The 288,358-nt window shown below is 37.9% G+C and overlaps 3 protein-coding genes, 2 long non-coding RNA genes and 1 pseudogene across 6 annotated transcripts; 4 read left to right on the forward strand and 2 right to left on the reverse strand.

Annotated features, from left to right (window-relative positions):
- Positions 1 to 387: 387 nt before the first annotated feature.
- On the forward strand, positions 388 to 9,870 carry LOC148676371 (arginine and glutamate-rich protein 1-like). Its single transcript, XM_088607405.1, has 4 exons — positions 388 to 950; positions 5,233 to 5,458; positions 7,765 to 7,848; positions 8,757 to 9,870. The coding sequence occupies exons 1-4, from the start codon at positions 601 to 603 to the stop codon at positions 8,919 to 8,921; spliced, it is 825 nt and encodes a 274-aa protein (XP_088463531.1). The 5' UTR covers positions 388 to 600; the 3' UTR covers positions 8,922 to 9,870.
- Positions 9,871 to 15,719: 5,849 nt separating this feature from the next.
- efnb2a (ephrin-B2a) lies at positions 15,720 to 42,388 on the forward strand. 2 transcript variants are annotated; one of them, XM_088607406.1, is made up of 5 exons: positions 15,720 to 16,385; positions 26,459 to 26,742; positions 36,735 to 36,827; positions 37,287 to 37,406; positions 39,459 to 42,388. In XM_088607406.1, the coding sequence occupies exons 1-5, from the start codon at positions 16,261 to 16,263 to the stop codon at positions 39,848 to 39,850; spliced, it is 1,014 nt and encodes a 337-aa protein (XP_088463532.1). In that variant the 5' UTR covers positions 15,720 to 16,260; the 3' UTR covers positions 39,851 to 42,388. The 2 variants fall into 2 exon arrangements, with proteins under 2 accessions (XP_088463532.1, XP_088463533.1); XM_088607407.1 differs by having other exon boundaries at positions 37,287 to 37,400.
- Positions 42,389 to 108,306: 65,918 nt separating this feature from the next.
- LOC148676373 (uncharacterized) lies at positions 108,307 to 174,919 on the forward strand (annotated as a pseudogene).
- Positions 174,920 to 177,383: 2,464 nt separating this feature from the next.
- Positions 177,384 to 215,881, reverse strand: LOC148676374 (uncharacterized). The gene is made up of 4 exons (XM_088644324.1): positions 215,822 to 215,881; positions 214,387 to 214,465; positions 208,508 to 209,723; positions 177,384 to 177,398 (listed from the first exon to the last, which is right to left on the reverse strand). Exons 3-4 carry the CDS (start codon positions 209,720 to 209,722, stop codon positions 177,384 to 177,386), a joined length of 1,230 nt encoding a protein of 409 aa, XP_088500450.1. The 5' UTR covers position 209,723; positions 214,387 to 214,465; positions 215,822 to 215,881.
- Positions 215,882 to 248,700: 32,819 nt separating this feature from the next.
- Positions 248,701 to 251,103, reverse strand: LOC148676375 (uncharacterized). Its single transcript, XR_015926619.1, has 2 exons — positions 250,496 to 251,103; positions 248,701 to 250,301 (listed from the first exon to the last, which is right to left on the reverse strand). It is a non-coding gene; the product is annotated as an uncharacterized LOC148676375 (long non-coding RNA).
- Positions 250,251 to 253,484, forward strand: LOC148676376 (uncharacterized). The gene is made up of 4 exons (XR_015926618.1): positions 250,251 to 250,357; positions 251,821 to 251,959; positions 252,087 to 252,165; positions 252,839 to 253,484. It is a non-coding gene; the product is annotated as an uncharacterized LOC148676376 (long non-coding RNA).
- The last annotated feature ends 34,874 nt before the right edge of the window (positions 253,485 to 288,358 follow it).

Raw genomic sequence — 288,358 nt, forward strand, 5'->3', positions numbered from 1 at the left:
ACCAAACCCTTAGAAGTGGTATTAGAATCATTGTCATCATTTATTAGAATAATTTAATGGAAATAATTTTAATCTGCAAACAAAAGATGCTTAAAGCAAGAACTTTGCTCAGTTTCAGCAGCTAGAACTTAAAAAGTTTTGATTTACGATACAGGCTCTAAAAAATAAGTATTTTCTCTGTCTATGCAAAGATAAACATTCAGATACATTTTTGAAAAGTTTCCAAAACCTTTAGTAAAACTGACATTTTTTCACTTTACAGAGTTAAGTCACTTATATCGAGAGTTTGCTTTTCATATATATATACACATTTTGAATAATCGCAGAATCCATCTTGCAACCGTGTTCTTGTCATTTCGGCGGCTACCCGAGTGCTTCCGAAAAAGTACGAGAGAGATGCATCCTGGGAGAACGGAGACAGCCGCCATTTTGCCGGCTGGCCGGGTTTATCGTATTGATATAATAATAAAGTTTACAAGGAAATCGGACGTGATTTTGGTTGAACGAATTTGGAGGTAATTCTGGTAAAGGTCGAATTCTCCGAATAAAGAGTTTAAAGTAAGGAATTGATTATTAAGGTCGTAGTTTGAGGTGGCGATTATGGGTCGTTCTCGCAGTCGCAGCTCGTCCCGCTCTAAGCACTCCAAGAGCAGCAAGCACAACAAGAAGCGGAGCCGGTCCAGATCTCGGTCCAGAGACAAGGAAAGGTCTAAGAAGCGATCGAAGTCCCGGGAAGCGAAGAGAAGCCGGCGGAGAGAGTCGCGGTCACGTTCCCGCTCCGCTACAGCCGCGTCCCGTAGAGAAAGGGAGCGGGAGCGAGACCGGGCTGCCTCCCCCTCCGACAGGATCGACATCTTCGGGCGGACAGTGAGCAAGAGAAGCAACCTCGACGAGAAGCAAAAGAAGGAGGAGGAAGAGAAAAAGGCCGAACTGGAGAGACAGAGGAAAATGTGAGTAGGCACTTTGTAACCCGTGCGGTGCGAGCGATGGCACAATTGCCTGACGCTGACCTTAGCTGCGAAACCCAGAGAGGCTGTAGGAACTGTTACTGTTTATGTTATTGTTTATGCAATGCCTTTAACTTTACAAAATTGTCATTTAATTTTAACGTTGATTAAGTCTGTTGGGGTGTATTTTTATCGAATCTGACAGTCTAGATGTGTTGGGCTTATTTTTTTATGATTTGTTAATATTGAAGATAAGGAAAGAGATGTGGAAATAGGTTCGCTTGTATCAAGGGCATTAATTTCAAGTTTAAATACTGGCTATTTTGCACGGCCCCGAGGCGGGATGTATCGACAAACCCGGTTTTTCGTGAGGTACTTGTCGCTATTACGCTGTGGTTGGATACAGTTTCTTTTAAAATAGCAGATTGGTCGCAAGAAAAACCTTGTATATTAGTTCTAAATAAAATATAAATTGAAAATGTAAATTGGTGGTCCATCATTTGTAATAGTATGAGGAGCTGGAATCTGTTGCTCGGGTCAGGAAGTCTGGGTGATCTACTCGGCTTGCTGTAACCACGACCCTCACCAGAAAAGGCAGAGTGAAAATAAAAAATGAAATGGTATTCCCGTATACGCGTTTATATACAGAATAAGAAAAGGTAACGGATTTTAAATTGTTAAATTCGTTATAGTCTGATCAAGCTGTGTTACTTATTTGTACCTCAGAATTTCGTTTAAAGTACGCCTCGGTGAGGACTAAAATGTGAGATACACGTGATTAATATTGCTACAGTGGATTTCCCTTAAAAAGATAAATAAATATTAAGGAACAACAACAGAAAAACAAAAGATATAAAGGGGAAATATTCTACGCTCCCGTCTTTATTGGAAATAATATTATGCTTATTTGTCCATAGGGCAAATGAAGCCACTTTTCTATTTGGAAAAAAAACAGGTTCTGCTGCATAATTACATAATCGAAGTGGTCAGCAGTTTAAGGTCTGAGGTTTTAGACATGTTTTGGACACTCAAAACAATGAAATGAGAAATCTGTGGCACAGATTGTACACTGGTTGTAAGTGTACAAAAATAACACAAATGTGTGTTGTGACCTTATAGAAACTTAAAACGCCCATACCATATCGATATTTAAAGTGCTTGCAGAATGTTTACTAATTTGCGTTGGTCAAAACAATATCCGTTCATTTTTACGTGTTTTTTTATGTTCCTACTTTATTATATATCGAAGATAGCAGACATGCTCAGCCATCCTCAGAGGTGAATGTTTTCAGTGCATTCCTGCATTAAAGTTCATGTCACAGTTTAAAGGTGTTTGAGATATTGTGATATGTTAAAATGAAATGTAGGTTTTACGTATTTTAAAGGTACATATCCTAATAATCTCCTAATTTCTATTCTGCTACTGTCTTGTCCAGCTAGTCAAATTTTACATTAAAACAAACTTTGAGTTTCAGCATTCAGGAAATTATATAAACGGGGAACATATGTGTGTATAATTAATAATTTATAATTGCTTACACTTATATAGCGCTTTTCTGGACACTCCACTCAAAGCGCTTTACAGGTAATGGGGACTCCCCTCCACCACCACCAATGTGCAGCATCCACCTGGATGATGCGATGGCAGCCATAGTGTGCCAGAACGCTCACCACACATCAGCTATCAGTGGGGAGGAGAGCAGAGTAATGAAGCCAATTCATAGATGGGATTATTAGGAGGCCATGATTGGTAAGGGCCAACTGGAAATTTGGCCAGGATGGGGGGTTACACCCCTACTCTTTTCGAGAAACAGCCTGGGATTGTTAATGACCAGAGAGTCAGGACATCGGTTTTACGTCTCATCCGAAGGACGGCGCCTGTTTACAGTATAGTGTCCCCGTCGCTATACTGGGGTATTAAGACCCACAGACTGCAGGGTGAGCGCCCCCTGCTGGCCCCACTAACACCTCTTCCAGCAGCAACCTTAGTTTTTCCCAGGAGATCTCCCATCCAGGTACTGACCAGGCTCACACCTGCTTAGTTTCAGTGGGTTTTGGTCATGGGATGGGATGGAAGTGAAGCTGAATAGCAGTTTGGCCTCAAGCAGTGTTCTGCAATTGTCCATATATGCTAATAGTATTGTGATTATTGCATATGTCGGCAAAGCTGGGCCATACCTTGTATCCAGTATTGTTTTGGTCGCAAGTAGCAATATTTGTGGTAGCAGTCAAACTACTTTAAACTTAATTTTTATTGGATTGTGGCGCATTATGACAACTCCTTCTCTCCCTTCCATAACTGCTTTGAGAGATTGTGATTTAATGAAAAGGCATTAAATAACTTAAAATCAGAAATTTTCATTTTTATTGTTTTCATAATTTATGCGATAGTAAAAAATGTAGTTATTAAACATGTAAAAATAGTAAAATAGCTTATATAAACCCCTTTAAAAGGAAAGAGGAAACAATGCAGTAATTTTAGTTTGTTGTACAGTATAATATATATAATGTGTACCGCAGACTGGTCTTACCCAGGTAAGGTACATACACCGAAACAAGGAGAAAACAAAGTTTTTTGGAAACTTTGAAAGGATGAAAGGGCAGAAACCACCTTTCAAGCCAGTAATAAGCAAAAAAATAAATGGGAGCAAACTTACAGTATGCACAGATGGAGAATATGACAGGAAGCCCCAAAAGACTTGTATAAAAATGCAAGGAAGAATTCAATTAAAATGAACATAGTAGCCAAATTTCTCTTGGTTTAAAGCATGTTTACAGTGTAATAGGGCTTCTTTCACGTTACCAGAAGTTTTGGTACTTTGTTCTGAATGGCCGACACAACTTCCTAAAGTATTATATAAAATGAAATAAAAATATTGAATATATAAATCCTGATATGTAAAAAGTAGTTGCATACGAAGCAGTTTACATTTTAAGGTGAGAAGGGGGGTTGTGTTTTGCGTACTACTCATATTGAAATTTCATGTCTTTTATGATGGAGGTTGTACAAGTTACTGTTTACTTGGTAATTTCATTGTGGTTTGAAATGCACTCATCAATGCTAACTCATTATAACCCCAAAATGTAGAGAGAGCACTGCAGTTCCACTTTAATGAAAAACAAAATACTCATCATTATTGCTTTAGTGCAATAATGGTCTTACATTAAATTACATAATGTAAGAATAAAACAACCTTCTGTTTCAGTACTCTGTTGCTGTAACTTAGTTTGAGCTAGAACTGTAGAAAACTATTAAAGAACACATCAAAATAAAGGGCATCCTGCTGTTCTGCACCATAAATCTTCAAAATAAAACCCATTGTACTCCCGATTCTAATGAAATAAATTCTAACTGCTATGTTTATCTACACCATCTTACAGGGTTTAAGATGATCTATTTTGTGTTATACATTTTGTACATATTAACTTAGATTTGCAGTTGGACAAAGAGGTGATATCACATATCCTTAGTAATAATAATTGCTTACACTTATATAGTGCTTTTCTGGACACTCTGGACTTTCTGGACATGCTTTACAGGTGATGGGGACTCCTCTCCACCACCACCACTGTGCAGCATCCACCTGGATGATGCGACGGCAGCCATAGTGCACCAGAATGCTCACCACACATCAGCTATTAGTGGGGAGGAGAGCAGAGTAATGAAGCCAATTCATAGATTGGGATTACTAGGAGGCCATGATTGGTAAGGGCCAATGGGAAATTTGGCCAGGACACCGGGGTTACACCCCTAGTCTTTTCGAGAAACGCCCTGGGATTTTTAATGACCACAGAGAGTCAGGACCTTGGTTTTACGTCTCATCCGAAGGACGGGGCCTGTTTACCCACATGGACCCCAGGGTGAGCGCCCCCTGCTGGCCCCACTAACACTTCCAGCAGCAACCTTAGTTTTTCCCAGGAGGTCTCCCATCCAGGTACTGACCAGGCTTACACCTGCTTAGCTTCAATGGGTTGCCAGTTGTGAGTTGCAGGATGATATGGCTGCTGGCATCTTAGTCTTGAGATGAGGTACTGAATGCCCATTGTGAAGCTAGCAGAGAAGTAGTTATGAGCTGTGAGTTATGAAGATGTATAGCAAAGGACAAACTGCATCAACATTTTAATTTTCCTGATTGTGCAAACATGAAAGTAGATATGTGACTTTAGTTTTCTTCACCAAATGCTGAGTTTTAAAATTAATGCAAAGACTTGCCTGAGTCTTATCCTAGTTCCAGGAGTCTAGTCTGTTTATATCTCTCTTAAATGTTTTGTTTTTTTACCTCAGTCGACAACAGGAGATTGAAGAAAAGCTCATTGAAGAGGAGACGGCGCGGCGTGTGGAAGAGATGGTGGCCAAGCGGGTGGAGGAGGAGCTGGAAAAGCGGAAAGATGAAATTGAGCGTGAGGTGCTCCGGAGGGTGGAGGAGGCCAAACGCATCATGGAGAAACAGTTGCTCGAGGAGCTGGAGCGACAGCGGCAAGCTGAGCTCGCAGCACAGAAGGCTAGAGAGGTAACGCTTGGTCGTTGGGAATGCAAGCAAGGGCCCATGGCAAAACTTTCAGGGGCGAGGGAGGTATGTGGTGGATGGTGTAAGCATGTGCTCTTGCTTCTTCTGAGTTCTTTGGTGAGGCAACAGCAAGCATGCACTGTCACACGAGGTTGATAATTGACCACTACTTTCGTGGTTGGAATCCACATTCCCTTTTTTGAGAACAGGGGTCTGTTAATTGGAAGGGATGTTTTAAAGAAATGAAGAAGTAAAATCCTGGCCCTTTAAAAAATAAATATGAAACTTTTGCCATGGCTGCAGAAAAAGTTACCAACATCATCCTTTTAATTTCTTAACCTCTCCCCACCTTTTATTCTTTTGTTTTTTTGTAATACAAGGTGTTTGAAATTTTATCTAACTGCTTGCCCTGCCTTCACTTGAATCGCCATTGTGTAGTAAAAGGCTTTCCCCAGTCTGAAGCTGAGCCAAGTGGTTAAATAGGAATTTGGAAATTTCCTGCTAAGCACGAAAAATATAAATACCAGTAACACGATCTTTAGACGTCTTTACCCTGTACTTCTCCTACTTCAAATAATGTAGTCAAAATTAATCTTAAATCTTAAGAATCAGTTTTCAATACCTTCTGATCATTTTATGTTTTTGGTAGATGTTAATGATCTGTTTTGTTCCTGCCTAATGTAAAGTGTAACATTACTTTCACTGTAGGAAAAAAAATAATTAATAATTCTGTGAAAAGAACACCACAGTACTGTAATTTATGCTTTACTCATCAGAATAAGTCTAAACTATAAAGGGAATTTAAAAAAATTGATTCCCACGAAAATTATTTTGTACTTTCTCCTTAAGCAGATCTTGGCTTTGAAAAAATAAACTTACACCAATATTTCTTTTGTTTTAAAAAAAGTAAAGTTTCATGTGCTGCAATTGTAGATTAACCTTATGTTTGTAGGTTTTGACTCTTGTGTATAATAACAGGCTGATTTCAGGAAATCATATTTAAAAATCATATAGGATGCTTATGACTTAATGACTGCAGGAAACACCTTGTATTTGTGACAAATTTTTTCATGGAGCTTTGAGCAAGGATATGCTAGAAAAACAGAACAAAGAAACTTTTTTTTTCTCGTAAAACTCACTGTATTGCGTAGTCCTGATATGTCATTAAACATAGTTATGTAATGCTTTTTGGCCCCTTCTTACTTCTGGTCTTGTCGATACTGATACTGCATGACAGCTTGTTACCAAACAGACCAGGAATTTTGATCTCTTCTTTTTCATTGTCCATCAGACATTTTCTAAATTGGCAGACCTTAAATATGGTAGCAATTTTCTAGTGTGGATGACTTCACCATACAGCCTTGTGTTTTTCCAAAAACAAATCTGGATGAAATACTCCTAGGAAAAAAACGTTTTTTAAAGCATCTTTCAAAGTTTTTTTGTTCAGAAAAACTGTTCAATCCCCCCTTTTCACCCCTTCAAAACTCAACTATTTTACCTTTTTCCGGTATATGATTTGTGAGGCCAACAGTCTCCTTAGTTTGGATTAATCTTGTATTTTCATTCTTTATTTTTATTTATTGATTTAAGTATAACTAACAGTACATTGTATTTTTCTTATTAATTGTTTGCCATAGGAATGATGAATTACATACTTTTGTTCCTTCTTATCATAAGCATCTGCAGTCCTCAGCTCAGCTTGCATTTGTATGTTGTTTCTTGTAAATGGCTGAGCTGCTGATGCAGGTGTTGCCACGCTAACAGTACAAATCAGTTTAAAGAGGAAGCTGGCGCGTTTGGCAGCCGAGGAGCACTCTCTCTCTCTGCAGGACACTGGACAAGACAGTAAATATGCAACTTTTAATGCTGATAAAAGGAGTATAGGTAAAGAATGCGTAGGTATACCTAAATTGGTGAGCCAAACTATTCAATTTTTTCTTTCCATTTTTTTCTGATATGTTTATACAGTTGAAATATTTGATATAAAGTATTTTATAGTTGTCAATGTTGATTGTGATGTTTTCATGTAGAAATGTAAAACAGTTGTTTTAAATAACTTAAAATTGAATCAGGGAGGGTTTAGCTTTTGGTGGTTGAGTTGATTGGGAGGGTGTCGTGAACATAGTTATCCGGGATATTTTTTTCTTAATGATATGTTTTAGCTTACGTTACTATGTGAGAAACACTGGGGGCTCTCAGGCTACCCTTTGTTGTAGGAGTGAGGCACAAAGATCTGAGAGGGAGCATAGCTCAGCAGAAACGTAGAGAGCCCATGCGTTGTCTAACATATCACCATGTCTCCCATTTAGGAGGAAGAAAGAGCAAAACGAGAAGAACTGGAGAAAATATTAGAAGAAAATAACCGTAAAATTGCTGATGCTCAAGCTAAACTGGTAAGTGAATAATTGTTGGAAATTTAGTTTATATAATAAAGTTCAACAGTATACTGTGTGAGAATTTGGAAAGGGTAAATGAGTTTATTCTTAAGCAACTGTTTTATTATTAAGCATGTGCAGTGTGAGTAAACAAGATTAAAAGTTCCTTTTTTTCCTTTGCAAATTAGTAGTATTTAATAAGAGGTGTACTGTTAAAATCTTGTACAAGTTCCCTGTTGATCCTACATATCCTATAATACTCTTCTTGAAAGAGTTCTGTATAATTTTTAAATGGGATTCCCAGTGATTGAATTCGTTTTTAAAAAAAATCAATGTTTAACCAAATTATGTTTGTTATTGTTAGTAGATCGGAATTAGTTTAAATGCTTTATATGTTTAGACTCTATATTCTTACCATGCTGAGAAGAGCATCTCATGTTTGGATATTGTATTTCCAAGTATGATAAGATGTTCTCTAGTTTGATTTTTGCTGTCCTTTATGAAATCTGTTCTATTTTTTAATGTTTTCTGTAGTAATAAAATATCCAGGAGTAGTGGTTAATTGTGTGGAAAATACAAAAAATAATTTTAATGTCAGAATGAAGCTGCACTTATGAGATTTTTAAGTGGTTTATTTGAACTTCAAAAATCTCGTATCGTAATCAGTAGACAAAAGCAATTCTGCAGTCATGCACAGATTGACTTATTACACATTTGTGTTGTAAATCATAACTATATACTTTATTGTCCTCTTTATATGGTTGCTGGAATTACACCGTTTTGTATTAAAGCAATTGTATTGTATTTTTCATTAGGATATTTCTTCCACTGCGTCATTATTTGCTTCCTTGAAAATTATGTATGCAGTCATATAGTAAATGTATTCTTATCTGTGTACTAACTGAAATATTGGATTTGTATTGTAGGCTGAAGAGCAACTGAAAATTGTAGAAGAACAAAGGAAAATTCATGAAGAGAGGATGAAATTAGAACAAGAAAGACAACGTCAGCAAAAAGAAGAGCAAAAACTAATCTTGGGCAAGGGAAAGTCAAGGCCCAAGCTGTCCTTCTCTTTAAAACCAACAGAATGAACTGCAACTTGTACTTTTAACTGTATGGTAGCTTCATGTTGAAGTGTTTTCTGGAGAGTCTGGAATGTTGGCTTATACCGATGTGGGCTGTGCTCAACAATCTTTCGAAAGGAGATGAGGCATCTTTTAATTGATAATCCAGCCATCGTATTTTTTTTTTTTAACATAGGAAACTTTCACTTGTCACCTTGTGACATCTCTACAAGCAATTTATCAAATCATGGTAAAACTGGCATTAGTTTAAGACTAGGAGGGGTTCGTACAATGACATTAATTTGGCAAAGCTTATGAAAAGTGTTAAAAAGTGTATTTGGGTTCTGTTATCTGCTTTGATAGAAGTATTGGGGGATTCTGATTTATGAATTTTCATTACTCTGCATTGAGGTATGAAGCAGTATAATCCAAATGTTACATTTTAAAATGTAGTTCATTAAATGCAGACAACAGAAGTACAGGACAGGGCAGACCACAATGTGATTTATTTTATAATGTGCAAAGTAATTGCATTGTTTGGCATGATTAAATGTGGAACATTAAACCCATTAACTACTTAAACATCAAGTCTGTGAATGGCTTGACCTGAGAAAGTTTCCCATGTAATCTAAATATTGACCCTGTGTGATGTAATGTTTCGTAAAATCATGTAAAACATAAATGCAGTTGTCTCTGAAATCACTTTTTTAATGTCCAAGAGTGGACTCTGTGTCCCCATGTATTACTCTATATGTAGTACATTCTTAAAATCGAATGCTTTTTGCATTCTACTGGTTCTAAAGCTGTCCTGGTACAGGTAAGGAAGTGATTTACTGCATGATGGGTTGGGGGTTGAGGGGAGGGGGGTGGGATTAATGGGGTAGGATGGATTTTTTTTTTATTTGATTAAACCTTTGGTAATTTTCCTCTGTATGGAAGTGTGTTCAGTTCACAAAATAAAAGTTCTGAAAGCGTAGTTGTTTTGTTTTGTCGTGTTTTTTTTTACCAAAGCAGAAACATGTACTACTGCCATCATTGATGTTACATGCAACAGCATGGAATGTGTAATAGCCTGTAGTTACAAAGTGTGCTCTTTCCCCAGTACATCACATTTCTGTTTTGTTCAAAGTGGTTCTTTGCTAATTTTCTAATGTATAACAGATTACCAGAAAAACAGAATGGATAAATTGAAAGAAAATGTATTTACAAGGGAACAAGTAAAGGTATATTCTCTGCTGCAAAGAGAAGAAAAACACCTGATGCCGGCTCAACAGGAAAGTTTTCTTCTCTTTTCAGCATGGAATAAACCTTTACTTGTTCCCTTGAAGCCTACTCATGCTGACACAGTTACTCACTTGAACTTCTATGTTTTTGCAGTGCAAGTAAGAAAGGGGATAACAATGCATTTTTCTGCTTCAAAATCTGCTTAAGATTCACGGATCAGTAGTAGTGTATTTCTGTAGTGTTTTAAGTATGCTAGTATACCTGTAAATTCATATACTTCGATATGCAAGAGAACATACAAGTATCCATTATTAACATTACTTGAAGCGTGATCCACCTGTTTCATGTGGCAACCTGAATTAGTTCACTGAAATTCCTCCTGCAGAAGTGATTCCTCAGATGGAGAACATAAAGGCTAGAAATGAGTAATGGTCTGTCTTTTGGCTTATTTGTCTGTTTAGTACCTAATTGATCCAAGGATCTTGTAAGCTTTTGATAGAAGCCAGGGTAGCAGCTTTGACAACGTGACTCGGTAGCTTGTTCCATATCCCATGAGTTCTGTGTGAACTATGTATTGTCAGAGGAACATCTGACAAACTCATTTCTGACCAGTGTTCAAGTCTTAAATGTTTTAGACCTCTTAAAAATGACCTCCCCAACACATGAACATGAATGTATTACACTTGGTATTATAATTGAAGAAGTAAATTGTACATTTTAATAGAGGGGTTGTTTGCACATGCTTCCTGATAGGTAATTGTTTTTTTTAAATATGTCAAATGTACATTAGTAGAGTAATGAAAGAATAAGATTTCTGGTTCAAAAATCGTGCTTTTTAAAATGGAAAATTCACACATTAGCTGTTGTAGGTGATGGGAATAGTTGTCTTATTAATTATTTATTGTGATCACCAATTCTGTTCAGTTACTACCTAAAACCATAATATAAGTTTATATAGTAGATGAAGACTTAAAAATATGCATAATATGTCATTATACATTTGCATACTTCTACTTGCGTAGTTTTGTGAAATGTATAAATTGTGAAAAAAAAAACTATTTTTCAAGCCCTTAAAACTGTTGGTAAATTCAGCATTGTCTCTCACAGGCATTGGAGTTGTCTGTTATTTTTCATCAATTTGCTTGAATGTTTTTTAACAATAAATGTGTCAATTTGGAGACAAGATTAATTTATTGGACAGCAGAATAGGGCTGTAGAAAATCCCATGGAGATCTGCGCTACAAAATTTCTATAAATCTCACTGCACGTGTACAAATATGGAAAACGCTCTGTTGGTATTATCTATGGTATAGTTTTTGAAAGAACACCACTACAAACGAGAGGACACCATTTGAACCCATCCAGCCAGCTTGATTGTAATAGGTCATAAACTCATTCAGCAATTTCTTGAAAGAAACCATGTTATTGGATTCACCACTTAGTTTGGGTATAACATGTTTGTATTACATGTGTGCTATTGTAAAGCTCTAGGCTCTAGGTCCGCGAAACAATGAATTGTTGTTGTTTGTTATTATAATCCTATTTCTGAAATCCCGTTTTCTAAATGTTGCTAGAGAGGATCTGATAACTCTACCCTTTGAGAAGTTAGAGGTCGTGACATTTCTATTAAAATGGAACTGAAGCTGCAATAGTTTTGAGAGTACTCTATAAAGGGTCTAGATAGCAATACAGTCTTGAATACATCAATATTAAGTCCATCTGTCCAAAATCAGTATGCTGTAATTATTTTATATGTTTTTGAATTCAGAGAATGTCTTTCTTTGTAACATGGAGGTTATTTTCATTCACTGCAAAATGATCATATTTGTAGTATTGCACACCTGTCAAGCTTGTTTTCTTTCTCTTTACCTATGAATTTTCACACGCCCTAGTGTTATTCGTTATGTATAGGGCTCATAATTACGAGAATTCTCCCCGAACTTTTTCTTGTACACCTGTTTCAGTCTGTAGACTGACAGGCGAACTGTGATGAATACAAAGTTATTGCCTTCGTAATTTATATAGTTTGGAAACAGTGCATTTTTGTTATATTTGGTAGATTTGTGACAATTTTATTATTCCGTCTCACATGATACATTTAAAAATATATAAAAATGCATGACATTTTTGAATGTGTAATATTTTGTCTCAAAACAAAATTGCAGCTGCAAAAATGGTAAATAAACAGTAATTAAACCGTTATTCTCAAGTTACAGAAGTATGTTAACTACATTCAAATCCTGATTTATAAGTACATTATTAGGCTTTGACCATACAGAGTTGCAATGTAATTTCTTAAAATGTAACGCGTGTAAAACATATTATTAAGTTACATGATTCATTGTGGTTTTTATTGAATACTTTATATTAAACACTAATTGTTAATATCTAGAAAGTCACAGTTTGGCTTGCTTCAGTAAAGTAATTCTTCAACAGATTTCACTGAAATTAACGTAAACTTTTTTTCATTTTTACAACTTGATTCTTATCTTTGACATTTCTACTAAAATAAAAAAAATGGGACAAAACATTTTTTCTTCTAGCAAAATACAGATGACTATCAGGGGGTTGGCTCATAAATGTTCAAAACAACTTCACTTAAGATCAGGTGCGAAAGGAGCCGACTAATTTACCTAAAAGGAATGCAATCAAACAGCTGTAAAACAAAGAGCTACAGAAGAAATCTTATACAGTGTTCTTTAAACATGGACTCCACCGCTTCTTATGGGCCACGGCCAAACGAATTATCGGAGGTAGATAATGAATTACAAAATAAAGTAAAGCGTACAGAGCACACATTTCTGCAGAACTGTGTATATTATATATTTTATGTATTATTTATTCTGCTTGCAGGGATGGATTCTGAGTCAGTAGTTCTCTTTTCCTGATTACCCCAGCTCAGAATTGTTAATAAAAATGATCAAAATAAAAATCTTACATTATTATTATATTATTATTGTTCTTAGAAACACAAGGACGACAATAATAAATAATAAAGTAGCTGAAATAAATTTTGTATAATTTGCATCACATAGCGATTATAATTATGCAATGAAAAAGCATTTTAATCTTATCACAGATAACCTTAAAATCTTAGAATAGTGCTTTAAACATTTGGAACAGTGCTTCAAACACGAATGAAACACATGACATATTACGTCAGTCAGGTTTATATACAGTATAAATAAAATTAACTCACACGTAACGTATTGTTTGAGGCCTATCTTGCTATTTGGTTTACACCTATCACCACATCTTTGAGTTTAGATCGTGTTATCGTACAATTTAATTATTCTTTGATTAGTGAGGGCAGTAAAAATAATAATAATTAACGTTTGAGGTTTAAAGTACGGGCTTAGTTTGTGACTCTTATTTAAAAAGTATTTATTTGAGTCTCATGTAGATTGACATTACAGATGATATATTAGAAAAGGTCAACGTTTTTTTAATCACTTTCCTATTTGTTCTATATGAGAATCAAGCAGATTCAAGTCTTCCGAAAACAATCATTTAATAAAGCTACCTATTTTGTTTTATGTCATTTCTTGTAACTATTTCTGAACTAGTTCAGCTAGTTTCTTAATTCTAATTTAGCGATGAAAATGTAAAATTTACAGAACGAAAATCCCTATGTACTTGTAACCTGGATTTATCACACACAGTCGTAGAGACTTTAACTGTCACTGGAAAGAAAAAAAGCAACTGGGAATCGTGTCAGATCACAATCGTCTTATTTTAAACAGCCTGGATATATTTTCGGACTATTCAGGAACTTCCTTTTGTTTCCCTGAAAAAAAGATCTTAACTGTCCTTACATCACATTTTCTTTTTTTAGTCACAACTGGCAAATTAGGTTTTACGTAAAGCGTTTAGGTACGATACTACAAGTTTGTCGGCGTCTCAGATTTGTGTTAAAAACTGGAACGTTTTTAGAATTGGTTTTATTTTTCATTTATTTTACTTAATACATTAGAAGACTGATATCACTGAAGAGTGATAATATGGCTAAAACGAGACAAGTTGGCAAATTATTGTTTATTCGGGAAGACGTCCTGAACACTCATTCCTTTCTCATCCATTATGTGTTCTTATCCAACTGCTTAATGTGTTATTCAAATGCAATACACAATACTTCACAAGCATCCAATGATTTCATTATTTATGGATGGGGGGTCGAATTCTGTTTACTTTTCCCGTTTAAAGAACATAATTCTAAATGTATCTTTGCACATGCCAATCATCGTAAAAAAATGTATGAATCGACCGATTTTATGAAGCAGTGAAAGTGTGTAAAAATATAAACAACCGTATTTTAAGAAATTATACATGGTATAGTTATTTTAACAAAACTGTTTTTACTTGATGCAAGTTAGAAAACTGGGTCTATTTTCGTATTTTAAAGCATAATAAGGTTTCATATTTCTAAAATAAAATAAAAAATATTTTTGTAGCATTCGGGTCCCGCACTTATGGTTGCTTTGGGTTATGGGATCGTTTTTAGAGAGTGTATGCTTTTACTTCCATTTTTAATAATGGTAATAATTTAAAACTTTAAGGCGTTAAACAATTGCTCCTTTTGCTTTCTAAACTCGAGTCTTTTGCTTTTCATTTACACGTATAAATACGCTAGTGGGCACTGTTGTCTAATGAAAAATGTTTTGCTCACAACTTGGAACAGCTTCCTAAGAGCACTATTTACGATTTTAAAGACTACTATTACAGTGAAACTTTTCTTTGTTAAAAAACTACAGTATTCTATTTAGAGAAAAATGTGCGATTATTGAAATAAATTGATTAAAATATTATTAATATTGTAAGTATTAAAGTGTTTTTTAATGTGCACAATGCATTGCAATGCAAAACACCACAGAAAGTAAGCTAGCGAATGAACACGTTTTCTAAACAGCCTAACAATAGTAATAATAAAAACGTGAAATTGAGTTAAGTATTTGAAGTTTTAAGTTTTAAAGCGTTGTTTCTTCTTATGAAGTTTCGTATATTCTCTATATTGCCGACTTGACCAGTCGCTCTTTTCTCCTATCAGTCTCATTTCATTAAAGACTTGATGTTTAGTCATAGGGAAAAAAAACAGGTATTATCCCAGATCTCAGCAGTTTAATAATATAACACTGTTCCCTCCGCTTATTTCAAATAAGAAAGCTGTCAGTGGAAATATAGAGTCACTTATTTTTTTTCCTGATAGAATCAATCCAAATCCTTGAACTGGAATATTAGGTTTTCGAGTTTTAGGATTATAGTTAGTGAAATTAAAAAAATTTGAATGGCCTGTTTCAATCATAATTGTAACAGTTTACTGAGATTTTTACCCATTTAGATTTCATTACTGGCATTCAATAATCTGTTATCTTTTCAAGACTCTTAATTGGGAAATGTACTGTATGTAATATAATGTCTTGGTTCTATTCTTCCCATTACATTTTAAGGTGCTTTGCGCTTAAACCAATTGCTATGTGTTTGGTTTGATTGACTTAAGTGTTTTCCACTGAGCAGAAAGACCGACCCAATGAGAGACGACGTGGGCGGAGTTCGTAGATAGAAATTGCTACCGAGTAACCACTCTCACTTTCAGTTACTTGTAACTAAGATTGGAGGTAGCACACAACAGAGCTGCTGTTCCCCACCCCCTCACTGTCGCAAGGGTACGCTATCCATCTTCATATGTTACCAGCCAATAAAGGCGGTTTTGTTAAAAGCTGCTTTTATTTTTTTGTGGAGAAACATATCTACGGGATCAAATATCTACTGCGCTCCAGGAAACCTTTGCACTTAGGTCAATTTTTCTTTGCACACTGGACAAAAACGTGGATATATAACATCTTTCTGTTGTTGAAGGACATCTGCAGCAGTTCAGTCTCCTGTTCTAAGGGTGGCCGCATCTGTAAAAAGGATTAACACCCCATGATCTGGAAGAGACTTCAGGGCATCGTTTTGGAACAGGATCTGTCCTATATTTATGATCATTTTCATCTTTGCAAACGTGCACGTTCACTTTAGGACTAATTCAGAAAAGATCCTTTGGTGGATTCGCTACTCTTTAAGGATTAGGAATATAGGAGTTTATTCGGAAGAGAATCAATTACGTCCTGAGTGGGAAGGGTGATCAAACAGAGGGTGATCGATCATGAAAGCAATAATGAGGGATTCGACTTGGAAATACTGTTTTGGAGTTTTGATCATTGCCTGCAAGGTGGTTTTGTCCCGTACGGCGGTTTTGGAATCCATCTACTGGAACACTACGAATTCCAAGTAAGCCTTTTTATATACATATATTAACTAAAATCCCTGAACGTGATAGGTGTTAGGAGATTACATATTACCCTTTAAATACCTTACGTCTGTAATGAGAATAAAACTATTACCAATTTCAGTGTCTGTAGCGTTATGATGACTGTCAACCCTAAAATAAATGCTTAGATTGATGGAAACAATGAAATCTTGGAAGTTAATCGTCAAACACTGGACTCATTCATATAATCCTTTGGAAACGACAAAGGTTCACCAATTTTGAGAATAAATTACACATTTGTAGGACGGCACATCATCCTGTACTTACTCTAACTCTGTGAGCATTCAGATCAAAGGCTGTTCAATTAATTATTTTATTTTAATGCATCTACAATTGGTATTTGCAGTTCCAATAAGTCTGCGCACTTCGTCACATGCATCACAAAGACTAAGAAATGTCTAAGAGAACTGCGCATGCAGTTTTCATACCTATTTAAACACAATAAAACGATAGAGTAAGTTTAGTCATGTACCCATAGAAAAAGCATCTCGATTCAAAAAGTTATTTTTTAAAGCAACCAATTTTGAAATCGACGTTGTGTTTCTAGAAATGCTTAAAACCGGAGCATGAAACAACACTCTCATTTTATTAAAGAAAAAGATGGTGCAGTTTGGTTTATACCAAAAATAATGATTGTCGGTATCGCATAGAAATACATGATTTTCAAAGTTTAAGAGGAGAAAAGGAGAAAATAATGGATAACGTTCGGCGTTTTGCATCGGGATGCAGATATATTTTCTTTAAACTAGTGACTCGATCATTTTCAGTGAATGTTATTACCAAATTATTACTTTCGGTTTTTCTGTCATGTGGCTAATGGAGAAACAACTGCAAAGATAACAATCACTGCTTCTAGTCCTCAAAATATGTAGGCCTATATAACCTTTGATATTTAGACACCGGTTGTTTGTCTATAGATGTGTGTTTCATTTATATTTTCTTCTGTCCAGTTGCAGTAGTATGTTAACACCAAAATATCTTTTGATCACATTTATAACGCATTAGTTGTAACTCCTGGCGACCACAAGCCAGAGACAACGTAATATAATTTACTATATTTATAACAATAATTATAAACCTTATAAGACATCTTTGGAATGTCATTCGAGGAGCAAGCAATATGAAATAGAAGTTCTACCTCCTACAACAATAAAGCGAGAAAAAGGTAATTTGCTCAGTATTCAACTTAAGGGTGTCTAAAGGTTAAAAATGTCAAACTTTGAACACGGCTTTTAAATGCATATCAAGGATGTAATACAGCTAATAGTCACTGTCAATACCAGTGGTCTCTGCTTGCTCTATTAAAAACAAACCTACATTTATCAGCCTGCATACAATGGAAATAATGTATTTGTAAAAAAGCATAATGCATATTGTGTTATTGAGCCGAAGTCCGTTTGAATACGTATTGGATATTGCTCACATGCTTTTCCATCATGGTTGCTAGAAGGTTACAGGCCCAAAGGACGTGTTAACAAGGTATGTACTATGGAACGCTGTGTTACCGGAATATCGGTTGTAGTTAATCATCCATTTATATATAAAGCAATGAGTTTGACTTACTCTGTACATACTAAAGATATATGGAAAGTCAAGTAAAACGCTCGTATTCTGTTGAATATGCAAGGAGATTGGTTATATTTGATAAAGACCGATCTTTCCCATAAAGAAAAAAAGCGATATTTGTATTGATATATTATATATATATGTCTTTATAGACTAACATTAAATGGAAGATCACTTAGAAAATCAAAAAATGCATTCAGCGTGATTTTATCTTAAAGTAAATTTATTAATCAAAAGTTCGTTGCCTGGGCTGTCGGCTTGGGACCTGGGATAGTTCATGATAACGCAGTCGACGCCAGTAGACACTTTAAGGGCACGTTAGTTTTCTTTATAAAATTTATTTTTTCATTAATTGTATCTATGTATATCTTCGTTGATCATATATTACATTTAAACCAACAACCAAAAAGAACAAAATAAAAAAAGGCCTACACCAAAGACAACTTTAATTCAAATGAGCCAGTTACTATCAGACCGTGTTTGCCATAGTTTTCGAAGACATTATAAAGTTGCACTTTTTTTTAAAACAAAAATTCCTACAAATGCTAAAGTTTTACATATCACTTTATCTTAGCGGTTTTGACCGTGTTTATTGGCAGTGAACATGCCTTTCTTAAGCCTTTCCCATGTTTCATGTTTGAGAAGATTTAAAAAAAGTCCAATACCACGGGAAACTGCAAATGTATCTCCAGAGCATAATCTGCTGAAAGAAACACGTTTGTGAAAATGATCATATTGAGTAGATCTTTATATTTGAAGTCTAATTGCGGTCCAAGTGTATGCCGTGCCAAACAGTACAGATGCACCGATCGGCTTTTCACACTAGTTGAATTAATTTTATTGCATAGGTCTTGGTGGGTTATCTAAATGAGGATTCGGTGCTGAATCAATAGCCTCTTGATCTATGCAGTATAGGGTGCCCTTTGGTTATTATGCATGATGTGACATGGAGAACTGCAGAGTAAAAGGTAATACTTCAAATGCAAGTTCTTGGCATTCAGTGGTAATGATTGTCTACATTTTTCTTTGCTCTTAGAAAGGTGAAAATTAAAGACTGAGATTAATATATTCAACTAGGCTGTGCAGTCGTATCACGACCAACTGATCCATAAGCTACCATCGGACAATGGAAGGAACATCACTCCATTCTTGTTCAAGAAAGTTTTGCGTTCTAGCATTCACCTAGTTCCTAGTTTATAACGCGAATAGAAACGGCTCCGTCACAAACCAAGTTTTAAAAAGTATTAAAAAGAAACCACTTAAAATACTCTTAAAAAATAATTGATTTTTTTTACGCCGACGTTTGTAATTAAACTAATCATTCAGTTTTAGTTATCTAAAATATACATTTCATTCCGGCAACTGGACAGATTTTCATGTTGCATAGAATTTATTTTAACCGTCATTGCGAAGAGACAGTCTTAAACCATTTACATCCACGAACGCCAGAAAGAATCGTGATTTATTTTTAGTTAGCAAAAATCAATATTCTTTCTTTAATCATAATTGTATGTGCGGAGATGTCTATTTTAGCATATATTATTTTATGATCTACCCTGCTGTTTAGAGCCCTCCTTAGAGTGCCTGGTTTGCATTAATTTCTTCTTCAGATTTATAATTCAGCCACTTTAAGTATGGGGAAGCAACATTTTAATAAATCTTTTAATTAGGTCTGATGAGAGTCTGAGACTCATTGTTAATATATATATATTTGCTTCTGGTGATGAAATGGTTTAATTCCAAATTTCTGGAAGAAAGTCCATATTTCCTTTCTGATTAATATTTTATGTTAAGGATTCATACATTTATTAGAATATTTAAAAAATCAGGATTGGGGGGGATTTGAATTGGATACAAATCCTGCGGTTCTTTTGTTTAAAGGGCGCCTGAATGGACAAAAACTAAAGATGTTCCGTCCATTGTAAATGAAATAATTAAAACCAGAGCCATCCATCAGTTTAATGCTCATTGTGAATTCTCTTTACTTAACAGATGTGTGAACTCTGTAAAGACTTCCCTGGTAATCTGTTTTGTAGTTCACAATCAAAAACAAAGAGGGCCTGCTTTGCAAAATTTGCTTTAAAAAAAAAAAAGTAAATCGACCTCCAGCCCCAGTTAATAAGGAGATTACACTGCAGACCATTTCTTTGTAGATGTAATGCAAATTAAGAACGGGGCACAAAGGCGGATCCAAAATGAATGAAGCAGAGTTAAAAAGGCCTAAAGGAACTAGATGGCGTAATCTGATTGTTTTGCAATGAAACCCCCATTTTCTAGCTTTCAGGGGAAAATGTTCAATCCTCCCATTTTTGACAATGTATGGATAGGTAAAAGGGTGCTTCCATAGCAACATATAGAATAAGTTCATGTTCAAGATGACGTATTCGGGGAAAGAGGCAGAAAGGCCTTGCCCGAGGCTGTAGGGTATTATGTGGGAAATGAACACAACTCAAAAGCCAGTATTAGTCTATAAAATACCATGCTGTGGTTTGGGATAAGGTGACAGCCAAGAAAAGCTTTTCAGTTCTTGCTTACTGGGTAGAATGGCAAAGGTAGCCTAATGAAAGCTTTCTTGCTTTCATTAACAAACTATATGATTAAATCTCCATATTGGCCTAATTGTTAATCAAACATTTTTTTTTCATTTTCCCCTTTTTTAACCTGTGCTCTAGCCTCAGATGTTCAGGGGATTAGGTGCATATGGGGGATTTTAGCTTTTATCTGTTTATCCCACAGACTAAAACACGCTGAGGGGGAACAGAAAATGCAGGGAACTGGGAGAAGAACGTTATTTGAAAATAAAACTTTCTCTTGGTTCACCCATCCTTTATTTCTTTTATAAAAAGAAAAGCAAATATCAAATGTTTATACTTTACCAGGGTAGAGGCAAAAATAAAATTGATCAGAACTCTTTGTAGCAAATAGCTAAGCCTTTATTTGCCAAACCTTTATTAAGTTATAACAAATTAAATATGCTTCTTATGTTGTACCTTTTTATATCTAAAGTATTTTTCGTGTTCAGAATGCATAATAAAACTTGTAAACTGACGCTAGCAGCTAAACATTGTTGCCTCTGTTTCTATGATAAGGAAACTGAAGAAAAAATGTTGCAGTTCTTTTTTTATGTGTTTGGAGTCCTTGGTGTGAAGGAGCATGTAATTGTTCCATATAGGTTGACAGTATAGCCCATAGAGTTAATACACAGGATATGCAACCCCAGTGTGCTAAAGAAATCCTGGTAGATAATTTTTATTGATTTAATTCAGCAAAAGATCTGCAGTTATGGGTGAGGTCAAACTTTACATTTATCTATGTTACAATGAAACGATGGAATAAAGATAATCATGGAGATTCTTATTTTAGTTATTTGAGTTCTTTGTCTTTAGGTGTTGATTTTTGTTTAATCTTCAGCAAGAAATTAAAAAACAACTCCATTCCATGTATGTCAGTTGCAGTTCATTTCTAATCATTAGGCCACTTGCAACCAAGCACCTTAATTTCTACATTTGACAATGATTGGTAATGGCCCATTTAAGCAGGTATTTTCTTGTTGACAAGAAACAGAGCAAGATAAATGTCCAGCAAGCCCTGCGCCTTCATCAGCCATCAGCCTTTCAGATGCAGACTGCTGCATATTTATGGTGGGGACGTGACAAAGGGGGGTCTGAATTAGTGTAGCCCTCTACATTTTGTTTAAACCAGAGTTAACGTAATTACATGAAAAGATAAACAGGCTTTGTTTGCCCCTGCTTATCAAATAAGTAGCTTCTTATTGTACCTGTCATGTTTGTTTTTTTAAGTTTAGGGAAAGGAATTAATGATTTTTCTGCCAGTTCTGGAAACATCACCTTGCATTTGCTTCAATGGGTACACTGTCAGCAAAATAATATTTATATTCAGTGCCGAAACAGTACTGAAAGCTACAAATCTGTGGTAATGTAGATTTATCCATTGATATTTTTACACATAAGCTAACTATTTCTTGAATGTAAAAGGACTTCTCTAAGTTGGAGACAAAATAATGCATATGTTATTTAAATGTTTTAAATGCTTTTTTACATAAGCCTTAGTCACAGATCAGACCACTGCTGTTCTAAACACTGTCCTTAATGAACATTTTCAAATTTGTCCACGTTAGGCATCAAAGGTTTGTATCTTTTTGACAGTTTACTTGTCTACTTTTTTCTCATTCTTGTGAACTTTATCCCTATTTTTTGGCAGATCAAGGAGGCATTTTATTTTTAAAAACATATTTTATACCTCACCATGTATACCTGTGCACATTTCATTCTGAAGTGTTTTAAAGGTTAAAGGTTCATCGTTGCTGCTGTTTTTCTGAGACATAAAAACTATGGAATCAAGCTGTTCTAATATACTATGTATACATATGTATTGTACATGCATATGTTAATCTCAATTTTTAAAAATAGATAAATATCATGAAAGTCAAAAAACATGCTTGACCATCAGGAATTTTTCAGGCAATTAATATAATGGTTATTCCTGTTACAACACAAAGGGTGGATTAAAACTTTTTTACTAGGAGCCATAAATCTGGCTTTTGGCCTGATCGGTTATTTAAGTATAAACCCTTTCTGTTCTCCTTGCCTTTTGCAGATCTGAAAGATGAAGCAAGGGGAGCTATGACACTTTTGAGTACTAATGTTAAGATTTCCAGCAGTGGAAACCTTATGTGTGGTTCTTAAGATGTTATGTGGCAGCACTTGATATTGCCATCTGTTTAAGTCATTACCACTAGACCTGAGAACTTCAGAGGGTTTCTTATCCTTCTGTGTGTATTTTACTTGCCACAACCCCCTGTCAGCAGTTAATTTTGTATAATGTTAATAAAGGATGTAAACTGAGACTATTGCAGTGGTTTAAGAAAAAAAAGTCCTGCTTGTACTGAAGAATGATACATAAAGAGACAGGTTGAGAAGTAAACCACTTGCCCAACGTTAGTTTTTTGGTGGGAAACTATATTATTTTGACATTACATTATTTAGTTGTAACAGATGTAATCCATAAATCTATGCCCATGTGTGTTGTGGTGGGTAGAAGTAAAGCTTTAGTACTAGTTACTCCACCTTTTTCTAAATGCCTCTCATCTCAGATGCAAGTGATTGCTGAATTATGTCTGAGCTCTACTGCACAAATACATTATTGATAAGGTCAAAACTAGAAATTATGCTTTTATTTCTAAGTCTCTAAGCAAGACATTTTCTTCAGATAGTTTCCCTATCATAACTTAATCTGGCTCTTTTATTGTCACTAAACATAGTAGTAGTCATTTACTTTGATTTGCAAGAACCTTGTTGCTGTAACAGATGACAGTGAGCTTATATGAACATTTAAAAAAACAGGAAATATCTTGTTTGGCACCTGAGGAAGGCTCCACAGTCGAAGTGTTTTCTTTCTTCTTTTTTCAGCATGGAATAAACATATTACTTGTTCCTTTGCAGCCTATGCATGCTGACAACGCTACCCACATAAAATAAAGTGCCCAGCTTCAAAATTAATATTTTTTTCTTCTGTCTTTGTCTAATCTGCCTCATAGACAAGATATGTATAGATAGTTTTCTAGTTGTTTAATGTCATAGGTCATATTTGGCACTTCCCCAATAGTCCTCCATGAAGAAAGAAGACGTATGTAGCCCATGTATTAAATATAATATTCTAGTGAAGGGATTACCTCTCCCTGGTTTATACAATGAAAAAGCTTTAGGGAGTATGATGTATTTTTATAGCACAAGCAATCATGAAAATATGCTGTGGAAAATTTTTATATTTAGCCTTTTGTTACAGTACAGTGGAAGTCTGAAGATGAAAATGAAGAGTTTCCATTTTGTGTCCCAGACAAACACAACTTAGAAGTTAAGCATTACCACAAACAGTGTCCAAGGATAGTGTTACAAATGGGGGATAACAAAACTGGTGAAAATCAGGATTTGACCAAGCGGTTTAGTCCATAAGTGAAATAATTATTCATAACCCCCAACTTGTAAGTGATTTCAAGCAATATAACTGAGCAGTTGGTATAATTGGAGGCACGTGAATTCTTTGTTCTATGGCACAGTTTTGTTGAGAGGATAAATAATCTATGCACACTTGGTCATACACAAGTTACTTTATGTACATTATAAACAGTATTTACAAACAAGGCATTTCAGAGGCCTAACATTCTGGTCACCCAGAAAACCCCAGACTGCTACTTAGCATTAAACTCTTAATGCCTACAGAGGCAACATAAGAGATGAGCTGCCTTCTAACTAAATACAATGCAACCTACAGTTAAATCTCTCTCTCTGCACCCCGGATGCCACAAAATCAATGGGAGCCTATATCCCTATCCATAAAATGCACCCTAAGCAGGAAAGAAATTTATAATTGTGGAATCTTTTACCCAGGAACCCAAGTTCCCTAAAAACACAGAATAACATGCTCTCTAACAAGGTTCAAATACTTAGCTTCAGTCAGGTTTGGTATGGATGATCATGAAACCTGGCACAAGCTTTAAGTCCCAACTCTCTGGACTCCTCTCTCTTCTCCTTCCTTGCTTCTGGTTTCTTCCCCTTCTTTTTCTCTCTTCATATGATCTTCTATTGTGTGTGTCTGTACTGCTCTTTGCCAATCATTAATCCACAACATAACTAGGTACACTAAGGTAAACTTTACAATGATTTCTGCTCAGGGAACTCCCCCAGACCTTGGCAAACATTCTCCCTCCTTTGAAGTAAGAAGTTTTTACTTTTCAGAGTGTGACAAACTTTAAAACCTAAGAGACACTTTTCAGTCACCTAAAGCTGTAACGATACCCAATCTGAAACCGCAACCAAATCATTTGGATAAACTTTTAGTTAAGATATTTTCATTTAATTAAAGCAGATAGTGGAAGATATCCCATGGGTGGTAAGGTTTAAGCAGGGCTCCAGACTAAAATAATTACTTGGGAGCCACTGGATCCTAAAATGAAACATTTAGGAGCCAAATGACTTTTTTAGTCGGCAAATTACAAAATCAAAATAGTTCATCTGCAATGCACCCAATAAACTCAGCAAATGCAGTGTCATTATCACACATCTTTGATACATCCATTCTGTGTAGCAAGATTTAGGTGTCGTATTTTTTGAATGTTAATTGCTCACGTACGATCATGTAGGCTGTATTAAATTTCATTTTCTTTTAAAGCCTTTCTTTTCACAGGCGCGAGACACAGCTCGGGCTAAAGGCGTCTGCCTCGGGTTACACTTTGCAATTACACGATCACGAGCTTCAATCAGTATGCTTCTGACTCTCTGCATGTTTTTTTTACCATTTCTTTTTTTTAATGATTTGTCCCTTTGAAAAACTCAGTTTTCCCTTCAACTTCCTGACCGGCTTTAGAACAAATGTCACAATACATCATTTGTTTAACTTTATCATCCCCAAGCCAAGCAAATTCCTGAACCCACTAAGTTCTGAAATGCCGTTCACACCTGTTGACGGGTGAATCAAACTCTTAAAAAAAAAAAATCTGTAATTTTACTCTTCTTGTGAATTCCTCTGGCATTGCAGTTTTTTATTTCTGTATCTATTTTTCATCTGTGATTCTTCATACCCCATTTTTGTTCAGATGTAGCAGAGTTTGTAAAAGTAGCTGGAAATAAAGGTATTGTTTCAAGTAAACAAGAGAATTTACCAATGGATGTGTTATTGCCATAATATATCTTTTACTTTTTCTTCTGTTGCTTTACTAGTATAATGTCATATCCTTTGTTTCTGTTAGACCTCTGTTTTTGATATCCTATAAGGCAACTGTTTACATTTATTTTTAGGTTAAATGTTGCTTTATTCGTTCTTGGTTGTACTTGGTTGTAATCACCTATAAGGCTTTACATGGCTTGGCACCTCAATACCTGTCTGAACTTTTATCGCCCTACTCCCCACCTCGCAACCTCCGCTCTTCAAATTCTGCCCTCCTTACTGTCCCCCAAGCCCATCTACATTGTATGGGCGACAGGGCCTTCTCCTGCTATGCCCCCAAGCTCTGGAACTCTTTGCCCAAGGATATCAGAGAGTCACCTTCTCTAAACTCCTTCAAATCCAGACTCAAAACCTTTAATTAACTGGTTCCATTCTTCACCCCTCTGCTCTTAGTACCACCTTCCATGGTCTCCTCTGTTGTTATTGTTGTATTGTTGTAATTGTAATTGTGTCCTATCTTGTGAAATCTTCTTATTTATTGTTGTAGTCTTCTTATCTCTTAAGAGATTGTTATTGTCATCCTGTAAAGCGCTTTGAGAAGCCACCTTTAAAGGCGCTATATAAAATAAAGTTTATTATTATTATTACTGTATATAAACAGGTAAATAATTATAACAAACATTTTGAGGGCATTCCTTTAAGTATTTGAAAATGAAGATTAAGTAAATGAAGATTCCCTTTTCACCTGTTCCTGTTATAACCCTTTTTTCTCTCTTCCTCCTAGATTCATTCCTGGACAAGGATTGGTTTTATATCCACAAATAGGAGACAAGATGGACATTGTTTGCCCAAGAGTGGATTCTGGTTCTGGGGAGCAAGTGGAGTATTATAAATTGTACATGGTTCCAAGAGAGCAAGTGGAAAGCTGTTCCATCACCAAAGCAGACACACCTCTACTGAACTGCGTCAAGCCTGATCAAGATGTTAAGTTTACTCTCAAATTTCAAGAATTTAGCCCAAACCTGTGGGGCCTGGAATTTTTAAGAAATCACGACTATTTCATTATATGTAAGTATTTTTATTTTCAAGCATTTAAAACAATTTAATTTGGGTGGGGAGTCACTTAAAGCTCTTTTTGCGTGTGCTTTCCAACTTCTTTGGTTGTCTTGGCTGCTTTGCTAGTGTAGTAGGCACAAGCCATCTGTTTTGCATGGTGGCACAATTCCAATTACCATGGAACTGATAATATGTGCAAATTAATAGACATGTATTACTATCCATGAAGCCACAGAAAGTGAGATAGTCCCCACAAATAAGTAAATTGGTTAATTTTAGATGGATGATATGGTGATTTCCAAATAGTACAAATGACTTTTTTTTTTAGAAATTAAATGACAATCTCTTGTAAATCTAAGGGTGCCAGTTATATCTAGTCCATTTTCTCCTCTTGAGTAGCTTCATTTGAGAGAAGTTTAAGAAAATAAAAAAATAATTAGTAATGAGAATATGTAGAAAGTACAGGACTGCAGATATGTGTTTACAGAATAAATAATTTGTAGTACAATGCACAAAAACGAGGTTGAAAGATTGAAAGAGAACATTGCCTTCTGGAGGTTGTTGGTTAAAATAAATGTTAATGTCTAGAGTTGTTGTTAATGCTGGAATAAGTTTTAGAATAAAGTTAAATGTCCAGATTTTCATAAATGTGGAAATCTGTCTGAAGAAAAACAAAAACTTGAGAAAAGAACAATACATTTTTCTCTTAAGAAAAAATAAATAATTCTTAATTTTTGCAAATTTTGGGTTTTACACTTGATTTATTTTTTACAGGTGAAAAAATCTTTGGATCTTAAACTGAATTAAAACTACATTTTGTAGATTATCCTTTTGCAAAATAGAAGTAAGCCGAGTTTTTGTAGATTTTTGTAAGAGGAACAGCTTGATTATTGCCTAAGGCTTTGGAAAGGTGTACAAAAACCTTTTTGTCAAATAATTACAAAGTGTTCCTGCTTTCTCTAAAAAAAAAAAAAACTCCTCTTACCTGTAGAGAGAGATGGACTATAAATAACATGCCTTTATTTGTTTGTAGTTCCCTGCCCTTTTTAGTTAGCAGTTAAAATTTCAATTGCTAATATGCACAGTGAAGTACACTGGTCCATATGGTCCATAGTATGGTGACATTGGTGATGGGACTGCATATAACTACTTTTACTATGCTGTCGTGCACAACCCATGATACTACACAAGGATTAATTACAGGCAATTGGAGGTGCATTATTTTAAGAACCTGTTACTCTTATTCCTTAGAGAAAGAACAATTTTAGAAATATTCACAATTTTCTTTTAGATCTCTACCACGTGTTATTACCTGCTGATAAATAATAAATATAGAAGTAACTTCAAAGCAGAACTTACCCCTTTAAAGACTACTGTATATTAAAGCCTTTATTGCTGAGAATATTTGAAAAACATGCAGTGGGTGCAAATGCATTCTAGAAATATCAGTCTTATTAAAAATTATTTTCCAATGCTTAGTAATTGAAGCATGTACTTAATTGCTTCCTCTCTTCAAAACAGATATGTATTAATCTGAAATGTATTTTTTGTTAATGTGTGGAGATTATAATTTAATGAATTAAGCATATTTCATTATTTACACTATTTTGTGTACACTTCAGCAATGAAAAGGTAAGCACAAAGTATCCCACACCTAAGCCATAATCATTCAAATGCATTACTTTTTACTGTACAACAGTGCTGCATTTAAAACAGTAATAAAACCAAGATGTAAGAAATAATAATAATAATATTTCACCCTGCAACTCACAACTGGCAACCCACTAAAGCTAAGCAGGTGTGAGCCTGGTCAGTACCTGGATGGGAGACCTCCTGGGAAAACCTAAGGTTGCTGCTGGAAGAGGTGTTAGTGGGGCCAGCAGGGGGTGCTCACCCTGCCGTCTGTGGGTCTTAATTCCCCAGTATAGCGACTTGACTTGACTTGAACTTTATTGCCATATGTAACCGGTGCTGGTACAATGGAATTCTTACTTACAGAAAGTCTCTCGATTGTAAAACAAGTGTAAAAAAAACAATACAAAGTGCAAACAGTGCATCAAGACAATGTACAAACAAACAATAGACAATGTGCAAGTAAACATGCAGACAGTTTGAATGTAAACAATACAGACGTGTAAACAATGACTGGAGACGTACAATAAATAAATTACAATGAGGTAGATGGTGATGGTGTAGGTGTGGTCCGAGGGGGATGGCTAAATGTGTTCGCCAGTCTCACTGCTTGTGGATAGAAGCTATTGAAGAATCTAGTGGTAAGTGTCCGTATGCTCTTATATCTCTTGCCTGAGGGCAGTGGGGTGAAGAGCTCATGCCCGGGGTGGTGACTGTCCTCTGTGATGGCCAGAATTCTACCACGGCAGCGGTCCTCATAGAGCTGTTTAATCTCGGTGAGACCGCAGCCGATGATCTTCTGGGCCATATTGACCATTCTCTGCAGTGCCTTTCTTTCTTGCGAAGAGGTGTTGCCATACCACACGGTGATCCCGTTGGTGAGGACGCTCTCGATAGTGCAGCGGTAGAAGTTCACCAACACATGTATTGGCATCCCCCATCGCTTGAGGCACCTCAAGAAATAAAGGCGCTGCTGAGCCTTCTTCATGATAGAGTCAGTGTTCACAGTCCAGGTTAGATCTTTAGAGATGTGAATTCCCAAAAACCTAAAGCTGGTGACTGTTTCCACTTCCATTCCATCAATACTGAGTGGGCTGTGAGTGTGTGGCCTGTGTCTCCGAAAGTCCACTATTAGCTCTTTCGTTTTCTTTATGTTCAAGTCCAGGTTATTGCTATGACACCACCTAAGCAGCTGTACAACTTCATCCCTGTAAGTGGATGGGGATACTATACTGTAAACAGGCACCGTCCTTCGGATGAGACGTAAAACCGATGTCCTGACTCTCTGGTCATTAAAAATCCCAGGCTGTTTCTCGAAAAGAGTAGGGGTGTAACCCTGGCATCCTGGCCAAATTTCCAGTTGGCCCTCACCAATCATGTCCTCCTAATAATCCCATCTATGAATTGGCTTCATTACTCTGCTCTCCTCCCCACTGATAGCTGATGTGTGGTGAGCGTTCTGGCACACTATGGCTGCCGTCGCATCATCCAGGTGGATAGTGCACATTGGTGGTGGTGGAGGGAAGTCCCCATTACCTGTAAAGCGCTTTGAGTGGAGTGTCCAGAAAAGTGCTATATAAGTGTAAGCAATTATTATTATTATACGATGTAAGAAGTAAAGAAAATACACTCTACTAAGGATGAAAACATAAATACATAAAGGGGGAGTTATAAAATCAGTAATCTAATGTGTTTGTGTATGCAGTAATAGTTACAGTGGGAAAATAATGCATTTTTAAAGTTTCCACTATTTTCTTCATTAAAAATACAAATGTGCAAATTCACAATTTGCAGAGACTTCAAGGCACCCAACCCTCAATAGTACAGAGTTTCTACTATATTTGTGGACAAGGAAATCTGTTTCTTTTTATTCTTACAAGGAAAAATATAATGTAACAAGACTAGCTGTGTTGTAAATTGGTATTGGTACTGTATTGTTAGAAGATCTTTCTCTCTTGCATGATGTGTCCCATTACTTACAAATTTCACTTGGTATCAGTTTGTACATTCTAAAAATTTCTCTTGCCTGCTTGTTTAGTGATCCATATTTATGACTGTTCATTGCTATCCAAGTGGTGGGAGATTAGGCTTTTTTGTCTGAAAGTAACTGGGGCCTGGTGCCTGGTGTTTTGCCAGAAAAAGGTTTAATGAAAATGTCATAGTTTTCATTTTGACAGTGTAGTGTCCAACTGTATAGTACAAGAAAGGTAAATTGATCTGATCTAAATTAACAAGTCTGTTTCTTTTGTTTTGTGAATGGGTTGCAATGAAGGTACAGTATTATTAAATCAGGCAGGAAAATTGCTCATTGGCTACACAAAGGACTCCCTTCTCTTATATACAGCACACCCAAATAAGCTTCGGTGGTCACAATGTTATGTATACCTAAAGGTGTGGTGTTTTAATTTTGGTCACATAAATTGCAGATAATAAAACAAATTTTCTCATTCTGCTGTGTTATATTCTGAACTCTCGAAGCAGATTAATTCAGACAGTAGTGAAGTCAGAACTCATGAATGAACTCCAGCAGTAATGTTTTTATGCTTCATATTCATTTATGGGCAATTATCAGGTTATAAATAGCTTTAGTAGCTTTCATTATGAAAATAGATTATTTTATTGTATATAATGTTGTTGGCAAAATAGTATGTAACACTTGGGGTAAAAATGTAACACTTAGGACTCAAGACCTTATAGTTGTGGGTTCAAATCCCCAAAGGAAAACGTCTGTTTTCCCCTTCATTCAAAATGTTTCAACAAATGTCCTTTACTGCTTTCCAGGTTAGAATTGTTAAAAAGAATTTGTTCTGAGTTGTCTTACCAGGGAAATAAGGGAATCATTTTTTAATTAATAAACTTTACTGCTTTTTTATAGTTTTAATTTATAAACCTTACATTAAAATAGATAACATTTGTATTTGTCTTAAAGAACTAGAAATCCTGTTTAGTAGTAAGAAACAAAGTAATTGACAGTTTACCATAACCATGTGAAATTAATAAAGCAATTCTGTGTAGCTGCCCCTGATGCCTCACTGCTTTGTGAAAATGTTTTTTTTCCTTCCTATGTACTGAATTGCATTAAGCAGATGTTTGACACTTAGTTGATGTTAGAAATATGTTATAGTGGATTGTTGAAGGTTTTATTATCCTTAAATGCAGTGGGTTTGAAGATGGTGGGGAGGGTTAGCTGCAGTATTTAATCTCCCAGTGAAAAACTTGTCATGTGCTGAATCTCAGACATGTTGAAACCATCATGGAAAGGAGCTGGTGTCCTTGTCACACACTCGTTGCAGTGGGCAACGTCTTATGGCTGATTTTTGTAAAGAGACAATTGTGGAGCCTTAAAGACTTTGCTCATTAATTCATGACAGTTGGCAGCAGCATTAACTGCCTTTACAACAGCTCTTGACAAAGATCAGCGTTAATGGGATACAGTTATAGTGGAGTTTGTTACCTGCTTTAAAACGTTCTTAAATGGTAAGAAGACCACTTTCCTATTTTTAGTAATCGCCAATAACAAATATGATTTAAAATTATTTTTCTAAGAAAGTGGCAAAATACAATAGAATATCTTTAGAATTACTAATTTGGGTAACATTCACTACAGAATTTCAGAACAAAGTAAATAAAAGCAATAACCTGACTGAAAATGACAGGTAGGGTGCAACTCCTATCATTCCGAGTTTTGCCCTGTAATAGCTGAAGGTTTAAAACACGTTTAAAGGAGTATTATAAATATACATTTAAGAAACACTTATCTACTGATATTCTTTCCACCAAAATAGAAAAGCTAAAGCTTTTAAGTCCTGAATTTTTAATTAAATATACTATGACTATCAAGAGTATTATTTGTAATGCAATGTCCATGATTTTCCAAACATTATACTTGTACCCCAGTATGTGCCTTTATGAGTAATCTCTATTGACCTAAGTTCCATGTGCTGCATGGAAGTGTTGACTAGTGCTTCATTTTTCAGGAGAAATAGTCAATTCCAGTGACAGAAATTTAATTAACTTTATGCTCCTTTCCCCTGTGCTTCATTTTGCTTACATAAGTAAATCTCCACAATCAGAACAAACTGGAAGATCCTTTCTTAAAGTGTGTGAAAGTAAAGTTTATTTCTAGACATAAGAGTCTCAAAATATTATTTTACATCTGTATTCTGTTTCTGTTTCATTTGTGAACAATTCAAAATACTGAAAAATGTATTGCAAGATGTAAATTTAGAAGAAAGACTACATTTGTCAGTTAATTATTTTTAAATTTCTGTGACTTAAACTATAAAGTCCTTTTACGGGACTGTACCAAGGGAACCTCAAATATCTGTTACTGGCAGTATAACTAATTTGGTTAATGAAGAGGAAATGGACTTTGTCATTGTTTGGTATAATGTGTTTTTGGGGGCTTAGTCTGCAGTGAATTTAAGAATGAGCAGTAAGATGTAAAGCTCAAACAGGTCCTGCTTCTCGTAGTGCTAACATTTTTTTTTTCTTGAAGCTTTACTGATGTGCAGCAGAAATAAAAACACAAGATTATAGCAGTATTCTATGGAATCCTAGATGAATGAACTGAAGCACATCCAAGCTTCATTTGGACCTCCCAAGTTTTAAAATGAGTATAAATGCAAAATGGTTGTAGGTTATTCCAATCAATAAACTTTATCCTAGCAATTCACAAAAGGGCATTGACATTCTTGATTTGAAATTGTGGTAGAAATTACACTGGAAATTTTCTTCCAATAAAGTGATAAGGAAAAGACTTCAGTAGGACTGAAGCTGCAGCCTTGATTCAGTTGCTTATCTTTTTTCAGTGAATAAAGGCCAATAGCGGGGACAAATTCCGCTTTTCTCTGTCTGATTAGATCTGCTACTGACCCGATGGGCTATAAGCACTGTGAATGCATGCTGTTCGACAGTCGCTAGGGATGCAGGGATGCATATAATAATGTAATAACAATAATAATGTTAATAATGTTTCTTTATTAGCCCTCTACAATTTCTTGCATTAGGAATTCGTCTTTTCGCATACCCCAGCTTTTTTTTTTTATATAGCAACCATCAAATTAAGACATGTTAAAAATGTATCTGCCCAAAATATGAGAAGGAACTGTTCCATTTCAGTTTTTACACTGTACATACTCTATCCTCGATAGTTTACCATCTACATCCTACAGGTATTTACTAGGATCTGTTAGGGTTGCCTGCTGAAAATAAAATAAACTTTCTCATTAATGTGTTTTAAGTCTTAAGACTTTTTATTGCACTTATATTGAAATGTCTCTGCTATATTAATGATACCATTGATTATGTAACATTTTACTAAGAAGCAATTTCAAACTGTCTTCCATCAAGCCATTGTTAGTGAATGCTATTGCTTGTTTCACTCAATGTATCTGCCCAACATTGAAAAAAAGAAGAAAGAAAACACAACGTTTCGGACGTGGAGCCTTCTTCAGGTTCTCACGTTTTCAGGTTCTCACACCTGAAAAAGGCACCACGGCCGAAACGTTGTGTTTTCTTTCTTCTTTTTTTCAGCATGGAATAAACCTATTACTTGTTCCTTTAACTTATAAAGTCCATTTTTTTACATGTAATATGTAAAAAAATTTTTTACCATTACATGGTAAACAAATGATTATTAGATTGTATCCTGCAGTTACAGTGCCTTGCGAAAGTATTCGGCCCCCTTGAACTTTTCAACCTTTTGCCACATTTCAGGCTTCAAACATAAAGATATAATTTTTTTATTTTATGTGAAGAATCACCAACAAGTGGGACACAATTGTGAAGTGGAACGAAATCTATTGGATTTTTGAAACTTTTTTAACTAATAAAAAAATGAAAAGTGGGGCGTGCAAAATTATTCGGCCCCCTTGCGTTAATACTTTGTAGAGCCACCTTTTGCTGCGATTACAGCTGCAAGTCGCTTGGGGTATGTCTCTATCAGTTTTGCACATCGAGAGACTGAAATTCTTGCCCATTCTTCCTTGCAAAACAGCTCGAGCTCAGTGAGGTTGGATGGAGAGCGTTTGTGAACAGCAGTTTTCAGCTCTTTCCACAGATTCTCGATTGGATTCAGGTCTGGACTTTGACTTGGCCATTCAAACACCTGGATACGTTTATTTGTGAACCATTCCTTTGTAGATTTTGCTGTATGTTTGGGATCATTGTCTTGTTGGAAGATAAATCTCCGTCCCAGTTTCAGGTCTTTTGCAGACTCCAACAGGTTTTCATCCAGAATGGTCCTGTATTTGGCTGCATCCATCTTCCCCTCAATTTTAACCATCTTCCCTGTCCCTGCTGAAGAAAAGCAGGCCCAAACCATGATGCTGCCACCACCATGTTTGACAGTGGGGATGGTGTGTTGAGGGTGATGAGCTGTGTTGCTTTTACGCCAAACATATCGTTTTGCATTGTGGCCAAAAAGTTCGATTTTGGTTTCATCTGACCAGAGCACCTTCTTCCACATGTTTGGGGTGTCTCCCAGGTGGCTTGTGGCAAACTTTAGACGAGACTTTTTATGGATATCTTTGAGAAATGGCTTTCTTCTTGCCACTCTTCCATAAAGGCCAGATTTGTGCAGTGTAAGACTGATTGTTGTCCTATGGACAGACTCTCCCACCTCAGCTGTAGTTCTCTGCAGTTCATCCAGAGTGATCATGGGCCTCTTGGCTGCATCTCTGATCAGTCTTCTCCTTGTCTGAGCTGAAAGTTTAGAGGGACGGCCAGGTCTTGGTAGATTTGCAGTGGTCTGATACTCCTTCCATTTCAAGATGATCGCTTGCACAGTGCTCCTTGGGATGTTTGAAGCTTGGGAAATCTTTTTGTATCCAAATCCGGCTTTAAACTTCTCCACAACAGTATTACGGACCTGCCTGGTGTGTTCCTTGGTCTTCATGATGCTCTCTGCGCTTTCAACAGAACCTTGAGACTATCACAGAGCAGGTGCATTTATACAGAGACTTGATTACACACAGGTGGATTCTATTTATCACCATCAGTCATTTAGGACAACATTGGATCATTCAGAGATCCTCGCTGAACTTCTGGAGTGAGTTTGCTGCACTGAAAGTAAAGGGGCCGAATAATTTTGCACGCCCCACTTTTCATTTTTTTATTAGTTAAAAAAGTTTCAAAAATCCAATAGATTTCGTTCCACTTCACAATTGTGTCCCACTTGTTGGTGATTCTTCACATAAAATAAAAAATTTATATCTTTATGTTTGAAGCCTGAAATGTGGCAAAAGGTTGAAAAGTTCAAGGGGGCCGAATACTTTCGCAAGGCACTGTAGACGGCTTCTTAGCCTGTACTATGATGCCTTGGAAAAAAATGTTAATCTTCGCAGCCTACTCATGCTGACGCAGCTACCCACCTGAACTTTATCAGTTAAATGTCCCTTTCTCATTTGTAAGATCAGTAGTAAGTACAGTAGGGTCTCTATAGGTGCATATAACCAAGTTCACCCCTATAACGTTGCATAAATATACTACAGTACATACAATGTATGGTTAAAAGACATATGTAACATTCCCATATGCAATAATTAAAGTACTAATGCATTGGCTTTACGTTCATTTAAATAATATTGATCAACTAAAAGAAACCTCTGCATCCAGCCTGCATTTTCTCTCTAAGCCTCAGTTGTAGTATGCCCCATTGTAATGGAACTGTCAGTGAGCCTGTTGAGTCATTTCCAGCCTGTCATTCTCCCTGCTGCTGACACAGAACTGGGAGTGTTCTTTACAGTATAAAAATAAGACCAACTTGAGAATCGGGTACTTGGGTTGGTGACGGGGAGAAGCACACTCATTTGCTACATTCATTTAACGATCGTAGTCTGTTGTGCAGCTAATTTGAAAGTTAATCTTAAACTTGGTTTTATTCCATTCTGCTCTTTTTTATATAATAGTGTGTTGACCAGACAGATTAGCAAATAAGCAAATTTGTGAATGTATTTTTATTAAGCATAAAGCATTATGCCTGACTGGCACGGTGAGGAACAAACAGAGCAAGTGAAGGGAATACTGTAAACTTTGCTTGAATTGCTACATGGAATACATGGTTTCCACCTTAGTCATAATCATTATTATTGGTCATAATAGTTTAAGGATAGTTTACATATATAGTGTGTATGAAGAAACTACTTTGCAGATCTTTATTTAAACCATCTTTAGATGTTTGTACTCATCTGTATAGAAACAATTTTCCCAAATATTTGTAGAAATCTTAATTATGCTGCGCTTTGTTCAGACAGTTGTTTGCTACAAAGGTGTTTGCGTGTTTAAAACTTTTTTTCAAACATTAATGAAGAATGACAGTTTTTTACATTATCCATTAGGTTTTGAAGCTCATTTTTCTTTTGTTTTTCTAGCTACATCCAATGGAACAATGGAAGGTCTAGAAAATCAAGAAGGAGGAGTGTGTCAGACAAAATCCATGAAGATTATAATGAAGGTCGGGCAAGGTAAGAATTTTGTTCAAGCTTTTGAATTTTTTGCTTTGATTTTGGAGGGTTGCCGGTTTTTATTTTTGTTCTTATTAATATGCTGTCATTTATTACAGTACCTATAATTATTATAAAACTACTCCATCTTGAAATGCTTTTATATAATTGAGAAGAAACCTGGTTGCAAGACTAGCACAAGCTTTATGTTGCAGCATGTCAGCTTGTTTTATGAAATTGACATGTCATACGGAAAGGTTTCCTGTTTCTGTAGCAGATGGCCTGACCTGTACACTAATGCAAAATAGCCATCATATTAGCATATTAACGTTATGAAGGCATATGAGACATGCCTGTCAGTTCTGGGCTAAAATTGCAAAATTGTACTAAATTTTGCTCAGAATATCAGATTTATTTCCTATACTGTCTAACTGTGAGTTATTAAGTAACTCATATATGAAATGTTTGTTTTCTTTCCAGATCCTAACGAACCAATATCACCAAAAGATTACCCAACTCGAAATCCACCAAAACACCATGACGGTGAAAAAGACCATGAAAACGAAGTAACGAACAACGCTGAAGACAAGCCTGGTAATGGTAATGATTTTTCTTATTATTATGATTTTTTTATTATGATCAGTTTCCAGTGCTGCCTTAAGATGGCTACAAAGATGGCTATTTTTCATAAAATAGTTTATTCCTGGTGAAAAAATTAATCAGGCACAGTTTTCTTAAAGTTAAATCATTTTTTGATTTTCAGCAAGCTAAGTTGAATTGAAAAAATGTCCATTGGCACACTGAAAATGTGTTCCTTATCATTGCTATAAATATGAAATAATATTTGGAAAGTTTATTGTTGTTGGAATGAGCAGAATACTGAAGTATTACTAGCAACATCAGTGTAATAGGTTGCAAAAATAATTGTTGCATTTTATTAAAAGAAAGGCTTGGCTTGGAATGCTATTAGTGAAAGAATGTACCTCTCCAACAATCAGTGCTGAACCACCTGTATGTCATTGTGAAAACTGTCAAAAAGCAAATGCCTTGGTGAGTGGGTTTTTCAAATTAACATTAGTGACAAGGATTGATGTTTCAGGCCTTTCCCATCCTGTACCACCCGTATGTTTCCTGTCTTCAACCTGTCCTGTGATGCTATTTTTAAAATAACTCCTGTCTCATGATGTACTGATAATATGTATCTGGTGTTGCCTTTAGCTTCAGATGTAGAAATTTTAGGTTTGTAGTTTGTGCAAACTGCAAATACCTTGTTAAAAGACATTTAGTGTATTTTGATGCATCTCCCCGCCTAATCTGTCTGCAAAACTGAGCACTCTCCAACTTATTTCACTGTAGTGTCTCATTTGAAACTTACGTCACCTCACAATAAAAGAAACACTGTTCTCAATTTTTAAAATAAGGTATTTTAAGAATGATTAAGAAGGATTTTCTTTTGTTTTTCAAGCTACTTTATCATATCTGTTGACCTTAAGATTGAAGAAAATTAAAAAGGGTAGTCAAGCAGTATATTAACTTAAAATACTGCTAAAATACAAATACTAACTGGTGCATGCATGTTCAGTGAGCAAGCCTACTCAAAAGTGAGAGTCAACTACCTTATGTAGTTATTATATTAAGGGCTAAATTGCTCCAACATGTGCCCAAAAGTACTAACGGAACACTGGTATGAGCAAGGTATGGATATGTAGGAGCTTTTTTTCTATGAATTAAGAAGTTACCCATTACTTAATGTTGGTCTTTGAACTTAATGCTAGAAATGGAATATTAATGCAAGATGATGGTATGTGTTGATGGTAGTTCCAAAGTATTTCTGGAAATTATCAGAAGCTACCAGCTCCACAACTTCTTGCATACTGTAACAATCTACATATAAGTGAACATCTGGGTCTAAGGATCCAATTTATTTTAAAAAATGAATTCAGATTAGTACAGAGTAGTTGTACAGAGTTTAAGCTTTTATTAATTATTTAATTTTGTCTTTGTGTTATTAAGCATAAATATGTAATTCATTATTAAAATGCTTTATGGATGATGATGTATATATGAGTGTGAGATGTGTATATACATCTACCTACTTTGAATCACTTTAATTAAAGTTATTTGGCAATACCCACTCCAGATAATTTATTTTGGGTTGGCTTTTACATGCTCCCTGACACTTTAGTCATAAAACCCTTCCACATAAGGGATATCTAAATTTCTCAACCGAGATTGTTCATGTATTAAATATTCTTGAATGGCTCCTCTGTGACATCTTAAGTCACATAGATTTAAAAAAACAGTACTAGCTGTTTTTATACAATGGACAGAGTCAAATTGTCCTTAGATAAAAGTTCTTCAAGTTGCCAACTGCCATCTCTGATTCTCCCAGTTTAGTGGATGACTGTGATGGAAAAGTAGTGGTACTTTTTGTAAACAAGTGAGGACTATAAAGGACCCCCTTATTTTAGTTACTAAATTAACAGATGAACAGACTCCTGGTGATTGACACACCAGTTACTTCGATTTGGGAATGCAAAGTTCAACATCCTTGAACTTAAAATTCAAGGTGACAGTAATATTTTATTTCTGCTGGCTTGGAGAGACTGAGAATGATTGCTTGTCATGTGCTCTTTACTTTGTTTTTTCTAGGACCCAGGACAGGGCCCAACAATGATAAGGAAGGACAATCATCAAGTATCATTGGCTCAGAGGTAGCACTTTTTGCAGGAATTACCTCAGGCTGTGTCATTTTCATTGTCATCATTATCACATTAGTGGTCCTCCTGCTGAAGTACAGGCGGAGACATCGGAAGCACTCTCCGCAGCACACAGCCACCCTTTCCCTCAGTACACTGGCAACACCAAAGCGAGGGGGAAACAACAATGGCTCTGAGCCAAGTGACATCATCATCCCACTACGAACTGCAGACAGTGTGTTTTGTCCCCATTATGAGAAGGTGAGCGGAGACTATGGACATCCAGTGTATATAGTTCAAGAGATGCCTCCTCAGAGTCCGGCAAACATATATTACAAGGTTTGAGCCACATGGTGAAATATGGTGATGTTGTCATTGTATTTTTTCTTTAGAGGATTATTACTTTGAAGAACTCCTGGTCAGCAGCTTTCCAGATGAGCTATTTGAGCTCTTGTTGTGCACTAATAACTGACTTTAAACAATGAGACAGCCTCAGAAATGAAGGGAGGATGAGTGGATCTCTGTGATTTCTTCAGTAAGCTCAAGGAAGGTATAATGACAGAAATGAGCTCATTCTGATTAATATTTTTATTCACTTCTCTACATGGGACGTTTGATGGAATATAACTTAAAACAGTGATTCATAAACAGCAACATGAGGCTCTGCAAGCTCCTTATGCTTTACCTCTGGACTTCATACTAATTTCTTCAGTCTTGCTTAATTTGTTTGAACCTCATCTTCTCTTTACCCACTACCTCCTTTCATTATTCTTACTTCTGTGACGTTATCTAGAGGTTTGTTTAGTGTTTTTCAGTATTCTTCACACAAAAATTGAATAGTGAACAAAACACATATTTGCATATTGTTGATCATTCCACACTATGGGCACACTGCAATGGAGAGTATCAGATCATGCAGAGGGTTATGAGGAAGATGGTGTTTGACGATAGTGTATTAATGGAGTCTACACTAGGAGGTCATTTGTGAATTTCACCACAAAAAAGGATTCCTGCCTTCTGAAGCCTGTTGCAAACTTAAATGAGAGAAGTAGAAGTTGCAGTACCATGCAGTGCAACCAGCAGCAACATGGGCCGCCACAACTATGGCAAAAGGTGGAGGATGCCACACTTTGTGATTGAAAGATGCAGGATTTCTCAAGCATCTCCTAGGGAGAAATGCTGAAACATAATGGAAGGACAGCCAGAGGCAACACTGAATGGTGGAAAAAAATGGTTTTGTGTTGCCATGGCAAATGTAACTGTAGGTACAGGCAATAAGAAAACTGCCTTACTGATGATTTAAAGAATCCTAGTCTACTTTTGCTAAGTAGACTTAGGTACTTCAGTGACTGTTCTGTGAGCATCCTGCCGTGCTGGTGCTGTAGGATTCACAGCAGTTTGTTGGTGCTCTGTTCAACATAAGCACAGGAATAACTTGCAAGTTTTTTTCTTTTCCGATAAAAAAATGTACATTTAAGGGGAGATAAAAGATTTATTTATGAATTACGTATAGAGCACAGAATTTACTGAGTATAATAAATAAATAATATATACTGGTAAATGCACATTATGCAAGCTAGGTTATCTTTTTCAAAAACCCTATTTTGTTATTCTTCAAGTCTGAGCTGCCTTTCTTTGGTGATTGGAGGAAGTCTGAGAACAGTCCTTCACAGAGTACATATGATCCCAAAATAGCTGAAATCAAGGTAGAAATGTTGAATGAATTAATTAATGCATTAATATTTCCCTCACGTTTATTTTCTTGTTTGATATATAATTTCAAAATTCATCCTTTGAATTTTAAAACCCTTACTTTTACTGTGGAAATGTGCAAGTATGTCAAGTGGGAAAGAGGGAGCAGCATTGATTCCACTGTTGCAATTGTCTAAGGTTTTTGAACTTTTCCTTATTAATATTTAATTAATATCATATATCAATATATAACTCTCCCAAGAAGAATATCCTAGCATGTACAATTTGTGGCTCTGTTAAAGGCTGCCATGGCTGCAAATATGCAATTTTTTTCTTTTCATCCACAGAAAGTATTCTTAAATCACTGATAATTATTTACTTAAAAAATAAGGTTGTGTGACTCTTAGTTAATATTTTCCAATATATCAGTTTTTTGTACCTTTGACTTGGTTACTGTGAAAAACCATAACAAATGTAAATGGAAAGCAACCTGGGAGTGAATTGCTTTTGGGTTGATGGAAGACTGGTGCAGAATATGACAATCCTATTAACGTATTTAAAACCTGGAACAAAATTAAAACTTCAGGTTGTTACTATAAATGCCTTGCTTGTATGGTCATCCCTAGTCACCTGACTTTTAAATTTTAAATTTAGTTAAAAATAATGTAAATATGTTAACATGTGTATTGTATGTGGAAACTGGGTTGTTAAAATAGCCTTATTCACCTTTTTAAGGAAGAAAACTAAACACAGCAAAACAATTTTTGGTAACCAGCTTGTGTAAATATTAAAATGTTTTTATAAACTCTTAAGTGAGATGTTTTGTATAAAATCTGAATTTTTTGCAATGTATTTTAGCTATAGCTTGCTGTAAAGCAGTGTCATTCTGTTCCCCTTTGCACTGTTTTAAAAAATGGTTTAAAAAAGAAAAAAAAAAGGTTGCCAAACTGACTGCTGCATAATTGTGCCATAGGTGTTTACCATAAATATTTATTTAACTTTTTTGTCCAGTTTGTAAGTAACACAGTATTATGCTTGAGTTACACCCTTTTTCTTATTTTACTTAGTCTGTCATAGTTTCTAGCTTTTAGTTCCACTTTGCAGTTACAAATGGCCAGGCCAAAAAAGAACACATTCCACAAGTCTGTTACAAACTGAAATTGTTTTTCAATAAAATGTTTTTCCTATGGACTTGGCATCATGTTTTTTCTTATCAAATAGATGATTGACATCCTAAATAATAATATGAAAACGGTTACAAACTAGAGGAGGGTATTCAGCATATTTATTTGGTTTCCTAGTTAGTAGCCAAGTTATTTCATATAACCATTTCTTGAAAGAAGCCAGAATTTTGGCTCTAACATCATTGCTAGGTCATGTGTTCCATATGCCTTAAACCAGTTGTGTAAAGAAATGCTGTTGCTCCTCTGTTTCCTGATTTACACAAGGAGCTTGATTGTGATGCAAGCCTTTGACACTTAGCGAAGCACTCCTAACATTAACTGCTTCACTCAGTTGAGTTAAAAATGATGTTGTGAAAAATAGATTCAATTGACAGTTCTGAGACCATTGCTGCCACTATTTATAAGCATTGTGAAGAAAAATGGCAGTTTTCACCACCACTTTTCTTAGTACTGTGTTGGTTTGGTTGGCTTTCTTGAATATTACATGATTTATTTTGTTATACATTTCTCTCATCTGGCATTATCTGTCTGTAAAATTGGGGTAGAATATAAGTGAAAAATGAGTCTTTCTTATATGGTTACTAATAACTAATGGATCAGAGGAAAAACAAGCTCCTCATCTTGGGACTGTAATTAACTACAGTAGTTATCTCTTAATATTTCCTAATGTATAGAAATACAGATTCTTATCTGTTCAGCTTACCTGGGCCACACTGAGACCCGATCTTTGACTCCTGGAACAATTGATTATTATGGTCATCATTCTTTCTCCATGGCCTCTCCAAACTCCTCCCATGTCCAAGCCTTTCGCAGCAGTCCTTTTATCTTGCCTGTACCTCTCGGCTGAGTCAGGAGAACCTCCCAAAAGCAATTCCTGGAAGGCCACCTTCTTCAGCTTGACAGCTTCCCTCACTTCTGGTGTCCACCAGCGGGTCCTAGGGTTGCCGCTGTAAGAGGCCCCAACTGCCTGCAGGCCACAGCTCTTGGCAGCTGCTTCAACAACCGAAGTCTTGAACATAGTCCATTCAGACTCAATGTCCCCGGCCTCACTCTGACCATGGGAGAAATTCTCTCAGAGGTAGGAGTTGAACTCATCATGGACGGAACTGCTCGTTTGGGTTTCCCAGGTCTGTCCGGCCTGCGCCCCATGTGCCAAATCCAACTCGCCACCAAGGGGTGATCAGTTGACAGCCCTGCCCCTCTCTTCACCTGAGTGTCTAAAACATATGGCCTCCATCATTGACCTTTGTCCCAAGGTGCTCTGGTACCAGGTACACTTATGAGCCTCCTTGTTTTCGAACTCTCCATTGCCAGGGTCTAGTCTGTCTAGGTCCTTTCCACTTATGCCTGTCACTAGACTGGCATCGCACCTGACCCACCCTTTGTTTTGCAAGTGGTGGGGCCACAAGACAGCCCCACATTGCCTTTTTGGGCTGAGCATGGCGGGGTTATGTGGGCTGCCTGGCCACCAGTGCTCAACGGGGAACACCTCCCCCAGGCCTGGCTCCAGGGGCAAAGGTAAGCCTGGACTGGGAAGGGTGCATTCAACCTAAGTTTGTACTGTCATGAGGGACTTTTTTGGACCGTTCTTTGTCTGACCTCTCAACTTGGACCTGTTTGCCAAGGGAGACCCTACCAGGAGCACAAGGCTCCAGACGATATAGCTCTGCGCATCCCTGAGGTACATTAGCTCCACCACCACGACAAGGTGACGATCCATGGGGGGCCAAATAAAGTCCGAAAGACTATCAGATGGCCTCGAGGCTGTTCTGGCAAACTGTTCTGCGCCTCAGGAGGGGATGGCGTGACCTCGCCCAGGCTGTTAAACATGGACGGGAAGTACTGACCTCTTCTGGGGAAGTTGTTGAGCAGTGGAAGGAACACTTTGAGAAACTCCTCAACCCGGTGGACATGCCCTCCTATCAGGAGGCAGTGACAGACATACCTGGTGTTGGGGAGCCCATCACTGTCGCTGAAGTCACTATGTTGGTCAAAGGTCTCTGTAGTGGTAAAGCTGCGAGGGTGGATGAGATCTGACCAGAGATCTCTCAATCTCTCTCTAGCTCAGTCTATAGTTCCTTCCTGCTTTAAGAAAACCACCATTGTCCCTGTTCTTAAGAAACCCAGAGTCAGCTGCCTGAATGACTACCACCCTGTTGCACTCACATCAGTTATCATGAAGTGCTTTGAGCAGTTGGTCAAAGCATACATCACCTCCTCACTGCCTGACACCCTAGACCCACTGCAATTTGCGTATCGCCAGAACAGGTCAACAGAAGATGCTATTGCCACTGCCCTCCATACTGCCATCTCACACCTGGATAAGAAAAGAACATATTTGAGAATTCTGTTTATTGATTACAGCTCAGCATTCAATACCATAGTGCCTCAAAGCTTGTCATCAAGGACCAGGACCTGGGACTGAACACCTCCCTCTGTAACTGGATCCTGGACTTCTTGACAGAACGTCCAGAGATGGTGAGGGTGGGCACCAACATATCTTTACCCTGACTCTAAACACTGGAGCCCGCCAAGGCTGTGTGCTTAGCCCTGTCCTCTACTCCTTATTTACCCATGATTGTGTTGCCAGGCATAACTCAAACTCCATCATTAAATTTGCGGATGATACAACAGTCATTGGCCTGATCACAGATGGTGAAGAGTCTGCGCACAGGGAGGAGGTTGAAACCCTGGCAACATGGTGCCAGGAGTACAACCTCTCTCTGAACATCAGTAAGACTAAGGAGATGATTGTGGACTATAGAAAACACCAGGGAGGAGATCACACACCTATCTACATCACTGCAGTGGAGAGGGTTTTAAGTTCCTAGGTTAACATCTCAGAGGACTTAACCTGGACCCACCACACCAACACTGTGGTCAAAACAGCACGGCAGCCCCTATTTTTTCTCTGTAGGCTAAAGAGGTTTGGCATGCCATCACATTTCCTGGCCAACTTCTACAGGTGCACTATTGAGAGCATCCTGACTGGTTGCATCACTGGCTGGTATGGGAACTTCTCCACCCGGGATCACAAAGTACTGCAGAGGGTGGTGATTTCAGCGCAGCTCATTACTGGCTGTGAGCTACCAAACATCCAGGATATCTACTCAGCTAGATGTCTTGGGAAGGCCAGGTCCATTCTCAAGGACCCCAGTTATCCCAGTCACAAACTGTTTTCCCTCCTACCGTCCGGTAAATGGTATTGAAGCATTCGGTCCAAGTCCAACAGACTACGGAACAGCTTCTACCTTCTACCTTCAGGCAATAAGACTGCTAAATAGCCAACCTGCAGCTCCTTTAGCAAATCACCTGTAATGGCTACATGGACACACAGTTTTCACTGTATTCAGCATAAGCACACTACTTGTATATGTTGCATACACCATGGACACATAGCAGCTCTACTCATATTGAGTTTTATTCAATTTCTATTACATCTATTATTATGTAACCTTATTTTCATAACTTCAATTTAGTGATGTTTGTATTTTTGTGTTGTTGTGATTCTTGTGATTTTTTGTGAGCTCGCGGAAAAGACATTTAATTGCCAGCAACTTCTGCCGCACGCTGTATTGTTGTGCGTTTGATAAATAAACTTTGATTTGATTTGATTTTGTTTGATTTGATTTGATGTTGAAAGCACTGGACACTGTTGGGGTAGTGTGGCTAATGCGCCTCTTCAATGTTGCATGGAAGGCGGGTAAAGTACCCTTGGACTGGCAAATTGGGGTGGTGGTCCCTATATTTAAGAAGGTGGACCAGAGGGTGTGTTCCAACTATAGGGGGGGTCACACTTCTCAACCTCCCTGGGAAAGCCTATGCCAGGGTACTGGAAAGGAGACTCCGCCCAGTAATTGAGCCTCAGAGCCAGGAGGAACAATGTGGCCGTGGAACAGTCGACATACTCGTCTCCCTGGTGCATCTGCGTGAGGGTGCGCAGGAGTATGCTAATTCAGTGTACGTGTGTTTTGTGGATTTGGAGAAGACATATGACCGTGTCCCTTGGCATGTGATGTGGGATGTGCTGCAGGAATATGGGAGTATCGGGACTGCTTGTGCCATTGATATTACTTTCAACATTAATTTCCTGCTTTGTTTGAAAGGCAATTTCCGTCACAAAAAGCTCAGTTATTCAAAAATGTATGGATGTGAAAAGCAAGACAGATTAGATGGTGCTGTAATTTGACATTGTTCTATCCTATAAAACAATGTAAAACATCAAGACTTTAGGATGAAACAATAAACAATTCAATTTAATAAATTCTAAAGACACGACAATTAAAGTCCATGAAAGAAAGCAACAAGTCATGAAGTAAGCAACAAGTATCATAATTAAACTGCAAAAAAAAACATCAGTTTTCTTCAGCACCATCAGTTTTTGACAGTCATGTAATAGAGGTTACACCATTGCAGTTACATTTATTTTAATAACAATATGATTTAAATATTCTACCATCTTCCTTTGAGGCTTTAATGTTATTTTGTAACCATAATATAGATGAACCATTCATTATCACAAATACATTTATATATATATGGCACCAAATTTACAAATTTAATTAAATAAAACTTGGTCACACAGAATCTATCATATCATACATCTTCAAACAGAAATAAAAAAAAGGTTCTATATTTTTCTAATGGGTCTGATAATTTATTTTTAAAATGCACTTTATTTATAAATGAACAAAACTCATCTTTTTCTGTAGCATGTCTCATTCCAATTTGTAGATTAAACAGAACAGTTGAAATATTTTTTACTTATTATGCAAATAAAACAAAAACACATCAAACAAAAAATAAAATTGGGAAAAGTGGGCTTAGTAGATGAGCTTCAATGACAAAAAACTTGGACTAAACTTTAAATGATTTTGCACTACAAAAATGCAATTTAGGCATACTTTCTGTAAAACACTTTCTGAAAACTAATGAGTGTTCACTCTGCTTCTCTCCTGCTCCTGCCTCCTCTCCACTCCCAGCTTTTGTGTGTGTGTGTGTGTGTGTGTGTGTGTGTGTGTGTGTGTGTGTGTGTGTGTGTGTGTGTGTGTGTGTGTGGTGGGGGGGGGCAGAGTGGGTGTGTGGTAGAGGGACCCTCCCCCCGCCAATACATGGTATCGGGGAAGAGAGTACAATGGTGGCTGGGCACGATGTGAGGAACAGAGAGGGCCAGTGTGTTGGGTCTTGGCATGGTGTGTAATGTGGAAGAGACTTGGTGATGTGGGTAGTGTGTGTTTGTATAACCCAACTTGGTGGTGTCAAGAGAGTACGTCAAGCCTAGGAGATGGGAGTCAGAGGCACTGGTTGCGTGTGAAACAGTGGCCTAATGGAATAGGAGCAGGAGGCTCCATGTTGGTGTCTGAAAGCAGGACCTTCCTAGCAGTGAGGACAACAGGATGAACTTGGTGACCCTGAGCCTCCGAAGGTAAAGGGCCCAGAAATAACAGAATGTTGAGTCATGTATCCTGTTACCCCGATGAGGGGGGCCAGAGTAATCACCACTCTTGGAGGAGAGTGTGTGCCAGAGGAAGAAAAGGAACCCAAAAAATCTTATAAAGTGGCGTGACAGGGGTGAATGGGAGCCTGACTGCGCCCAATGTGGTGTCAACTACCCCTGAGACACAATATGCCTGTGGATGTAAATAATTCTGCTTTTCCTTAGTATATTTTTAATATTGGACTGTTTTTCTCTTTTTCAACATGAAAATTTATTTATAAATATGGTTATACTTTAGACCAAGTCATACTGGTAAGAGATCGCAGCTCCTTAGACCTACTTTTTTTCTCATTGTCTCACAAATATTAGACCCTTCAGCAGCCTTTGGTACTGTAAAATACTGTAAATCATGATATTTTGATTAATCTACTGAAACATTATAGGCTGGTTAAGGGTGTAATGTAAAGCTGTAAGTCATACCTATCAGTCAACAATTTGTTGGTTTTGATGATTTTAAATTGGATCCTGACCCTATCTGTAAGTTAATAGTTTAGGACCCTGTGCAGACGGTATAATCCAGAAGTGACTGGAAAAGGGCTATGGGGAAAACACGGTTAGGAATGGAAGGGATGGCGAACAGGGACTGGTGCCGACAGTGAATCCAGGTGCAAGGGGGGAACGCAGGCAAACAAGTCCAAAAACAGTCCAATGTACTGTAAGAGATCTGGGGCGCAGTCCAAGATCCAAAACCAGGGCATCCATCCAAGACAAGACAATAAAAAACAGGAACAAGGAAATTAAGAATGGAGTGATGAGGTCAGGCTGTCTGAGCCCCAGACTCAGCTTGTTTAGGATGCCGTTCGGAAGCCTATGCCTTCAAGCTGTGGACGTAGGGCGACTTGATGCTAGGCGGTCCTCTGGGCGTCTGTCTTCCAATGCAGAGCCCCAAGCTTCCGGAGCACCGGGCTTAAATAATACCAGTGAATCCAGGGACAGGTGTCCGTGATAATGAAACTAAAACACAAGAGGGTCGGAGCGCCCACTAGAGGAGGGATGACGATCGTGACACTATCATCTTTGGGGTACCTCAGGGCTCAATCCTAGGCCCTTACCTTTTCAATATTTATTACCATTAGGCTATGTTATTAGAAAATATAGCATCAACTTCCACTGTTATGCTGATGTTATTCAGATCTACCTGTATACCTCACTTAATCCTCAAGAGTCCAATACAGTTCTTGTTGGCTTAAAATTACCTCCAACTAAACAGGAGATTAATACAAGAGTTCTATGATTGTAATTGTCTCTGCTCAACTTTGTTTTTGTTTCATCAGTAGTTCAACCAGGAGAAGTACTCCAGATGGATAATTTGCTGAAGTTAATTTTCCAGTATTTGCACAAGAGAAGCTTGTTGGTTAAGGTAGTCCATTAAGAGAATTACCAGCCTGCCCTACATGACAATTGCCAGGTTTTGTTTTAATTCAAAGTGTATTGCTTTGAATTGTTTCAGAAGAGGGAAAATTCATAATACTAATGCACTCATACTGATACTAATAAGGAACAAGTAATAGGTTTATTCCATATTGAAAAGAGAAGAAAGAAAACACAACATTTCAGCTGTAGAGTATTCTTTGGGTGTGAGACCTTGTTCCTTTGCTGGTTCAATTGCTGGGATATTTTCTGCATTGGTTTTATTTTATGTTCTCCCTGTGTCAATTACTGGTTTCCTTCAGGTTCTCTGGTTTGCTCCTGTTCAAAGAGGCTATATTATCATATCTTACACTGTATGAATTCAGACCTATAAGAACTTTAAAAAACATGTAATTATTTCTTCTTCTTTTCATTTAGAACAGAAACAAGTTTTGTAAGTTTGACCTAATCAGTATGATTTTACCTAATCAGTATCAGGAATCACGGTCGTCCCATGGCTCAAAGAATGCAATTGGACCTTTTAGTCCACCCTTCTCCCTACCAATCAGACACCCAATCATTCAGCAAATTTATCTTCTATTTAATCCTGAAATGTCATTGAACCAGTGCTCCATCATTGATCTTTCAGCGGCCATGCTGCTGTGACCACACTCCTCTTTGAAAGTGCTAGCACACCCTTTTTGAATCACAGATCTTATAACTGATCTGAATACTAACTATAACCTAACTATTTGTTCTTGCTTAGTTTCCTCTACCCATGTTGACAGACAGCCTCTGCTTTGACTGCAAGAGCCATTACTTCATTCAGCAGCTAACCTCTGATGCAGCTGCTACAGCTCTGCCTGTGGGTACTCGGTCTCCGCTGTGGCTTCAATAGCCACTGTGGTCCACTACAAGTCATCAGCAGTACATGTACCAGCCTGCTGTTGCTTCCATAGCCTCAAAAGTCTGTTACAAGTTGGCAGTCAACCTTGCCTGCAACTTCAATATCTTCAGCCCACTAAAAGCTAGCAGCTAGTTAGCAGCCAACTTGTGCTGCGACTTCTACAGCCTCTCCAATCTGCTACCAGTTGACAGTTAACCTCTGCTGCAACTGCAACTGCAACTGCCAGTCCACTGCTATCCTGTGTTGTACTACTGCAATGTTGGTCTACTGCTAGTCAGCAGCCTGTATCTGCTGAGTCTACTAGAGCTAATGTCAAGTTGGCAGCCTACTCCTGCACCCACTTCTATTGTCACTACCAGTCCACAGCCAACCTCTGCTTTGACTGCTACATACTCTGCCAGTATTAGGTATGGATGGCTCAAAATGAAAAGTGGCATCCAAAAGTATTGGAACAGTCAAGTAATTTGTATGTATGTTATTGAGATAAAAATGAATGATATGTATAAGATAATATACTGTAGCGAGATGGGGTCGGCGAGGATGGAAACAGGAACTCAGGCTCTTTTAGCAAGAACTCGGCACTTTATTAGTCGGACATACGTCCAGCATAGCAACAGCAACAGAGAAAGGAAAAACGGAGCAAACAGGGTACAACACACTAGGGTTATTTGGGGTACAGGTACATGGGTATAGAGTGGTAAGTGGGTACAGGTATAAAAGTGGTACAAAACCGGGGATAACTATATACAGGGATCTGGGCAACCTTTACATGGTGTACACTTGTTCTGGATGCTCAGTGGCACTGGTCAATGTCTCCCTTAGTCCCCGCCCTGTCTACCACTCCTGTCCTGCCCTTCACTGTGCACCTCAGCTGGGTGCTCTCTGGCTACAACGCCAGGCGAGGGCAACACACTGCCCCCACTTGAGATGTCTGGCATCCTGCCAACATTGAATAACCTGACTACATTAAACACAAAATCGTCCAGGCCCCACGGCACCCCGGGTCGTTGAAATCTGGACCTGGTTTTTCCCCGGACTCTTCTGTGCCAGCTCTCCTCCCAGCGGTGAACTGAACGCCAGATCCACTGGAGTACGCATCTTCCTGCCCAGCATAAACAAGGCCGGAAGGCACCCAGTGGACTCCTGTACCATGGTCTGGTACGCCCAGAGGGCGAGGGGCGATTCCAGTCCCGCTGTGCCATGAGACCAAGGTGGCTAGTCGAGTGGAGAGCATCACATTAAAATGCTCCATCAACCCATCGCTCTTTGAATGCAGTGGGGTGTTCCACGTTGTCATAATCCCCAGGCGGTGGCACACCCCCGCGAAAACCTGAGACTGGAAATTCCACCCCTCTTCACTATGATACTCCTACGGCACCCCAAGCCTGGTGTACATTCCCTCCAACAGGGCATTGGCCACGGTGCATGCGCTCTGATCTTGGAGGGCATAAGCGCAGTATGTATATCCCCACTCGCCCAGTGGGTGCCCCCATCTGATGCTGTTGCAGGGGCTCCCAGGCGCGGTCAGGAGAGCCCTTTTGGGCTATGCAGAACTCACACATGTCCAGCAGAAACACTCCACGTCCTGGTGTCAGAGACCCCAATAGAAGTCCTGGAGTCGCAGCAGGGTTTTTACAGAGCCGAAGTGCCCCATGTCCGGTTGATCATGGAGAGTACCCGCCACCCCCAGCTCAGCACTCCATTCATCACCTCCAAGGCCTCCCACAGGACGCAGAGAGCCATCATGTACTTGGGGTTTGCATAAGCATTTGCATGCTTATAAATCCTTCAAAACAGCAACTTAAATTACAGTATGTTGTAGAAGAGAAATGGGATATAATGACATACATGAAAACTGATACATAAGTATTGTACAGTACTGTACAGTATGTCATTATTTCCCATTTTCTGATATGCAGGTATGGGTATTAACATTTACACATCTTTTAGGTCACCATTTACTTTTTGTGATAAAATCCATCATAGTCATCTATGACGTGAAATACATTTTTAAAGAATAGTTTATTTTAAAGGAATTGCCTTCTTTAAAGGAGTTGCTTCTTCTCCCATGTAACCTTTAATTGGATGAAGCGGTTAGAAAATGGATGGATGCACGATTCAATTAACAGCGTGCCTGCATAACCAATATTGTAATCAGTGTATTTTAACCCTATTGTGGTTAATATCTTTTGTAATCCCTGAGAGAGTGATTTGTATTGATTCCAAATTATTTCTACATTTGTATTGGTTTGTTTTGCATGTTTTATTATTGTATTAATGAAATAGTATGTTAAATCTTTGTGCGTATATTGCAGTTGTTTTTCTTGACTTGTTCCAAGCAATCATAAGATCCTGTTTGTTTTTACTGACTGTCACATTTTCAGTAAATTCAATCAATCCAAACACCACACCACTAATCTCCAAAGAGAATCTAGAAAAACGTACAACTACAATAAATATACAAAGTTATCTGGAAAAAAGGTCAGATCTTTTCTGTTGCGTGTAAATTCATGATACAGGTTAACATTTGGTCATCAACAGTGACTAGGTCCAACCATAGCCTTCTCTGCTCAAGAATAAAAAGGTCCAGTTCTTTTAGCCTAATTCCTAAATAGTGTAACATACGATTTCAATATAATGTAACAAGGTGAGGTGAGAGTACAGAAGTCAAGAGAAGCATCCTGATATAGGCAGGTATTTACATGGCCTCTACCACCTACAGTACTCCTGTCCTGTGAGATCCTCTGGAAACCCTCCCATATTTGTTTTAGAAAATAAACTTTTAAAAAAGGAATCTCATGTGAAGTCTGTGACTGTGACAATAGACCACCAGATAAGAAGCTACCAGTACTGGGATGGACTTGTAAGACATCACCATAGCCAAGCAGCACTAGGATGTATAATACAGACAGTATAATTCACTACCACTGAAGTGAACTTAATATGTGGAAGAGGTTAGTCAAAGTCCATATAAGCGTAAATAAGGAACCAGATGAAGCAAGAACAGCATCTTCAGAAGTCAGTCTTTAAGAAACAAATTATTAGCTGCTTTTTAATGTAACTAATGTAGTTTACTATGATTTCAATGGTAAATGGGAGGCAATTACTGTAAATAGAAAATGCGATTCACTTTAATGGCAGCTCAGAGTGCAAGGAAGGGATTTTGAATAGGCAGATCAATGCAGGAGATATGTGGAGCATTATTAATTATTGAGTATTGAGAGCAATATTACTTAAATCTCCAAATAGCTTGTTTAAAGAAGGCTTGCTTGCTATCTGAGATAGACCATTTATAATTAAAGTGGACATCGCCAGAGGAGAAACTTGATTCACATTCCATAAAGTGACAAAATGCTTAAAATTTTGAGACTGCAAGAACAAAAGCAGGTCAAACTGCTTTTGGTCAGAAAACCAGGTGGTAAGAAATGCCTTTGTTAGAAGTCTGAGGATCTGTGATGTCTGTATTTCCAGGAATGACTAGATCTTAAGTGTGTCAATAATTATGAGAGGGGAAAATGTTATGGGATAACCCAAAACATATATAGAAATTCAACAGCAGCAGATGTCACTTTCATTATTTCTCTATATTAAAATCATCCAAGCTCATAACCTGGTCCACTGAAGGGCAGACTGACAACCTAAGTTCAAAGAATTTTGGTAATAAAGCATGCATTTTATTTTCTAAGGAAAATTATAGTAAGTAAGACAGAAATTGGTTGAGAAAAGTTAATTTTAAAAGCAATAAGTTCTGATGAGTTCAAGGGTAGAGTATGCAATAGCTGCAGATCAAAAAAGCAAAACCAGACCAATGGCCTGTATTTGTAACTTCATTCAGATGAGCATAGCCTGGAGGTATCAGTTCATTTATTGTCCATCATTGTTCTAAGTTTCAGAACATTTAAGTTATTTTTAACATAATTAAGAAGATTTCATGGACTCCCTTGTAGCGGGGAACTTTATAGACCTGAAGACAGCCCAAGACCTTGGCTTGCCCCTGATTCTCTATGATCTGACGCTGACAGTGTAAGCCGTGAATAGTGCCCCCAAGGTACGGGACACATCCAGACAAGGATCATTGGCCTGACTACAACAGTGGGAGTGTTGCACTTCCTGTGCATTCCATCTCCATGCTGCCTCCTAGTTCCTTAGATTGTTGCATGACTTTCACACACCTGTATGGTGAAGACCAAATTAAAAAAAAATCCTCCGTTGAGCCATTCCTGGACTCGCTGGTAAGTGGGCTTCCGGGCGTCCATCTTCCAAAGCTGAGCCTGGAATGGTGGGAGCTTCTGGTTTTTGTTGGGAGGGGCTGGAACAGGAGGCAGGTGCAAAAAATCAAGACAAACAAGAAAGAGTCGGAGCATCCTTAAGAGGAGGCGCTTATGATCGTGACGGTACCCCCCTCCTTTTCAGGGTGGCTCCGAAGCCCTAAACAATAAACTAGGAAGGAAAAAATAAAACAAAACAAATGGATCCTTGGGCTCCGGACTACCGTCTGCGGGGTCCTGGTGTTGGCTCAGCTTTCTATCATGAAGCATTTTTCAGGACCCTATGCAGATGGCAGAATCTGGAGGGCTGTGAAACAAAAATGGGGAAAGAGGACTAGGATCGGGGCTGGAAGAAGAACAGGGGGGCATGTCAACGGTGCACTGGTGCTTGGGGGGGGGGCGTGATTCAAGGTAAACAAGTCCAAAGGGAGTCCGTAGGGTAATCCAGAGTAGGCAAGAGTCTACAGCAGGGTAATCCATCCAAGAGACATAACATAAGTTAAAAGCCGGAGCGGGATCCGATGAATGGTTGGGGGAATAAAAAAGGGGTAACGTGGCCAGGCGGTCCAAGCCCTGGACTCAGATGGTCAGGACGCCGTTGCGAAGCCTATGCCATCGAGCCACTCCACAGCCGAAATGTGTCTTCTTTCTTCTCTTTTCAACATGGAATAAACGTATTATGTATTCCTAAGGATTTTAGTGATGTGAATGTCTTTATAATTGTGGGGGCCCTACTAGCAATATGACTAGAAGAGCATATGTCTAGAAGGAACTATAGTAGGTCAGGAAAATTCATGCTGCGTTGACATGTGCAAAGAAACAGGCACAGTTTAGTGAACTAGTGGGCAGTAACATTAGTGCTTCCTATTTGTCCATTATCAACAAAAAGCATGAGTAGGAACTGTTATTAATTTGAGCATCTTAATGCTTTTGGTTTTAAAAGTTTTGGTTTTAGTCAAACTAAAAACCTTGATCAATATAACAGATAATTAATTCTATCATGTCAACATGGACATGATTTTGTCTTTGAAATCTGCAAGATATTTAAATTTCAAATAATTATATGAAATAAAATGTTCTTTTTCACTCAAAATGCAATTGTTTCAAGTCTTTAGAGATGACTTTACAGGATCAGAGTTGTGTTATGTTGAGAGAATGAAAAGCCCCTGCACTCCTGTTGATGGATGTAGGGGTGGAGGGTTGGTGAGAAGTTGCCTTACATAAAAGGCAAGAATAAGTGGGTACAATATAGTGTTTGTACTAGGGGGTCAACAACAGAGGGATAATACTGGAGGTTTACCAAAGTCACTGAGAGTCTCTTAGAACAACAGCCAAACTTCTAAGTCTATTTGTATTTTAGAATCAAAAGGCTTTTTCTTTTTAGCTTTGATGAGCCAAGAAGAATAGAAGAGAGTTGAAGAAGAATATGCTATACAATAAGAAAATAAAACAATGCCTCTTGTTAGTAGCTTATTGCTTACCACATAATAAAAGAAACATAGAGAACACACTATGACAGAAGAAAGTGAAAGTGTAGTCAGTACTAAGCTCACATGAGAAGTTGCTTTCTAAATAAATTTCAAATGTATTTATAAATTATGACATGTATTACATTGCTTGTATTGCTTTTCTCTTTATTATACATATGAAACATAAGTTCCATTTGCCTAGAACAAGAAATTGTCATATGTAGGTGTACAGTACCTATTACATTTAAGGAGATAAAAACAGTTTTTATCCTATTGCATATTATGAGAAGATGAACAAAGAGACAATTAAACCCTTCATGTTCATTTAGCTCCTAGATATTCTCACTAAGCCTCATTTAGCTGGTTTTTGTGCTCCTGTTATCAATCATAAATGCACATAGTCCTAATATCTGCTTATTACCTTAGGTTCTCATATCTTTCCTGACCTTGAGGTAGTTAAAAAAATGATACAAGGCGATTAGAAATATTTGCCTTTAAACATTTGTTGTGCTTATATTAAAATGATATCCTTCAATACAGTTGACATTTATTGGGACAACACATGAATGACAATAAACACATTGTTCTTTGTCCACAAATGTCTACCACCTAAAGTTAAATGTCAGCTAAATTAAATACTGTACTAATATTGTTTGAAAAAACATTATTCAATAAAGCTAGAACTGTTATACATATTATATATTATTATAACAAACTACAGTAAATGCATAAATATCCATAATTTGTCAGTTTCTGTATACATGCATACTTGCACCACTAACATGCCAGGGTATGGATTTCCTTTAGACATTTGTGTAATGTAAACCCTTCAGATTTGTACCTGTCATACAAAACACTGTGCCCTCTTTTCTTTATACCTAATCAAGGTGTAACTTTACAGGCATCATACTCAGTGTTGACACATTGTCAATTCCTTTCAAGACTAACAATACATTTTATTAGTTACTGTATGTTTCCTTTTCCAAGGCAGCCTAGTTGATTTTGCTTTTGACATGATCAATCTTTTTAGCAACTAATTCCTGAAGGACTGTAAATGATCTAATCTGCAGCCCTTGTTAATGTTTAATTCTGATTTACTGAAAAATCCTATAAAGTGAAAAACAATCTTGTTAAAGGTAGGATAACAAAATCACTGTAATCCACTCGGTCAATCCAGTTATCTGTTCATACCAAGAAAATAGCATTTACAATGAATGAAATAAAATATTGAAAAACACAGTGAGATGTATTTTATGTTTTACTGCAGAAATAAAGGTGGTCAGTTGCGACTTTCAGAAAGATGGAGAGATTTTATTTGAAGTTTAAAAATCTGTTTTTTAAATATTTTCAAAAGTACCCGTTCAAGGTGAGCAGTACCATCTTAAAGCCCATTACATTCATCAACCATGTTAAACAGGACTTTGAAAAGGCACAGTAGAAGAGTTGCAAATTATATAGAATAATTAATGATATTACAAAACATTCATAAAGCCACATGAACTGGGTTGACAATGCACAGTACATGTTGGAGAATGAGTATTGTTTCCATCTTTTTATGGTATTGTGAATGTAAATTTAAATTGGATGTAATTGGCAATGCAAACTAAATAAAAAAACAAGAAAGTAATTCAAGTTACAAATAAAAGGAAATACAAAGCACTTTAGAGTTGCATATACTGTATATTGGGAGCTTCTTTGAGATGCACTATGATCTTGGTAGGCCTTTTGTTTGTGGCTCCAGGCAATAAGAGACTTCCAAACCAGTTGGACAGTCTCTGAAAATGTACAGTATATGTTATCACGACACGAACGTATATGCCATATTACATTTTATTATTATTTTGGTACATTTTACTTTTGGTATTTTATAATATCTTGTGGTACACATTTTGGTATTTTCTGTTGTATTAATCCTTTGGTACTATTGCTGTTGTAAAATGCCCAATATATATTTATTAATGTAATAATACAATCTGTTCATACATTCCATGTGTTCTGTACTTAATTGAGCTCTGTAGAATTACAGTGATAAATTATTTATGTCAGAATAGGAAAGTGAACTTTTTTAAAAAAAAGTGATTACTTGGGAACAAAGGTTATATGTTAGTTTATCACAGTATATCTTGGAATATAGTTTCATAATATTAATGGAAGGAGATGAAGTATTCCTGTGTTGAGGTGATAATGTTACACAAGTAATTCTATAGTATTCCTGTAAAGCCTTTCTTAACTGTCAAGATCATGCTATATTTTCTGACTCAATAAATGTAGGTTTGCAAGATTACCACAGCTTATTTTATAAGAATCATGTAATGATTCTTTTAAATTGGAGGATAATCTGTTGGTGTAGGTTAGAAAGCATGAAGTTTTACAGAGTCCTTTTGGTGGATATACAAGAAGCAATTTCAGATATAAGGCAGACAGACTAGAATATTAATAAGAGTGTAATGGTAAAGCTTGTTATGCTTTCACTTGAGGCTAGTAGGAACTTTAGGAACGTACCAGTTAGTGATAGTCACAAGAACTGATAAGAAAGAGCCTGGTGTCAGCTTGAAATCATGCCATATTCCATGGAATGAACTAAAGCCCTGTTACTGCTGTTTGCAAATAGACATGTCTACAGATTTAATACTGATGCCATTGGCACCATTGGAGTTCCTTAACTTAACCCCATTAACAAGTTCTGATTAAATCAATTGTCATTTTACAGTCTGTTTCTACACACAATGTAAGATTAGTTCTTTTGTATTTCTATCCTGAGATAAGCTAAGAGAGGCTACAAGGAGGGTTCCTTGTATAAATTTATTATTTAATGTAAGGCTCTCTTTCAGCTTCTGATAGGTTTTTTAATTGTGAAATCAAGCTTTTTTCTTACAATTTCTCCAAAAACACCCCGTTTGTTTACAGTAATTGCAGATCAATTTATTTGGTAACTTATCCTGCTTGATTTGGCCCCACTCGCCTTGTCGACCCATGGGGGTGCTACCCATCTGAAACGCACGTACTTTATCACACAGTACATGCCCCATTCCACTTTCCTCGCTACTCTACTCAATCGTCCAAACTTCATATTGTCATCCTCTGCGATATCAGGAAAGTGCAACTGTAGCATCTTAGTTATATCTGGCTTAAGCCCATTCAGATGAATCTGTTTTATTACTATGGATGTATCTTCATTAACCTCTTCATCATTTGCTAAGCCTGAGTATTCAAGCCACAGCGTAACAAACCTCTCTATGAAATCTGACAAATCCTCACCCTCTTTCTGTTGACATGCTGTAAATTTCTTCCAGTCTGTCCTGGGTGGGTAGTGTTCTTTCAGAAACTTCCACACCATGCTCCACCCCTCTTCTTCATTTTTTCTCGCTACATATGTTTGCAACGTGCCGGCCCACTTTTCTCCTGCCCTCCTTAGAATCATAGCTGCCTCTATAGGTTTAATACTATATGTATCTTTTAATTCCTGTAGAGCACTCCATGTTTCCTGCCTGAGGGTGAGGTACCTCCTTAGCCCAGAGATCTATATCCTCAGGCTTGGGCTTATATGTTTAACCCCCTCCCCCGTCTTCTGACAATGGCTGACTACTGCTCACCTTCCCCTACTACATCTTCTTCTTCCTCTATGAAAAGGATACATTCTCATGTGAAAGGCAATGCTTTTAATCCCTTACACCCCGACCACACCGTGTGTCACTCCAATCGAATTCCCCATCAGGATACAACCAATCTGGTTATTTATCGCAGTCCTCATTTTTACTCTGTAAGGGTTTTAGATCTGGATATAGTTTAGGCACTAAACTGACACTTTTCCAGTTCTTTTTTTTAGGTTTTCAACTTCCTCCTTACAATATTTGAGATATTACTCGGTTTTCTCATTATTAGCGAATAAGATTGCATTTCTCTCAGTCATTGCTTTAAGTTTTTCTGTCAGGGACTTCTGACTCTTGTACCATTCTGTTTTTTCAATAATATTTTGTTGAGCCCTCAAATGTTTCCCTAAAACTAAACCAATTTCTGTTTGCTTGTTCTTACTCCAGTGTTCATAAACTTTTCCAACATTCTTGTTCAGACCATATACTGTCTGATAATCTATATTTCTTTTTTAGTTTTTCTTCACATTCACCAAGTTTCTTTCTTTCTGACATCCAGTTAGTGACCTCTACTAATTTGACCTCACACCAACCCATTCTGTTTAACTTTCGCCTCACACGTGTGCCAAGCCTTCAGGCTAAACAACTGAACCACATGGACCAAGTTCTTATCCTTAGCTTTAACGAACCAAGTTACCATCCCCGGCTCCCCTGCAAGTACAGACCAAGTTGCCATCTTCGGCCGTACTGCATCCGTGTATTAGGATACAACACCTGAAACCACGGCTGATGATAAAGAACACAGCTTATAGCATTTACTTTTCTTATCTATGACTTACTTCGATGCAAATACATCCACGTGCACCGAATGCCTCAGTCCTGCTTTTACCACACAGAATGGGCAGAATGCTATCAAAGACAATTCCTCTATCTCGACCCGATCTACAAAAGGCTTTCCTAGGGCTTTCCAGACGTTCACAGACAAACACACCTCAGCTCTTTAAATTCTTTTTTACTTACTACAGTTCAGAAAATTCCGTTCAAAGCCATGGAGTGGAGAAGGGACTTTTATAAAGAGGAGTCCTTACCTTTTAAAAGTAGCGGTGCCTTGCTTTTCCCCTCCCTTCCTGATTTTACAGTTCAGTCACTGAGAGTACCCTGCTTGCAGCACCAAAATTGTTGTGCCAAAAAAAGGGCTTCAACCGAGAGTTTGTCTGTTCAAAGTCATATTTATTTCATATGCATATGGAAGTCTTGCGCTGGGACACAAGACCTAAAAGACAACACTTACAGTGCTCTTTTATACCATGAAACAAACAATCCAAGATACACTCCCACATGACTCTCTGCTTGCATTGTGGCTATATATGGTAATTCTAGAAAGCTGACCAGTACATATATTTTGTTTATTGCCAGCTTGCGACTTCCCTTGAAGGTGGATGTTTTCACGGTACAGTATATACTTTCTGTGGCATTTCAAATGTTAATTTTAATACTGATTTTAAAGAACGGTTTTGATTTAATAGTAGTCAATAACAACAACAACAATTATAAAGTATGTTATATGTATACATATTATAGTTAAAAATTATGCTTTATGATTTAGAAATCTTGCATTGACCAAAATATTAAAAATAGTACTGGTGATACTAGAGAAGCTATCCCTTTTAAATAATTCAGTACAAATAGTTAAAAAATCATTTTGAGTTTTCAGTCATATAGTCTGTATGCAAGAGAGTAAAGGTTTTTGGAAAATAAAGTCACCATTAAAGGATTAATTGAATATAAATAGTTTAAAAAATCTTTTGAAGGTCATTTCAGTTTAAAGAGTAAGCACTTTTAATGATGAAAGAGATATTGCTCTGTTTTTCATCATCAGTATTTTACATAATCATCCATTAACAAAAGCACTTATGTTCAGCAGCCACTCCCATAGTTCTCTGAAAATGTAATTGCAAGCTTGGATTTTCCACAAACATTTTTCACAAAGATGATTTAGAATCAAATCAAAATCAAATTTAAAATCAAATTAAGCTTATTAATAGTTAAATAGTCAGGAAAGTCACATTCCATCAACCAGACTTAATATTTGTACAGGAAAGATTTTAGTTTAGTCCTTGGCATTCACAACCCCCTTGACGTACTGTATAGCCCTTCAGTTTTCTTTCAAACACTTAATAACTTCCAAAAATATTAGTTACTAGTGTAATTTGAAGTGACTAACATTTTATGTCATTAAAATATATATTTTTTGCCTTACTAATATCTGTCTTTCTTTCAATTCAATTCAAATAAACTTTATTTGTCATTATATTTACACGGGTGCAAAGTATACTGAAAAGTTTTTCTCATTAGTCACTCGGGTGCAGTATATAAATAGAATAGAAGATAAGACAATAGACAGTAACACAATAACAATAACAGTGTAATAACATAACAGTGTAATCAAAATTGTGCAAATACGCAAATAGAGAAAAGAATAAAACAGGACAAAAAAAGTGCAAAAGTAAATCGGGGAACAGTGCAAAAATAATACGGTGATTAATAAATATTACAACTAGTACAGTTTTAAGTACAATTTTGGCTTACATTTAGTTGTCGTGTATGTAGTGGTGTTGGAGTACAGTCATCGTGGATACAGGAAGAAGTTAGGAGAGATCATAGTATGATAGGAGGGAGTGGGGGCATCACCAGCTTGATGGCTCTGGGGAAGAAGCTATTTTGGAGTCTAGTTGTGCGCAACTGGAGCGTCCAGAACCTTCTGCCAGATGGTAGGGGGACAAACAAGTTATGACTGGAGTGAGTGGGGTCAGACATAATTTTGGTGGCTTTTTTCAGACTTCTGGTGTTGTAGATTTCCTGGATGGATGGTAAGGCACTGCCGATGATGTGTTGGGCAGTTTTGACCACCCGCTGCAGTGCCTTATGGTTGGATGAGGTGCCGTACCAGACTGTGATGCAGCTGGTCAGTATGCTCTCCACCGTACATCTGTAGAAGTTGGTGAGGATCTGTGGATGCAGGCGCATTTTCTTCAGCTTTCTCAGGAAGTACAGCCGCTGTTGTGCCTTCTTGATGAGACTGGAGGTGTTGAGTGCCCATGTGAGGTCCTTAGAGATGTGAACACCTAGGAATTTGAAGTTGTTCACCATCTCCACCACAGACCCTTCTATGTAGATGGGGGAGTGGACTTTTCCTTGTCTCCTGAAGTCAACGATCAGTTCTTTGGTTTTGCTGATGTTGAGACATAGGTTGCTGGTTTGGCACCAGTCTGCAAGTTGTTTTATCTCCTCCCTGTAGGCAGTCTCATCGTTGTCAGTGATCAGGCCCATGACTGTGTTATCGTCAGCATACTTGATGATGGTGTTTGTGCTGAACTTGGCAGTATTTTCCTGATTTTACATTATCTAGTGCTTTTGCAACAGCTAACTAAATAAATATATCTTTGAGCAGGACTACAGTACGTCTGTGCTACCTGATGTCAGACATTGGAAATGATGCAAAATTATGTCACTTCAGGTCAGGCATACAGTTAATAAGGAAAATACACCTAGTATAAATTACATAGTAACAGGTGATTGAGTCCAAAACAAATTGTAGGCATTAGAAAAATAAAAAAAACACTTTAGTTTAGGGTTTACAAATGAAATTATAAATTGTTTATAAATTAAATATAACTGAGAGAATATTGATGTAGTAAATCCCATCACAGTGTCGACCCTTATTTGTAAATATTTTAGAATATACTTAAAAAAACAAAACAATCTTATTGTCTTATTGTTGTACATTGATAACTATGTTTGCATAACAGTACCATTTTTTTTCTTTTTTTAATAGTCCTTTCAGTCTGTATTCAAGATCCATTCAAAGTACTTGTATTCTGATTTTATATTGGAAATATCATTGCCAAATTTAGGTTTTGTTTAGTTTTCCAGTTCTAATTTATTCAATGTGTCTGAGAACCTATTTGTCACTTTCATTTTTTTAAACATCTAGCTGCTGTTAACAATAGTTTCAGCAGTTCTGTACTGTCAGCCTCTTAGTATGAGCACCTGTGTTTCCTAAAATATTGTGTCTGTAATACAGGAACAAGCTAAGCAGGAACACACGAGCAGAAAAACAGCCTGAAGAAAACAAAGGTAAATCTTGTTAAACTGCTTTTAGGCTTCTGATTAATCATCTGTCACACCTCCATCTCAGCATGAAACACACCATTGTAAGCACCAGAAAACAACAACATTCTTGCTCATGGCACGTAACCTTCCCAGAAGTTCAAACTCCTCATTTTCCTCTAGCATTTTCAGATAATCTTAGATCAAGGAGAGAAATATTCTTTGTGGTAACAACTTTTGTATCTGAGATAAGACACTCTTCTTCTTACAGCAATAGTAGTATTGTTACTAATACTTAAATGTTGGAAACATTTCGAAATTTCAAACATTGAAGAAGTTCAGTAATATGCTAATTGCCATTGCTCTGCTGATTAAAAGTGCTGTAATTTTAGGACAGTCTGAAACGGTGTGTAATATGTTGTTATATTAAGTGAAAATACATTTTTTAATACTTTTATTTACTTAAATTTATTTAGGAACAAGTAATAGGGTTATTCCATGCTAAAAAGAGAAGAGAGAAAACACGATGTTTCAGCTAAACAAGTCACCTTATTATTTTCAGTGTTTATTTAGATGGGGTTAATTCTCATTTTATAAATGAATTTTGTTCAGTTTTATCACAAATCTCATATTTTTATTTATTTTATTTGAGGGGAAACAAAAACAAAATATTTCACAGCTAAAGCTTAAGTCTTAACTATATCTTGAAAGGACATACATTTTTCTTTTACATGTTGTAGTGATACCCCATGATTGTAAAATTGTTCATGCAGCATAAAATGAAAAAGCTGAGCTAAGTAACTACAGATCAATAAACCTTAATGTGTATTACATGTAAGCATAAGAAAACAATAATTTGACCTGAACTGGACAAAAGACTATATGGCAATAGAATTCTAGGGGGATTTATAAAATTTAGGTTTTGCTTCATTAGCTTGTCAGATTTTTTTTAAAGTGACAGTATCAATTGAATGTGACTGCAGTTATCCATCTAGTTAGAGATTCTAATGGAGACAAAGTATATACTAAGGTATATTAGAATTTTAGAGGGTTTTTTTTGTTCATAAAATAATAGTTTCAGATAAAAATGCAGATGTTAGGCATTCAAGAAAATGTTTGTGTTAGGATTAAAATGTGATTAATAGTTTGAAAATGGATAGTACAGATGAAGGGTGAATGCTGAGATTGTAGGGATGTAATTAAAGGAAAACCACAGTGATCTGTATTAGATACTAGTTTATATTATTTATATCCATTCTTACTAATTTATAGTAATTATCTGGACTGTGGTATAGTTGCTAAACTACACACTTTTAGATGATGACAAAAATATAAAATTTGTAGAGGCCACAAAGGAAATTAGAAACAAACTTATTTTCAAGACTGGGCAATTACATGTCAGACATGCCCAAACAAATGTCATGTGGAGGAAGTAAACATATGAACTTTAAATATAAAATAGAAAGTACTGAGCTTGCAAAATATATGAAAAAGGCTGACATGTTTATATTATTTTAATATTTAAGACAATATGAGGATAAAATAAAAAAGGCAAACAGAATACTAGAATATTTCCTGTAGTCTTAAGTGTATAATTAACCAAGGGTGTAAACTTAAATACAGACACAGCCGGTCAAATTGCGCGTCAAAACTCATTGCAGCAGTAAGGTGCAGTAAGGATTTGTCATACTACCCAAAGAATCTTGACTGAACAAAAAAGATTTATAGGTGGCACTTGTGGTGAGATAGATGTTAGGGGAAAAAATTGCTTTTTTAATCTGTTGCCTATTAATATGGAGTCATGTAGGGAAAACTGATAGCTGAAAATAAAAATAAGTTTCTGAATGTTAATTAATCATATTAATTTATTTATATATATATATGTATAGCTTGTAGTGGTAGCTGAAAATTAAAAATAAAGGAAAAAACAGTATTCCAACTTTTTTCCATAGACATCTGCATTGAATACTTCAGCTTAGTAGGTTGCTTATTTTGAAAAAGTTTTGATGTGCTCATTTTAAAAGCAATAAAATGAACGATAATGCTGTTTTTATTGCTGTAATGGAAAATTAAATGCTTGTAGTTTCATTGAAACTATTGTAGAAGAGGGAATAAGTAACCCTTTTATTTTTTCAGAGGTAAACTTCTTGCTTGCCACCTAGACGTTCTGGGTTTAATTCCCAGCCAATGCACATGTTGTCCTTTTGACAAAGACTCTTTTTCTAATAATAACATATGATAAGTAATATGGATATTATACTGATATTTTGTTTATATATGCTTATATATAACAGTACTTTAAATATTAAAATAATTTTAATAAAAAAATGATTGAACATGAACGAGTCAGCAAACGTGTAAAGGAGTAAAAAGCAGTGTGACCTGTCAGACCAACAATCCACAGATTGGGAATTTAAACATACCCTTAAACATAAATCACAGTTGAGGTTTTTACATGTATATTTGCTTTTAAATATTAATAATTAAATCCACTGTGTATAATATATTATTTAAAGTTATAATCTTAAATAACAAAATGGCATTAAAAAGGCAATAAACTCTAAACATTTAAGATTAGTGACATTATGAAACAATGTGATCACATCACCCTCCTTCACCTTTCCCTCTTTGAGGATAAGGGGGTGGGATAGTGAGAAGAGCAAAAAGTGGAAGGGGGTCCGGGAACAACAAACGAAAGTTGAAAAAAGAGGGATTTGATATCATTCTGTAGATTGACTTTACATGACCCATCGATTGCAAAGTAAAAGAATAGAAGAAATTGCCAATGCTATTTCCTTTCTTGAATGAAGACATCAAGAGAAGACAATAGAGGAGATTATAGTCAGTAAGGTTGGAAATGAACTGAAACAAGTTTTTTGGACCAAATATTAGAGGCCGTGAAGCCTATTTTGCCTGGAGCGTTGTTTGAATTGGTAATTTTACAGATAAATTATTAAACCTTTATGCCCAGATGAAACACTACACCGAAACCATTGTAATTTTTCAACAGCACTACCATGTTAGGGTTAAGAAAAAGTTTAAAAAGTACCTTTGAATACAAAAGTTGTTTGGCTTCATAGTGTCTTCATGTATATATGTTCTTGACTGTTAGGTGATGAATTATTATAATAGGATCTTAATAAGTCAATTACTAGACAAATCATTGGTACAGGAGGCCAGAAATAAAGGAACATCTTAACAATCATCTTGAAATGCAAGAAAAATCTCAATCAAAACTATTGATTAATATTATCATTAGTTATTCTTTCCAAATGCAAATGCAACAGTTGAGTTTTTTACTGGCACATGATTGAATTGGTCTGTCCAGTCAGTTCTTGTGATTGGTAAAGATCTACACAGCCAACGTCTTTTTTAGAGACTTATACTGTATGTGATATGTCTTCTGGGCTAATAATGGTTTTGATTGCTATTGTGGTTTATTCTTCTATGATAAGTGGGTAAATAATAGGAGAATTAGCAGGAAAGCATTGAAACTGTGGGTTGTTTCTGGTTCAGGATCTATTGTTTTTAAACTTTCCTTGTTCTGTAAAACTGTTGATACTGTATTGTTGAAGATTATATGAAAAGTAGATTAATATCAAATCCCTGTTCCTTCTTTATTACTATATATTATAATTAAGTTATTAATTGATAACTTATTTAAGTTATTAGAATGATATTTTTTATTTAAAGAAAATAAAGATGATTCTTGATCTTAGCAGAAACTGTTTTTTTTTTCATTAGTTTCATACTTGTTTGGTTTCCTCAATCAGAAATTGATTATTAGACGTTTATCTGGATAAGAAATTATGTTAATGCAAACCAATCCCCTGAATATGACAGGATTATATCAAATTATGTATATAATATCTTTTTTAATAATACATGTGAGGCCAAAGCACTGCACAATGAAATCATAGAAATGAATCAGACATGTTATTGCTTTAGTACCATGGGAATCCTGCAAACAATATCAAAGGGGAGAGTAAGACATCTATTATATAGCCTAAGAAACCGGAACACACAAATTTATAGGAGGTTCCAATATGGGACACACTTCCACAGCCATATTAACTCTTCCACTTTTAGTGAGCTTCACATGGGCAAGCATGTTATGAGAAGCATCTGTAAAGGCGATATATCAATAAAAGAAGGATGGGAGGATTTGGAAATTTCAGAGAGAAACAAATGCATGTACAGTCCAATTACAAGAAGCTTGTAATAATATTTATATAATTAATAGAATTCTAATGAGCACATTCTGACTGTTTCCACTTAAATGACCATTGGGAAAAAATCTGCATGTTTGTTAGTCTGGAGTACCTTGTCTGTTGTTAGATCAATTAGCTGCCATGTTACAAGGTTCAGTGAGAATGGGAATGGAGTCACTGGGTATGATGTCAGCATAATAAGGCATATCATCATGTTGTCAACACAAACAGAAGATACATTTTTGAATTAGGTTGATAATGCAGTATATTTAAGCCTGGAGTGTGCTTATATAGCACAAAGTAAGAAAACAGAGCCTGTTCAGTGAGGAAGGTAGAGCAGTCTGTCACTAAGATTACATGGGCACATGGGCAGAATTTTCCCACTCCCTATGACCATTTGAGAAAAAAATTATAGGCTTAAATTGCACTGATGATAGCTTGGAAAATGAAGCTATTAAGAACAAAAGTTCTTGTGCAAAAGGTGACTTCTTTTGTGCAGCCTCTTATTGCTATCACTCAACATTCAGAACAGTTAAGTTAACTTTACTTCATTTTGCACGGATTGTTTTTTTTTACTTTAAGCAATTGGTTACATTCAGAGACTGATTCTAGCACTAAATGTGAAAATAGAAATATGAAACACCCGTATTTTCCCTCATAGATTTTCCAACATAGATCTAAGTAAAAAACCTTAACTATAGTCAAAATAGAAAAATAAAAATACAAGTCAAATAATCAGGTTAAAATTTCAGTGTGAAACAGCATAAATTGCCAAAATGAAAGCACTACAAAAACCTGGTATGACCTCGCTGTCATGCCCAGTATACTTAGAGGATGCTCTACTTCTGTCCTGTTCCTAGTTCTCTGTGATTATTCATGTGTTTCTGGTGTGTCTTGTTGTGTAGCCTATTTACTTCCTGTTTCTCCTCTGCTCCTCGCTCAGCATTGATGTTCACATGTGCTGATACCTGCCTAGCACCAGGTTGCTCCTCCTGTCCATGGCCTGACGGCATGGGTCTCTATATGGCATTTCCTGAACAGCTGAGCCCGGGCTTTCCCCCGTTCCGCCGCTACGCATATGGGTCTTTTCTTCCACGGTTTGTCTCCTCCGACATCTGTGACACTTGCTGAATATTAACACAATCCTGTGAGCACATAGAGATCTAGCCATTCAGAACACATGCCAGATACTGCAGCTCTTTGTAGCATGCATGCCCTAGCTCATCGTAACGTGCCCCATTTAAAAAAAAAAAATCATTTTTTGGACTGCACTAATTTGTACAACCCCCAGGAGGTGCAATGGATGCTTAACATGGTGTATGGAAACATATGACGCCAGAAAATGCCTGGTTTCGAATCCCTGTCAATGCTGAGCCCCTTGAGAGAATATTTTTCCAATTATAGAATGTAAGTTGTATACTGTTTGCTTTTATTAATTTTAAACTGTGTATTACAGTATGTTAAACATTAAATTAATTAAAAAGTAGGTCTATTTTATAAAAACAAAATTACTAATTTGGATATATAAATACAATTTATTATTATACTGTAGCTTGTTGTGATGTGCTTCTTTCAGGTTTACATCCACATTGAAAAAAAGGTCAGTTTTGGTTGTGGAAAAGAAAAACAGAAGTATAACATAGTATATACCTGTGCATACTGTACATGATAGTGGTAGCTAAATATAAGAAAGTACACAACAGTATTCCATCTTCTTCATAAATATTTTATGTGTCAAATTCTTTAATTTGGTAACTTACAGTGGGTGAAAAGGGTTCTGTCATCGAAAAAGTTTGAGAACCAATAGTCTAATTAATCCACTATTAGAAAACTACTTTAAAGTTACAGTACAGTAATAACTGCTAAGGGTTCCAGGAAGCTCGATCCCCCCTACTCTTGAATTGTGGTTCTTTCCAAGGTGAAGGAAACCAAAGAGGATGTGAAAAAAATCCACATGAACACACAGAGAACTTGCAAACTCCTTATAGAAGGTGTCCTAGTCAAGAAGTGAGTGCAAGAGCTGTGAGGTAGCAGTATTTAAAACCATACCGCCATGTCACTAGGCCTGATCATACATTTTGAGATCTACACTGCTTCAAATTCAATACAAAATATACACTCTAAATGTAGGAGCTTTTAACCTGACCCACATCATTAACTAATTAAAAAAAAAGACTAAATGCTGCAGGGGTTTAGTGAGCTATAGGTAATCAGAATTTCATTGACATACTCTGTGTTTGTACTATCACTAGAGTGCTTTTCAGTACAGTGTATGTGCTAAGGTATTTTTCTACTTGTGTGGTATAGGGGGGCAGTGCTGGTGGGTAATTGATAAACAAAAAGCATAAACACAGCACAAATTTTAAAATTAATTAGGTTTGTGTTTTATATACAGTTTTATATACAATGTTTTGCTTTATTAATACTTTGTTTACGTTAATTTCAGTATTAACAAGCTATCTACATGTTCCCAGCAAAGTATAAATACCATTCGGTATGAAATTCCTAGGCATTCTATACAATGCCTGGCAGTTTTTTGCAAAATATGAAGATTGTATGGTCATATTATGTTCAATACGTTTAACAAGGCATTATATAAAATACCTTGGCAATTATATGACATACTGAAATTTACGTAAACAAAGTATTAATAAAGCAAAACATTTAACTTTTTAATATGAATGAAAAAATATTTAAAAAGTAATATATACATAATGCTGTTTGTTGTCATATTATTGAACTAATATTTGAATCAACTTTATTAAAGAATTAAACAATTAGAAAAGTATTAGAGATTAAAACTTTTCATTAATTGTAAAATTATTACAAAAGAATGTAATAGCTCACAAAATGTTTGCTTATGGCAGAACTAGAATAACATTTTAAAAAAAGTACTTTCCTGTAAAAAACAAAAAACATTTGTAGACTGGCACTTACTTTTGTAAATCTTAAAAATCTTTGTAGAGTCCCTGTAGATAGCTAAGTAGCTTCTGATCTGAGAGATATTTCTTTGTCCAGTGGGAAGTCTTCAAATCCTATGAATTAATTAATGATTTGTCAGATAGTATTTAAATTTTTGGTTGTTGTGCTGGGCCCAGGTTGAACTTGGGAAACAAATCAATCCACTCTCTCTTCACTATCCGACTCTCAATCAAGTCAACTGTCATCTATTTCTTCCTCCTTCTCAAGATTCTTTTAAATTTCTTTCTTGGTAGACTCACTGTGTTTAAAATCAAGTTTTAAGTCACGTCTTCTATTCTTTTGATCTTGAGAGCTTTACAAACAACAAATGTCTTTTTACTGCACAGTAACAACAGCATAGAATGTGATGAGTTGTCAAGGTATGGCAAATTGTCGTAAAACCAAAATGACTTTAAAAGTTAGGTTGCCTGATACGAATATTGCTGTGGGAGGGATGGAGTTTCATTGAAATTTTTACAACATTTGTGACAGCAAGTGCTAAAAGCAAGTGCATGTCCTCTTCATCTGTTTTAACACAGTCCCCACCCAGACAAGAGGAAAGGAAACTGATAATTGGCAGGAGAAGGCCTCTAAAGCTTCAGTGGTGACCCATTGAGCTGTTGATGTTTTTTTCGCAGTGTGTTTTCTTTCTCCTTTCCTTCTCCGGTGGCTACACAGGTGAAGCTAATTATGGGTTTTTGGTTTGTGACTGCTCACACATGGCTTTTCTCTCCTTCTGGGTTGACTAGACTTGTACAAGGCTACTTCCCGTGAAAAAGCTGTAAAAACAAACACTTTCAGATTAGCGAGGCTGATGACAAGAGGCTTCTGTAATGCCAAACACATGATTCCACACCTTTTGAAATGCATTCCTCCACTTTCCTAATGTAGAACTGGATACTGTCTTCTGGGTTTGAGTATTTAGTGTAAGGTCTAATGAGCTGCCTCATAGATATTCCTTGAAAGTAAGAAGACACAAAAACAAAACATTTCTACATCTAAATATGCATCTTTAAGGCTATAATCTAATGTATGTCTCAGAGTGTTTATGTTTCATTAAAAATGTTTTTACCTACCAGTTTTGTGTATTTTGTTGGTGCTGGGGGTAGAAGATCCTGAGAATTTCACTGCATAAAAAGTAAATCTGCTCACAAAATAAAATTAAAATCAAGCTCTTGAATTTTGGTCTCACTTGTAAAAAGAGACTTCAGACTCAGGGAAGCTCTAAAATTAAAATTCAGTTTTATAAAAGGGCTCCAGTGTACAACCTGATCCATTAAGCTTAAATTAAAAGTAATAAAACAACTGCTATATTTTACAGATATGATCTGAACTGCAAATTTGTCTTAAAAGTTAACACAAACATGACAGAAATACAGACCATATTAGAATTTTAAAATGTAATACTGTGTAAATAACAAAAAAAATACATTAGAGTGTAGAGGTATGGGACCCTATATTGCATATTTTCAAGAGGCATGTACCAAAGATGCCTACTGTTCTTTTTTATTTAATGTTATATTTTAGTATTTTATTTAGTTAACTCAATTCATTTTCTTTAACTGAATATGGTTCTATCTTGATCAGTTTTTAGTGCTTTCTTTCATAATTGATTTAACTATTTGAACTCTGATTACTTAGTCATGGGATAAATCTTTTCAAGTAGAGAATCTTTAGAATGTTGCCATCTATTATATACTGATTTCATAGTTATTTGCTGGTTTAGTATGATAATGTTAGCTACCTGAAAGGGAAAGGATTTGTTCATCTTCAGTCAAAAAAGTTTTCTTAGTAGGAAAATGAGAGGCATTGGACAGCTTTGGTATATATTGGACAGTGGAAGGGCTGGTGACAGAACATTTCACCATGAAGTAATGACTTTTAAGGTAATTCCTTTTAAGGTAATCAAGGTTATGATAATAACCCAGTTTTCAGGAACTAATTTAAACTTTAAATAGAGGCATCAATTACACCAACAACATAGCCTTTTAACTCAATCAAACATTTTCTAACTAATAGAAGGAAATTTCTTGATCAGAAAAAAGTAACGAGATGTAATCATATACTTTTTTATGTGGATTAGGATTTTGAAACAGATTCCTTAGGGAGTCTTATGAGGTAAGTGAAAGGGTAATAAATGTTTCTTTTGACCTTTGGCAAAAGTATCATGAAACTCAATAAGGCATTCACCAAAGCAGTGACAGGATAGGACCTGTTCAAAACTGTCAGCATTCCACAGGTACTGAACAGTATTTATCTGGCTAAGTGCAGACACATCTTTAGTTGAAAACAGCAATACCAGTTTCTGTTTCAATTGAGAAAAACACAAAACGCAATTTGTATAATGATTTCCTTGTTAACTCTGCCTAAATTATTTGGGGACATTTACTTTAGTTAGATGTCTAACATTTAATATCAGTCCTACCACACGAAAATAAAACATCTTACAATGTATGGTCTAATTTACAACCTTCTAAATATTTGGACTATGACCTTTTATAATAGCTGGTATAATAAATACATTTTAGGAAATCCTAAAACAGAATGTTGTTCTGCAAGATCTGTTTTACTATTATTTTTGCAAACATTCCTTTTTTTTTTGCTTTGATGTGGATTCATGTTGAGAGTGCGATGTTATCAAAATATATATGTCATTATCACTTTTAAATGACTGCTATGCATTACAAAGTGTTTCCTAAAATAATAATCTAACAACCCATTAACAGAGCGGTAAAATTAATTTGTTAGTTTTGTTTAAATCAATCATTGAAAGAGTCTTTATTCATGAGGTATTCATGTAAGAGATGATTTAAGAGGTGTGGTATTTTCTGGATTTACATCATAATATATGTATTGTTCATCTACATGTATTTGTCAAGAAAGCATGGGTTTAATTTGAAATAGAAGTAAGATATTAATAAACTTTTTAACAATTTTTTTTCTCAAGGCAGTGACAGGAAAAAGCAGTGTCAAGGCAGTAACATGAGTACACACTAAAGTGTGCACCATTTTATAATTTCCAAATAGAAAGTGACACATTCCTTCTTGCCTCTTCTGTTTTTGTTAATCCATCATAAAACAAAAAAGTTTTCAAAGACTTGAAAGTGTGCTGTCAGTTTATGATGAGGGAAAAGGAGATAAAAACCAATCAAAATAATCATGACCTGTAAGAAATTATATTTTCATAGCATGATAGCTTAATTTCTGTAATCTTGTTTCTTGCAATCTTTATATTGTCAGTCTTAATTTCATGGCTGCGTCTAAGAGTTTTTGAGAGGATTTTAGTAGTTTTAAAAATTTATGCTTTTAGAGTTTAGTGTATTTTTTTGGGTTTCTGAAATTTTGAAAAGTTAGAAATTATTTTACCAACCCTAAATGTATAAATATACATTTATAAGTTATTTGAAAGTATTAGTAAGGTACTATTAATATTTAATATTAAATTAATTTATTCAGTTTAAGTTTTAATTTATGTGAACGAACACACAATTTACTAGCCTACCTCACGTCAGTGTTAATTTTATGAACCACAGGAATGAAACTCAACAATTATTGGAAACATCATTAAGATACCACTACGATTATGCATAGAGTATTCTGGACCGAATCACATACCCTGAAAAAAGCTTTTCTATGCCCATTCAAATAATGATTAATTTGTTAGAAATAAATTAACTGTCTTACTATGTAGTATATTCTGTGCTAAATCCAATGTTAATGTGCTACCCAGCTATAGGAGATGCTACATTGTCTAAAAATGATAATAATCCTCTGTCATTAATTAAAGTAATAATTAACTGGGAAAAGCTTTCAAAGTTACTTTCTATAATACTTTGTCCAGTATATTTCTGTTTTCTTTTGTTATCAACATAATTCAAACCAGAAACTGTTTAAGCTTGCTCCGTAAACTGAAAATGAAAACAGAATTATTTACTCATCGTTTATACAGAAAGCATTAGGTATATTGATTTACACATTGATTCTTAATTTCCATTTAAAATATGAATCCAGGGGCAGTGATTTATATTACAGAATTACAGATTATAGAATGCTGTGTCACAAAATGGTATCTCCAACATTTTTTTAAACTAAAATAAACAAAAAACCCCATAAAATTTCATATTGCAAGACCTTAAGTGTTTTAGTATAGTATCATTATTATTGTTAGGATGATTTTAAAAATCTTTTCTATAATTATGTTGTATGTATTTAATTTAATATTTATGTATTTAAATATTTAATTAAAAAACTTCTTAATAATATTTCTCCTACTATTTAAATCAGCGATGTACCTACACCATATAGCACATACACCATATAGCACCATATAGCACGATGTAATACACCATATAGCATATATGCATATTTTCACATACAGTAGCACCTTTGTGCATTTTGGAGACCATGTAATATAATGTTTCAGAGTTGTGCCTACAATTAACTACAACCATAAATCTTAAAACAAAACTGTCCATCAAGGTTTTTTAAGTTCATCTGAATACAATTTATTGATTTCCCATAAGTGTACTACTTTTTATCCTTTTAATGGAGTTAAAAGTGGGTTAAGCCAAAGTTTTCACAAAATTCAATAAACAGTTCTACTGTCACTCAATCTTCAGCTGCTGTAATTCCTTGTGAAATTTAGTATAATAATTTTACTGAAGCATGTTCAGAATTTTCAAGTTAAAGACTTAGTGACTTTGGCCTTCAGAGCCAATTTCTGCATGGAATTTTCTCCCCTTAAAGATTTTGTTATATCTCTGCAGCAGAACATCGCAGAAGCCAGGTCCAGGTCTTAAATTAAAGCTAAACCCCTTGGCTTTGAGAGTAAACAAATTTCTTTTATCTCTTAACGTGTCCACTAAGCAGACAAAGATGTGGAAAAAAAACTACAAACCAGCAAGCAAAAACATTTTATTGGTTTTCAGAGGTAATTTTTTCCCCCTTTTAGGCCTGTCAGAGGGCTAATAATGCTTGCAGACCTTGCACTAGGTGTCTAGTAGCCTGGAAAAAAAATTGGACAAATTAATCAATTTGAAACAATTCTACATCATTTTTTGTGAAGACTGGACCTGGAATTAAATTTATTGAATCCCTCAAAATAATTATTAAAGCTATTGGAAAGCCAAGAAAAATATGTAAAAGACTATTGCAATTGCTATAAAAAGCCTCTAGGCACTGCTAGAGAGGCTTTTCTGCTGTAAGGTATTGAAAAAATACTCTAGAGTGACCTTCAAATGTCAAACCATGACCACAGATAAGAAACTGATTGATTAACCTCTTCTGAGTCAATGATTGACAGCTGAAATGCAGGGAAAAGGCAGCCAAAAGCTCCCAGAGGAAGTCCCATCCCCTAAGGGCTCTGAATGGCTGAAAATACAATGAATGAAAGTGTTTTTCACCAGTCAGACCACCTTTTTTCTGGCAGTTAGCTTCAAAATTAGATTCCAATAGCCAATAACTTTCAGTCATCTCCAGATCTGAAGAATGGTCAGTCTAGCCTTTTATGGATATATTTCTTACTTCCAAATAAGGTAAAACCATGGGATATATATTTTTTTGCGGTCATGTTATGCTGGCTTATTGATTACTTATCAACATACTTATGCTGAAGTCTGTCATAAAAAAAAGTTTATTGTGCACGATTGCCTTGGTGTATTTCTCTTCTAAAAACAGTTTTGTGAAGCTCAGGTTGTCTATTTTCGATTGATATAAGGTTTTATGTAAAGGTTTTGTGGTTTTGTTTGTGAAACACGATGAAATGAGATGCATGTCCTAAGTCAGATTGAACTCCGGTACTGGACCCTGTGCTTACTAGGTTATTTTGTAACAGCAAAGGGTTTGAATACTTACACAATCATGATTTTTCCATTTACTTGTGTACATTTTGTTTTGAATAATAATTGTTTTGAAGGTTCAAAAGTTGGTTGTTCACACAACAAATATTACAACAAAATGTGCAAACTGTACAAGAATCTGAAAACATATGCAAGGCACTATATGTGTACATGTACATACCAGCTGCTGACACATGTATTAGAAGCCTCCACCTGATCGAAGGTTATTTATTGCTCATTTATGTTTTGCAAGTGTTGTTAGCTAAATTACAGTTAATTTGTTATTGATATTTCATGTAAGTTTAGTTTAGTTAGATTACAGTCATCCTATAAAATTATAATTAAGGTGTTCAGATAAACTGGTTCATTCCAAAGACAGTCACCAAACAGCCACCTTGTAAGGATCTATCATTTGACAAATATCAATACACAAGCAAACAATAGCATTCAAACTTAAGATAAAATTTACCAAACAGGGTTGGGTTTCCTGAAAACGATTAATCTTAGTAAATAACGAACTAATTAACAAAGGATGTGAGAAAAGAACTTGTCAATTCTGCAAGTGTTTCCTGAAGAGCTTTGTAATCAGAAATTTAACGACTGAGTTTAAAGTACTTCTTTGTTGACTCCCCCCCTGATTCAGCATGGGAAAAAGCATCTCTAGTCGAAAACTGAACCATCTATTTCACTAAGTGTCAAATATATGTCCCCATTGTTACACCTGAAAAGCAGAAACATTTTAAAACCAGTATTAGAAAATAATTAATTACACACATGTGCACACACACACACACACAATCCTTTAGTCAATCAAAAAATCAACATACTTTCCTGCATAAATAAGGAAGAATGGTGAAAAGCGTCCATAAAAGAAAACAACAGTTTAAAAAAAATTAAATCATCTGTTGGAGGAGGTAGAAAAAAAGAAGTGCTGTGTTCCAAAGCTTGAGGCAGCCTCACAAACGCAGAGAAAAAAAAGAAATGGGACGACATTGCAAACAGTATAAGTGCCTGCAGTACAGCATCCATATTAGGACATCCTCTGCCATCCAACAAACTCCATGTGCCCTGCTCCCTGCTCTGAAACTCCCTCCTCCCTCTTCCAAAACTCCATGTGCCTTTATCACTCCTACCTCCTCCCTGCTCCATGTATATCTCCTCCAAGCTCCCTCCTCCCTGCTCTCTGTGCTCTCCTCCCTGTGCCCTCCTCCCTGAGCTCTACTCCCAACTCTATGCGCCCTGCGCTCTCCTCCATGCTCCCTATGCTCTCCTCCCTCCTACCTCCTCCCTGGTCCCTGCTCCCTCCTCCCTTCTCCACGCACCCTGCACTCTCCCCCCTCCTCCAAAACTCCATGCGCCCTGCGCATACTGTATACTAGTGATGCAATCACAGAAGACTCCACCCAGTCTAAACTTTCATGGGATCAATCTCCTCTTTACCATAATTTCTGTAGAACTAAGACTAAAGAAAAAAGGGAGGTGAGCTGCGTTTTCAAAATATTTTTAAATGTATTTAAAAACAAAAACTGTAGTAAAAATATAGTAAAATCGTCCATGTTCCACATAATTTCTTGATACAGTTATTACACTGTATTAAATGTAATGAATGCAGTGATAGTTAAATTTGGTCAACAGGGAATAGTATTATTTTTAACAAAAAATACACAAAAAATGACAAATTACAAACGTTTGTTGCATTAACCTAGTAATCTCATCCAGAAATTTAATTTCATTGCAGTTCATGACACCCCTTGATAGCTGCCAAGGAGCAGAATATTACAACTCGACACATCAACAGGGGTACTTCATTAAATTTCATGAACACGATGAACAATGCTACCTTCATCTCCAGTAATAATGTTCACGGATTCACACATAATTATAATACAGTGGTCAGACAGGCCCTTGATGAAATTGCCCTGTTAAAGACTAAGGTAGTCAAAACCACTAGACACTCTCCATGGTATAATGATTACACATGATCCCTTAAACAGGAGTGCCGCAAACTAGAGCACAGATAGAGATCTACTGGTTTGCAAGTATTCAAATCGGCATGGACTGATAGCCTGCAACAATATAAAAAAGCCCTATGAGAGCTCGTTTTGCTTACTTCTCTGAACTTATAGAAAGCAATAAAAATAACCCTTGCTACCTATTTAAGACAATAGCTAATCTAACAAATAAGACAGTTCCTATAGCACTATCTAACTTTAGTAGTGACGATTTCATTGACTTCTTTAACGATAAAATTAACACCATCAGATTTCAAACACAATCAAATAAGCCGCAAAGAAATCTGGTACAGACACAATATGAGCACCTCTTTAGTGTTTTTCAGTTAGGTAATAAACAAGAACTTGAGAAATTAAATATTAAGACAAAGTCAACCACCTGTCTACTAGATCCTATCCCCACTCAGCTAGTCAAAGATTCCCTCGAAGTACTGGCAGGACCTATAATTAGTATAATGAACATGTCCCTTGCATCAGGCATTGTACCTGACCAATTTAATGTAGCGGTTCCTAGACCGCTCCTTAAGAAGTCAAATTTGGATCCACAGGTTCTTAACAACTACAGGCCTGTTTCAAACATCCCATTTCTATCTAAAATTCTTGAGAGAATAGTTGTGACCTAGCATATTTAAGTAATCATCTTCATTATGTTTAAATATCTAATAATTATACTGCTTCATCAATGTCACCAGTTCAATTTGGGGTACCACAGGGATCAGTGGTGGGACCAATATTGTTCTCTCTCTACATGCTGTCGCTAGGTAGGAATGGAATGGACAGCCATGACAGTAAGACATCTGAACGTTATTATTGTTTTTTAGGAGAGCGAATCATTTAAGCTTTGTTTAAACAAGGTCATACCCAGAAAGAAATTCAGAAATTAATAGAAGTGCTCAGGAAAAAAGTATCGTAAGTATAATTTATTTCTTTTGTTCTGTTATCTGAAATATCACTTTTTAACATTTCTTAAATTATTTTTTGATTTTTGTCAGACTTATATTGTACTGTTAATGTTCTATAATTGAATTTGTATATGTATATGCTTAAACTACTATATTAATTAATCCCTTTAATTGTGTTAGAAAATAAGGTCTTCTATCCTTGTGTATATATGTATTTCAGTGCAGTGTGGCAAGATCATTCATTAAGTAGGACTTAATCATTTACATTTGAACTCTCTTCAGGTTGCACAATAATGCAATGTATTTTTTTAGAGATCGTCAGCTAAGGAGGATTTTACAGACACTGGGATTAAAGCGAAGAAATAAAGACCAGCCCCTTGAGGTCATTTATTCAGCTGTTAAGGTATAGTATTTGAGGAACATTCTTTGCGTTAAATATTGTTATTGGAAATTAAATTGGCTGTGATATTAATTTCAGAATGAGCTTCAGAATTGGTTACCAATGAAAGGAATCAGAGCGATGCATAAATGTGTCAGGGATGTACAAGGGGTTCGACCATGCTACAGGTGTCTATTTTTCCTAAAGCTTTGCTATTGAAATCTGGTCATGAAGTGACAACCTTTAAGTAATTTTATTAATTACTGATTATAGTATTTAGACGTACCTGAAATCAACCCTGTTTGACCTTTATGAGTGGGAATGACGTGCACAAGGTAATGTAGAAACTGGACAGCAATGGTCTTCTGAGACGTCAGCTTGGTCATCATAAAATTCCATGGTGCCAGTCTTTGACAAAGGGCCCAAATTATGTCTGGTATATAGATGGCAAGTGTTTGGGGTTTTCTAAAACTTCAGTATTGTTTTGTCTAAAATACTGGTCTTGCTACCTTTGGCTCCTTAACAATCATTACTCTTCTGCTGCTGTACATGTACATTACAGGAAATGATAAATTGAGATTTTACAGCATCTGGACACATCTTTGCATCAATAGCTATGTAGATAAACCTTTGTATGCAAATGTATATTAATAAACCTTTGATGGTACATCTACAAAGTTTCTTGAAACAGTTCATCATAAAAAAATCACTTCTAGGTTTTCAAGATGAATTATATGACAGCATGCAGGAAGATCTAATCATAAACCAGACTTTATAGGCAGATATTTCTTACAAGCAGTGAGGAGACAAAGTGGTAATTCTTAAATGCTTTTTCAAGCTAGAAGATTCAAAATGGAAAATTTTGATTAGCAACTTATTTATCGCTGTGTTACATCTATGTAATTTGACTTCATTCTGAGTATTTACCTACTCTTTGTCACTTTACTAGTATTTAACTTTTTGCTATATAGTGGATTGTGTATTGCACTGATTTATCAGTATTTTTCTAATCTGGTTTCTGGACTGGAATGACAGTGTTTCTCCTGGACAAGAGTGTAGTGGTCCATTGAAAGAAAATAATTGAGAAGAACAGTGCCAATTGTACTTGCACGTTGCCCTGATCTTGTCAGAGCTGATAGGGGCAGTGAAAATACACTGATTGCTGTTATGCAGATGTCATTCAGATCTCAACATAATGACAGCCTTGCAGGAGTCAACAGCTTCAAGTATGGGAAGTCTGTACATAATCAGGTAAAAATTAACACACAGTCAAAATTGTACAAAACACTGTAAAAGAAAAAAATAATTCATCAGCCATACAAGTAGTCATAAGGAAGTGAAATAAACAAATAAGAAGGGTAAATGATGATAGTTTTTGGAATAGTATTAATTATATGTGACTACTGTTACCATGCTCTGGAATCATAAGAAGTATTGCTGATTGTATCATCAGTTACAGTATGTGAATTAAACTTTCACATTTAAATTAATTTCAGAATTAGTAACTCTTTCACTTTTGAAGAGAAAGATAGAGAATCTTAAGATGTCAATGTTAGTGAAAGGGATTTTGAGAACCACAAAGGTAATGTAAAATGTTAAATATTAGGGTAATTGAGGAGGCGCAGATAAGTTAGTTGTAGCACTGCTAATAGATCTTGTTTCCTATATTCAATCAAATTCTTTCTGTGAATATGACCTGGGATTTCTTCAGGTCTTCTAGTTTCCTCTTACAGATCAAAATACATGCTGTCTAAGTTAATTGGTGTCTTTAAATTGTCACTAATATGCATGTTGTGCATATTAGTAACAATTTACCACAAAGTTTTTTTTTAGCTATGGGGTTATTAACTGTACACGGATGGCTGGATTTGAATGTAATTCTGTATGTTTTCATACATTAATGTAGACTCTCATTTAACTAAACTCCAAAAAGAAAAAAGAAGAATATTTACATTTATTCTGACTTTTCCATAGTTTTTAACCTTTTGTATGTTTGAATCTTGAAGTCATGACACTTTGAAATAGCAATTAATATTTATTATATCGACACCCTACTCAATATATTCAAAGCAAAAACAGAGAAGTAAGAAGTAAATAGATAACATGAAATAAATGGAAATACCAAGACTGCATAAATATTTAATCCCCTTGCTGTCGCCTTGTTTTTTTTAGGTGCACAAAATTAGGTGTAAAAATAACCCTTCTTCTATCCTTTGTTAAACTTAAAGAATTTTGCAAAGAAATCCTTAATCACAATTCCATTACTCTAATTTATCCAGATACACAAATTAATGCCAAATTCAAGCTATAATAGTGGACTATTTTTAGGTATTCACCAAATAAGAAACAAACCAAAAGTAATACTCTTGATTGCGCTTTAAACCATTGGATGCAGTGCCTTGTCCAATAAAAAGTTTTTTAAAAAGAATCGGATATCAACATGTTTCCGAAATGTCCACTTGTGATATTTTAGCTGCTTAGTTACTGGATTCCATATTCATATAACTATCAAGTGATGTTAAATCATTTATCTTTTTACAATAACAGCAAGTGGTGTTCTTACTATGTATTCTTAGAAAAGGATAAAACATTATAACTTTTTATGAAGTACACAATATAAGCTTAAAATGTCTAGAACAAGCATATTAAAACCAGAATCTACTCAGGTACCAAGTTAAAGACTTTAATGCGTCAAATATTTATGAATAATTAAATTATTTATGATGAAGGTAGAAGGTTGTGTACTTTTGTCCAACTCAGCAATCTTGCTTTTATTAAATATACTTACTTTTTAATGTATGTTTAATGATTAACATGTTGTAATACACAGTTTAAAATTATTAAAAGTCTAAAAAGTATCCAACTTCTTAATTCTTAATTGGAAAAAAATTGTCCCTCAGCAGCGACCGGGATTCGAAACCGGACATTTTCTGGCGACAGCTCAAATGCTGTACATGATTCAATTAAAATGTGGTATGATGCGGTACTCTGTGCATTTTGAATGGCTGTATCTGTACCACAATGAAAATGAACGAGTTCTGAAAATAATTAAAAAATAAATGAAATAACAATATAATAATATCTAAAATGAATAAGAATTTATTTTGAAAGTGTACAATCTAGAAATGTTATATTATAACTGTACATTGCATTACAATTTAACATTTGATCACTAAGATGCAAAAAAAAAACACACAAACATTCCTGGAATTACATCTCAAATGACAGATCTGCTCTGGCAAAAGATCTTTCCTGACATTAATTAAAAGTAATCAACTTTATTTTTACTTAATACAACAATTGATATTTTGGGTCTAACGGTTAAAATTATATTACATAATAGTTATTATATAATCCAATATGTAAATTAGCTGATTTATTAGGCTAGTATACTTAGTTATTTATTTCTTATGAAAAGAGAAGAAAAGAAACACAACATTTAGGCTGTGGTGCCTTTCAGGCTTCTTCACACCAGCCGAAATGTCTCTTTTCTTCTCTTTCCAGCATGGAATAAACCTTTACTTGTTCCTTTATTGTCTGGTTTTACATTCATTATTATATAACATGCACAGAAAGACCACTCACATAAAAAGTTTAAATGACTGAATATTGGTAAACACTGAGGGAAAGACTACAGCACTCTTGAAAATTCTTTCTTTTCTTTGTTCGCACTGGTGTACTAAAAAACTAAGATGAAATTAATTAGCTCTCACTGTTTCACAAAACTTAAAGCAACACTATCAAAAAACATTTTGCTATTCCACCTTGCATATAATAAAGTCAAAGCTATCAAAACTAATCGCACACTAACTGCTGTTTTATGCTTATGTTGTGTCCAACAATGGAGACACGATCCGGGTGTGTATGAAGCAGGCATTACCTTCATTACGTATTGTGACAGTGGAGCACACCTTCCACTGCACTCCCTACTCCGCAGTGCATGGGAATGCGCAGCTTGCAGAGGCTAATTGGGTCTGCTCTTTAAGATCCCTATGCATCCGCAGCCTTTGTGCAAGCTTAGAACCGGAGCATTTACAAGACGCTATGAAAGGATTATTCTTTTCTTTCATATACGATCCTCCGTATACCAAAGAACGATCGCCTTTCCAGACAACTACACACCAGCCCACCGCTCGTTCCCTGACCAAGGATAAGAAGCACTCTGCCGGTGTTCAGGCAGTACCCTTTTGAACCTGACATTATAACAGTATGCATACGGGAGCCAAAGCCGATGAAGCACTGACTCAACTTATTGATACAAAAGGACGCTTTTTATATAAAATCACTAACAAAAAACCTACTCAGAACAGTTTCAGTACAATTCCACGCCATACTGTATCAATAAAAAAAGAAAAACATTGATTATGGTCTTTTACTACTTGCAGCCATGTAGTAATTTTTGGATCTTTAAAAAGCTCATCATCTAGATATAATTCATCTAGAACAAGATGTAATTTAACTCCTCATTCCCGGTTATTTTTCATAATAGAGTATAGCCTTTTCCTTCTGGCCACAATTTCCGGCGGGAACTGATGATTAATCGAAACAGTCTTTCCTTTTAAGTCTCTTCCTCTTTCCATTACCATCTTAATTTTGTAACTCGAGAACCGAGCCACATTAATATTAGGCAAATTGGGGTGTTAAAAGCAGTGTGGGCGCTGCTCTGTAGGTTGTGGGCGCTGTTCTGTAGCTACCAGAAGCACGTCTTTGTTCTCTCCTCCTTTTCCTGACTTTTTATCATATTATTATTTAGAATTTTTTTCTTTATTTTATTTTCACGTTTCTATGTTTTATTACTTACATCTTTTCTCACCGACATCTGTTCATGTTCTGGATGATCAGCAGCGATATGATTAAACTCACGAAGGTACTTGCTTTGCTGGTGCTGTTTCCTACGGACTACCTGGCTCTACCTGTCCATGGCTGGGGCGCGAGTGATGCTGGCATCGTTGGTTTGAAATTTAGCTGAGAATTCCTTTTAACTTTAAGTTCCAAAGATTTCCAACCCTCGGATATATTGTTTGCCAATCTTCCGCCAGACATTCTTTACAAAAAGTACAAACTTTAATCAGAAAACTAAGCACAAACGCGACAAGAGTGGAGGACTGTGACAGAGGCTCCAGCAGAGGAGGAATAAGCTCCCACTGCCCATCATCATTGTAGAACGTGCTCTCACTGAGGAGTAACCTAGACAAACTTCACACCAGCGTGCAGTTCCTGCACGAGTTTCGGGATGCATGCATTCTAGCTTTTTCGGAAACTTGGCTGGAGGAGACTGTGAAGGACGATGTTGTGAAGCCTGAGGGGTTTTCTCTACACCAGCTGGACAGAGATCCTGAAGCACAGGTAAACATAATGGCGGAGGGGTCTGCTTGATGATAAACAACCGCTGGTGTCAGAACATAAGCGTCCGTGAGAGTGTGTGCACACCTGACATCAGACTGCTCAGTGTCTCTCTGTGCCCCTTCTATCTCCCTCGAGAATTTCCACAGCTTTTAATTACTCTTGTCTATATCCACCCTAAAGCGAATGCGGTAAAGACTTCCAATATAATTTTCCATGTTACCCAGAAACTGAATGCTATATCCCAAGATGCTCCTAAATGTATTTTAGTAGACTTTAACACCTGCACACTAAATAACAGTCTTTCATTGTATTACCAATATATGACCTGCCCACGCGGTTGAATAAAATATTTGATCGTTGTTACGGGACAGTCAATAATGCCTACTCATCGATCCCAAGACCTTCACTGGGCAACTCAGACCACAACACTGTGCTTCACAGGCTGATCTACCAGCCACTGTTCAAGAGGATCAAACTGGAGACAAGAACAGTAAAAGCCTGGTTCTCGAAGAGCACTGAACGGCTTTGGGATTTCTTTGACTGCAAAGCAATTGGATCTGCGTCCAATCTGCATCGACTCTATCATCCCTACCAAAAGCTTTAAGGCTTTTCCCAATAACAAACCCTGGGTAACAAAAAGCCTTAATCATGTCCTCCTAAAAAATAAACAAGCTTTTTCTCAAGAGGACACCCAGCACAGGAAAGAAGTGCAGAGAGAGATGAAAAGGGAGATCAGGAAAGCTAAGGAACAGTAAAGGGTAAAAATAGAGAACACCATGACAACAGGTGACACCGGGATGGCATGGCAGGGCATTAAAAGCATGGCCAATATCCCTCAGAAGCATAGTGGCAGCACTATACCTCTGTTAAATGGTATTGACGGGCAACAGCTGGCCAATGATCTGAATGTGTTTTATACCCGCTTTTGAGTTGAAATCTACAACCACCTCAGCTCATAGTGATATTCACCCTGTATCAAGAGAGGTTTTCTTTATAATTGACACAGCAGAGGTACAGTGCCTTGCGAAAGTATTCGGCCCCCTTGAACTTTTCAACCTTTTGCCACATTTCAGGCTTCAAACATAAAGATATAAATTTTTTATTTTATGTGAAGAATCACCAACAAGTGGGACACAATTGTGAAGTGGAACGAAATCTATTGGATTTTTGAAACTTTTTTAACTAATAAAAAAATGAAAAGTGGGGCGTGCAAAATTATTCGGCCCCTTTACTTTCAGTGCAGCAAACTCACTCCAGAAGTTCAGCGAGGATCTCTGAATGATCCAATGTTGTCCTAAATGACTGATGGTGATAAATAGAATCCACCTGTGTGTAATCAAGTCTCTGTATAAATGCACCTGCTCTGTGATAGTCTCAAGGTTCTGTTGAAAGCGCAGAGAGCATCATGAAGACCAAGGAACACACCAGGCAGGTCCGTAATACTGTTGTGGAGAAGTTTAAAGCCGGATTTGGATACAAAAAGATTTCCCAAGCTTCAAACATCCCAAGGAGCACTGTGCAAGCGATCATCTTGAAATGGAAGGAGTATCAGACCACTGCAAATCTACCAAGACCTGGCCGTCCCTCTAAACTTTCAGCTCAGACAAGGAGAAGACTGATCAGAGATGCAGCCAAGAGGCCCATGATCACTCTGGATGAACTGCAGAGAACTACAGCTGAGGTGGGAGAGTCTGTCCATAGGACAACAATCAGTCTTACACTGCACAAATCTGGCCTTTATGGAAGAGTGGCAAGAAGAAAGCCATTTCTCAAAGATATCCATAAAAAGTCTCGTCTAAAGTTTGCCACAAGCCACCTGGGAGACACCCCAAACATGTGGAAGAAGGTGCTCTGGTCAGATGAAACCAAAATCGAACTTTTTGGCCACAATGCAAAACGATATGTTTGGCGTAAAAGCAACACAGCTCATCACCCTCAACACACCATCCCCACTGTCAAACATGGTGGTGGCAGCATCATGGTTTGGGCCTGCTTTTCTTCAGCAGGGACAGGGAAGATGGTTAAAATTGAGGGGAAGATGGATGCAGCCAAATACAGGACCATTCTGGATGAAAACCTGTTGGAGTCTGCAAAAGACCTGAAACTGGGACGGAGATTTATCTTCCAACAAGACAATGATCCCAAACATACAGCAAAATCTACAAAGTAATGGTTCACAAATAAACGTATCCAGGTGTTTGAATGGCCAAGTCAAAGTCCAGACCTGAATCCAATCGAGAATCTGTGGAAAGAGCTGAAAACTGCTGTTCACAAACGCTCTCCATCCAACCTCACTGAGCTCGAGCTGTTTTGCAAGGAAGAATGGGCAAGAATTTCAGTCTCTCGGTGTGCAAAACTGATAGAGACATACCCCAAGCGACTTGCAGCTGTAATCGCAGCAAAAGGTGGCTCTACAAAGTATTAACGCAAGGGGGCCGAATAATTTTGCACGCCCCACTTTTCATTTTTTTATTAGTTAAAAAAGTTTCAAAAATCCAATAGATTTCGTTCCACTTCACAATTGTGTCCCACTTGCTGGTGATTCTTCACATAAAATAAAAAATTTATATCTTTATGTTTGAAGCCTGAAATGTGGCAAAAGGTTGAAAAGTTCAAGGGGGCCGAATACTTTCGCAAGGCACTGTACATAGACTTTTTAGGAAAATCAATATTAAGAAAAGGACATGTCCAGATAATGTGTGTGGTAGGGTCCTACAATCTTGTGCAGATCAGCTTTGCAAAATTTTTAGTTTTCTCTTCCAGATGTTCTTAAACTTACAGATCATTCCCTCTCTGTGAATGAAATCCATCATTATTCCTATTCCTAAAACTGACAAGCCTAGTGGCCTTAACTAAAATGTAGCCCTCATATCTCTCCCAGTGAAAACTCTTGAGAGAATAGTGAAGCAACACATTAAAAAAGGGCACACAAGTTTGTATACAGGGAAAGGAGGGGAGTAGACGATGTAATACACACATTGTTAAATCTGGTCTATCAACATCTGGACCAACCAGGGACCTTTGTAAGGATTTTATTTATTGACTTCTCCTCTGCTTTTAACACAATACAACCACTTTTACCTGCACAGAAACTCTCAAACCACTTGAATCTGAATGAGAACTTGATAAGGTGCTAGACTTCCAAACTAACAGGTCTCAACAGGTTAAATTGGGGAAGTGCTTATCTGACATTCGTTATACTTCAACTGGATCACCAGAGGGCTGTGTCTTGTCCCCTCTGCTGTACGTTTTGTACACAAATTATTGCATAAGCAAACACACTGTGTTTTGTCCCCTCTGCTGTACATTTTGTACACAAATGATTGCATAAACAAACACAAAGATAGACATCTCATTAAGTTTGCTGATGACACTGGTCAATTTATTAAAGGACACAGAATACCATTATGGGCCCATCCTTAATGATTTTACTAAATAATACAACGAGTTCTCTCTAAAGTTAAATGTTTAAATAACAAAGGAATTGGTTAGTGATTTTAGGAAAAATATCACACCCCCTCAACACACTACAATTGATGGTCAGCCTATTGAAATTGTTGATGACTATAAGTACTTGGGAATGGTCATTGACAAAAAACCAAAATGGGACAAATGTTGTGACAGTATCTATAAAAAAGGCCAACAGAGACTCTTCTTTTTTAGACAATGCGGGTACTTTAAGGTAGATCAAACTATCCTTACACTTTTCTACAAATCATTCATTGAAAGTGTCTTAACATTCTGCTTCACTTGTTGGTTTGGGAACATAAGTACCGGATACTGTAATAGGCTGGGTAAATTAGTGAATATAAGTGGCAAAATTATCGGGAATAATCAAATCAGCTTAAGCATCCCTTACAAACAGAGGGTGACTAAGAAAGCCAAAAGTATCATGGAGTGTGTGTCTCACCCCCTCCATTGTGAATTCACACTTCTCCCATCTGGGAGATGCCTCTGTGCCCCCAGGTGTAAAACCAACAGACTCAGGAAATCTTTCATTCCCACAGCAATTACACTATTAAACAATGCAAAGTAACTACATTGTCTTTTGTTTCTTTTCTCCTGTGACACTTCTGTATTCTCTTCCCTTTTGGTGATGTGTATCTGTCATTGTGTTGTGTTTGACTGTGCCATAAAACAAATTTCCCCTAGGGGACAATAAAGCTTGAATTGAATTGTTAAAATACACTGTTTGGCTAGTAGTGGAGCTTGAGTGAGAAGTGAATTGAAGAATTTTAGATAGATAATACTTTATTAATCCCGTAGGGAAATTGATTTTGAATTTGGAAAACTATGTTCACCGAATGCATTTTGTGTCTAAGCAATGAAAAAATAATTAATGGTTTGGTCCACATACAGGGCTGCTGTGCTAACTGTGTGAAGAGTTTTGAAAAAGTGAACAATTAGGAATTGTAAAAAACTGTAATAAAGTATTTTTTCCTAAAGCATTCATTAAAAAGTAATTCAAAATTCTCAGCTAAAGTCAAGCATCTGATATCTGTTGTGCTAAGTGAGAATCAACAATAGAAGTTAAGGTGTTAAAGAACACTGAGAAAACACCACTTCCCGTTTTTTACCCTAAAACCCCTTTACATATGTCCTTTATTTGCTTATTTACTTATTACATATTTGACTTGTAAGGACAAATATTCAGAACCTTGTTTTACCTTTTACTGATAAAAATTTACAAGAAAAAACATAATATGCAGTATAGATCTTTCCTCCATTTTAACTATTGCACCGCTACAATGATAGTTGCAATACAATAAAAAAGCATTTTGTGCTGACACCTATGATTCCTATGCAATTTTAACACAAGGATCATTCTGACAATGTTCATTAACAGTTCCAATAGAAAAATAATGCTCATTAATATGTACGTCTGTAATTATCCCGATTTTTTGCAAAAAAATATTTCACCTGTAATGTTTTAAACTATATATACACTTTATATATATTTTATAGAACTTTGCTTTTTCTTATTTTCAAGGGATATATTTTTACCTTACAAATGGTCCTCAATATCTAATAATGTTTACAGTACTTGCAAACACACAAATACAAACACAAATATTTTGCGCTTCTGCAAGCTAAAGTAAGGTTATTCCAAAAATGAGGATAAAAAAGTTCAGAGCTGAAAGGAAAACTGACAGTCATGAAGTAGTTTTATTCTCACCAATGGTTCAAAATTGTTAAAAGGTAAACATTCTGCATTAAAAACTTATGGATGGGACTTTAATGTTTTGATAAGGACTTATTTAACAAAGTAAAAAAAAGGTTCAATAGAACAACAATATAAGCTCAAGATATGGAGACAGCAGAATCAATTAACCAAATCAACTACATTCAAGAGGGATTAACCCCATACAAATTATTTTCTACGCTTTGTTATCTTGGTGTCTTCCCAGGCTTGACCTTCTTTTCTCCTAGATCATTTTATCCTAATTTCTCAAGTATGTTTTCAAGTTGTTTTCAAGTATCTTGCTCCTTGTTCAGCAAACTAGAATCAGAGCCAAAATCTTTATATGATCATGTACCAAACCTCAGACTAAATAACTCATTTATTTTTTAAGTTGAAAGTATTTATAGCATTATTATACCATATAGTATTATAGTTGAAACCCCAAAGGCCAAACTAGTTTTAGATTTGATACCTTTGTAACACATGATCAATCAATCATAACATTTACAATAGTGCCCTTCACAATACGTTGCCACAGAATATTTTACAGATAATTTTTACACATTTATAAGCAGTTAGCAATATAATGCTGACTAGTGGGCACAGGGGAGAAAAAAACAAAAACTCCTAGTGGGTAAAAGTCACGGGATCTTAAGCTCAGTGTTTGCTCCAGGTTTATGGTATATTAATTAGTCGGGATTGGGAGCACTTTTGGCAAAATTCAATGCTGGTTTCCAGCATGATTGTCATGATTATCCAAGTGAAACAGCTATGGTTTTCTGAGTCTGCCATCTTGGGTATGGCATTTCAGGGTCTGATGTCACAGGCTGTCAAGACATGCATGCTCCATCTAGGAAGTGGTAAAATAAAAGACGAGAAGGTGTTAAAGTAACTGAGTAGAAGATCACAGTTTAAGTAAAATTACATTATATTATAGCATTTGACTTTTGGCAACCCTAACAGAGGTTAAATAGGTCTGAAGCCTTATATTATATGATGATCTGACATTGGGGCATCTCTTATGTGTTTTGGGATGCTGTTCCATGATTTAGGTGCCCTGTAGCTGTCAACAGTTATTTTTGGCATTAGTAACTCTGTCCTTTTATGTTTTTAGTAGTATGGGGGAGCTAGACCTTTTAGTGCTTTATAGGTGGGATTCCCCACACACGATGGATTTAGGTGTGGCTGTGCTCTCAGTTGAATAAATGAGTCCTTAATTGCACAAATAACTTGGATAATTTGAATTCTTTAGTCATTTAGATCTTGACATTTTGGAATGACTGGAATACTCTGATGTAATTTTGTATTAGACACTGTTATGTCTGATTAAATACAAAAAGCTAATTAGAAAAAAGGTTTTTAGCAAAACTCACTAATGTAAAATGGGCATAGGCCAGGCATTCAAGAATGTGGGTGTTACAAAGCAATTAAATTTGTGAGTCAGTTAAATTAATTATGATGCCTTTGATGAAATAAAAACCTTTCATTTGTGGATTAAAAATCAAACGTGTCCAGTTTCAGGGAGTACTTGGATTACTTTTAAGCCACATGATCAGCCAGTATCTATGCAATTTCAGATGCAATGACTCAAAAATGACTCCCAGAGCATGTCGTCTCTGCAGGCATTACCAATAATAATGCCATTCTGTTTACATGTCTTCTTGTGCATGATTCACAACAACCACTAACTTTTGTGTTCTAACACAGTAGTTTCACAACAGAGATTAACTTCAATAATGCACTTTCAGGGAGTGACTAATCATTTTCCTAAAAAACATGGCTTAGCAATAACAGCTTTTTCTGTAGCAACTGTTGCTTTGGGATTTGCTACTAACAGAAACACAAAAAGGAAAATAAATCTTACTTGTGTGAAACATAAGGAAAGAATGCTTTTTGTGTTTCCCCTTCTTGTTAAACAAAAACAAAACATTATTTAATCACTTCCACACAGTATGCACAGCAATATTATATTTATAGAAAATCTTGGAAAAATATTACAGAATTTGAGAAACACTCTTTTTTCTACACAATTTCAATATGCTGTTTTGCTGCTATTGGCAGTAAATGCTGTTTTGAGGTCTACAGTAATCCAGGCAGGGTATAGTTAAAATAAATCATAACAAACCCACACCAATGGGTTTGCATAACTACACAGCTCTTCTCCTCCTACCTTTAAAACAGTGTTTTTAAGTGTGCTTCAATCGATTCCCAGAAATACTGCACACCATAGAGAAGGTTAGTGGTTCCAAGAAAATCAATGCAAATAGATATCTGGTTATATTTCTTGATTAGCCACAAACTGTACTTAATGGTTTAAGGGTTAATTAATCTAAATGAAGTGTTATAATAATTCTAAATGATGCATTATCAAAATTAGACTGTAACTATATAGAAAATAAACTGAAAACAAAAATAGTGTTACTGCTGTTAAAGTGTCTTTAAGAATCTTGACACAGTTGTTAACAGGTTAATGTTGGGTAAACATCTGAAGAGCTCTGAGTTTCAAAGCAAGGAAAGAACTATGGTGTTTACTTAGTTGTACTGGGTGTTAACCATATTGATAAATACAACTTTCTGTTTTACCTTGGTTAATTAAGTTCTGGTAAAATGACTAAAGTGTTAATCAACACACAGCATAAAGCAGGTAACTTTGGAAGAGAAAGAGGAGAGAAAGCTCAGATCATCCATAAAGACCAAATTTTAGTTCAGTATTTAAACCTTGTTAAGAAAGCTTGTCATTCTGTTGCCGTCTTAGGAAACTCTGATTTCCTGTGTAAGGAATCCTTCAGTTAAAAACTCTCTCTCCTTGGTAGTGCTTTGATTTTTAGTATAGAATAGATCCGTTCATTTAGTATCATCTGGTTTTACAGAGAGTGTTTTAACACTAATTCTTCAACTGTAGGACATTTCATGAAATGTAGGACATCTTATGATGACATTTTATTAACTCCTGACAATCAATCTGACAGACCATAGTCTAGGCATTGTGTTTAATTTTAAAAAATGCTGACAGTATTTAAATAATTTGAAAGAGGAATAGAGAACTTTAGCTATAAAAACAGCATGTAAGTCAATGTAAATTCTTACAGGGCATGTCAGAAATATGTTATTTACTTTGGACATCCACTCTTAATATCACAGATATCATTATGTGTGTATATTCAGGGCATTGCATGATGACTGCAAGCAAGAGTGATTATTGACCATCTAACTACTTCTTTGCTGTCTTAAATTACATTGCATAGGAATAGAAGGGCAAATGAATGGTCTGACATGACAAATATTTCATACTGGAGCTGTTTAATGACAGTTATAAACAGTCTACACACATATAATACATATAGGTATTAAGAACAACCTTTCATTAAAGGGTTATATTTATTAATATACTGAATCTGGAGTTTGCCAGTGTTGTGAGTATCCCACACAAAATATCAAGAGCAAATATACATTTTTGTCTCTAGATTAAGATCATACCAGTTCCCAACCTGTCAGCTACACTTAAGGGAAACAATTCTGCTTTGAAGAATACATTTCTTTAAGCCTGATGCAGTTACGAGCCTAGATTATTCAAAGGGGAATTTACTCTTGCCATCACTGGCTACCATCATTTACAAACATCTGCTGTGTGGGCACTACATGAAAGCTGAAAATATGCCATATCCTCCTTCTTCTTAAGTCGTGATGTTAGAACAGTGTGGGTTGTTTATTTTTTCATGCCATTCATTTAGTTTGTGGGCTGATCTGATCTTAATGCATAGTAGTCTTTCTAATTATTTGGCATAATGCTTTTTTTGTCAACTTTTCATTTAAGTAATTGTCCATTGAAGTTATGGGACAGTTATCGATTATAATGGCAACCATTTTTTAACCTTCCATTTTCAGATCTTTCAATATCTGAAAAAGTTATAAAATAACACATTTAAATATATCTATATACATATGTAGGAAACTAGACATAAAAATACTATTACTTTTTGGTAACAGTAAGTGCTACTAAAGAAACTTAATGTAAATAAGTCTTCATTTTGTAATAATTAAAGATGAATGTATTGGGTTCTTTACCTGTTTGCTTTCATTACTCCAATTAAAAATATTAATGAACTCTCCAAAGTACAGTTGTCAAAATAAAAACCTTTCACAATATAAAGACTGATATATGACTGCGGTTCTGTCAGTAAAGTGGTACAGTGTGCCCAGGAGCATTTTTATTTGACAAGATGATGAGATGTTCCTCTGAACAATTTATTACACTCCATATATGTACATTTTACATTATTGCTTCTGGACCACTGCCCCCAGTATTAAACAATTAGAAAAATAAATATTTGGTGGACATCAATAAAATCCAGAGCTCATATTCAGTCTCTGCTCTACATAAATCAATATGACAGATACACTGAAATAGAAATTATTTATGAAGTTGAATTCATTCACTTGCATATTTTATCCTTTATCTATTTTCAAATTATTTTAAGAAAATTGTTTATTTAGTAATAAAATATGATTAAATCCTTTGCTGTTTAGAGGGTTTCAAAGTTGATTTAAGATCCCTGCAATTAAGTTGTTAGCAATTCCTCGAACTATAATTACAGAATGTTTTTACATTGCTATGTTGAAGAAAGAAGTACAAAGGAATGTCTTTGAATATTTTAAATTATAATACAATTATGTGACAAAGTTCTGAATACTTTGAAAAGCTTACATATCTGAAGGCTGGTGAACTGAGTTTATAAGCCAATATTTGCAGTACATATACTATAAATGTTCTCTCACTCTTCAGAAACGGCAATGTTACTCTGTAATAAGCGAGGAATCAAACATTTATTTATCTTATTTGATCCTTTTTTTGCTTTTACTGTGTAAATAATTTACTAGCATCATTTACTAAATATCCTGCTAGAATAAGGGAAAATTACTGACTGCAACTTAAGTGTGAGCTGCCTATGCGCATGGAACATGAAGGGCAGAGCCAGCTTTGGGCAGCCTGACCAGAACTGAGAGCGCCTGATATCTGCCTAAGACATGATTAACAAAATCTAGAAGTACATACAGTGCCTTGCGAAAGTATTCGGCCCCCTTGAACTTTTCAACCTTTTGCCACATTTCAGGCTTCAAACATAAAGATATAAATTTTTTATTTTATGTGAAGAATCACCAGCAAGTGGGACACAATTGTGAAGTGGAACGAAATCTATTGGATTTTTGAAACTTTTTTAACTAATAAAAAAATGAAAAGTGGGGCGTGCAAAATTATTCGGCCCCCTTGCGTTAATACTTTGTAGAGCCACCTTTTGCTGCGATTACAGCTGCAAGTCGCTTGGGGTATGTCTCTATCAGTTTTGCACACCGAGAGACTGAAATTCTTGCCCATTCTTCCTTGCAAAACAGCTCGAGCTCAGTGAGGTTGGATGGAGAGCGTTTGTGAACAGCAGTTTTCAGCTCTTTCCACAGATTCTCGATTGGATTCAGGTCTGGACTTTGACTTGGCCATTCAAACACCTGGATACGTTTATTTGTGAACCATTCCTTTGTAGATTTTGCTGTATGTTTGGGATCATTGTCTTGTTGGAAGATAAATCTCCGTCCCAGTTTCAGGTCTTTTGCAGACTCCAACAGGTTTTCATCCAGAATGGTCCTGTATTTGGCTGCATCCATCTTCCCCTCAATTTTAACCATCTTCCCTGTCCCTGCTGAAGAAAAGCAGGCCCAAACCATGATGCTGCCACCACCATGTTTGACAGTGGGGATGGTGTGTTGAGGGTGATGAGCTGTGTTGCTTTTACGCCAAACATATCGTTTTGCATTGTGGCCAAAAAGTTCGATTTTGGTTTCATCTGACCAGAGCACCTTCTTCCACATGTTTGGGGTGTCTCCCAGGTGGCTTGTGGCAAACTTTAGACGAGACTTTTTATGGATATCTTTGAGAAATGGCTTTCTTCTTGCCACTCTTCCATAAAGGCCAGATTTGTGCAGTGTAAGACTGATTGTTGTCCTATGGACAGACTCTCCCACCTCAGCTGTAGTTCTCTGCAGTTCATCCAGAGTGATCATGGGCCTCTTGGCTGCATCTCTGATCAGTCTTCTCCTTGTCTGAGCTGAAAGTTTAGAGGGACGGCCAGGTCTTGGTAGATTTGCAGTGGTCTGATACTCCTTCCATTTCAAGATGATCGCTTGCACAGTGCTCCTTGGGATGTTTGAAGCTTGGGAAATCTTTTTGTATCCAAATCCGGCTTTAAACTTCTCCACAACAGTATTACGGACCTGCCTGGTGTGTTCCTTGGTCTTCATGATGCTCTCTGCGCTTTCAACAGAACCTTGAGACTATCACAGAGCAGGTGCATTTATACAGAGACTTGATTACACACAGGTGGATTCTATTTATCACCATCAGTCATTTAGGACAACATTGGATCATTCAGAGATCCTCGCTGAACTTCTGGAGTGAGTTTGCTGCACTGAAAGTAAAGGGGCCGAATAATTTTGCACGCCCCACTTTTCATTTTTTTATTAGTTAAAAAAGTTTCAAAAATCCAATAGATTTCGTTCCACTTCACAATTGTGTCCCACTTGTTGGTGATTCTTCACATAAAATAAAAAATTTATATCTTTATGTTTGAAGCCTGAAATGTGGCAAAAGGTTGAAAAGTTCAAGGGGGCCGAATACTTTCGCAAGGCACTGTACTCTGCTTAAACAATAAATATAGGAACCTAAGGATATTCTTACAGTTTATCACGTACCAAGGCTAGCAGTCTGGGCTTTACACCATATACAGATGCAGCCATTCAAAATGCGCGGTACAAAACCCATACCACACGCAACTACGCACAAACCACCACGCTGTACCACGGTATGTGATTGGCTGGCCAAAATGACCGACAGGGGCTCTCGTGGTGCATTGGTCAGTAGTGAAAAGAATTAATCATTTAATCTCTTATACTGTGCACATTTTAATCTGCTTCGTATTGAATATTTGTATGGAATTTACAACTAAAGGGAATTTTGTAGTAGTTGAGCATAAAAAGAAGAGGAGCATAACACATTTGAAGGTCATAAACAATATTAATTTAGGAACATAAACATATTATGTAAACTGTATATTGCTGGTATTGGTAGTTTAAAGAAAAAATGCACACCAGTATTTCATTTCCCCCTAAACGTTTTAAGCATCAAAGTCTTACATGTGGTTATTTCGGAAACGTTTTTATGTGCTCCTTCCTATATACTTTGTGAAAATTAGCGAATACGCTCGTTATCGGAGTAAACAAAAGCATACTTTTAGAATTTGATTAATAGGGAATATAATATGGAATCGCGTATCTAAAGAAATTAATAACAATATAATTATATTCAGGTACTGTAGCACAAACAGTAGTATAAAACTTTCCATTGATATGTGTATGGCTGTTTCAGTGCTTGTCATATGACTGGATCGGTAGCGTGATAGCTTAAGTGACTGATTTATAAGTGTGAGGTCAGGTGTTCAAATCCAGCAATTGCTATGAGTTTTCTTTTAACAAATAAACATTTCTTTGAAAAACTAAAATAGCAAATATACACAGCGGTACCGCAGGGTGCAGGGCGCAAACCCACGTAAACCGAAAACGCTAAATCATTAATACAGTAATATCTTCCATGTCTCATTAACAACTTTAAAAGGGGGAGACACTTTACACTTTACACTTTAACTCTTCAGTTCACAGAGAAATTTGACCAGAGCCTCTTCTCTTCTTGTGTCTAATTTTTAGTTTAGCAGGATTCAAGCAGGATTTCAGATGAAAGGCAGTGACATCAAGCAAGCCCAAATCAAAGTTTAACCAGTTCAGGCCTACATTACATTTTAGCGTTTCATTTGGAGCTGAAGACCCTCACACCCGAAGAAGGCTTCACAGCTGAAACATTGCATTTTCTCTGTTCTCTTTTCAGCATGGAATAAAAACATTACTTGTTCCTTTGCAGACTACGCAGGCTGAAGTAGTCTTGTACAGTAATAATAGACGTGGTTAATGCCATCCCCATTAAACAATGTGCTTATCGTGCAAATCCTGCTAAACTAAAAGTGTGCATTGTCTGTAGCATTCCAGTTTATGTTTGTACTTGCAAGAATAGCGATTACAAACATTAAAATCATACTTACTTTATACTGTCCATCTGAGCAATCTTGCTTTTATAAAATATACCGACTTTTTTATGTTTAATGTATACGATGCTGTAATACAGTTTAAAAAAATTAAAAGTCAAACAGTTGAATTCTTATCTCTATTAATATAACTATCAAGTGGTATAAAATAAATACATCTTTTTAGTATAGATTACACTTTTCTAAAATTTATTTAAAAAATAAAAACGATTACAATATCATCTTTCCCCGTTTGATCCCAAGAGGAAGTACAATACGCTTCTGCTGGAACCCCCACCACATTCCAATGAAAGACAGATTCCTTTTGCCCAAGACAGTCAGGAGACATTAGAAACTCGCCACACCAGGACTGTTACAGTAACGCATTAGCAAGTTAAGGAAATTCCATTGAAAAGCCGGGCGTGATAATTTTCTTCCTTGATTTGCTCATCTGTAAGGCCATTGGGCGCAGTGAATGTGAATTCTGTCTTGCATTGTCAGATTGTGAAAAATAAAAGTATTTTATGAAACATTTGCGATTTTAATCAAGATGGGGGTAAGGGGGGTCTCTTTATGACACTCTCCCTTATAAAATGAACATGAAACAAAACAAAAACTAAAAATAAGATACAATCTACAGACATTTACAACAAAGACATATCATAAAACATTTATATATATAGTTAAATTATTACTTTAAATATATACTTTAAATTACTGTAAATATATTACTTTATTTTATATACAGTAGCTGATATGATTTGGATGCTGTTATGGTTATTAACTATCGAAGCCTGTTTTTATAGCTTTTAAAGTCGTGCAATGTCTAAGCAGGAACACATCATTATATCTAGTTTTTCATTTATTTTTTAAAAGTTAAAAAAATTGTTTGCCCAGCCTCATTTTAAAGACCTCTACTTGTGAAACTTTTCACAGCCTGTACATAAAACTTTACACACAATACTGCTGACAGCAGGAAAATTCCTATTCTTTTCTCAGCAGCTTATTAAAAACAGCAACCACGATGTTCAAGACGATTTTTTTTACACAGAAGACTGACAGCTTTGCGTTGTGAATCTGTTTTTCTAAGAAAACATGTGTCAGTCTGTCCATGGAGGGAAGGTGGACTGTCTTTCATTGGAAGACTTGCCCTATTCTACTTTGAAAATGAAGAAGCTGAGGAAACATTTGTGAAACTGGTTTGTTTACAAACAGTGTAGACACAGAGACCCAGACTTTGTGGAGTGAAATTCGGCACAGCCAGCACTCCCGAGAAAGAGCAGAGAAGAGCAGACACAGGGGTGCAAAAACTGGGCAATCTCCCCAGACTGTACACCCATTTCAAAGTGGGTCAGCTGCACTGGTCAGCGACTTTCCTAATCCTCGCCCTGATCACTACCACTCCTGTCCTGCCCCTCGCCACGTACCCCAGCCAGGCGCTCTTCGGCCACAGCGCCAGGCAGTACGGACATGTTGTGATATTTAGAAATATAAAAAATGTCAATATACTCTAGTGTCCATAATATTTGCTATTTTAGTTTTCAAAGAAATGTTTATATGTTAAAAGAATTGATTTGAACACCCGACCTCACACTTATAAGTCAGTCACTTAAACTATCATGCTACCGATCCAGACATGTCACAAGCACTGAAACAGCAATTCACATATCAATGGAAAGTTTTATACTACTGTTTGTGCTGCAGTACCTGAATATAATTATATCGTTATTCATTTCTTTAGTTTCCATATTATATTTCCTATTAATCAACTGGTTCCTGACACTCACGCTACAATAGAGAGTTTTCAGATGGTGCGTGCGGATCGGAAAATCAAGGAGAGCGGTAAAAAGAGAGGAGGAGGGCTAGCAGTGTTTGTGAGTAACAGATGGTGTAACTAATCATATAACTGTAAAAGAACAGCTCTGCACCCCGGACATTGAGCTACTAGCAGTTAGCCTGAGGCCATATTACCTACCTAGGGAGTTCTCGTAGGTTATTGTTGTGCTGGTATATGTCCCTCCCTTTGCGGACGCAGCCTCAGCGTGTGACGTCATACACACTGTTACAGCCGGACTACAGACTCGTCACCCACAAGCCATGTTCTTGATAACTGGCGATTTTAATCATGTTTCGCTCGCCTCTACCCTGCCTACTTTTAGTCAGTTTGTTAAATGCCCTACTAGAGATAACAAGACTTTGGACTTGCTGTATGCTAATGTCAAGAATGCCTACAGCTCCACATCACTCCCCCCCACTTGGCAGATCTGACCACAAACTTGTTCACCTCCTATCTCCGTACAAGCCTCTTGTACTACAGCAACCAGTAACCACCATGGTCAGCTGAGGCTCATGATGCACTGATGGACTGTTTTGAAACAACGGACTGGGAGATACTCTGTGAGCCTTATGGAGATGACATTGATGGTCTTACCCACTGCATCACTGACTACATAAACTTCTGTGTTGACGGTGCAGAGCCCACCAGGAAAGTGCGCTGCTTCTCCAATAATAAACCCTGTTTCACCAGTGATCTGAAGGCCATCCTAAATAGGAAAAAGAGGGCTTTCCAGGCAGGTGACAAGGAGGAGCTGAAGCGAGCACAGAAAGAGCTGAAGGTGAGAGTTAGGGAGAACAAGGTGGATTATGGGAGGAAAATGGAGGACAGGCTGAGGGAGAGCAACGTGAGAGAAGTGTGGAATGGCATGAGGAAGATCTCCGGATACAAGTTGTCCGGCGGCCAACAGAGTGAGGGAGGCCTGGAGAGGGCCAATGAGCTGAATCTTTTCTTTAACAGATTCGATACAGGGTCCACTGTCCATTCACCTCACAGGCCTTCACCCCAGACACCCTCTTCATGTCCTCAGTCACCCCATCATGTGATCCCTCCTACTCCTACTCCATCTTCCCCTGCCCTCCTCAGCCTATCCATCACAGCTGACCACGCCAGAAGGGAGTTGAGGAGACTCCATGCAGGGAAGGCAGCGGGTCCTGATGGTTTCAGCTCCAGTGTGTTAAAGATCTGTGTGGACCAACTGGTTCAGTGCTACAGTACATCTTCAACCTCAGCCTGAGATTAGAAAAGGTTCCGATGCTCTGGAAGACATCTTGCCTGGTGCCAGTACCCAAAAAGGAGCACCCTAAAGTCTTGAATGACTACAGACCACTGGCACTTACATCACACCTAATGAAAACTCTGGAAAGGCTTGTACTGGACTACCTCAGAACCCTGGTGAGTACAGCACTGGACCCCCTGCAGTTTGCCTACCAATCACACTTGGGAGTGGAGGATGCAGTCATCTATCTGCTACACAGAGCTAACTCTCACCTTGAGAAGACGGGGAGCATTGTGAGAGTTATGTCCTTTGACTTCTCCATTGCCTTTAACACCATCCATCCACCTTTACTGAGAGATAAGATAAGGGCGGCGCAGGTGGACACTCCCCTGCTGTCCTGGATTATAGACTATCTGACCTGCAGGCCACAGTATGTACTGCTACAGAGCTGTGTGTCCGAACAGATTGTTAGCAGTACTGGGGCTCCACAGGGGACTGTCCTTGCTCCATTCCTGTTCACCTTTTACACCTCTGACTTCAGGTACAACTCTGAGACATGTCATCTGCAGAAGTTTTCGGATGACTCTGCAATTGTAGGATGTATTAGAGAGGGGAGAGAGGAGGAATATAGGAGCTTGATTACCAACTTTGTGGAGTGGTGTCATCTTAACCATCTCCAGCTTACCACCAGCAAGACCAAAGAAATGATCTTTGACTTTCGAAGGAATAAGTCTTCGCTGAACCCTGTTTCCATCCAGGGTGAGGACATAGAGGGCGTACATTCCTACAAGAACTTAGGGGTACACCTGGATGATAAGATGGAGTGGTCTGATAACACTGACACCCTGTACAAGAAAGGTCAGAGCCAACTCTATTTTCTTAGGAGACTCAGGTCCTTGAATCAGTGGTGGCGGCGGCCATCTTCTACGCTGATGTGTGCTGGGGCAGCAGCATCATGACAAAAGATGCAAATAGGCTCAATAAACTTATCAAGAAGGCTGGCACTGTGTTGGGGATGAGCCTTGACCCCATGGAGGTGGTGGCTGAGAGGAGAATGCTGACCAAGCTCACAGCCATCATGAACAACACCTCTCATCCTCTTCATGGGACTGTTACTGGGCAGCGGAGCACTTTTAGCAACAGACTGCTCCAGCTATGGTGTTCAAGGGAACGTTTCCGCAGGTCTTTCCTCCCGGCGGCTGTCAGGGTGTATAACGCTGCCCTAGGCTAGGACTGTTAGCCCTTCATTTGCTCGTCTATGGACAGCATGTTTGCTCCATTGTACTTTTTGGACAATCAGTCTGTATAAACCTATGCACATTTTGCACATATTTTATTGCTTTTACAGTGACTATGATCATCACATTTTGCACACACCTATGTATTTATATATTTTTTATTTATTTTTATTTATTTATTTTGTTGTCTTTTGTTTTATAACTATTCTGATGTCTGTTTTTGCTTGTCTTGGGCTGGAATGATGTAACACATCAATTTCCCTACGAGATTAATAAAGTATTATCTATCTATCTAATATGTTTATGTTCCTAAATTAATACTATTAGTAATATCTTTGGTAAAGACTTTGATGCATAAAATATTTCTGCATAATTAAAATGTTTATGATAAAGGTGGTAGGTTGTGTACTTTTGTCCAACTGAGCAATCTTGCTTTAATAAAATATACCAACTTTTTAATGTATAACGCTTAACATGCTCTAATACACAGTTTAAATTTAAAAGTCTAAAGAGTATACAATTTAAATTCTTAATTGAGTAAAGATTGTCCCTCAGCAGTGATCGGGATTCAAAACCTGGTGTTTTCTGGCGACAGCTCAAATGCTTTACAGGAGAGGTTAAGTTTTATTAGCTCCACCAGGTGGTGATTCCAGATACTATTATCTTACTGCTGTATTATATGGTATGAGACAATATGACGTTTATGACGCGTTCTGATGCGACACGCCCACCGTGTTTTACCACGGCGTACCCCACTTGTTTTGAATGGCTGCATCTGTACATGGAGTCTTGTAAACATCGACATGTTATGTTAATCAATTTAAATAAAAGTGCCTGTAATTCAGGCTATATTAAACTGCTCTGGGGTCTCTGGCTAATCTCATTTTGTTCTAAAATCAATTGGGATTGAAATTTGGGATGATAGCCTTGCCCTCAGAGTATAATATGTTTCAAGATATGAAATGTAATAATGTTTAGCACTCTTGGGCTTTTTTAAATTTACATTATTTTGTGAAGTTGTATACTAATAACAGATAGATTTAGATACTGGCATAATGATTGACTTGGGTGAGTAAAAAGCAAGTTTTTTTTTTCTCAGCTTCATGATCAGTAAGGGAAAGGTGGGGCGAGAGGGTAGGTTGAAAGAGGGGCATGAGAGCTTGAGACAGCATTTTGGAGGCAACACTTTGGAGGTCTGGATATACAACATTTTAACATACTCTCTCACTCTTACACTGTATTTGTTTATGCTTAATGGATAATTGTCTTAACATTGGGACATGGAATGTTAAAGGTGCCAATAGTATAACCAAACACTAGATATTCAATAGTTTGAAGAGAAAATCATTTGAAAACTGAGGATGTGTATCAGATCTGTAGAAATTGGATTGGATAGGCTTATTAATCCGGCGTTTCATCAAAAAAGGGTGGGGTTGCCATTCATATTCATAAACCTGCTCCCTTTTCTCTCAAAAGCAAAACAGAGGATCAAGATGGTAGATATATTTGTTTAACTGGTAAATGGAACTCCAAGTTAGTGACTTTTGTTAATGTATATGGTCATAATTTAAATGACACAATATTTATTACAAAGATAGAAGCTGAATTCGTTAGGTCTGCAAACACTTCTTATTCTTGGAGGAGACTATTATAATATAGTAATTAATCCTACCGTAGACAAAACTGGGAAATAAGTGAAAAAAACATCCAAAGCAGCCCTAGCACTTCACAAATTGATCAATGCACATAAGTTATCAGATGTATGGAGAGTCCTCCATCCCTCAGAAAGAGACTACAATTTCTTTTCTGATAGACAAAAATCCTTTTCCAGAATTTATTATTTTTTTATTTCTCAAAATATCATGCAACGCACTAGGGATGCAATTATTCATCCTAGAACCATCTCTGATCATATACAGTTAATACTTTCACTACCTGACATAATAACACCTTTAGGAAGATGGACAATTAATAACTCCCTACTACAAGAGGCTGATATTAAAAGGCAAGTAGAGCAGTTTATTCAAACTTTTATGGAAACCAATCTAAATTCTGTCTCTGACCCCAATATTATTTGTGAATCACTTAAATGTTGTTTAAGGGAAGAGTTTGAATTGCTTCTTTTCATAAGAAGCAAAGGGAGTCAAAAGAATGTTGCCTACTCACCAAAATGAAGACTATACCGCTCAAATTATCAAAAAAATGTAACGAACAAGACTGGGCTAATTTGATGGAAGTACAGCTACAATATAATCAGTTAATAAGGGTAAAAACATAGTTTGCATTAAGTAGAGCACAACTTAACTTCTGTGAAGAGGGGGAAAAAGCAGGGAAAATGCTTGCAGCCAGGTTAAAAAAGCGCTGTAAGCGCAATATTATTAGCAGCATCAAGAAAATGGATTGGTCAAATACCCAAGATCAGAAAGAAATAAGTACTTTGTTACTTTCTTTGAAAAATTATATTATATACAATTTATATTATATAAACATTCTTGAGTCATCTGTCACTCTATCAGAAGTTAAAGAAGCCATTGCTTCCTTTTCTCACAATAAATCACCTGGACCCAATGAGTTGTACCAGACATTTCACTCCATACTTAGTCCAGTCTTACTGCAAACATTTAATAATATGTGGTTAACAGACACAACGTCATTATCATTTAGGGAGTCTCTAATAACCCTTGTATATAAGAAAGGTAAAGATCCATCATTGTGCAGTAGTTACTGCCCAATAAGCTTAATGAACTTGGACAATTAGATTCTAGCTAAAGTACTTGCTAATTGGTTAGGTAAGGTGCTACCAAAAATCATCCATCCAGATCAAACAGGATTTATGAAAAATAGATATACTTCAGATAATACAAGAAAGCTGTTTAATTTGATTTAGCACACTAAACTCAGTAAATCAACATCAGCTATATGCACACTGGATGCTGAGAAGGCCTTTGACAGAGTTGAATGGAAGTTCCTATTCAATGTGCTAAAATTGTTTGGTTATGGCCCATATTTTATTAAATGGGTTGGAATCTTATATCGCAGTCCACAGGCATCTATAGTGACTAATAGCTGTATATCCAAACTTTTTTGTGTATATAGAGGCACCAAACAAGGGTGTCCTCTTTCACCCTTACTATTTAATGTAGCACCTTAAGCCTTCAAATAAGAGCATCAGTCCAGATAAAAGGTAAAGGTGTGCATACAAATGTTTATAAGATTACTCTATATACTGATGATGTTAAACTGTTTTTAACAAATGTGCACAAATCAATCTCAGAAGCAGTAGATGTCATTGAAAGTTTTGGTAAGATATCAGGTTATAAGGTCAACTGGAGCAAAACAGAGCTTATGTATCTCAATTAATTATCATTGAATCATAAGATTGCTCACCCAGTACAAGTTACAACAGAGATAGGGTATCTGGGGCTGGGAATAAAATCTAGTTTGAAAGCTACCAGAGATGTTAATTTAAGAAATTTGTTAAATAAAATAAATGGGGACATGCTCCGATGGAGATATTTACCTATTTCCATGTAGGATAGAATTAATATAGTCAATATGTCAATACTTTCTAAAGTAAATTATACACTGAGAATGCTACCTGTAGAGATTGACAAGAAATGGTTTGAGGCACTGCATAAAACAATTACATCTTTGGTCTGGAAATGGAAAAAAGCTCGTTGTTCTTTTGAAAGACTTTTGAAAGTGCAGCAAAATATAAAGGTGGGTTATACCTACCTATTTTTTACAATTATTACTTGGCATTTGGCTTAGTTCAAGCAAAGGAGTGGTTTAAATTAGAAATAGAAAAGGATTGGGTACAAATTGAGCATGATACAGCATTGGAGCTAGGTATCTCCTTAGAAAGTTTGTATTATAGCAAGGCATGTCCTAAATCTTTAACTGAAACACCAATTGGTTCTTCTTTTGAAATATTAAAAAGCTGCAATAAAATTGTATCTTATGATGCTTCACTATCTGTACATCAACCATTATTTAGATCACCAAGACTAACTATACTGTAAAGTCCAATTCATTGGTCAGTATGGATTCAAGTAGGTGTTAGTAAATTGTGTAATAACAAATAATAACAGATAACAAATTGTTGTCCTTTTCTGAATTATCTCATCAAACATCTCTTCCAGCAAAATCATTTTTAAATTACTCAAAACTTAAAAGTTTACTGTCTAAAACCTTTCCGTTAAGTGAATTAAAACAAGAACTGGATAATTACAGTGATAAACTATTGCAGACTAATACACGAGTGAAGGCTCGCACATTTTACAACCTTCTTAATGCAAGGTCAGACAAGTATTTTGATAGGTGGGTGTGCATCTCAGTGGACAGCTGATCTCTGTGTAGGGTCAGAGGACATAGACTGTGATACTGTGTGGCATAATGTTAGTTATCCATTTATAGCTATACATAACAAACTGCTTTAGTACAACATTTTAAATAGACTCTATTATACCCTAGAAAAATTGAAAAAGATGAAATGACATAATACAGGAATGTGTTCCAAATGTAACACACATAAAGGATCATTATTACATTTATAATTGTCAACACATACAGTCTTTCTGGACCTCCACAGTGGGAAAGCTCTCAGGCACTTAAATATCTCAATTCCACTTACTCCCATTACAGGTATCCTTGGTGATTTATCAAAGATTAAAGTAGCTTTTCAATATAAAAATACTTTTTGACTCTTTGTATTATTGCTAAAAAATTAATATAGCAAAAATGGGTGGACAGTACAGGACCGTCGTACAAAGAATGGAATAAAGAGGCTGTATCACAAGTTAAATTTGAAAAGATTTTGTATCATTTACAGGGGAAACTTAATGAGTATAGGAATCTTTGGGGTCCATTAGAGACATACTTGAATGGCACTGGATGTTAAGAATATTACTAGAAAGTTATTTTTTTATTATTTTTTTTGTGGCTGTAATTTTTTGTTGTTGTTACTGTCTAATAAGAACAAAAATGAGACAATAAAAAAAATAAAATAAAATAAAAATAAAGAAATCCCCCAAAGTTGGGGGGGTGGAGGTGGGTTAAAATAAAAAAAACAGCCCAATTTGCAAATGCTTGTATACTCTGTCTCAAAACTGATAACACTACATTTCGAAACCTAACATTAAGTAAAATCAGTAAAATCCAAGGGGATAGCAATTTGCTAAGTCACAAATATATTTGAACACATTCAAAGTCCACAACAAAGTTTTTGATAAAGGTTACTGAGACAAACTGCTGATTGAAGTTATGTAAATAGATGAAATTCCCATTTCAGTTGAAAACCTACCCAGGTGTGGAGAGATTTTCAATTTCAATTCCATGACCATCTTATAAAAAGAGGAAATCTTTGGAATGATTTTGCTCAACATGGACCCAGCAAGAAACTCAGGAGTGGGTGAAAGACAAATGGCAGGACGATAGAGTGGAAGAGTTCGAACGTGTGGTGGCATTCGCCACAGAGGAAGACCATGAACTATTATGTCTGATGAGATAAGAGCTACCATAATAGACCATGTCATAAAGCATGGTTTGTCATTGAGAGAGGCTGGTCTAAGAGGTCAGATCTCAACCGTTCAACTGTTGCATCTATAGTAAGAACTTCCCAGCAAACCAACAGGTAAGATATGCATTTTACAAAGGCTTACACTTAAATGAATACAGTAAATATTAGCCTCTAGAATCACTGCTTACAGATGCAGCCATTCAAAATGGGTGAGGTATTTCACGGCATACCGCGACACGCCCACCGGGGTATCACGCGGTATCACGTGTCACGTGACTAGCTATCCGGCGTCGCCTTGTAAAACCGCCAGGGGGAGCTTAACCTCTCATGTACAGCATTCGAGCCTTTAATTTTGAACTGTGTATTACAGCATGTTAATCATCAGTCATTCAAATGTTGGTATATTTTATGAAAGCAAGATTGCTCAGTTGGACAAAAGTACACAACCTACCTTTATCAGAAATATTTATGCATCAAAGCCTTTACTGAAGATATTACTAATAGTATTAATAATGGATGACTTTGGACAAGCTGTATACTCAAAGTATAATTTCTTTAGCACATTTGTACAAGCACTTGGAATCTGTCCAAGCCATACTTTGTCAGGCATTTTGTTTTACTTCAACGGGGCATAAAAACTTCCTTGCTTTTAACAGGGCGTTTCATAATTTCTAGCTACGAGAATGATTTAAAATGCGACACCTATCATTCAACTAGAGCTTAAAATATCACATGGAAAAATACACACCGGTATTCCATTTCTCCCTAAACATTGTAAGCTTCGAAGTCTTTAACTAACGTGATACCGGATACGTCAACAAGCATACTTTTAGAATTTGATTAAAAGGGAATATAATATGGAATCGCGTATCTCAATAATTTAATAACGGTATGATTATATCCGTGTACTGCGGCAGAGCTATGTAGGGCTGTTTCGCCTGCCTGATCATGCGAGCTTTCTTGTAGCCTACTGGTCTAGGTGCGTGACTACCAACTGACAGGTTGGGTGTTCGAATCCAGCTGGTGCTGTACTTTTCATTTTTATTTATTTATTTTTTAATCGCGTAACATAAACATATTACCGTATGCAAACTGTACTGTATACAGTATGTATATGTATATTTAATGTCTTAACTGTGCCCGTTTAATTGAATTTAAAAAAAATATTTAACACGAACATTAAGCTGCTTACATCTTCCGCCTGAGAACAGTCACCCGTTGCTACCCAACGCAGAATGGTGATTGGCTGACACCATCTGACACCCCTCTGATTGGAGAAAAAAGACGTGCTGGTGTGCTATACCAGGAAGAGGATTTCTTTCTATTCAAAATGTGTATTTTAAAAGTTTAAGAAGTAAAAACCTTACAGCGTACACAGATTTCTAAACTGATCAGGATCGTTATCTTTGTCTTATGCATAATAATGTTCACCGCTCTGTCCAGCAAATTAATAATAAACTTTATTTTATATAGCGTTTTAAACGAATAAGTAATTAGATTGCTCATAAACCTAATCACTTGCTTTTTCTTTTTATTTAGGCTCAGATTTCAACTATAGATCGTATTATTAATAACCATAATAACAACCAACCAACAAAAACAACCATATAAACATAATGGTGGTGCTGGACCTTCCAGTTTTATTTATTTATTTTTTAATCGCGTAACATAAACATATTACCGTATGCAAACTGTACTGTATACAATATGTATATGTATATTTAATGTCTTAACTGTGCCCGTTTAAGTATTGAATATTCATATCTAATTTTACCACTGAAGGGAAATCTTAACATAAACATACAGTATATGGCTGGTCTCTGTACTTTAAAGAAAAAAATACGCACCAGTATTCCATTTCTCCCTAAACATTGTAAGCTTCGAATGAAACCACTAAATAAAGACATAAATATAGAAATCTTAAGATTTGTTTTATTTAATGTTGGTAGCAGGATGAACTGTCAGAGTGTATATTTTGTCGCAAAGTTGCTACAAGATGTTAACAGTGAAAAAGGTATTTAGAAATGAGTTATTTCAAGATGAAAAAGAAAACATACACGAAACATGGTTTCATTACGACCAGAATCGGTCTTGAGATATTTTTAACTTGATTTACAGTATTTGAGAGGTATGTCTTAACAGCGATACTACAGTGCTTAAGTACTGCTCACGTATATGTTTCTAGGTTTATATTATGCATTTCATACGGTCAAATTACTTTTGAGCAACTAATAAGAAGCGCTAAACGGTATGCGTTTTAGTTTCGTTTTGTGCTGGAACCCGTGGATTGATTCGAGATATCAAGTACATACAAGTCATTTTTTAAATGTTGTAGTTCGTCTTGAAAAAATGTTACGAGTACATCATCTATCAACAATTACACAGGTTCTGTTTCCATATTGCGGATTTTGGTTAGGTACAGTATTATCAAATCCAGTGGCGCTGTGTGTTACTTTACTGAGTCCCAATCTGTGATTGAAACCTGTAAAACCGGTTTAATTCGTCACAGCCAGCACTCTTCAGGTGTGAGGGTCTTCTGCTCAGAATGAAACGCTAAAATGTTTGTGTATATTCTAATGGTAGTGGGGGCAGGGTGTGTGGAAACAGGTTTGTTCTTCACACCTGAAACATTTTCTCTGAAAGGATTTTCTTCGAAGTTTAACCGATCTTGTTACAGCATGTTACAGTTTACTATTATTAACCATATTAATTTTAAGTGCTTAATGTAAAATCTTGTAAAAATATATTTTCATTGTTCAAATATACATTAATATACATTAAGTCTGACTATCATATAATAAGTTAAATACAAAACTAAAGAAAAAATAGGGTTAAATATAATTCAAAATATTTTGCTAACAATGTTAACTGTTTATGAATAATAAATGTATTAACTAAGGAGTAGGATGGCACAGTTGTTAGTATGTTTTTTGTTTTGTTTCTTTTTCATAAATACAACAGTAGTACCTGATGTCTCAGTGGCTTTCAAAATTAAATTATGCATGCAAACCTGTGAACTAGAAAGATAACTAAGATTTTAATACTAATTAAATGACCGCGGGCACTTCCCACCCCCCCTACATTCTCAGAGTAGAACAGACTAACCTTCTAATGAAAGACGGTCCACCCCCCACGGACAGGAAAAGTGCCCACAGGCACTTAAACTTAATATGGTCAGTAACGGTAAACAGTAACATGGTAAGAAGGAGCACGTACAAACGTTTTCGAAATAACCACATGTAAGACTCTGATCCTAAAAATGTTTAGGGAGAAAGTGGAATACTGGTGTGCTTCCAGAAGAATCAGTATGGCTCAGAGATTAAATAAAACTTCACAGACATTAACGAAGAGCATAACGCGTGTACTGTATACACTGCAAGTACTGTACAACCCAACTCTCTGCAGGAGTGCTGGCTGTGACGAATTGAACCGGTTTCACGGGTATTTTCAAAGTAGGAGGCGAGATTTCCAGCGAAAGACACCCCCCTCAAAAACCCAGTAAATACAGTACTTACTAGTTAAAGGCTAGGCTCCCTACTACGGCGAAAGGAACCCTTCTTTCATTAGAAGACAATGAACATATTTTAGCCCTGAATGAATTAATAGCAAACATGGTTTACATAAAAGACATTTTTCCAAGAAAGTTTAGCCTTTGTCACTAATGAAACCACTAAATAAAGACATACATATAAAAATCTTAAGATTTTTAAAATACATGACTTTGCTAAAATTTATTTGAAAATAAAAACAATTACAACCGCCAGGGGAGAGAGAGAACAGGGGAGGGATGTTGGTTTTGCATAAGGGGCGGGGCTATGGAAAGTAGGTATGTTTGGGAATGTGTAGTTACATGTTCTGGCTGTTTGTGAATTATCGTTGTTCAGTATGGAGTGTTGAGGTATTGATTTTGTGTAATGCTTTATGTTGAAAATTGAGGTGGATTTTGTTTATGATAAACAGGATAAACTGGGATGGGAGGAAGGTTTGGTTTTGCATAAGGGGCGGGATTATGATAATTGGAGGACTTTGCGAGTGTAAAATGGTTTGATTATTTGATTTTGTATTGTGGTTGTTATCTATGTTTTTGGTTGGTATTATGTTTATATGGTTGTTTTTGTTGGTTGGTTGTTATTATGGTTATTAATAATACGATCTATAGTTGAAATCTGAGCCTAAATAAAAAGAAAAAGCAAGTGATTAGGTTTATGAGCAATCTAATTACTTATTCGTTTAAAAAGCTATATAAAATAAAGTTTATTATTAATTTGCTGGACAGAGCGGTGAACATTATTATGCATGAGACAAAGATAACGATCCTGATCAGTTTAGAAATCTGTGTACGCTGTAAGGTTTTTACTTCTTAAACGTTTAAAATACACGTTTTGAATAGAAAGAAATCCTCTTCCTGGTATAGCACACCAGCACGTCTTTTTTCTCCAATCAGAGGGGTGTCAGATGGTGTCAGCCAATCACCATTCTGCGTTGGGTAGCAACGGGTGACTGTTCTCAGGCGGAAGATGTAAGCAGCTTAATGTTCGTGTTAAATATTTTTTTTAAATTCAATTAAACGGGCACAGTTAAGACATTAAATATACATATACATACTGTATACAGTACAGTTTGCATACGGTAATATGTTTATGTTACGCGATTAAAAAATAAATAAATAAAAATGAAAAGTACAGCACCAGCTGGATTCGAACACCCAACCTGTCAGTTGGTAGTCACGCACCTAGACCAGTAGGCTACAAGAGAGCTCACATGATCAGGCAGGCGAAACAGCCCTACATAGCTCTGCCGCAGTACACGGATATAATCATACCGTTATTAAATTATTGAGATACGCGATTCCATATTATATTCCCTTTTAATCAAATTCTAAAAGTATGCTTGTTGACGTATCCGGTATCACGTTAGTTAAAGACTTCGAAGCTTACAATGTTTAGGGAGAAATGGAATACTGGTGTGTATTTTTTTCTTTAAAGTACCAAGACCAGCTATATACTGTATGTTTACGTTCCAAAATTAATATCGTTTATGGCCTTCACACGCGTTACAGTATGCTCCTATTCTTTTTATGCTCAGCTACTAAGATTTCTCTTCAGTGGTAAAATTCAATATCTACAACGGGCACAGTAAAGACGTTTACAGTAAGTCTTTCTACGACAGTCCAACGGACCACGAGTGCCCCTGTCGGTCAACCAATCACGCACCGCGGTATCGCGTGTCATCTTACCTGCGGTACGTATCTGTACCGCTCACTTTGAATGGCTGCATCTGTATGTGTAATTGGATTTGTTCTATAGGACCCAACGACTACCTCCCTCAGGGGAAAAAGGAAAGACGTTCGATGCTGAGCAGGACAGGGCCATTGTGAGCATGGTCATTGCTGATATAGCAATCAAACGTCAAGAAATTCAGGCCAGGGTACTGGGAGACAACACTGTTTTTCCAATTTTTTAAAGTCTCAGCCTCACAACAATAGCTTGGACCCTGACGAAACATCAGCCTGAAGCAGTTGTACACCGTTCCTTTTGAGAGGAACAGTGATTGTATCAAGGTGCTCAAGCACCAGTATGTTCAGGTAAGGTGTCTATTCAACAGTTCAATGGTTTTGAACAAAACTTAGGGCACTGTAGGACACAGCACTCACTGCCTTATTGTTTTTACTGTAGGTACACAGTAATGCTTTTACTGTATAGCCTAATCTGATTGATTTCTGCTAGAGAGTCATGGAGCTGGAGGCCAGTCCAAAACCCCATGAAATCATTTATGTGGATGACGCTGGCTTCAATTTAGCAAAGAGGGCCACAGTAGATGTTCTGGGTCAGAGGGTTGGCAATATCACTATGTCATCCACTGGCTTACTTTTACACAGGTCCCAAATCGGGCCACACAATGCAGAGTACCTCATTTCATTCCTGGATGAATTATATGGAAGGCTTGTGCCTGAGGAGGAAATGGGACAGGTGAGGCCAAACATGCAAACATTTGTGATTACGTGGGACAATGTAGCCTTTCACCATTCCCGTGCAGTCAGATTGGTTTGCAGCCCATCTAAGGATGGTTTCCCTTTTCCTTCCACCTTATTCACATTCCTCAGCCCTATAGAGGAATTCCTTTCCTCATGGAGGTGGAAAGTGTATGGTCATCATCCACATGATCAGATGTCCCACCTGGAAGCAATGGATGCCAGATGTCTGGACATAACAACTGGAGACTGCCAGGGATAGATCAGGCATGCAAAGAGATTCTTGCCCCATTGTATAGCAAGAGAGGTCATAAGGTGTGATATAGATGAGAACACATGGCCAATGCAGAAGAACGGATAGACTAAAACCTGCATTACTGTACCTGTGACTTATAGTTTTCTTTCAGTAGTAGAATACGTTTTTTTATAACATCAATATTGCTGTATTACAGTTTCGGCATTTTTGTCACTTTTCACTTGTCTTTGATTTTTTTTTCTGTTGTATGTACTGTGGTGGTTCATTGTATAGAGTAGTGCATGTACAATCCTGTTTTGTAATGGAAAGTTTGTTTTAAAAAAATTGCATACACAAATAAAAACCTACAATTACAATTACGAGAAACTAGAGAGCACAACATTATTTGTTACATGGAAGCCTGACATAAAATAAACCATATACTGTAATGCCACCTGTCTTTAGTGTTTTTCAGGTCATTGTGCTAGGTTGGACAAAGTAATGTTGTTGGACAAAAAAAGGTGCTGGTGTTTTAATAGGATTATTTTATTTTAAGACAAGTTTGCAGTGTTTTGATAGACTTAGTGCATTTTTGGTGTGAAATGAACTGTTGTGCCAAGCTCCGTTTTGGCATAGAGAGTTGTATGAAGAGTTTTGAAAAAGTGAACTTGGTATTGAAAAACACTTGTTAGTAATTGTAAAAAAACGTAATAGACATGAATAAAGCTCTGGAGCTTGGAGTACCCCATGTAAAGTGTGAACCTATTCATGCTTATTAACACAAAATCATGTTGCAGTGAACTATTAATAGGTATTAATAAAGCCTTTATAAACCACACATTAAATGTGCCAATAATACAGATTCTTTTAATCACAATTGTAATCACTGCATTCGTTATACAAATATTTTGCAAATACAAGTACAAAAACAGAATTCTTTTTAATTAATGAAAATGTATTTTACACAGAAATGTAATTTAACATACCCTATATTTTCAATAACAACACCGAAGCATGGTAACAAATTAAACAAATATAAAAACTGAAAGGATAGAAAAATCTTCCTACAGGAAAGCTTAATAATTTGAAAGCCATGAAAAACTTACAATGCTCCAGGTTTGCTTTTGTTGCCAACATTGTACAGGTTATTTTTGTGCAAAACTCAGAAAATGAAAAATACTTTGAGAAACAATAACATGATAAATTAAAAGTGTAAAAGACTTATTTAAATGCAGTGAAACAACTTTAACACTTGACCTAATTCAACACTTAGCAGTGTAGTGATTCATAGCCGTTTCAGGGACGCCAAATATGTAATGTTAGTGGCTCTCTGAAGGCACCAGTTCTGTAGGGTTTGGGCATTTACTGAGACAATTATTAATTGTAGCAGTAAATCACAAAGTTGATTCTTTTGATGGCTTTAGAATCCAACCATGCGACATAACTCAAACAACGCGCACACACAGGTACTAATACACGAGGATACATTTATTAATACATAGAATATGCATATAAACCTAACAGATCTTAGCGAGAGGGTTATCAGAATACAAAAGATATATATTCAATCAGTTACAAAGTGTTACACATATCAAGAGGACATACGTTCAGTATATCATTCATTAAGACCGTTTCATAAATGAACTTGGTTATAACTTCTACATTAGATACTCAAACAAGTACATAACTCTTAGGAATTAAATTGATAACAACTGGTTGGGATAACAATTGAATTCTCGAGCTGTAATGCATTGAAGTTGAATACTCATCCAATCTCTGGGGATTCAGATCTCCTGCGGGCACAAAGAAACAGTTGCAGGCTGTTGCTGTCCAATCCGCGCTCTCTGGCTCGGTGCCAGGCTGTGCTGTGCGGCTTCTGACGGTGCGCTGCTGATGCTCACGGACCGGCTAGTTAGTGTTGGCTTTAACTAGCAAAGTTTGTGCACAGGAGAAAAGATGACTGTGGGTCCCAGCAAGTCAGGAAGAGGACCGGTTCGTTCCTAATGAAGAGCTAGTTCTGAATAGTGATTCAGCTGTCCACAGTTCCGACCTGTTCACGAGGCCTGCTACTGGTTACTCTCTGGCAACCTCCACTCTAGACTCTTAGAACAAAGGAAAGTTCTGGCACTCGGACACACTGGCCGTTCCGTGGTTGTCCGGGCTGAGTCTCAGGATGGTCAGGAGGCGCGCTGCGAGGATGTCCTGCCCTTGGGAGCCTTCTGCTCCTGGGCCGTCCTGCCCTGGAATTCTCCTTTGAATTCCCTTAAGAACAGTCCACAGAATCCTCTCCAGAATCCCTTCTGAATCTTGTTGAATCTCTGTGTTGCCTGTTTTTACCTGGAGGAACTTCAGCTCATTGATTGGCTGAAAGTTCCATGGGCATCAGAGTCCCACGTGGGTTACTCGGCCCTACCAGTCCCTGATTGGTTGATCAAGGTGAGATATGAGTCACTTACTCCTGACACTTAGGAATGCAATCCAGATGTCCAACTCGCACTCCCTAGACAGATAGGCGCCAATGGATGACCATTGATCATGATAGCCAGGCTTAGCTAAGTGCATCCCCCTTTGGGAGCTGGTTTCTTATCACAAGAAAACATCTTAAATCAGCTTGCATGAATTCTTTCTCTGTGGCTGCACCACAGAGATGAACAGAGAAATTAGGCCTAATTTGGGAAAGCTCAGAAAAACTTAATTCTGCCTTATTAATAAGCCTCACCGCTACAGCAGCAAGCATTCTTCTTCAGAGGGAGCCACCTCTACATGTTGGTCAATCGTTCAATTATCCTTGCCAAGGAAAATAACACTTACACACTTACAATTTTTACATACTGTATACAGCAGCCACATTGGTATTTACCTCTCTTACTGCTTCTATGAACTTCACTCTTATTCCTAATTTTCTTTTTCTTGTGAGAAGAATCAGAAGAGGATTCAGATGATAGAGAAGAACTTAATTTGTCTTCATCTTCTGAAAAAGATTACTCAATTGAAAGAGCTTTTTCTTGCTGTGAAAAGCAACAAATATGTTATTTAAAGATAATAAAAATATTAAATGTAACAAATATACAAATAAAAGAAAAATGCTGATTGAAATTCAAATTAAATCTGAAATTTGATGCATTTATTGAAACAGACTTTACGATGCAATTACAAATCTTTTACATGTCTTACAACTGTATTAAATAGGTATTTTTGTTAAAATCCTGTCCTCATCAGCTTCTGGCATGGTACAGTAATAATAACCTTACCTAAATGTCAGAAAAAAGTGTTATTTACAGATCAAGCCATTCAAAATGCGCAGAGTACACTGTGTCAAAACGCAGTGGATGTGGAGCATCATACCACATCATACCCCATTCAAATTGAAATATGATAAAACATTTTGACATGTTCCTTTTAACTCTATTGCTGTCGATATTGTAACAAGAGACAAAATGAAATGCTTGTAATGTAGGGAGCTCTGAATGAGTTAAACTTTGATGCTGGACAAATAAATGTATTTTCCACAAGCTATACTGTTATGGCAGTACACTGGCAGTTTGAAATTATTCTTTGTTATTAATAAATCACTTAGCTACAAACATGTTGTGATATTTAGAAATATAAAAAATGTCAATGTTGTGTCCATAATATTTGCTGTTTTAGTTTTTCAAAGAAATGTTGATTTGTTAAAAGAAAACTCTTGGCAACAGCTGGGTTTGAACCCCCAACCTCCAACATGCAAGACAGGGTCCAGGGTACCAGTATGTTTTGGAGTATGAGAGAGAATCATATAACACATAAGGAGAAAAACCACAGAACCCAGAGAGAACATGCAAATTCCACACACACAAGACAGCAGGAATTGAACCTAGGGCCCCAGTGCTGCAAGATAGCAATGCTAACCACTTCGCCACCATTAGAAATGGATGAATAGCTTATCTTTCTAATTAAAGTCGTGCAATGTCTAAGCAGGAACACATCATTATATCTAATTTTTTAAAAATTCAAAAAGGGTGTGAAACAGGTTTGTTTACAAAAAATTTAGGCACAGAGACTCAGACTTTGTGGAGTGAAATTCGGCACAACCAGCTAGCCAGCACTGCTGCGCACCAGCCGAGAGAGAGCGCACACAGGGGTGCAAAACCAGGGGACTATTTACACGAAAACGGGTGATCTCCCCAGACTGTATGCCTGTTTCACAGTGGGTCAGCTGCACTGGTTAGCAGCTTTCCTAATCCCCACCCTGACCTCTAGCACTCCTGTCCTGCCCCTCGCCACGTACCCAAGCCAGGTGCTCTTCAGCCGCTGCGAATGTGCTACATCAATGTAGGGCTTTCAGGCTCACGTACAGATGCAGCCATTCAAAAGGAGCAGGTTATACCACAGTAAAACGCAGAAGGCATGTTGCGGTGGAGATAATAAAGCTCAACCTCTCATGTACAGCATTTGAGCAAAGCCAGAAAACACCCGGTTTTGACTCCCGATCACTGCTGAGGGACAATCTTTATTCAATTAAGAATTTAAGTTGTATACTCTTTAGACTTTTAAATTTAAACTGTATTACAGCATGTTAATCATTATACATTAAAATTGATATATTTTATGAAAGCAAGATTGCTCAGTTGGACAAAATGTACACAACCTACCACCGTTATCATAAATATTTTAATTATGCAGAAATACCTTATGCATCAGTCTTTACCAAAGATATTACTAATAGTATTAATAATGAATTAATGATTAATAATGATGTAAACTCAAAGTATTACCCTCGTCTACATTCCTTGTAACCGTCTTTGTAAACTAAAAGATTTTATTTTTCATTGAAAAGTAACACCACAGCATTTCGTTGATCCGATCACGCATTTGTTTCTATTCATACAAAGTAATTCCTGAGAATCTCTGATTCACCATGCCTTTCACATGCTCATTAAAGATATTAATTTAGGAACATAAACATATTACTGTGTGTAAACTGTACTGTATATGGCTGGTCTTGGTATTTTAAAGAAAAAATACACAAAACATTTTAAGCCTCAAAGTCTTACATGTGGTTATTTCGGAAACGTTTTTACGTGTTCCTTGCTCCTTCTGACCATGTTACTGTATGTTTATACAGTATACAGTACTTTGTGAGAAAAGTGATAGTTTTAAGCTTTTCCGCGAATACTCTCAATACCGGAGTAAACAGAAGCATACTTTTAGAATTTGATTAATAGGGAATATAATATGGAATCGCGTATCTAAAGAAATTAATAATGATATAATTATATTCATGTACTGTAGCACAAACAGTAGTATATACACATAACTATTGATATGTGTACGGCAGTTACAGCACTTGTCATGTGACAGTATCAGTGGTGTGATGGTTTAAGTGCCTGACTTGCGAGAGGTCAGGTGTTTAAATCCAGCTATCGCCATAAGTTTTCTTTTAGCAAACGTTTCTTTGAAAAACTAAAATAGCAATATTATGGACACGCTATTGACTTTTTTATACTTCTAAATATCACAACATGTTCGAATCTAAGTCATTTATTAATAACAATGGATAGTTTCAAACTGTTACTGATATCATTATCATCAATATGTGAAAAAGTTAATCCTGTTTTTTATGGTCTGTAGCTCAAATCCTGCTTAACTAAACATTAGACACAATGCTGTAAGACTAAAGAAATCAATAACGATATTAATTCAAAGATCTAAATATATTTAATGCATACGCCTGACATTAGGGGGTATGTCTGCTCACCTGCTTGCGGTGACGTCTCCGTCTTTCCCTCTGAATTTCTAGCAGGGACCTGTACCGTGTGGATCCCTTTAGATCTCCCTTCAGATTTAAAAGGTTATTAATAATATCTTTAGTGTAGCATTAACATTGGAATGTTGGAGAATAGTGATTACAAACATTAAAATCATACTTGCTTTATACTGTCCAACTGTACAATCTTGCTTTTATAAAATATACCACCTTGTTTAATGTGTACGATGCTGTAATACAGTTTAAAATAATTAAAAGTCTAAACAGTATCATCTTGAATTCTTATCTCTATTAATATAACTATCAAGTGGTATTAAATAAATACAGCTTTTTAGTATAGATTACACTTTTCTAAAATGTATTTTAAAAAAACAATCGAATCTTTCCACTTTTGATCCCAAGAGGAAGAACATTCCAATGTTAAGCTATTAATTTTCAGCATAGTTTTTTCTCATATTAGCTAGTGCCTAATTACGCATCGATGAAAAACCGGAGGTTTAAAAAAAGAGAATTTGCTCACTGATAGTTTTATGTGCAAGCTGTGAATATTTTCACAACTCGTGGTCTTTAAAATGCATTTGGTTTGAAGGCTTTCTGTGTTTCCCTTCTGAAGATATGAACAAAAGAATATTTGAGTATGGTCAAAAAATGGCTTAAAAAAGAAATAAAAAATTAGATATAATGATATAAACATATACTGCAATACATTTACTTGGCTGGGTAGTCACGTCAGCCTGCAACGTTTCTGCTGTAAATCCTTCTGCAGGTGTGAGACAGACAAAGCAGGAACTTTTAATCGCCTTTAATTTTCTTATACATTTTAGAAATGTTTCATCTATGCATACACCACAAAACTATTTTTGATTGTATTTCTGAATCCTATGTATAAAAAAACTTGCAGCTTACTCAACGATTCTAAGATGATCATGAGGAAGTGAATTGCATGTCTAATGGTATAACCCCATTTTCCCCATTTTGATTAAAATCACAAATGCGTGTTTAATTAAATGCTTTTATTGATTCACAATCTGACAACACAATGTAAATCATTATCTTTGCATTCTAAGTCCCTTAATTCACTTTAAGCATAGCTTTCTCACTATTTAGATTTATTTTTCATACCATCGTTAAACAAAGCAGGCGAATACACAATATTAATGTAGGGTTTTCGGGCTCACATGAAATTGGACCCTACACCCTGTGGTACCACTGTGTACATACAGTACGAACATGTTGTGATATTTAGAAATATAAAAAATGTCAATATAATGCCAATAATATTTGCTATTTTAGTTTTTCAGAGAAATCGCCAGCAGCCATGTCACCCTGCAGCTTACAATTGACAACCCACTGAAGCTAAGCAGGTACATGGATGGGAGACCTCCTGGGAAAAACTAAGGTTGTTGCTGGAAGAGGTGTTAGTGAGGCCAGCAGGGGGCACTCACCTTGAGGTCCATGTGGGTCCTAATGCCCCAGTATAGTGACGGGGACACTATGCTGTTAACAAGCGCTGTCTTTCGGATGAGATGTAAAACTGAGGTCCTGACTCTCTGTGGTCAGTAAAAATCCCAGGGTGTTTCTCGAAAAGAGGAGGGGTGTAACCTCGGCGTCCTGGCCAAATTTTCCATGCCTCCTAATAATCCCCCTCTATGAATTAGCTACATTACTTTGTTCTCCTCCCCTCAGATGGCAGGCAGAACGCCGCGCCAGTTGGAGTATTCTCAGTTGCATTTAATGGCAATGTCAGCTCAAAGATTTGGTTCAAATCGACAATCAGACCCTGCTGATGTGGGATTAACGCTAGGATGATAGAGATAGTTTTTCAAAGAAATGTTTATTTGTTAAAAGAAAACTCATGGCGACAGCTGGGTTTGAACACCCAACCTCAGGGTTATAAATCAGTGACTTATGCCATCATGCCAGAGATGAAGCCATGCGGTAAATAGTGAAACAGAAGTACACATATCAATGGAAAGTCTTATATATATAGTATATCGTTATTTATTTCTTTAGACACACGTTTAGATATACCATATTATATTTCCTATTAATCAAATTCTAAAAGTATGCATTTGGACCGTATTTACAGAAAAGGTTAAAACGATCACTTTTCACAAAGTATATAAACGTACAGTAATATGGTCAGAAGGAGCACGTAAGAATGTTTACGAAATAACCCCATGTAAGACTTTGATGCTTTAAATGTTAAGGGAGGAATTGAATACTGGTGTGTATTTTTTTTTTGTTAAACTACCAATACCAGCAATATACAGCTTACATAATATGTTAATGTTCCTAAATTCATATCGTTTATGATTATCAGACGCGTTATGTTCATCTTCTATTTATACTAAGCTACTAAAATTTCCCTTTAGTTTTAAAATTCTGTATAAATATTCAATACTAAGCGGATTAAAATGTGCATAGTAAAGAGATTAAATAATTAAATCTTTTCACTACCGACCAATGCACCACGAGTGTCCCCGTCGGTCATTTTGGCCAGCCAATCACGTACTGCGGTACAACACAGTGGACTGTAGATAATTTTGTGCGGTGCAGGTGTTATTAATGATTAATTTCTTTAGATTAACAATTCCATATTATATTCCCTAGTTAGCAGATTCTAAAAAGTATGAGGTATTTTACTGCAATAACAAGTGTTCATAGAAAAGGCTAATCACTTAACTCACTTAACTTTGAACGTGTTGTGATATTTAGAAATACCAACAATATTGTTGTTGTAGATAAAATTTAGTTGTAAAATCCCATATTAATAATTAATATTAAGTGGATTTAAACATGCACAGTTAAAAGATATAAATGAAGCAACAAATGCACCATGAGTGCCGCCTGTCGGTCATGTTGGCCAGCCAATCACGTACAGTGGTATAACGTGGTGAACTATAGATAATTTCACGTGGTGCGGTGTTGTACCGTGCATTTTGAATGGCTGCATCTGTATATTCCATCATCTGGACTCTTAAAAAACCACATTCAGCGGTCAGTATCTTGTTCTTATCTTCTTGCCACTGACATTTAATCTTTAGACTTTCCAGTTGTGTCTTGTATCTTTCAACTGCAAATAGTTTCGTGGGAGAATCATAACCCTTTCCCCCTAAATAAATTAGAGAAAGTGATGAAGTGAGCATGTTTTCTGAATGAGCAACATAAAAAATAAGTACATACTGCATACATGCCACATACTGTATGTATTCTGTAAACCTTTATCAAAAGTCCTTCAACATTCTTTTAGCTACACCATACAGTATAATTTACTTTGTTTTTTTAAGTTGTAAAATGTTTTTAATTTGACTGGGGGGTCATGGGGGAAATTCAATTTTTACACATAGAGTAGAGTGAAACCAATGAGATTTAGGGGAGAAAATAGAATGTATTTCCAATATACTTAAATACACATGCTCATCCTAGTTAATTAATCAGCTTTCTTGAAATAAACAGCTGTAAGGAGTGAATTTCAGGGTCTAGTTTGTCACTCCAACAACAATTGCCATTACAAGTCTCAAATAGCATTGGGCTATATTTCTAAAAATGCTTTATAACTTCACATACGTCCAAAAATGTTTTTACTTACTGCCTGCTGAACCGGGAGTTCCCTGTGATGCATTTTCCATCGCCCTTTCTGGCTCACTGATGCTTGCAGGAATTTCTTCTGCCTTGCCTCCTTTTTCAGACACATTCTTGACCTTTACCCAGTCTATAAGCACTGTAATTATTCCCCCGATGCATGCGAATAACGGTTCCATTTGTCAATTAGTAAAACAGTAATTAAGATTTCATATGTGAAAATTAGATCTTTGTTAACAAATATGATCTATAAATACTATATTAATGAACATTACAGGTGTCTTTTAATTGTAATATGGATGGGGAATGATATTTTACCAGTTGTACGCAGGACTTTTATCATTGTGGGAATTTTGCGAAAGTTCTGTGATAAATAGACCACGTGAAGATTAGGACCACAAAAGGTCAAATTTTAGGATTGTGCAACAGAGAGGATTTGACCAGATACTTTTATATTGTTTTTTTTATATTTTGCAAAGTTTATGGACAAATATTATGGGAAAATGTGGCTCTAAAATTATTTTCCATCCTCTGTCAATACAGGTTTTGATGTGGGCATCTGATGGTTTTTCATTGTACTACCCTGAAAAAGCTAATAACTGTAACTATAATTGATAGATCAATAACATAAGCACTAATATAGGTGTAAGAAAATAAGTGAAAAATGTGTTTTTCATCCTCTTGCATACATCTCGTTATTATACTGATATGCACAAGAAATTTAGGTGGGTAGCTGCGTCAGCATGCATAGGCTGCAAAGGAACAAGTAATAGGTTTATTCCATGCTGAAAAAAAGGGGAAAGAGAACACAACGTTTCGGCCATGGAGCCATCTTCAGGTGTGAGAGAGACAGGGCAGTAGGCAAAGGTAAAGTAGCGGGAGAACAAAGGTTGGGAGGAGGAGTGAGAGGCAGGAGCGGGGGACAGAAAGAGAGGCCAATCAAGAGGTGTGAAGTCAGAATGGGTGCAGACAGGTGTGAAATGAAACTTCCAATGAATGGAGAAAATTTAAAAGAACAGTAGTCTGTCGTTAAGGGAAGGGAGAATGTGTGATCCTAGCTGCAGAATAATTTTAGTTTTGGTGGTCTTTCTGATGTATGAGTTCGGAAAACCATCTTTGAGAACACAGACGGAGAGATTAGAGTGGTCGTGGCCGTCAGAGGTGAAATGAGAAACAGACGTGTTCTCTGAAGCGGTCTCCGAGTCCTGTTTCTCCAATGTAGATGGCTGGGCATTTACTGCAAGAGATACAGTAAATAAGGTTGCTGGAGGGACAAGATGCTGTCTGGGTGATCCGGAATTGTCCTGAGGGGCCTTGAATGAGTGTGGTGGTGGCTGTGTACTTGCAGGTGATACAGCGAGCTCTGTTGCAAGGGAAAGTGCCTGGTGTGGATGGTTGTTGAGGGCGGCCAAGGGAGCTGTGAACAAGGAGGTTACGCAGATTAGGTGGTCGGCGATATGAGATGATAGGGCGATCAGAAAAGAGGGCCCCAATGGAGGGATCATCCTGTAGGATGGAAAAGTTGTGGTTAATGGTCCTGGGGATAGGAAGTGTGCTAGGGTGGTAAGGAAGCACTAAAGGAATGCGGTTGTTACGGCGGGAGTTCCTGATCGGGTTGATGGTCCGGGGGGTGTTTTTGGCTTGGGCAAGGGCCCTGTCAATCACACTGCTGGGGTATCCTCTGTTGATGAAAAATGAGTACATTTCGAGGGCTTGGTTCTCGAAGTCGATGTCGTCGCTGCATAATCGTTGTAACCTAAGGAACTGTGAAAAAGGAAGAGAGTTTTTAGTGTGGTTGGGGTGAAATGAGCTGTACAGGAGGTAGCTGTGTGAATCCGTGGACAGTCGGGGGTAGTTGATAGAGAAGTTGATGTCTAGAAACGGAGGAGTAGTGGAAGATATGTTAACCATATATTTGAGGGACGGGTGGAAGTTGGTGAAATGGTGCAGGAAGAACTCAAGCTGATCGTTGGAGCATGTGGCGGCACCGACGCAGTCATCAATATATCGTTTGTAGAGGTCAGGGACATAGCCAGTGTAGGAAGCGAAGAAGCGTTCTTCTACCCAGCCGACAAAAATGTTGGCATAGCTGGGTCCCATTCTGGTGCCCATGGCAACTCCACTGACCTGTTGGTAAAAAAGATTATTGAAAGAGAATGCGTTCAGTGTGAGGACCAATTCTGCAAGGCGTACCAGGGTGTGGGTGGGTGGATCAAGCACTGTGTGTTTGTCCAGCGTGTGCTTGAGGGCTGTAAGGCCGTCATTATGGGGAATGACGGTGTACAGAGATGTGATGTCCATGGTAAAAATGTAGCATTCGGTACCCTGAAATTGGAAATCATTAAAAAGTTGGAGCACGTGGTTGGTGTCTTTGATGTATGAGGGAAGATCTTCAACCAGCGGTCTCATGAGGCTGTCGAGAAAGGCTGAGATGTAAGTAGTTACATGCTGATACGATGGGGCGTCCAGGGGTGTCCGGTTTGTGGATTTTGGGGAGGAGGTAAAATTGAGATACCTGTGGATGTTCCATGATGAGCAGGTTTGCCGGCTCAAGAGCCGGTTGCATGCACAAGAAATTGCCAAGTAAACGAAAACAAAAACACTTCCCAACGTTATTAAATTCATTTTAGATGCTTTTTTGTGTTTTTAACTTGGTGGTGTTTTATTCATGGTTCTTTGTATTTTTTCTTTTAGGCAATATGACATCTTGCAGAGGAAATTAAAAAGAACTGTCAGCTCAACAAAAACAAAACTTTGAATTTGATATAGTGGCTTCAACAAAGACATATTTTAAAAAGCAAACTTAAGACTCAACGTTGCCAACACAATAGGCATTTGAAGGACAGGAGGATGAAAACTGATGTATTGTATATGCCTGGTAAGTGCAGTAATACCTTTACTAGTTGTTGAGTTTTTACTTTGTCATATTAATTTAATAACATTGAAAAATAAAGTATTGCTTTACATTGCTTTATATTCTGTAGGGTTAAGGTGTTTATTTATTCTTCCTTGCTATCAAGTGTTTGTCAACGTTCACAGCACCGCGGAAGAACCTGTGTGAAATCAGAGACATGGTTTTTTGGTCACAAAATCAAAACTCTAACTGTTTCAGTGGATGAAATTTTTACACAGGTAAGCTTCACAGAAACTGATTAAATGATCACAGCAAATGGTGTCACAGATTTCATAAACTGTCTTTTATCCAGTAATATTTATGTATTTTGCCATCCTCTTAAAAGTCATGACAAAGAACAATTAAAGTGTTAAAAATTTTGCAATTAAATCTGAAACCAATTCCCTAAAATTTAAAGAAAACAGCTTAAATCAATAAATATATTGATGTCCCTCACTGACTCTTAGATTTGCCCAAGGATTGCGTCTTTGTCAAATAGACATGATTCAGGATGGCATAGCCATGAGCAGCAGCTCCTTGTCAAAAATGGCCAAGAAGGGCCTGTGTGAAAGCTATCCGGACGTACCGCAGAGGTACCTGGGTGGCAGAAGGGTGTTTGTAGTAATTGATGAGAGCAATTTCATACACAAAAGAAAGGTACATTCTGTATGTGATATTTATGACATTCCATAATTTTTCATTTACTTTTAGCTTTCTCTTTGTATTCTGATGATAGGAAAATATATTTACAAATAATTGGAACACTATTAAGACAAAACTATAAAGTTCTTAAATGTCTAACTATAATGTAACATTTCATGAGAGCAGGTTTTGCAATAATATAAAAACACACCTTACAGATTGACCCATTTCACACATAAGAATCACTAGAATGATTCTTTAACAAAATGAAGGTAGAAATTGTTGTGCCAAACAAAGAGCATCAGCTGAGAGTTTGTGTGTTGAAAGCTGTTCTGAGAGAAATGACCAGTGACCTCTCCTAAAAAAAATGGTCTATTCAGCAGAAGGGGCTGCTTGTCACGCAGTCTGGCAGTAAAGAAAATATATGTACTGGTCAGCTTTCTATAATGACCATATATAGCCAAAATGCAAGCAGAGAGTCATGTGGGAGTGTTTCTTGTATCATATGTTTCACTGTATAAAAGAGCACTGTAAGCGTTGTCTTTTAAGTCTTGTGTCCACACGCAAGACTTCCATATGCATATGAAATAAATATAACTTTCAACACACGAAGTCTCAGCTGATGCCCTTTGGTAAACAGTATTAAACATACTGTATTAAACATGAAAAAGTCGGTATATTTTATACAAACAAGATTGCTCAGTTGGACAAAAGTACACAACCTTCCACCTTCATCATAGATAATTTAATTATATTGATGGAATTAACACCTTCATTGATGGAATTGCCCTTGTAGTCGTGTGGATGATAGATAAATCATTAAAAACAGTACAAAAGAGAAGAAAAAATATCCATCATACAGATGCAGCCATTCAAAATGCGCGGGCTATACCGCATTATTTTCCGGTGCGCTGTACGCAGTCTACCGCGAGTTACCGGTAAATACCGCTAGTTACCGTAAATTCTCCTATAATACCGCAAACAAAATAATAGTATCCGAAATTTCCGCAAGGTGGAGTTAATAAAGCTCAACCTCTCATGTCTGAGCTGTCGCCATCAATGTCTTTAACGAAGATATTACTAATAGTATTAATAATGAATGACCTTGGACAAGCTGTAAGTGTAAACTCAAAGTGTTGCCCTGGTCCACATTCTTTTTTTCATTGACCGTCTTTGTAAAAGTAACACCACAGCATTTCGCAATCACGCATTTGTTTCCAATCATGCAAAGTACAGTAATTTATGAGAATCGATTCACCATGCCTTTTACATGCTCATAAAAGAGATTGATTTAGGAACATAAACATATTACCGTATGCAAACTGTACTGTATACAGTATGTATATGTATATTTAATGTCTTAACTGTGCCCATTTAAGTTTTGAATATTTATATGGAATTTTACCACTGAAGGGAAATCTTAGTGCCTGAGGATAAAAAGAATAGGAGCATACTGCAACGCGTGTGAAGGCCATAAACGATATTAATTTTGGAACTTAAACATACAGTATATGGCTGGTCTCGGTACTTTAAAGAAAACATACACACAAGTATTCCATTTCTCCCTAAACATTTTAAGCATCGAAGTCTTTAACTAACGTGATACCGGAGTCAACAAGCATACTTTTAGAATTTGATTAAAAGGGAATATAATATGGAATCGCGTATCTAAGGAAATTAATAACGATATAATTATATTCATGTACCGCAACACAAGAATAGAACACGCTGTACATTGTCTGTTGATAATGTTTCTGTAGTGCTTTTTCAGCACTCTGCAAGCGACCTTGCCAGTGGCGCTGTGGGTTAGGTTCCTGACTCCCATGTCACACGGTCTGTGATCAAATCCCACTGTAGAACCATGACCTTTTTTTTAACAAACATTTCTTTGAAAAAATGAAACGTTTCCCTTGGTCAGAGATTAAATAAAACCTCACTCGCACCAAACAAATTTATATTTCTAAATATCACAACATGATCGAATTTAAGTCATTTTAATAACAATGAATAGTCACCTATGCGTTACAAAATAAACATTTAAATTGATTTGAATCGCGTTTTGATTTAAATCGTAAACGCGTGTTTAAATATATGTGTTTTTTGATTCACAACCAGACAAATGCAACATAAATTGATATCTTTGTCTTCTAAGTATCTTAATAAACTTTCAGCATAGCTTTCTCCCCATTTAGATTTATTTTTCTTGGGATCGTGGGATCAAACGTGGAAAGATTAGATTGTGATTGTTTTTATTTTTTAAATACAGTTAAAGCAAGTTAAAGCCTTGATTTTATATATCACCTTTAAAAGTGGAATCTCAAAGTAAAGTAAATACCCAACACCGATTGTAATACAGTTTAAAATACAGTAAGTCTAAACTGTATCAGCTTTATTTATGGGTTGCAATTTAGAAAAAGTCAAAAACCGCACTCAAAATGCAATTTAGAGCTTTCTGGCAAGAGGAGACACCCAAATTAATAATGTAATATGCCACTGTTTGTGCATGGACAAAGTTATACTGCTATTTTCCTTAGATATGCGATTAAAAAAAATTTTTGAATCCCCGGCGGAACACATTCCATAAGAATCAACGCTTTTATATATCGCCTTTAAAGGTGGCTTCTCATTCCATTCCATTATCAGTCTTCCATTTCTCCCTAAACATTTTAAGCATGAAAGTTTTATGAAACGGTACCCAAATATGCGATTGCTGTATAGAATGCATTTTAATTTTAAAAAATTTTTTAACACGGAAATTAAGCTGGAAATCTCGCCCCCTTCTACTTTGAAAATACCTGTGAAACTGGTTTAATTCGTCACAGCCAGCACTCCCGCAGAGTGCTGTACTCTTACTGCTTGCTTACTGCTTGCTTGCTTGTACTCGTTAATGTCTTAGCCGGAACACATCATTATATCTCATTTTGTATTTCTTTAAAAAAATCGTTTGCCCAGCCACTATTGCTGTTATTGTTTTTATCCTGTAAAGTAAATACCCAACACCGATTGTACCCCTCTGTCATGCTAATAAAGCACCTTGAATTGAATTGAATTGAGGGATAGACATGCAAATAAGATACACTCCACAGACATTCACAACAGCGACATATCATAAAACGTTTGCACATATAGTTAAGTTATTACTTGGTTTTCAAAGTGCAATGGAATACAATATTGTTGTTGTTGCTGCTATTGTTGTTTTTATCCTGTAAAGCGTTTTGAGAAGCCACCTTTAAAGGCGATATATAAAAGCGTTGATTCTTATGGAATGTGTTCCGCCGGGGATTCAAAAATTTTTTTTAATCGCATATCTAAGGAAAATAGCAGTATAACTTTGTTCATGCACAAACAGTGGCATATTACATTATTAATTTGGGTGTCTCCTCTTGCCAGAAAGCTCTAAATTGCATTTTGAGTGCGGTTTTTGACTTTTTCTAAATTGCAACCCATAAATAAAGCTGATACAGTTTAGACTTACTGTATTTTAAACTGTATTACAGCAGCACATTGGACAATGCAACGTAAATTGCAAAAATGCACTTGGAATCTGTCCAAGCCCTACTTTGTCAGGCATTTTCTTTTACTGCAACTGACATAAAAACTCTCTTGCTTTTAACGGAGCGTTTCATAATTTCTAACTATGAAAATTATTTAAACTGCGACACTTATCATTCATTCCATTCCATTCCATTATCAGTCTTCCATTTCTCCCTAAACATTTTAAGCATGAAAGTTTTATGAAACGGTACCCAAATATGCGATTGCTGTATAGAATGCATTTTAATTTTAAAAAATTATTTAACACGGAAATTAAGCTGGAAATCTCGCCCCCTTCTACTTTGAAAATACCTGTGAAACTGGTTTAATTCGTCACAGCCAGCACTCCCGCAGAGTGCTGTACTCTTACTGCTTGCTTACTGCTTGCTTGCTTGTACTCATTAATGTCTTAGCCGGAACACATCATTATATCTCTATCTTTTTAAAGATTTTTTATATCTTAAAAAAATCGTTTGCCCAGCCACTATTGCTGTTATTGTTTTCATCCTGTAAAGCGCTTTGGGGAGCACAGCTTTCTCACCACTTAGATTACTTTTTGATACCATCCTTACACAAAGCAGAAACTTCTTGTATTTTCCGATGACATACAAGTGGAAAGATAACAGATTTTAATTGTCTTTTTTCTGAACCGGGGAAAATCTGATCATGTTTCTCTATAACAATAATAAAAAACTTTATTTTACATATCACCTTTAAAAGTGGCATCAAAAAGCAATACGGTATATGTAAACCACAGATTACAAAGTAAATACCCAGACAAACGCAAACGCGTTTTTAATAAAATGCTTTTATTCATTCAGCAGAGAGAGAGCGTAAAACCTGGGCGTAACAGCTGTTCCTTTTTCTGATCACTCGCTCTCTGGATAAAGGTCTCGCCTGTCCTGTTCTTTGTTTTCCTAATTTGCCGATTATGCCTGCTGCGATCCACTCCTACCCTCACACCTAAAGAAGACTATGTTAAATTTCTTTGCGTGGTACATTGTGCAATTAACCCTTGTTTGTGCTGTCCTTAAGGTGATATCACATAAAGGTGATATGTAAAATAATGTTTTTATTATTGTTATAGAGAAACATGATCAGATTTTCTCCGGTTCAGAAAAAAAATATCTAAAGTATACTAGTTTGTCACTAGTATACTTTTAATACAGTCGTTGCTGTGCTCTAGAGGATCCTTGTTTTATTCCGAGCTTTGGTTGAATGATAAGTGTCGCAGTTTAAATAAATTTTGTAGTTGGCAATTATGAAACACTCTGTTAAAAGCAAGGGAGTTTTTATGTCCGTTGCAGTTTTTTTTAAACTGAACTTGTTTGAATTGACTGAGCTCCGTGCTGTACCACACAATGTCTGTTTTTTTTTGTGCTGTCCTTTGACAAAACAAGGCTCACCAGATAATGTGAATCGAAAACCTGTTTTTCTAGCTTTTAAAGTTGTGCAATGTGTAAGCGGGAACACATCATTATATCTTACATATGAAAAATACATAATATAGCTCCCAAACAAACGCAAATGTGTTTTTAATAAGATGCTTTTATTCGTTCATAATCCGACGATTTCAGGAAGCTTTCTGGAGCAGCACTGTCAGACCTGAGCGCTGACAGTCAATCTGGACAAGACCAGAGTTATGGTTCTCCAGAAAAAAAGCCAGACCTCCAGAAAGCTTCCTGAAATAATATATATATTATATATAGAAAGATATAATGAAAAAGCACTACAGAAACATTATCAACAGACAATGTACAGCGTGTACTATTCTTGTGTTGCGGTACATGAATATAATTATATCGTTATTAATTTCTTTAGATACGCGATTCCATATTATATTCCCTTTTAATCAAATTCTAAAAGTATGCTTGTTGACTCCGGTATCACGTTAGTTAAAGACGTCGATGCTTAAAATGTTTAGGGAGAAATGGAATACTGGTGTGTATGTTTTCTTTAAAGTACCGAGACCAGCCATATACTGTATGTTTAAGTTCCAAAATTAATATCGTTTATGGCCTTCACACGCGTTGCAGTATGCTCATATTCTTTTTATGCTCAGGCACTAAGATTTCCCTTCAGTGGTAAAATTCCATATAAATATTCAAAACTTAAACGGGCACAGTAAAGACGTTTACTGTCAATCTTTCTACGATAGACCAACGGACCACGAGTGCCCCTGTCGGTCAACCAATGTCGTACCGCGGTACCGCGCGTCATCGTGCGTCACAATGCGCGACGCCGCAGCCAATTACCTCAGGTACGTGTGTGTACCCCGCACTTTGAATGGCTGCATCTGTACATATGTATAATAAAAAAGGGGAAATGTTAATTTAATTGAGATATAATTGATGCACAAATATCGGATACTGTTACTCATAATAGTAAGCTTGGGCCAAGTATGTATGGGATAAAAAAAACTTTGCAGAAAGAATGGAAGGTGAGTGAATCCAGAGAAAGGGTATTGTGTTAGGAATATGAGATATGGGAAGGGGGGAAAGAAATTGTTTTCACTGACAAAGTTTAACACTGTTTAAACTCTGTTTAACAGGGCCGCTTGTAAAGCAAGGTGACTTTCTGCTATCTAAACCATTTTTTACAGCTTTTAAAGACATGTAATATTTGAATGAGGCAGGAAAACATAATTGTATCGTATTTTTTATTTAATTTTTAAAAATAAATATAAGGTAACCAGCAATCAAATGTCCTGTTTTTTCTTAACACTTGTTTTTCCATACTGTAGTTAGAGTCTTTGTGTAAGCAGTAAGTTATTTTTACTACTTAATTAAACATTTGAAAGACTTTAATTTTGTAAACGCAACACGCATTCCATACAGAAATAAAATAATATTTTCTACAGGTGTTAAGCAGATTAGCAAGCTGCTGACAAAATTGCGCACTGTCCACTAACTGTCCACCACTGCCCAGTGATATAACTTTAATATAAAGAAGATCTGGTACTGATGCAGTACTAGATCTAGATCTGGTGCAGTTTGTTTTTAAAAAAAAACTTATTTTTAATGAATCGAATCCCAGGTGTGAGTTCATAAAGCCAGGATTACATACTATTCCCACGTCTGCAAAACACCTGATCATCTACTGTAAAGCTTTCAGTGCTTTGTGTATATTCCAATCGCAGCGGGGGCAGGGTGTGTGGGGAAAGGTTTAGGTTGCAATTGAAATGGGGATCTGTATTCTTCACAACTGAAACTGTTTTCTTTGAAAGCATTTTCTTCCCTCTTTAGCTAATCTTTTGATGCCTCTGCATGCTTACACAGCTCCCTATGTGAATTCTCGTTATTGACTGAGAAAGGTTTAGATAACTTTACATTTTTATTTTCAACAAATTGTAAATATGACGTTTACGTTGACGTTTTTCTCCTGATGGTGACTGTAACAAATTGTCACATTTCACATCCTTGCGAAACACTCATGACGTTCTCATCCAATCTAAGGTTTGATGTTTTTTTTTATTTTGGAGCAGTGATCTTAACATGCATGTGAAGTAAAGTGAAGCAGAGTGAAGTAGAAGTAGAGTTAACAGCTTCAGATTCAAAAGGTTAATAATAATATATTTTCTGTGTCACATTAACATTGGAATGTTCTTACAAGTGTAAAAGGAGGCGATACACAACATGTCTCCTCTGTAACTCCTCAGTTTACAGAGACATTCTGCCAGAGCCACACAACATCTCAGCTCAACTCAACTCAACTTTATTGTCATTAAACTTACACAGGTTCATAGTATAATGAGAAGTGTTTCTCATTAGTCACTCAGCTGCAGTATATAAATAGGACAGAAGATAAGACAATAGACAGTAACACAATAGCAATAACAGTAACATGTAATAACATAACATAAAAACATGTAATCAAGTAATCAAAACTGTGCAAAATTCCGCAAACAGAGAAAATATAACAGGACAAAAACAGTGCAAGGTAATTCTTGGAACAGTGCAAAAATAGTATGGTTAAAAATAGTATGGTTAATTAATAAATATTAAATATTATTACGACCGGTACAGTTTTACTGGGCTTTCGAGAGGACAGTACAATTTCGGCTTACATGTGTGTGTAGTGATGTAGGAGTACAGTCATTGTGGGTACAGGAAGACATTAGGAGAGATCATAATATGGTGGGAGGGAGTGGAGGCATCACCAACTTGACAGCTCTGGGGAAGAAGCTATTTTGGAATCTAATTTTGTGCGACTGGAGTGACCGGAACCTTCTGCCAGATGGTAGGGGAACAAACAAGTTGTGAGTGGGGTCAGACATAATTTTGGAGGCGTTTTTCAGACTCCTGGTGTTGTATATTTCCTGGATGGATGGTAAGGCACTGCCGATGATGTGACCCGCTGTAGTGCCTTACGGTCGGATGCGGTGCAGTTGCCGTACCAGACTGTGATGCAGCTGGTCAGTATGCTCTCCACCGTACATCTGTAGAAGTTGGTGAGGATCTGTGGATGAAGTTGTATTTTCTTCAGGCTTCTCAGGAAGTACAGCCACTGTTGTGCCTTCTTGATGAGACTGGAGGTGTTCAGTGTCCATGTAAGGTCCTTAGAGATGTGAACACCTAGGAATTTGAAGTTATTCACCATCTCCACCGCAGACCCTTCTATGTAGATGGGGGAGTGAAATTTTCCTTGTCTTCTGAAGTCAATAATCAGCTCTTTGGTTTTGCTGATGTTGAGACATAGGTTGTTGGTTCAGCACCAGTCTGCAAGTTGTTTTATCTCCTCCCTGTAGGCAGTCTCATCATTGTCAGTGATCAGGCCCACGACTGTGGTATCGTCAGCATACTTGATGATGGTGCTTGTGCTGAACTTGGCAGTACAGTCGTGGGTGAACAGGGAGTAAAGCAGTGGGCTGAGCAGTGGGGTGAGTGTGTTGGAGGTGAGGTTGCCAATCCTGACAGTCTGGGGTCTGCTGGTGAGGAAGTCTAGGATCCAGCTGCAGAGGGTTGTATCTAAACCTAGAGCCCTGAGTTTGGTAGAAAGTTTTATGGGTATGATGGTGTTAAATGCTGAGCTAAAATCAATGAACAGCATTCTTGTATTGGTGTTCCTTTTATCCAGGTGGGTTAGTGTGGTGTGTAAAGCTATAGAGATTGCATCCTCTGTGGAGCAGTTTGTGCGATAGGCAAACTGGAGAGGATCCAATGTTTTTGGAATGCTGGCTTTAATGTGTGGAATAAGTAGTTTTTCAAAGCACTTCATTATGATGGGGGTGAATGCAATAAAGCGGTAGTTGTTCAGGCATGTGGGTGCTGATTGTTTTGGTACTGGCACGATGGTGGTTGTCTTGAAGCAGCTAGGTACAGCGGCCTGGTCCAAGGATGGGTTGAAGATGTCAGTACAGACATCAGCTATCTGCCAGGCACATGAGTACCAGGCCAGGGATACTATCAGGTCCAGCAGCTTTTTGTGTGTTCAGTCTACTTAGTGATTTCCACACATCTAGCTTGGATAGTGTGGGGGGTGGGGTGGCAGGGGAGTCAGTGGTCCAGGTGGTTGGTTCAGGGTTTTGAGCTTCAAACCGTGCGTAGAAGGTGTTAAGCTTGTTTGGAAGAGAGGGGTCAGTAGCGCTTACAGGGCTTGTTTTGCTCTTGTAGCTTGTGATTGTATTTATGTCTTGCCACATGCATCATGGTTAGTGTTGGTGTTGTAGTGGTGTTCTATCTGGGATTTGTACTGTTTCTTGGCAGATTTTATGCAAGCTCTAATTTTTTTCCTAGCCCCTCTCAGTTCTTCCTCATTACCAGATTTGAAGGCTGCATCACAGGCTTTGAGCAGGGAGCGGATCTCAGTGTTCCTCCAAGGTTTTTGATTCGGGAGTTTGCGTATCTTTTTAACGCTCACCACATCATCAGCACATTTGCTGATGTAGCTAGTGACTGCTGATGCATACATATCAATATCGGTGAGGGATCCATGGGAGACTGCATCTTTGAACACACTCCAGTCTGTGCACTCAAAACAGTCCTGAAGCATTGATTCTGCCTCTTTGGTCCATGTTTTTACAGTTATAACTGGAGCCTTGGTGCGTTTGAGAAGTCGTCTGTAGGCTGGGAGTAGGAACAGGGAGATGTGGTCAGATTGTCCAAGAGGGGGGTGAGGTACTGCTTTGTGAGCACCGGGTACATTAGTATAAACATGGTCAAGTGTGCTGTTTCCCCTGGTGTGGCAGTCAACGTGTTGGTTGTAGCTAGGCAGGACTGATTTCAGATTTCCCTGATTAAAATCGCCTGCAATAATAAAAACACCATCAGGGTGTGCTGATTCTTGTTTACTAATAGCTTTGGATAGCGTTTTGACTGCTTCCTTAGCATTAGCGTTAGGAGGTATGTATACAGCGGTAATAATGACCGACGTGAATTCCCTAGGTAGGTAGAAGGGTCGGCATTTTACCATTAAATATTCTAAGTCGGATGAGCAGTGGATCGCGATTTCTGTAGAATCTCTGCACCATGCTTGGTTGACAGAAATACGCGGATGTTCTGTCCGATCGGAGAGTTAAAAAATCATCCAGCTGAATGGCGGAGTCCGGTATGTTGTTGTGAAGCCACGTTTCCGTAAACACAAGAGTCTTTATTTCCTGGCGAGTAGTGAGCCTGAGTTTTATTTCGTCCAGTTTGTTGTCTAGGGACCGTACGTTAGCGAGGAACAGGCTGGGTATAGGTGGTCTGTTCCGCTGTTCTTTTAGTCTTATTTGCAGCCCAGCTCTCTTACCGCGTTTCTGTTTGCGCTCGCACCGCTTGCGCCGTCTCCTCTCCTCAACATTGTCCAATAATACTCTTCTTGTGTCTAATTTCTATTTTAGCAGGATTTGCAGGAATAAAACAGAGTGCCTCCCAATACATATAACTACTGCATGATTTCTTTATCCATTTCAGCTGAATGAGAGGGAATTAAATCAGTCAAAACCTTGGAGTGCCGATTGTAAACTCATCAAAACGATTTACAAGTTCTGAGAGGAAGAGCTGACAGAACAAAGTTGCAACAATTTTATTAACAGGCTGTTTCATGTTCTTCTTAACATCGTTGAGTGCAGTGGGGGACTTTCTGGAATGTGATTTCACAGATGCTTTTGTTCTGTCTTTCATAGTCAGCTTGTGAATCAATAAAAACATTTAATTAAACACGCATTTGCGATTTTAATAAAAAATAAATGAAAATGTCTTCTCACCTACTGGCCTGCAGGGGGTAAGTAGACTCTCTATTATAAATGTAAATGTAAAGCCCTAAATAAATACACATGTAGTATCCTCTCACGAGGCACCAGTAATGTAGGGGTTTGTGCATGTACTGGGACAATTCTAAATTGCAGCAGTAAGTCACAAAATGATTCTTTTAATGGTATAAGGATCCAACTTTGCGGGATAATTCAAACAACGTACACACACTGGTACTAATACACAAGAATACATTTATTAATTCATAAAATGTGCATATAAACATAACAGATCTTATCGTGAGGGTTAGCAGAATACAACAGGTATATATTAAATCACGAAGAGTTACCAATACCAAGAGGACATACATTCAGTATATCATTCATTGGGACCGTTTCATAAATGAACTTGGTTACAACTTCTACACTAGATACTTAATACAAGTACATCACTCATAGGAATTAAATTGATATCAACTGATTGAGATAACAATTGAATTCTTGAGCAGTAATGCAGTGAAGTTGAATACTCATCCAATCTGTGGGGATTCAGATCTCCTGCTCGACACAAAGAAACAGTTGCAGGCTTGTTGCTGTCCAATCTGCACTCTCTGGCTTAATGCCGAGTAGTGGTGCTGCTTGTGATTCCTGCGATGCGGTGCGCTGCTGATGCTCTGTGAAAACCTGCTAGTTAGTGTTGGCTGAAACTAGCAAGAGTTTGTGCACAAGAGAAAAGTGACTGTGGGTCCCAGCAGGTCAGGAAGAAGACCAGTTCGTTCCTGATGAAGCGCTTGTTCTGAATTGTGATTCAGCTGTCCACAGTTCCTACCTGTTCACGAGGCTTGCTGCTGATGCTAACCTCAGGTGGATCCTCTGGTTACGCGCTGGCAACCTCTGTCCTCGACTCTTAGAACAAAGGAAAGTCCTGCACTTGGACACACTGGCCGTTACGTGGGGGTCCGGGCTGAGTCTGAGGATGCTCAGGTGGAGCCCTGAGGCTGAAAGTCCAGCAGGCGCGCTGCGAGAAAGTCCTGTGCTTGGGAACTGTGTTCCTTTGGGAACTGTTCTGCCCTTCCCAACTTGTGCTGCCCTGGAATTGTTCTGTGTTGCCTGTTTTTACCTGGAGGACATGCAGGTCGTTCATTGGTTCAAAGTTTCATGGGAATCAGAGACCCATGTGGGGTTAACCTGCCCAGCCAGTTCCTGATTGGCTGATGATGAGTAACCATGCCCTCTGACCTTAGGGTCGTAAACAAACTTTGAATCAGACTCCCTTGGAATCTTCCAGACATTAAGGCACCATAATTGAGATTATTAAGGTTGCTGGAGAATCTCTGGAATTGGAGAGCTGTTCCTTATCAGGACACTCTATCAGCTAGGAAAACCTTAATTGTTAACCAAATGGAATGGCCTCTCTGACAAGCACCACTGAGATGAAGGAGAGAGGGACTGGCAAGGGAACAGAAAACTTAATTCCTGTACTTTAATAAGCCTCGCCACTACAACAGTAATAAATAACGTGTTCGACATTGATCTTTTTATTAAGTGATAGAAAAAAAAGCAGGGCAATGACTTTCTATGCAAGCTAGCCGAAGAAGTAAGTAGGCGACTCAAAGCTTGAAGCCCAGCAGCAACAATAATTAATACATTGTGTATTCTCCTCTCACAGTATAAAATAGAACGGTGTAGAGACCGGGGTAAAGTTAGCTTGAAGTTCGAAAACAATTTTGGCACGCCTGTAGCGTTTTCACGAAACCTCTTAGAGTTGCAAGAACACTTGCTTTGTGTATAAAGTACATTGTGAATGTTTTTTCAGCCTTCACTTTGTCGTTTTTATGAGATTTCTTTGACCATGCACCAATATTCTTTTGTCCATATCTTCCCAATGGAAACACTGAACGCCTTCAAACCAAATGCATTTCAAAAACCATGAGTTGTGAAAAGTTCCACAGCCTCTACATCAAATATCAGTGAGCTAATTATCTATTTTTAAACCTCTGGTTTTTCAACGATGCGTAATTACACACTGACTGGAACCCGGGGGACCGCTGTGTACACATGTTCACAACGCGAGAAATACTGCTCAATACGGCTTCATGTGAAAAACCCGTATATCACCATAGGAAGCAGAACAGCGCAGTCTCCAATTATCAAGACTGTGAGCATGGGAATAAAGCTTTGTTTGATTTCTGAAACCCTTTCTTTATGTCCTGTTTTCATTCAGGTAAGTGTCTTGGTTACATCCATTTGTGTGTATAGATGGAAAAGCTATTGAAGGGCACCCCCCCACCCACCACCCATCTCGGTGGAAGTTGCCATGTTCAAAAAATCCTAAAAAGAGAATTAAAGTTTCACACAACAAAGTATGACTGTGAAAGGTCAGGAGGCCTGCCTAGTGTGGACAACACTTGATTACAGTAAGAAAATCATTAAAAAATAAGGAAAAGTTTCACAACCCAAAGCAAGGTTGCATACAGTTAGGGGGGCTGTTTGGTGTGTAAAACACTTGGTTACAGCACTGTGGCTATTGTGCTTAAAAAGCTATTGAGTCATGAAGAAGACCCCACTATCCCTGTGTATTGCATGTCTAATGGTGCCATATTAAAAAAAAAAAGCTTTCACAAGCCAAAGCAAGGCGGGGAAAGGTCAGAAGACCTGCCTAGTATGTGAAACACTTACTTGCAGCACCGTGGCTGTTGTGCTTAAAAAGCTATTGAGTCACGAAGAAGACCCCCTATCCCAGTGTATTACTTGTAGTGTTATCTTCAAAAAATCATAAAAAATAAAGAAAAGTTTCACAACCCAAAGCAAGATTGTATAAGGTTAGGGGGGCTGCCTGGTGTGTAAAACACTTGGTTGCAGCACCGTGGCTGTTGTGCTTAAAAAGCTATTGAGTCATGAAGAAGACCCCACTATCCCCGTGTATTGCATATCTAATGGTGCCATATAAAAAAAAAAGCACGAGAAAAAGAGATTCAGAAAGCAAAGCTGTGTCAGTCTTCTGTGTAAAAAAAATGACTGACACAGTCGGTTTGAACATCATGGGAGCTGTTTTAAATAAGCTGCTGAGTAAAGAATGTTTGAATCTTCCTGCTGTCAGCAGTATTGTGAATATAGTTGACCCTTACCTGAATGAAAACAGGACATAAAGAAAGGGCTTCAGAAATCAAGCAAAGCTTTATTCCCATGCTCACATAAGAAGCAGAACAGCGCAGTCTCCAATTACCCAGAGGTAATTGGAGACTGCGCTGTTCTGCTTCCTATGGTGATATATGGGTTTTTCGCACGAAGCCGTATTGAGCAGTATTTCTCGTGTTGTGAACGTGTGTACACAGCGGTCCCCAGAGGTTCAGAGGTTTTAAAAAAGATAATTAGCTAACTAATAGTTTGATGTAGAGGCTGTGGACATTTTCACAACTCGTGGTCTTTAAATGCATTTGGTTTGAAGGCGTTCTGCGTTTCCATTGCAAAGATATGGACAAAAGAATAACCGTGCGTGGTCAAACAAATGTCATAAAAATGACAAAGTGAAGGCTGAGAAAACATTCACAATGTACTTTATACGCAAAGAAAGTGTTTTCGTAACCCTAGGAGGTTTTCGAACTTCAAGCTAACTTTACCCCGGTAATGCACTGTACATAATGTGGTTATGTATCGGGAATGTTTGAAAATGTTGCAATAATTGTACAGTATATGCTTTTGGGAACACATTCGTTTTGGAGCAGGTTATTGCTCACTTCTGCTGCTGTAGAGTGTTTTGGAATCTGCATGCTCTCCCCACATAGTTCTCAACAATGAAAATGTCTCTGGAATAGGCATACTGTATGAATGATACAGTGGCGGGTATGGAGAAAAATAAATCACAACTGAAGCACATCTGCAATGGAAAGCAACTGGTTTGACATGTACAGTAAATATGACACCTGTGTCACACTGCATACCCTACAGTTTGAGCACATTTGCAAGGCTGTTAAAAAAGGTTGATCGAGTTAACAGTCTGGGTGTGGCAAGTTTTGACTGTTTCCTGCCAGTCTTGGGCAAAACAAACCTGTATTTCATTGGAAGGTTTGCCTTTTCTACTCGTACATGAGAATATAATATAAATACACCGAGGGATTTGGTTAAGTTGAGTTCCCATTACAAAAAAATCTACAAGCCTGCACTACAAACGCCATAGTTTGCAAGACTCGGCTTGCAAAGTGCGAAGGGTAAGCAAATACAGCGGGCTTCATCTGAAATACCCAATTATAGTGCATAATACAAGGTATTATTGTTGTGATGAATAATAGATTCTATTATAAATATTTCTTTGCAGCCCGTTATTCAGGAAAACACTGCACACACGAAATGGTCTTGGAGGACTAATAGGACAGTAAAAAAAAGTGGTAAGACTGATGAAAAAAAAGTTTATTTTGACGTCTTTTCCACAACTGCTGAATACTACTGTGTGACGTTCTACTTACATGTATTCTGTAATTTTGCCACAGGCTGTGGGTCTCTCCCACTGTTCTCACCCACTGGCCAGGGGGCCAGCCTAAAAAAGCAGCACCTGTGTTAAGACTTTTTGGCACCAGCGGAGGCAATACGACTCATAGCTGGGAAGAGTGGGGAGGTTGGAGACACTCCTAAAGATGCAGAAGGTAGAGACTATGTTCTGGCAGTCAAACGCTAGGTCAGCTGTCTCCAAACAGACCTTCATCTCCTGATAAGTACCTCTCCCCATAAATACAGTTCTCCCAGATATCCAACTTTTTCCCATCAGTCAAGAGAAGGAGGAGATATTGTACGTGAAGTGCATTGACATAGATGGGAAAGCCAGAGCTGACCGTTACGCCACTCTTTTGTTTCGTAATCATGTGACTTTCTAAATTTACTTGGGGTGGACCACATCCATAAATTCCGATGGGTCCAGAGGCAAAAGGGCCTTGCCTTGAAATCTCCAAGAAACCATTATAGGCATGGTGAATTGGAGATTCTCAAAACTTACTTTGTATAATTGGAAACTAATATGTATTGGATCAATAGATCACAAGAAAGTGTGGTGTTAGTTTTTGTTAATGAAAAAATAAACTATTTTTGTGTCGAATTCAGTTTCCTTCTTTCAGTTGGGTAAGCATGATTAGCATGAAACATCACTGGGTTGTTATTATTTCTCTATTTTTATCAAAACACTCAACTCATTCACTTGTGGCTATTTTGGAAACATTTTGACATGTTCCTTTTAACTACATTGATGTTGATATTGTAGCAATAGACAAAATTAAATGCTTGGAGTTTGTAATGCAGGGCGCCTTGAATGAGTTAAACTTTGATGCAGGACAAATAAATGTATTTCCCACATTTGATTGCTGGTTGCCTTATCTTAAACAGCAACAACGACAACAGTGCATGCTACTGAAAAATCCTTCCCATTCCCCAGAACTGTTCTGTTCTATTCTATTCAATATAACATTACACAGCGGGGTGTTGACAGTCCTAGCCTTTGTGAGAAATATGGAGCTGCGTTACATAAGGTACCTGCAATAGAATATACTAGAAGGTAAAAGTTCATTCCAAGCTGGAAAGAAAAGACACAATGTGTGTCCTCTGTAAATGTTCAGTTTACACACCGTCCAAGATAATTTATTATGAATAATATCTTTCATATTGCATTAAAATTGTAACGCTTTTCCCAAGTGTAAATCCACCTGTTTTCTAACCGCTTTATCCAGGACAGGTAACAGTTTCACCCCTCCAATTTTTCCAATTTTTAACCATTCTGTGTCCGAATCACATCGGGTGAGAGAGAGTAGGAAGAGTCAGAAAATGAGTGAATCTTGTTTTTTTTTATAGTCAGAAGGTTTCAACTGATGCATTAAAAATATAGCATAATGCCTTCTCGTGTTATGAAGTCACTTGCATCTGGGATCCACTTTATTCAAACTTAGGTTTCTCAAAATGCAACCAGGTACTAGATATTGTTCAAATAAAAGCAAATTGAATGTTTAATCAATCACAATCTTTAAATCTGTAGGTTGTAGGCTCTGTCTCAAGTTTTTATTTCATTATTAATATCACTTAACATTGAAAATGAAAAACACAAAAAATGTTAATATAGTGTACATAATATTTACTATTTTATTTTTAAAAAGTCTATGTTAGAAAAAAAACTCGTGCCCCTAACGGGTATTGAAGTACAGATGCAGCCATTCAAAACAAACGGGTTATGCTGTGGTAAAACGCGATGGGTGTGTCGCGGTATAACACATCATAATGCGGGTTACCATATAATACCGCATAATACCGCAAGTAAGATAATAGTGTCCGGAATTACCGCCAAGTGGAGCTAATAAAGCTCAACCTCCCATGTACAGCATTTGAGCTGTCACCATCAAAGTCTTTACAGAAGATATTACTAATAGTATTAATGAATGACCTTGGACAAGCTGTAAACTCAAAGTATTACCCTGGTCCACATTCTTTGTAACCGTCTTTGTAAATGAAAATACTTTTTTCATTGACAAAAAGTAACACCACAGCATTTTGTTGATCCAATCACACATTTGTTTTCAGTCATACAAAGTAATTCTTGAGAATCTCCGATTCACCATGTCTTTCAAATGCTCATAAAAGATATTAATATAGGAACATAAACATATTACTGTACGTTTATACAGTATACAGCACTTTGTGAGAAAATGATAGTTTTAAGCTTTTCTGCAAATATCCTCGATATCGGAGTAAACAGAAGCATACTTTTAGAATTTGATTAATAGGGAATATAATATGGAATTGCGTATCTAAAGAAATTAATAAGGGTATAACTATATTTATGTACTGTTGCACAAACAGTAGTATTGATGCTTCCTATGGTGATATACGGGTTTTTTGCACGAAGCCGTATTGAGCAGTATTTCTGGCGTTAAGAAAGTTAGGTGTTAGCATAAACTATTAGAAATCAATAATATTAAATTTAGCACTGTAATAAATTGTGCTAATAATAAATTCTAGTTTACTCTGAGGATGCAGGGGGGGGGGGGGGGAAATGCCCGTGGTCTTTTCACTGATAAACTTGTGTTAACAAAAACTACAGTATGCTTAAGAGTTGTTCAACCCTTTCTTTTTAGCACAGCACAGACTGTGCCTGCTAGAGCACCACAATTCACACTCAACCACATCACAGATCACAGATCAGTCCCAGTGTGTGAGATCTTGCTGTTCGATCTGACAGAGCTTATCTCTGTAAATATATTAATATCGAGTGGTATTAAATGCAACTTTTTTGTATAGATGACACTTTTCTAAAATGTCTTAAAAAATAAAAACGAATACAATTGGCATAACTGTTGCTTTTTCACGATAACTCCTAGAGTTACGAAAACACTTAGTGTACGTACAAAATACATGTGGCTGTTTTCACAGCCTTCACTATGTCATTTTTAAGCCAGTTTTTTTTACCACAATCGAATATTCTTCTATCCACATCTTTGGAAGGGAAACACAGAAAGCCTTCAAACCAAATGCATTTTAAAGACCACGACATGTGAAAATGTTCACAGCCTCCACATAAAACTATCAGTGAGCTAATTTTCTTTTTTTAAACCTCCAATTTTTCATCAATGCATAATTACACACTAACTGGAACCCAGGGGGACCGCTGTGTGCACACGTTTACAACGCAAGAAATACTGCTCAATACGGCTTCGTGCGAAAAATCCGTATATCACCATAGGAAGCATAACAGCATAGCCTCCAATTACCCAGACCACAAAACAAAGGAATAAAGCTTTGTTTGATTTCTGAAACCCTTTCTTTATGTCCTGTTTTAATTCAGGTAAGGGTCAACTATATACACAATACTCTATTCTTTACTCAGCAGGATCTTAAAACCAGCACCCATGGTGTTAAAAACCATTTTTTTTACACAGAAAACTGACACAGCTTTGCATTGTGAATCTTTTTCTAAGAAAACATGTGAATGGGGGAGGTGGACTTGCCCTTATTCTACTTTGAAAATACCTGTGAAACTGGTTTGTTTACAACAATGTAGACAGAGAGAGAGATGCCATAACAACCGTGTAGCGCCAGGCGAATGCACATTAATGTAGGGCTTTCAGGGTCACGTGGATTTGTGCCCTATAGTACAACCTGCGGTACCGCTGTGTACAAACATGTTGTGATATTTAGAAATATAAAAAATGTCAATATAATGCCAATAATATTTGCTATTTTAGTTTTTCAAATAAATGTTTATTTGTTAAAAGAAAACTGATGGCGACAGCTGGGTTGGAACACTCAACCTCAGGGTTATAAGTCAGTCACTTAAGCGCTCATGGCATCAAGGCAGTCATGTGACCAATGTCTCAGTGAAAAGTCTTATACTACTGTTTGTGCAACAGTACATGAATATAGTTATACCGTTATTAATTTATTTAGATACGCAATTCCATATTATATTCCCTATTAATCAAATTCTAAAAGTATGATTCTGTTTACTCCGATATCAATCGTATTCGCAGAAAAACTTTAAACTATAATTTTCTCACAAAGTACTGTATACTCTATAAACGTACAGTAACATGGTCAGAAGGAGCAAGGAGCACGTAAAAATGTTTCCGAAATAACCACATGTAAGACTTTGATGCTTAAAATGTTTAGGGAGAAATGGAATACTGGTGTGTATTTTTTCTTTAAAATACCAAGAGCAGCAATATACAGTTTACATAATATGTTTATGTTCCAAACTTAATATCGTTTATGACCTTCAGATGCGTTATGCTCCTATTCTTTTTATGCTCAGCTACTAAAATTTCCCTTTATTGGTAAAATTCCATAAAAATATTCAATACTAAGCAGATTAAAATGTGCACAGTAAAGAGATGAAATAATTCAATATTTTCACAACCAACCAGTGCACCACGAGTGCCCTTGTCAGTCATTATGGCCAGCCAATCACGTACCATGGTAGGGCGCGGTGGCGGACGCGTAGATGCCCGCGGTACGGGCTTGTACCGTGCATTTTGAATGACTGCATCTGTACATAGATTACCTACATAGAACGAACAGCTTGAAAATGTTTCTAAAGTAATCAGCATGAATAAGTCAAATTAAAAATAAAGCATTTTCACAAAGAAAGTGTGTATTACAGTATTACAGTAATACTACTAGCTATATAAATACATATATTTAGATTCTTAAATTAATATAATTATTAATTTCTTTAGATAAGCAATTTCACATTATATTCCCTATTTAGCTGATTCTAAAAAGTATGGGTTTTTTTACTACGATAATGTGCAAGTATTCATAGAAAAGGTTAATCACTTAACTCACTTACCTTTAAACGTGTTGTGATATTTAGAAATACCAACAAATTCAATATATAGTCGATAATATTTACTATTTTAGTTTTTCAAAGAAATGTTTATTGTTAAAAGAAAACTCATGACTACAGCTGGGTTCAAATCCCCAACCTCCAGCATGCAAGGCACACACCTAAGCCATTACACCATCACACCACTTAACACCTTATGCTGTAGCTTAAAAGGGCAGACAAAATTTATTTTCAAAATGTTATCAGGGGTGAATGAGTTAAACTGATGAAGATGTTTACAAAGAAAGTGGACCACGGTAATACTTTGAGCTTGCAGCCTGTCCAAGGCCATTCATTATTAATGCCATTAATATTTTCCATAAAAACTTTGATGCATAAAATATTTATGCATAATTTAAATATATCCCTCAGCAGTGACCGGGTGTTTTCTGGCGACAGCTCAAATTATGTACATGAGATGTTAAGCTTTATTAGCTCACCTTGGCGGTTTTACAAGGTGCTTCTGGATACTGTTCTCATAACATGCAGTATGATGCGTTATGATGCGCCACGCCTACTACGTTTTGATGCAGTGTACTTCGTGTTTTTTGAATGGTTGGATCTGTACCTCAAGACCACAGCTAAAGTTACCTGCACCCAGGTATGCCACAACTGGTTAATACACTTGAAAGTCATCCAGCTTTTAAACTGGTTTAATTTTTTTTAGGTAAACTGGAACATATCCATTAAATTATAAAATGTAAAGAATGGTAGATGCAAATGAGATGCAAATTATTATATATAACAATAATCATGTGAAACTGAATCCTTCCATTATGCAGAGTGATGAAATGTCAAGTATAAAAATGTTTAAAACACTGAGATTATGTCTGTGGAGGATAGATTAGCTTGCAATTTCTATAGACTGTCAGGAAATATCTGGTAATGTTACATGACTATCTCTCAACATTTCAGTTTTGTAAACCTGTTGTGTGGAGGGGCAGCACTAGTGCAGAAGGTAGCACTGCTGTATCACAGCTCTTGGGGGTCTGGGTTAAATTCAAGATCTATGGTGGTATCTTTGTGAAGTTTGTGTGTTCTCCTGTGTTTGTGTTGGTTCTTGCTGGCTGCTCCAGTTTTCCTTACAGTCCAAAGACACATGGGTAGGTTAATTGGCTTTAATTGCTAAGTACATTATAAATATCAGGGACATTCCAGAGATAGGTGTATTTAAGCTGAACTCATGTGAAACACCTCAATTCCACACAGGAATACTTTGTTCAACTATGTGACGTCTAAAGACAATTAACAGCCTATTTACAGATGCAGCCATTCAAAATGGGTGGAGTATTTCGCAGCATACCCCGGTGGGCGTGTCGCAGTATCACGCAGTATCACGGGGTTAATCGCGTCATTTGACGTCATGCCGGAAAGTATCCGGCATCACCTTGTAAAACTGCAAGGGGGAGCTTAACCTCTCATGTACACCATTTGAGCTTTTAAATTTGAACTGTGTATTACAGCATGTTAATCATCAGTCATTAAAATGTTGGTATATTTTATGAAAGCAAGATTACTCAGTTGGACAAAAGTATTCAACCTACCTTTATCAGAAATATTTATGCATCAAAGCCTTTACCGAAGATATTACTAATGGTATTAATAATGAATGACTTTGGACAAGCTGTATACTCAAAGTATAATTTCTTTAGCACATTTGTACAAGCACTTGGAATCTGTCCAAGCCCTACTTTGTCAGGCATTTTGTTTTACTTCAACAGGCATAAAAACTCCCTTGCTTTTAACAGGGCGTTTCATAATTTCTAACTACGAAAATTATTTAAAATGCGACACTTATCATTCAACTAGAGCTCAAAATATCACAAGGATCCTCAAGAGCAAAGCAAAGACTGTATTAAAAGATACTTGTATCAGATACATGAGAATCCAGGCTTTTTTATCAACGCTTTCTTTTCCGTATACCAGATATTATGGAACCACTTCAGAAGGGTGTCAGCCAGTCAGATTCCAGGAATCGGTACTTTAAAGGAAAAATACACACCGGTATTCCATTTCTCCCTAAACATTTTAAGCATCGAAGTATTTAACTAACATGTGAAATAGCGTGTAAAAAAGTGGTAGTTTTAAGCTTTTCTGCTAATATAATATGGAATCGCGTATCTAAAGAAATTAATAACGATATGATTATATTCGTGTACTGCTCCAGAGCTGTGTAGGGCTGTTTCGCCTCTCTCTTCATGCGACTTCCCTTGTAGCCCACTGGTCTACGTGCCCAATTACCAACTCACGGGTTGTGTGTTCAAATCCAGCTGGTGCTGGACTTTTTCTTTTAACAAACATTTCTTCGAAAAAATAGAATAGCAATATTATGGACAATCAATTGACTTTTATATTTCAAAATATCACAATATGATCGATTCTAAGTCATTTTTGATAACAATGAATAGTCACCTTCTTCCTTTCTGACAACGGTCCATGCTTCTGCTTCCTGCTTCTATTGTGTGTGTGTGGGGGGATCCCTTCAGATCTCCCTCAGATTTAAAAGGTTATTAATCATATCTTCGGTGTCGCATCTTACCAGTGCAGCTGATCTTTTGCTGCCTGGGTGGGTCAACTATCACAAAGCTTTAGAAAACCTAACATTTCTATTATCAACAAATTGTAAATTTGTAATAGAGTAAATTTTTATAGAGAAATGGAGGCTGGACAGTATGCGTTACAATATAAACATTTATATTGATTTAAATCGTGTTTTGATTTAAATCGCAAACGCGTGATTAATTATATGTGTTTTTTTATCATAATCAGACTAATGCAACATAAATTGATACAGTATCTTTGTCTTCTAAGTATCTTAATAAACTTTCAGCATAGCTTTCTACCTGTTTAGATTGATTTTTCTTGGGATTTTGGGATCAAACGTGGAAGGATTAGATTGTAATCATTTTTATTTTTCAAATGGGTTTTAGAAAAGTGTAATCTATACCTGCCCAGACTGTACGCCTTCCTAAACCCCGCCCTGACCACTTTCACTCCTGTCCTGCTCTTCCCCGCGCACCCCAGCCGGGCGCTCTTTGGCCTCTGCCCGGGACGAATGTATATTTAGATATTTACACCCGGCGCGGCACCGAGGGAGCGTCTGCATTTATAACTTAGTTTTTAAAATTAGTCAGGCAACATGAAGCATCTCCTTTTACTTTTAAGTCCCTTAAATACATTGAGCACAGCTTTCTCACCACTTAGATTACTTTTTGATACCATCCTTACACAAAGCAGAAACTTCTTGTATTTTCCGATGACATACAGTACAAGTGGAAAGATTACAGATTTTAATCGTCTTTAATTTTGTTACATTATACGTTTTAGGAACGTTTCATCTATACAAACACCACAAAACTATTCTCGACTGTATTTCTGAATGTTATGTTACACCTACAGTAGTTCACTACTTTAAATACATCGAATTAAGAAAGTTAGGTGTAGCACTTTAGATCTTTTTTTCTGAACCAGGGAAAATCTGATCATGTTTCTCAATAACAATAATAAAAAACTTTATTTTACATATCACCTTTAAAAGTGGCATCTCAAAGCAATACAGTAGATGGAAAAACAGTTAAAAGGGCCCAAAGTAAATACTAGACAAACGCAAATGCATTTTTAATAAAAAAAATATTCATTCAGCAGAGAGAGAGGGAGACATCCAGCAGAGAGACACACACACACAGGTTTTCATTGACAAAAAGTAATTGTTTTTTTTTACATTCCTCTTGTCTAACAGGAATTATTTTGTTTGTGGACAGACTGTCCACAAACGTGAGACTGTCTTTCTCAGACTCACATTCCCGAATGCCCCCCGCCCCGGTCAAAAATCCTAGGAAGAACACGAAACAGCCTGTTAATAAAATTGTTACAATTTTGTTCGGTCAGTTCTTCCTCCCAGAATTTATAGATCGCATCGATCAGTTCCTCCTTTGTGACGGGCTTAGCAGTTTTCTGAACGTAGTCTTTCAGCGAATGCCAAACCATCTCTATCGGATTTAGATCTGGGGATTCGGCTGGAGTTTTCACCCAGTTCACTCCTTCTGCTACAAGCCTCGCCCTTGCTGTTGTGTGTTTCGGATCGTTGTCTTGAAAGAGACGGTGCCTTGATCCAAACTGCTCCCTGATATATGGGGCGGCATGCTGTGTGACCATGACTTCCTCGAAGAATTCACGGTCCATAATTCCTTCGAGAATAAGAAGTGGTCCAGGGCCTCTTCTAGATATACCCCCCAGACGTGAACCTTCAGTGGATGTTTGGGCTTTGCCTTGTCCACATATCTCCCCTTTTTGCAGAATGCCATTGTTGAAAACTGTTCCAGAGCCACTGTTGTTTCGTCGGTGAAAAGTACATCCTGAAATGCCTCCCCCTGTTCAATCCATTGGAGCGCTTGTTTGAGTCTTTCCTCTTTGTTTTTTAGCCTTATCATGGGGCATGTGTTGGTTTTTCTGTATCTCCATCCAAGCCTCCTGCGTACTCTTCTTATCGATGTCGGGCTTATATTCGCACCGAGGTCAGCCCATAGCCGTCTTTGGACTTGCATCGCCGGTAGCTCATCATTTCCATCAGTCAGTTTGTCGATAGCGCGCACAATAGGACTTGAAAAAAAAGAGATCAACAGTTAGTTTTAAAAATAATGTGCGTAGTTGTATTTACATGCAAGAAAGGTATTTTTAGAAATTTATTTACCTTTGAATCATCCTCGGTTTAGATTCTCTTTGCCTCCTCTCCCCTTTATAATGTCGTCTCACTGTGCTTTCAGAAACGAAGATTTCCATCGAAGCCAAATACTGTACAATGTCCCGTGTTGACTTCCCGTTTCTTTTCATCTTCATTATTTGGTGTGAGTGAGTCTTCGTGATTTTGGCCATTGTCCCTCTACTTACCAAATCGATACAGTGGTGCAGCTTGAATTCTGTACCTATATACTGTATGGTATGGTACAGATAAAACTTACACCATACCGATGAGCTTATACCAGGGAAAGACACTCCTATTTTATTTAAAACACAATACGCCAGGAAATGTGTCTGATGCATTTGCAAGTTAAAACAATTGGGTCGAAAACCTGGGCGTAACACCATTTCCTTTTTCTGATCACTCACTTTCTGGATACACGTCTCACCTGTCCTGTTCTTTGTTTTCCTGGTTTGCTGATTATGCCTGCTGCGATCCACTCCTACCCTCACACCTAAAGAAGACTATTTTAAATTTCTTGGCGAGGTTCATTGTGCAATTAACACTTGTATGTGCTGTCCTTAAGGTGATATCACATAAAGGTGATATGTAAAATAATGTTTTTTATTATTGTTATAGAGAAACATGATCAGATTTTCCCCGGTTCAGAAAAAAAAGATCTAAAGTATACTAGTTTGTCACTAGTATACTTTTAATACAGTCTTTGCTGTGCTCTTGGGGATCCTTGTGATATTTCGAGCTCTGGTTGGATGATAAGTGTCGCAGTTTAAATAATTTTCGGTGTTGGAAATTATGAAATGCTCTGTTAAAAGCAAGGGAGTTTTTGTGTCCGTTACAGTAAAAGAAAATGCCTGACAGAGTAGGGCTTGAACAGATTCCAAGTGCATTTTTGCAATCGGCCTTATTTATGGGTTGCAATTTAAAAAAAAGTCAAAAACCGCGCTCAAAATGCAATTTAGAGCTTTCTGGCAAGAGGAGACACCCAAATTAATAATGTAACATGCCACTGTTTGTGCATGAACAGGGTTATACTGCTATTCCCTTTGATACCCGATTAAAAAAAATAAAAAAAATGTTTTGAATCCCCGGCGGAACCGGGCATCCATATGAATCAAGTAACAGGTTTATTCCATGCTGAAAAAAAGAAGAAAGAAAAACACATTCCAGAAGAATTGACTGAGCTCCGCTCTGTACCACGCAATGATCCCCCGAGAGTCTCTGCCCCGGGTTATTTGGGTTTTTTGACGGAGGGTAAAAAACTCTCTCTCTCGCTTCCCCTCCCCCTCCCTGTGTATTGTTTTTTTTTTGCTGTCCTTTGACAAAACAAGGCTCGCCAGCTAATGTGAATCGAAACCTGTTTTTCTAGCTTTTAAAGTCGTGCGATGTGTAAGCCACAATTCAAATAGAGAAAAAAGAGCTGACTGACAAGATTTAAGAAGTGGCTGTCAATGTTGGATTAAAAAAAACACATTGCCCGACGTTTGTTGCATTGCTTGAAAAATAACTTTATTTTGAGAGACTGTATAAGTAATTCAAGTGTTTTTTTTTAAATAACTAATAATTTAATTATGTGTAAACGTTTTATGATATGTCGCTGTTGTGAATGTCTGTGGACATGTGCTGGCTGGACAGGAGGCTCTACTGTACACAGAGAGGGGCAGGAGGAGGGGACAAGCCGATACATACTCTTAGAGTTTGATTAATAGGGAATATAATACAAAAATATAGTACTAAAAATAAGATACACTCTACAGACATTCACAACGGCGACTGTCAGAAGATAGGACACAGCGGCTCAGGCACCCGCTGAATGGAAAAGGGGCACTTTAATGTTCTGTATGGCTAATACTAACGCCAATACTTCAATACTTTAATATTATTTTCTGTATATTTAACAATAGTGGGTACTGGCCTAATTCATCCCTGCTCCCGTTGTTAGGTGTTAATGTGTTGTTAAGTGTGAATTTGTACCTGTTTCCCTGAGGTCTGGCTTTTTTTCTGGAAAACCATAACTCTGGTCTTGTCCAGATTGGCTGTCAGCGCCCAGGTCTGACAGTGCTGCTCCAGCAGTGCCAGGTTCTGGCGCAGCCACTGTTATAATAATAATAATAATAATAATAATTGCTTACACTTATATAGCGCTTTTCTGGACACTCCACTCAAAGCGCTTTACAGGTAATGGGGACTCCCCTCCACCACCACCAATGTGTAGCATCCACCTGGATGATGCGACGGCAGCCATAGTGCGCCAGATCGCTCACCACACATCAGCTATCAGTGGGGAGGAGAGCAGAGTGATGTAGCCAATTCATAGAGGGGGATTATTAGGAGGCCATGATTGGTAAGGACACCGGGGTTACACCCCTACTCTTTTCGAGAAGCGCCCTGGGATTTTTTTAATGACCACAGAGAGTCAGGACCTCGGTTTTACGTCTCATCCGAAGGACGGCGCCTGTTTACAGTATAGTGTCCCCATCACTATACTGGGGCATTAGGACCCACATGGACCACAGGGTGAGCGCCCCCTGCTGGCCCCACTAATACCTCTTCCAGCAGCAACCTTAGTTTTTTTTCCCAGGAGGTCTCCCATCCAGGTACTGACCAGGCTCACACCTGCTTAGCTTCAGTGGGTTGCCAGTTGTGAGTTGCAGGGTGATATGGCTGCTGGTGATATGGCTGCTGTTCTGTGGGCGACAGCAGGACCAGGTCGTTTGCAAAGAGCAGAAACTCGATTTCCATAATTAATGCAGATCAGTAAATCAAGGGACAAAACAATTATTGCGCCCGGCTCCTCAATGGGCTTTGACGTGCTAATGCGTTGGTTTAACAGTCCGGGTGTGGCAAGCCTCTAATGTCTCCCGACTTCGGCAAAAGGCACCCGCCTTTCATTGGAAGACAATGAACACACTCAAGCCGTACATGTGAATATAGCATTAATACACCAAGGGATTGGTTGAGCTCCCATCACAAAAAAAACTGCGAACCTGCACTACAGCGACCACAGTACAGTATGGAGACCAAGACCTTTTACGGGAAGAGACGGGGTGCTTCTGCCGCCCCAGCTTCCAAAGAGCGAAGGGTAAGCAAATACAGCAGACTTCAATTGAGATACGCGATTACAGCGCATATTACAAGGTATTATTGCCGTTTTGAATTTTAAATTCAATTATAATTATTTCTTCATAGCCTGTTCTTCAAGAAAACACTGCACTGACGAAACGATCTTCGAAATCTACCACCAGGACAGTAAAAAAGAAAGCGGTAAGACGGAAAAAAAGAAAAGTTTTTTTTACGTCTGTTCCGCGACTGATGAATACTACTGTGTGACTTTATTTCTTACATGAATTATGTTATTTTGCCACAGGCCGTGGATCTCTGCTCTCGGCCACTGGCCAGGGTGCCAACCTGTAGAGCACTACCTGTGTGGAGACTTTTGGGCAGCAGCGGGAGCAGTACGACGCATTACTGGGGAGGATTGGGAGGCTAGAGACACTCCTGAAAATGCAGAGGAAGGAGACAGTATGTTCCAGCAGTCAAACAGTTGAGCAGCTGTCTCCCGATAAGTGCCTCTCCCCGCCGCGCAGGTTGCAATGCCTGGCGGAAGCTCTGCCCCCCGCAGAGCACACACCGCCTCAGGACACTCCATCCCGGCCTCTCCGCTCACCACTGCACAGGAATTTGTTGATGCTGTCTATCTCCCCTCAGGAAGCACCGTTTACAGAGCGGACGCCAGTGGGATGAATAATTCTCCCAGATATCCAACTGTTACCCATCACTCAAGAGATGGAGGGGGGTTGTACTTGCAGTGCACCGGCATAGACGGGAAAGCAAGAGCCGACCGCTACGCCGCCCTCGTGTTTCGAAATCTTGTGACTTTTGAAATTTACTGGGGGTGGACCACGTCTGTAAATTTCGATGGGTCCAGAGGCAAAAGTGCCTTGCCTTGCAATCTCCGGGAAACCATTAGTAGCATGGTGAATCGGAGATTCTCAACCCTTACTTTGTGCGACTGGAAAAGAATTCGTGATCGCATCAATGAAATGCTTCGTAGAAGGAGGCGCTCTTTTCCTCTAGTCTAACAGTCTGTCCACAAACAAAACATTCCTGTTAGACAAGAGGAATGTAAAAAAACAATTACTTTTGTCAATGGAAACCGGTGTGTGTGTCTCTCTCTGCTGGATGTCCCTCTCACTCTCTGCTGAATGAATAAAAGCATTTTATTAAAAACGCGTTTGCGTTTGTCTGGTATTTACTTTGGTTCCTTTTAACTGTTTTTCCATCTTCTTTATTGCTTTGAGATGCCACTTTTAAAGGTGATATGTAAAATAATGTATTTTATTATTGTTTTTTATTATACCCAATCAGTGTTGGGTATTTACTTTGCTTTGAGATTCCACTTTTAAAGGTGATATATAAAATTTATATCTTAATAAAGTTTCAGCATAGCTTTCTCCCCGTTTAGATTTATTTTTCTTTACTAGTATACTTTAGATCTTTTTTTCTGAACTGGGGAAAATCTGATCATGTTTCTCTATAACAATAATAAAAAAACATTATTTTACATATCACCTTTATGTGATATCACCTTAAGGACAGCACAAACAAGGGTTAATTGCACAATGTACCACGCAAAGAAATTTAACATAGTCTTCTTTAGGTGTGAGGGTAGGAGTGGATCCCAGCAGGCATAATCGGCAAATTAGGAAAACAAAGAACAGGACAGGCGAAACGTTTATCCAGAGAGCGAGTGATCAGAAAAAGGAACAGCTGTTACGCCCAGGTTTTACGCTCTCTCTCTGCTGAATGAATAAAAGCATTTTATTAAAAACGCGTTTGCGTTTGTCTGGGTATTTACTTTGTAATCTGTGGTTTACATCTACTGTATTGTTTTGAGATGCCACTTTTAAAGGTGATATGTAAAATAAAGTTTTTTATTATTGTTATAGAGAAACATGATCATATTTTCCCTGGTTCAGAAAAAAGATGATTAAAATCTGTAATCTTTCCACTTGTATGTCATCGGAAAATACAAGAAGTTTCTGCTTTGTGTAAGGATGGTATCAAAAAGTAATCTAAGTGGTGAGAAAGATGTGCTCCTCAAAGCGCTTTACAGGATAAAAACAATAACAACAATAGTGGCTGGGCAAACATTTTTTTATTATAGAAATACAAAATGAGATATAATGATGTGTACCGGCTAAGACATTAACGAGTACAACCCCCCTCTCTGCGGGAGTGCTGGCTGTGACGAATGAAACCGGTTTCACAGGTATTTTCAAAGTAGAAGGGGGCGAGATTTCCAGCTTAATTTTCGTGTTAAATATTTTTTTAAAATTAAAATTCATTCTATACAGCAATCGCATATTTGGGTACCGTTTCATAAAACTTTCATGCTTAAAATGTTTAGGGAGAAATGGAAGACTGATAATGGAATGGAATGGAATGAATGATAAGTGTCGCAGTTTAAATAATTTTTGTAGTTAGAAATTATGAAACGCTCTGTTAAAAGCAAGGGAGTTTTTATGTCCGTTGCAGTAAAAGAAAATGCCTGACAAAGTAGGGCTTGGACAGATTCCAAGTGCATTTTTTCAATTTACGTTGCATTGTCCATTGTGCTGCTGTAATACAGCTTAAAATAAGTCTAAACTGTATCAGCTTTATTTATGTTGCACTTTAGAAAAGTCAAAAATGTAATTTAGAGCTTTTTGGCAAGAGGAGACACCCAAATTAATTATGTAACATGCCACTGTTTGTGCATGAACAAAGTTATACTGCTATTTTCCTTAGACACGCGATTAAAAAAATAAATTTTTTGAATCCCCGGCGGAACACATTCCATAAGATTCAACGCTTTTATATATCACCTTTAAACACAGATATTTAAACACGCATTTACGATTTAAATCAAAACGCGATTCAAATCAATATAAATGTTTATTTTGTAACGCATAGGTGACTATTCATTGTTATTAAAAAGACTTAAATTCGATCATGTTGTGATATTTAGAAATATAAATTTGTTTGGTGCGAGTGAGGTTTTATTTAATCTCTGACCAAGGGAAACATTTCATTTTTTCAAAGAAATGTTTGTTAAAAAAAAGTCATAGTTCCAATGGGATTCAATCACAGATCATGTGACATGGGAGTCAGGAACCTAACCCACAGCACCACCGGCAAGGTCACATGCAGAGTGCTGAAAAAGCACTACAGAAACATTATCGACAGACAATGTACAGCGTGTACTATTCTTGTGTTGCGGTACATGAATATAATTATATCGTTATTAATTTCTTTAGATACGCGATTCCATTTTATATTCCCTTTTAATCAAATTCTAAAAGTATGCTTGTTGACTCCGGTATCTCTTTAGTTAAAGACTTCGATGCTTAAAATGTTTAGGGAGAAATGGAATACTGGTGTGTATTTTTTCTTTAAAGTACCAAGACCAGCCATATACTGTATGTTTATGTTCCAAAATTAATATCGTTTATGGCCTTCACACGCGTTACAGTGTGCTCCTATTCTTTTTATGCTCAGCTACTAAGATTTCCCTTCAGTGGTAAAATTCCATATGAATATTCAATACTACAACGGGCACAGTAAAGACGTTTACTGTAAATCTTCCTACGACAGATCAACGGACCACGAGTGCCCCTGTCGGTCAACCAATCACATACCGCGGTACCGCGCGTCATCTTGTGTCACAATGCGCGACACCGTACCCAATTACCTCCGGTACGTGTCTGTACCGCACACTTTTAATGGCTGCATCTGTAGGTCTGTCATAGAATGAGGGTAAAACTTATGCAATCAATTACTTTCTGTTATATATTTATTATAAATTTTAGAGGATATGTAGAATATTGTTTTCATTTTGACTATATAGTGTTTTGTTCCAATCAGTGGCAAAAAAATCCCAATTAAATACATTAGGATTCCATTAGGTGTGAATACTTTTGACAACCACATTTGATATATTCAGTACTCCTTCTTATTTAAGATGTATCCATAACCAAGTCAGTGTGAGAGGATAGGAGAACAGATCTGCTGTAAGAAGAGAAGAGTAATAATTTTAAATACTGTATCTCTCCTGCTGCACTGAATTCTGGATCCCAGTTCTTCTTCACCATTACCATTGTAAGCTTATAAAATGCAGAGAACCTGACCAATAATATTAAGAATCAGTGGTGAATCACAGATTTACCTGCTTTTGATCAGAGCATTTTGATAATTTGTCTTTGATAACATGACTGAAACCTGCAGAAAAGTCAATAAGAAATTCCAGATGATTTATACCTTTATTTATATTAAGTCATTAATTATATTAACCTATTTTTTTCTATCATTCACTGATAACGGGAAAAGAAGGTTTTGGCAATCATCATGAGACTGTCATCTTTGAGCTTGTGTTTTTGAAATAGCAAGTAAACCAACTAGCCAAATCACTGCTCCATTTAAAGATCATTTACTAAAGGAGCTGTCATTCACTTAAACAATAAGTAATATTCTGGACAATAATGACAGACAAACGCCTAGATACTAAACCTTTGTGCATTCACAGACACTATATAAAGTAGTGCCTGTCACTTGAATGGATAAAATGGGCATGATACATAATAATTTAACTGTATCCTGTATCAAAACATTCTTGTTTTATGGAAAGCAGGAATGATAACACATTACGTCTTATTCAGTAGATTAGCTGTGAAATACTAAAACATGAGCATTGATATAAATATTGCATTGATATAAAGTCTTATATAGATCACAAATATAGCATACGACATCTAACATCTATGTGTTGAATAGTATCTGTCATGGTCATCCTCCCTCTTCTAGATGGTGATCCTACCTTTTTTGTACTGTTTTTATTTTTAGTACTTTCACCTGTGTCTCGTTCCCTTTTGTTATTTATGCCTGGTGTCTCTGCAGTTTGGGCTCAGCATTGGAAGACGGACATCTGAAGGCCCGCCTATCACCAGGCTCTGGAGAAGCCCAAGAACATAGGCCTTATCCCCAGATGTTCTGACCTCTGAGCCCTGGGCTTGGAGCGTCTAGTCCTGTCACGTTTTTATCTCTTTGTTCCTGGTCCTAGTTACCTGTTACCTGGTTTTAATCATCTGAGTCTTGGATGGGTCTCCCAGCTCATGGATTACGGACTGCGCTCTGACTACCTCTTTTGGACTTCCCTGGATTTGGTTGCCTGTGATTTTCCCCCAGTGTACCAGATCTTTACTTTCACCCCCCCTGTCTTTCAACCTGACCAAACCCTGCTGTGTCTTCCCCTGATGTCCTTCTCCAGACTTCACATTGGCTCTTGTGACAGTATCATTAGAAAGAAATGCTTAAAGGAAAAAAAGTAAAATGATTGTTTCTTAAATTTAATCTAAATTAATCTTGACATCACACTGGAGTCAAAGTATGATCTTTTTCCATGACCATCTTCCCATTGTTCCCGATGTGACTGACAAAGCAAATGCAGGACAGACCATACTGCTTTGTCCTGGGGTGTTGACCCAGAATACTATATGCTGTCTCTGCCATTGCCACTCTTCTATCTCAACTTTTCATCTCTGAATTTAGAAGTATCCCTCCATCTGAGCCAATCTTGGACAAAAGTCTCAAACAAGCTGGTCTCAACGAACCACTTTTTTATGTATAGGAGTCTTGGAAAGACTGAGTTGGAAATAAACGGGTTTCTTTGGGAGCTTGACATCAGGATGACGTAGGACAGTGGGCTTGATATTGGTTGATTTTTACCTCAGTTCTCATTGCTTTAGAGATTAAACTAGTGTTGGTTCGGCTGACTTGCTTTATACACTGTTTAAGGCAATCTTTGAAGCACATTTTAAGCACAATGTAAAGGATTTAAAAAAATATCCACAATCTATTGGTTCATTTAGTTTTTTTGTAAATAAAGTGTTAACGCAAAGGTTAGTACGATATAGTAACATAGTACGACATAGTACATATTACTAACATAGTCCAAGAATGACAGGATAAATAATTTATGTCATACATTTCAATTTCATTACTTTTTTCCAACTGAACACCAATTTATAGCTACATGTAGAAGGATACAGTGCATTTATAATAAGTAAAGAAACAGTTATGATAGTACATGAAAGCACATCTCTTATTAAGCTAGAGCATTCCAAGACACCAACATTCAAGGGCCTGAATTTAACTAACATTTTGCTTGGAAATAATTTTCATGTTTTCAAAATGTTTTTTTCTTTTTGATTTATATTGCAAAAATCAAGCAAATTGTTGTTTTATTAACTCTTTCAGAGCTTTCTCAGTGAGACTCAATACATGTGCAATATGGAAATGATTCAGCCATATTTATGTAGAGTGGGTTCCAATTATAGTAAATGAGGAGACGTAAAATACATATTGAGCTGCAATCCTAGTTGTGTTTAGAATCTTCTTGGTAATTAGAGGGGCAAAGGTCATATTCATTCAGCAACCTTCATTTTATTACATCTGATTTATTTCAGTCATGCCTCAGGGCATCTGCCTTTAACACTCACATGAATGACATCTACAAGACGATAAGATCTATCCCACGGGCTCTCGGTCACAGGGTTTATTTAGAAACTCTTTGCAGCCTATTCAGTCTCTGGAACAAACTCTTCAAGATGCAAAGAAATTAATATATGGAAAACAGTATTTTCTTTGAGTAGATTTGGTTCAAACCACCGAATGGAGACTGGTGTGCCGACAAGCGGACCCTGCTGATGCGGGATTAACGCTAGGAAAGAGAGAGAGAGTATTTTCTTTGAGTGTGATTGCAAACACAAAAAGTAAAACTAACTTCACTTTTGTATAAGTTGATGAGATGGCTTGAGTTGTATAGTGCCATAAAACAGTTATGATGTTTCAGTTTTTTATACAAAAATAGGAATAATTTGCCCTAGTCTTAAATGCTTTCATAATATACTAGTTGAAAGAATTTACACGCCAGAGATTAAAAAATTACAAATCAAATAATTTCCAGAGTGGGAGTATTTCCAGAGTTTGTCAGTTGTTTTCTTTCAAATTGAGTGGAAAATGCAATTAATTTCATTCATATAAAATTAGTAATTCGGGGTAAATGTCTAACACTGTACAGTGCCCAGTATGATCAATCCCAATGGTGAAGAAAAGGCTCTCATCCCTGAAATACCTCTCTGGCTCATATCCTTCCTAACATTTCAGCTGCAATGAGCTGAGCAGTTTTAAGATCCCAACCAGAAGCAAGACTGATCAAAAAACATAGATTGATTTACTTTAATTGAAGCTAGTTTGAAAATCATGCCAGTCAGGTAACTCTGAATTAGTTCCATTTAGGGAAAGCATGACAGGACCATTTGTTGTAGGTCTGACTAAAACCCTTGCAGTAATGCTTATTTTAGAGTCTACTCCTACTCACAGTTGGATATAAACATTGACCCAAAGAAGCCAAAACATTGTGTTTTATTTTCTTCTCTCTTTGTCTTTTCAGCATGCAATAAACCTTTACTTACTCTCCCTTGGAATCTCCCAGACAGTAAGGAGCCAGAGATGATCATTAATTGGGTGGCTGGGAAATTGCAGCCCTAGGAGTTGTTCCTCTTCAGGAAACTCTATCAGACAGAAAAACACCTTAAATCTGAACCACATGGAATGGCATCTCTGTGTCCAGCACCTCTGAGATTAGAGAGAGAGAGACTGTCAAGGGAGCAGTAAACTTAATTCCTGTATTATTAATAAGCCTTGCAACTACAACAGTATAACCCCAAGATAGGGCTAATGCTCAATTTAAATATGTTTTATTTACATTTTAAATGCTGTTTTAAACTTTGTTCAATCTCAGTGTGCCCTGAAATTATGGGGATTTTACTACAATCCTCAAATTAATTAGATATACGTCTCAAATCTAATGTAGGACACAATACACAATCACTAACTTTAATATCCTGTTTTACAAAACACCTGTAAATTGTCAACTCATAATGTACTACTTAGGGCAGTGGCCTTTGAAGTCCTTTCTACTATTTACACTCAGTCACCTTAATGTATTTGTCTTTCTCCAAATTAAAACATAATTTACTTTTATAGTTAGACTTGACCCTGGTAACCTTTAAGGTAGACTTTTTTATCTGCCTCAATTTAATTTATAAAAAAGCTTGTTTGGCAGTATGTGGATTGAAGGTCTACAGTATACTTACACACTTTCTGATCCAGTTGATATTCTTTCTGTACACAAGAAAGAGCACATCCTTCTTTCCTCACAAAACAAGTTCCAAGTTTTTTTTTTAATGTGAAACTATTAGTTTAATATGTAACTTGATAGGAATAGAACAAAAAGCAACAAAAAATATCACTGCATAATAATCAGAACAAAAGTCCCAAAAGCCTGCTTTCCCTAAGATGAAATGCTTCCATGACACAAAATCTTTTTCTTGATTTTTTTACACCCTTGGAAAATACAGGGCTCCTGTGATGTCATACACGTGTACCAAGAAACCCAACCCAGGGTTAGGCCGGTGAGAGAATAACTGCTCCACTGTTGAGAGATTCAGGACAGAGACTGTTGCCCCAGTGTGCAGCAGTAGGGGAATACAAACACAGTCCAGCTCAATAGTGCACATATAAAAGCTCTGGGCGCTGTGTTCACTGTGTGAACTGTGGTGGGAGCAGAGGACGGCGAAGCTGAAGTTGATCATTGCAGGCAGGCCAGGGCCAAACGCAGACCTTGGTAAAGTGATTATATCTGCTGCAGCCTCGATACTGATGCCCTCGAACAGGGCAGTTCTGAGCCCTGGTGGTGTGAGAGGGTGAACCACAATTCCCACAGCACCTGGAGGAAGATGCATGCCGCTGCCACGTGTACAGCACGTCTGTGTTGTATATGAATGAGTCTGGGCTGCCTGGCTGCTCCGGCTGCTCCGGCTGCTCCACATGGCCAGTGGCAAGTGCAGGAGAAGGAGAAGGGGAGCACGCAAGTGTAGAGGACAAGGCAGTGGTGGCCTCTGTTTGAAACATTATTTGAATAGCCTTGTTCAGTGTGTGGTCATCAAGTGTTGTCAGCAAACTTTCTCTGACTTTTGCATGTGCAGCCTCTCAAAAGACTCCAGACAGCAAGTCCAACCAAGGAACAGGGGAGGAGGTGGGAGTTAAAGTTCCATCCATGTCACCAATGTTACACCGTGAAAAATCAGGGACTGAGGCAGACAGGTTTTGCAGACATTTGCTCTTTATTGTGCATAACTCCTAACTGATACATTACTGGAAACACCCGGCAAGGCACCTAAGTGCTGTAAAACAGTAACCCCCAAACAAAAGCGCAACAGTGTCGTAAACCCTAACAGACGTTTTGTGCAACATAACAGTAGTTGAGGCCCAAACTCTGGACACCTTTAAAAAAAGCTGGATGGAATTTTAGATTCAGTTAGCTGCTTAACTACTAAATGAGCAAGATGAGTCAAATGTCCCTCTCTCATTTACAGGCATGAACATTTCACCCATTTCCTGAATTATCAAGGACAGCTGACAGTTGTTAAAATAAAAAAATATGTATATAATAATACCATAATATATATATATATATCACAAAGACTTTCCATTACCCATCCAAGTCTTGGGACAAGAGTAAATTTTATACACATCTGCTAATTGGACATTTTACACATAGCACTCAATACTTACTTTGCAAAGACTAGATTTATGAATTCACTAATCCAGACCTTTGCGTATAAAGCAAAAAAAGTGAAGCCATACTTCCAGTAATACTGTACTACTGTATAGGTAAAAAAGTTACTTTATAGGTACATTATCTGCAGTGATTCCAAGAGTAATTTTACTTTGTTTATTGAGTATTCAATACAAGGAAACATTGAGTTCTTGAAATGATCTGGTATGCAATCAGTAACACTCACAATTCTGTTTTTTTTTCAGTACGTTTGCATTCCTCAGAGGAAAATGTCCATCTTCACACCTGAAGACTTTGCTTTTTTCTTGGCAGGATGACTATACAGATGCAGCCATTCAAAATGCGCGGTAAAAACCCGCGGTACAGTAACCTACCCACAAGCCACCGCGGGGCACAGGAGGGCACCGCAGGGCAAGTGATTGGCTGGCCAAAATGACCGACAGGGGCACTCGTGGTGCATTGGTTGGTAGTGCAAAGATTTAATCATTTAATGTCTTTACTGTGCACATTTTAATCCGCTTAGTTTTGAATATTTATATGGATTTTACCACTAAAGGGAAATTTTAGTAGCTGAGCATAAAAAGAAGAGGACCATAACGCATCTGAAGGTCATAAACGATATTAATTTAGGAACATAAACATTACTGTATGTATGTAAACTGTACTGTGTATGGCTGGTCTTGGTAGTTAAAAGAAAAAATACACACCAGTCTTCCATTTCTCCCTAAACATTTTAAGAATGAAAGTTTTATGAAACGGTACCCAAATATGCGATTGCTGTATAGAATGAATTTTAATTTAAAAAAATTATTTAACACGAACATTAAGCTGTTTACATCTTCCGCCTGAGAACAGTCACCCGTTGCTACCCAACGCAGAAACACAGCCACTAACTAGCAAAGAGAGGACATTAGCTACCCAATATGATAAAGAAATAACTGATTATTTTGTTTATTTCTTTTGCACATTTATTTGAACATTTCCATCGATTGTACAAGCACTTGGAAACTGTCCAATCCCTAGTTCATCAGGCATTTTCTTTTACGCTGCGGGCATTCTCCCGGTCTGTGTCTTCTAGGATATAATGCCAGCGCTTTTTTGTTAAAATTGTGTTTCCAATAACGCCACAGCAAACTCTTGTTTTTATGTCCACTATAACAGATCTCCTTTGCTTTTAACCGAGGGTTTAATAATTTCCTAAAATGAAAATGATTTACTTTATTTCCCTCACGGGATCAATAAAAGTATCTATCATCTGTCTAAACTATGGGACAGAATTCTGGGGTCTCCCCATACCAGAGATTATGGTAGGGCTTCAGAATGGTGATTGGCTGACACCATCTGACACCCCTCTGATTGGAGAAAAAAGACGTGCTGGTTTGGTATAAATACTGTACCAGGAAGAGGATTTCTTTCTATTCAAAACGTGTATTTTAAAAGTTTAAGAAGTAAAAACCTTACAGCGTACACAGATTTCTAAACTGATCAGGATCGTTATCTTTGTCTTATGCATAATAATGTTCACCGCTCTGTCCAGCAAATTAATAATAAACTTTATTTTATATAGCGTTTTAAACGAATAAGTAATTAGATTGCTCATAAACCTAATCACTTGCTTTTTTTTTTATTTAGGCTCAGATTTCAACTATAGATCGTATTATTAATAACCATAATAACAACCAACCAACAAAAACAACCATATAAACATAATACCAACCAAAAACATAGATAACAACCACAATACAAAATCAAATAATCAAACCATTTTACTCTCGCAAAGTCCTCCAATTATCATAATCCCGCCCCTTATGCAAAACCAAACCTTCCTCCCATCCCAGTTTATCCTGTTTATCATAAACAAAATCCACCTCAATTTTCAACATAAAGCATTACACAAAATCAATACCTCAACACTCCATACTCAACAACGATAATTCACAGCCAGAACATGTAACTACACATTCCCAAACAGACCTAATTTCCATAGCCCCACCCCTTATGCAAAACCAACATCCCTCCCTTGTTCTCTCTCTCCCCTGGCGGTTGTAATTGTTTTTATTTTCAAATAAATTTTAGCAAAGTCATGTATTTTAAAAATCTTAAGATTTTTATATTTATGTCTTTATTTAGTGGTTTCATTAGTGACAAAGGCTAAACTTTCTTGGAAAAATGTCTTTTATGTAAACCATGTTTGCTATTAATTCATTCAGGGCTAAAATATGCTCATTGTCTTCTAATGAAAGAAGGGTTCCTTTCGCCGTAGTCGGGAGCCTAGCCTTTAACTAGTAAGTACTGTATTTACTGGGTTTTTGAGGGGGGGGGGGGTGTCGCTGGAAATCTCGCCTCCTACTTTGAAAATACCCGTGAAACCGGTTCAATTCGTCACAGCCAGCACTCCTGCAGAGAGTTGGGTTGTACTTGCAGTGTATACAGTACACGCGTTATGCTCTTCGTTAATGTCTGTGAAGTTTTATTTAATCTCTGAGCCATACTGATTCTTCTGGAAGCCAGTTTCCGCCAGGGAGTAAAAAAAAAAACACTATGGTATTCTCTCCAATGCAGTGCAGTTAAAAACATACCTCTGATGCTGCTCCTAAATGAATATCGTTTATGACCATCAGAAGCTTTATGCTCCTTTTCTTTTTTCCAGTGGATTGAACAGGGAGAGGCATTTCATGATGTACTTTTCACTGATGAAACAACAGTGGCTCTGGAACAGTTTTCAACCAAGTCGTTTTATAAAAAGGGGAGATATGTACACGTTACTGAAGCTAAAAGTTTAGCCTTTGTCACTAATGTAACCACTAAATGAAGACATATAGAAATCCCTACGTTACAGACTGTATATGGCTGGTATTGGTAGTTTAAAGAAAAAATACACACCAGTATTCCACTTTCTCCCTAAACATTTTAAGCATCAGAGTCTTACATGTGGTTATTTCGGAAACGTTTGTACGTGCTCCTTCTGACCATGTTACTGTTTACTGTTACTGACCATATTAAGTTTAAGTTTAAGTGCCTGTGGGCACTTTTCCTGTCCGTGGGAGGTGGACCGTCTTTCATTAGAAGGTTAGTCTGTTCTACTCTGAGAATGTAGAGGGGGTGGAAAGTGCCCGTGGTCATTTAATTAGTATTAAAATTCACACTGATTCCCTTGCGAAGATACGGACATAGGAATATTCATGCGTGGTCAAAAAATGGCATAAAAACGACAAAGTGAAGGCTGTGAAAACATTCACAATGTACTTTATACACAAAGCAAATATACCCCCCCCCTCTCTCAATTCAATTCAAGCTGCTTTATTAGCATGACAGATGGGTACAATCAGTGTTGGGTATTTACTTTGCTTTGAGATGCCACTTTTAAAGGTGATATATAAAATCAAGGCTTTAACTTGCTTTAACTCCGCAAGTCAGAGTTCTTGTGTCTGTCCTATCCGAACCAGAAAGTATTACAAGATGTATCTTTATAGCAGGTGGTCTACAGCTTTTTAGTATAGATTACACTTTTCTAAAATGTATTTAAAAAATAAAAACGATTACAATCTAATCTTTGCACGTTTGATCCCAAAATAAATCTAAACGGGGAGAAAGCTATGCTGAAAGTTTATTAAGATACTTAGAAGACAAAGATATCAATTTATGTTGCATTTGTCTGATTGTGAATCAAAAAACACATATATTTAAACCCGCATTTGCGATTTAAATCAAAACGTTATTTAAATCAATATAAATGTTTATATTGTAACGCCTATGTGACTATTCATTGTTATTAATAACACTGCATCACACAGCTGCCAGCGCACCTCACCGTGCCAGGCCACCACAGCGTCACACCACACAGCTGCCAGCACACCTCACCGTGCCAGGCCACCACTGCATCACCCAGCTGCCAGCGCACCTCACCGTGTCAGGCCACCACTGCGTCACACATATTTCAGCGCCATATATTTCATGGATATTAGGGAATATAATGGATGGATATCTTAGTTATCTTTCTAGTTCAAAGGTTTGCATGCATAATTTAAATTTGAAAGCCACTGAGACATCAGGTACTACTGTTGTATTTATGAAAAAGAAACAAAACAAAAAACATACTAACAACTGTGCCATCCTACTCCTTAGTTAATACATTTTATTATTCATAAACAGTTAACATTGTTAGCAAAATATTTTGAATTATATTTAACCCTATTTTTTCTTTAGTTTTGTATTTAACTTATTATATGATAGTCAGACTTAATGTATATTTGAACAATGAAAATATATTTTTACAAGATTTTACATTAAGCACTTAAAATTAATATGGTTAATAATAGTAAACTGTAACATGTTGTAACAAGATCGGTTAAACTGCGAAGAAAATGCTTTCAGAGAAAATGTTTCAGGTGTGAAGAACATAGATCTCCAATGCAATTTCAACCAAACCTGTTCACACACACCCTGCCCCCACTACCATTAGAATATACACAAACATTTTAGCGTTTCATTCTGAGCAGAAGACCCTCACACCTGAAGAGTGCTGGCTGTGACGAATTAAAACGGTTTTACAGGTTTCAATCACAGACCATGTGACATTGGACTCAGTAAACTACAGTAACACCGTATTTGATAACGCTATAAAAACGCTATAAAATAATGTGACTTGTCACAGAACAAGTTTACAGCACAGTACAAAAATAAATGCTGACCATGACTTTAGAAGCATAAATTGCCTTACACTCAATTTAAACACAAGCTGTCTTTAGCCCTCTAAGCTGGTTCATACAGAAATGTAGAGATCCAGGCTCAGAACACACAGCTTCATTAGCGAATACATACAGATGCAGCCATTCAAAATGGGTGAGGTATTTCGCGGCATACCCCGGTGGGCGTGTCACAGTATCACGCAGTATCACGCGTGTCACGTGTGTCACGTGACTAGCTATCCGGCGTCGCCTTGTAAAACCGCCAGGGGGAGCTTAACCTCTCATGTACAGCATTTGAGCCTTTAATTTTGAACTGTGTATTACAGCATGTTAATCATCAGTCATTAAAATGTTGGTATATATTATGAAAGCAAGATTGCTCAGTTGGACAGAAGTACACAACCTACCTTTATCAGAAATATTTATGCATCAAAGCCTTTACTGAAGATATTACTAATAGTATTAATAATGGATGACTTTGGACAAGCTGTATACTCAAAGTATAATTTCTTTAGCACATTTGTACAAGCACTTGGAATCTGTCCAAGCCATACTTTGTCAGGCATTTTGTTTTACTTCAACGGGGCAAAAAAACTTCCTTGCTTTTAACAGGGCGTTTCATAATTTCTAGCTACGAAAATGATTTAAAATGCGACACCTATCATTCAACTAGAGCTTAAAATATCACAAGGAAAAATACACACCGGTATTCCATTTCTCCCTAAACATTGTAAGCTTCGAAGTCTTTAACTAACGTGATACCGGAGTCAACAAGCATACTTTTAGAATTTGATTAAAAGGGAATATAATATGGAATCGCGTATCTAAAGAATTTAATAATGGTATGATTATATCCGTGTACTGCGGCAGGACTGTGTAAGGCTGTTTCGCCTACCTGATCATGCGAGCTGTCTTGTAGCCTACTGGTCTAGGTGCGTGACTATCAACTGGCAGGTTGTGTGTTTGAATCCAGCTGGTGCTGGACTTTTATTTTAACAAACATTTCTTCGAAAAAATAGGTAAGCGATATTATGGACAATCAATTGACTTTTATATTTCAAAATATCGCAACATGATCGATATTTGCGATATTTTGAATATATCTTCCCTTCTGACAGCGGTTCCTGCTTCTATTGTGTGTGTGTGTGCAAAAGTAAATTTTTATAGAGAAATGGAGGCTGGACAGTATGCGTTACAATATAAACATTTATATTGATTTAAATCGTGTTCTGATTTAAATCGCAAACGCGTGTTTAATTATGTGTTTTTTAATCATGATCAGGCTAATGCATTTCTACATTTTCTGTATGAACCAGCTTAGAGGTTCATACAGAAAGACAGCTTGTGTTTAAATTGAGTGTAAGGTAATTTATGCTTCTAAAGTCATGGTCAGTATTGTTGTACTGTGCTGTACTGTGTCACATTATTTTATAGCGTTTTTATTGCGTTATTAAATCCGGTGGCGCTGTGTTAGTTTCCTGACTCACATTATTTATACTGCGACACTGATCATTCATCTCTAAATAAACTTTATTTTTTATAGCGTTTTAAGCGAATAGGTAATTAGATTGCTCATAAACCTAATCACTTTTTCTACATAAACACAGCGTGATTGCTCTCTGAAAATGCTTTTCCTTTATTTTTAAAGTAGGCTCAGATTTCAACTATAGATCGTATTATTATAAACTTTCTTGGAAAAATGTATTTTATGTAAACCATGTTTGCTATTAATTCATTTAGGGCTAAAATACGTTCATTGTCTTCTAATCGAGTCGAGTTGACATTGGAAGCCTGCCACACCCGGACCATTAAACCAACGCATTAGCACGTCAAAGCCCATTGAGCCAGTATTGGCTTTAGTATCCCCCCCTTCTCCCCTCAATTCAATTCAATTCAAGGTGTTTTATTTGCATGACAGATGGGTACAAGCAGTGTTGGGTACTGTATGTATATTGTAACGCTTACGGCAGACAGGCACTGTGTAGGAGCCGATGCACCAGAGCAGCGCCTGCAATTTTTATATTTATAACTTAGTTTTTAAAATTAGTCAAGCAATACGAAGCATCTCCTTTTACTTAGTGCCTGAGCATACTGCAACGCGTGTGAAGCCCATAAACGATATTAATTTTGGAACTTAAACATACAGTATATGGCTGGTCTCGGTACTTTAAAAAAAACATACACACCAGTATTCCATTTCTCCCTAAACATTTTAAGCATCGAAGTCTTTAACTAACGCGATACCGGAGTCAACAAGCATACTTTTAGAATTTGATTAAAAGGGAATATAATATGGAATCGCGTATCTCCAGAATTTAAAGACCAGACAATCGCAAACTCGTTTTCAATAAAATTATTTTATTCATTCAGCAGTTTGTGAGAGGGACATCCAGCAGGGAGAGACACACACACCGGTTTTCATTGACAACATTGTTTTTTTTTCAATTCCTCTTGTCTAACAGGAATGTTTTGTTTGTGGACAGACTGTTAGACAAGAGGAAAAGACCGCCTCCTCCTACGAAGCATTTCGTTGATCCGATCACGAATTCTTTTCCAGTCGTATGCAGCAAGGGTTGAGAATCTCCAATTCACCATCGTACTAATGGTTTCCCGGAGATTGGGTTAAAAAAAAACAAAAAACATACTAACAACTGTGCCATCCTACTCCTTAGTTAATACATTTTATTATTCATAAACAGTTAACATTGTTAGCAAAATATTTTGAATTATATTTAACCCTATTTTTTCTTTAGTTTTGTATTTAACTTATTATATGATAGTCAGACTTAATGTATATTTGAACAATGAAAATATATTTTTACAAGATTTTACATTAAGCACTTAAAATTAATATGGTTAATAATAGTAAACTGTAACATGCTGTAACAAGATCGGTTAAACTGCGAAGAAAATGCTTTCAGAGAAAATGTTTCAACCAAACCTGTTCCCACACACCCCGCCCCCACTACCATTAGAATATACACAAACATTTTAGCGTTTCATTCTGAGCAGAAGACCCTCACACCTGAAGAGTGCTGGCTGTGACGAATTAAACCGGTTTTACAGGTTTCAATCACAGACCATGTGACATGGGACTCAGTAAACTACAGTAACACCGTATTTGATAACGCTTTAAAAACGCTATAAAATAATGTGACTTGGCACAGAACACGTTAACAGCACAGTACAAAGATAAATGCTGACCATGACTTTATAAGCATAAATTGCCTTACACTCAATTTAAACACAAGCTGTCTTTAGCCCTCTAAGCTGGTTCATACAGAAATGTAGAGATCTAGGTTCAGAACACACAGCTTCATTAGCGAATACATATGCAGGACAACTAGAGAAGACGTTTTACAGAGGATGGATTTTTAGAAACATCCCATCAGACATCCCATCATATTCACAACGTGAAATCTAGAAATTAATATTACGTAACCAAAATCCGCAATATGGAAACAGAACCTGTGTAATTGTTGATAGATGATGTACTCGTAACATTTTTTCAAGACGAACTACAACATTTAAAAAATGACTTGTATGTACTTGATATCTCTAATCAATCCACGGGTCCCAGCACAAAACGAAACTAAAACGCATACCGTTTCGCGCTTCTTATTAGTTGCTCAAAAGTAATTTGACCGTATGAAATGCATAATATAAACCTAGAAACATATACGTGAGCAGTACTTAAGCACTGTAGTATCGGTGTTAAGACATACCTCTCAAATACTGTAAATCAAGTTAAAAATATCTCAAGACCGATTCTGGTCATAATGAAACCATGTTTCGTGTATGTTTTCTTTAAAGTACCGAGACCAGCCATATACTGTATGTTTATGTTCCAAAATTAATATCGTTTATGGCCTTCACACGCGTTACAGTATGCTCCTATTTTTTTATGCTCAGCTACTAAGATTTCCCTTCAGTGGTAAAATTAGATATGAATATTCAATACTTAAACGGGCACAGTTAAGACATTAAATATACATGTACATACTGTATACAGTACAGTTTGCTTACGGTAATATGTTTATGTTATGCGATTAAAAAATAAAAATGAAAAGTCCAGCACCAGCTGGATTTGAACACTCAACCTGCCAGTTGGTAGTCACGCACCTAGACCAGTAGGCTACAAGACAGCTCACATGAACGGGCAGGCGAAACAGCCCTACACAGCCGTGCCGCAGTACACGGATATAATCATACCGTTATTAAATTCTTGAGATACGCGATTCCATATTATATTCCCTTTTAATCAAATTCTAAAAGTATGCTTGTTGAGCTTACAATGTTTAGGGAGAAATGGAATACTGGTGTGTATTTTTTTCTTTAAAGTGCCGATTCCTGGAACACCCCTCTGAAGTGGTTCCATAAGAAAAGAAAGCGTTGATAAATACAAGTGTCTTTTAATACACTCTTTGCTGTGCTCTTGAGGATCCTTGTGATATTTTAAGCTCTAGTTGAATGATAGGTGTTGCATTTTAAATCATTTTCGTAGTTAGAAATTATGAAACGCCCTGTTAAAAGCAAGGAAGTTTTTATGCCGTTGAAGTAAAACAAAATGCCTGACAAAGTATGGCTTGGACAGATTCCAAGTGCTTGTACAAATGTTCTAAAGAAATTATACTTTGAGTATACAGCTTGTCCAAAGTCATCCATTATTAATACTATTAGTAATATCTTCAGTAAAGGCTTTGATGCATAAATATTTCTGATAAAGGTAGGTTGTGTACTTTTGTCCAACTGAGCAATCTTGCTTTCATAAAATATACCAACATTTTAATGACTGATGATTAACATGCTGTAATACACAGTTCAAAATTAAAGGCTCAAATGCTGTACATGAGAGGTTAAGCTCCCCCTGGCGGTTTTACAAGGCGACGCCGGATAGTTAGTCACGTGACACACGTGAACCATGTGATACCCCGGTGGGCGTGTCGCGGTATGCCGCGAAATACCTCACCCATTTTGAATGGCTGCATCTGTACATTACATGAGTATTATATTGCCTCAATAGGAATGACACAATAATTCTAAATTACCCTCTCAATTACAATAGTCTTAGCTGTTCCTTATAGAAGCAATAAACACTACGCACAGATAAAGTATGTGTTTTTTCATTTGATAAAAAGGGGTAAGAGTCACAACCTTCTTCCTACCTCTAGAACGCACTCCACCATTCTGTCATGTTCCTTGCTTCCCTATGCCTGTTCATGTGCCTCCGGTGCGTCTGGTGGAGGTTTGCTATTTATTTCCGGTCTGTCCTGTCCTCCACGCTGAGCATTGGGATCCGTTGTCGAGAGGTTTACCTCACCAAGTCGCCCCATGTCCGCGACCCGAGGGTCTATGTTTCGTCCCCGACTCCACTCGATACCTTGAGCCTGGAGTGAACCCTGGAGTGTTCCATTCCTGCCGCTTCGCATAGGATCTTCTTGTTCTGCCTGTCTCTCTCCACGGCTAACATCCGGCTTCCGTGACAGTAAGAAGGTAAATCTTCAGTGTTAAATATGTAAACACTGAATTGCATCATAAAATGATAAGAATATTATTGCTTCTGCTCAAATATTATTTTTAAAGAGCCACAATCACTGTCTTAAAGAAAGAAAAGTATAAATGCGCATTGATTTTCCCTCTGTTATTTGTACAGTTCTTGCATCACATTAAAGTATCTCTATGGACAGATCAAAACACTATATTTAAGATATGTCATATACGCTTTGTTGCAAATAGTAAGGCTTCACAAAGAATCAAGTCTGTTTAACTCTATTTGTAATCCAGCATTCTTAAAATAATGGAAAACAAACTGTTAGCACACAAAGTACTAAATATTTATTTCTGTTTTGGGACTTTTCATTTTCTTAATCGGTCACATTTTGACTAGTTTGTGACGCACATATGAGTACTTTCTACTGTATTAGTATTATGCACATTAGTAACACAGGATTGCTTAAATCAACAAGTGACATATTAAAATGAACAACCTAAAATAGTTTTTTTTACAGAATGGAAAATCAAATAGAAATCAAAAGGTTATAAAAGTGCTTTTGTAATACAAAAAACACTACATCAAGTGCAGTGGAGAGAAAATACCCCAGTGTTTATTTATTTCTCTTTTCAGAATCAGACTTTTAAAACCTTTCAGGTGAAGACACTTATACAGGGAGATGATGAAGTCCAAATATTTTTAAATTAGAACATTTCAGAGCCACAGAACGTATAGGAAGAGAAAAGAAAAAAAGCAATTTTAGAACAAAATTATTTATTACATTCTTATTTGCTTGCAATATAAGATTTGGAGCACTTTTAACAGAATAATGTAAATAACAAAAAAGGATGCCATTACACGAAAGTAAAATTGTAATCTTTTAAGCAGATTTAAGTAAAGAACAATTGGTGGTGCTTTATTTAAATGTTACTGCATAACAGCTTCATTATCACTTCATAGGTTCTACACAATATGCAACTTGCAAATGACAATCATATATAACACTTGGTATGATGCAATACTACAACAAATGTCATTTGAATGTCCCTTTGAATTATGCATTATCCATATGATTATAACATTGCAGCAACATTCAAATAAGTGTTACCAAACAATCTGATACATTGTGCTTTCATTTCCATGAAGCCTTAAGCATTCAGATTGAATTTCACAGGAGAAATCCCCCATTCACAATTTGAGCAATATATCACCACATCTAAACATTTCAGGGTGGAACATTTCTCAAGGTTAAAATCTGTCATAGTGCAGTAGGTTTATGTACAGCATGTGTCATTAAATCAAGGTAAAACCATTTAATAACAAGAAGAGACTAATAATCCCATTATTTTTTGTAAATGTTTTAACATGTTAAGAGCCCAAACTGCATTAGCTGACTGAAACTCATTTTAAAATGCAATGCCAAACAATCTATTAATCAAAATACTCATTAGGCATTAAAATAAACAGCATTCACTTTTTATGATAAGATCACTTTATTAGCCATATACAATTTCTTGCATTAGGAACTTGTGTTTTTCACATACCCCAGCTTTCTCTCCTTGAGACATACAGGCACACAGACAGGGAGACAGAAGCTTGGGGTCAGAGCTCAGGGTCAGCCATCTATACAGCACCCCAGGAGCAGCTGGGGTTGAGGGACTTGCTCAGGGGCCCTACAGAGTAGGATTCCTCTGCCAGCCGCAGGATTTGAACCAGCAACCTTCCAGCCACACTCTATCTTGATTTCAGAGTCAGGTTATAATACCAACTCTTGCAGCAATAATGGTCTGTGTACCCAAATCACCACTGCTACCAGACAAGCCTTCATTGGGAAGATCTATTCCACCTCTGTACATTTTACCTGTACTTACCTTATTAATCAGCAGATATCTCAGACCAGGGATGACAATGCTCCCTGCTCAGTCATTGAGTCTACTCTCTTGTCTCTTTGCTTCAAAAACATCTCCTGGATCACCCCTGTGTTTTGCTTGCCTTCCCATGTATCAACCCTGCCTGTTTGACCTAGCTTTGGTCCTATCCACAGCTTTGACCCCTGCCTGTGTCACCTTCATATTTGAATTGTGCTTTGGGTTATTTGCTTTGCTTCCAACTTCTTGCTGCAGCTTGCTCAGCAGGAGCCTGCACTTGGATTCAAGTCTCAAGAACACTGCTTACCACGTCCATTCACGGTTACATCTTTTCTGAAACTAATTCATAGCCCTGTTACATGTAGATTATCTCAATGCTGATACCCTACATTTTATGGAGATTTGAAGAAGCAAGCCAAACTTGAGTATTATTTTCCAGAATGCTCAGCTATGATATCTTTCTCTTGGAATGATCTGAGATGCAATTATTTTGTTTTTGCTTTAGATGGTGGAACCCTGAGAAATGAGAATTGCGTTATTAAGACCAGACTTTTCATTCACAGAATGAAAGGAATGGGAAAATGGGTGTGTGGGCACTAGGTGTAAAGGGCTGTATGGATTTTAATTGCATCAATGGGTGGGTAACACAACAGTATTGATGCAGTTTCATGCCCTATCCACTGCATTTCCTGCCTTAATCAACGGACCCTTTAAAGACCGATGCTGAAAAATTACCACACTATTCGGGCGTAATGTGTAGGGTTGCATACATGTTTGACTGAACCTTAATGGAGAGGAAGGTTCTAAGGAAGGTCCTAAGGAAGGACAAGGTGCAATTGAACAATGCATCATTACATCTGTGTACAGACATTTCCTGAACAAGCCCTGGGCAGTTAGCCCTGCCCACACCCAAAAACATCATAGGGGTGCTTTCATTCCCTGGGGGAGTCAAGAGCCCTTGTTAAGAAGGCTTGAGGAAAGCCCCAGCAGAGAAGGGAATTCAGAGAATGAATTGATGCAGGTTGAACCAGGAGAGACTCAGAAACCAGGGAGTAGAAGCAGCAGAAGAAAGGCTCAGCATCATCTTCTCCCCCCACTCTACCCAAAACTAATCTTGAAGACAGAAGAAGGGTAGGGGGAGGAACTCCTGGGACACATTGTTCACGACTCCAGTACAGAGGAGGATGCCTGAAATTTCACTGTCTCTTCACTATGGTGCTAGGAGGCACACAGGCAATGCCAGACTGTTTGTGTGGAAAAACAAGTTATGGTAACTGAAGTTCTTGGCCTGCTCTATGAGTAGATCATGTCATGTGCTCTTTGTATTGGGTAAGTGATCATAAGAATATTGTGTTGGTGGATAATGACTGGTGAGCTTTAAAGGAAACAGGACATTGGTACCTGAAATGGACTGGCAGTGGCAGGCCGACTTGGTGGACATGAGAGAGTACAGCGAGTTCAACGATGGTTTCTGTTACATTTAACATGTATAGACATGTTGTCTAAATACACCTGGGACATGCCACTGAAAACCAAGTCTGGAGAGGGCATGACAAGCATTTTCTGAAATATACTTCAAGAGGGTCGTACTCCTAAAAAGCTACAAACGGACGAGGGAAAATAATTTCTTAACAGGACCTTCCAAAATTTTCTCAAACGTGAGAATATTGAACATTTCATTACATTCAGAGATGTGAAGGCTAGTGTGATAGAGAGGTTTAACAGAACTATTAAAACAAAAATGTGAAGATACCTGACACACAAAAATACCTTTCGATATATCAACGTCCTAACTGATCTTATTTACTCTTATAATCATAGTTACCACACGACTATTAAACGAACCCCTGTTACGACTGACAACTCCCTTGAGGTGTGGAGAACTGTCTATGGTGAACACTTTAAAAGAAAACCGTCAAAGTTTTCATTTAATGTGGGTGATCATATGAGGGTGTCTTAAATAAAGGGAGTGTTTGAGAAGGGGTATGAACAGACCTTCACAGATGAAATTTTCATTGTCAAAGAGCGGACCACGGCTCTGAGACCCTATTACTAACCACAGTACTACGCAGGCGATGACATTAAGGGCTCATTCTATGCAGAAGAGCTACAGAAGATAAACCCCAATGCCGAGAGAGTATCGCATCCAAAAGATTTTAACAGCCAGGGGGTGTGGTAAAAACAAACTGCTTTTGGTAAAGTGGCACGCCTGGAGCAATAAATTAAATAATTGGGTAAAGGCTTCCAAGGTCAGAGACATATAGAGGTGCTGAAAAATGAACCCCATTGGCTTCTATGTTAAGTTGGCCAGTAATTCATCCTCAAAGATGTTTCCAAAGAACACCAGCGTGTGCTTCACAGAGCATCTAGCAAAGGCGATTGACCTGGACGGGAGCTGGGAAGTGGGTCTGGTTGAACTGCACTATCTGCATACGCTAAACACGTTTGATCAAGATGAAGATTTTCTGCACATCAACGATGAGATTGAGGCTATATGGATATGTACCGTACCTAGAGGGTACTACAGCAGCATCGATCAGCTCATGCATGAAATGAAGTTAACTAATGTAAGTTTTAAATACAACCCCATTAGCCGGTCTGTAAGGATTGCTGGTGATAAGGATTGCTTGTTATGCATGCACATGACCGTCTGGAGAGGGTGTTGGGTTTCAAATCGGGTGTCGGAACTGTAAAATCACCGCACTCCGTCGATATGACTGGTGGGTTTAACACTATGTATATATATACAGATATCATAGAACACCATTTAATAGGTGACGTCTACGCACAGCATTTGCGTTGTGTGCCCTTCAAAGGCGTGGATGGTGAATTCGTCACTGTATTGTATGACAAGCCCCATTATGTGCTGGTGAGCATTGACTATTTGAACACCATCACTATTGAAATAAAGACGGATCAAAACGAGCATGTGTCATTAGCATTTAGTAAAGTCATCGTCAAGCTGCATTTCAGACCTGTGAAAGTGACAAACATCTAAAAGGATGACGGTCATCAAGAGCTACAGGGATCCTTCTTTGCATACACACTACTACAAACAACTGGCTGGGTACGGATTACCAGGATTTTCCGGGCTACCAGATCAGTACGGCACTGGTATAGGGGGTATTTTCAGAGCACTATTTAGAAAAGGCATGCCTTTTCTGAAACGAGGGTTTGAAAAAGCTAAGATATGGCTTTTTATGGATATGGTAACTATATTGCTCACGCTTTTTAATATACATTTTGAGTCAAGTCATTTATCACAAACACACATACCCTTAGGCGAAAGAAAAAAAAATGTTACAAAGACAACCATGCGGGTCTTGGCATTATTGTTTGTCTTCTAGGTGTTTCTGTAGTTATCTTAGAGACCGGGGCGGCAGTCGACATCTCTACAGGGGGTTTTAAAGTTTTGACAGACGCTGCACACCCAAGCGGGGCAGACTTGAGTTTTTCAAGTAGCACTCGGTTACCAGCGTTGGTTTCGGCCATTGCCCCCATGAACACATCCCAACCTTTCAGCTTCCTACTGGCCGCAACTGATTGCTGTTGTGTGAGAGCTCTCGTACTGTACGTACACAGCGGTACCGCAGGTTGTACTATAGGGCGCAAATTCATGTGAGCCCAAAAGCCCTACATTAATGTGCAAAGGTAGTTATTGCATCTCTCTCTCTCTCTCTCTCTCTCTCTCTCTCTCTCTCTCTCTGTCTACATTGTAAAGAAACCGGTTTCACAAGTATTTTCAAAGTAGAATAAGGGCAAGTCCACCTCCCCGACTCACATGTTTTTTTAGAAAACAGATTCACAACGCAAAACTGTATCAGTCTTTTGTGTAAAAAAAAATCGGATTGAACACCATGGGTGCTGGTTTTAAGACACTGCTGAGCAAAGAATAGGAATTTTCCACCTGTCAGCTGTATTGTGTATATAGTTGACCCTCACCTGAATGAAATGCAGGTCAGAAATCAAACAAAGCTCTATTCCTTTGTTTTGTGGTCTGGGTAATTGGAGGCTATGCTGTTATGCTTCCTATGGTGATATACGGGTTTTTCACATGAAGCCATATTGAGCAGTATTTCTCCCATTGTGAGCGTGTGCACACAAGCGGTCCCCCTGGGTTCCAGTTAGTGCGTAATTATGCATCGATGAAAAACTGGAGGTTTAAAAAAAGAGAATTAGCTCACTGATAGTTTTATGTGGAGGCTGTGAACATTTTCGTCGTGGTGTATTTGGCTTGAAGGTTTTCTGTGTTTCCCTTCCAAAGATATGGACAGAAGAATATTCGAGCGTGGTCAAAAAAATGGCTTAAAAACGACATAGTGAAGGCTATGAAAACAGCCACATGTATTTTGTACGCACACTAAGTGTTTTCGTAGGAGTTATCGGGAAAAAGCTAGTCATGCCAATTGTAATTGTTTTTATTTTTAAAGACATTTTAGAAAAGTGTCATCTATACAAAAAAGTTGCATTTAATACCACTCGATATTAATATATTTACAGAGATAAGCTCTCTCAGATCAAACAGCAAGATCTCACACACTGGGACTGATCTGTGATCTGTGATGTGGTTGAGTGTGAATTGTGGTGCTCTAGCAGGCACAGTCTGTGTTGTCTTAAAACAAAATGGTTGAACAACTCTTAAGCATACTGTAGTTTTTGTTAACACAAGTTTATCAGTGAAAAGACCACGGGCATTTTTCTTCTCCCGTGCATTCTCAGAGTAAACTAGAATTTATTATTAGCACAATTTATTACAGTGCTAAATTTAATATTATTGATTACTAATAGTTTATGCTAACACCTAACTTTCTTAACGCCAGAAATACTGCTCAATACGGCTTTGTGCAAAAAACCCGTATATCACCATAGGAAGCATAACAGCTTAGCCTCCAATTACCCAGACCACAAAACAAAGGAATAAATGTTAAATGAAATGTTAAAAGAAAACTGAGGACTTAAAGAAAGGGTTTCAGAAATCAAACAAAGCTTTATTCCTTTCGCCCAAGTCAGGAGACATTAGAAGCTTGCCACACCCGGACTGTTACAGTAACGCATTAGCAAGTTAAAGCATTTACGTTGAAAACCAGGTAGTAATAATTGTTTTCTTCCTTGATGTTCTGATCTGCAAGGCAGCTAGGCCGCGGTGAATGTGGATTCTGTCTGGCATTGCCAGATTGTGAAAAATAAAAGTAGTTTATAAAACACGTTTGCGATTTTAATCAAGATGGGGGTAAGGGAGTCTTATCTATGACACTCTCCCTTATAAATGAATGTGAAACAAAACAAATACTAAAATTAAGATACAATCTACAGACATTCACAATATAGACATATCACAAAACATTTACATGTTGTGAATGTCTGTAGATTGTATCTTATTTTTAGTTTTTGGCCAGACCACAGCCAGGACCCGCCGGACCCCAGGACCCCCACGGCCCCATCCACACACACCCCCACAGCCCCATCCACACATACCCCTTCTCCCGCACCTCACCGTGCCCGGCCACAACTGCGTCACACCACACAGCTGCCAGCGCACCTCACTGTGCCAGGCCACCACTGTGTCACACAGCTGCCAGCACACTGCAACGTGCCCGGCCACCACTGCGTCACATAGCTGCCAGCGCACACTGCACAATTCCCGGCCACCACTGCATCACACCACACAGCTGCCAACGCTCCTCACCGTGCTCGGCTACCACTGCGTCATACCACACAGCTGCCAGCGCACCTCACCATGCCCAGATTTCGTGCACGAAAAACAATCCGGCCACAGAAGGGTTAAAAAGAAAATCAAACAGGCAGGGAGGAGGGCGGGTTGTGAATCTGTTACCAATCCTGGATGAACCGGTTAGAGCAGGGGTGGGGAACCTTTTTTCAGCCAAGGGCCATTTTGATATTTATAACATCATTCGCGGGCCATACAAAATTATCAATTTAAAAATGAGCCTGCTAAGTTTGGTCAAACATTTAATTAACTCACCCCTAATGTGATGGCTGGAACTGCCTCTCTTTGGTAAGGCATGTGATGTTAGCTGGTATTGATGATGTTGCTACTCGTAACTGCTTTTCCAGGTTTGCGTCGGTCAGTCTGGAGCCCAGTCGATCAAACAGCCACTTGCTATCATCGAGTTCCCTGACAGGTTTTCCCTTCACTTCCATGAACTGCTTGACTTCATCCCGCAGTTCGTAAAACACAGTGTGTTAACACTTTCGCAACGTGTACACTCCCAGCCTGTCTGGCAGTGACTGCCCTCTGACTCACCGCAATACAGGCAGACGGGCCGCGGGCAGCCGGCGAGAAGCATGCGTGTCTGTCCCGTCATGAACACGTATGTGTCCTGTCTATCCCGTAATGGACGTTCCTTGCTTGTCCCTCAAAATTAATGTTATTGTTATGATTCACTTTATATAAATTTATGTTCCTATGAAAAAAGCTCCTAGATTTATTGAATTTCAAGTACCGCCTGCGTAGGGCTGGGCGATATGGCCAAAAACATTATCACGATAAAACATTTCATATCGGTTGATATTGATAATTATCACGATAAATGTCAAATCATTATTTCTTTCAAGTTAAAAGGCAGATTTTTTTCTCCTGAGTGAAAGTTGAAGAAACCAGACAGTTAATTGGTGAATTAAACAACTATTTATTTTAAGAACACATCACTTGCCAAACAGCAGAAACATTACACAAATCTGTTAGCTGCCCAGTCTGCAACACGCACGCGCACTCGCGCAGTATTTTGTGCGCATGCGCGTATCATGTGTAAAGCATGAACATTTATCAAACTTTTATTAAAATTATATCAAGGAAAATTATATCGCGATAATTATTGTTATCGAATTATCGCCAGGCTCTACGCCTGCGGTTGCCTTGGCAGGGCCAGACACGGGCCGGACGTTCCCCACCCCTGGGTTAGAGGATAGGTGGATTTACACCTGTGAAAGGCGTTCCAATTTTAATGTGATACAGAAGACATCATTCACAAAAATGATCTTGTACAGTCTGTAAACTGAAAATGTATGAAGGAGATACGTTGCGTATCAACTCTTTTTACACATGGAAGAACATTCCAATGTTAAGCTATTAACTTTCAGCATAGTTTTCTCACCGTCTACATTTATTTTTCATACCATTGTGAAGCAAAGCAGGGGTGTATTGAACTTCCTCTTGGGATCAAACGTGGAAAGATTTGATTGTTTTTTTAAGTACATTTTAGAAAAGTGTAAATATACTAAAAAGCTGTATTTATTTATACCACTTGATAGTTACATTAATAGAGATAAGAATTCATTTGATACTTTTAGTTATTTTAAACTGTATTAAAGCATTGTACACATGCTCAAAAGAACGCAACGTTTCGGCTGTGAAGTCTTTTGGTGTGAGGGTCAGCTCAAAATGAAATGCTAAAATGTAACGTAGGCTCTGAACGGGTTCAACTATGATTTGGGCTTACTTGCCCTCACACCTGAAGAAGGATTCACAGCCGAAACGTTGCAGTATTGTATTGTAGTAAATCAATATATTGTAATGCATATAGCCTCCATTGCTTGTGAGAGCCGGCTTACCAGCATGGTGACGTCACTGCCCTTCCCTGTGTCTAGCAGGGACCGCAGCCACCAGGAGATTCCCCTTTGGCTCAAGAGGCTGGGTCCCTGTTGAGTGACACTGGAGATCCAGGTTTGAGTACCTGATGGTGGGGGGCTGACCTGATGTGGCAGTGGTGAGGGTGCCCATGTGAACCCTGTAGTGTTGCTAGTTTTTTATTTCTTTTTTAAAAACTAAAAAAATCTTTTCCCCAGCCTAAGAGGGGGTGTCTGCTCTCATTGACAGCTGACACTCCTCCATACACTCAAGTGAAAAGTTAATAACGCCAATGTAAACGTCGTATTTACAATTTGTTGATAATAAAAATGTTAAGTTCTCTAAAGCTTTCTCAGTCAAGTATGATAATTTACCTAGGGAGCTGTGTAAGCATGCGTAGGCAGCAAAAGATCAGCTAAACTGGGAAGATGGGACACCGAAGATATTATTAATAACCTTTTAAATCTGAAGGGAGATCTAAAGGGATCCACACGATAGAGGTTCCTGCTACTGGAGCAATTCAGAGGGAAAGACGGTGACTATTCGTTGTTGTGATATTTAGAAATATAAAAAAGTCAATTAATTGTCCATAATATTGCTATATTAGTTTTTCAAAGAAATGTTTGTTAAAAGAAAGCTCATGGTGATAGCTGCATTTGAACAGCTGACCTCTCGCTTATAAGTCAGGCACTTAAACCATCACGCCACTAACGCGGTCAAATGAGAAGTGCTGAAACAGCCGTACACATAACAATAGATACTGTATGTGTACAGTATATACTACTGTTTTGGCTACAGTACATGAATATACTGTAATTATATTGTTATTAATTTCTTTAAGTACGCGATTCCATATTATATTCCCTATTAATCTAAATTCTAAAAGAGCTTCTGTTTACTCCGGTATCAAGCGTATTCGCAGAAAAGCTTAAAACTAGAGAAAAAAATGTAAGAGAGTCAGGTTTCTCAGAATGCCTGAAGACATGTTGTCGGACCGAATGTGTTTTTTCAACTGAGTCTATGGTTGCGAGATCACCGACTTTTAGATTTTTTAAATACATAAGGGTACATCTGGGGGGAAAAGACCTGTTTGCAAGCGATAGTCATCTGGAGTGTCTGCATTTAAATCCACCAACAAGTGGCATTTTAGTAGCATCATCGAACGCTTCCAAAACAAATTTGGCTTTACCGGGGTACATCTGTCGGGACAGGGTTGTAATCTGTAGTTTATCTCTAGGGTTTTTAAACATCACCATGTACTTTGTATTTAACGCGATGGTTCTACTTTTCCGGCCTTGACAAAACACATTTTGGATGATATACATAATACTAAGGTTTCTGTGGTGTACAGATGCAGCCATTCAAAATGGGTGAGGTACTTCGCGGCATACCCCTGTGGGCGTGTCGCGGTATCACGCGGTATAACGTATCATTTGACGCTCTGCCGGAAACTATCCGGAGTCGCCTTGTAAAACCGCCAGGGGGAGCTTAACCTCTCATTTACAGCATTTGAGCCTTTAATTTTGAATCCTGGTGCTGGACTTTTCTTTTAACAAACATTTCTTCGAAAAAATAGGTAAGCGATATTATGGACAATCAACTGACAATCAACTGACTTTTATATTTCAAAATATCGCAACATGATCGATATTTGCGATATTTTGAACATATCTTCCCTTCTGACAGCGGTTCCTGCTTCTATTGTGTGTGTGTGTGTGCAACAGAGTAAATTTTTATAGAGAAATGGAGGCTGGACAGTATGCGTTACAATATAAACATTTATATTGATTTAAATCGTGTTCTGATTTAAATCGCAAACGCGTGTTTAATTATGTGTTTTTTAATCATAATCAGGCTAATGCATTTCTACATTTTCTGTATGAACCAGCTTAGAGGTTCATACAGAAAGACAGCTTGTGTTTAAATTGAGTGTAAGGTCATTTATGCTTCTAAAGTCATGGTCAGCATTTATTATTGTACTGTGCTGTAAACTTTTTCTGTGCCTAGTCACATTATTTTATAGCGTTTTTATTGCGTTATTAAATCCGGTGGCGCTGTGTGTTAGTTTCCTGACTCCCATTATTTAAACTGCGACACTGATCATTCATCTCTAAATAAACTTTATTTTAGATAGCGTTTTAAGCGAATAGGTAATTAGATTGCTCATAAACCTAATCGCTTTTTCTACATAAACACAGCGTGATTGCTCTCTGAAAATGCTTTTCCTTTATTTTTAAAGTAGGCTCAGATTTCAACTATAGATCGTATTATTATAAACTTTCTTGGAAAAATGTATTTTATGTAAACCATGTTTGCTATTAATTCATTTAGGGCTAAAATACGTTCATTGTCTTCCAATCGAGTCGAGTTGACATTGGAAGCCTGCCACACCCGGACTGTTAAACCAACGCATTAGCACGTCAAAGCCCATTGAGGGTATTGAGCCAGTATTGGCTTTAGTATTCCCCCCCTATCCCCTCAATTCAATTCAATTCAATTCAAGGTGTTTTATTTGCATGACAGATGGGTACAAGCAGTGTTGGGTATGTATATTGTAACGCTTACGGGAGACAGGCACTGTGTAAGAGCCGGCGCACCAGAGCAGCGCACCGAGGGACCGTCTGCATTTATAACTTAGTTTTTAAAATTAGTCAAGCAATATGAAGCATCTCCATTTACTTTTAAGTCCCTTAATACATTGAGCACAGCTTTCTCACCACTTAAGATTGCTTTTGATACCATCCTTACACAAAGCAGAAGGGAGATCTTAGTGCCTGAGCATAAAAAGAATAGGAGCATACTGCAACGCGTGTGAAGTCCATAAACGATATTAATTTTGGAACTTAAACATACAGTATACGGCTGGTCTCGGTATTTTAAAGAAAACATACACACCAGTATTCCATTTCTCCCTAAACACTTTAAGCATCGAAGTCTTTAACTAACGCGATACCGGAGTCAACAAGCATACTTTTAGAATTTGATTAAAAGGGAATATAATATGGAATCGCGTATCCCAAGAGAGGTGGAAAGGCTGTTTCCTTAAGCCAGCACTATAAAATGTTTCATTCTCAGTGAGATGCTGCCATTTCATAGTGGGTTTCTAACACTGTGTATAGTTCCATCCACACAGTGCCTTTACTTCCATCCATTTCTAATCTCTTTATCCAGTACAGAGGATTTGGAGCCTATCCCAGTAAGCGACGGACACAAGGCAGAATACACCCTGGACATAGCGCCAGTCCATCACAGGACAAACAGACACAAACACACACACACCAGGGCCAGTTTAAATCTAACCTCAGAACCTTTCTTTTCAGAAGACTTAGTGTCTGTATCTGCTTCATTTTCTAATTTTGGTAGCACCTCTAACTGCTTGTCTTTCTTATATGCATTTACTTTGTAATCTGTGGTCCTTTTATCTGTTTTTACATCTACTGTATTGCTTTGAGATGCCACCTTTAATGGTGATATATCAAATAAAGTTTTTTATTATTGCTATAGGGAAACATGATCAGATTTTCCCTGGTTCAGAAAAAAAGATCTAAAGTATACTAGTTTGTCACTCTTCTCATTCCCTTTGCTAAATGACTTTTCATACTAATCTGATCAATCTAACTGCCAGTTTTCTGTGCTTTCTCTATCCTGCTAGATTTGCAATTATTCTGAAAATTTTCATCTTGAAATAACTCATTTCTAAATACCTTTTTCACTGTTAACATCTTGCAGCAACTCTGCAACACAATATACACTCTGACAGTTCATCCTGCTACCAACATTAAATAAAACAAATCTTAAGATTTCTATATTTATGTCTTTATTTAGTGGTTTCATTAGTGACAAAGGCTAAACTTTCTTGGAAAAATGTCTTTTATGTGTTGTGGAAAAAACTGACTTGCTTTAACAAAATATGTTTACAAATCCTTTCACCTGGCATTTTCGTAGTTAGAAATTATGGAACGCTCTGTTAAAAGCAAGGGAGTTTTTATGTCCGTTGCAGTTCTTTTGCAACATGAATATAATTATATCGTTATTAATTTCTTGAGATACGCGATTCCATATTATATTCCCTTTTAATCAAATTCTAAAAGTATGCTTGTTGACTCCGGTATCGCGTTAGTTAAAGACTTCGATGCTTAAAATGTTTAGGGAGAAATGGAATACTGGTGTGTATGTTTTCTTTAAAGTACCGAGACCAGCCATATACTGTATGTTTAAGTTCCAAAATTAATATCGTTTATTAATATTACGCGTTGCAGTATGCTCCTATTCTTTTTATGCTCAGGCACTAAGTAAAAGGAGATGCTTCATATTGCTTGACTAATTTTAAAAACTAAGTTATAAATGCAGACGCTCCCTCGGTGCGCTGCTCAGGTGCGCTGGCTCTTACACAGTGTCTGTCTGCCGTAAGCGTTACAATATACATACCCAACACTGCATGTACCCATCTGTCATGCAAATAAAACACCTTGAATTGAATTGAATTGAGGGAAGAGGGGGGGAATACTAAAGCCAATACTGGCGACGTGCTAATGCGTTGGTTTAACAGTTCGGGTGTGGCAGGCTTCCAATGTCAACTCGACTCGATTGGAAGACAATGAACGTATTTTAGCCCTAAATGAATTAATAGCAAACATGGTTTACATAAAATACATTTTTCCAAGAAAGTTTATAATAATACGATCTATAGTTGAAATCTGAGCCTACTTTAAAAATAAAGGAAAAGCATTTTCAGAGAGCAATCACGCTGTGTTTATGTAGAAAAAGCGATTAGGTTTATGAGCAATCTAATTACCTATTCGCTTAAAACGGTATCTAAAATAAAGTTTATTTAGAGATGAATGATCAGTGTCGCAGTTTAAATAATGGGAGTCAGGAAACTAACACACAGCGCCACCGGATTTAATAACGCAATAAAAACGCTATAAAATAATGTGACTAGGCACAGAAAAAGTTTACAGCACAGTACAATAATAAATGCTGACCATGACTTTAGAAGCATAAATGACCTTACACTCAATTTAAACACAAGCTGTCTTTCTGTATGAACCTCTAAGCTGGTTCATACAGAAAATGTAGAAATGCATTAGCCTGATTATGATTAAAAAACATATAATTAAACACGCGTTTGCGATTTAAATCAGAACACGATTTAAATCAATATAAATGTTTATATTGTAACGCATACTGTCCAGCCTCCATTTCTCTATAAAAATTTACTCTGTTGCACACACACACACAATAGAGGCAGGAACCGCTGTCAGAAGGGAAGAAGGTGACTATTCATTGTTATCAAAAATGACTTAGAATCGATCATGTTGCGATATTTTGAAATATAAAAGTCAATTGATTGTCCATAATATCGCTATTCTATTTTTTCGAAGAAATGTTTGTTAAAAGAAAAGTCCAGCACCAGCTGGATTCGAACACACAACCTGTGCGTTGTTAGTCACGCACCTAGACCAGTAGGCTACAAGACAGCTCACATGAACAGGCAGGCGAAACAGCCCTACACAGCCCTGTCGCAGCACCCGAATATAATCATACCGTTATTAAATTCTTTAGATACGCGATTCCATATTATATTCCCTTTTAATCAAATTCGAAAAGTATGCTTGTTGAGTCCGGTATCACGTTAGTTAAAGACTTCGAAGCTTAAAATGTTTAGGGAGAAATGAAATACTGGTGTGTATTTTTTATTTAAAGTACCAAGACCAGCCATATACTGTATGTTTATGTTCCAAAATTAATATCGTTTATGGCCTTCACACGCGTTACAGTATGCTCCTATTCTTTTTATGCTCAGCTACTAAGATTTCCCTTCAGTGGTAAAATTCCATATAAATATTCAATGCTAAAACAGGCACAGTAAAGACATTTACTGTAAATCTTTCTACGACCGACCAACGGACCACGAGTGCCCCTGTCGGTCAACCAATCACGTACCGCGGTATTTTGCGTCATCGCGCGTCACGATGCGAGACGCCGTAGCCAATTACCTCCGGTTCGTGTCTGTACCGCGCACTTTGAATGGCTGCATCTGTACACAAAAATGTACATTAATCTGTGCATTTTGCCCGGTGAGTAATACATTCTGGGAAAGTTTTGGGAGAAGGTCTGCTGAGACTGATTGCCTTTGTTGAAAGTCTGTCTGGAGAATTTGTTTTTTATGAGTAAAGTTCTTTAAATTTGTTTTTATCATTACTATATATATATGACAGATAGCACTATGGCACAGTGGCTTGCATTGCTTCCTTGCAACGCTGGAGACCTGGGGTGCTATCTGGGTGCAGTTTGTGTGTTCTCCCTCTGTTTGCATGGATTTTTGCCAGATGCTTTGATTTCCTCCCACAATCCAAAGACATATTTATAGTTTAACTGACTTTTGGGAAAATTTACCCTGGTGTGAATGTGTTTGTGTCTGTCTGCTTTGTGATAGACTAGCGTCCCATCCAGTGTATATTCCCACCTTTGCTAGGATAGGCCGTGGTTCCCCTGTGACCCTGAATTGGATGAAGCGGTTTGGAAATGGATTTTGTCCATGGTTTTATGTTTGTGTTCCAGCTGTCTCTCATCTTGTGTTTGGAATTTTGCATTCACACAATAAACCTGTCCTCACACAGTTTTAATTAAGCTGCAAATAAAGTGCTAAAACCAATTTGCAGCGCTTCACCTTTACATAAGTTTAATAAAATAACAGCAGATTTGCCATCAGGTTTAGATGGTGCACTAAATGGTGCTAAGAATATTCAGCGAGGTGTGCATTTTTAATTAACTCTTTTTGTGAGAAACATGTGTTACTTAAGCATCTAGCAGAACTCGTACACTTGAAAAACATTAGAGGCTCAATAAAAAAGATATCCTTTCACTTATTTAAACAGTTAAAATTCCTGGTACTTCAAAACTCATGGTAACACTTAATTAAAGTGTAAGACATCTCTATGCACCATTTTTATTATGTGTCTTATTTATCATGAGAGATAACTCCATGTACATGAAAAGTAATTATATCCTCCTTTTTAAAGTATTTGAGTCTCAATCATACATTTTTTCAAATCCTGAAAGAAGAAATTATTTACACATCCACTGCAGAAATGTGCAGTGCACTCACTCTGTAAGACAGAAAAATCTGCTAAAGAAATGTATCTCAAAAATGCAAAATAGTAAAAAAATATTCACTCCTGTATGTCATATGTTTTTCACTAAACTGTTTTTTTTTTCATTTATATTTTGAGGGAAAAATACAGCAAATGTAGCAAATAATATCCAAAAATATATTATGTTTTTTTAATTTTGAAAGTTAAATTTAATGAGAGAAAGAAAATTCACCTATTATCTATAGCTTTCCTATGAATGTGCTCCTATGACTTTATAAGTATTGTAGTGTTCATTTGTCTAGGTACAGGTATCTTTGAAAAAACGTCATCCCATTATGTAATGCAGAGATTTGAATGCATTGAGTGACATTTGGAAATTAGCAGTGACCTAACTTGCAAACGTCATTAACATGCATAGAGTGAACTTTTTTTATAATAACAATGTATGCATTCTTTACATGAGATCTATATCATTATAACCATCTTAATCCAAATTGATTTTAAAGCCTCGGTTCATGCATCTTAAAGACTGTTATGCCCTTTTACCTTTAGATAATGCAGAAACGTACAGAGCATACTGTGTATTTACAATAAATTCTTGATGCATGGCATTCCTCAGCTCCAGATATATGGAGACACAAGGTTTTTTACTTTTCCTTCGCTTAAATGCTCTTAATGAGCTAATTGAAAAAAACAATTCAAACGTTAAGACAGGTGACCCCTTTATTCATGTCTTAAGGAAGTGATAATGTAAAACCCTTAAGACCTGTTGGACTGTGGCATTTAAATAATTGAAGCAAATTTCATACTTCAAAAAAACTTTGAACTATGATGTTCACAGAAAAATATAACAAGATAAAAAATAGGTTTCTCTTTTGTAAAAGATGTTTAGAATTATCTATGCTTTGCCTGGTCAAATTTCACTGTTCCCAAGGCAGCACATCTGATACCCAATCTACAGTATATATTCTTCAAAAGGGAATTTCCAAATTTTAGTTGTCCATTTTATCTGAAGTCACTGAAACATGGGGAGTAATGGGAAGAGTTGTTATAAATAAATAGCAAAATGCTGATCACATATCTTGCATCTCGACTTCATAGTTTCTGAAGACATTATGCTATTAATAACAACAGTGAAAAAAAAAAGTAAAATTTTTTACTTGTGGGATTTTGCTTAGAAATTAAAGCTTCCAGGTTATGTGTGTGTGTGGGGCGGGGTAAGCAATGGGTGCAGAGGATGGTATTGAAAAATAGCTGGAGGTCCTTTACATTGTGCTAAAGGCAATTAATTCTAAAGTACTGTAAAAAAGTAATGCATCAGGATCACTCTGCGTTCCTTGGTGCAATCAGACATTTCCACTCTCTTCAAAGTGAGAAGAACTGCAGTTCAGAGTGGGAAGGAAATCTGAATGTGCAGAAAGTGTCAGTTTACAGTGGTGATTAGATTTTCATCAGTCAGACAACAGCAAATGAATAGTATACACCAGGGGTTGACAACCTACAGCACACATGCCATTATTCGCATGGATAGGGATTTTTAATAGCATGTACATAAAAAATTTAATAACCCACAAAGAAATTATGCTAAAAAACAATAAAAACTATGCTTGGTTGTTCTGTAATTCTCTACCCATCCAATCTCTTTGGCATAAAATAATAATTTATTTGGTTTATTTACTGCGTTAGTTTTAGTGGGGTTAGCCTGTTGTTTTCACAGTAGAGCTCACAATTCGTTATCATGCTGCTGATTACATTTTTCACACTTAAGTGTAAAGTCAAAAATTGTAAAGCACTATATTTAATTTACAATATTAAATTTACATTTAATATTGTAAATGTTGTTTTGGCACACTTTTTGGACTGTCTTAATACAATCAAGATCTTTTTTTGTCAGAAAAAGATAAAAACTACCCTGAACTACACAATAAAACAGGTTGCAAAACGAATGTTTCTAGCCAACATTACCACGCATATAAATGAACTTAACCTCCTTTAGGTCTTTAGGGTGCAGATCAAAGGCATTTCATGCAAAACATGTCATTTTTTCTTGGGACATTACCACCTAAATTTTACAATATGTCCAACATATAAGATCACTTTTAAAACATTACACAATCCATGTTGCTTAGTTTGGAGTGTATATGTGAGAACTGGCATCAGAAATTTCTGTCAGATTTCAGGATTTCCAACATTTTGCTCAAATTTGTTCTTTTCTGATTAAATCAGATAGCTTTGACACCAGCAACATGGATTTTTCAGTGCTTCACTGAATGGGTGTTAAGAATTTTCATATGCACTGCAGTTAAGTTAGCTTGAAGTTCATATTTGCTTGATTTTCATTTTTAAAAATCCAATAGCGTCTAAGTGAAACCACCTAGAGATATCAAGCATCTTGCAGTTTGTTGAGGATGATTCGTGATTTTTTTCAGAAGTTTCACTTTTTTATTTAAATGCCTACTTTTTAAATATCAATAACTTTGTGAGGAAAACATACAGAGAGTTCTGAAACCACTGATGTTTAAAAGATCATGACCTGGGACTTTTTCAGCATTTGTATCAACATAACTCTGTGAACAGGAATTTGCATACATGAAGTCAGTTTTTTGTTCCTCCTGCAGCTATTTGACAACTGAACACAAGAGATCTGTGTGGTACTTAAAGTCTCAAACTATCAGCCTGAGATTGGTGAACTCAGCAAGGGAAAGCAAGGGCAAGATAACACTAAATCGTAAGAGATGCACATTCATTTATTATTTTCAGATATTTTTATATTTAACATTAAATGTTTATTAATCGAAATGTATGTGTGATTATTATTCACATTAAAAAAATATCAGTGGCACACAAATCTGGAAAATAATTGAATTAGCTGTTGGCATTCCCCTTCTGAAAGGTTGCTGACCTCTGGTATACACTATGTAGTGTTACACTTTAGCATTATAATAGTACAACAGAAGCCACCCAGAATGTGAGTTGTGAATTAGCATACTGATGCTTCCCAACAAACAGCACCATGTTTCGTTTTTTTTTTCAAATAATCTGCTGCAGGACTGAACTGCTCTGTGAAACTTCCAAGTGGTGAAGTGAATCCTTAATGTACTACAGCTCCATGTGGCTTTCACACAAATTGTTAAATTATTAAATGTTTATTAACTCATTTGTGCTTTCCTGTGCTAATCAGGAAAGTAATGGCATCTAGATTAAGGCAGTCAGCAAGAATGATGCTTATTAGTACTTTACTGTAGTTGATGTACTTTACAGTTTGGATATCTGTAGATATGACTTCATGTGATTCTCATGTGTGGCACATTGGGAATTGTAGTGTTTTGCTGAAGTATTTGGCTCACGTGGCCAGTATTTAAAAACTACAATATGATACATGCTGTGAAGAAAATTCTTCCTGTTCTATTTTAAATAGACTGTATTGAAAATACGAAATTAGTTTGACAATCTTTTATCTTTAATTGCACAATATGCTCTGTTTGTGCTGGTTATTGCTGCTTTCATTTCTGAGATATAGCATCTTTTTGGGAGAGGTTGTGACCTCACTCAGCCTTCCAGGAGCGGCACAGGAGAACCAAGCTGGTCTCCTTCTTTAGTACCTGTCATCATGAAGTGCTTCGAGAGGCTGGTCATGAAGTACATTAAGGACACCATCCCAAACACAGTGGACCTGTACCAGTTTGCCTACCGGTCAAACAGATCCACAGATGACGCAATCCCCATTGCCACACACACGGCCCTATCCCATCTGGACAAAAAGAACACATACACAAGACTACTATTCATCGACTTCGGTTCAGCATTTAACACTATCATCCCAGAGAAACTAGTCAAGAAACTCAGTGCACTGGGTCTCAACACCACCCTTTGCAACTGGATTCGGGATTTTCTGACAGGCAGACCTCAGGCTGTCAGGCTTGGAAACCACACCTCCAGCACAGTTACTCTGAACACTGGGGTCCCCCAGGGGTGTGTGCTTAGTCCATTGCTCTACTCCCTCTATACCCACGACTGTAAGGCCAAACACAACACCAACTCCATCATCAAGTTTGCCGATGACACCACAGTTGTAGGTCTGATCACAGACAATGATGAGAGGGCCTACAGGGAGGAGGTCAATCTCCTTACAACATGGTGTGATGACAACAACCTCACCCTCAACGTCAGCAAAACCAAGGAGCAAAACCAAGGAGCAATGTCAGCAAAACCAAGGAGCGTTGATTACGTTGATTCGTTGATTTCAGGAAACTGCAAACCGGACATGCCCCTATCCACATCAATGGGACTGAAGTGGAAAGGGTCAGTAACTTTAATTTCCTTAGTGTCCATATCACCGAGGACCTCACATGGTCTCTCAATACCACCTGTCTGCTCAAGAAAGCGCAACAGCGCCTGTATTTCCTAAGACGGTGAAGAAGGCTAAGATATGTCCCCAGATCCTCACTAACTTTTACAGATGCACTACAGAAAGCACACTGACAGGCTGCATCACAGTTTGGTATGGCAATTGCAGTGCTGCTGACCGCAAAGCCCTACAGCGGGTGGTGAAAACTGCCCAGTCCATCACTGGGGTTACCCTCCCATCTATCCAGGAAATTTATGACAGATGGTGCTTGAGGAAAGCTCTAAGCATAATCAAAGACCCCACACACCCCAGCTACAGACTTTATGATCCGCTACCATCTGGAAAACGGTACCGGAGCATTCGGGCCCGGACTACCAGACTCAGAGACAGTTTTTACCCCCGCACTATCAAACTGTTAAATTTCCAGCCTCTCTCACTCTCACTCTCACCTCACCTCTCATTTATGATCTGAACCTCACAGTTCCTTCTTCCTTTCTTACCAAAAACCCAAACACACATTGAAAATCTACCTATAACATTCATGTCAAAAGCTCACTCCCCATAATTTCTATCCCTTTATTTTATTCTGTTGATGCATATTTTTGCACATAACCTGTTACCTTTTTGTTGTTTTGCACATTGCCTGTTGTTGTTTTTTTTGCACATTGCCTGTTGTTGTTTTTTTGCACATTGTCTGTTGTTGTTTTTTGCACACTGCCTGTTGTCTCTGTCTTTCTTTTGCTACACAATTGTATTGTTGTTGTTTTTTTTCTCTTTGTACTACTTATGTCCGAGAGCTAGCTAAATAGCATTTCGATATACCATATACCATGTACAGTATATGAGTGTAATGACAATAAACTTGAAACTTGAACTTGAAACTTGTTTTACGTCTGAGTAAGGGAAGAAATAGCAAGACAGATCCTTGGCAGAGTTTACAGATTGAGGCAGCGAGTAAAACAAAGCCCAAAATGTAATCCAAGAGCCGTTGTCAAGGGTGAATTCCAAGATCATACTCACAAAAGGGAAAATAGAAACCAAAGCCAAACAGAGTCCAAAAACGTGATCAGAAACAGTCCTTAGCTCAAAAGCTGAATACCAGACACAAGGACTTCCTGAAATAGGGAAGTGCGGGGGGTGTGGTGCAGAACGGGGAAGCTGAGTGTTTATGTGCTTGAGCAGAGTCTACGCCTTCTTAAAGGAACTGTGATGCCGTGGGTGTAACAAGTTGTATGATATTATTAATAACTAGACCTTTTGTTGTCATGATATTTCAGTAAAAAAGCTACCATAGTCTAGGAGTAGTCTAGGTGTTAACGATGTTGTGTTAATATCATGCTATCACTGTGACCATTGACTAACTACAATGTAAAAAATTGACATTTTTTCAGTGCTTGGCTGCTGCGACTCATGGCACTTCACATTTGTAGTATTGTTCAATTCATAATGTAGATAGATTCTGTTTACAGTATCTTCAGTAATGTTTTTCAATACCTTTTATCTGATTTGCTAGTCCTATATGATGTACTGTCAGACTCCATATCTTTTTCTTCCAGCTGAAAATATGGAGTACCATTTTAGTTTTCGTTTTGTTTTAATGCAGTGCAGTGGATTGATTAGAGATATCAAGTACATACAGATGCAGCCATTCAAAGTGCGCGGTACAGACACGTACCGGAGGTAATTGGCTACGGCGTCGTGCATCCTGACGCGCGATGACGCAAAATACCGCGGTACGTGATTGGTTGACCGACAGGGGCACTCGTGGTCCGTTGGTCTGTCGTAGAAAGACTTACTGTAAACGTCTTTACTGTGCCCGTTGTAGATATTGAATTTTACCACTGAAGGGAAATCTTAGTAGCTGAGCATAAAAAGAATAGGAGCATACTGTAACGAGTGTGAAGGCCATAAACGATATTAATTTTGGAACGTAAACATACAGTATATAGCTGGTCTTGGTACTTTAAAGAAAAAAATACACACCAGTATTCCATTTCTCCCTAAACATTGTAAGCTTCGAAGTCTTTAACTAACGTGATACCGGAGTCAACAAGCATACTTTTAGAATTTGATTAAAAGGGAATATAATATGGAATCGCGTATCTCAAGAATTTAATAACGATATAATTATATCCGTGTACTGTGGCAGGGCTGTGTAGGGCTGTTTCGCCTGCATGTTCATGCGAGCTGTCTTGTAGCCTACTGGTCTAGGTGCGTGACTACCAACTGGCAGGTTGTGTGTTCGAATCTAGCTGGTGCTGGACCTTTCAGTTTTATTTATTTATTTTTTAATCGCGTAACATAAACATATTACCGTATGCAAACTGTACTGTATACAATATGTATACGGATATTTAATGTCTTAACTGTGGCCGTTTAAGTATTGAATATTCATATCTAATTTTACCACTGAAGGGAAATCTTAACATAAACATACAGTATATGGCTGGTCTCGGTACTTTAAAGAAAAAAATACACACCAGTATTCCATTTCTCCCTAAACATTGTAAGCTTCGAATGAAACCACTAAATAAAGACATAAATATAGAAATCTTAAGATTTGTTTTATTTAATGTTGGTAGCAGGATGAACTGTCAGAGTGTATATTTTGTCGCAAAGTTGCTGCAAGATGTTAACAGTGAAAAAGGTATTTAGAAATGAGTTATTTCAAGATGAAAAAGAAAACATACACGAAACATGGTTTCATTACAACCAGAATCGGTCTTGAGATATTTTTAACTTGATTTACAGTATTTGAGAGGCATGTCTTAACACCGATACTACAGTGCTTAAGTACTGCTCACGTATATGTTTCTAGGTTTATATTATGCATTTCATACGGTCAAATTACTTTTGAGCAACTAATAAGAAGCGCGAAACGGTATGCGTTTTAGTTTCGTTTTGTGCTGGAACCCGTGGATTGATTAGAGATATCAAGTACATACAAGTCATTTTTTAAATGTTGTAGTTCGTCTTGAAAAAATGTTACGAGTACATCATCTATCAACAATTACACAGGTTCTGTTTCCATATTGCGGATTTTGGTTAGGTATTATCAAATCCAGTGGCGCTGTGTTTTAGTTTACTGAGTCCCATGTCACATGGTCTGTGATTGAAACCTGTAAAACCGGTTTAATTCGTCACAGCCAGCACTCTTCAGGTGTGAGGGTCTTCTACTCAGAATGAAACGCTAAAATGTTTGTGTATATTCTAATGGTAGTGGGGGCAGGGTGTGTGGGAACAGGTTTGGTTGAAATTGCATTGGAGATCTATGTTCTTCACACCTGAAACATTTTCTCTGAAAGCATTTTCTTCGCAGTTTAACCGATCTTGTTACAGCATGTTACAGTTTACTATTATTAACCATATTAATTTTAAGTGCTTAATGTAAAATCTTGTAAAAATATATTTTCATTGTTCAAATATACATTAAGTCTGACTATCATATAATAAGTTAAATACAAAACTAAAGAAAAAATAGGGTTAAATATAATTCAAAATATTTTGCTAACAATGTTAACTGTTTATGAATAATAAAATGTATTAACTAAGGAGTAGGATGGCACAGTTGTTAGTATGTTTTTTGTTTTGTTTCTTTTTCATAAATACAACAGTAGTACCTGATGTCTCAGTGACTTTCAAAATTACTACGGTGAGGTGCGCTGACAGCTGTGTGGTGTGGCGCAGTTGTGGCCTGGCACGGTGAGGTGCACTTGCAGCTATGTGACGCAGTGGTGGCCTGGCACGGTGAGGTGCGCTGGCAGCTGTGTGATGCAGTGGTATTCGGGTACCGACCACGCACTTCACCGTGCCAGGCCACAACTGCGCCACACCACACAGCTGTCAGCGCACCTCACCGTGCCCGGCCACCACTGCATCACACAGCTGCCAGCGCACTTCACCGTGCCAGGCCACAACTGCGCCACACCACACAGCTGTCAGCGCACCTCACCGTAGAGACGGGGTGCTTCTGCCACCCCAGCTTCCAAAGAGCGAAGGGTAAGCAGATACAGCAGACTTCATCTTAAATACGCGATTACAGCGCATATTACAAGGTATTATTGCCGTTTTGAATTTTAAATTCAATTATAATTATTTCTTCGTAGCCTGTTCTTCAAGAAAACACCGCACGGGCGAAATGATCTACCACCAGGACAGTAAAAAAGAAAGCCGTAAGACGGAAAAAAAGAAAAGTTTATTTTGACTTCTGTTCCGCGACTGATGAATACTACTGTGTGACTTTATTTCTTACATGAATTATGTTATTTTGCCACAGGCCGTGGGTCTCTGCTCTCGGCCACTGGCCAGGGTGCCAACCTGTAGAAGCAGCACCTGTATGGAGACATTTCGGCAGCAGCGGGAGCAGGACGATGCATTACTGGGGAGGATTGGGAGGCTAGAGACACTCCTGAAAATGCAGAGGAAGGAGACAGTATGTTCCAGCAGTCAAACAGTTGAGCAGCTGTCTCCCGAAAAGTGCCTCTCCCCGCCGCGCAGGTTGCAATGCCTGGCGGAAGCTCCCCGCAGAGCACACACCGCCTCAGGACACTCCATCCCGGCCTCTCAGTTCACCACCGCGCAGGAATCTGTTGATGCTGTCCCCGCCGGCTATCTCCCCCCAGGAAGCACAGCGGAATTCACAGACGCCAGTGGGACGAATAATTCTCCCAGATGTCCAACTGCTACCCATCACCTAGGAGATGGAGGGGGGGTTGTACTTGCAGTGCATCGGCATAGACGGGAAAGCAAGAGCCGACCGCTACGCCGCCCTCGTGTTTCGAAATCTTGTGACTTTTGAAATTTACTGGGGGTGGACCACGTCTGTAAATTTCGATGGGTCCAGAGGCAAAAGTGCCTTGCCTTGCAATCTCCGGGAAACCATTAGTACGATGGTGAATCGGAGATTCTCAACCCTTGCTGCGTACGACTGGAAAAGAATTCGTGATCGGATCAACGAAATGCTTCGTAGGAGGAGGCGGTCTTTTCCTCTTGTCTAACAGTCTGTCCACATTCAAAACATTCCTGTTAGACAAGAAAAAAAACCGGTGTGTGTGTCTCTCCCTGCTGGATGTCCCTCTCACAAACTGCTGAATGAATAAAATAATTTTATTGAAAACGAGTTTGCGATTGTCTGGTCTTTAAATTCTTTAGATACGCGATTCCATATTATATTCCCTTTTAATCAAATTCTAAAAGTATGCTTGTTGACTCCGGTATCGCGTTAGTTAAAGACTTCGATGCTTAAAATGTTTAGGGAGAAATGGAATACTGGTGTGTATGTTTTCTTTAAAGTACCGAGACCAGCCATATACTGTATGTTTAAGTTCCAAAATTAATATCGTTTATGGACTTCACGTTGCAGTATGCTCAGGCACTAAGCTTGACTAATTTTAAAAACTAAGTTATAAATGCAGACGCTCCCTTGGTGCGCTGCTCTGGTGGCTGTCTGTCGTAAGCATTACAATATACATACCCAACACTGCTTGTACCCATCTGTCATGCAAATAAAACACCTTGAATTGAATTGAATTGAGGGGAGAAGGGGGGAATACTAAAGCCAATACTGGCTCAATGGGCTTTGACGTGCTAATGCATTGGTTTAACAGTCCGGGTGTGGCAGGCTTCCAATGTCAACTCGACTCGATTGGAAGACAATGAACGTATTTTAGCCCTAAATGAATTAATAGCAAACATGGTTTACATAAAATACATTTTTCCAAGAAAGTTTATAATAATACGATCTATAGTTGAAATCTGAGCCTACTTTAAAAATAAAGGAAAAGCATTTTCAGAGAGCAATCACGCTGTGTTTATGTAGAAAAAGCGATTAGGTTTATGAGCAATCTAATTACCTATTCGCTTAAAACGCTATATAAAATAAAGTTTATTTAGAGATGAATGATCAGTGTCGCAGTTTAAATAATGTGAGTCAGGAAACTAACACAGCACCACCGGATTTAATAACGCAATTAAAACGCTATAAAATAATGTGACTAGGCACAGAAAATTTAAATCAATATAAATGTTTATATTGTAACGCATACTGTCCAGCCTCCATTTCTCTATAAAAATTTACTGTTGCACACACACACACAATAGAAGCAGGAACCGCTGTCAGAAGGGAAGATATGTTCAAAATATCGCAAATATCGATCATGTTGCGATATTTTGAAATATAAAAGTCAATTGATTGTCCATAATATCGCTTACCTATTTTTTCGAAGAAATCATTGTTAAAATAAAAGTCCAGCACCAGCTGGATTCAAACACACAACCTGCCAGTTGGTAGTCATGCACCTAAACCGGTAGGCTACAAGACAGCTCGCATTATCAGGCAGGCGAAACAGCCCTACACAGCCCTGTCGCAGTACACGGATATAATCATACCGTTATTAAATTCTTTAGATACGCGATTCCATATTATATTCCCTTTTAATCAAATTCTAAAAGTATGCTTGTTGACTCCGGTATCACGTTAGTTAAAGACTTCGAAGCTTACAATGTTTAGGGAGAAATGGAATACCGGTGTGTATTTTTCCTTGTGATATTTTAAGCTCTAGTTGAATGATAGGTCTCGCATTTTAAATCATTTTCGTAGCTAGAAATTATGAAACGCCCTGTTAAAAGCAAGGAAGTTTTTATGCCCGTTGAAGTAAAACAAAATGCCTGACAAAGTATGGCTTGGACAGATTCCAAGTGCTTGTACAAATGTGCTAAAGAAATTATACTTTGAGTATACAGCTTGTCCAAAGTCATCCATTATTAATACTATTAATAATATCTTCAGTAAAGGCTTTGATGCGTAAATATTTCTGATAAAGGTAGGTTGTGTACTTTTGTCCAACTGAGCAATCTTGCTTTCATAAAATATACCAACATTTTAATGACTGATGATTAACATGCTGTAATACACAGTTCAAAATTAAAGGCTCAAATGCTGTACATGAAAGGTTAAGCTCCCCCTGGCGGTTTTACAAGGCGACGCCGGATAGTTAGTCACGTGACACACGTGAACTGCGTGATACCGCGACACGTCCACCGGGGTATGCCGCGAAATACCTCACCCATTTTGAATGGCTGCATCTGTACAAGTCATTTTTTAAATGTTGTAGTTCGTCTTGTAAAAATGTTACGAGTACATTATCTGTCAACAATTACACAGGTTCTGTTTCCATATTGCGGATTTTGGTTACGTAATATTATTTTCTAATGTCACGTTGTGAATATATGATTTGGGCAAACAGAGCCGCAAAGAAGTACATTATGGGTTGTTGTTTTTTTTTGCAGTTTTATCTAGAACAAGCGATGCTTAAACCTTTGTCTGATTCTTGTGAAACTATCCACACGACAGTTACAGTACCTAGGAGTTGACTTCAGTGATGTCACTGATGGGATGTTTCTAAAAATCCATCCTCTGTAAAACGTCTTCTCTAGTTGTCCTGCATATGTATTCGCTAATGAAGCTGTGTGTTCTGAGCCTGGAACTCTACATTTCTGTATGAACCAGCTTAGAGGGCTAAAGACAGCTTGTGTTTAAATTGAGTGTAAGGTAATTTATGCTTCTAAAGTCATTGTCAGCATTTATTATTGTACTGTGCTGTAAACTTGTTCTGTGCCTAATTACATTATTTTATAGCTTTATCAAACCTGTACATTGTCTGTCGATAATGTTTCTGTAGTGCCTTTTCAGCACTCACCATGTGACCGCGCCAGTGGCGCTGTAGGTTAGGTTTCTGACTCCCATGGAACTATGACTTTATTTTTTAACAAACATTTATTTGAAAAAATGAAACATTTCCCTTGGTCAGAGATTAAATAAAACCTCACTTGCACCAAACAAATTTATATTTCTAAATATCACAACATGATCGAATTTAAGTCTTTTTAATAACAATGAATAGTCACCTATGCGTTACAAAATAAACATTTATATTGATTTGAATCGCGTTTTGATTTAAATCGTAAACGCGTGTTTAAATATATGTGTTTAAAGGTGATATACTGTATAAAAGCGCTGATTCTTATGGAATGTGTTCCGCCGGGGATTCAAAAAAAATATTTTTTTTAATCGCGTATCTAAGGAAAATTGCAGTATAACTTTGTTCATGCACAAACAGTGGCATGTTACATAATTAATTTGGCTGTCTCCTCTTGCCAGAAAGCTCTAAATTGCATTTTGAGTGCGGTTTTTGACTTTTTCTAAATTGCAACCCATAAATAAAGCTGATACAGTTTAGACTTACTGTATTCTAAACTGTATGACAGCAGCACATTGGACAATGCAACTTAAATTGCAAAAATGCACTTGGAATCTGTCCAAGCCCTACTACAAAAATTATTTAAGCTGCGACGCTTATCATTCATCTTTAAATAAACTTTATTTTATATAGCATTTTAAGCGAATAGGTAATTAGATTGCTCATAAACCTAGTCGCTTTTTCTACATAAACACAGCGTGATTGCTCTCTGAAAATGCTTTTTCTTTATATTTAGGCTCAGATTTCAACTATAGATCGTATTATTATAAACTTTCTTGGAAAAATGTATTTTATGTAAACCATGTTTGCTATTAATTCATTTAGGGCTAGAATATGTTCATTGTCTTCCAATCGAGTCAAGATGACATTGGAAGCTTGCCACGCCCGGACTGTTACACCAACGCATTAGCATGTTAAAGCGATTTCATTGAGGAGCCTAGCTTTCTTAACTAGTTAACACTGTACTTCCTACTTTGAAAATACCTTTGAAACCGGTTTAATTCGTCACAGCCAGCACTCCCGCAGAGAGGGGGGTTGTACTCGTTAATGTCCGATGACATACGGTACAAGTGGAAAGATTACAGATTTTAATCGTCTTTTTTCTGAACCAGGGAAAATCTGATCATGTTTCTCTATAACAATAATAAAAAACTTTATTTTACATTATTTTACATATCCCGCTTACACATCGCACGACTTTAATAAATCTATTCTTTATTAATACTAAATAAATAATACTAAAAATACTACAGCAAAGAGGTCACTTGATTTTTGGAATAATTCCTAATAGCGCAATGATCCACTGGCATCCCTGAAGTCTGTTTAGTTCATAATCTTCCAAATACAATCACTAAGCAATTATAAGAATTATACCATCCTATTTCTTTGTGATGTCCTGTAAAAACTAAACCTATTTAGTTCGGTAGTTTATCTGCAATATAGTCCAGTACTTTAGGTGTTTCTTGGTTTAATTTTCCTGCTTATTAATGCTTACTTTCCTACATTTCCAATGCAGTTCACTATCATTATACACAAAAGCCAAACCATAAACTTTGAAGCTAGCAGACTTCAAGAAAACACCTGTTGGTGTTAAATGGTGAGGTTTTATTATAATCTAAGGTATGAAAACAAACTAGCTACATTTTTAACACACTTTATAATACACCACTTTTTTGTTGTATCCCAAGTGATTTGAAGCATTTCTGTTTTAATTGAACTTCTAGAGTTATTTCTCCAATGTTTAGAAGGATATCCCCATAATAAGGGCATGCTTGTCAATAGCTAACAGGAAAGGCAAAGTCTGTTTTTTTAAAAAAGCTCCTTTAAAGCCTGTGCCCCAGAAGGTCCATTTATGTTGAGCTGTGAAAGTGCTTTACAGTAAAAACCTTGTGTAAATGGTTAAAAGCAATGATCCAGGGACCAAAGGTGATTCAGGAGCCTAGAACCAATATTTGTGTGCTCGGTGCAGTCAGATGTTGAAATTTGTTCCCCGTTTTTGAAAAAGTCCCACTGTATGCTGTTCCTTTTATTTACAATAAGAATCTAGGAACCTCTAGGAGACATCAACTGCAAAGTGACATGACTGAGAGCCTCTTGAGTCCTGCAGATACAGGGTACCTCATAATTTTAATGAAATCAAATGTGTACTGTACGTGTAAAACTGAAGCTGACCTAACAACTGTCCCCTTTTCTGCAGAGCGTGTTTAATTGTACTGTTTCAGCGCATTATTTTCCCGTACGCTGTACGCAGTCTACCGCGAGTTACCGGTAAATACCGCTAGCAAAATAATAGTATCCGAAATTTCCGCAAGGTGGAGCTAATAAAGCTCAACCTCTCATGTTTGAGCTGTCGCCATCAAAGTCTTTAACGAAGATATTACTAATAGTATTAATAATGAATGACCTTGGACAAGCTGTAAACTGAAAGTATTGCCCTGGTCCACATTATTTTTTTCATTGACCGTCTTTGTAAAAGTAACACCACAGCATTTCGGAATCACCCATTTGTTTCCAATCATGCAAAGTACAGTAATTTTTGAGAATCGATTCACCGTGCCTTTCACATGCTCATAAAAGAGATTGATTTAGAAACATAAACATATTACCGTATGCAAACTGTACTGTATACGGTATGTATATGTATATTTAATGTCTTAACTGTGCCCAATTAAGTATTGAATATTTATATGGAATTTTACCACTGAAGGGAAATCTTAATAGCTGAGCATAAAAAGAATAGGAGCATACTGTAACGCGTGTGAAGGCCATAAACGATATTAATTTTGGAACTTAAACATACAGTATATGGCTGGTCTCGGTACTTTAAAGAAAACATACACACCAGTATTCCATTTCTCCCTAAACATTTTAAGCATCGAAGTCTTTAACTAACGAGATACCGGAGTCAACAAGCATACTTCTAGAATTTGATTAAAAGGGAATATAATATGGAATCGCGTATCTAAAGAAATTAATAACGATATAATTATATTCATGTTGCAAAAAAACTGCAACGGACATAAAAACTCCCTTGCTTTTAACAGAGTGTTCCATAATTTCTAACTACGAAAATTATTTAAACTGCGACACTTATCATTAAACCAGAGCTCGAAATATCACAAGGATCCTCTAGAGCACAGCAAAGACTGTATTAAAAGAATCGCGTATCTAAAGAAATTAATAAGATATAATTATATTCGTGTACTGCGACAGGGCTGTGTAGGGTTGTTTCACCTCTCTCTTCATGTGACTCTATCCAAAAGCCATTTAGCAAAGAGGGGATGAGAAGAGTAACAAACTAGTATACTTTAGATCTTTTTTTCTGAACTGGGGAAAATCTGATCATGTTTCTCTATAACAATAATAAAATACATTGCCACACCCGGACTGTTAAACCAATGCATTAGCACGTCAAAGCCCATTGAGGAGCCGGGCGCAATAATTGTTTTGTACCTTGATTTACTGACCTGCATTAATTACAGAAATCGAGTTCCTACTCTTTGCAGACGACCTGGTCCTGCTGTCGCCCACAGAACAGAGGCTGTGGCAGAACCTGGCACTGCTGGAGCAGCACTGTCAGACCTGAGCGCTGACAGTCAATCTGGACAAGACCAGAGTAATGGTTTTCCAGAAAAAAAGCCAGACCTCCCTTAGTCTTCCTGAAATTGTCGGATTATGAGCGAATAAAAGCATCTTATTAAAAACACGTTTGCGTTTGTTTGGGAGCTATATTATGTATTTTTCATATGTAAGATATAATTATGTGTTTAAAAGACTTTAAAAGCTAGAAAAACAGGTTTCGATTCACATTATCTGGTGAGCCTTGTTTTGTCACAGGACAACACAAAAAAACAGACAATACACGGGGGGGCAAGCGAGAGGGAGAGTTTTTTACCCTCTGTCAAAAAAAAACAAATCACCCGGGGCAGAGACTCTGGGGGGATCATTGTGTGGTACAGAACGGAGCTCAGTCAATTCAAACAAGTTCAGCGCTGATTCAGTTTCAAAAAAACTGCAACAGACATAAAAACTCCCTTGCTTTTAACAGAGCGTTTCATAATTTCCAACTACGAAATTTATTTAAACTGCGACACTTATCATTCAACCAGAGCTCGAAATATCACAATATCCTCTAGAGCACAGCAAAGACTGTATTAAAAGTACACTAGTGACAAACTAGTATACTTTAGATCTTTTTTTCTGAACCGGGGAAAATCTGATCATGTTTCTCTATAACAATAATAAAAACATTATTTTACATATCACCTTTAAAAGTGGCCTTAAACTTCCGGCAGTTCACTATCAGTATCGGATAGCTCTGCAGCAGGCAGACGCTTGGGCGTGGTTACCTGATTTCGGTGATAAACCATTGCTCCCTTTGTCTCATTCAAACTACCCCGCAAGGCTTTGATACAAGAGAACAGCATCCAAAACATTACCCCAGCCATGATCCAGCTACCCAGCAGCAGTGTCAAGATGACCACGTTTACTGTTCCTAGCGCCCCAGAGGATCCACAACGACTGTGCTTGGGACCTACCAGTGTAGTTTTTAAGTTTGTGTCGTTGAGAACAAATTCGACTACCTGTACACCCTCAAGACTTACGGTCTCTTGGATTCTCTCATCCAAGTCAACGCTGTGTCCTCTGAAAGCGTCCACAATCTCGAGTTCCGTTTCATACAGTTCTGACTCCAGGTGATACAGTGCTAAATCGTTGAGATGCACTATAGCTCCTTCAGGAACTTGTAGAAAAACTGTTTGGTTGGGTAGCTGCACTTCGGTAGCTGTATCATGTCTGTCATAGGTTATTGTAACCGTTAACTGTGGTGTGCTGACCAGCCATGTCTTTCCCACCTGCTCAACCTGGGGTTCGTTAACCTCACGTTTGCTCGTCACTGTGGCTTTACACTTTTCAGTGGCAGCCCCCTTTCTGATACCACACAACCTCTGAGTTGTGTCCCTAAGGAATGGCTTACTTGGGCATACCCAGTGGATATCCTTGGTTGATATACACAGTTCCAGGTTTGGAACAAGGTACAAATTCGGATCATCCTCCTGGTAAGCTACGAGCGGTGGGGTGGTCAACTTCACATGCATGTCCCCCTTCCAGAAGCCAACGTTCAATATAGACTTGAGTCTATAGATATCCTTGCTACTCACGATGGGAAGGTTCAACAGGAAACCTATTTCCTTGGCTTCGGGGTTGACATGTATGGGAATGGCACTGCCTAGACTGTATGCAAGATGTACTTGCAATGGCTGCACCATCTCGGAAGTGGTTGTCTTCAGTACTTCTTCTACTAAGGACAGTGGAACCAAGTAGGTTGGAATCTGTCCCATGGCTAGGCTAGTTACTGTGGCACTAAGCTCCCTAAGCAGATCCTGCATCAGCATTCTGACCTGTTGCACATAAGCATAGTCCCACTGTAACACGTCGACAATCCTGCCCACGGTGTGGAGGGTGTTATTTAACAGTGCTGCATGAAGGTTTACTGCTAAAATTGTGCCCTGTAAGGTTTTCCCTAGGCTTTCCAGCCGCTGCTGCTGTTGATACAGCTTGTCATAAATTTCTGGCATTTCCTTACGTAACCCAGACACCTGCCTTCTCAGGGTGGTCAGGGTGACAGTGTTAGCAGCAAACAGACCCGCTGAAAATAGCGAACCCACGGCGGAGGCCGCAGCAATCAGACCCCCCAAGAACCTTTTGGGGCGGCTGAGGCCTGTCATCTCCTCCTGGGTGACTGTTGCCTTCCTCAGCTGGCGGAGCATGTGTATAGTGTCTAGCTGGGCATGCCATACAGTATCCCCAGCCCACTGCCTACCATGATAGGACACCCTACTGTTCATGCTGATGTGCTTCCGAAACACATCATGTGGGTCCAGCCGTACATACACTCGCTGAGTATATGTTCTGCAATTTGTTAACAACAATCCGGGAGCGTCCTGCAGGACTATGCCGGTAGGAGGACCGGGTTCCACAACTTCAAGGGGCTGTGTCGAGGCGATCCACAGTACTGTCAGGACCAGCCGTGGCAGTTTTAGGATTCCCATTCTGGAACACAGATGAGGCACATGGTACAGTTCCACTATATTTTTGAATATATTTTCCTAGCAGGACCTACACTACAGTACCTAACTACCTGCAACTACAAAGGGGCACCCCCCTCTTTGATCGGGTTTAGACTTTTAACCCTATTCTGTGTCCTCCGGCGCCATTTGAGATGGGCGATACAACCGGAGGTGGTTGCGATGCACCCACTTGTAAACCAGAGATTGCCTTCCCTTTTCAATCCGAATTCGATAAGCTACCGGTGATACCTTATCGACAATCTCGTGGGGTCCTGTCCAACTGGGTAAGAACTTCCGGGCCACCCCTGTGGGTTTGGCAAACTGGAAGTACAGGACCTTGTCTCCTACTTGGAGTTCCTGGTTAACTGCCTTTCGGTCATAGTATGCTTTCCTACCCTCTGCACTCCTTCCCAGATTGTTCTGGGCAAAAGCAAAGGTTGCCTGCAGATGTGCTCGCAGGTCTGAAACATACTGATGGGCCGTAGCAGCCCCCGTCGTGCTCAGGTCCTCCACCCCATAGAGACAGTGTAGGGGAAGAGTCATCTTCCGACCTGTCATCATCTCAAAAGGTGGGACCCCCGTAGAGCAGTGGGGCGTGGCTCGGATGGCCATCAGAACCAGGGGCAGCTTAATGTCCCAGTCCCTACTGTTGGTGGAGACAAACTTTTTGAGCATACTAACCACCGTTCGGTTTGCCCTTTCTGCCTGGCCCGAGGATTGAGGGTGGTAGGAGATATGCAACTGGGCCTTGACCCCAAGCATATTCCACAGGGTTGCCATTACTGTAGCTGTGAAATGGGTTCCCCGATCCGAGTCCACGGTCAGGGGGAGTCCCCATCGACTGAACACATGGTTCACCAACAGCACTGCAGTTGTCTCTGCCGTGTCGTTGGGTGCTGGGAGGCACTCAATCCATTTTGTGAATGCACACGTAACAGTGAGGAAATATTTGTTCCCTCTGGATGACCTCACCAGCGGCCCCACCCAATCCATTTGTAGATTGGACCAGGGGAATGTCATGCCCTTTTTCTGGAGTGGTGCACGGTGCAAGGGCCGTGATGGTTGGAACTGGCTACACGTCAGACACCCCTTTACATACGCGGCGATGTCTTGGCCCATGTGAGGCCAGAATGCCACCTGCTGGATAGTGTCGTACGTGGCCTTGATTCCCCGGTGACCCCCACAGGGTTCGTCATGAGCGTGTTGGATCATGACCCCCCGATGACAGCGGGGAACTACCCACTTTGGGACACCTTGTGCAACTGGTACACAAACCAACAACCCCTTTATAATTTTTAGGTTGTCTTTCACCTCTGCCAGCTCCTTCAGCTCCGGAGACTGGCTCAGCACCTGCTCTGAAAGAGGTTGACGCACTGGGTCAGCGATATGCTGATACATTTGCCCAATTGCTGGGTCCTGTTTCTGCATTTCCGCAAGATCAGTGTTAAAACCCTGTGACCCCAGCACTACAGATTGAGGGTCAGCTCCGACATCCTGTCTAGCCCTGCTTCGGGTGACCGCCTTGACCTCAGCCACGGTTTCTGGGGGTAGCCATTCCTGCTGGAACTGCCAGGGATCACCCTCTAAGGCGCCAGATTTGGCCAGCCGGTCGGCCTCATCATTCCCGTCTTTGTCGGGTCCCTTCACCTGGGAGTGTCCCTTCACCTTCCTCCAGTAAACCATCATTCCAGCCTCGGTCGTGAGCTTGTCACTGGCCAGGAACAACTCTTTGTTCTTTACTTCCTTGCCCCGGGCATTTTTCATGCCGTTACCCTTCCAATACGGAAGATGGGACACGAAGCTATGTCGGGCGTAGTTCGAGTCACTACAGATGACAAATTGTTTAAGGCCATTTGTCAGGGCCTGCTGGAGGGTGATCAGCACCCCAGCTACTTCCGCATACTGACTAGTCTTTGGTCCTAGCTTATAGCGGGTCGGCCCACAGGGAGTATTGTCTTGCCAGACTACACCTACCCCTGCTAGCACCTGCTGTTCGTGGCGAAAAGAGCAACCGTCAACATAGGCCATGGGTAAGCCCTGGCCCACGTTCTCATCGTAGTACCGATGATTGTTCGGTAGCTCAGCAGCGGGAATCATTTCTGGAGCTTCCATGTCAGTGTCACAGCCGTGACACACTTGGCCCAAAGCCAGGCCCTGTCCCAGGTACATTTTCTTGCTCTGTGCATAACGTACCTCTATCTCATAGCCTTGTAGGGCCATCATCCATGCCACAATCCTGCTATTTGACACCCTGCCTGCTTTCAGTCTCTGGCTATGCAGGAATGTCACAGGTTGGTGGCAGGTTTCGATGATGATCTTTTGTCCCCCTACATAACTACGGAAGTGTTCTACCGACCAGACCGTAGACAACAGGGCCTTCTCGCAGTCCAAGAACTTTTGCTCCACTGGGGTCAGGGCTCGACTGGCATACGCCACCACCCTTCGCTCTTGGTCATATTCCTGACTCAGAGCAGCCCCAAGGCAGTGCTCTGAGAACCCTGCTTCAAGGTAGAAGACCTTATTTTTGTCAGGGTAGGCCAAGCACGGCGCACTACCGAGTTTGCGCTTCAGCTCCATCACAGCCTGTTCTGGGGAAGGTCCCCACTCAAAGGGCACGTCTTTCTGCAACAGCTTGTGGAGGGGCCTTGCTATTTCAGCGTAATCCTCAATGAACTGCCGGGAATAATTACATACTCCCAGAAAGCTGCGCAGTTCAGACAGGTTAGTGGGCGACTTCATATTCTGGATAGCTTGGACTCTGCTGGACTGTGGCTGTATGCCTTGGGCTCCAACCAACAGTCCCACGTACTCCACTTGGGTCCTACACCACTGTCCCTTAGCCAGGGACAGTTTGGCCCCTGCACGGGAGAGCTGGGTCAACACATGCCTGATCTCGGCCATGTGTTCTTCCCAGGTCTGACTCCGCATCAGAATATCGTCCACATAGACCAGGTTGCCCCTGGCGGCTGCATCACTCATGGCTTTGTGCAGAAATATGTTGAACTCCGCTGGGGAGTTGGAATACCCAAAGGGGCATCGATTCCAGGTGAACTGCCTGTTTCCGAAGGAAAAGGCCAGTTTGTACTGGTCTGTCGGTTCTACCTTAAGGGTCCAGAACCCATTGGCCACATCCACTGTGGTGAAATATTTCGCTGTTGTCACCTTGGCTAACTCCTGATCTAGGTAGATCATTGGCCATCGTGACAAAGGAACCTGTTTATTCAGCTGCCGGTAGTCAATGGTCAGACGCCACTTACCATTGGGTTTCAGCACCGGCCACAGTGGGGAGTTATAAGTGGAGTTGCACTCCCTTATGATCTGACGCTCTAGTAGAGCATCCAACGTCTGCTTTATGGACTCGTATGCCGTGAGGGGAATGCGATACTGCCTGACATAGGTTGGGCGGGCGCCAGGGGCTGTGGGAATGCGCACTGTATGCAAATCCGTCACCCCGCAGTCATAGGCATCCCGTGCAAACACTTCCTGGAAATCCTGGAAGATCTGACGCAGCTGCTGACGCTGGCTTTCCGTTTCCAGGGCATCTGCCTTACCAACCTGTTCCTGTACCTGCTCTAGGAACCCCGCTTTTGACGGCATGGCGGTATCCCGGGTCGCACTCTTGGCTGAGTGGTCCGTCTGAACACCTGCGTGTACTGTGTACACAACCATCTCATCCTTATCGCTAAGGTCCACTCTGCACACCTCCTGGTTGCAGAATCCCTCTATTGGCATAATTGCGATCATCCGCCGGGGGTAGGTGTAGTACACCTGCTCGTTTCCCCCCTCCCTGGCCAAGGGACCAGGGAGCTGCCCCAGTACTGGGATGGCCAGTTCGAAATCATAGAAACCATTGTCAATTACCAGTCCCATGTCAGTGCGAGCAGGGATTTTGACATCTTGTTTCGCTATGTTCTGCACCAACAGGCAGGTGGCTCGGCCATTCCGTTCCAGTCTGGGGGTACCACAGACTGCTAGGTTCAGTCTGATAAACTGAGCTGATGGTTGGAAGAAAACCATCTCAGCATCCATTCTCTGTCCCTTCTTCAGGACAAGGCGTACCGGAAACCCTGTGGTTGATGCAGGAACGATCAGGTCCGATTCATTTACAACCTGGCAGGCCTGAGGAATCGTCTGACCTGACCGAATGTTCTCGGGGTCGCCGCTTAGAGAGTGGGCATCTGGGTTCACCCGTGTCCACAGCACACTGTTTACTGTGTCCAGCTGGGCGCCCAGTCGAACCAAGAGGTCTGCACCAATACAGACCGAATTGGTCAGCTGAGGTGCTACCTGGAAGTAGTGAGCAAACTTCCTTTTTCCGATGGAGATGGAAGCTACACAACTTCCTTTGCTCCAAATGGACCTATGAGGTGGGGGTGCCCACCACAGAACCTGTGACTGCGTCACCAGGGTCACCTGACGGCTTCGCGACAGGTCCTTGAACAGACCTTCACTGATTATGGACTTCTCAGAGCTGAGGCTGAGAATTACATCATCAACCTGCACTTCTGCAACCTGGACCCCTCCCACCACCATGGGGTGGTAGTCCTGGTCCCCCTGAGGTACCAGGGCGCACAGAAAGGACTCCCATTCATTACCGGACAGGGAGATCCACTCTTCTTCAGGGATGAAAAAGGGGTGTGCTTTACCTGGCGGGTCAAGCAGCTGCTCGGAGCACTGCTCCTGTAGTTGGGAGACCGTGGGAGTGCTGGCCTGGGCAGGACTTCCCTGTAGTTTTGGAAAGCAAGAAGAGACATTTATTTCTCGTCCAGAGGAACCAGGTGGAACCTCCAACTCAGCTATAGTGTTCAGTGGGCACTGTGTGGTCACAGCATAACCACTGAACCCCCCTTTTTGCTGTACGACAGGCTTAGGGTTTTTGACCTGAGCCCACAATTTTCCACGCTGGCAGTCCACCAGAGGCTCCAGCCTGTCAAGCAGGTCTTGGCCAATGAGTAGTGGCTCTGTTTTAAACCTAGAGATGTAAACAGGATGCACCACATTCATTGGCCCGAACCTAAGTGCCACCCACACTCGGTGTGTGATCCTGGCATGATCCTGGGTATAGCTGGAAATCTCTATCTTACACGGTTCTACCTTAAGTCTGATGCCTTTTCCTTTCGCTACTCGTTTGAGCTCGCTGAGTAGATCGGCTGACATCAAACTAATTTCAGCCCCAGTGTCAATCAGTGCTTCTCTATCTAAGACGCTTTCAAGAGAAACCTTGATATAAATACGCCTTGCTTTGCCTTTCTGGCTGAGATTCCCTAAGAATTGTTGGAAGCCTGCCTTTCCTTTGACTTCAGGGGCGGGGTCAGCGCCCAACTCAGAGTCACAGCCTTCTTTCAGGCAGGAACCCTCCCACCCAATCAGATAGACTGAGGGAGGGGTTTGGGGTGGATCCCCGCCTCCTCCAGTGAGAAGGGGCGTGGTCCTCCTAAGCTCATTCACGCTTCCGGCATTCGGTGCGGAAGGTTTACCCTGTCCTGGTCTCTCAAGCAGGGCTTGTTCAAGCCGGGCCAGGCGGGCTGCAGTCGACTCCCCTCGTCCAGTCTTATGATAGGCTCTGCCTGAGCCCTTGCCTTCCCCGTAGCGCTCACGGCGGCTCTGACGCTTAGTGCGGTCTTGCCTGCCTATTTTGCGCCGGGGCTTATAGGGCTCAGGAACCTCAGCTCCCTCGAGCTGAGGCGAGTCGTCAACCCTGCTGGCTTTAGTGGCGAACACGGCCGTTTTAGCAGGTTTTCGCTCTGAGGAAGCAGAGACTTCAGCTCCCCAGGCTTTTTGAGCCAACCTTCTAATGTCAGCCATTTTCATCGCTTTTGCATCTGTGTGCATCACAATCATTTTCCTGACTGAGGGATGCAGATTAGCAATGAATAAACCTTTGAAATTCACGTTTTCTTCGCAACCCTCTTCATTCCGCCCTGCAAAATAAGTGCGCCTAAGCCTCTCATAATAGTCGCGAGGGGCTTCAGCTTTTTCGTGCTTAATATGGTGCGCAGCGGCCACAGCGGCTATGGGATCGATAAAAGCCGAAAATTCTCCGATCATTGCCTGACACAGCTCCTCAAAGCTATTACAGACCTCCGGTCCTTGTCTGGACATCCACTCGTGTACCGCTCGGCTAGTAGTTTTCCTTACTAACAAAGCCTTTTCCTGTTCGGACGCTCCGGGCATAAACTGCAAAGTATGTCTCAGCTCATCGATGTAGGTTTCCACATTGTTCCCTGACACTGACGGGTCAAACCTTTCTACATCTTTGGCCAACTGCCTCAGGGAGTGGAGGTTAATTTTTACGGTTTCTCCGCGAGCAGGGGGACGGCCGTGATCAGGAGCAGGGGGTCTCTGCCTGAATTGCATCGCCCTTGCGTCTCGCGCAGGACTCGGCGATCTCCCCCATGCCGATCCGACCACAGACCCTGGCCGGGAGAAACCTCCTCCCGGCGCGCTGGGTGAGCGCTCCGGGCTGCTAGGTGGGCTGGCATGCAAGTGGGATCTAGCCTGTTTTGCTTCCAGGTCGGCAGCATCTAACTCCTTTTGCCTTTCCTGGCTGAGCTCATTTAAACTCTCAATTTCTTTTTCTTTTTCTTTCAAGCTCGCTTCCAGGTCTCTCCTAGCTACCTCAGCCGCAGTTTCTCTAGCAGACAGGTCATCTAATTTACCTAAAACTTCCCTGAGTCTGTCTTCACTTTCCTCATTTTTCACTCTCTTTTCTCTGATTATATCCAACAACTCAACTCGCTCCGCCTTATATCTTTCTAGCTTTCCCTGAAGCTTTTGAAACTTTGTCAGCTCGGACAAAGACAGTTCCAGCTGTTTAGCTAGATTTAAGGCGAAACTCGATAGGACCTGAACTGCGTTCACGGACCCTCCTGTGTTAAGCTGGTTCGCTACTTTAGCTACTAAATCTACTTGCAGCTTCTCAATATCATCAAAGTTCAACTTTTCGATACCGCTCCAGTAACCAGGATTGTCGTCGCTAGAAATAGTACTTATAAGCGACTCCACTTCAGACATTTTAGCAGCCATTGTCATTACGTCAGAGAAACTTTAAGAGTATTACTTTTTTTCCTTTTTACTAAAATACAGTATGGAATTTAAACACCCGAGCAGATGGATTTCCAATCAGCACACGTTACACTAAACGCTAGAAAACAGGGGGATTTCTTTGCGCAGTTATCAGCACACCCGGTATTCGCGTATAGAAGCCGCGGCGCTGTGCTGAACTTGAACTTACAGCAATATCAGTTATTCTGTGCGATTGATTCTCATTTCATTCTTAACTCCGCCCACCCAGGGACGCCATTAAATGTAGTGGTTTTGATGGGTTTACTGAGACAATTATTAATTGTAGCAGTAATCACGAGGTTGTTCGTCGGGGCTTTTAGAAAATCAATCGTCAGAACAACTAACAACGCACACACACGGGTTCAATACACGGGATACATTTATTAATATAACTGTGCAACAAACATATACCAGTCTGCCTGGATACGAGCGGCAGACCTTACGGTGAGGGTTATCAATATACAAGGTATATAATCTCGAAGAGATGCAAACACAAAGAGATACACAACAGAGAATATATGTCAATATCTATCGTTCGGTTACCAAATCGCTAATCAGTGTTATTACCCACTGTTACTCTAAACTCGGAAGTGAATACATTACTCATGAATTAAATTGATAACAACTGGTGTTGAGGTACAATTGAATTCTCGAGACGCAATGTAGAACATGGGGTTTACTTATCCACTGTGTTGGGATTTGGAATTCCCGGCACGAACACCAAACCAGCTGACAGGCTCTGTTGCAGCCTCTGTTGCAGCGGTTGTCCAATGGGCGTTGTGACGGCGTCCTCTGGCTACCGGCCAACCAGTCGAGGTGCAGCTCGGAGTAGGACGGGCGGACGAATCTGACTGCGGCGCGCAGGGCAGTCGTTGCTCCGAGGGGATCTACCAGCAGTCCGGCTGGCTAGTAGAAAGTCTCTATGCACAGAGTGTGACCGCGAGTCCTCACAAGTCACTCTTTTGCCTGGGAAGAAACTGGTTCGTTCCCGGTCCAGCGCTGCTTCTGAATAAGCTATTCAGGTTGTCGACGAGGGTCCAACTGTAGGCTGCCGTTGATCAAGCGGAGCATTCACGTTGGTAGAATTCTGAGTACGTACGGGATCCTCGGCCTCGCGCTTAGAACAAAGTCCAAGTCCTTTTGCAGACAACAGCAGTTGTCACGTGATTGTCTCTGAGGATGCGCGAAAATGGCCAAGGAGAGCCCAGAACTGAGCTTGCGCTCCCTTTTTGATCAAGACCCAGATGTGTGCTGATTGGTTGAGAGTTTGGCGGGCATTGTAGACCCACGTGGTATTACCACGCCCTGCCAGTCCCTGATTGGTTGGTCAAGGTGAGATATGAGTCACTTAGTCTTGACACTTAGGAATGCAGTCCAGATGTCCATTCGGCACTCCCTAGACTGATAGGCGCCAATGCATGACCATTGATCATGATAGCCAGGCTTAGCTAAGTGCATTCCCCTTTGGGAGCTGGTTTCTTATCACAAGAAAACATCTTAAATCAGCTTGCATGAATTCTTTCTCTGTGGCTGCACCACAGAGATGGAGGGTGAGATGGGGCCTCTTTTAGGAGCATACCAACGCTTAATTCTGTCTTATTAACAAGCATTGCCGCTACACGATCTATAGTTGAAATCTGAGCCTAAATAAAAAGAAAAAGCATTTTCAGAGAACAATCACGCTGTGTTTATGTAGAAAAAGTGATTAGGTTTATGAGCAATCTAATTACTTATTCGTTTAAAACGCTATATAAAATAAAGTTTATTATTAATTTGCTGGACAGAGCGGTGAACATTATTATGGATAAGACAAAGATAACGATCCTGATCAGTTTAGAAATCTGTGTACGCTGTAAGGTTTTTACTTCTTAAACTTTTAAAATACACGTTTCGAATTGAAAGAAATCCTCTTCCTGGTACAGTATGTATAGCAAACCAGCACGTCTTTTTTCTCCAATCAGAGGGGTTAGACGCTCAGTTAAAAGCAAAGGAGATTGTCTGTTATAGTGGACATAAAAACAAGAGTTCGCTGGCATTATATCCTAGAAGACACAGATCGGCGCCAGACCAGGAGAATGCCCGCAGCGTAAAAGAAAATGCCTGATGAACTAGGGATTGGACAGTTTCCAAGTGCTTGTACAATCGATGGGAATGTTCAAATAAATGTGCAAAAGAAATAAACAAAATAATCATTTATTTCTTTATCATATTGGCTAGCTAATGTCCTCTTTTTGCTAGTTAGTGGCTGTGTTTCTGCGTTGGGTAGCAACGGGTGACTGTTCTCAGGCGGAAGATGTAAACAGCTTAATTTTCATGTTAAATAATTTTTTTAAATTAAAATTAATTCTATACAGCAATCGCATATTTGGGTACCGTTTCTTAAAACTTTAATGCTTAAAATGTTTAGGGAGAAATGGAAGACTGATAATGGAATGGAATGGAATGAATGATAAATGTCGCAGTTTAAATAATTTTCGTAGTTAGAAATTATTAAACGCTCTGTTAAAAGCAAGGGAGTTTTTATGTCTGTTGCAGTAAAATAAAATGGCTGACAAAGTAGGGCTTGGACAGATTCCAAGTGCATTTTTGCAATTTACGTTGCATTGTCCATTGTGCTGCTGTAATACAGTTTAAAATAAGTCTAAACTGTATCAGCTTTATTTATGGGTTGCAATTTGGAAAAAGTCAAAAACCGCACTCAAAATGCAATTTAGAGCTTTCTGGCAAGAGGAGACACCCAAATTAATAATGTAATATGCCACTGTTTGTGCATGAACAAAGTTAAACTGCTATTTGCTTAGATTAAAAAAAAAAATTTTGAATCCCCGGCGGAACACATTTCATATATCTTTTATAGCTTTTATATATCGCCTTTAAAGGTGGCTTCTCAAAACGCTTTACAGGATAAAAACAACAATAACAGCAACAACAACAATATTGTATTTCATTGCACTTTGAAAACCAAGTAATAACTTAACTATATGTGCAAACGTTTTATGATATGTCGCTGTTGTGAATGTCTGTGGAGTGTATCTTATTTGTCTGTCTGTCCTGGCTCTCTCGCTCGCCCTCCACCCCTCTCTCCCTCAATTCAATTCAATTCAAGGTGCTTTATTAGCATGACAGTTGGGTACAATCAGTGTTGGGTATTTACTTTGCTTTGAGATTCCATTTTTAAAGGTGAAATATAAAATCAAGGCTTTAACTTGCTTTAACTCCGCAAGTCTGAGTTCTCGTGTCTGTCCTATCCGAACCCGAAAGTATTACAATATGTATCTTTATAGCAGGTGGTGTACAACTTTTTAGCATAGATTACACTTTTATAAAATGTATTTAAAAAATAAAAACAAATACAATCTAATCTTTCCACGTTTGATCCCAAGATCCCAAGAAAAATAAATCTAGACGGGGAGAAAGCTATGCTGAAAGTTTATTAAGATACTTAGAAGACAAAGATATCAATTTATGTTGCATTTGTCTGATTGTGAATCAAAAAACACATATATTTAAACCCGCATTTGCGATTTAAATCAAAACGCGATTTAAATCAATATAAATGTTTATATTGTAACGCCTAGGTGACTATTCATTGTTATTAAAATGACTTAAATTCGATCATGTTGTGATATTTAGAAATATAAATTTGTTTGGTGCGAGTGAGGTTTTATTTAATCTCTGACCAAGGGAAACGTTTCAGTTTTTCAAAGAAATTTTTGTTAAAAAAGAAGTCATGGTTCCACATTTGGATTCGATCACAGACCATGTGACATGGGAGTCAGGAACCTAACCCACAGCGCCACCGGCAAGATCACATGCCGAGTGCTGAAAAAGCACTACAGAAACATTATCAACAGACAATGTACAGCGTGTACTATTCTTGTGTTGCGGTACATGAATATAATTATATCGTTATTAATTTCTTTAGATACGCAATTCCATATTATATTCCCTTTTAATCAAATTCTAAAAGTATGCTTGTTGACTCCGGTATCACGTTAGTTAAAGACTTCGATGCTTAAAATGTTTAGGGAGAAATGGAATACTGGTGTGTATGTTTTCTTTAAAGTACCGAGACCAGCCATATACTGTATGTTTAAGTTCCAAAATTAATATCGTTTATGGCCTTCACACGCGTTGCAGTATGCTCCTATTCTTTTTATGCTCAGGCACTAAGATTTGCCTTCAGTGGTAAAATTCCATATAAATATTCAATACTGCAATGGGCACAGTAAAAACGTTCACTGTAAATCTTTCTACGACAGACCAACGGACCACGAGTGCCCGGTCAACCAATCACGTACCACGCGTCATCGTGCGTCACAATGCGCGACGCCGTAGCCAATTACCTCCGGTACGTGTCCGTACCGCACACTTTGAATGGCTGCATCTGTATGTGGCCACCATTGGAATACATCTGTGATGTATAAGATAAGATCACTTTATTAGCCATATACAATTTCTTGCATTAGGAGTTTGTTATTTCACATACCCCAGCTTGCTTTCCATGAGACACACAGGCACACAGAGGTTAGGGGCCTTGCTCAGGGGCCCAACAGAGTAGGATTCCTCTGCCAGCTACGGGATTTGAACAGGAAATCTTCCAGCCGTAGTCGCAAATCCTTAGCCACAGTGCCAGCACTCCCCCTTAGCTATTTGCATTTCACCATATTTCAGATGGCATTTTCATATATTTTGAACAAGCACATGTGTTCTCATTGGTCTAAGCCCTAGAAATCATGTCTTCTCAGCTCATCCCAGTAGGGCTTTCACAGCATAAATGTCACATTTATATCTTTCAAAAAAATCTTTGTTATAGAAGCAGCATGATTATGTGTTATGTGCAGCTGGATGTTTGCACATCGGGATGAGATCCCATGTAGGACAGAAAAAGAGGTCCCATGGTTCTCATTTATGGTTCCATAAAGTCAGATTGCATAATACCTGAATCTTCCCATTAATTAGTCAGATGTAAAAAACAATTATTATACATATGTGCCACACTTTGATGTCAATTACAGTGCTCTGCATAAAAACACAGCTTCATTGCTAGTCAGTTCATTTGGAGGTGTTGCTCTAACATACCAGTAAAATAAAGTTGTAGTATTTTTAATAAGCAGAACATATTGGTTTCTTTCTGTTTTTTTTTTCTTGAATTTTGTCAGGTAAAACAGGTAACATTACTCCATTCCCTATTCTCCATTTTTTTCACTAATGAGGTGATATTTAGCATGAGCTTGAGTGTGTCAAAGTTATGAATGATTAATAAATATTATGTCATTAAAATCAAAATCCATATACATAATCCCCGGCCCATCATAACCTCATGAAACATAGACACACTACACTTGCCGAGGCCATGGTGCCTGCCCCTCGTACTGCTGTCCCTCTTCTAAAAACTCAGACTAGTATATTACTACAATTGGTCTGTGATAGATCCTGATGACAACGTCAAAAGAAAAAGTCATGTCAGAGTAAGGTAACCCCTCAAACAAAAATAATGCCTGCATCCTGCACACAACTAAGCATCCTAGCGATTATAAAGGGTGCCAGGCCCTTTATTTCCACACCACAGGTTCTGTTCATCTCTCAGAATCACCAGTCCATCCACAGACAAGACAGTTATCATATGCAATATTCCACCTATTTACAGGAATCAGTTTTGCTTTCACATAATAACATTCTCCATAGCACCGGATTCCAATAACCAATTAAAACACTACAGAGATCACATTACACGACTTGCTCATAAAATAAATTTGAAAGGTCAAAAGTCCAAAGGCCTGCTTCTTTGACGGTCTTGTTATGTGAAATGTTTTAGACCCATGTGCTCACTTATTTAACTCTGAGAGGCTGACTTATCTGACATTCTATTTGTCTTATTTAGCTGAAACATAAAAAGAAGATGTTCTGTAGTTAATCTTATTGGTATTCAATTTAATATAAAACCAATATAATATATCAATATATATATATATCAGATATATAAAACCAGTGTCAAACGTGACACTTTCTCAGTCCGTTCTGGGGATGGGAGTTGGTGTTGAAGTTATTGTCTCCCTTCCTCAATTTATCATCTGATTCATCCCCAGTACTGCTATAGGCTTCATAGATCATGTATGTATAGTGAATTTTGAACATATTGTGATATATAAAATTAATAAAAACATCGATAAAGTAATCATATTAATTTAATTATAGAAATATATTAGACATAGTGACTTTATAATGTTTGTATTTAAACGACCAGATTAAAACCAGGAAATACTTAGTAACCAGGAGATGTAGATGTTGCCAGGAAGTAGTCCTGTGGGGTTAATGGAAATTAGAGTTCCTAGACTAAAGCTGCATCAGTGACTGTTGGGAATGTGTACTGAGGGAGAGTGAAAATAAAAGGCCACACCCCACTTTGTATTGTTATTCAGTTTGTTTCTGGATATTTGCTATATTTATTTGTCTTTTACGTTGCTCCCCACTTTCACTAATTTTTGTGGGGATGTATAATATTTGAGGGCTGGTCTGGTATTTTTTATCCATATTGTCTCTCTTAATGGGTATAAGTCTGAAATTGGTCTTGTTAAGTCTGGTGTATCTCTGGGCTCAATACTTGGCCCCTTGTTTTTTTAGCATTTACATGTTTCCACTTGGTCAGCTTTTAAGATCACATGGCCTCAGCTATCATTTCTACACTGATGATACTCAAATATACATCCATACCAAACCTGACACCGATGTGGCTGTCTCTATTCTATCTAACTGCATCTCTGACATAAAAACTTGGATGACTCAAAATTTCCTTCATCTTAACTATGACAAAACTGAAGTCATGCTTATTGGCATCCCCCATCCACTTTGTAAAACCAATCCTGTAACCATGTCAGTAGATGGTTCTGTATGTGAGCTTCAGTCTAAATTGAAAAACCTTGGGGTGATATTCGATTCTGGCTTAACACTCGACCCACACATGTAGCTTATTAATTAACAATAATAATAATTGCTTGCACTTATATAGCGCTTTTCTGGACACTCCACTCAAAGTGCTTTACAGGTAATGGGGGCTCCCCTCCACCACCACCAATGTGCAGCATCCACCTGGATGATGCGATGGCAACCATAGTGCGCCAGAACGCTCAACACACATCACCTATCAGTGGGGAGGAGAGCAGAATAATAAACCAATTCCTAGATGGGGATAATTAGGAGGCCATGATTGATAAGGGCCAATGGGATATTTGGCCAGGATGCCACGGTTACACCCCTACTCTTTTCGAGAGACACTGTGGGATTTTTAATGACCACAGAGTGTCAGGACCTCGGTTTTACGTCTCAGGTTTTATGTCTCCAAAGAATGGCACCTGTTTACAGTATAGTGTCCCCATCACTATAGTGGGGCATTAGGAACCACATGTACTGCAGGGTGAGCACCCCTTGCTGGCCCTACTAACACCTCTTCCAGCAGCAACCTTAGTTTTTCTCAGGAGGTCTCACATCCAGGTACTGACCAGGCTCACGCCTCCTTAGCTTCAGTGGGTTGCCAGTTACGAGTTGCAGAGTGATATGGCTGCTGGCAATATCTTATTTCATTGTGAAAACATCTTTTTGTCACCTCAGAAACATCGCTAGTCTAAGCCCTATGTTATCACTGTGGCTGAAAACCTGATCAACACATTTGTCTTCTCCCAAATTGACTACTGTAATGCTCTACTTGCTGGGGTATCTAAATCTACATTTAACAAACTGCGGTATGTTTGAAATTTGGCAGCCAGAATCCTCCCCAGCAATGAGTCGTACTGCTCCCGCTGCTGCTGAAAAGTCTTACTTTTATTATTATTAATTATTAATTATTAATTGTTTCAGTGGTATTTTTAATCCCACTTTGTTATTCTCGATTCTAATTACAATATATACAATTTAATTTTAAGGCTTGAGGCGTCTGTCAAATTGCCCCACTGAATAAAGTGTTAAATAAAGAATTGAACCGATTGAACAGCTGTTAAGCATACTGTAATTTTTGTTAAAACAACACAACATTGTCACCTTGAAAAAAAATTACCTCGGGCATGTTTCTTTCCCTCCTAACCCTATTCTACTTGTACATACCCCTACAGTATATTCTCATGTACAAGTAGAATAGGGTTAGGGGGGAAGGAAATGTGCCCGAGGTCATTTGTTTCACTGACAGACAAAGTTGTATTGTCAGTATGCTTGTAAGAGCAAGGTGACTTTCTGCTATCTAAACCATTTTTTACAGCTTTTAAAGTCACGCAATGCTTGAGCTAGGCAGGAACACGTCATTGTATCTTATTTTTTATTTCATTTTTAAAAATAAATATAAGGTAATCAGCAATCAAATGTACTGTAGTTGGAGTCTTTGTGTAACCTGTAAGTTGTTTTTACTTTTTAATTAAACATTAGAAACACTTTAATTTTGTAAACGCAACATGCATTCCGTACAGAAATAAAATAATGTTTTCTACAGGTGTTAAGCAGATTAGCAGGTTGCTGACAAAATAGTGCGCCGTTCACCACTGCCCAGCATAACTTTAAACGAACAGGGAAAAGAGCATTTTCAGAGAGCAATTATGTTGTCTTTATGTGTAGTAAGTGATTAGATTTATGAGAAATCTAATTTCTTATTCATTTAAACAGTGACATTTCAGCTGCATACCCACATGAGTCAGAATGTGCTACATTATTAGTAATGTCTTCCGTGTCACATTAACATTGGAATGTTCCTTTTTAAAAGTGTAAAAAGAGGTGATAGTTGGGCATTCAGGTAGATTGCTAGGCACAAGGACTTTTAAATATATTTTGTTAAAGCAAGTCAGTTTTTTGCAACACATAAAATACATTTTTCCAAGAAAGTTTAGTCTTTGTCACTAATGAAACCACTAAATTGTTTCCTTAAGCCGGCACTATAAAATAATTTATCCTCAGTGAGATGCTGCCATCTCATAGTGTCATAGTTTCTAACACTGTATATAGTTCCATCCACACAGTGCCTTTACTTCCATCTATTTTCTAATCTCTTTATCCAGTGTAGAGGATTTGGATCCTATCCCAGCAAGCATCCCCTAGCGTTGTAGGGCACATACCCACGTGAGCCCGAAAGCACTACATTATTAATACAGTAATAATAATACAGTATCTTCCGTGTCACATTAACATTGGAATGATGTTTTGTACAAGTTTGAAAAGAGGCGATACACAACGTGTCTCCTCTATAACTCTTCAGTTTACAGAGAAATTCTGCCAAAGCCTAACAACATTGTCCAATAATACTCTTCTTGTGTCTAATGTTTAGTTTAGCAGGATTTGCGCGATAAGCACATTGTTTAATGGGGATGACATTACCCACGTTTATTATCGCTGTTCAACACTAACTACTTCAGGTGTGTGGCTGTGTCAGCCTGCGTAGTCTGCAAAGGAGCAAGTAATAGGTTTATTCCATGCTGAAAGAGAAGAGAGAAAACAACTTTTCGGCTCTGAAGCCTTCTTCAGGTGTGAGGGTCTTCAGCTCAAAATGAAATGCTTGGAGTTTGTAATGTAGGGTGCTCTGAACGAATTAAACTTTGATGCAGGAAAAACATATTTCCCAGAAGCTGATTCTCTCTCTACTGATTCTCTCTGATGCAGTGCATCAGCTGGTCAGGTGACTGAAGGCTTGCCAGCGTGGTGACGTCACTGCCTTTCATTTGAATAGGAGGGACCTGGTCCATCGGCATTAAGGCAAGATCTCACTGTAGCTCAACTGGCTGCTTCCCTGTTGAGTGAGGCCGTGGGCACGGGTTTGATTCTCCAGCTGATAGGACGCATACCCACATGAGCCTGAAAGTGCTACATTATTAATAGTATCTTCTGTGTTGCATTAACATTGGAGTGTTTTTTTACAAGTGTAAAAAGTGGCGATACACAACGTATCTCCTCTATAACTCTTCAGTTTACAGAGAAATACTGCCAGAGCCTCACAACATTGTCCAATAATACTCTTCTTGTGTCTAATTTGTAGTTTAGCAGGATTTGAGCTTCAGTATATGAATATAATTATATCGTTATTCATTTCTTTAGATATACAATTCCATATTATATTCCATATTTATCAAATTCGAAACATATAAATATAGTGTCCATAATATTTACTATTAGTTTTTCAAAGAAATTTGTATTTGTTAAAAGAAAACTCGATAGCTGGGCTTGAACATCCAACCTACAACTCTGTAAGCACACACTTAACCCATTATGCCACAGACGTAATCACATGGAAAATATTGAAACCAAAACAGATATTTCCAAAGAACTACTGTGATAATTTCAGCTACAGTATATGAATATATTTATATTATTAATTTCTTTAGACACGCAATTCCATATTATATTCCCTATTCATCAAATTCTTTGTTTTTTTTTTCTTTAAAATACCAATACGAACCATATAGAGTTTACATAATATGTTTATGTTCCTAAATTAATATCATTTATGAGCATGTGAAAAGCATGGTGAATTGGAGATACTCAAAACTTACTTTGTATGATTGGAAATGAATACGTGATCAGATCAACGAAATGCTGTGGTGTTGTGTCGTGTTGCAACAGTGAAACAGATGCAGATGGTTACAAAGAATACGGTAATGCTGTCTATGAGGTAATTCGTTATTAATACTATTAGTTATATCTTCCATAAAGACTTTGATGCATAAAATATTTCTGCATAATTAAAATATTTATGATGAAGATGGAAGGTTGTGTACTTTTGTCCAACTGAGCAATCTTGCTTTTATAAAATATACCGACTTTTTAATGTTTAATGATTAACATGCTGTTATACAAAGTTTAATACATTAAATTCTTAATTGGAAAAATATTGTCCCTCAGCAGTGTTTTCTGGCGACAGCTCAAATGCTGTCCATAAGATGTTAAGCTTAATTAGCTCCACCTGGTGGTTTTACAAGGTCTTACAAGGTGCTTCCATATACTATTATCATAATCTAATTTGCATATGGTATATTGTGCCATGTCCACCGCGTTTTACTGCAGAATACCTCGCTTATTTTGAATGGCTGCATCTGTAAATGAAATGTTTTTTCTGCAAGCTTGGGGGGGATCACAAAATTACAAGTTACAAAATAAAGTTACACAAGGACAGAGCAATAACAATTGAATAAAATTAACATAAACTCAATATAAATAGAACTGCTATATGTCCAGGGTGTACATTATGTCCAATAGATTATGTCCAAGTAGTGCAGGATGCCAAATACAATGATAACTTTGTCCAAGTTACCTGACCATTTAATAGAGCAATGTAAAAAAGCTGTGAACTTTACAATTAAAGAGCTCTGTAGAGCAAGAAATAAAATAGAGAAACTTAAACTTCTCTATTTGGCTGAAACTAAAATTCAGTTTTAAAAAAAATAAGACAAATGAAAATTTGAGATGTTAGAAATGTAAATTAAAGTGACAATACAAAAATGCACATGAGCAAAAAGTTTTAGAATTGGAGCAGGTGTTACCTTGAAATAACCAAACAGAAAAAAAGCCATGACCAGACAGTGCAGAAGAGGGATGCAGGAACACTTGCAAAAGCTTAGGTGTACAAAAATCACAGAAAGGTGTGTGTTACAAAAGAACATGTGAGCCTGAAGCAGATTTGGCAGAGAGTTAGGGGCTTGAATAATCAGGTGCATTTTTAGTACGGGGATTTTGAAGGTTTGATAGGATAGAGAGTCAGAAAAGTAGCACACATGAAAAACAGAGCTATTCAGAGAGTAGAAAAAGAGCGCCCTTATATGAATTACTAGCAAACGTGGTTTCATAGAAGGTTTCTCAAACAATTGGGCATTCAAGTAGATTGCCAGGGGAATGTTTTTGTTAATATATTTTGTTACAGCAAGTCATTTTTTGCAACACATAAAATACATTTTTCTAAGAAAGCACTTTAGCCTTTGTCACTAATGGAACTACTAAATAAAGAAATAAATATAGAAATCTAAAGATTTGTTTTTTCAATGCTGGTAGCAGGATGAACTAAGGACTCAGCAGCTGTCAGGTTGAGCTCAGTGTATATTTTGTCACAGAGTTGTTGCAGGATGTTAACAGTGAAAAGATGTATTTATCAAGTATTTATAAAAATAAATACCCATTGTAAAAGGAAATTAGATCACCTGGAGAAAACCCACATGAACCCAGAGAGAACATGCGAAGTCCCTAGGAATTGAACCCTGGGGCCTCTGCAAGATAGCAAAGCTAATCCCTGCACCACCATTAAAAGTGGATGGATCTCTTAGTCATCTTTCTAGTTCAATGATTTCCATGCATAATTAAATTTTGAAAGCCTCTGAGACATCTGGTGCTACTTTTGTATTTATGAAAAAAAAAACATACAAAAGGCATGCTTACCACTGTGTCATCTGATTCCTTAGTTAATATATTTAATTATTATTATTCTTTGTTGATTGTTAGCAAAATATTTAAAATGATATTTTACCCTTTTTCTTTATTAATTTTGTATTTTACTTATTATCTGATAGTCAGATTTAACAATTTAACAATTTGAACAATGATTTGTAAATTCATATTTTTACAAGATGTGAAAAAAGTGCAACAATTTATTTGTACTAATTTTAATATCACTGAATACAAATCATTTATGTTAACACCTGACTTTCTTATTTAGAAATACATTCAGAAATACACTCGAGAATACTTTTGTGGCATTTGACAATCGAATCTTTCCATGTGTTATGCCATTAGAAAGTACAATAGTTATTTTGTTAATCAAGTTAATTAAGGCACTTAGAAGATAAAGATAAAGATTTACGTTGTTTATTTTTAAAAACTAAGTGATAAATGCAGATGTGATTGGTACCATTCTCATTCCATGCTATAGAAAGCTCGCTCATGTTGTGCTGCTCCTGCTCCCTCTCTCGGTGCCACCCCCTTCTGATAGAGCGCAGTGGGTGGTGCGCTACTTTCACAGCCTCTGATTGGGGAAAAAAGACCTGCTGATTATGATGCCAATCTTTAAATTGATTATGTTGCAGGCCCCGTGTTTTTATTTTAAAACTAAAGTAATTTAAGAACATTATTGTAATGTGACAGCAAATTACTTTTATTTAGTTTTTAATTAACACCTAATAATTTGGAAACTTTGTGATTGTTACTTAACTTGCATTAATTTGTTACAGGTATGATTTCATACAGTTCATAGTTCATAGTCTTGTTTTAACTTGCAAATGTGCTTGTCTCTGCTACACTGCACCCTTTGCAGTGACCAGAGAGTTAACTCCTGCAAATTGGTTTATCATTCTGTCCAAGGGGATAGAGATTGAGGCTGAAGTGACCATCTCCCTTCCTCAATTTAATATCTGATATGTACCCAGTACCACTAAGGGCTTAAAAGATTGTGAATGAAAAGTGAATATTGAACATACTGAGATACATAAAAGTAATAAAAATGTCAATATAATATACATATCAGTTAGATTTTATTATTAGAGTATGTTTTAAATTATAGAAGATTTTAATGATAAAAATACATAAAACATAGTGACTTTAAAATCTTCATATTTAACAGAACAGATTAAAACCAAACTTTTGAGTAGTCATTTGAATTAATTTGTCATGTACTCACCTTAAGGTAAGGAGCATTAGTAACCAAAAGACATAGATGCTGGCAGGAAGTCGCCCTTTGTGGTTCATGAGAAGTGAAGTTCTTAAACTAAAGCTGCCTCAGTGACTATTGGGAATGTGTATTGAAAACAGAGAGAGAAAATAAAAGCCCACACCCATTTTCCCTCCCTTCTACTGTGAGGAAACAATGCACCACCAATATCTAAAAAAAGTTAAGCATAAATAGGTGTTGATGTGCTTCATTAACTACTGTACATCTGTTGCAATGGAAAATCGAATCCGTACCAGAGTGACCTATTGGTGGCTCAGTGATAACATTCTGAGCTATCATATGAGGGTCTGGGTTTGATTCCTGCCAAAACCCAAGCTACATTTTTGACAAATTGTCCCTTGGCATAATAAAAACTTTATAATAATAAACTTTATTTTATATAGCACTTTTAAAGATGGCTTCTCAAAGCTCTTTACAGAATAACAACAACAATAAAGAAAAAGAATACACAAGATAAAACACAATTACAATATACAGAGGAGACCGTGGATGGTGGTACTAAGAAAAGCAGAGGGGTGAAGAATGGAACCAGTTAAGTAAAGGGTCTTCTAAAGAAGAAGGTTTTGATTCTGGATATGAAGGAGTTTAGAGAAGGTGACTCTATGATAATCCTAGTTCAGAGAGTTCCAGAGCTTAGGGGCATAACAGCAGAAGGCCCTGTCACCCATACAATGTAGACGGGCGTGGGGGATAGTTAAGAGACCAGAATTAGAAAAGCGAAGGTTGCGAGGTTGGGAGTAAGGCAATAATAGTTCAGACAGGTACTGAGGTGCCAAGCCATACAGAGCCTTATACAGATGCAGCCATTCAAAATGCGCGAGCGATACCACATTATTTTCCGGTACGCTGTACACAGTCTACCGCAAGTTACAGGTAAATACCGCGAGTTACCGGTAAATACCGCTAGTTACCGTAAATTCTCCTACAATACGACAAGCAAAATAATAGTATCCGGAATTTCCGCAAGGTGGAGCTAATAAAGCTCAACCTCTCATGTTTGAGCTGTGGCCATCAAAGTCTTTAACGAAGATATTACGAATAGTATTAATAATGAATGACCTTGGACAAGCTGTAAGTGTAAACTCAAAGTATTGCCCTGGTCAACATTCTTTTTTTCATTGACCGTCTTTGTAAAAGTAACACCACATCATTTCGCAATCACGCATTTGTTTCCAATCATGCAAAGTACAGTAATTTTTGAGAATCGATTCACCATGCCTTTCACAAGCTCATAAAAGAGATTGATTTAGGAACATAAACATATTACCGTATGAAAACTGTACTGTATACAGTATGTATATGGATATTTAATGTCTTAACTGTGCCCGTTTAAGAATTGAATATTCATATCTAATTTTACCACTGAAGGGAAATCTTAGTAGCTGAGCATAAAAAGAATAGGAGCATACTGCAACGCGTGTGAAGGCCATAAACGATATTAATTTTGGAACATAAACATACAGTATATGGCTGGTCTCGGTACTTTAAAGAAAACATACACGAAACATGGTTTCATTATGACCAGAATCGGTCTATTTTTAACTTGATTTACAGTATTTGAGAGGTATGTCTTAACACCGATACTACAGTGCGTAAATACTGCTCACGTATATGTTTCTAGGTTAATATTATGCATTTCATACGGTCAAATTACTTTTGAGCAACTAATAAGAAGCGCGAAACGGTATGCCCAGGGCGTTTTAGTTTCGTTTTGTGCTGGGACTCTGCTTTAACAATGTCGCCGTGGATTGATTAGAGATATCAAGTACATACAAGTCATTTTTTGAATGTTGTAGTTCGTCTTGTAAAAATGTTACGAGTACATCATCTATCAACAATTACACAGGTTCTGTTTCCATATTGCGAATTTTGGTTACGTAATATTATTTTCTAGATTTCACGTTGTGAATATATGATTTGGGCAAACAGAGCCGCAAAGAAGTACATTATGGGTTGTTGTTTGTTTTTTTTTGCAGTTTTATCTAGAACAAGCGATGCTTAAACCTTTGTCTGATTCTTGTGAAACTATCCACACGACAGTTACAGTACCTAGGAGTTGACTTCAGTGATGTCACTGATGGGATGTTTCTAAAAATCCATCATCTGTAAAACGTCTTCTCTAGTTGTCCTGCATATGTATTCGCTAATGAAGCTGTGTGTTCTGAGCCTGGATCTCTACATTTCGGTATGAACCAGCTTAGAGGGCTAAAGACAGCTTGTGTTTAAATTGAGTGTAAGGTAATTTATGCTTCTAAAGTCATGGTCAGCATTTATTATTGTAATGTGCTGTAAACTTGTTCTGTGCCTAGTCACATTATTTTATAGCGTTTTTATAGCGTTACCAAATCTGGTGGCGCTGTGTGTTAGTTTCCTGACTCCCATGTCACATGGTCTGTGATTGAATCCCATGGAACTATGACTTTATTTTTTAACAAACATTTCTTGAAACGTTTCCCTTGGTCAGTGATTAAATAAAACCTCACTCGCACCAAACAAATTTATATTTCTAAATATCACAACATGATCGAATTTAAGTCTTTTAAAGAACAATGAATAGTCACCTATGCGTTACAAAATATACATTTATATTGATTTGAATTGCGTTTTGATTTAAATCGTAAACGTGTGTTTAAATATATGTGTTTAAAGGCGATATACTATATAAAAGCGCTGATTGCTATGGAGTGTGTTCCGCCGGGGATTCAAAAAATTTATTTTAAATAAGCTGATAAATCTTAGACTAACTGTATTCTAGCCTGTATTACAACAGAACATTGGACAATGCAATGTAAATTGCAAAAATGCACTTGGAATCTGTCCAAGCCCTCCTACAAAAATTATTTAAACTGCGACACTGATCATTCATCTCTAAATAAACTTTATTTTATATAGCGTTTTAAGCGAATAGGTAATTAGATTACTCATAAACCTAATCGCTTTTTCTACATAAACACAGCGTGATTGCTCTCTGAAAATGCTTTTCCTTTATATTTAGGCTCAGATTTCAACTATAGATCGTATTATTATAAACTTTCTTGGAAAAATGTATTTTATGTAAACCATGTTTGCTATTAATTCATTTAGGGCTAAAATACGTTCATTGTCTTCCAATCGAGTCGAGTTGACATTGGAAGCTTGCCACTCCCGGACTGTTACACCAACGCATTAGCATGTTAAAGCGATTCCATTGAGGAGCCCAGCTACCAGTTAACACTGTACTTCCTACTTTGAAAATACCTGTGAAACCGGTTTAATTCGTCACAGCCAGCACTCCGGCAGAGAGGGAGTTGTACTCGTAAAGTAGAAGCAGGCGAGATTTCCAGCGAAAGACACCCCCTCCCCCCTCAAAAACCCAGTAAGCAGTAATGCTTTATGTTGAAAATTGAGGTGGATTTTGAGGATGATAAAGAGGATAAACTGGGATAGGAGGAGGGTTTGGTTTTGCATAAGGGGCGGGATTATGATAATTGGAGGAATTTGTGAGAGTATAATGGTTTGATATATTTGATTTTGTATTGTGGTCGTTATCTATGTTTTTGGATGGTATTATGTTTATATGGTTGTTTTTGTTGGTTGGTTGTTATTATGGTTATTAATAATACGATCTATGAGCAATCTAATTACTTATTCGTTTAAAACGCTATATAAAATAAAGTTTATTATTAATTTGCTAGACAGAGCAGTGAACATTATTATGCATAAGACAAAGATAACGAAATCTGTGTACGCTGTAAGGTTTTTACTTCTTAAACTTTTAAAATACACGCTTCGAATAGAAAGAAATCCTCTTCCTGGTACAGTACTGCATGTATAGCAAACCAGCACGTCTTTTTTCTCCAATCAGAGGGGTGTCAGATGGTGTCAGCCAATCACCATTCTGAAGCCCTACCATAAACTCTGGTATGGGGAGACCCCAGAATTCTGTCCCATAGTTTAGACAGATGATAGATACTTTTATAGATCCCGTGAGGGAAATAAAGTAAATCATTTTCATTTTAGGAAATTATTAAACGCTCGGTTAAAAGCAAAGGAGATTGTCTGTTATAGTGGACATAAAAACAAGAGTTCGCTGGCATTATTTCCTAGAAGTCACAGACCGGCGCCAGACCGGTAAAATGCCTGATGAACTAGGGATTGGACAGTTTCCAAGTGCTTGTACAATCGATGGAAATGTTCAAATAAATGTGCAAAAGAAATAAAAAAAATAATCATTTATTTCTTTATCATATTGGCTAGCTAATGTCCTCTCTTTGCTAGTTAGTGGCTGTGTTTCTGCATTGGGTAGCAACGGGTGACTGTTCTCAGGCGGAAGATGTAAACAGCTTAATTTTCGTGTTAAATAATTTTTTTAAATTAAAATTCATTCTATACAGCAATCACATATTTGGGTACCGTTTCATAAAACTTTCATGCTTAAAATGTTTAGGGAGAAATGGAAGACTGGTGTGTATTTTTTCTTTAAACTATCAAGACCAGCCATACACAGTACAGTTTATGTACATACAGTAATGTTTATGTTCCTAAATTAATATCGATTATGACCTTCAGATGCGTTATGCTCCTCTTCTTTTTATGCTCAGCTACTAAAATTTCCCTTTAGTGGTAAAATTCCATATAAATATTCAAAACTAAGTGGATTAAAATGTGCACAGTAAAGACATTAAATGATTAAATCTTTTCACTACCAACCAATGCACCACGAGTGCCCCTGTCGGTCATTTTGGCCAGCCAATCACTTACCGCGGTGCCCTCCGGTGCCCTGCGGGTAGGTTACTGTACCGCGGGTTTTTATCGCGCATTTTGAATGGCTGCATCTGTAGGTGAGCATGAGGAATTTGACAGGAAGCCAGTGCAAGGACTACAGGATAGGAGTAATGTGATCACTTGCAACTTACCTGGTCAGGATTCTGGCTGCTGAATTTAGTAAGTAGATTTAGATACCCCAGCGAATAGAGCATTACAGTAGTCAATTCGAGAGAACACAAATGTGTTGATCAGCTTTTCAGCCACAGTTAGTGATAGCAAAGGGCGTAGTCTTGCGATATTTCTAGGTGAAAAAAATATGTTTCAACAATATGATTCACATGTGGGTTGAATGTTAAGCCAGAATCGAATATCACCCCAAAGTTTTTCAATTTAGACTGAAACTCAAGTACAGAACCATCTATAGATAGGGTTACAAGATTGGCTTTACGAAGTTGATGGGGGGTGCCAAGAAGCATGACTTCAGTCTTGTCACAGTTAAGACTTGAGTCATCCAGGTTTTTATGTCAGAGATGCAATTAGATAGAATAGAGACAGCCACATCAGTATCAGGTTTGGTATGGATGAATATTTGAGTATCATCAGCGTAAAAATGAAATCTGAGGCTTTGTCATCTTAAAAGCTGACCAAGTGGAAACATGTAAATGCTGAAGAGCAAGGGGCCCAGTATTGAGCCCTGAGGAACACCAGACTTAACAAGACCAATTTCAGACCTACTGTATACCCATTAAGAGAGACAAAGTGACAGCGATCAGTGAGGTAAGACTTGAACCATTTGAGAGCAGTGTCAGAAACCCCAAACACAGTCTCAAGACGAGAAAGTAAGATGTCATGGTGAACAGTGTCAAAAGCAGCACTGAGATCAAGAAGGATGAGTATAGAAAAAGAACCAGAATCTAAAGCTATTAGAAGATCATTGGTGAATTCGATCAGGGCAGTTTCTGTGCTGTGAAGTTGATGGAAGCCAGATTGGAGGGGTTCGAAAAGGTTGTGTGTCATGAGGTGATTATGTAACTGAAGTATGACAGCACGTTCTAGAATTTTAGCAAAAAAGGGTAAGTTGGAGATGGGGTGGAAATTGTTAAGATTGTCGAGAGCCATGTTAGGCTTTTTTGTCACGGGGGTAATGGCAGCTGTTCCGAGGACCGTTGGTACAATGCCAGTGCTCAAGGATTAATTTATTATATTGAGGACAATTGGACAGAGAGAAGAGAAACAGGACTGAAATAAAATGGTGGGAATGGGATCTAAAAGATATGTGGTGGGTTACATGTGTTTAACTAGTTTATTGAGGGATGCTGAGCCAAGAAGATAGAAGCTGGAGAGAAGGGAACCAGAAAAGTTGGATAAGGAGAGAGGAGGTATGGAAATGATATGCGTAGTGGAAAGAATGTGATGCTCAATATTGTTGTTCTTGGAGCTAAAGAAATCTAAGAATGTGTTGCAAAGTTGCAATTAGGCAGGTAATGTGGTTGGGCAGTTTGACTTTAACAAGCTGTTGATGGTGGAGAAAAGACGTCTGGGGTCGTTATGGTGATTTTCAATGATGTGAGAGAAGTAGGTCGATCTAGCAGACTCTATTGTAACCTTATATTCAGACAAGTAATCTCTCCAAGCCTGATAATGTACATTTAGGCCAGAAAGACACCACCTACACTCAGGTTTGCGGGAGGCTGCCTTCATAGATCACAGATGGTCATTGTACCAGCAGGCAGGGTGAGAGAAGGAGATGGTTCGAGTTTTTAAAGGAACAAAGGTGTCAAGGGTAGATAAAACAGCACTGTCAAGTAACTGTATTTTGTCCTCTAGAGGGTCAGAGGTAGAGAAACAAGATAAGGAGGACAGAACAGAATTTGCAAACCTTGGGTGATCCATTGATCCCCAGTTAAGGAAATTTACAGAGTATGAGGGGGAAGTGTTAGAAACAGGTAATTCCAGATGGAAAAGAATAGCTAAGTGGTCAGAGAGGCCTAGATCAAAGGAAGAGCAGTAGGAGACAAAAGAGTCATTGGCAATAATTTAATCTAGGGTGTGACCTTTGTTATGTGTAGGGGTACAAACAAATTGAGTAAGATCAAAACATCCCAATAGAGAAAGGAAGTCTTTAGCCAGACTGGAAGACCTTGAGTCAATGTGTATATTAAGCCCCTTAGAATAAGGATCATTTTAAACTTAAGACATAAAAAGGAGAGTAAATCAGCAAACTCACCTAAGAAGGCTTTCCTGGGTTTGGGTGGACTATAAACTGTGGCAGTGATAGTAGACTGGGAGATAGAGACATTTAAAACAAGGCACTCAAAAGAAGAGGGAGGAGGTATCGTGATGGGACTTAAATTGTAAAAAAGGTTGTAAATAACAATGATGCCCCCACCTCTGCCTGAGAGATGCAGAAGGTCAAACAAACCATACCCAGGAGGGACTAGTTGGTTAAACAGCAGTCCATCGTTTTGTCTGTGCCAGGTTTCGGTTAAGCACAGAAGGTACAGTTTGTTTTCTTTGATAAAGTCAAAAAGAAGAACCTTGTTGTTTATGGAGTGGGTATTGAGTAGCGCTGATCTGGTTAGTCACAGAGAAGAAGGGGGAAGCGGAGTGTGCTCCAGGTGCAGTAGTAAGAGAAGATTTTTGAGGTTGGCACCAGTACAGGATGGACTTACAGTTGTGCGCTGAAAGACAGTGATAGAGACTCCACTGCCATATGAATTAAAGAAACGGCGTCCTGTGCTGCGATGGATGTAGCGACTCAGTAGTAAAATCTCAGTAATCGAATGTGTCTTTTAACAGATAGTAGTTTTGTTTTAGTTGAAAAAGTTGCAGTGTGGTGTACCTCGAGAGACATGATCGATGAATCCAAGAAGACGGTGCAACAAGACGGGAAAGTAACCAGAGTAAGGCAGGAGCAGGTGGTGAAAGTCTTCAGTTGAGCAATTTCACAATGCAAGTAGAAGTCGCATTTGTAAATTGCAACGTGGAGCAGATAACGTGAAGCGGATAAAAATAAATAATTAGAAACCAGTGTTGCAGAGAAGAAATAGAAAAAAAATGGGTAGATAAAAAATGAAAAACTGGTGAAAGGAGCGGCACCCAAATGCACCAGCGTTCCCTCTTGACCAGAACCGGAAACACCAAAACTCTGTCTGACAATAAAATAATATGTACACTGTATTCATATTTCTGATAATTTTATAAATCCAAGTATATCAATATACTAAAATAATATTAATAATAAGATAATAACATGTATGAACATGCAGTCCAACAATCTCCAGTATGCTCTGAAAGAGTAATGGAATTTAAAAGATGCCCTTGAACAGAGATCACAATTAAGCTTTTTACCTGTATACAGCATTAAGTTTTAAATACAAATTTTAATGACACTACACTATATATAAAACATGGGATGTGCTAGGTTCTTAATCTGGCCGTTGTTGTGGTCCACTTCTGTCAATTGAACAAATAAATTAAACTTTTAATTTGGCGGTGCTTCCACTTGAAACAGCCTTGAACCAGTTTGTGACCATATTAGGCTTTTCAGAAATTTTAATCATAAGTCTACCAGTGATCACAAAATGACTTAACAAGGTTTATGTGTTCAGTTTTACCGTTTACTGTGCAGTATATTACAACAAACAAATAACCTCCTTACTTTTTGTAATTTAAACTTCAGAAACACATATAGACTATGTTATACTGAAATTTCCCAAACCCAACAACATATATTAACCGTTAGAAAACCCTCCCAACATACTATAAAAGAATGCACTAGGTCTCTTAAACCAAAAGAAAAAAATCGTCCGTGCACCTGTTGAGGGGAGAAATTATGAATTCCCAAAACTTATTTCACAATTTTTTAAAAAAATATTTGTTATAAAATATATTAAAAATGTTAATGCTGGATGATAAAAGTAAAGTCAGTAAAAAAAATAGGCTTGTCTGTGATAAAACAGTAAAATTGAGTCCTTACTAGAAAAAAAAAATCAAGTGGTACGGCATAAATAATATGTATCCTGTTTCCACTGTTCTCAGATGTAAGTCATCTTACATGAGGTTTACTCAAAACCTGTGCTCAGCTGATCCCAGTTTTTTTTTTAGAATGAATGTGGATATCTTGCATGAAGCTCAACCTCTCCAATCCCAATCCAGTATCATCCCTCCTGTTCTTCTCTATTCATGGTAATCTCCCCCCTTTCTTCTCTAGCTGTCCTTTAACACTCCCCTCTAAATTCACGAGCTGATCCATATACTCTGGATTTTACCAGTGTTGCCATGATATCGAGTAGTAGTATAAAGCAACACCTTTCGGCAAACTTTTGACAGGTGCCATGCCCCCCTTTTTCAGCCAATGGGAGTCCCCGGTGGGTGGATGTCCCACCCCCTTGTCATCCAATGGTGTGTTGTTATGGGTGCATGTCCCGCCCCCTCAGGAGCCAATGGTGTGTCATTAAGGGTCGGATGTCCCGCCTTCCCCCTGCTGGTCGGGCCGGAGCCTCAGGGTCCAAAAGCCCCTGCCTCCGCATCCCTCGATTTATAAATAAGTTTATGAAAGCATGTATTGGGTTGGAAGGCGACCATGTCTGCAGAGGGGTTGTGCGCTCTCTATTATAACCCTAGGGAATTGGGGAATTACAGCGCCGTGGGGAGTCTGGTGAGGGCCGCGAGATCCCGGGGTGTGAGCGGCACCAGCCGCGGCCGGGTGGCCGAGTGGTTGTCTGGCCAGGTGGCTTATACGCTGCACGAACCGGTGCACGTACGCTTTAAGAGAAACAGGACGTTGGTGTCTGAAATGGACTGGCAATGGCAGGCCGACTTGGTGGACATGAGAGAACACCAGGAGTTAACGACGGTTTCTGTTACATCTTAACATGTATAGACATGTTGTCTAAATACGCTTGGGCCGTGCCGCTGAAAACCAAGTCTGGAGGGTCAGTGACAGGTGCCTTCCGAAATATACTTCAAGAGGGTCGTACTCCTAAAAAGCTACAAACGGATGAGGGTAAAGATATTCTTAACAGGACCTTCCAAAATTTTCTCAAACATGAGAATATTGAATATTTCGTTATGGCCAGCGATGTGAAGGCTAGCGTGGTCGAGAGGTTTAACAGAACTATTAAAACAAAAATGTGGAGGTACCTGACACACAAAAACAACTTTCGATATATCAACATCCTATCACATCTTATTTACTCTTATAACCATAGTTACCACACGACTATTAAACGAAGCCCGGCTTCTGTTACAGCCGACAACTCCCTGGAGGTGTGGAGAATGGTCTATGGCGAACACTTTAAGAGAAAACCGTTCAAGTTTTCATTTAATGTGGCTGATCTTGTGTGGGTGTCCAAAATAAAGGGAGTGTTTGAGAAGGGATATGAACAGACCTTCACAGATGAAATTTTCATTGTCAAAGAGGGTCTCATTGACCACAGCTCTGAGACCCTATTACAAACTGCAGGACTACGCAGGCTACGACATTAAGGGCTCCTTCTATGCAGAAGAGCTACAGAAGATAAACCCTAATGTTGAGAACGTCTACCGCATCCAAAAGATTTTAGCAGCCAGGGGGCGTGGCAAAAACAAACAGCTTTTGGTAAAGTGGCACGGCTGGAGCAATAAATTCAATAGTTTGGTTAAAGGCTTCTGAGGTCCGAGACATATAAAGGTGGTGAAAAATGAACCCCAATGGCTTCTATGTTACGCTGGCCAGTAATTCATCCTCAAAGATGTTTCCAAAGAACACCAGCATGTGCTTCACAGAGCATCTAGCAAAGGCGATTGACCTGGATGGGAGCTGGGAAGTGGGCCTGGTCGAGCTACACTATCCGCATATGCTAAACACATTGATGAAGACGAAGTTTTTCTGTTCGTCAGCGAAGAGCTCAAGACTATATGGACATGTACCCTACCTAGAGGGTACTACAGCAACATCGAGCAGCTCTTGCTTGAAATGAAACGTGCTGCGGAAAAATCAGAGTCAACGACTGTAAGTACAGCCCCATTAGCCGGTCGGCAAGGATTGTTGGTGATAACCGGTTTGTTATACATGTGCATAACCGTCTGGCGAGGATGTTGGGTGTCAAATCGGGTGTTGGAAGTGTAAAATCACCCCTCCCCATCGATATGACTGGCGGATTTAACACCATGTATATATACACAGATATCATAAAACACCAGTTAATAGGCGACGTCTACGCACCGCTTTTGCGCTGTGTGCCCTTCAGAGGAGTGGATGGTGAATTCTTTACAGTATTGTACGACAAGCCCCATTATGAGCATCAACCATTTTACCAACATCACTATTGAAAAAAAGACGGATCAAAATGAGCACGTGTCATTGGTATTTGGTAAGGTCATCGTCAAGCTACATTTCAAACCAGTGAAAGTGACAAACATCTAAAAGGTTGATGGTCATCAAGAGCTACGGGGATCCTTCTTTGTATACACAGTACTACAAACAACAGGCTGATTACCAGGATTTTCTGGGCTACCAGTTCAGTACGGCGCTGGTATAGGGGGTATTTTCAGCGCACTATTTAGAAAAGCCGTGCCTTTTCTGAAACGAGTGTTTGAAATAGCTAATTTTTCGACTCCTACGGAATTTCACCCGAAGCCGTTTTCTTTCCCAAGAACTTTATTGATTTCTTAAACAGAAATGCTAATTCCATATTTTACAACAACAGACAATTGCAAGATTCTTTTGCAGGGACCTGTGTAGCGGCAATGCTTGTTAATAAGACAGAATTAAGCATTGGTGTGCTTTCCTAAATGAGGCCCCATCTCACCCTCCATCTCTGTGGTGCAGCCACAGAGAAAGTATTCATGCAGGCTGATTTAAGATGTTTTCTTTTGATAAGGGACAGCTCCCAGACGGGGATGGACTTAGCTCAGCCTGGCTATCATGATCAATGGTCATCCATTGGTGCCTATCTGTCTAGGGAGTGCCGAATGGACATCTGGACTGCATTCCTAAGTGTCAAGAGTAAGTGACTCATATCTCAACTTGATCAACCAATCAGGGACTGGCAGGGCGTGGTAATACCACGTGGGTCTGCAATGCCCGCCAAACTCTCAACCAATCAGCACACATCTGTGTCTTGGTCAAAAAGGGAGCGCAAGCTCAGATCGGGGCTCTCCTTGGCCATTTTCGCGCATCCTCAGAGACAATCGCGTGACAACTGCTGTTGTCTGCAAAGGGACTTGGACTTTGTTCTAAGCGCGAGGCTGAGGATCCCGTACGTACTCAGAATTCTACCAACGTGAATGCTCCACTTGATCAACGGCAGCCTACAGTTGGACCCTCATTGACAACCTGAATAGCTTATTCAGAAGCAGCGCTGGACCGGGAACGAACCAGCTTCTTCCCGGGCAAAAGAGTGACTTGTGAGGACTCGCGGTCACACTCTGTGCATAGAGACTTTCTACTAGCCAGCCAGACTGCTGGTAGATCCCCTCGGAGCAACGACTGCCCTGCACGCCACAGTCAGATTCCTCCGCCCATCCTACTCTGTGCTGCACCTCAACTGGTTGGCCGGTAGCCAGAGGACCCCGGGACAATGCCCATTGGACAACCGCTGGAACAGAGGCTGCAACAGAGCCTGTCAGCTGGTTTGGTGTTCGTGCCGGGAAATTCCAAATCCATACACAGTGGATAAGTAAACCCCATGTTCTACATTGCATCTCGAGAATTAAATTGTATCTCAACACAAGTTGTTATCAATTTAATTCATGAGTAATGTATTTACTTCCGAGTTTAGAGTAACAGTGGGTAATAACACTGATTAGCGATTTGGTAACCGAACGATATATATTGACATATATTTTCTGTTGTGTATCTCTTTGTGTTTGCATCTCTTCGAGATTATATACCTTGTATACTGATAACCCTCACAGTAAGGTCTGCCGCTCGTATCCAGGCAGACTAGTATATGTTTGGTGCACAATTTATATTAATAAATGTATCTCGTGTATTGAACCCGTGTGTGTGCGTTGTTAGTTGTTCTGACGATTGATTTTCTAAAAGCCCCAACGAACAACCTCGTGATTACTGCTACAATTAATAATTGTCTCAGTAAACCCATCAAACCTCTACACCTGTGACCTACACTGTGTCTTTTTTCTATACTATAGATGTAAAGGCTTATCTTTTAGAAACATTTTAGAACTTTATTCTACAGATGCAATTCAGAATGATCGCATGGTTGAAATGTTTCTGAAAAACCGCCGACGTATAAGACGGAGACCCCTGTACCCTTTTAAGCCATTTGAAAATACGAATGTTCAATTATGCTGGTGCTTACGCCAATTTAAAACATGCCATAAATGTTAATCGTCAATCTAAAATAAAAATGAAATTGAACCATTTCATTGTCTGTGTTGTTATTATTTAAAAAAAGAACACAAAATACGAATTAAAATCAATACAATATTTTCATTATACATTCGTGGTTATATAAGGTTATATTGCTCATGCTTTTTTTAATACACGTTACATCCAAGCAATTTTATGACAAACATTTTTAACGTAACTATATTGAGCATGCTTTTTAATATACATTTCAAGTCAAGTCTGAGGTACAAAGTACATTTTTTCATCATGCTCCATTATTGACGTTGTAGAAGCCCCATATTCAATGGTACTGCAATACTCAAAAGGGTCCCGATAAAACCGCAGGACTGGTTCACTAAGAGCCTCTTTCTTTTAAGAGAAAGACCCTTTCGACTCAAAGTATTTATACGCTTACGCTTTCTCTTCAGGGCTCCAAACTGCTTAGCAGATAACAGTACGTTCCTTTTCAAGGTATTCAAGGCGATTTCAGCTATGGCCTGTACAAGATCATTTGAAGCCCCACAGGGAATAGCTTTCCGCTGATTGGGGCGGCTTTTACCAGAAAATGTAAGAGAGCCAGGTTTCTCCGAACGCGTGAAGACATGTTGATGGTCTGAACGTGTTTTTTCGACTGAGTCTATGGTTGCGAGATCACCGACTTTTAGGTTTTTTAAATACATAAGCAGTGGGTACATCTGGGGGGGAAAGACCTGTTCGCAAGCGATAGTCATCTGGGGTGTCGGCATTTAAATCCACCAACAAGTAACTGAAAGTTTTTTTAGTAGCATCATTGAACGCTTCCAAAAAAAATTTGGCTTTACCAGGGTACATCTGCCGGGACAGGGTTGTAATCTGTAGTTTATCTCTAGGGTATTTAACGCTATGGTTCTACTTTTCTGGCCTTGACAAAACACATTTTGGATGATATACATGATGCTAAGGTTTCTGTGGTGTACGTATTGTAAAAGCTTTTTCTATCTCATTATTTTCACACGCAGACTCCATCAAATCATCAACTATAATCAAATGTACTCTATCAGGTGGCAGTAGCTGGTCGTCCGAAAACGATGTCGGTAGCCCTTCTATAAACTGAATGTATGGAAATTTCACAAGCAACTCAGCGTATAGAAGTTGCCAGCAGCTGTAACACCAGACTATGTTTTCGGGTTTACCAGTCATAACGGTATCGCTATTCTCCAAGAGTTGTTTTATAAAATAACTTTTACCGCAATTCGTGGGTCAAGACAAACTGCATGAAAAAGTGTGTTTTAACCTGACATCCATCATGTTAATATCCGTAGGGCAATGATGTCAAAGTTTCTTGCTGTACCCGCTTGTCGTACACCACCTTCTGGGTTTTCTTTAAGGTCCGGGTCTCAATGCGCCAATCCTTTTTAACACGCACGATCATCGGCTGTTTTATAGAAATGTGTTTAAATTCCCGGCACTCACCATAAGGGTTAACGCCATAGTCAAAAACCAAGTCCCGCAGACTCTCAAAGTTAACTTTTTCGCAATTGTTCACATTGAGCGTAATACCTTTCACTCAAACAGGCTTTCCCACAAGACAGCTTGTACCCATACGACTTGGGCCCTGTTGATCCAAACTCGGTGATGTGTTGTCCAGCATCGATTCCACTGGTCAGCTCACCCGAATAGTCACTCAGTTCCGGATTCCACTCACCCCCCCGGCTCACAAAGATAACGGAATCTGTGTCGTGGTACAGACAGCGGCCTTGCAAAGCATTTAGCGCTGTCTGTACCATGAGCGGGCATAGGCTGTTGTAAAGCTAGCGATGAAAATGTTAGTGTTTGAATGGCCTGTATAGTGGTCTTTAGTGTGTTTCCATGTAACACAGGCTGTGTTTTCATCGATAAACTCACAGGCTGACACCTCATGATAAGGCGCAAATAAGTACCTGAACAATTCATCGGGGTTTCTCACAATGGTGGTCTGTGGTAAATTGTCTCTTTGCCCATACTTGCCCCACAAAATGTTCAAGGCAATTTTTGAAAGCTGCCTTTTGGCCGGATTCTTTTTAAGGTTGCCGGGGTCCAGGCAGACACCCTCTTTTTCATATTATTTGCTGATATATCTTTGTTGTTTCGCGACATCCGTACACCACTCTGGAAACCCCGAAGCTTCCTGTTTCCCTTTCAGATGCAGCTTGATGTAGTCGGAAAAAAAGATCATGTGAGGACTTTTCGAAATGCCAAATTTCGTAAATTTTACCCACTCTATACCCCAGGCCGTCTATAATTCCGGAGTCCACCAGATACCAGTTAAAGCGCGATCTTCATCACTGTGCTCGCAGGGAGTGGTCTGTTTTGTTTCAGCACACATACGATACAGTGTGAAAAACAGTTTTTTGTCAATTTTGGTTGGTAGAACTGGAAAGTACAAACATTTGGGTGGGTAAACATTCATCTTCGCTTAATTGAAATACCGTTTTAAATCTCCAAGGTTATTATAAATTATTCGGGGGTGACCCAGTGGGTGTTTTTTAGTTTTGTTCACAAACGGATACAGACTGGTGAAATCATAGTAATGAATTTTTTCACCGGGTTGTGAGATGTAATGCAAACAAATAGCATTTGTTCTCCCGCCAAAAAGCGAATCGTGTGGCTGCAGAGGCTCTGGTAACTGCGCAACTGCTAGAAATTTACCCAAGTCTCCATTTTCAACAAGCATGTCTCTGAACTCGTGCTCCCACAAAATATGCATGTTAAAACCTCTCATTTTGAGAAAATTAATTTTCACCGTCCTCTTTCTGTACAACTAACCAAAAGTAGTGTTTGTCAGTGGGTTAAAATCGTTTTCACAATAAGAAACGCTACAAAAAAACCCCGAAAAAAGCAACCGTTGCTGTCTGCACTCCGTCAATTACAGCATAACTATCCAGATAATATGGTCCAACCTTGAACTCACCGGGTATGGATAACACGTGTTGGATTTTAACGTGCTCGGTGTGTTCGATGTACATAAGCCACTGAATGCTGGGTGTAGAAAATCGTTTTTGCTGGCGGTGGTAACTGTCATGGGTTAGCAACGCTATTGTCTCTTCCTGTAAAAACATAAGTCTGAACATGGCCATGCAGACACTAGCGATGGTCACAAACTGAAAGGGGTCGATGCATACAACGTAGGCAGCCCCCGACTCAGTCACCCACGCCTGTCTGGTCATATTCTTGACCTCGTCCCGAAACTGGACACAGCCTTCTCTTAGAATTGCCACATCCAGCTGGCAGTAGCGTTTCAACTCTCTAAGTTAAACAGTTCACTTGAATTCTTCATACCATACCAAAAACTCGGCTTTCTCACTCGGCAGCATGTAGTTAACGCAGTAAAGTTCTGGCGGCGGCATCAGGCCTACATAATTTTGGTTTTCTGAAGTGTTCATCAAGTGTGGAAAATAACCCTTAGCCCCGGGGAACCCCATGGCAGATGGCAGTTTGCTTAATTTCATAGGGAGAAAGTTTAGAGAATCGATAAATCTGATGTTCAGAGCTTTTACGGTCGTACACATTATCTTACCTCCCTGATTAATTAGTTCAACGTCCATCTTTTCATCTAACAACTGTCTGATTACTAGGTAATTGTCATAACCCTTGCCATTGTGCGATATGAAAGTATGGTTTTTGAAACGACTATTGACAAATTTACACACAAAATCCTTTAGACAAGTTTCACCATAAAATTCCCAGCTTCGTTTATTGTTAATATGAAGGGCGTGGATGTAATTTGTTACGGGTGTCCCTGTTTCTTGCATGCATTCAAAGTCGAAAAAAATGTACTTGTTTGAAATTTTTGGTTTGTCCAAAGGCTGTATGTAGCACATGTGTCAGGGGTGTCGATCACGTTGTTACAACGCGAGCACAGTTTCTCTTGACATTTGTGACTTGCGAGGTTATAAACCCCACATTTCTCACAAAAGGCCCTGCGCTCACATTTACTAACACCTGTCGCCACATTCTGAAAGTGTCTCACCAAACACTGAGAGCTCTGACAAAAGACCTTACAGGCCGGGCAATTCTGAATTTCTGCATCAATTTCGCATCACTGGGGGTCTAAACAGGTTTTACAAGCTTTAACACAGGCATGTGCGTTCCGGTGACTATATGCCGCATGACAGTTAGTGCAAAAATGCGCCACCCTCACAAAAGCTTTAATATTTAAAACCCCGTAAAAATGCTCTTCATGCAGTAGAACAAAAAGTATTTTAGAATTTGGCGGTGTGGGACCCGTTGTAAAATATTTCCAATCACTCTGGTTGTGGTACAAAATTTTAATGACCACCTTTAAATATTTTTCAAAAGCTGTAATGTCTGACAAACTAATTTTCAGATTCTCTGGAAAACCCAACTCTTTGTGCATTCGTTTAGCACCCTGTAACATTTCATCATCAGTACAACCTTCATTTAGCAATCCCTACACTCACCCGGCGAAACACAGATTAACCCCTGCGTAATGTAAATCGATAAGGTGCGCTTTTTTCTGCTCAATTACACTGCTGTACAGAACGGATTTAAATCTTCTGCGGGCACCCCCCTGCATATTCCTAACTATCGTCACCACTAATCGGAGGCTGTCATCGGTGAGAACTTCTGTGTGGCTCTGTAAGAGGTCTGAGATGTGGTTTAAAAAATCGGCAGCATTTAATTCTCCGGGCCGTCTTCTGTGTGAGAACAAGGGTTTGTTAAAACCACCCAAAGTCAAACGCAGCTGTACAAAATCATTCACCCCTATGTTTGGAGAAAGTTCATCCAATATTCTCTGGACTGCACCATGCATAGCATCTATAGCCTGCATTACGAGGCTATTCTGTCAAGATTAACAAAACAAAATTCTTCATAGTGCTCGGTTGGTCTAAAATTATTATAAGACCGGTTATAATTACATATACGCTCCAGGAAAACTAAGGGGTCTCTATTCGCACCGACACCGTAACTAACCTGACTCACATCGTTCATCACAACCGGTTCTCGGTTTTCAAAGTTACCGCCATCCTGTTCTGCTACAGCACCACGGCCCGCTAAGTTATTTTCCACCAATGCATTCTCATTGTTTGGTTCGGGCTGCCCTTGGGAAATCTGATGCCTCTCTCTGAATCTTTTATGTCTCAACAAACATGCTTTTTCCAGTTTAATTCTTTTATTAACGTACAAACGCTTGATGTTGGCAAGAGGTCGGTCTTTTAAACACTTTTTAGACCGCATGCTTAGTCATTTATCCCTGGGGATCTTCGCCAATGAACCATGAAATAGCATTATCAGGTTATGAAATCCAAAATTTAGAGTGGCATCCTCTTTAGAAATTATGTATAAGAGGCTAGCAGCATAGACCTGGATCGGTTTTGGAAACACGGAATGTACACTTGCTAAAGCAGCCTTTAGATTCTCTAAATCCCATTTTTTATCCACCTCATTAGTGCTCACCGTTGATAGTAACTGTGCAATATATCGCACTGAGTCTCACACATCACCAAACACCAAATCTCTAATTGCGTTATTATTTCTCTCCAAAGGCTTGACACATTTGGTTTTGGTCGGCATATTAACGGCGGTCTTCGACGCTGTAACCACCTTAGTGTCCGACGTTTCCTCCACATTTTTTTCACTGCTCGTCGATACAGCTGCTGTGTGAATAAAAATAAAAGACTTCTTAATACTAATACTTAATATTTAGTAATACTTAATACTAACCCTAACCCTAACCCTAACCCTATCTCAAAATCAGAAAACTACACTAAGATAAAAATAAAAATAAAAGACTTTTCAACACGCCAGTCAATGCAATCTAAACGATCAAAATCAGAAAACTACGTTAATTAGGATAAAAATGCCACACATATGGCGCTTCCTTACACAAAGGGTTGTGAGAGAATTGAACAAGCACCCGGCCATGTTGATGTTGTTACACTGGTTTCCTTTAAGACAGTGATGGCGCTACTGGGTCATGCGATTAGGTTAACTGTATATAGACACATGCCGCAGACCCGTCATTTTTAACTTTAAATACGAAGTCTTAAAGGCTAAGCAGTTTTAAAAATAAGACTTTTTAACACCCAAAACGTAAAACTATGAGAACTAGGATCTTTCAATGAATTAACATCCTAACAAAAGAAGTAACTTTGCAGGAAGTGGTTTATACCACATCTTGACCACGCTTAAATTATATTAACTTTTGTTTGTTGATTTGAGACGTTTTGAGTTCGCTGTTTCAGTTAACCGTCTTAGCGGTGCGTCATAGTTTATTTTTTGAAGGTTCGAGTTCTACAGGGAGAGGGAAAATACCATTAGTGAAAGAACTCTCCCACATTACCAAAAATAGAAAACGGTCTGGATTCTTATTAGTTATAGATACTTTTAAATGTGTATCTTAAAAGAATGTTTTATAACTCAGCACAGACAATTCTTAACAAATACCGACCTCTTCTCCTAGGCGATCTGGTAATATGCTCCTCACCCTCTGGTATAACGTGAACATCTGCCTGTGTCTCCACAAAGTTTTGAGGGGGTATTGTAAAGCACAAATGAGGTTTTTTAAACGTGTAGCTCATTCCCTCCCCAGTGTTTGTGAAACAGACACACGCGTTTATTGATGTGGAGAAAGTACCCATGTGTCTTTAAGACGGACATGGCCGTAAAGCGTTATTCAAAACATTGTCGTAATTACTCACCAGCGTTGCCGGGTGCCGTAACTGGTCTTTTTACAGCTGTTGTTTTCCTTGTATCTAATGGAAAAGAATGGTCATACACAGTCACTGTCACATTACGGAACAACTCCCTGGTAATTCCATTATAATAATTCAACATTGCATAATATACAAATATTATACAACGTTTTGCATCTTTAGCTAACAACACATCAACATGAGACATGCACAGTGACGCTGTAATTTTCTCACAATAAGCTAGATATACATACCTGTGTAATGCTGGAAATCCTTGTCTTCGTCTATCAAATAGAGTAGTGTTAAGTCTGTAAATAAGATGTCTTCAGACTGTTGAATTTGATCAGTGCGGTCCATTATCTTCTTACAAGTTAGTCAATAACGACTGGACACCTGCCAGAAGTTCAGCGGCCACAATACGTGTTATTATACACGTTGGTGCGGAACATCCCCCTGACACCCCTGATACACATCCTCTTCTAAGAAACACATGTTTTTGTAGGATAAACATTTCTCACCCCCCCACATCCTTTAATCTTAGGTATCATGGGGTGTGCCAGCGTTGGGTTGTAGAAATTATTTTAAGAAACATTTTTAGAAAGCGTTTTAGAAAAGACCGTTATAATGTTAGAATCTATATTATTTTAAGTCATACAGCTGTGTCTGTCTAAATTTCATAGCTGTTAAAACGCTGCGAAAATGGTTTTATTTTTCGCAATGCCGAGTTAGGAACATTTACATTTTGCGATTATAAATTAGAAAACTTTACATTGTTATAATCCTAAAATGTATATACAAAACAACATTTAAAACAAAAGAAAAACTATAACTCCTATATCTGACCATTTATTGTTACTGTTAATTGTGCCCTCTTAAAATTTAAAACTTTTATGAACTTTCACTATGAGATCAATTTTAGCCCCCTGCTGACTGACAACATACCTCCTCCGGACTCCGGATGTCAAATTGACCAGCTGTGTTTAACAGATAAATGCATACATTGTCTCTAGATCCCAGAGCCTTTATCGGTCGTGACACCGACCCCCCTCACGACTCCCAAAGATCTCTATTAAATTATTTTAAAACTTTAAGACCAAGCCACATGTGTTAAAAAAATTATTTTCTGCACAAACACATCATTTGTTGCATGTTAATACTTTTAAAGTTTAAAGACTTTTACGTGCACATTGTGTGGAAATTCATTTCAAACTTCTGAAAAGCTGTTCGGAAATGTGACCAGGCCGTAAAAATATAAAGAACAACACCACATCGTTTGAGTCAATCTTTTGAAAAGTTGTCGGAAATGTGTCATTAAAAATAAGCTAAATGTGTCTTATTTAATTATTTTAAAACTTTAAGACCAATCCACTCGTGTTAAAAGCTTTCTACTAAAAAAAATATTTTCTGTGCAAACACATCATTTGTTGCATGTTAATACTTTTAAAGTTTAAAGACTTAAAAAACTTCTAAGCGGTTAAGTGAATATTTTTCAATCTCGATAAAACACATGCAGCTTTGGGGGGTGGAGAGTATCAGATGTAACACCACAAACAATTGAAAAATGTCTTGTGTTATGTAGGCGTGGTTATGGCGTGGGGGCTTGACGGGGGCTCAGCTTGTCCCTTGAGCTGTCAGACACCCCACCGGTGTTGATAGCTACGAAGATGGCTTCTTTGTGTGGAGAAACATCGGGTTCCATTGCTCTACAAAGTGAAGAGGTAGGCTGCTAAAATATTTTTTTCTGATCGTGGAATTGTTGTTTCAATCGGCGCTCAGCGTATGTCATTTTAATGCTTGGACTTCTTTTTAACAAAACCCGACCCCGCCTTCTGCGACGTGTGACAGAGGCTGTCGTGTGATTTCGGATGTGGAACCTGGTATTGAAGAACCACCAGGGAGTGGTGTTGAAACACCGCTACAAATGGTAAATATTAAGCTACTGGGGGGGAAAGAAAAAAGAACTATATTTTAGGTACAAAGCGTTTCTATTTATTTTATTAAGCCTTCCTTTTCTTTTTTCCTTTAATAGAATAACGAAGAGGTCGACGCATCTACACTACCAATGCGTATCTATGCTTGTGTGTTCGTCAAAATGTTAATAATGCTGATACACAACCAGGTTATGGCCCAGGTTGTGAAGGCTGTAGTTTGTTGCATCTTCAAACACTGTTTAAAGGGGGTTCCAGTTGATGAATGTCTGGCCTGTTTGATTGACCACCCCGGGGTCACACATGCCTGGCTGTCGGTTACATAAATGTGATATTTGCCGCGTTAGAAATGTATAAGTCTCTCAGTTTAGCCCAAATTTTTTCGGCTGTTCTGTACATGGCCAGGTATCTGGGTTCATACACCATTACAAAAAACACTGAGCGGAGCATAAAACACTTGCTGAAAAAAATTATTGACGACCGCTCACCATAATAGCATGTATGTAGGTCCATACTTGACCAGCTAGATGAAAAATTAGTAGAATAGTAGACGTGACTTTTGATGCATTGCAAAAGAAACATTATTCTTATTTTCACAGACGCCAAAAAAGTACTATGTAAAATGTGAAATACACGCCATGTGAATGGAGCTTTCACTCTGTTTTACAGACCCGGGTGTGCCATCGTCCGAAGAATGAAGAATTTTGAATATATATGTCTGAATTCTTACAAAGAGTGCTTTACACACTTCTCACTACAAAGCTTGATATGAAAAACAAAGAGTCGAATGCTAATGTCCTTAAATTTGTTAAAGAGATAGATGTGTATGTCAAGAACATGAGTGAAATTATTGCAGATCCGATGTTTTCAGATCAGAAACAGAAGCCTGGGGGATTCTGCAGTGTGTATTCCAAAATACAGCGTGTTTTGCACAGAACCTGTGGTAACACCATCCCACTGATTACTCAGGCAAATTTTTTTCCTCTGCTAGATAGAATCGCCCAGTGCAGTTCGCATGGTTTTAGACATGGGGAGCGGAAGGGGATTATGAATGCTTTTTCAGATGCCTCAAAGTTTCTCAGCAATGTTGGGGTGGTGGTTACGTGTACCGAACTAATTTTCCGCACCAACATTTAATTGTTGATTGCAAACAGGAGCCGGTAACGCGTGTGTACTGAGATGTTCCTGTGTTTGAAACACCCAATGTTGAAATAAAGTGGTTCACATTTCACATGCTTGCAAACAGGAGACTGTAATTTGCGTGAAAAGTGTGTACTGTGATGTTTCTGTGTTCGAAAACCTACTGCTGAAATAAAGTGGTTCATATTTCACAGGCTATATGTCCTGGGAGTTCTTTCCGTGAGACTTTACACAGTCAGTGTGTGTGTGCTTACAACCCATGATGTTTTTTGAGACTCGCTGTCAGGGTCAACCACACTGTCACCCGACCCTGGCTACAACCGCTCACACCCCGGGATCTCGCGCCCCTCACCAGACTCCCCACGCCGCCGTAACTCCCTGATTCCCTAGATTCCCTAGAAGGACTGGATAAAGATATAAGATATAAAGATATATAAGAGATATAAGAGGGATAAGATGATATAAGAGATCTGTTGTTTATCCTGTCTGATGTCTCTAAGCTCCACTAGAACTGGAGACTATATATTTTTAAATATCACGACATGTTTGAATCTAAGTCATTTTTTAATAACAATGAATAGTCACCGTCTTTCCCTCTGAATCGCTCCAGTAGCAGGAACCTGTATCGTGTGGGGATCCCTTTAGATCTCCCTTCAGATTTAAAAGGTTATTAATAATATCTTCAGTGTCGCATCTTCCCAGTTTAGCTGATCTTTTGCTGCCTACGCATGCTTACACAGCTCCCTGGGTAAACTATTATACTTGACTGAGAAAGCTTTAGAGAACTTAACATTTTTATTATCAACAAATTGTAAATATGATTTTTCACTTGAGTGTATGGAGGAGTGTCAGCTGTCAATGAAGTGCAATGAAATACAACATTGTTGTTGTTATTGTTGTTTTTATCCTGTAAAGCGCTTTGAGAAGCCACCTTTAAAGGCTCTATATACAATAAAATTACAGTATGTACACAATAGAGTGAAAAGCAATTACAGCATCGAGAGAGAGAGAGATTTAATTGTTTAATTAAATGGCTTTATAGATTCACAATATGACAATGCAATGTAAATCGCTACCTTTGTCTTCTGCATAATAATGTTCACCTCTCTGTCCAGCAAATTAACAGTAGTAATAATAATAAGCGCTGTAAAAGACTCATTGCCAGTTATCGCAAATGCTTAATTGCAGTTGTTGCTGCTAAGGGTGGCCTAACCAGTTATTAGGTTTAGGGGCAATCACTTTTTCACAAAAGGCCATGGAGGTTTGGATTTTTTTTTTCCCTTAATAAAAAAAACCTTCATTTAAAAACTGCATTTTGTGTTAACTTGTGTTATCTTTGTCTAATATTTCAATTTGTTTGATGATCTGAAACATTTCAGTGTGATAAACATGCAAAAAAATAAGAAATCAGGACACTTTTTCACACCACTGTATATAAAATAAAGTTTTTTATTTTTGTTATAGAGAAACATGATCAGATTTTCCCTGCTTCGGAAAAAAAAGATCTAAAGTATACTAGTTTGTCACTCTTCTCATTCCCTCTTTGCTAAATGGCTTTTCCTACTAATCTGATCAATCTAACTGCCTATTTTCTGTTCTTTCTCTATCCTGCTAGATTTGCAATTATTCTGAAAATTTTCTTCTTGAAATAACTCATTTCTAAACACCTTTTTTCACTGTTAACATCTTGCAGCAACTCTGCGATAAAATATACACTTAGCTCAACCTGACAGTTCATCCTGCTACCAACATTGAAAAAAAAAAGATTTCTATATTGATGTCTTTATTTAGTGGTTTCATTAGTGACAAAGGCTAAACTTTCTTGGAAAAATGTTTTTTATGTAAACCATGTTTGCTATTAATTCATTTTGGGCTCACTGACAGAATTGCTGTTTTTTATGCATGCCAAAAAAGTTCGGTGCCGTCGTCTCCACTTTAAAGGTACTCCCGTGCTGGAAGAATTTGACCTTGGAACGTTTGCCCAGGGTACTAATATAGGCACATCCCGGAATTTTGACTTCACTGTGTAATGAAGAAATTTTAAAGACTACTTCTTAGCGTAGATAAAAAAGCTTGGATTCCCATGGACAGTATCTTATACACATATCTTTTTCTGTTGTCTTTGTTGATCTCTTGAGGATCCTTGTGATATTTTGAGCTCTCGTTGAATGATAAAAGTGTCACAGTTTAAATAATTTTCGTTGTTAGAAATTATGAAATGTTCTGTTAAAAGCAAGGGCGTTTTTATATCTGTTATAGTAAAAGAAAATGCCAGACGAACTAGGGATTAAACAGTTTTTCAGTGCTTGCATAATCGATGGAAATATTCAAATAAATGTGCTAAAGAAATAAACAAAAAAGTAAGTTATTCCTTTATCATATTGGCTAGCTAATGTTCCATCCTTGTTAGTTAGATCAACGAAATGCTGTGGTGAGTGTTACTTTTTGTCGATGAAAAAATAAAGTCTTTTCATTTAAAATGACGGTTGCAAATAGTGTGGAATACTTTGAGTTTTACTGGTGGAGCTCATACAGCTGTGTCTGGATATCTTGGTCAAATATTCGGCTAGTGTGCATTGTCTGTTTAGGGTTCTGTGGCATTCCACACATCTGGGCAGCTTGTTCACCCTTCCCGCTGAAGACTCGACCACTTGAAAATACCTGTGAAACTGGTTTTATTCGTCACAGCCAGCACTCCTGCAGAGAGTGATGAAAACCACTTGTAAGACTTTGGTGCTTAAAATGTTTAGGGAGAAATGGAGTATTGGTGTGTATTGGTGTGTGACTTGCGGAGTTAAAAGCTGCCTTTATTTTCTTCTCCATCACCACCTGCCAGCGAGCTCTCCCGCACCCCGAACAGAGAGAGACACACGACGAGCCCTGCTAATAAAGCACCTTGAATTGAAATGAATTGAGAGAGGGGGGGGGAGGGCGAGAGAGAGAGACTGTGCTCCCACTGCCAGCGGGGAGAAATAGAGACAGAGGTGCAAGTTCCTACTGCACTGTGACAGATACTCTGGGATTAGAGAAACATTCTTCCCTAAACTCAGAAATCTAGTACCAGAGTTCCCACACCTGCCAGAATCACAACGGGTCCCAATCCTACTGGGAGAGGGAGGAGGGAACTCAGTTGAACTGGCAGCCCAGTATGTGATCTCCTGTCACAGCCTGAGGAACAGTGAGCCTGTCTCCCAATAATGCTCCTTCTGTCAACATTATACAGTATGTAAATATTCTATAATATGTCATTGTTGTAAATGTCTGTAATATGTCTGTAGATTTTATATTACTGGTATTTTTTCTTTTGTTTCATGTGAATTTCATTATTTTATTTGCTTTGGCAACACTGATTGTACCCATTGGTCATGCTAATAAAGCACCTTGAATTGAATTGAGAGAGAGGGGGGGGAGGGGGCGAGCGAGCGAGCGAACAAGCGAGAGAGAGAGAAACACCCAGGGGTGCGGAACCAGGGAACTATTTACATATTAAAACTATTTCTCAAATTAAATATGTGCTTTTCTATATTTATTGTCAATTAATTGTCCATAATATTGCTATTCTATTTTTTCAAAGAAATGTTTGTTAAAAGAAAAGTCACAGCACCAGCTGGATTTGAACACACAACCTCTGGTTTACAAATCAGGAACGTAGACCACAGTACCACTGGCAAAGTCGCGTGAGCAGCCGTGAAACAGCCCTAGACATACAGAATCAACAGACATTGTACAGCGTGTACTACTGTGTTGCAGTATATGAATATAATTATATCGTTATTAATTTCTTTAGATACACGATTCCATATTATATTAGCAGAAAAGCTTAAAACTACCACTTTTTATACACACTATTTCACGTTAGTTAAAGACTTTGATGCTTAAAATGTTTAGGGAGAAATGAAATACTGGTGTGTATTTTTTCTTTAAAGTACCGATTCCTGGAATCTGACTGGCTGACACCCTTCTAAAGTGGTACCATAATCTCTGGTATACGGAAAAGAAAGCGTAGATAAAAAAGCTTGGATTCTCATGTATCTGATACAAGTATCTTTTAATACAGTCTTTGCTGCGCTCTTGAGGATCCTTGTGATATTTTGAGCTCTGGTTGAATGATAAGTGTCGCAGTTTAAATAATATTTGTAGTTAGAAATTATTAAACGCTCTGTTAAAAGCAAGGGAGTTTTTATGTCCGTTACAGTAAAATGCCTGACAAAGTAGGGCTTGGACAGATTCCAAGAGCTTGTACAAATGTGCTAAAGAAATGAGGAAAAAAAGTCATTTATTCCTTTATCATATTGGCTAGCTAATGTCCTGTCCTCGTTAGTCAGATCAACGAAATGCTGTGGTTTTTGTCAAAGAAAAAAAATAAAAGTATTTTCGCCCACCGCGGTGTACCGCGAAATACCCCACGCGTTTTGAATGGCTGCATCTGTACAGTACAGTTTGTATACAGTAATATGTTTATGTTCCTAAATCAATATCTTTTATGAGCATGTGAAAGGCATGGTGAATCAGAGATTCTCAAGAATTACTTTGCATGATTGGAAACAAATGCGTGATTGGATCAACAAAATGCTGTGGTGTTACTTTTTGTTAATGAAAAAATAAAGTATTTTCGTTTACAAAGATGGTTACAAAGAATGTGGACCAGGGTAATACTTTGAGTTTACAGCTTGTCCAAGGTCATTCATTATTAATACTATTAGTAATATCTTCGGTAAAGGCTTTGATGGCGACAGCTCAAACGCTGTACATGAGAGGTTGAGCTTTATTAGCTCCATCTGTCGGAAATTCCGGATACTATTATCTTACTTGCGGTATTATGCGGCATTATACAGTAACCCGTGTTATACTGCGACAAGTGCACCGCGTTTTAACATGGTATCACTCGCTTGTTTTGAATGGCTGCATCTGTAGGGAATTAAAATTCTGACTTAACCACAGAAAAATGTTTTGTTTTTGTTGTTGTTGGATGAATTGAGTGATTTTGGAATTGACCTGATCATGAACTAGATCAAGACATTTGATAAAATACTAATGGCAAAGTTTCTGTACAACTGAGCTCCTCTATTGAAACAATTTTCATTATTGTTCTGATTTAAGAAGAAATGTTCTTGCCTATGCAACTTGACACAAAACTTCTGGTTATGTACTTGTACCGAATGCCTTAACTTTAAATATTTGATTATTTGTCTGTATTTTAAACAAACTAAAACGTGAGTCAACAACATAAACAATCTCATTAAGACAAAAGGAAACTATGCAGCTCTGAAGGCAAGGTATATTGGTATTTTGATAAAAACACAATTTCTATCTCACTATCACTACATCTATAGTCCCAATTATTTCACTTGCAAATACAGCTAGACAAACGGAGTAAGCAGCCAGGAAGAGAACATGGCAGAAACAGAGCAGTCAAAACCAATTACAGCAGTGTACACTCTGAATACATTGACCAAGCCTAATGATGAATCACTCTGTACTGGCAGGTTCTGAGGACAGGTTATCATGATCTGATAGGTACTGTAGGTGGACAATAGAGTGAAAAGCAATTTCCTTATAATATTACATTGAAATTGATGGTGACAAGACCATTATTTCTGGTTTTATATTCATATGGATGAGTCAGTTGACTTTACAAGTTTTAGAAACTTCCAAATAGTAGAGCCCAGAAACATAATTTGAGGAGGAATTAAGTAAATCATCAAGTTGTATTTAAATCTATTTCTTTTTTGGCATAACTACTGATTTATGCTCTGTCTTCCACGACTCTTTTACCAGTGGAAAATGGTCCAATGATTTTGTGGCAGTATGGGTATAGGTCATCTAGACCTCAACTCACTGTATACACTGTTTGCCACTTTCCCACTTTCCATCTCATGTTTTTATCATGTTTTTTTTTTTATCTATGAAAAAAATCTTGCATTAATTGAAATCTGGATGAATCTTCTATCAATGTTGCAGTGTTTCATGTTTGCCTTAAGAATCGTTGAACTCAATGTGGGTATGTACCACAACTGAGCTTATAAAAAAAATATTTTTTTTAAATGCCTGGACTCGAGCATTCAGATGGCATTGTTGGTCTACTGAAGTTAGCAATGGACAATCACCATTTTGATGTGATCATTTCGTCTTTCTTGTTTACTTGGGAGAGGATGTGAATGTTTGGTTACCTGTCCTGTATTCAAATATACTCTATAGGCAGTATTGCTCATACTTTCCATTACCTTGAGGTATCTCCTCGATGTTGCCCATATCTCAGCTCTGTAGATAGGGTGGGGGTTTATGGCTGCTTGATTAACACTAGCTTGATTCTGTTCCCTGTTCCCAAGCCTCTGTGTAAAGCATGAGAAATATAGCTGAAAGAGTCTTCTCTGAAAAGCAGCATATCCCAAGTGAGTAGCACAAGGATGATTATCCAACATGGCTCTACTCAGTCTGATAAACACTAAAGAAGACCATCTTTACAAAGATGCTAGTCAGAGGTCACAATTAATTGTTCAAAAGATGACCAGTCAATAAGGAACCTACAATGTGGAGAAAGACATTACACCTGATGGAACCACAACCACCAACTGTAATTTCAAGTTGTAAAAAGTACATTTTCTTACTTTCCCTGCCCTTAGTTTTTCAATTGAGCCTTGGCAATTTAATAACAGCATAAACCATGTGACTGCAACCATTTTCTGAGTCAGGAAATCCAATTTTATTTCAAGGCACTAGGCAGAGAGAGAGTTCTCACAAACCCAGTGTACATTTTGGTTGAATGTAATGAAATTGATATAGTTGGACCTTTTTTTCAACATCCTCACACAGCTTTAATGAAAACAACTTACTATATATAATTAATACCAATCTGAAAAACAGAACAGTGGACATTTGTTCTGATTGATTGACTCTTATCTGCACTAAATTTTCTCCAAAGTATTGGATGCAGCTAAATGTGTCTTGGTTCTAGTATGTTGTTCCAAAAGATTTTTCATGAGTTCCCTTTACTGTTTCTACATCTGGAGGAGAGGCGGTCACAATGCATGTTTTTACATTGGCAGCTTTTGCTTTATGCAGCAAAACAGTAATTTGTTAGACTTTACATCTAGCCCTGTTTTTTTCCTATTCAGGTCTTTTGATGTGTAAGGCATTTTTGTAAATTCTTCCATCCACCTACCTATTTTTTAACCATTTTATCTAATATAGGACTGGGGGAGTTGGAACCTACAACGGGCTCAATGTGGGATATACCCTGGACAAGACACCAGTCCATCACAAGGCACACACAAGATACACACAGATACACTCACACAAGACCAGTTTTCTTAGAATCCAATTAGCTTATCAGTACACTTTTAACCTATAAGAGTATAGCAACACAAACATGGAAACATACAAACTTCAAGCAGATAGCCCCTAGGGCCACAGCAATGAGAGTCAGCTGTGCTTAGATGTACTTTGAGTTCCAGTAAAAATTAAGCACAGCTATTGAATCTAAGTCTGTTGTGTTACTTTAGGATCATGTTTGAATTGAATAAATCCTTGCACTTATACAGTGCTTTTCTGGACACTGCAGTCAAAGTACTTTAAAAGTAAAGGGGAATCCTCTCCACTAGCCCCAATGTGGAGCATCCACTTAAATTAAATAAGTTATTGCCTGCTCTCCCTCTTTTAGCCATAATTCTGTGATTCATCATAATGTTAAAACAGTAACAATGTTTGCTTTTTGCTCGACAATCGACATTTTGTTTTATTCCCTACGGTTTTTTTCTCTACTTGTAGAATTTCATTGGGTTCTTCCTCCTTCCATTTAATTTTAAACATTTTATGTTTTGTATATCCTTGCCCTTAGGTGACTGGTACCCACCAGAGTCCAAGGAGAATAACCTTTACTTTTTATGCAGTTACAATACAATCAGTAAACCAGTATTTGCACTTACAGTATGACTTCAAAACACTCATGAAAACCACAGTACTGACTGCTCAGTGCCCTGCACTTTAACTGTGACCCAAAAACTCAAGTACTAGATGATATTGCCCTGAGTGAGAATTGATAAGTAAGAGTGGTGTATCTCAAGGAACAAGGAGAAGGCTATAGCTTCTTCTGGAATAGTAAATCAGTAGTATTCAGTTTAAAATGTGATTAGTAATAATTTTCTTCAGTCTCAATTACCTTCTTCTTCTTCTTCTTCTTTTTCACAGCCTTAGTCCCAGACTGTCCTGGGGTCAGCTGCTTTGGTTGCTCTTCTCCACTTGTCTCTGTCGAGCACATCTTCCTCACTCACTTCACATACCTCCATATCTTTTCTCACACAATCTATCCATCTCTTTCTAGGCCTGCCTCTTCCTCTGTTACCTTCCACCTCAAATTCCATTACCCTCTTTGTTACTTCCTCAACGTCCCTCCTCATGATATGTCCATACCACCGTAAGCTCGCCTCTCGCATCTTCTCAACCACATCCACCACCCTACATTGTCTACGGATTTCTTCATTTCTGATCTTATCCTTCATTGAAATCTGCAGAATCCATCTCAACATCCTCATTTCCGTTCTTCTCATCAAGTTCTCTTCCCTCTTTCCAACTGCCAAGCATTCAGCTCCATATAGTAGTACAGGTCTAATCACAGTCTTGTACATTTTGCACTTTAACTTTCTAGGAATTTTCCTGTCACAGATTATTCCAGTTATTTCTCTCCACTTGTTCCATCCAGCTTTCACTCTTTGTTTTACTGCCTCCAGTGTTTCTCCTCCCTTTACCAGTTTTGATCCAAGGTATTTAAAGCCATCAACTTGTTTCAGTTTTCCTCCATTTGTCTCCTCAACATTGGTCATAGTATCTCCTCTTCTCTCCATTACCATTATTTCAGATTTTTCTGCATTCATTTTCAGTCCACCCTTTTCCAGACTCCTCTGCCATTTGAACACTTTCTCCTGTAGTTCTACTTCTGAATCTGCCATCAGTGCCACATCATCAGCAAAGATGAGTTCCCAAGGCACTTCTGTTCTTACCTCCTCTGTCAGTGTGTCAATAATGTTTATGAAAAGGAAAGGACTTAGTGCTGATCCTTGGTGTACTCCAACTGTGATTTCAAACTCTTTTGTCTCTCCCTGTTGTGTTATCATCTTCGTAGTTGCATCTCTATAGGTTGCTTGAACTAACTTCACCATGCTTTCTGGTACTCCTTTCTTACTCAAGCACCAATACACCACCTCTCTGGGCACACGGTCATATGCCTTCTTCAAGTCCAGAAAGGCCACATACAGCTTTTTCCCTTTCTCTAGTGTCTTCTCCTGTAACTGTCTCATCACAAAAATGGCATCTGTTGTGCTTTTCCCAGCTGAGAATCCAAATTATGAGTTGTGGATCCTGACTATCTTCCTGAGTCTCTTGTCCAGAATTTTTTCCAGGATTTTCAATCCATGTTCCAGAAGTTTTATTCCTCTATAGTTTTTACACTCCATTGGGTCTCCTTTCTCCTTGTAGATGGTAACCATACTGCTTTTTGTCCATTCTTCTGGAATTCTCTCTTCTTTTGCAATATTGTTTAGCAATCTCGTCAGCCACTGAATCCCCTCTTCATCGAGGTTCTTAAAGTGTTCTGCTGCTATTCTTGATGGTCCAGTTGCTTTGCCCACTTTCATCTCTTTGATAGCTTCTGTCACTTCCTTTACTGAAATTTCTTGGATTGGTCCACACACTACGTCTGCCTCCACTAGGTTCTCCCTCTCATTTTCTACATTTAACAGATTTTTGAAGTACTCCAGCCATCTTTGCTGAATCTGTTCTTCTTTAATCAAGACTCTGCCTTCTCCATCCTTGAGTACTGCCACCCGGATAATATCTTTTTTCTGTCTCGCTCTATGTTTAGGAATCTTGTAGATTTGGTCCTCTCCTTCCTTTGTTTCAAGTTTCTCATACCATTCTTTCCAGGCTCTTTCCTTTGCTCTTGCTACACTTCTTTTTGCTACCTTCTTTAGTCTCTTATGTTCTTGTAATTCTCCAGTGCCATCTTTCAGTGCCTTGTATGCTTTTTCTTTTCCTTCAGTGTTTCCTGAACTTCCATATCCCACCACCACACTTCATTTTCCCTCGGTCTGCCTCCTCTTGTCTTTCCACAAACCCTGGTAGCAGCCTCTTCTAGGATGTGGCTCATCTCAGTCCACTCTTCTTCAGCTGAAGTCTCCTCTGTTTCCTCTGTGTTGTTTTTCATTTCTCTCACAAGCCTGTTGAAATCTACTTTGTTTTCTCTCAGTTTCCACACTTCGTGCTGGGTGTTTCCTCTGCCTTATTCTTCGCTCCTTCAATATTGTGATGTCCATCACCAGTAGCCTGTGTTGTCTTGTAACAGCCTCACAGGGCAGGACTTTAGCATCTTGGACTTTCGCTCTATCAATTCTTCTCACTAATATGTAATCTATTTGGGTATCATGGCCTCCACTCCTGTATGTCACCTTTTGCTCATAATTCTTCGTGAACCCTGTGTTCACTGCAAACAATTCAAGAGCTTGGAGTGTTTCTAGTAGCCTTCCTCCTTCTTCATTTCTCCATCCTAGCCCTCTCTGACCATGTTCATCTGGATAATCTGGGCATTTCTCTCCTAAATGTGCATTGAAGTCTCCTCCAATTACCACCATTTCATTTCCTGGGATTCTGCTAACCACTTCTTCGAGATCTTCGAAGAAGCTATCCTTTTCCTCCTGTGGTCTTCCTACCTGTGGTGCATATACAGGGATGATATTCCATAACCCACTCTCAAAAGCCACCTGTACATTGATAATCCTGTCTGAGTGTCTAACCACCCTCACTATCTTGTCTGCTAGGTCTTTGCACACTATCACACCCACTCCATTCATTTTTGTACTCTTTCCAGCGTATAGAATCTTGTATCCCTCTCCTAGGTGTCTTGAGCTGTTTCCTTTCCACTTGGTTTCTTGCACACACAAGATCTCCACTTTTCTCCTTGCCATAGTTTCAACCAATTCTCTCCCTCTCCCTGTCATGGTACCAACATTCCAACTCCCCACTCTCATTGACTTAACATTCCTTCCAGGCCCCTTCACCTTGTTTCTTTTCTGTAGCCCCCACTCTACAGTTTTCCCCACAGTAGCATAATTTCCATTAGTACCCTGTTGGGACACAGCACTAATGGCGGACGTTGTTAACCCAGGCCCCGACCGATCCGGTATGTGCTTTGTGTTCTTTGCAACCATGGTTTTGGCAAGATGGTTTTACGTCGGATGGTAGGTCGGAGGTATTCTGATCCCCCTCCCGAGGGATTAGTCTCAATTACATAGTTGAATCATAAAGTTGTATTGAAATACTCAGTCAATTATACAGTACATATTAAAATATTAATTATATCCTATATAATATATATAATTTATATATAATGGTCTGTATGTGGCCTGTCTGTTTTTTTTTCTGCCCCTTTTCAGTTTTTTACACAAATAAGAATAAACTACATACAGATGCAGCCATTCAAAATGGGTGAGGTATTTCGCGGCATACCCCGGTGGGCGTGTCGCGGTATCACGCAGTATCACGCGGTTAATCGCGTCATTTGACGTCATGCCGGAAAGTATCCGGCATCACCTTGTAAAACCGCCAGGGGGAGCTTAACCTCTCATGTACAGCATTTGAGCTTTTAATTTTGAACTGTGTATTACAGCATGTTAATCATCAGTCATTAAAAAGTTGGTATATTTTATGAAAGCAAGATTGCTCAGTTGGACAAAAGTACACAACCTACCTTTATCAGAAATATTTATGCATCAAAGCCTTTACCGTAGATATTACTAATAGTACTAATAATGAATGACTTTGGACAAGCTGTATACTCAAAGTATAATTTCTTCAGCACATTTGTACAAGCACTTGGAATCTGCCCAAGCCCTACTTTGTCAGGCATTTTGTTTTACTTCAACGGGCATAAAAACTCCCTTGCTTTTAACAGGGCGTTTCATAATTTCTAACTACGAAAATGATTTAAAATGCGACACTTATCATTCAACTAGAGCTCAAAATATCACAAGGATCCTCAAGAGCACAGCAAAGACTGTATTAAAAGATACTTGTATGAGATACATGAGAATCCAGGCTTTTTTATCAACGCTTTCTTTTCCGTATACCAGATATTATGGAACCACTTCAGAAGGGTGTCAGCCAGTCAGATTCCAGGAATCGGTACTTTAAAGGAAAAATACACACCGGTATTCCATTTCTCCTTAAACATTTTAAGCATCAAAGTATTTAACTAACATGTGAAAAAGCGTGTGAAAAAGTGGTAGTTTTAAGCTTTTCTGCTAATATAATATGGAATCGCGAATCTAAAGAATTTAATAACGATATGATTATATTCGTGTACTAAGACAGGGCTGTGTAGGGCTGTTTCGCCTCGCTCTTCATGCGACTTCCCTTGTAGCCCACTGGTCTACGTGCCCGATTACCAACTCACGGGCTGTGTGTTCAAATCCAGGTGGTGCTGGACTTTTCTTTTAACAAACATTTCTTCGAAAAAATAGAATAGCAATATTATGGACAATCAATTGACTTTTATATTTCCAAATATCACAACATGATCGATTCTAAGTCATTTTTGATAACAATGAATAGTCACCTTCTTCCCTTCTGACAACGGTCCCTGTGTGTGTGTGTAATAGAGTAAATTTTTATAGAGAAATGGAGGCTGGACAGTATGCATTACAATATAAACATTTATATTGATTTAAATCGTGTTTTGATTTAAATCGCAAACGCGTGTTTAATTATATGTCTTTCTTTAATCATAATCAGACTAATGCAACATAAATTGATACAGTATCTTTGTCTTCTAAGTATCTTAATAAACTTTCAGCATAGCTTTCTACCCGTTTAGATTGATTTTTCTTGGGATTTTGGGATCAAACGTGGAAGGATTAGATTGTAATCGTTTTTATTTTTCAAATACGTTTTAGAAAAGTGTAATCTATACCTGCCCAGACTGTACGCCTTCCTAAACCCCGCCCTGACCACTTTCACTCCTGTCCTGCTCTTCCCCGCGCACCCCAGCCGGGCGCTCTTCGGCCTCTGCCCGGGACAAATGTATATTTTGATATTTAAACCCGGCGCGGCACCGAGGGAGCCTCCCAATCCTCCCCAGTAATGCGTCGTAACATAATTCATGTAAGAAATAAAGTCACACAGTAGTATTCATCAGTCGCGGAACAGACGTCAAAATAAACTTTTCTTTTTTTCCGTCTTACCGCTTTCTTTTTTACTGTCCTGCTGGTAGATTTCGAAGATCGTTTCGCCCGAGCGGTGTTTTCTTGAAGAACAGGCTACGAAGAAATAATTATAATTGAATTTAAAATTCAAAACGGCAATAATACCTTGTAATATGCGCTGTAATCGCGTATTTCAGATGAAGTCTGCTGTATTTGCTTACCCTTTGCTCTTTGGAAGCTGGGGTGGCAGAAGCACCCCATCTCTTCCCGTAAAAGGTCTTGGTCACCATACTGTACTGTGGTCGCTGTAGTGCAGGTTTGCAGTTTATTTTGTGATGGGAGCTCACCCAATCCCTTGGTGTATTTATGCTATATTCACATGTTCGGCTAGAATGTTCATTGTCTTCCAATGAAAGGCAGGTGCCTTTTGCCGAAGTCGGGAGACATTAGAGGCTTGCCACACCCGGACTGTTAAACCAACGCATTAGCATGTCAAAGCCCATTGAGGACCCGGGCGCAATAGTTGTTTTGTCCCTTGATTTACTGATCTGTATTAATTATGGAAATCGAGTTCCTGCTCTTTGGAGACGACCTAGTCCCGCTGTCGCCCACAGAACAGAGGCTGCGCCAGAACCTGGCACTGCTGGAGCAGCACTGTCAGACCTGGGCGCCGACAGTCAATCTGGACAAGACCAGAGTTATGGTTTTCCAAAAAAAAAGCCAGACCTCAGGGAAACAGGTACAAATTCACACTTAACAACACATTAACACCAAACAACGGGAGCAGGGACGAATTTGGCCAGTACCCACTATTGTTTAACATAAAGAAAAGAATATTAAAGTATTGAGGTGTTGGCTTTAGTATTAGCCATACAGAACATTAAATTGCCCCTTTTCCATTCAGTGGGTGACTGAGCCACTGTGTCCTATCTTCTGACAGTCGCCGTTGTGAATGTCTGTAGAGTGTATCTTATTTTTAGCACTATATTTTTGTATTATATTCCCTATTAATCAAACTCTAAGAGTATGTATCGGCTTGTCCCCTCCTCCCGCCCCTCTCTGTGTACAGTAGAGCCTCCTTTCCAGCCAGCACATGTCCACAGACATTCACAACAGCGACATATCATAAAACGTTTGCACATATAGTTAAATTATTAGTTGTTTTTCAGGAAGTTAAAAAAAAACACTTGAATTACTTATTCAGTCTCTCAAAATAAAGTTATTTTTCAAGCAATGCAACAAACGTCGGGCAATGTGTTTTTTTTAATCCAACATTGACAGCCACATCTTAAATCTTGTCAGTCAGCTCTTTTTTCTCTATTTGAATTGTGGCTTACACATCGCACGACTTTAAAAGCTAGAAAGACAGGTTTCGATTCACATTAGCTGGCGAGCCTTGTTAACAAAAAAACAGACAATACACAGGGAGGGGGAGGTCAAGCGAGAGAGAGAGTTTTTTACCCTCTGTCTAAAAACCCAAATAACCCGGGGCAGAGACTCTGGGGGGATCATTGCGTGGTACAGAGAGGAGCTCAGTCAATTCTTATGGAATGTGTTTTCTTTCTTCTTATTTTCAGCATGGAATAAACCTGTTACTTGATTCATATGGATGCCCGGTTCCGCCGGGGATTCAAAACATTTTTAATTTTTTTTTAATCGGGTATCAAAGGGAATAGCAGTATTTTGAGCGCGGTTTTTGACTTTTTTTAAATTGCATTTTGAGCGCGGACAGCACATACAAGGGTTAATTGCACAATGAACTGCGCCAAGAAATTTAAAATAGTCTTCTTTAGGTGTGATACAGTCTTTTAATACAGTCTTTGCTGTGCTCTTGAGGGTCCTTGTGATATTTCGAGCTCTGGTTGAATGATAAGTGTCGCAGTTAAAGTGTCGCAGTTTATTTATGGGTTGCAATTTAGAAAAAGTCAAAAACCGCACTCAAAATGCAATTTAGAGCTTTCTGGCAAGAGGAGACACCCAAATTAATAATGTAACATGCCACTGTTTGTGCATGAACAAAGTTATACTGAGATTTCCTTAGATACGCGATAAAAAAAAAAAAAATTTGAATCCCTGGCGGAACACATTCCATAAGAATCAGCGCTTTTACAGTATATATCGCCTTTAAAGGTGGCTTCTCAAAACGCTTTACAGGATAAAAACAACAAGAACAGCAACAACAACAATATTGTATTTCATTGCACTTTGAAAACCAAGTAATAACTTAACTATATGTGCAAACGTTTCATATGTCGCTGTTGTGAATGTCTGTGGAGTATATCTTATTTGCCTTACCTCCTGGTTATCTCGCTCGCCCCCCCCCTCCCTCAATTCAATTCAATTCAAGGTGTTTTATTAGCATGACAGATGGGTACAATCAGTGTTGGGTATTTACTTTGCTTTGAGATTCCACTTTTAAAGGTGATATATAAAATTTTAACTAAAATCAATTGATATCTTTGTCTTCTAAGTATCTTAATAAACTTTCAGCATAGCTTTCTCCCCGTTTAGATTTATTTTTCTTAACTAGTACACTTTAGATCTTTTTTTCTGAACCGGGGAAAATCTGATCACGTTTCTCTGTAACAATAATAAAAAAAACATTATTTTACATATCACCTTTATGTGATATCACCTTAAGGACAGCACAAACAAGGGTTAATTGCACAATGGACCGCGCAAAGAAATTTAACATAGTCTTCTTTAGGTGTGAGGGTAGGAGTGGATCGCAGCAGGCATAATCGGCAAATTAGGAAAACAAAGAACAGGACAGGCGAGACGTTTATCCAGAGAGCGAGTGATCAGAAAATGGAACAGCTGTTACACCCAGGTTTTACGCTCTCTCTCTGTTGAATGAATGAAAGCATTTTATTAAAAACGCGTTTGCGTTTGTCTGGGTATTTACTTTCTAATCTGTGGTTTACATCTACTGTATTGTTTTGAGATGCCACTTTTAAAGGTGATATGTAAAATAAAGTTTTTTCTTATTGTTATAGAGAAACATGATCAGATTTTCCCTAAAAAAATAATTTTTTTGAATCCCCAGCGGAACACATTCCATAAGAATCAGCGCTTTTATATATCGCCTTCAAACACATATATTTAAACACGCGTTTACGATTTAAATCAAAACACGATTCAAATCAATATAAATGTTTATTTTGTAACGCATAGGTGACTATTCATTGTTATTAAAAAGACTTAAATCCGATCATGTTGTGATATTTAGAAATATAAATTTGTTTGGTGAGAGTGAAGTTTTATTTAATCTCTGACCAAGGGAAACGTTTCATTTTTTCAAAGAAATGTTTGTTAAAAAAAAAGTCATGGTTAGAGTGGGATTTGATCACAGAGTATGTGACATGGGAGTCAGGAACCTAACCCACAGCGCCACCGGCACAGTCACATGCAGAGTGCTTAAAAAGCACTACAGAAACATTATCAACAGACAATGTACAGCGTGTACTCTTCTTGTGTTGCGGTACATGAATATAATTATATCGTTATTAATTTCTTTAGATACGCGGTTCCATATTATATTCCCTGTGGTAAAAGGCGGTGGGCATGTCGCATCTTAACGCGTCAAATCACGTCATACCATATCATACCATATCATATCAAATATGATATTGGTATCCGGAATCGTCTTGTAAAACCACCAGGTGGAGCTAATAAAGCTTAACATCTCATGCACAGCATTTGAGCTGACATCAGAAAATGCCTGGTTTTAAATCCCGGTAACTGCTGAAGGACAATCTTTTTCCAATTAATAATTTAAGTTGTATACTGTTTAGACTTATAATAATTTTAAACTGTGTAAAACAGCATGTTAATCATTAAACATTAAAAAGTAGGTATATTTTATAAAAGCAAGATTGCTCAGTTGGACAAAACTACACAACCAACCACCTTTATCATAAATATTTTAATTATGTAGAAATATTTTATGCATCAAAGTCTTTACGGAAGATATTACTAATAGTTATAAAAATGAGTGACCTTGGACAGGCTGTAAGCTCAAAGTATTACCGTGGTCCACTTTCTTTGTATCCGTCTTTGAAAACGAAAATACTTTATTTTTCATTGACAAAAAGTAACACCACAGCATTTCGTTGATCTGATCACATATTCATTTCCAATCATACAAAGTAAGTTTTGAGAATCTCTGAGTCACCATGCCTTTCAAATGCTCATAAATGCTATTAATTTAGGAACATAAACATATTATGTAAATGCTTCATATCTGTATATGGTTCGTATTGGTGTTTTAAAGAAAAAAGTACACCAGTATTCCAATTTCATTCTAAATATTTTAAGCATCAAAGTCTTACATGTGGTTATTTTGGAAATATTTTTATGTGTTCCTTCTGACTATATTAGTCAGAAGGACTAATACTGTGTTTGTCAGCAGCCATATCACCCTGCAACTCACAACTGCCATCACAACTGCCAACAGTCCATGTGGGTCCTAATGCCCCAGTATAGTGATGGGGACACTATACTGTAAACAGGTGCTGTCTGTCTGATGAGACGTAAAACCGAGGTCCTGACTGTCTGTGGTCATTAAAAATCTCACGGTTTATTGAAAAGATTAGGGGTGTAACCCCCCATCCTGGCCAAATTTCCCATCGGCCCTTACCAATCATGGCCTCCTAATAATCCCCATCTATGAATTGGCTTCATTACTCTGCTCTCCTCCCCACTGATAGCTGATGTGTGGTGAGCGTTCTGGCGCACTATGGCTGCCGTCGCATCATCCAGGTGGATGCTGCACATTGGTGGTGGTGGAGGGGAGACCCATTACCTTTGAGTGGAGTGTCCAGAAAAAGCACTATATATGTAGCTACATATATGCTATTATGTAAGCAATTATTATTATTAATTATATGAAGTTTATGTACAGATGCAGCCATTCAAAACGTGCGGGTAATGCCGCGGTAAAACGGGGTGGACGTGTCAGGGTATAACACGTCATAACGCGGGTTACCGTATAATACCGCATAATACTGCAAGTAAGATAATAGTATCCGGAATTACTGCCAGGTAGAGCTAATAAAGCTCAACCTCTCATGTACAGCGTTTGAGCTGTCACCATCAAAGTCTTTACCGAAGATATTACTAATAGTATTAATAATGAATGACCTTGAACAAGCTGTAAACTCAAAGTATTACGCTGGTCCACATTCTTTGTAACTGTCTTTGTAAACAAAAATACTTTATTTTTTCATTGACAAAAAGTAACACCACAGCATTTCGTTGATCCGATCACGCATTTGTTTCCAATCATACAAAATAATTCTTGAGAATCTCCGATTCACCATGCCTTTCACATGCTCAGAAAAAATATTAATTTAGGAACATAAACATATTACTGTATGTAAACTGTACTGTATATGGCAGGTATTTTAAAGGAAAAATACACACCAGTATTCCATTTCTCCCTAAACATTTTAAGCATCAAAGTCTTACATGTGGTTATTTCAGAAACGTTTTTATGTGCTCCTTGCTCCTTCTGACCATGTTACTGTAGTTACAACTAGAACTTTGATAGTTTTAAACTTTTCTGCGAATACCCTCGATATCGGAGTAAACAGAAGCATACTTTTAGAATTTGATTAATAGGGAATATGGAATCAGGTATCTAAAGAAATTAATAACGGTATAACCATATTCATGTACTGTTGCACAAACAGTAGTAGAAGACTTTCCGTTGATATGTGCTTGTCACATGACTGCCTTGGTGGTGTGATAGCTTAAGTGACTGACTTAACCCTGAGTGTTCAAACCTGGCTGTTGCCATTAGTTATCTATTAACAAATAAACATTTCTTTGAAAAACTAAAATAACAAATATTATGGACACTACAGTACATTGACTTTTTTATATTTCTAATATCGCAACATGTTCATACTGTATGAACACAGCAGTACCACAGGTTGTACTGTAAGGCGCAAATCCACGTGAGCCCGAAAGCCCTACATTAATGTGCATTCACCTGGTGCTGCGTTGTTGTTATCGCATCTCTTTCTCTCTCTGTCTACATTATTTGTAAACAAACCAGTTTCACAGGTATTTTCAAAGTAGAATAAGGGCAAGTCCACCTCCCCCACTCACATTTTCTTAGAACAACAGATTCACAATGCGAAGCTGTGTCAGTCTTCTGTGTAAAACAAATTGGTTTGAACACGCTGCTGAGTAAAGAATAGGACCTTTGCTGCTGTCAGCAGTATTGTGTATATAGGTGACCCTTACCTGAATGAAAACAGGACATAAAGAAAGGGTTTCAGATATCAAACAAAGCATTATTTCTTTGTTTTGTGGTCTGGGTAATTGGAGGCTACGCTGTTATGCTTCGTATGGTGATATACGGGTTTTTTGCACAAAGACGTATTGAGCAGTATTTCTCATGTTGTGAACGTGTGTACACAGCGGTCCCCCCAGGTTCCAGTTAGTGCATAATTACGCATCGATGAAAAAACGTTAGTTATCGCAGTAAACAAAAGGATACTTTTAGAATTTGAATAATAGCGAATATAATATGGAATCGCGTATCTAAAGAAATTAATAACAATATAATTATATTAATGTACTGTAGCTCAAATTATCACAGTAGTACAATTTCTTTGGATATGTCTGCTTCAGTTTCACTCCTTTTCATGTAATTATTTCTGTGACGTGATGGCTTATGCATGTGCCTTATATGCTCTGAGATCAGAGGTTTGAGCCCAGCTATTGCCATGAGTTTTCTTTTAACAAATAAACATTTCTATGAAAAACTAAAATAGCAAATATTATGGACACTATATTGACATTTTTTATATTTCTTAATATCACAACATGTTCGAAGCTAAGTCATTTATTAATAATAATGAGTAATTTCAAAAAGCTAATACTGCCATTATTACTGATAATAAATATTATCGACACTATATCGAATTTGTTGGTATTTCTAAATATCACAAAACTTTCAAATTTAAGTGAATTAAGTGATTCCCATTTTCCATGAATACTTGCGCTCGTCATCGCAGTAAACGAAACTCATACTTTTTAGAATTTAATTATTAGGGAATATAATATGGAATCACCTATATCAAGAAATTAATAATGATATTAATTTAATGATCTAAATATATGTATTTATATAGCTGGTAGTATAACTGTATTCCACTTTCTTGGTAAACACATTTTATTTTTAATTTGACTCATTCATGCATGATGAATTGTGAGAGGGTAATAGATGGAGACAAGTAGGAGTCACAGTGAAATAGAAAGTACACCTCTGTCTTTATTTCTTCCCGCTGGCAGTGGGAGCACAGCCTGTCCTCTCTGGGCAACCAGGTCTGCCTGGTCACTGAGCCTGTACTTCGTCAAGATGGAGGTTTCTTCTAAAAAATACATTCCCCAGAATGCAGTGGGAAATAACGTACCACCCTCAGTGACCTGACCAGCTGACGAACTGCATCAGAAAGAATCCGAATAGCTTGTGGGAAATACATTTTTAATGCATCATATTTTAATTCGTTCAGAGCACCCTACATGACAACTTCATTTTGTCTATTGCTACAATATCGACAGCAGTGCAGTTACAAGGAACATTTCAAAATGTTTCCAAAATAACCAAAATGTAATGACTTAAGGGTTTTGATAATAATAGAGAAATCATAACAATAACCCTGTGTAGCTTCATGCTATTCATGCTTACCCAATCAAAAGAAAGACAACTAATTCGACATAAAAAAGGCTTTATTTTTTCATCGACAAAAAATAACACCCCACTCTCATTTAACCAGATTGTTTTGTTGCTGCACAGACTGTTAAACCAGAGGAAAAGAGCATCTCTTTCTTTGAAGCATTTCGTTGATCCTGTCATGTAATCATTTCCAATCATACAAAGTAAGTTTTGAGAATCTCTGATTCACCATGCTGGTAATGGTTTCCTGGAGATTACAAGGCAAGGCCCTTTTGCCTCTGGATCCATCAAAATTTACGGCTGTGGTCCACCCCCAGTAAATTTCAAAAGTCGCAAAATTTCAAAACAGAAGAGCGGCGTAGTGGCTGGCTCTGGCCATCTGTGCCGATGCACTTCACGTACAATACCTCCTCTTTCTCTTGACTGATGGCCAAAAGTTGGATATCTGGGAGAACTGTACATTACATTGGCATCTGTGAAATCTGCTGTGTAGATGGTGCTTCCTGAGGGGAGATAGACAGCGGGGACAGCACCAGCCAATTCCTGGGCGGTGGTAAGCAGAGAGGCTGGGATGGTGTGTCCTGAGGCGGTGTGTTCTCTGCTGGGGGTGGAGGGCTGTGTGGAGATATGCATTCCCATTTAATAACAAGTTCGATGTAGAACGTTATTTATTACTGTGAATTTATTTTTGGGCATTTATAATATAATAGAGAGTCCCCATGACCCCCAGCTTGATTAAAATTGCAAACACCTTTTTAATTAAATGCTTTTATTTATTCACAATCTCACAATGTAAGACAGAACAAAAGTATCTACTGTATGAAATCACATTCATGAATGTCCCCCATTGTCCCCCAGTCCCCCAGTGAATCTGTTTCCCAATAATGCACAATATGTTTACAGTATATGTAAATACTTTACGATATGTCTTTGTTGTAAGTGTCTGTAATACAGTATGTCTGTAGATTTTATTTTATTTTTATTTTTTGTTTTGTTTCATGTTAATGTTATTATTTTTATCTGCTTTGGCAACACTGATTGTACCCATCGGTCATGCTAATAAAACACCTTGAATTGAATTGAGAGAGAGAGAAAATGAGTGAGTGCCAGAAAGAGCAAGAAAGAGCACAAATCCTTTCGCCTGGCAATCTACCTGAACATAAAGCAAGTGGTCTCGTAACTTAAGGAGGTCTAATGAAAACTCTACAGGTGTGCCAAAAACGTTTTAAAACTTCAAGCTAACTTAACCCCAGTTGAAAAGAAAAAAAGACTCTGAAAAAGTTACAAGAAGCTTGAAATTATTATTATTAAATTAATACTGTTAATAATGACCAGACACATTATTATTGTTTCAGTGGTATTTTTATTACCACTTTGTTATTCTCGATTCTAATTACAATACATACTATTTCATTTTAAGGCTTGAGGCATCTGTTAAACTGTCAAAATGAATAAAGTGTTTTGAATTAAACCGTTTGAACAGCTGTTTAGCATACTGTAGTTAACACAACAGAACTTTGTCAGTGAAAACAAGTAAGGTAAGGGTCAGCTATATTCACAATACTGCTGACAGCAGGAAAATTCCTATGCTTTACTCAACAGCTTTTTAAAAACAGATCCCATGATGTTCAAACTGATTTTTAACACACAAAACTAACACAGCTTTGAGTTGTAAATCTCTTTTTCTCGTGGTTCTATTTAATGTGGCACTAATGATAATAATGACAATGTTGCTTTATTAGCCCTATACAATAGTGCGCCAGAACACTCACCACACATCAGGTATCACTGGGGAGGAGAGCAGAGTAATGAAGCCAATTCATAGATGGGGATTATTAGGAGGCCATGATTGGTAAGGGCCAATGGGGAATTTGGCCAGGACGCCGGGGTTACACCCCTACTCTTTTCAAGAAACACCCTGGGATTTTTAATGACCACAGAGAGTCAGGACCTGGGTTTTACGTCTCATCCGAAGGACGGTGCCTGTTTACAGTATAGTGTCCCCGTCACTATACTGGGGCATTAGGACCCACATGGACCACAGGGTAAGCACCCCCTGCTGGTCCCCCTAACACCTCTTCCAGCAGCAACCTTAGTTTTCCCCAGGAGGTCTCCCATCCAGGTACTGACCAGGCTCACACCTGCTTAGCTTCAGTGGGTTGCCAGTTGTGAGTGCAGCTGGCTAATACACCTTGAAATACACCTTGAACTGTAAAACAGTTTAAAATGATTATACAATTTAAGTCTAAACAGTATATAACTTGAATTTCTATCTCTATTAATATAACTATCAAGTGGTATTAAATAAATACAACTTTTTTGTATAGATGACACTTTTATAAAATTAATAAAAAAATAAAAACAATTACAATCTAATCTTTCAACGTGTGATCCACAATCCACAATACGTTCCTGCTTCTTAACGATGGTATGAAAAATAAATCTAAATGGTGAGAAAGCTATGCTTAAAAGTTAATTAAGGAACTTAGAAGACAAAGATAACAGTTTAGATTGCATTGTCAGATTGTGAATCAATAAAGGCATTTAATTAAACACGCATTTGCGATTTTAATCAAAATAGGGGTAATGGGGTTAGACATGCAATACACTTCCTTGTGATCATCTTAGAATCTTTGTGTAAGCTGTCATTTTTTAAAAATGTTTTAATGAAACATTTTAAGCACTTTAATTTTGTTAACACAACACACATTTCATGCAGATACAGTACAATCACATTCTTCTGTCTTCCAGTGGTGTAAAACGAATTAGCAGGTGATTGAGTTAACAATGCACCGCCCACTGAGTGGAATGTTCTTTTTTGTGTAAGTGTAAAAAGAGGCAATACACAACGTGTCTCCTCTATAACTCTTCATTTTACAGAGAAATTCCACCAGAGCCTCACAACATTGTACAATAATACTCTTCTTGTGTCTCATTTTTAGTTTAGCAGGATTTGCTCAATAAGCACATTGTTTATTATTATTATTCCATGCTGAAAAGAGAAGAGAGAAAACACAACTTTTTGGCTGTGAAACTTTCTTCAGGTGTGAGGGTCTTCAGCTCAGTCCCGTCCTTCGGATGAGACGTAAAACCGAGGTCCTGACTCTCTGTGGTCATTAAAAATCCCAGGGCGCTTCTCGAAAAGAGTAGGGGTGTAACCCCGGTGTCCTGGCCAAATTTCCAATTGGCCCTTACCAATCATGGCCTCCTAATACTCCCCCTCTATGAATTGGCTACATTACTCTCTGCTCTCCTCCCCACTGATAGCTGATGTGTGGTGAGCGTTCTGGCGCACTATGGCTGCCGTCGCATCATCCAGGTGGATGCTACACATTGGTGGTGTTGGAGGGGAGTCCCCATTACCTGTAAAGCGCTTTGAGTGGAGTGTCCAGAAAAGCGCTATATAAGTGTAAGCAATAATAATAATAATAATAATAATAATAAAATGAAACACTTGGAGTTTGTCATGTAGGGCGCACTGAAAGAGTTAAACTTTGATGCTGCAAAAATGTATTTCCCACAAGCAGTACATCAGCTGGTCAGGTGACTGAGGGTGGTACATTATTTCCCACTGTATTCTGGGGAATGTAGTTTTTCCTTTTCTTTCTTTATTATTATTAGCCCTATACAATTTCTTGCATTAGGAATGCGTCTTTTCGCATTTTTGACAAGAAACCTCCATCTTGATGAAGTACAGGCTCAGATACCACAGCCTGGTCACAGAAACTGGGCAACACAGGCAGATCTGGTTGCCCAGAGAGGACAGGCTGTGCTCCCACTCCCAGCAGGGAGAAATAGAGACAGAGGTGCACTTCCTACTGCATTGTGACTCCATCTTGTCTCCATCTATCACTCTCTCACAATTCATCATGCATGAATGAGTCAAATTAAAAATAAAATGAGTTTACAAAGAAAGCGGAATACGGTAATTCAACTAGCTATTTAAATACATATATTTAGATCCTTAAATAAATATTAATATTAATATTAATTTCTTTAGATATGTGATTCCATATTATATTCCCTAATAATTAAATTCTAAAAAGTATGAGTTTTGTTTACTGCGATAACGGGCACAAGTATTCATGGAAATTGGTAATCACTTAACTCACTTAACTTTGAACATTTTGTGAAATTTAGAAATACCAACAAATTCAATATAGTCGATAATATTTATTATTAGTAATAACGACAGTATGAGCAGTTTGAAATGATTCATTGTTATTAATAAATGACTTAGCTTCAAAAATGTTGTGATATTTAGAAATATAAAAAATGTCAATGTAGTGTCCTTAATATTTGCTAATGTTTATTTGCTAAAAGAAAACCTCATGGCGATAGCTGGGCTCGCACCTCCAACCTCAGGTATATAAGGCACACACTTAAGCCATCACACCCAGACATAATCACATGGAAAGGAGTGAAACTGAAGCAGAGATATCTAAAGAAAGTGTACTACTGTGATAATCTGAGCTACAGAACATGAATATAACTATATCATTATTCATTTCTTTTATTTATTTTCCATATTATATTCCCTATTAATCAAATCCTAAAAGTATGCTTTAGTTTACTGTGAAAACAAGCGGATTCGCAGAAAAGGTTAAAACATTATAACTTTTTACAAAGTATATAATCTTAATTAAGTCTGAATGAGCACATAAAAATGTTTCCAAAATAACCACATGTAAGATGCTGAAAATGTTTAGGAAGAAAGTGGAATACTGGTGTGAATTTTTTCTTTAAACTGCCAATACCAGCGATATACAGTTTACATAATATGTTTATGTTCCTAAATTAATATCATTTTTGACCATCAGACACGTTATGCTCCTCTTCTTTTTATGCTCAGCTACTAAAATTTCCCTTTAGTTGTAAAATTTCATATAAATATTCAATACTAAGCAGATTAAAACATGCACAGTAAAGAGATTAAATGATTACATCTTTTCACTAACGACCAATGTACCACGAGTGCCCCTGTCAGTCATTTGTGCCAGCCAATCACATACAGCAGTACAGCACAGTGACCTGTGGGTAATTGTGTGTAGTACGGGGTTGTACCGTGCATTTTGAATGGCTGCATCTGTAAATATACAGTATATACATTACGGTTTTAATGTCACTGCAGTACAAACATGTGAAATAAATTTTTATAATAAAATGTAATGTAAAATTGTTTCCTGATTACTTGTTACTGAAATTTAAGACAAAATATAGATTGCTTTATTGAACATGTAAACCTGAAAGAAGCACATCCCATACTCAAAAAGTTATAATAATAAACTTACTTTATCCAACTGAGAAATTTTGTTTTTGTGAAATACTTTCTTTTTTTAAATTAATTTAAATTTGAACCTCCTGAAATATAACAATATAAAATTAACAAAAGTCTTAACAGTATACAACTTAAATTCTATCATTGGAAAAAGAGTGTCCCTAGGTCCTCAGCATTGAAGTGATTGCATATCCCTTGAATCTCCCTCCTCCCCTTTTCTCCCTTTGAGGACAAGGAGGCTTGGACCCTTTGCAGGGTGAAATGTGAATAAGAGGAACTGCAAAGGTGAAGATGGGGTGTAGGAAGGGTGCCAAATATGAAAAATGAGGGATTTAATATCATGTGAAATTCAGTGAGAGAGATCATGCTGTAATGAGTTATACTTTACCTGACCATCACGCCCTTAAGCGTGAATATGCCTTTGTAGATTTAATACATAATCCTTTAAACTTGAAGAGCAGGATTAGCTACAAAATTAAACAGTAAAAACAACAGGAACTGGTAGTAAATTAATTACTGCTTTTTTGGTTAGTGCTTATTCACGCTTATGTCGTCATAAGCAATAAATAGGTTGTGGTGAGGGTGTTTTTAGACTGTGAGTTTACATGTTAATGTAAACTACAGAGGTTTGTCTCAGGACTGAAGTTTCTGGGCTCTGCTCACAACATAGAGACACTTTAACTTATTAACCAAGACTGTTATGAGTTCTGTATGGCAGTGTCCTGGTACCACAAGAATACAAATACTTTTTCATTTTATCTCCTAATTTTGGACTTCAAACTTGTTTTTAGGACTTTTTTTATCCTAGGTAGGACTTTTGATACTTCTCTTAAATAAACGAGTCCTGTGTTATGGGGTAGATTAATGTACTCTAAAAAAAGTATAATTATGCATTGTAATTAGGCAGGCTTCATCAAGAACACATTTGCACAGCCAAGTAAGTAGCATAAATCTTTGGTATTGTGGCATTAGGTGACTTTCCAAAGGTATTTTGCACACAAACACATTTGCTACTGTTCCTAACAATTAGAATATCAACATTCTTAATAAAATATACAATGCACTTAGATTGGTATAGTGACACCCATATGCATTTTATCACATTAGTTAAGTCCAAACAAAAAAAAAATGTATCTAAGTACATGCATCTGAATATGAAATGCCAAGTTGACAGGTGGCTACAAAGGTCTCATTCAAGTTGCTTTGTCAAATAAAGTTTCCTAGCTTTATTAAAATTTATGTTTTTGCTTGTGACAACCTTGGGATTTTTTTGTTTTATGCTGGTGTCCCTGCCACCCAAAATATAAAATTCTGGGTACATCACTGCTGACAGATGTTTTTAGCTGTTTTCAGCCAATTGGCCATTAGAATAATTGGTTTCTGTGTGGATCTACATAATAAAGACACCTTAGCAACATTCTGAAGGGGGACAGGGAAATGATAAGATTCATCAATGTTTATTGCTTTATAATAAATCTAACATGCATTTTTTAATATATTTACTTTAATGCCTGGTCTGGGACCGACTCATATCTTGCTGTTGCCAAGGGAAACCAGAACACTCGCATGAGCTCCCACCTTTCCACCTAGCCTGTGCAAATGAGACCAAATATAGATGGAGCCATTAAAAACAGGAGGGTACGCTGCGGTACAATGTGGCAGGCATGTCGCAATATACCGCAATATATGATCTAATATACATATGCAAATTAGATTATGTTAATAGTATCCGGAATCACCTTGTAAAACCGTCAGGTGGAGCTAATAAAGTTTAACATCTCCTGTACAGCATTTGAGCTGTCACCAGAAATCACTAGGTTTCAAATCCCGATCACTGCTGAGGGACAGTCTTTATGAGATTAAGATTTTAAGTTGTATACTCTTTAGACTTTTAAATTTAAATGGTGTATTACAGCATGTTAATCATTATACATTAAAAAGTTGGTATATTTTATAAAAGCAAGATTGCTCAGTTGGACAAAAGTACACAACCTACCACCTTTATCATAAATATTTTAATTATGGAGAAATATCTTATGCATCAGTCTTTACCGAAGATATTACTAATAGTATTAATAATGAATAACCTTGGACAAGCTGTAAACTCAACGTATTACCCTGGTCCACATTCTTAACCCCACAAGTTATGTGAACAATATGAATAAAAAAAATGGGGAACAAAAACATATTCTAAAAAGAGCATAATATAAATAAGAAAAATCATTGTCATTACTGTGGTGTTGTGGTGGTGAAAGTGTACTTTCCTTAAAGAAAACCCTTTATATACTATGGTTACAGTTTGTAACTTACAGTATGCGACTGTATGGTAAATAATTCTTTGAAAGTCATTCAAATCATTAATGACTTACTGTTTGTTTTTTACGTGCTAAATGTCTTTTAAATATGACTTGTGACATGTTTTTAAAGCCACTATTTAAAACATATTTTTAAGAATCAAAATATAAAATTATCTGTTTTCTAATTACTATTAATTCTGTATACACAAATGCTATTGATTCTGTTTACTGCATATAATGAAAAACTACAAAATATTTTGTTAGTGTTACTGTATAGTATGTTTAGTGTAGGAAAGCACGAATTGGTTAATAAACATTTAATTTTGTTATAATAATAAGATTTATATGAAAGCTACATGCAGCTGCAGTACATTAAGGATTCATTGTATCACCTGGCAGCTTTTAGAGTAGTGTGGTACTGAATCAGATTATTTGAAAAAAATAAAAACTGCACTACATGGTGGTGTTCACCATACCCCAGCACTCGTTGTCTTATACCATCTAACACCTTTCACAATTACTTGTTCCTTGTTACTTGTTTGTCACAAAATGAGAATATGTTGGTTAAGAAAAGGCTGAATTTATATCTTGATCATTAGTAGTTTTGACTCTTCTGTGCATTAAGATAGTGCTTATGATAATCACAATATGCAATGTTTTTTTAAGACAGCGCTATATTGTTTTATTTATAAAAGGCAAATCTAAAGTAAAATTATGGTGAAAAACAGACGGCAAAACATTTCTTGACTTTAAGTTTATTTAGTAATTTTACAAGGAGTATATCATAATTAAAATGTGTTTATTTTAAAATCTTAGTAAATTATTTTTTTATGTACAGACAAAAAACATCTGAAATATATATTTTAAACACCATAGTCATGCATTTCCCTGCCATCTCTGAATTATAGGATAATACTATTTTACTATAGAAGTTTGACAATGCCATATTATAAGGGTGAATTTATGATTGGCAATTTATACTGGCCAAAGGAGTGTTTGGGAATGTTGTAAAACTCATATTATTATTATCATTATCATTATTATTATTATTATTATTATTATTATTATTATTATTATTATTATTATGTGCTGACTTACTGTATATTGCGGAAGGGTAATATTTTAATATATAAAAGATGTCTGTAAATTACTTAATCAATTAAGATTGTTCTTAAAAGCGTAACTTTATACAGACTATCACTACAAAACCAAGACTACAAAAGACGTAATTCCCTTTTAATCATTTAAAATATAAGGCATATATATGTGTGAGGGGATACTGCATATCATCTGCAAATTTATACTTAGGACACTACTCTGAAAGAGACTGATGCATTGGTTACTCTAAAATCTCACAATTCCTCTTTAAGACCTAGACAGCATGCCCTCCAGGTGCTTTCTAAAGCAGATGGCTATCTGAGCAGGGGGGCACTCTGTGTTTTATAAAAGGAAATTCCATTTAAGGTAACAAGGAGACAAGGAGAAAAGGTAAATTAGACAAAAAGGTGAAGTACATCTTTAGCCAAGAGAACAGCTGACTGTGGTCTGGTGCAGCATTAGGATGGATTCTGTTTTGAAAAGAAAAAAAGCAGATAATAACAACTTTATTCAAATGAAAACATCAGTTTCTGGCTTTCTAGGCATTTTTCACTTTTTCTGACACGACATTTATGTAACAGAGTGTTTGAATTTGTGCTTAAGTATGTTAAAATAAAAAAGTAATTTTACTGTACTTTTTATTTTATAAGTAAATACGTGTATAAGTAATGTACTTATAAGAAGTTTAGTTCTCTGAAAACAACGACATGATGCAAGAACAGGTAAGTGAAGAGTTGGAGAACTGAAGCAAAGGCAGAGCAGGCACTTGTTGTAAGCCACAGGGCTTGTGTGATGATAGATTGATATACTGTAATAAAAAGAGTAATTATGTAGAATGTTGTTTACAGACATTTGATAACTTAAGGCTGTCTTAGAATGAAATACTTCATCAAACCATATACAGTGCCTTCACAAAGTATTCAGACCCCTCCACTTTTTCCACACTTTGTTGTGTTGTAGACTTATTTCAAAATGGATTGAATTGATTCTTTTTTGCCATTAATCGACACATGAGAGATTTCAGTTTTTTTATTTTTAATTAATTTGCAACAATTCCTTAAAACGTGTTTTCACTTTGTCATTATGGGTTATTGTGTGTTGATTGGTGGCAAAAGTATTGGTGATCAATAAAAGCAGTTGTAGAACAAGAAATAAAAGATAGAGAAAACTTAATTTTTTAAAGCTTAAACTAAAATTCAGTCTACAAATTAAGGCAAATGAAAATGTAGGATGTTAAAGTGCTAGAGATGTAAATAAATGTAAAAATACAAAAATGCACATGAGCAAAACATTTTAGAAATGGAGCAGATGTTATTTTGAACTAAGAAAACAGAAAAAAAACATGACTAGATGTAGTGCAGAAGAAGGATGTAGGAACACTTGCTTAGATATACAAAAAAAATCAGGTGTGTGTTGCAAAAGAACTTGCAAACATGAAAAAGATTTGGCAGAGAGTGAGGGGCTTGAATAATCAGGTGCATTTCTGGCAGGGAGAGTATGAAGGTTTGATGGGATAGAGTCAGAAAATTAGCAAACATAAAAAACAACAATTATGTCAGTCTTTTATGAATTAATAGCAAACACAGTTTCATGGAGGGCTTCTCAGATAGCTGGGAAAGGATTTGTTAACATATTGTGTTAAAGCAACTCAGTTTTTTTGCAACATATAAAATACATTTTTCTAAGAAAGTTTAGCCTTTGTCACTAATGAAACCACTAAATAAAGACATAAATATAGAAATCGTAAAATTGTTTATTCAATGTTGGTAGCAGGTTGAACTGCCAGGTTAAGCTAAGTGTATATTTTGTTGCAGAGTTGCTGCAAGACATTAACAGTGAAAACAGGAATTTAGAAATTAGTCATTTCAAGAAGATTTTCAGAATAATTATAAATCTAGCATTATAGAGAAAGCACAGAAAATAGGTAGTTAGATTGATTAGATTAGTATGAAAAGCCATTTAGCAATGAGGGTGTGAGAAGAGTGATAAACTAGTATACTAGATCTTTTTTTCTGAACCGTGGAAAATCTGATCATGTTTCTCTATAACAATAAAAAAAAACTTTATTTTATATAGCACCTTTAAAAGTAGCATCTCAAAGCAATACATTAGGTGTAAAAACAGTTATAAGGACCACAGATTACAAAGTAAATACATATAAGAAAGACAAGCAGTTAGAAGTGCTACCAAAATTAGAAAATTAAGCAGATACAGACACTAAATATGTCTTCTGAAAAGAAAGGTTTTTGAGGTTAAATTTAAATGCACTCTGGATAGGTGACTGATATCGCTGGGGATACAAATCCAGTGCTCTGGGGTGCAGCTAGAGAAGGTTCTGTCACCCACAGAATGTAGATGTTCTTGAGGACAACTAGAAGACCAGAGTCAGACAGATGGAGGTTGCAAGGTGGGGAGTAGACAGATAATATGCCAGATAAGTACTGAATGAAGATGAGGATTTTGAAGTTGACTCAAAACCTGATAGGAAGCCAGTGCAGGACTTGAAGACATTCGTAATGCAACCCGATCAGGATTCTGGCTGTCAAATTCTGAACATATTGGAGATTGTTCAGTGTGGATTTAATTACCCCAGTGAACAGGATGTGCATTTATTAATTCTAGAAAAAAACCTTTCTTGATTTCTCTAGTTCCTAGTTTCTGCAGTTCCCTTTAAAATAAACTATTATTCCACAAAGCAGAGTACTACATGGCTGGTATTTACATATGATATTTGTAATTTAGACAAATTAACACAAGTAGTTTTTGAGTATTCAAGTGTTGGCTTAGTTATTTCAGGATGAAAGACTAGAGATGTAGGTAGGAAAAAGATAATTTGGGTAAAGTTGAGGAATACACTGATAACAAGAACACTTCCTAATAGGGTTAGGCATACTTTTGACAAAATGACAGGAGATGTTATAGACTGCAGAGGAAGATGGTGAAGTTAACAGACTGTATGTTTACATACTGTAGATACTGAAATGAGGATTGTATTTTAGATTTTGTGTAGTTGCTAGCATTGAACTGTGTTGGATGCAAATGAATTGAAGGAATGGACAAACATAGCTGATGCTGATGCTGATCCACAGAGCCAGCATCTTAAGATGTTTATATTTAGAGGCAATTTGTTTAAATAACTAACTAGGTATGGATACTGAGGGAATTAACTACAAGTTTTTACTAAAAGTTTGTATTATATCTTGTTAACTATGTATCTTTATACTTATATTTTACTAAATCCATCTCAGCATATCTGGTCTCAAAAGATAACATAATGTCTTTAGTCACAGCTGGCAAAGTTCCCAGGGAAATGACTGAGTGACCTCTCCTGGAACAAATGGTCTATACAGCAGAAGGGGCTGCTTGTCACACAAGCCGACAGTAAAGAATATATATGTACTGGTCAGCATTTTAGAATGACCATATATAGCCACAATGCAAGTAGAGAGTCATGTGGGAGTGTATCTTGTATTGTTTGTTTCACTGTATGAAAGAGCACTGTAAGCGTTGTCTTTTAAGTCTTGTGGTCCAACGCAAGACTTCCATATACATATGAAATAAAGACAACTTTCAACACACAAACTCTCTGCTGATGTCCTTTTTTCTGGCCCAACAATACTGATGTGCAAGAGAGGTGAAAAGGCTGTTTCCTTAAGCCAGCACTATAAAATACTTTATCCCCAGTGAGATGCTGCCATCTCCTAGTTAGTTTCTAACACTGTGTATAGTTCCATCCACACAGTGCCTTTACCTCCATCCATTTTCTAATCTCTTTATCCAGTACAGAGGATTTGAAGCCTTTCCCTCCAAGCAATGGTCACAAGGAAGAATATACCCTGGACATAGCACTTGTCCATCACAGGACAGATAGACACAAAACACACACACCTGGGCCAATTTTCCAGTAAGCCATTTAATCTACCAGTATGTTTTGGACTGCCAGAGAAAATCATATCACTCATATGGAGAAAAAACATGGAACTCAGAGTGTGCAAACTCCACACACACAGGATGGCAGAAATTGAACCTAGGGCCCCAGTGCTGCAAGGGAGCAATACTAACCACTTCTCCACCATTGAAAATTGATGGATATCTTAGTTATCTTTCTAGTTCAGAGTGAAGTAAGATACAAGATGTGAAGATTGGGTTAATTTTAAGTCCTTTCTGCTTGAAGATTAGACTTCTAAGGCTGAAGTTTATGGCAGGAAGGGGGTTAACTGATAAGGATTCCAGATGCGAGCTAGGAAACCCCCTGGGGACTTAATCCTTGACCATTTGGCCAAAAGGCTGTAAACTGGCCAAACACGTGACCTCCCGCCTTAAGCATAATAACGAGTGACATCAGAACCATCAGGAAAACCCTATATAAACTGAAAGTTTGTACCGGCACTTTGAACAATACTTCGGTTTTGTTGTTTCTTGCGGGAAACAAGACTTCGGCTTTATTGTTCCTTGCATGCAATAAACTCATCTGTTTAACTTCATCTCGGGATCCAGAACTTTATTCTTTCTGTTACAACAAGAGGTTTGCATGCATAATTTAATTTTGAAAGCCACTGAGACATCTGGTATTACTGTTGTATTTATGAAAAAAAACCATACAAAAAGCATGCTAAGATCTGATTCATCCTATTCCTTAGTTACTATATTTTATTTTTATAAACAGTTAACATTAGCAAAATATTTTGAATTATATTTACCCTATTTTTTCTTTCATTTTGTACTTATTTTCTGATAGTCAGATTTAATGTATATTTGAGCAATGAAAATATATTTTTACAAGATGTGGGGAAAAGTGCAACAATTTATTAGAGTGCTAAATCAAATATTATTGATTACTAATAGTTTACAGATGCAGCCATTCAAAGTGCGCGGTACAGACACCGCGGTACAGATACCGCAGGTATGATGACACGGGGTACCGCGGTGCGTGATTGGTTGACCGACAGGGGCACTCGTGGTCCGTTGGTCTGTCGTAGAAAGACTTACTGTAAACGTCTTTACTGTGCCCGTTGTAGATATTGAATTTTACCACTGAAGGGAAATCTTAGTAGCTGAGCATAAAAAGAATAGGAGCATACTATAACGCGTGTGAAGGCCATAAACGATATTAATTTTGGAACGTAAACATACAGTATATAGCTGGTCTTGGTACTTTAAAGAAAAAAATACACACCAGTATTCCATTTCTCCCTAAACATTGTAAGCTTCGAAGTCTTTAACTAACGTGATACCGGAGTCAACAAGCATACTTTTAGAATTTGATTAAAAGGGAATATAATATGGAATCACGTATCTAAAGAATTTAATAACGGTATGATTATATCCGTGTACTGCGGCAGGGCTGTGTAGGGCTGTTTCGCCTGCCTGCTCATGCGAGCTGTCTTGTAGCCTACTGGTCTAGGTGCGTGACTACCAACTGGCAGGTTGTGTGTTCGAATCCAGCTGGTGCTGGACTTTTCATTTTTATTTATTTATTTTTTAATCGCGTAACAT

Source organism: Lepisosteus platostomus, chromosome 2 (genome assembly GCF_059453375.1).
Source record: "Lepisosteus platostomus isolate fLepPlt1 chromosome 2, fLepPlt1.hap1, whole genome shotgun sequence".
Taxonomy (NCBI): domain Eukaryota; kingdom Metazoa; phylum Chordata; class Actinopteri; order Semionotiformes; family Lepisosteidae; genus Lepisosteus; species Lepisosteus platostomus.

Bases quoted from the DNA above. Each gene is read 5' to 3' on its own strand.
- LOC148676371 (XM_088607405.1), top strand. From the start codon at position 601: ATGGGTCGTTCTCGCAGTCGCAGCTCGTCCCGCTCTAAGCACTCCAAG. The intron at 5,459-7,764 runs GTAACGCTTGGT...TCTCCCATTTAG, and splicing joins CAGCACAGAAGGCTAGAGAG to GAGGAAGAAAGAGCAAAACG. The intron at 7,849-8,756 runs GTAAGTGAATAA...TTTGTATTGTAG, and splicing joins CTGATGCTCAAGCTAAACTG to GCTGAAGAGCAACTGAAAAT.
- efnb2a (XM_088607406.1), top strand. From the start codon at position 16,261: ATGAAAGCAATAATGAGGGATTCGACTTGGAAATACTGTTTTGGAGTT. The intron at 36,828-37,286 runs GTAAGAATTTTG...TTTTCTTTCCAG, and splicing joins TATAATGAAGGTCGGGCAAG to ATCCTAACGAACCAATATCA. The intron at 37,407-39,458 runs GTAATGATTTTT...TGTTTTTTCTAG, and splicing joins TGAAGACAAGCCTGGTAATG to GACCCAGGACAGGGCCCAAC.
- LOC148676374 (XM_088644324.1), bottom strand. From the start codon at position 209,722: ATGGGAATCCTAAAACTGCCACGGCTGGTCCTGACAGTACTGTGGATC.